Raw genomic sequence first — 288358 nt, 5'->3', positions numbered from 1 at the left:
GAATCCTCACTGGAAACAGGAAGACAATACATGACTTTTAGCTTGCTTTTTTCTGACTCAATGAAAGCCCATCATTATTCTCTGTGTGGGGTAAAAAGCAGTTTTCAGTATTATATATTATTTTGCTTCAGTTATAGTTAGTGGTGTAATTTTACTTTAGAAAAGCATCCCAATTCACTAAAAACAAAACAAAACAAAAAAGAAGTCACAAACCACAGCTATATATGCATTAATTTTGGAAACATTTCCCCATCCCCACTTTTAAAGGATATCCTGGTTATTGCATCAAAAGTGACAATTCCTAAATGTATGTTTATACTTTGGAGCTTTGTTGTGTCTGGGAATTAAAGTCAATTGTGATTTTACTGCACACATTGTACTTGATCTTTTATCTATTCAAGGAGACAGATTTTATTATGTTAACAATACATTGTAAAATTATTTTTTGTCTTAAGGCAAGTAGACTGCTTCCATTTATGTCCTGCATATTACTATCAAGACCATTAGATATCTATACGTCACTAATGTGATGATTAGACCTATCATTAGTTAATCAAAATTAAATTAACTGCAGTCTAAGGCTTATTCATGGCTTTGGTGATAGATATGTTAAATAAGTGAGTGGAGTTATTATTTTACAATGTATATGTATATCAAACATCAAATTGTATACTTGCACACCTTAAATATATACAAGTTTATTTTTATCAATTTTACCTCAATAAAGATGGAGGAAAAATTGCATGACCCATTTAGAGTAGTCATAGAAGGCATTCTCACAGAATATCTCCTTTTGATAACAGTTCAGATGTATATAAAATACTTAATTCATATAAATTACCAATTAATGACTATAAATTTCTTCAAACCCAATGGATATAGAATTGAGCAATACAAAGTTTCAAATTATTATTGGATATTTACAATGCCTTCCTTCTCTGCAAATATGTATTTATTTATTTATTTTTAGATCCAAACATTTTTCTCAGCTTCAAGTTTAAAACCATTTAGTATTTTTCTCCAAAGCTAGGAAACTGTCTGTTCTTATCAACAATAATCTTAAATTGTGTGATTCTTTAAAGAGAACTATGACCAGTTGATGAGATAAATCAATAATAGAATGAATTGCATGTGTTGGTTGCACCCCAGAAGGAAATATTATTCTGAAATACAGTTTAAAATGCATGTCTATCTTAGATGACTCTATGGAATAGGAAGTTAAAGACTTTACTGTATTTATTTTTTAAACTCCGGTTAACCAGTCTCAAGTAAAAAAGTCTGACTGCTCAGTCTTCAGTCAATACAAATTGAGGGGAACAAAATTGACTTTTTTAAAAGTAATACATCTTAATTATATGTTTTTAGAAATAAAGACTAAATGGGAAAAGACTAACTGAATTCTTTGAGTAGAAAAGAACTTGTTAAACAGATGTATAAATAGTAATACTCCGTCTGTAACGCTTCTCCTAATTTGTAATCTTTACTCAATGTCCCCTATATTAAAGCTGCCCATTTCCTTCCCAAGGCAAATGACTTCCCATATAGAATCCTCAGACTATTTAAAGGGATTAAATAGCTTACCAATGATCCAAAAAGAAAATTAGTATTAGAATTATTACATATTAATTCTAAATAATTCATTTCAATAAAGAATAATTATGGAAAATTAAATTTTAATACTTTAATCTTGCATACTATATTGATTTGGAAGATGTAATAGTTTAGCTTTGGACTGAATAAAAAGAGCAATTAATTATTTTAATAATACCTCCATGTACACATAGTCTAGTCATTTTATGTGGATAAGGACTTTAAAAATAATATTGAAACTTCTCAGACTATTAGCTGTTACTACTAAGGAAAGCATTTTTTAAATAGCTTTCATGCACGCTTCACCTTTAATTTAAAAAGAGCATTGCTTTTAGCAAGGTTATTGTTTACACCCTTACTGACTGAGCAGTGAATGTTTAATTTTTAAGATAACTGGAATGACTTTCTTATGATGTAATGAGAAGATTCTCTCACCTTTTGTTATTATTTTAGTATGTTACCATATCCTTTGTTCTGCATTATTTGTACATAATTCCTTCTCGACTTTCATAGGGTAACAAGTTATGTCTATTTCTACTGATGAAACTCTGCATGTGTTTTTTCATGTTAATGTAGGTTGCTATCTTCTCTGATAACTGTTCTGTTAAGAATAATCATCACTTGATACATAATAGTTGAGAAGAAATTCTAGCAAAATTTAGCAAGAAGTCACTTGTGATGATTCCACTACCATAAACTTTAAACAAATCTCTTAATCTCTCTCTCTCTCTCCCTCTCTCTCTCTCTCCCTCTCCCTCTCTTCCATCTGTCTTCCTTTCTCCCTCTCTTTCTCTCTTTCTCCCTCAGCAAGACTGATGTAGTTCCCAATACAAATTCTGAATTAAATAACACACTTTACATACTTCTAAAAGTACATATAAGGTCTTGATAAGAAATAAGGTAAATAACTGGAAACCAGAAAAAAAATGATAATTAAAAACCAAGGTGATAAGCCAGTATTTCTAAGGATTTCTGATTTGGGAAGCTAGGGTCTTAAATTTACTTTAAAATCAGAGACCAGTTCTTCAGCCCATGTGAAAGTTTTATTGTGGCACTGAAATGTCTAGTTAAATTTTGAAACTTCAAAGTCTGAAAAAAATCTCATTGATATTTTTGGGGGATACGTTAGGCTGGGGAAAAAAAATCAGTACCTTTGAAAATTCTTAACTTTGCATCTTTCAATCCACTATTCTAGATTCAAATACATGTAGGCAAATAAGATGAAAACCATGTTAGGAAATAACAATAAAATATAGTCTTATAAAGGCTTTACCTATGTTTCCTGGCAAAAGCAAATGCAAATCCTTTTAGAAAAGACATAAATCCAAAACATTTTTTTTAAACCCACATGTAAAAAGACTCCTTGAAAATGAACTCACAGTTCAGAAATAAAGATATAATAGTTGTGATTATGCCATAAATTAAAGTCAATGTCTACAAAAAAAATGGATTTAATTCCTGTGTAACTTTTGATATTAAAACCATTACATAGACTATAGAAAAATTGTGTTAAAATAAGGATGCCCTTTGCACCACATTCACAGATCCATGGTGGACCTCGGAGACATTGATCATCCCAACAGCTGAGTGTGTCCATAGTAGACTCCCTATTACCTCTGAATACACAAGCCACATGCACATACAGCTCACCCTTATTTTTTGTTGGTAGGAATCTCCTGGAATGATTCCTTATACCCTGTTGACTGTCAGTCTGATTTCCCTTCCATCTGGAGTTGCCGAAGCCTTTTGCCAATGGTGCTCTGGGTCTGTAAGTATCATGGACACACTGACTAAATTCCAGAAGAAGGAGGAAACTATTTGAAAAGCAAGCATCAGGAGGACCCTTGAGGAAATTAGTTGGTAAATTCATACATATCACTCCCTGCTAATTTTATTTCTAATCTTATTAATAGTCCTTACGTACATCCTTGTTTTTAAAAAGAGAAGTTCCTGTTTGATAGGTAAAAACAAACAAACAAACAAACAAAAAATACCCAGAATACGTTAAACATTATCAAAATGGAGATCGATGTGTTTGTTCTCTTTTGTATTTGCTATGTTGATATTTTTCTCTGTAGCTGATAGGAAAAAGAGTGGCCGATGATTTTAACTAACTGTAAAGTTGTTCATTTCCCTCTCACCTTCAGAAAACAAATTAGGCATCAAACAGGAAATACAAATTTGCAGAAGGACGATTTAGGCTAATATTTCTTGTCCAGAGGAAATGTTCATTTTCCGTCAATGTGCCTAACTTTGAGGATGATTCTCCTTGTCTTGGAGCCAATAACAGTGCTATGAGGTGAATATGTAGACTGAGTAACAAACCCAAAGTTGCCACTGGGCCTGCTTAGTCTCAGTCTCACCAAAAGGAGTGTTTCTAATCACAAGTGATTTAACTCATTTATTAGGAATAAAAATATGGCAGTTTGAGGGCATAAACCAAAATAATTAATTTGTAGATTATGCCCTTAACTAGAATGTCATGTGGCTACTGTGTGACAATAGTGCCTGACAGATCAATAATTCAGTATTTGGAATTAAAGACAAATACCTTTTATTACTGGACTGCTTACCAGGATTTTTCTTTAAAGCACTGGGAAAGCCAATGCTATTCTGGATGTTGGAAGATACATAAAGGAGGTCGGATAGAAGAATTCTATCATTTGTTTTTGGTGGCTATAGCAAACATTGCCTTAGAAAAACTAACTCTAATTGTACCAGTATCAGTGATTTTATTGACATTTTTATAGTCATTTACACAGTGATATCTACCTAAGAAATATTTCTTGAAAATGCTAAAAATAATTTGCCTATGGAAATTTCATATATGGTATAGTTGCAATCTCAAATTAGCATAGAAAGAATAGTGTTTTACGTAAGTGGTTTTGGAATAACTGTTGAGTCACGAGAAGAAAGTTAAAATTGGATCTGTTCTTTGTATCATACATCAGGATGTATAACTCCAGCGGATCAAAGATTTTAATTTGAAAATAAAGCCAGGCAAATGATAGAAAAATATATGGGTGAATGCTTCATAAGTGAGTTGAGAACATGTGCTATTACTCAAACTCCCAAGTGTTTACAAAGAAAATACCAACACATTTAATCATACACAATTTAATAAGCCTATATTTTAAAAAAAAACTACCAAAGCTAAGTGAAAAGGCAAGACACACACTGGAAAAATAGTTGCAAAACATATCCCAAATATATAAGACCCTTTTAAAGCTAAAAAAATAAAATAAAAGAACAACAAAAAACACACTACAGCTATAAACAAACATTACATAGAAAAGTAAATTGTAAATTATATATAGACATATATATGTGTGTTAATTCACATGAACAATAACATAAATTCATGTACAACACTGAAAATTTCCAAGATAAATACTACGATTTTATTTCAGGTGAAAATGAATTAAAGAAATTTAGAAAGTTTTGAAAAACCCTGATCAGAATAGGACCTCTCAAGGACAGAAATTTTGCAAATTAGTATCTCTTTAACAATTACTACAGAACAATTTTAATTTTTGTTCCATCACTGTATAAAATACAACACATCTGTATGAGCAAGACTTCACTGTTGAAAACACTGATAGTATTTAAGAATGTAGTTCTGAAATACTTACACTGGTATAATAGTTTCAATGCATATTTATGTTGAAACTCTGAAATAATACAGAGATATTATATAATATTTTCTAATTTTAAAAAAATCTAAGAAACTGACCACAGTTTTATTGAAAGCACCTTCACTATTAAGACAAGATTCATGTTTAAATATGGTATATATTCATTTGAAGAAAAACATAGGTCCTGGCCTCTAATATTTGAATTTTTGTTTTATTGTAGAGCAGGAAGGGATTTAAATATAAGTTGCATCCAAGGTAATTTGCTAAATCCAGATTAAGGCAATTTTAGCTCTCTGACTTCTTTGTGTGTTCCTCTTTATTATGTAACTTTTTCCCCCTCATTATCTACTTAATTTACATATTCTTAACCTCATTTTTACACATTGTGCTAGCCATGTGTGTGTGTATATATGTATATGGACACACACACACATGCACATGGCTAACACAATGTGTAAAAATTGTATATATATATATACATATATATATACACACACATATACACACAACTATATGTACATATATATATAAGTCTACTGTGCTTATATTGTAAAGCTCTCTTGAAAAAAATTGTTATCAAATGATATTGCCGTTTGAGTTTGTATGTACTTGCCCCCTCAGTTGAACAAAATTTAATGTTGGAAATATTACCACATTCATTTTATCTTCTTCCCTCAAAATTGACACTTTTTCAGTGATTTTTTTCTGAAAAATAAAACATGTGAAGTTATAGGAAATTTCAGAAATCCCCATAATAATTACAAAAATATGAGTCAGAGTCATCAAGCAGGCATCCTATAGATGCTTTATTTTTGGAGCACCAAAGTGGATCATATAGGATGACAACATCCAAAATGAAACGATATAAGACTTAGATCACTCTTCGTGTGTTAAACTGTGATTTATTCTCACCTACATTAACTTAACATTGTCTCTTTCTGTTGCAATGACAAATGAAAGGAATCTTGATGCCTTTCATTTATTGATATATGTTTAAATAAATACATTTTAAAAATCGTCAAATAAAAATTAGGGGCCTAATCAAGGATTTGTCTACTTTCCTTCTGTGAAACCCTATCTGCATAATAAAAATCTTCTGCTGCGATTCCTATACCAAGAAAAATCAATGAAAGTCTCATCCTGGAATTAATGACAAAACACCATGATATTAGCTCTGACATCAATTGCTGCCTTTAAGCAATGAATTTCTACTTAACCAACCATTACCTCCAGTTAATCAAAATAATTACCTCTGCAAATCCCAAATGTTAGAAGTGGTTGGAAGGAAAATGGAACAGGATATATTTTTCAAACTTTTATTATAGCAAATCTTAAAGATATTTTTAAAAGTAAGGAAAAAAATATAATCAGTGCACAGGTGAAATTTATTGTTTTTTACAATTATCAATCCATGACCAATTTGGCTTTATTTATACTCTATGTATTTCTCTTACCACCCTGATGGATTAGATTGCAGCAAGTTCCAAAATTATATAATTTCATTCATAAGCATATTAGGATATATCTGTAAAAAATAATAACTCTGGGGTGGCTGGTTAGCTCAGTTGGTTAGAGCATGGTGCTAATAACACCAAGGTTGATGGTTTGATCTCTGCATGGGCCACTGTGAGCTGCACCCTCCTTAAAAATAATAATAATAATAATAATAATAATAATAATAAAATGTTTAAAAATTATAAAAAATAAAATGCAGTTAATTATAAAAAATAGTAAAAGTAAGAACTCATAAAATACGTATCTAAAACAACATTAACAAACCTAAAACAATAAATATAACTTCTTCATACTATAAAAATCCACTCTCTTTATACCACAACAATTTATTTACTGAATAATCTATGTATAACTTTACGTAAATTCTGGGTTTTTCAGATTGCATCTCTAGAATTATACAATAAGTGCCTTTTTCTTCATGTTATTTCTAAATTGGCAATTATATTTAGAGACCTGATTAGATTATTTATCTTCTCTCTCTCTCTCTCTTTCTCTCTCTTCTCTCTCTCAACAAGAGTACTTCATTGGTATTCTTTTATATCAGGAGACACATAAGGTTTACCTGTCTTTTATTTGTGATGTTGGAAGCTATTAATGATCTTGCTTTAGTTATTTTATCTTATTAAAGATTGCAAAATCATGATATTCTAATTCTAAATGACTTAATTTCTGATCTGAAATAATCCCATAAAAATATGCTTATTGATCTAAATTTTTGTGTGTTTCAGTCAATTGCATTAGCACTCTTACTGATACTCAAATGGTCCCACTGTTCACTCTTAAAACTTCTTCAAACTGACTCCTGAGCACTTTATAAATGATTCTGATAATATTTGATAACTCCATTGCTTTTTGCTATGATGAGATATTTATAAGGATCCAACCAATCTGGAACACTTTAATATTAAAAATTGTATTATTAATAATTAAGTCAGGATAAGAGGCATAAATCAGAAATATCCAGGACCAGTCAAGTTTATCACTGTAACCAACATTCACATTAACTTTCTAATTGTTTTATATCCTTATCATGACCTCAAATTTTCTGTTTTCAATGTGTTTAAGTGTTCTTTATTTCCACACTTTCCCCCTAACATTATTTTTGACATGTCAGGGACTATATATCAGGGTTGTAAATACATTCACATAATACTCAGAGTGAGCAAAGACAATATCTTCTTCCTTTTTAGTATTTATTATCATAAAACTCTTCCCAGTAGGCAATTCAAAAGACACTGGTTTTATTCCTGTCAAATTTAAAACTGTATCTGACAATTTAAATAGACCTTTTAAGTAATAGTCTCTCCAATGTCTACCTGCCCTCGTATACCTAGCCCTTCTCTGAGATAGTATTGGTTTTCCATGAGTGTATAGTACACATTAAAAGGCTTCCTGGACCATATGGCATATAGCTCTGTCCTCTGTCACTTTATGATCCTGAGACCTTACTATAGATTGAGTTGTGTCCCCACAAAGTTGATATGTTGAAGCCCAAACCCCAATGTGACTATAGGATCCTTAGGAGGTAATTAAGGTTAAATGAGTTCATAAGGTTATGGCCCTATTTAGAAAGGATAGTGCCCTTCTATAAAGAGGGAGAGAGAGAGAGGACAGAGAGAGAGAGAGAGAGAGAGAGAGAGAGAGAGAGGTCTATACGAGAATACAGTGAGTAGGTGGCCTTCTGAAAGCCTCAAAAAGAGCCCCCACAGGAAATCTAACCATGAGGGACCTTGATCTTAGAATTTCCAGCCTCCAGGATTGTGAGAATATAATTTTTTTTGTTATTTAATTCATTGTCAATGGTAAATTTCACCTGAAATTTGGGAATTGTAATGAAATTGAGAATTAATCATCATCTTGCTCTTCCATTGCAGAGTTAAAAATGTGGTTATTGTGAAAAAAATAGAGAGCAGAATCAAACTAATCAAATAACTTAGCCTCACTCATGAAAACACTGTGTAATGATGTAAATAGCCATCTCCTAATTCTGTAACGAATTCTGTTATCAAGTTGTCTTTAAAAAATAACTTTAGAACCAGACAAGGAGATGAGTACTTAAGAGATTTAGATCAAAGATTTATGTCTCAAAGTAATATATTGTTGAGGGAAACACAAAAGATCTACAAAAGATTTAACATCATCAAGAACAAAAAGGGATCACTGTAAAACAGTAACAGGGTGAGTTGAAATTTCATTAAGTTGAGAAGAAAGGAAAGGTAGAAAAGAAAAGGAAAGGATAGAATTTTTTAAAAATAGAATTAAAAATTAAATAAAATCAGAAGAATAGAATTAGCATATAAAACATGATTAAAACAAAGTTCTAAGAGGGAAGACACAATGTGATAAAAAAATCAATTCTCCAAAATTAAATATACTAAGGCAATATAATTCTAAAAGGAATTCCACTGAAATTTACTTTGTGGATTGAATACAATGATGTTAATGTCCATGTGGAAAAGTATTATCTTAGAGTAATTTAAAAAACAAATTAACAAGTCCAATTCCGAAACAAATATTGAAAAAATATATTGTAAGACAATTCTTAGACTAACACAATTGTAAGACTAACTCAGCCAAATAGATCAATGGAAAATAATAGAATACTCAAAAACATATACTAGTTACTATATAGGGTCTCTTGTATGACAAGTGTTTTATTTTTTTCTCTATACGGGAAAAAAGTTAAAATGTGATTCGAACTTTAATGAACACCTCATAAATTCCAGGAGATTAAGATTTGGAATATAAAACATAAAACAACATGTAGCAAAAGATTTAGAAGATTATGTGCATATTATACATAGAGGATTATTTTTATATACAAACCAAGAAAAGCATAGACCATAAGAATATGGTCATATTTGACAATTTAAAAAATAATTGCACATTCTATGTATCTCATTGTTGTCCAGTCGAACTTTCTGAGGTGATACGAATGTTCTATATCTGAGCTACCCAATATAATAGCCAATCGCCACATTTGGAGCACTTACTGACAGTGTGACTAACAAACCACATCTAGCAAATGACTACTGTCTTGAAAATGTGGCATGTGGACAATGCTTTCACTATGTTAATAGAAAGAAATCAGGTGGCATATTGTCTATCTAGAATCGTTAAATGTTCATTTAAATGGTAACAAAGTTTTCAATGAAAAATGGTAAATGTAAATTATTTGAAAAGATAATTCTCAGAAGAACAAGTCTAAGTGATAAATGAAGAAAAGAAACAAGGATAAACCTTTCCAGGATTCAAATATATTGAATTAAAGTGATTATTAAATATCACTTCTGACCCACCCAGCTGGTGAAGAATAAAATAATATGTATGACAAAATCCATAATCAGCCAGGATTGGAGGAAAGGAGGTACACAAAGTTATTTCTTTTACACATGGTAATTCTTACAACTTATTAGATTGCTATGTGTTAACATAAACATGAATATAAACTTCACTCAGCTTTCTCATCAATCACACACCCAGGAACCTGTCTTGAAAGAAAAAGCACCAGATATAGTAGTAAAAATACAGAGCTATCTCTAGTGTCAGGAAATCAAATCAAAACTAAATAAAATTTGAAAAGAATGAATATTCACTATTACGTAAACTTTTGAATTAAAGATATATTAATTATTTATTTTTAAATTAAAGTTTAATTGGGGTGGCAATTATTAGTAAAGTTACAAAGATATATTAATAATTTAAAATTGAGGTTCATCTATGTAGTTCGAATTGGGAGAATTTTCATTAGGGAAGCAGTTAAAGAAAAAAAGTAAGAATCAAAGAAGTATATTGAATTATTTCCTATTTTTGAAACAAACACTGACAAAAATAAAATGACCACATTATACTCTTCATAGTCCAGTTTAAAGCTACTCACAATTTCAAAGAACCCCGACCCCCTGAACTTGATGTTTCTCTGAGAAGCCTATCTGTTGCACACTAGTAGAAAAAAATATCATTAAGCCATACTTCCTTGGTTCTGTCAATCACTGAAGAATTCTCAGTCTCACAAGACATTTCAGTTCACCAAGCCCTTTCCATCAAATGGCTTTGTACAACCCTTATTCTGACACTCTCATCCCTCCCTGACATTTCAAACTCAAGATTATCCATGTGACCTCTGACATTCACACTCTGTATCTGGAGAAATCTCCATCTTCTCTAATTGTTTTTAAAATGATCTTTACTTTCTTGCTTTAAAGGTCATTATCAGAAGCCCTCTCAAGAGGTGGCCGTTTGTGTGTAGGGCTCTGCGTGCTTGGACAAATCCACATCCCACTGAAGCTTTCTTGAGAACCTCTTTCTCTCAATTATAGAATTTCCATTTTATTCTTTGTCCATTTGTCTACTGAGATTCTTAATCCCTCCAACTCATGACACGTGTCCTCTTTGTTAAATATTTGTTTTAAATCATTCTTTTTGTAATTTTAACATCATCATCTATGAATTTCACCTTTGGTTATGAGACACATGTTCTGTGTCTTCATGCATCCAGTATATTTTTATTGTACCCTGGAAATCGTGGATGTTACGTTATTGAATGGATAGATTTGGTGTTGACCTTGGCTCTAGTGGTCAGTTAATTTACTGGCAGATCAGCTTGATCTATCAACCCTTGGATTTGTCTTTGACAAGTCAGTCCAGAATAGCACTTATTTTATGGCTAGAGTAATGCTACAACTAAGACAGAGCCATTCTTGGGTCTGAACTGAATTCCTAGAATGTTCAGTGGATAACCTCAATCTTGCTGGTTGATTGTCTCTCAGCTCTGTGCAACCTCCATACCTCTGTGGAGAACACCTTTTATGCATAACTTATCCCAAGGATGGCAGACTAGGATTTGTTGTACAAATCCTGAAAAGAGTTGCTTTTTTAAAACATATTTTTTTTATGTTTCTAGATTTATTTTCAGTGAGAAAAGTGGTTTGATACCTATTAAACCACCATAGCTAGTCTATTATTACATAGTGAAACTTTCAAAAAAAGTAAAACAATTAACGATAATAAATAAGACCACAGTATTTGTAAAGTGAACATTAACATTCCCTCTATTTTTTTTCCAATGAGATGATATTCATTTTTATTTTTAAAACATGTATTTCTAGCCAAAGAACATTTATTTTAGTATTGTGATATTCCAAGATAAGCTTGTCATTTGTTATCTCTTCCTATTATTAGTATTATATTCGATAAATGACTTTTGCTTTCCCACATCTGTCTCGGTCTTGAATTCTTTCTTGCATGGAGAGAAAAACTTGGTCCCACTGCTCTGGATTGAGTCCTCTCTTGGACATTCCCGTGAGCCTCTGGTGACACCTTAAAGGTAAGAATATTTTAGCATAAGACTTTTATTAATCTTCTTGATAAAGAGCTACAATGCAAGTCTCTGCTTCCCCAAACCAGGACCTTTTTAAATAATGATATTAATTCCTGATTACTACTAATAGTACTTTCAAAAGAAAACTTTCTTAGATATCTCAACACCATAATAATATTTTGGCACAATAATTTACATGGATGTAAAAGTGAAAATACTCCCTAATCAATCCTTCTTTTCTCCCTAAACAAAGATAAAGTGAGAGCAAGAGAGTGTCTGTCCTAGCTATCTCTCCACCTGTCTGTCTATGGTAGGTGGGGTCAGCATGAGGCTGGAGGATAGCAAAGGACACTTCAGATTTATCTTTATGCTCTTTTTTACAATTAACTAAAAAAATTTAAAAGTAAAATTCAAAACCTATTCAGTAAATTTTAAAAATCAATGAACTAGAAAGTTTATCTTTCTCGTGATAAGGTACTTTATCTTACATTATATTTTTCTTTATATATTACTTTGGAATCTGCAATAAAATCTATTGTTATTGAAGAATATGTGCAAGTCACTTAGAGGAGGGACATGGGTTGTGGTGGACGTGGGCTTTTGCCTTTCACTCCATTCAATTCTGTAATTTCTGATTTCATAAATGTTTCATTATTCTTGTCCTTTGAAAAAGCAATGAGAATTGTTTTATTAAAAAAACTTTCATTTGAAAAATGTGTTTCACTAATTGTGATACTGTGATGTGTGCAGTATGTATGTCTCTCCATGTAGCAATTTTTCTATGAGGGACATAATTTTCTTCCTTTCATTTGACCTTCTATTTAGATCATGTTGTTATTTAGAAAAGTTATTTTTATCTTGAATATATATTAATATAATGTACTAAACTTTAATATTAAATGGAATATTTTGTAATCTATTGCCTTGTATTTTACAGTCATATAACATATTCAGAAAAAAATTCCTGAGAAGTGTTGGCATGTACATAATTTATTTATTTATTTTTATGTTTTTATTTACAGTGTAGCCTAAGACTGACAGCAAAATATTAATTAATTAGAACAGTGCACAATGAGAACTTGTTAACCTTTTTGACATTAATGGAAAGTTTTAGCTATATAATTTTTATGTAGATTTATTCTATTCCTAGAATTACAACTCTGTGAAATGGATCTTCTATTTTTAGTTTTCTAAGTCATTATTCAGGAATAGATTTAGAAATTTAATCAACTTTTTGTCATCTATTGAGAATAATATATGGAGTTGAAATATGAATAGCCTTAACAAACCAAGTACTTAACTTGTATGATTCTCTGGCACTTTACGTAGATTTTTTCCATCTCTATTTATCAGGGAGGAGAAGAATTCCAGTCATGTCTTATTCTTTTTTTTCTTATTTTTAATAATTATACTAATTTTTATAAGGTTTTGGGGTCTTATCATATGCTTCAAAAATAGTGTATATGATAACAGATAAGCTCAGTAAATTTTATTTTATTTTAATTAATTTTTCTTCAATTACAGTTGACATACAATATTATATTAGTTTCTGGTGTACAACATAGTGATTAGACATTTATATAACTTATAAAGTGATGATCTTGATATGTCTAGTACCCATCTGATGTCATGCATAATTATTATAATATTATTGACTATATTCCTATGCCAGACTTTAGATCCCCCTGACTATTTTTATAACTGACAATTTTATTGTTAGTATTTTCAAATAAATGATTAATGTTTTTTTGTAATAAGGTTTGACTTTTTTTATTTCTTTTCTATTACATTATTTCATATATGTAATAACATGATCTGTAAGGTAATTGATGAGTCCAATATAATTATCTACTATTCTCTATAATTTATAAACATGTAAAAATTTGCTACAAATTTAAAAAAAAATAATCTACAGAAACTATGGTATCTTTTTATAAATATATTAAAATATACAAACTGACAATATTGATATTACCTTGTAAGGAGCAAGTTGAATTCTGTTTAACTATTTTAATAGTTAAGTACATAAGTGTATTTCAAATGATACAAACTTATATATAAGATATATTATGTAGTTTACATGGTATGCAGTTTAATATATATACATATATACTATTCCACTTATCTCTCATTCTCTGTGTGTGTAGGTTTTATATACATTATACATCCAGTAAAAACTCTTTTCAACTATTTTATGTAACATAACTAAACCAGCAGGAAAATATTTCAATAAAGAAAGAAAAGAATGAATTATGCTTTTATTGGATCTGTTTTAAAATGAAATGACTAGTTGTTCAAGGGTAGCTGCTAAATATTTTTAATGATAGTGGGAATTGCACCCAAGGAATTTTTATTAGCTAAATACTTTCTCTAGGCATTACCACAAGCATGTGGGCTTTTATGTAATTTTTCAAGCAAGAGAATAAAAAAACAAGAGCTTACTTAGAGATAAAGAAATTAGAGAAGATGGAATAATAATTAAGTGGAGGATTCAGGTGAAAAAATGATAAATTAAAAACTAAGTTCTTCATATAATAGGCAAAAACAGATCAGGGCATATAAAGACCATTTAACAAATAAAAAAGTGGGAAATCAAAGCTTGAAATAGAGGTGGTTTAGAAGAGAATCCATGCTGAACTATGATAAAAATAGTGTCATTCAAAATACACTTCTAAAAGAGACGAAAGTTTATACATTACATAACTTAAATTATAAAAAATATATGAATACATCATGAGACTCTATTTGAAATTCAATTCCTCATCTAATCATAAAGTGGAAAATGTCCTTTTGTTTGAAATATTCTTCGCTTGGTATACCAAGATATAAGAAGCTAACAGCAAAAAAAAAATATTTAAGGGATTATAGTCTTGTCATTTGAAATAGCGTGAAGAAATGATAGGATTATCATGAATAAAAAATGTCATGAACTGTAGTTGGAATTCTCTTTGTTATTTTATGAGTGTTTTATAATAGCGAAGTGTACTTTACATGGAATATTTAAGGGACTGCACTTGATTGGAATCCTTACAGAGAACCGTTTGTCAGATTCTGTTTTTGAATACTGATTTCTTCCATTTTCAGTTATATTTATGCATATATTTTGCTTTGAACCTATTCTTTCGCTGTCAACCAAGCAATTCTTATTGTATATTATAGCAATCTCAAATGATTTGGATACAAATCAAATGTGCTATAAAAACATAAAGAAACGCAATCAATTAGGCCGTATCCATGTCTGTGGTTGACTTAAGAAAGAAGATTAAGATCTTAAAATAAAAAGGCTCATTTTACTTTTTCACATGTATATGTATGAGGTGTATATATATCTAAGTACTTAGAAATAAATATATTATAGACAATATATTTTCCATTGACATGTCTTTATATTTTACATAATATTTTCTAAAACCCTTAAGAAATTAACCTTTTAGGAAAATATTTAGTGTGAACCTATTTTTGGTTTGTGGAGAAGTATGATTTACAGAGGAATCCTGTGTATTGATATTATGTTATTATTGCTAATTTTTACTAGCTTGTGAATGGTGAAAAGGCCTTCTCACATTCTGGAAAGGGAATCAATCTATAATATCAGGGATTTGATATCTCTGAGCCAAAGTAAGAATAAATATTATTATTTATAAGTGTATCAATTCTAAATAAATATGTGAGCCAAGACCTATTTTATACATAAAGTATGATTTGAAAACATATGAATTGTCCTTATTTGTAGAAAATCATTGTTTGTAGGGTTAATAAAGCTTTAAAATTTTCATTTAAAGATAACTATATCCTAAAGAGGGAGGTAAATATGTTGGGAATGCAGAGAAACTGAATAAAAACTGTAAAAAAAAAAAAAAAAAAAGATCTCTCTCTCTCTCTGTCTCTCTCTCTGTCTCTCTCTCTCTCTCTCTCTCCCTCCCTCCCTCCCTCCCTCCCTCCCTCCCTCTACCTTACTCCCACCCTCACAATCTTCTTCTCTTTGACTATTTGGAAAAAGTCTGTGATATTTTAGCAAGAAGTATGATAATCCCTACTGAGAGATTTGTATTTATGTTGGGAATATATCCTACTCTCTTCTTGTGGTAGAACACGGGGCCTAGGAACTGGATGTTGCCCAAACTCAAGGCTTAATTAAGAAGAACGTTCAGCTGCAAATGAAATAACAATTTTAAAGTTTTTAAAATTTTAGAGATTTTTAGAGATGACATCAGGGGAGTAAAGAAATCCCACTAAAGTGTTAGTGGACTAAACACAAAGAGAGCATCACCTCCCCGTCTCCTCCGTCCTGATTAATGACTGGTTATTTGACCCTGGTGGTATAGGGTAAACATAATTTCATGACTAAACAAGGACATTTGAAGAGTAGCAGAGGATACTCTTAATAATAATTCTCAAAATCTAGAGCAAACTAGAACTGCTGTGGCAAAGCAGGACATAATTTAATCACAAGCAGGGGATATTGGAAGAAGAAAAAAAATTAAAAAGCATAACAGAAGATTTTGAAATTATTTGTTGTGGCTATATGATGTAAATCTTCTCCTGCATAGATCTTACAAAACCTTCTGTGAAATTTGAAATGGTTACTGATACTTCTGTGAAATGGTTACTGATACTATTATTTTATGTTATTATTTTAGTGAACTAAACACATCTTGTGTGTTGTCATTTTGTGGATGAGGAACCGAAACAGAAACTATTTCCATAAGTGTGAAGGTTAAGGAAAGAGTTTAAACTCAGGTTCTTATCCATACTCAGGGTTATGCTATTAACAACAACAAAATCCTAGCAGCTCTGTGTGTGTATATGCCTATGTTGGTGTACATCTGAACAGTCATCTCCCTTTACACCATCTTTTGTTCAATTGCCACAATATTGCATTCCTCTACTTCACAGCCAAGATTTCTGAAGATTCTGTTTTCCTTTATTGTTGTTTTATCTGACTCTGTCAGGGGACTTGTGTCACGCTCTTTTGGCTATGCTTATCAAACCAACAGACATTCTTCCACCCTCTTCCGTATTAATAGAATACTGAAATGTTTATAAGTGCTGGGTGAAAATACCTTTATTGCAAAACAGAATGTGCTAACTCCTTTTGCAGTGAGAGGCATATGCCCATGAATAATAGGGACATTCTCTGGCAGCTTACAAAAGTTCTCCCTTATAAAAGAGACATGCATGACAGAAGGGTCTACATTTACCATTGTGTTTCTTTGCTCCTGTCATGAATGCAACGATAGCTCTGGGGGTGTAGCAGCCATCTTGTGAACACAGTGGGCAGGTGGGTAAAGTGTCAAGATACTAAAGACAAGAGCTAGTGGATAGATACTGAACTGTTGAAGATGTTGTTAACCTGCCAACCCTCAGAGTTCCTATTTCCCAATAACAGGTTTGACTAACTCTGATTCTTTCACTAAAAAGGATTTCTAACTCATGTCAAGAACCATTCAAATGTGTATGTTTTACTGTTGGGTCCTAATGAGTTGGATTTAGGTAAGCAAATGATCCAGAAATAATCATAAGTAAAAATAGAAAGACTAAATTCAAAACAAAGTTAAACATATGATTACCAACACTGAGGGTAAATCTGTGACTGAATATCAGAGACTAAATTAGGAACTAAGAGGAAGCTAGGTTGAAATGGAGCACAAGAGGAGTACATGAATTTTTCGTTTGTTTTTTCTCTGTTTGTTTTTTGTAGAGGAATCCCTTAACTTGTTTTTGCACATCATCAAACTAATCTTCAGTCATATCATTAATCCTTCAATTGATTTATATTTATATTTTAGCAATCCTGTTTTTAGTTACTAAAAATGTTTGTTTCCTACTTCATTATTTAATATGGTAGATTATTAATTTCCCCTGTGTGTGACATTTTCAAAAATATGTTTGTGGAAGCAAATTAGATATTTATCTCTTTGTATATAGCTTCCCTCTCATTTTAAACATGATTTCTTACAGATGGATATGCCTATTTGTTTGTGTGTTAGTTTGTTTTGAGGATTTTGTTCCAGTTTGATGCCTATCTAACATGGTAATTTATATTAAATGTTTGATGAATTTAGGCAGCTTGTTTGTATTTATAAATTATACTCAATGCTGCTCAGTGGTCATTGCTTGACTTGGTAAAATCCCTGTTCCTCCAGAGTGAACACAGATGATTACAGGAGTCCTGGTCCCAGTGAGTGTTTGTTGATTCACAGACAAGCTGTTTATTCTCTGTGTTTGTAGAGAGGTTACCTTCCATGTTTAGAAGATCTCTGTCCATCACAGTATCACATCACATTTTATGTGGCATTGCTCTGTTTCCTTTCTCTCATAATAAAATGTCCACAGTAGAGCCTTCCTACAGTAAAATGTCCCCATAGCTTTTATTGATACAGCTTTTCTTTCTTCTTATTAGACTTTATTCTAGGGGGGAAAAATGCCACAGCCATTCAACTAACAGCTAGGGATGGATCATTATTCTATATGCCTACTGTTAATCATTTCGGCACTGTTCCTACTAGCTGACCCTGAATCACAGCTCTTTTTACTTCTGATCTTTGGAAATTTTTTTTCTGTTTCTGGAAAAAAAAAGAAAAAAAGAAAAAATATATATATATATATACACTTGTCAGATATTTACTCATTTACCTATACTGAGTTCTGATTCCCTCAGCTCTATTATCTTTCCCCATCAATCAAAGGTCATCCACTGTATAAGTTCTAGAACTATTTTAATGTCTCTAGTCTAGTACAGCACCATTGCTAGTAGGCCATGCTGCTGCTATGTGAGTATTTGTTTTTGTTGTTACTTATTCTGTCTTGAAATGAACCTTTGTCAGGCTGGAAATGTTTAATGAACTGAATGCTTGTTTGCACCAAATTTATAGGTGAAGCCCTAACCCCTGCCTATGTGATAATATTTAGAGATGGGACTTTGGGGGGTAATTTGGTAAGGAGGTCATAAGTGGCAACTTTGTGATGGGATTAATGCCCTTTTATAAAAAGAGACAACAGAGAGAGCTTTCTCTCTCTCACTCTCACTCTCTCTCTCTTTCTTCCTGTTTGCACACAAAGGAAAGGTCATGTGAGAACACAGAGAGATGGTGTCATCTACAAGCTAGGAAGAGCATTCTCATCAGAACCCAACCACGTTAGCACACTGATCATGGTATTTTAGCCTCCAGAAAAATGAGAAAATAAATCTTTGTTGTTATGCCACCCAGTCTATGGTATTTAGTTATGGCTGCTTGACTGAACTGACTAACAAAAAAAGATAATAAATTGTTTAGTCATCCATCCTGAACTGGAAGCCACACAGCATTTTTACACTGCCGAGGACCATTTCTTAAAACGCAGTTGCCGCTGCCACCTCCAACTCCTCCTACTCCTCCTTCTATATAAAATAGCCTTCATGTTTCTTTCCCAATGCTATTGGTTTTCTTACTTGTGTCCTTTTATAGTACTTTTTCCTTTGTCCACATTTTTAATGTTAATATTTTTAAGACTCTTCATTGCTTACTAGTCAATGTTCGCTTAGCCAAACCCATTCATTTCCCTGGTTCCATTTAAGACTTCTGTGCTGATTTGTTCTGAATCTAACCCAGATGGGCCTTTTAAGCCAAACTAAAGGGCTCATATTTTATTTTCAGTCTATTTGGAAAGCACTAGAGAATCATTAGCCTCTAAGTGCTGTGATCTCTCCTTTGTTTTGTATATAACTGTGCTTTGTAGATGGACAAGAATAAGTGCTATAAAAATAGGAATAGAAAAGCATTCTGCAGAAAACAAAAACTGTACATTCTACTTCCTCCACAACTTGAACCTATTCTCTCAATGATATCTCATGGTTCTGATTTACCCAATGTTCTAATTCATTCATCTGTTAAATGAGTCCTGCCCCTCAGGACTATGATATGATTTTTATTAAGTCAAGCAGACCTTCTCTTTTAAATGAGATGATCAATAATCCCTTTAAAATGATGCAATTTGAAATTCATATTTTTTTAAAGAAGAAAGCAAAAAATGGAATATGAGACTAGAAGCAAAAATATCCAATACACTTTGTGAGGGGAGTAATGGGAAAGTATGATGCGTTGTTAGGAAGTTGTTGCAGCAGTCTAGCGGCAACATGCATTTAAGTTTTTTTGTTTGTTTTTGGTTTTGTTTTTTGTTTTTTTGTTTGTTTGTTTGTTTTTAGACTTTAGCCAAGGAGATGAAGAGAGGAAGACATATTAACATATTTTCAGTATAGTTTTTATTGCAAGATTAGCGGGACTTGTTGATTTACTCGATATGGTGAGTAAAGACAGATGAGTCATGGAAATGGTGCCTTCGACATGGATGGAGGACACTAAGAAAGAGCATATTTTAGGAGAAATTCAAGAGTTTATTGTTGTTATGCTAGACAAGAGAAGGTATGCTATTAAGTAAAGGATGTAAAAGAGGAAGAAAGGGAAAACCATTATAGATTTTGAAACTTTCTGTCACTATCTGACAGAGAATGAGATTTATCTGACACAGAAATAAGGGCAATTCCCACAGGAAAAGAGGAAAGCAAAAAATGGGTCACAGATATCAAGAGAAAAGGGTTATAATAAAGGGGAGGATTGTCCGTAATATCAAAATCTGCAGAGGTCAAGTAAGATGAATACATCAAGGTGTCATTGGTGGGCTTAGAATATGAGGTTTCAACTTACCTAGCTTGTAGCTGATAAAAAAGTAAAGAAAACATTAGAGTGAATTTATGTTCAAAAGAAAAACAACTTTTAAGATTTTTATCTATGCAACAGAATTATGAGCAATCAGCACAATAGGTTTACAGGGTGATGAGGACAAGGGGAGGACTAAGTTTTGTGTTCATTGTATTATAAAAGTGTAAAAGAAATGTATGTAATAATTTAGCATAGAGTAAGAAATATGGAAATACTTTCTATTACAAAGACAGTTTTTTTTTATTCTTTAAGTGTGTAGTGTCTGAGAGAGTTGAATATCACCAAGTAATAAGACTGAGTCATGAAATATCCTGTCCAGAAATTGCTAATGAATTACATAGCAATGTAAGCTTCTTGGCACAGACTCTACAGAAGAACCCTGTTGAAATGCAAATGACTTTATTATGCTGAATCACATTATGCTTCATAAATAGTATAATGCATATAAATGCCATGAAAACTGTTTATGTTAAGAAAATAAAATATATTAATATGAGATCATGCATATATTTGATAATGCCTATAAAGGGAGCTTTGTAAAGATATTGCATTTTATTTGCCATTCAATGTTTTCATTTTCCTAGTTTCTTATAGGATTATCTATTACAAAGATATAAACAAGCAGATATTCAAAGGTGAATATTTGCATCTGATTAGAAATTTGAACATGATCAGGACAAGAAGATTTATTAAACAAACAAAACCTGATGATATGTTCACTTCTTTATTTTTTCAGTATGTTGATATTTTCATCAACACTAGTGCTTAATACTTTTTCATTAAGCATCGATTCATTTAAATCTTTGGAAATAAAAATTTTGATGGGAATATTCCTTTAAAGTGTGTAAAATATAAACGACCCACTATTTATTAATCTGAACTTATCTACAAATTTTCAATTATAAAACAAATGAGTTCCTCTACTAAACTTTTTATTTTACATCTGTGAAAAAATCCAGTGTGGAGATATTTTCTTTAAATGACTTTTATATTGGCTAGTGTCAATAACCTCCAGATAAAGACAACCAGGAATACAACTGTAGTTGAACAAGTTGAGTTATGTCTTGTTGCATCAAGGGAGAACACACACCATGGGAAATTATGGAGTATTTTACTAAATGGATATTAGAAAGGACATATAGGATATTGGACTTGTATTAGGAGATTGTGGGGAAAGTTTAATGATGCAAGACTTTACTCTGGATAGAATGCTGTCAGAAAGTGGGGGTAATTTTCTGATTGAATGTTGTACTGAGTCTTATTTAGGAGATGGGAAGACAACACTGAGGCACAAGTATAATTGGTAAAGAAGCAACCATCACTCATATCAAAGGGGAGAGGGAAGGGGTGAAGTTTGCTGTTTGGGAGCTTGAATCATGGTCTGTACTCAAACATAATTAGGTAATAGTATTGGTTTTGCCTCTACCCATCATGGTCAGAGTTGTCTTGCCTGGTATTGATTTTCTGTGAAATTGCTTATGTTCAACAGACACCAAAGCCTAGCTGTGAGGGCCAGACCAGTTTGTAGCAATGCCAACTCCTGGATGTCATGGGCTACTTGTCTCCTTCCTCACTAGCAGTAGGAAATATATTACTTATGCCTATCTATCTCCTTTCCTCTGTAAATAGTTGAATTGACTATATACATTTGAAAATTTATAGTGATCAAGTGAAAATTAAAATGATCAAGTCCACAGTAACCATGATCAACAGGCAGAAGTTGCCAGTAGAGTGAGAAAATGTGAACCATCAACTGTGATCAGCCTGACTGAGAAATAGAAAGACTAAAGGTCACTGAAATGAAAAGCTATGGCAGAGAGAATGACAATAAAAGAAAGGCAACATCAGAGACAATAATTATCGGGAAAATTAGTGAAAGAGTGGCATTTGAGGTAAATTGACAAGCTACTTTTAATATTTTTGGAAATACAAAGGAACAAGAATAACTGAAGCAATTTTTAAAACGTGCAGACAACATACATTTTTCAATAGCATAATTACTGTAAAACTAGAATTACCATAAAACTAGAATTACTGTAATTACTATAATAACTAAAACAATATAATATTGGAACAAGGACAGAAAAATAAATAAATGGAATAGGATAGCATCCAGAAGTATTCCCACCTACGTGAGGAGGTTATTTTTTCCTAAATTTCACTGGGCCAAATGGAAATTATATATATATATATATATATATATATATATATATATATATATATATATTATTTTGGAATCAAATTACAATTCCTCTACCTATAACCAATTATGGTATAGTTTTGCATTTATTGCAATTACTGATAATTTAGTATTTGCTTCCATCATCTTGTTGCTTATTTTGAATTACCATATTGTTTTTTGGTTTCATCTATAGACGAGATCAATTTTCTTTTGTTCAACATCTCTGCCAGAATGTTACAAATTTTATGTTGGTATTGGCATTGACCCAAGGCTTATTAAAAATGATACTTAAACTTATCGTCCATGTTCTAGTCCAAAGCTTGATAAGTAAGCAGGATTAATTACTGGGGAACTTCTGATGATAACATATTGGTTAAAAGAAGGGGGATATATATATATATATATATATATATATATATATATATATATATATATATATATATTCAAAAATTTTAAATGCAAAATTAATAAATTACATAAAATGCATAGCAGTCAGAAAAATCCCAAGGAGATATATATATATATATATATATATATATATATATATATATATATATGAAATTGTGGACTGATTTGCCCTTTTATAAGTGTAAAAGTGAAAAAGTGAAGTGGACCAAGAATTTAGCATTTGAACAAGTACATTTTAAGTTCTATAAAAAGCTATGTTGTGCAGATATCACTTCCATTTTCTCTGATAATGGGTTTGCACCCCATGCATTGAAAATATAAAGAGAAAAAGCCATTTGCAAATGAAGTAAATAGCACTTAGAAATGTAGCCACATGTGGCAGAGCTAAAACCTATTCAGAATAAAAGTCTGTAGATGATTTTTAAACTAAAATGAGGAATAAAATTGACCATAAACATACTAATATAGTCAAGCTATAATAGTATTTTTAAAAAGTATTTCCATAATTATCTATAAAACTAAGCAAATGACAATTAGAACAGAACCAAGTGTATAAGGACAGTGAAAACAATGCACAAACAGATGAGTCAGTTTAACATAAACTGGTGTGCATAAGAGATGATGGAAAGTAATTGCCTAATTCTTTGCTAAATTTGCATCAGAGAAACTTGAGATGGTTATATCACACTAAGAAAATCAGGCAGCTTTAGACTTACGTCCAGGGAACACTTGTCTGTGGCCAAGTTATCCCCATAGATTCTCTATATTATAATGAAAGTGCAATGAAAGGAGATGAATTTAAGAGCCTGATTTGAGCACCGAAATGGACAGTTTTGTAGACTTGTTCTGGGGTAGCAAATTCTCTCTAGGGAGTTATTGCAATTCAGCAGAGGAAACAAAGGATAGAGAGGATGGTATTTTGCAGAAATGCATGTTTGAAAACATTTAGTATTATTTTAGACCTTGTTCTTTTTCAGGTCTGTATTACTATATCAATGTTGAAAGACTCCAGTTTCTTTGCCACTTCTTCTTCTATTAGCAAACTGTGTACATCCTCTGTCTTCTGGAAAATAAAAACTTATTTTAATACCAAATCTTGTAATTTAAATTAGGATTAATTAGGATTGGGAGGGTTTAAACAGTTTATTGTAACCAAAATTTTCTCTCTATTCCTGAAGCTCAAAAAAAAAAGCAGGTGACCACTAAGTGGGAAAAGGTTTGAAAAGGTTTAGTTAAAAGCAGAGGGGTCTATTGCGGTCAGAAGATTAAATTACAGTGAAATACATTTACATATAATAGTATTAAGTTGTTAAATATACACATATGTGTTTGTGTAGGGTTTTTATGTGTATGTATGTATGTAAACGTATGTGTGTGTACACGTGCATTTGACCCTTAAACTAGCTTGGACTTGTACCTGATGTTCTGATGCTTCTCACTTATTTGGTCAACATCACACTACTGCATATTAATGCATAGTGGTAGTGTTTTTGAGATTTTAGCAACTGATACCTGAGAGAGGGATTTGATATCTGTATAGAAAAACTTCAGAGGTCAATTCTCTTTGATCTGAAACATCTTAGCAGCCTAGTTCTTCCCAGTGTTGGTCACGGAATGGAACAGCAATCCCTTTTACTCATTAATGTCTATATTGCCTTCCAAATATAACCTTAGCATACTGTCACTTTCCTCTGGTCTCTACAATACCTCCTGCTCATCATCAAATCTGTAACTGAATTCATCCCATTTTGTTTTTTGCTTTTGATTAGTTTTCCATTTTTAATGTCTTTCTTTCACATCCATTTTTAAAGTCTTTCTTTGTCATCAATAGGGTTCACTTTCTGGCAAGAAACTGGCATCCCCATGTTAATTCACCATCTTGGCCAAAACAAGTAACCTGTTTGAACACTTTGTTAAGTGCAAATTGATCATAAGCAATCAAAACAGGTAAATAAAGTGACTCATCCTTTTTCACCATATAGACTTCCTATTTTATGTATGTGGCTAGAGTCAATAACTTTAACAAGTTATATAGTTCAAGTTCTTTCTAAAATGGTGATAGCCATTTTTGTAAGATGATGACAATGGTGATGATGACAAGAACATGCAAATACACACACACACACACACACACACAGACACACACAGTGCTACCATTTGCCACACACTGCCCTATACACTTCCATATATTAATTCATTTAAATGTTGCTAAAAAACTTACAGACATGCACTAGTCTAAATGACACAGGGCGGGGAAGTACTAGAAACATAAAGAAAACTAGTCACATGGCTGGTAAGTGATAGAACCGGAACTTGAACCCAGGCATTCTTAGTCCAGTAATCATGATCTTAAATCCTACTCATTCTGCCCTTCATTATATGTTACTACATGATATCAGTCCCTACACTATACAGTCTCTCCTTATGCACTGCCATGCAACAAGAAAAATGTTAAATCATCCAATGTTTTGTTTATAAAGTAACACACTATTTATATCAAAATTTTAGATATTTTAAGTTTGAAATTTACTGGGACATAAATATACAAGTATATGTGTGTATGTTGTGTGTGTGTAAGACAAAGATAAAATGATCTATAAATAATTTTACTTTAATATTTCACAAATTAGTGGATAAAAAATGTAAATTTATAAGTATTTTCTCTATTTATTTTTCCTTTGTCCATATTGAAGAAATGATAATATGTTATACATATTGTAATCGTAAATTGGATAATTATAGCTTACATTACAAATTATAAATCTATATGATCCAAATATCATTTTAACTTTCACATTCAACTTGTAGTTATTTTCCATAGGAAAGGGTGTCTTTTCTACACTTCCAAAAACCATGTTTATGTTGATCTTTGTGAAATTAATTTAATACATATTTACAATTATCAACATAAAAACAATATTTAACGGGACATTTTTTTCTCTAGGATGAGCTTGTATTAGACTTTTAATGAATGAATAATAACCCATGGATCCATTACATGAGTTGCTTAGTCATTAGTACAAATCCATTATTTTTAAAATACACTTGCACTACATTATCTGTCTATTTATCTATCCATGACCTATCTGTTGCTCTATCACCTGTCTATCATTTATAGTCTTTAAGCACATGTCAATTCTTAAACTTTCTGTATTAACACAAGTAGAAATATCAATAATTGAGAAATATATCTGCATGATTCATTCCCCACATATCATTTCGCTTGCTTTACTTTCACCATCTGAAGGACAAATGGAAAACTAATCAAAAGCCAAAAAGAAAATGGGATGAAGTTTGTTCTTCAATTACAAGTTCAAGTGACCCTATCATTCCTATTAATAAAATAATTTGGTATTTAGATTAGCATATTAAAATAGAAATTTGGAGAAAGTAGTTGTTTAAATGGTATATAATGAAACAAACTTGTTTTAAAAAAGCTTTTGTACAAAATGTTTTCAGAGAATCTTCTTTCTGATGGCAGGGGACTGACCTAATTAAGATGCCTAACTAGACTAAATGCCTATATATTTCCAGTCTGAATTATCTAAATGATTTTGTGTGATGGCAGTTAGGAAAATATAAAGACCAGGGGAATTGATCTCCTGACCTCTGCTTCATTAGCTGAATACATTTAATGAACTGAGTTAACAGGGTCCTAGGGAAGGATGGAACACTTGTCATCGTTACTCATTAGCCCATGTATAGACATTTCACCATGATGAAAGTAAAAGCTACTTCAGTGATTACGTCCTTGACTATAAAAAGGGTAGCTCATCTCTGCCTCTTCTACTTACTTTTAGATGTATATGAAACCATCACCAATCTTCCCTGGTCTTTATCGGCTGATTCTTTTCTTTGTTTCATAAATCACAAGCATGTAGCATTTAGTGGCCTATATAATAAGTATAGACATTAGTATGTTGATTGGTTCTTTTAGAATTCTTTCTTTATATGATATGACATGACATAAGTTGTACAGTCCTCATTTTGATATGCAGGCATCAAGAATATTCTTGTCACCCTACCATCAAAGCATTACCAATGATAAGTTTAAGTTATTCCATAGAATGTATTTACCAGATATAGTCTCAAGTAAACTATCAAAATCCTATGTGCCTTGAAACATATCTCAGGTGACAAATTACAATTGTCATTGTCAGATAGTAATGATAATATTGACATTTTTGAAATTTAAATTTCTTTTTGACTATGGGAATTAAAATCTGCTACATAACATTAACCAAGTATTAGCAAACTATTCACCGAAGATATCACCAACTCAAAAGATTCTTGACAGGTTATATTCAATTTTTTTAAATAAACTTCTAATTTTTGGATAGCTTTAGTGTGTAAGCAATACCCTACAGGATCTCCTGATTTTCAGACATAGTACTTTTACTTCCATTGTATAGTAGCAAACTAATTTCTCCTGAAACTCAGGACCAATATCCCCAGCAAGTACAGTAACCCCTTCTTTGCCTGTTAATTCAATAGCATAAGAATCCCAAATGGCAACTTCAACTTCTAGCTCAAGAGAATCATTTTTCTGTTCCCTGGAACAAAGACTCCTAGCCCAGTCAAGCCTAATATAATGGGGACAGAAAGCAAAATCTTTATTAAGTGGGTCACTAAGGATAAGATTAGCTAGATATAATGTTTTGTTACTTCTAGAAATAGGTTTTCTATCGTATTAAAAGGGCATAAATTTTCACATCACTATTTTTTGTTCCCTTGGATCAGATGAGTTGAGACATATGGGTACCGCCGGGAGGAAAACAGGCAGTCTCTCTGAAAGATAAAAATAAAACATTTTGTCATTGGAATGATTATAGTTGCTGAGCACTTCTTATCTTTCTTGTTACTCACTAAGGACCATGTCTATTCCTCAACCTGAATTATTTGGATAACTATAGGAGTAAAAATAATCTTCTTAGAATAACAAAACAACAGTCATTATAGACTGTGGCATGAACTCATATCCAACAATAGGTTTGAGAATTAAATAGCTAACCTCTAACTTATCACTCTTAAACATGATTTTCGACGGTGCCAGAGATCTTTCTGAGGACATAGCATACTTCTTCAGCTTCTTCAGCAGAGATATAATCCTGACTGTCACTCCACAGTCCAAAACTGGAGGAATATGTTAACACTGCATGTGTGACATTGGACGTAGTTCTTCAGCTACCTGGCGTAGAAGTACAGGAACCAGTACTCACTACAGGACGGACACAGAAGTTTTCAGGCAGTTAGAGTTCCTGGAAACAGCCACATGAGATTCATGATGGTCATGATTTTTGTAAGAGGTTAATGTGGTTCTCATTCCAAGCCACATGAGATTCATGATGGTCATGACTTTTGTAAGAGGTTAATGTGGTTCTCATTAGGAACAGAGTTTCTCAAAGACAACATGAAGCCACACCAATATGTTGCACAGTGGAACAGGAGAAATGGACCAGGAAAACTGAAAACTTTTTTGAGGCAGGTGTGGATGGGAGATTATTGGGCTGGACATTCACTGGAGTCTGTTCTGTATGCCTGAAATAGTAGAGTTATATGGAAGCTGAAATGGTGGGTCAGTCCTTACTAACTCTCCCACTTTGGGTAAGCACTCAATTATATTGTCACTGTGTTTGGTGGTAGCCTGAGTGATTGTTCTTCCTTCCAGTAGGGTAGGATGTCTTTTGCATATGGATCCAATTCCTTCTCTTGTAGCCAAAATACTGAGCATGGCATTGTCTATGTGTTCTGTATCTGTGTTGACATTACTGGAGCTCCAAGTGGCACTGCAAGTTGGACAGATACTAAGGCTCTCCCTGCCCCAGTCCAAGAGTTTGCTCTGGTGGATCCAGTCCTTTAGCTCATACCAGTCCATGGTGTCTCACAAGCTCTCCTACACCTGAATATTTTCATGGGACAGCTTTGCTCAGGGTAGTAGGTTAGGCAGCTGGGCCTTCAAAGGGCTCGTGCCACTCAGGGGTCCTGGAGTCCAGGAAGCCCAGAGTCAACCTGTCCAGCTTTTGGGATTTGAAATGATCCTCTCAAAAATCTTCTGCAACTTCAGGAGGATCATCTCAGTGGCACTGTGGGTGCCTTGGGAGGGTGGCTCACTATTTAGTTGCCCATCTCCCTTCTTTAGCACAGCCTCGCCACTGTGCTAATGCAGGGACCAAAATCATCTTAGCTAGTTCTGGTGCTTGCAACCTGCTCTCCTACACAGAAATAATCGAGGCTAATGTATGTGTGGCTTTTCTCTCTTCTGCCTTTCTTATACCTCCCTCCCTCCCTTCTGTCCCCTACTCTATTTCCATTTGAAGTCCCTTTCACATATGCATTTAGGAAATTACTATTTTACACTGAAACCCTTTATATTATGTGACTATCAGTTTTCAAGAAATTGACTAGCTACTAACGTTACTTAGGAAAAAATTTATAAGAAGTTTAATATTTTTATAAAGAAATTAAGATTTATATCTTCTCTTTGGGTTGGGTGATATCTTTACTGTTTCGAGAAGAAAAGAATTGCATTTTTTAAAAAGTGAATAAAAGAAGCTTTTATAAAATTTAATGATGTTGACAAAAATTTTAGAAGGTGGAATTTGATATTCCTATAAATGATAGATATGATTTTTATCATAATTTAAAATATCATCTCTAGTGATATATTATTTTGAGTGCATATATCAGTAAGTTTTATTAATATTCTGATTTCTATTCTATAATGACACATCATATGTATTGTTCTAAGAGACTGTCCTTTCGGAGGATTTTTTTTCTCTTGCTAGTTTTCAAGGATTTCCAGGTTCACAGCAGCTGACTTTTTGCTACAAGTTTTATGACTCTAACACCATTTAGAAGAACATCAATGCTTCTCTAAATTGGTTTTTTGGAGAAAATGTAATATGTTTGATGAATTAAAATAAAAAGATGGAAACATAACAGCATATTGGATTACTTGTTAATTTTTCTTTCTCAAATGTTTTATATTGAAGGGGATTGATTTGTGGAGTACATTTTCAAACCAATTTCACCTTTGTTTCTAGAAAAACTACATTTTGTCCTAGAAAGCTATTGACATTTCATCAGAGGAAATGGATTCAGAATTGCTGCCCAGTAAAATCTTTCTTAGCGATAGTTCTCTTTCAACAAAGACAATGCAATTGACCTTGGGTCAGAGGATAAAAAGCTACCATTATGAAGTGACAGAATAACTGGTTGTCTTTCTCGGCTAAGTTTTTGCCATCAGCGTTCTTTGAGTCATGCTTTCACATAGAGGAGGAACTAATCCAATAACGACAACAGCCTAAATTATACAATGAGTTTGTCTTTGCCAATTAAATTGGTAGGTTTATCAGAAATAAAGGCAGAACTTCAAACACATTCACAGATCATAAACATGAATGCAATAGGACTTAAAAGTATCTTGCCATTTAAAATGTCACAAGTCAGTTTTGTATACTCCAAATTGTCTATTGTTGGGAGGACAGATCCATTTAAATTATAATAATTGTGCTCGCTTCAGCAACACATATACTAAATTATAATAGTTTCACAATACCAATTCAGAAATAAATCCATTAGCTGTCCTTTTTCAAATAATTAATTTAAATAGGCGTCTGTGAAAAGTTGACATAAGTAGAGCCATTTTTAAATAGAGCTGGAGCAGCAATTGCAGAGGAACTGCCTTGCACATCTTATTCTTGAAACTTTGGAAAGTTTGACCTGGACAAAATAACCTTTGGACGGGGCCAAACCAACATTGTGTTACAACTATGTGTAGAGCTAAAAGGCAAGCAGATATCCTGACCACTAGGACTGATGATTATGGGTATTCTTTTGACTCAGTAACCAGCCATGTTTAGCTAAAGAGAGACCTACCTTGGTATTATCAATAACAATTCCTGTCTTTTATTCATATAATTATTTATCTTTCTTTTATTACAAAACCCCTTGTCTTTTTCCCATATCAGGACTTAATTTGTGTTTCTCCTTGAATCTATTCCCCTGGGTTGCAATTCTTTTTTGATCTCAAATAAATGCTTGTAGCCTCTCACTTTGACTTTTTCTTTTTAGGTTAACCCTTCTTAAATGGAAAAAATCTGACATCAAGTAACATTTAGTTCCTTCAAAGAGGGACAAGTAACTGTTTTAAGTGCAATTATTACTATTATCCTATCATACTAAATAGTAAAGATCATACAAAAATCTTGAAACTTCTTATCTCTTTTCTAAAAAATATAGATATAATCTTAATAGGAAAATTCACAATAACAAACATAAATAAAAAGGAAACTGTTAGGAGCAGAGGATGTGGATACATTTTCCATTTATTCTTCAAAGGCTATTAAATTTAGCCAGATATAAGAACGCTGTCTCAGAAATTGAAGATAGAAATGAGCCCTGCTTCTTGTCTTTACTGTGTCATCAGTTATGCTACTATGGACAGGCAACTTATTTTTCTAAATATTTGCTTTTCATCCATTACAATGAAGGATTTAGACTACATTTCTTCCCCCAAGGAACCTTCCAATTATACTTATACCACTACTTATTTTGTTCTTGCTATAGGACGTACTTGAAATGTCTAGGCTTATTTTATTTGAAAAGTTTATACCATTAGATCACTATGTAAAAAATTTCTCTGAAATGAATATTTGACTTAGCACCTTCCCCACACATCAGGGACTCCATTGGTACTTGTAGATGGCACTTAGTGGTGGCAGTATTTTGGGACTCTACCTAGTGCCTATCTTCTACCCAATGAGATGGCTCGCTGTAAAGTGGCAAGCAGAAAAATGTGATAGAATCCCAAGGATGCCCATGTCTTAAACCCAGGAATTTGTGACTATGATATATTACATGTCAAAAGAGATTTTGCAAATCTGATTAACTTAAGGATCTTGAGATGGGGTATATCCTGAATTTTCTAGGTGGGGCCAATATAACAAAAAAGGTCTTTATAAGTGAAAGGGGGATGCAGGAAGATCAGAGAGAGATATGTGTTGATGGAAGAAGTCTGAATGGTTTGATTGTTGGCTTTAAAGATGGAAGTGGACCAGGGATCAAAGAATATGGGCAGCCTCTAGAAACTCAAAAAGGGAAGAGAATGGATTCTGCCTTTGAGCCTACAGAAGGAACTTGGAGTGTCAATAACCTGTTGACACATTGATTTTTGCCATGTAAGTCTCATTTTGGGCCTCTTAACTCCAGAATAGTAAGACCCTAAATTTGTACTGTGTTAAGCCACTGTGGGTGTGGGATGTTTTTGCAATAGCAGGAATTAGAGGCTAACAGATATATTTTCATCATGATAAGATCAACCAGGTAGTAACTGCAATATGGAAGAGAAGATGTTCCATGGCCATGCAAGGTTGAGAGCTTGAGAATATGAGGGGGAAAAGGAAAAGGAGATTGAGAATAAGTAGATAATAAAGCAGGAGCTGTACTTAGTGAATGAACTGTTTCAAAGATAAGGTAGTAATTAACTGTGCCAAATGTTGTTGATGAGTTAGATGAGAACTGAGACGTGACCATTTAATTTAGCAATGTGGAAATTATTGGCTACTTTTTGACAAAAATGACATTGGAGACAAAAATGCAAAACAAGAATCAATTTTGAGTGCATTCAAGATTAAAATGAGGAAAAGAAAGTATAAGCACCAATTAAATTGGAAAGAGTTGTGGGTCAAAAGAGTTACTGTTACTTTTACTTTTGAATATGGATAAATTATAGTCATGTGCATGGGAATGGTACAATTGGTAATCCAAGAGTTAAAGGAGATAATTTCTAGAGTGATATCGCTGAATAGGTAAGAGGGGACGGAATATACAAAACAACTGAAATGATTAAAGCATAATTAATCCAATAAATACAGAAAGTAAGACAGATTTATAAATATAGTTGGTCATTTCGTTCCTCCTTTCTCTGTTTGGTTTTCTGGCCTTGCTAAAACCCCCACTATTGTGAGTCTATACTGTGATCTCATATCGAGGGCCAACATCCCAGGAAATAGCCAATGGTTTAGACTCTCCTTCTGGAAATATCATCCCTTTGTGAAATAACCAGTTCTTTCTGCAATTCTCTTTCTCCAAAATTGTCATGTAGAAAAACTGTATCACAACTGTGGTTAGGGGGCAGAGGTCCAAAGGTTGTTTTTGTTTAATTCCTTTACGCTTCAGTTTCTTAATGCTTAGAACTATAGTTTGCACCTAGTAAAATCTATATGAATGTTAGTTTTTCTTAGCTATTATAATACAAGTACACTATATAACTTGAATGGGACAATAGAAAAATTAAATGAGAAATTTATCAAAAACGTATTTTGTAGCAATTGTTTGATAAATGTTTCTTTTCTTCTGTTTGTATTTTTGATGTTAGTTGAACAAACACGATAAGCTGTGATTCGTGTAGTTGGACTTCTTCCTCTATCCAACCTATACATATTCTACATTCCACAGCTAATTTTTTTGGTCCTCTTCTCTTTCTAGATTTTTTTTCCTAAATGATACCATCAATCCCTATGTATTTAAATATTGTTTTAGCACAATGACTTCTAAAATTATAGATCCAGAACAGAATACTTTTCTAAGTCCAGGCCCACACATCCAATTTTACACTGACATTTTCATATAAAAGCCTCATAGATTCCTCAAAATTAACTTGTCCAAAAGCATCTGTTATTTTCCCTCTCTAATTTCCCTTCACCCAAACCTATCACTCTTCCAATTTAGAATTTTCTATTTTGGTAAAGAACAACATTGTCCACTTAGTTACTCAAACTTGAAACCTAGAAATCATTTGTGATTTTCCATTCCCTTTATAACCATTTTCATATTCCCATCTTTCAACAGCCCTTATCAATTCTGTCTCCCAAGTACAGCAATGTAATTCTCTCCTCTTTTTTCCAATGCCCACTACCAACACTTTAGTCTTAGCTTCAATCTTCTCTCGTGTCTATTAGTTTAACAGTCTCTTAAATGGATTAACTGGGTTACTAATTCTCAGTCATGTATTCCACCTCCCTTACAAAATAGTAATTCTCCTAAAAATGCGTATTTAATCACATACCCTGCTTCTTAAAGCGTTTTAATAGTTTCTCATTTCTCCTAGAATAAATTCTAAACTCTTTGCCATGACCCTTGAACTCTCTCTCCAATCACTCTCATGATTCTGTTCCAGCCACATACAATAATTTTCAGTTCTTCCTACACCAGAGGTTATTGTCTTCCTTAGGGCCTTTGCACATGGGATTTTCTCAACAGGCAATGCTCCCTCCCCCAACCTTCATATGACCAACACCTCCTTCCTTGGGTCTTGGTGTAAGAGTCGTCTCCTCAGTGAGAGGGCTTCTCTCAACAACCTATCTAAAGTAGCCATTAATGCAACAAGCAAAATACACTATTAGTCTACTTAGTCAATAAAAAGGGATCTATGAAACCCATTTCCTAATAGAGTGTAATCTCTTTGAAAGAAGGAACCAAGATTATTTTGTAATGGCACAAGGGCCTAGCCCAGTTCCTGCTGCGTAGTAGGCACTCCATGAACGTTATTAAAATAATAATAAATTTGACTGTAAAAGTTCAGTAATATGTTTTGTTGTATTGTTATAAAATGCATTCTTGAAAACAAAGTTGATTAAAAAATGAATAAACTTATTTAGCAGAGAATATCTACAATGATATCTTACTTAGCATGTATAATATTTTATTCCTTACATATAAATATGGATAAAATGACATAGGTAGAATTAGTAAAATATGTTTATATACCATAAATTGAAAGTCCTCACTTAATCAAAATTATAAAATTAAAATATAAATGGATTTATCAGATGTCATGCACTTCGGTGGCTTTACCGGAATGAAAATAGTGCTTGAAGCAGTATAACAGACTGTCTTACATCTGTGAATTTTCCAGTTTTGACCAATATTTGTATGGCTTGAAGCTATTGGACATCTGGTAAATTTCACTCCTATATTTTGGCATGTATTTATTTGCTATGTTTGAGAAAAATATAAATGCTTGCAATGTGTGATTAAAATCTTTGTGAGAAATTCATTTTTGCATATTTTGTTTTAACTCTTTTATAGTTCTTATTTTTATTTTATATTGATGATAATATAGGTGAAATTAAATTATTTAATTTTTTGTAATTAATGTCCAAATATTGACAAAGAAATTTTGTAAACACATAATCTAGAGATTAAAAAGAAAAAGAGAAAAGAGAAATAAATAAAAAAAACAAAGCAATAGAAAACTATGTGCTTTAAGCTATTGTTTCTTTTTTTTGTAGTGTTTACATTTTATTCTTATACCATATTTCCTTTTTGTTGTCACAGAATGGTAAGAGTAAAAGAAGGGTTTGAGATTTAACTCCAATTTCACAAGTTGAGTTATCTTTATTTCCCCTCTTCCTAATTTTTCTTCTGATTTTACCTTTAACATAGAGCTTTCTATGTCATATACAACATTAAGCCGATTCTATTCTCTCCACAAATTCATGATCTTGTTAAAAAGGAGACCTATGACGATGTAACTAGGCAGACAATTCAGTAAGTGATAAATGCCAGGGAGACAGTAATCTCCCACAGCTCTGGCAGTGCTAAAAGAGCCAAATGATTCAGAGCTCAAGTCATAAATAAATAGATTAATTGTGCTCTCCCATATCATGAACAATCCAGCTGATACATGCAAAAATTGCCTTAATGATAGTGTGTCCACACATCCCAATATACACCCACTGTCCAGCCTAATTATTAATAGCATCTCTTTTCACTCCCCAAATAACTGGTTTAAAAAAGTCGGTCCTCAAATATATGGTGATGGAAGGAGAACTGACTCTGGGTGTTGAACACACAATGGGATTTATAGATGATGTAATACAGAATTGTACACCTGAAATCTATGTAATTTCACTAACAATTGTCACCCCAATAAATTAAAAAAAAAAAAAAAAAATGTCGGTCCTCCTATTTAATAGTCTCATGAGGGTGAAGGGTACAGCAGCAAAAGTAGGTTAAATTCCCCCTGCCTCCTCCCTTTTCCTACCACTCTATGAAATGTACACATCCTATTTCCCTCTCCATCTACATTTATCACTGATATCTAGCTTAACTCAAGGTTCAAGCTGACATTAGAAAACTTATCTTCATTTCAGAAATTTACTCTTTATGCACTAAGGAAAACTCTCCTTTACAGAGAAGATCAAGACCCAAACTTGTAATTTTATCCTTATATAAATCTTAATTTTGAAAGCAATTTTTTAATGCTGTGTTTTATAGCCTGAGATGATTTCTTTGAGCTGCAAATCCTGACATCTTTGTGACACATACAATTGAAACTCTAGGATGACCATAACCTTTATATCTGGCTTCACTGGACTCATTGTGATAATTCCTGATACTTTTGACACACGTTGACCTTCTAAACTCATCTCTTGTGTGTGTGTGCTATTGAGCCATGTCCGCACACATCACACATACTTCTCAACTATGACCATAACCCCTCTTCCAGAATAACTTTGGTTTTCTCCACAGGTTATGTCTTTGAGTGTAAGTGGTTAGATCAGCCTCTGGGAGCCATTATTATCCTATTCTTTCTAGTTTCCTCTGAAGTGCTGGGTACTTTAGTGTCCTGTGAACAAATCAGATCCATGAAAAGTCTTTATGTGACTTACCAGAAGTTTCTCAAATATGTTGCCCTTCCTCCCTCCCCCAAATGAATAAAAAAAAATAATAGTGAACCTAAGGGAAATCTAAAACTCCTTTAAAATTAAACTGTTGGGGAATTTCAGACCAGAACATTTGTCCCAAATCCCTTTGGATCCATCCCCAAATATCTAAATGCAAATATCCATTACCAGTCTGTTTATCTATTTATCTATCTAACTATGTGGTTTCACCATGGTTTCCATGACAATTAATCTCTGTTTCAGGGTATCATGGAGAACATGAGAAAGGACTCAGAGGCCAACATTTCTAAAAGAATATTTAGGAGCTGTGCACCACTGACATTACTACTTAGCACCAACCACAGACGCTGCAGTAATAGTTGCCATTTTTGTATGGCCCCAAGGCAAAAGAAACTTATCTTTTGTGATTTCCTTTCAAATTTCATCTGCACTCCCTTTGTGGTCTCTACCATGGACCAAACGCCTTTGTTCCATTGCTCAATAATCTCCTTTTTAGGCTTTTCTATGCAGAAGGGTGATTTTTCTGAAGAAGCCAACATAACCACAAAGTCCATTGGAGCAGTAATGGTTCTCAGGTGTTCTGAGACACCATTGAAGGTCATCAAACATATAACTCACACTCACAATTCACAAAAGTACCTACCTCATCCAAAGTTTTCTTCTCAATCCCAACTTGTGTCCCTAACTCTTATTTCACTTACATTATCTCCTTTCCTGTTCTATCTAGTTGTCCATGTGTATCTGTGCCAGTAACCAATAGGTCACACATTAAAATGAGATTGTGTCTGGTGATAGTATCATTGGATTTTTCATTAAAAAAAAATTTTTTATTTAACTTCAATCAAAAATTCAATTTTTTTCATTTTTATTCATTTACTTGTTTTCTGACTCGCCTCTCATCTGTCTTGAATGAAAAATTATTTCTCCTATCTATACAGCGTAACTTGATTTATAATATAGATTCAGTTTATTATATTTGTTTTCTTTCTTAATATTGACTTACAATTACAAAAATGTTGCAAACTTGCAATCAGACCCAAATTATGAAAGAGAATCTCACCAACCCTCCCATAAGAGTAACCAATTTTCTGACTTCTAGCCACAGACTAATTTTGACATTCCCATTTTACGCATGCAGGAACTATAATTCTGTTCTTCTGATCACATCTCAGTGTTTCAGTGGAATCATTTGTTTTTAGAGCCCAGCAAGAGGAAAAGAATAGTTACGTCTTAGGCCTATGATTTAATCAGGTGGAGCCATTCTAGAGGGAAGAACATGTATATTTTTATAACTTGTGACTTGTTGAATAGTTCCATTGGGAGAATGTCAGACTGAAATCCAAAGATCCTTGCTTTGTTTTCAAATTTTACAGAGACCCTTTATCATTCCGGCCAATTGAGCCTCCGAAATTTAACTCTAATTTTCCACATCCCGTTGGCCTTATTTATCACCTTGGTCCAGATCAAAGCTCTAAAAGTTTGGTACTATATCAAGTTACTATTAGGACATTTGGGAAAGATACATAGTGAAGAGAGAGTGAAGCATCTTAAAAATGTCTCTGGTGGATATGTACATTTTTGATCTTCTAAAAAGTCAAGCTTGCTCATAATTCATATGTAAAATTTCCAATATATAATTTCCTAGTTACCCAATATTAAATCACAATATTAAATGACTATGAGATTAATGCTTTTGAAGTAAAAAAAAAACACAAAAAACTTTCATGACAAAACATGAATCAAAACCTGCTTATTTAAATAAGTAAATGAATAAATGTCCAAAATCAAATGATTGCATCATCAATTCATTGCCCTTAGCTAGTTTGTCTATCTTTCGAAATCCAGGTCTTTGTTGTCCCCTAGGCAAAGATGAAGCAGCTGTTGGGGCAAGTTGTAGTCCAGCTGGGAGAAAATTAAAACTGTTGCAGCTTAAATACTATCCACAAAGTCGTTTAAATCACGAGAGTTAGATAGTAATCTAGAAGATATTGCAGCAGTCAATTTTAATTTTAAGGAAATGCAATTATCTTCTGCTATTATACATTTTTAAATGTTAATAGGATTGTGTACACTTAACCCAAAAATTTAAGAAAATTTATAGTTATTAAGTTTCCATTTTCAGTAGAAACATACCAATTAGGAAATTTTCAATAAATACTATTTTTATTAATTTCAAAAGAAATTGTTTTGAAGATATGACAATTGATTTTTATTAAAGACTCAAAGAAATCAGCAAAAGGAATGAAATGTGTTTTCAGTTGTTGAAAAATAAAACATTTAAAATTTTCAACTAAATTAGAACTGAAATAAACAATTTTGAGAATGGCTTCTCTTCGGGGTAGACTATAATTCTTTGTCTCCCAATGGTTTAGAAATCTAATTAATATATGTAATATGTATTGTGTATTGGTGAATATGATTTTAAATCCACTTGTTTATGACCTAAATGAAGTTGTTTTTACCCATTTGTTTATGATAAATACAAAAATGTTGCTTTGCTATAAGAATGAAGTCAGTCCTGCCAGGATGTCATCATTCTACATCTGCTGTCCCTGATAAGAATTCAGCAGCCCAGCTGTTGAGGGGCCCCACTGGGGGCTTATGCCGAAGAACATGGGGAGAAACAACTATGGCAAGGGGACATTTATTTAGACTATAAATTCTGAGAGTTTGTGGACTATTTGAGGGTTTCAGTTTGGGAGAGGCCACTCTTCGATAACTTAAAAACTCTGGGAAACCTTTGGGGCATTTAGCTCCTGCATAGCCAAGACGACTGTGGATGGCAGTGGCAAAAAGCCTGCAAAAGAAATCACCCTGCCCACCAACGCTGGTGTCTTCATTCCCTAGCAACAGTGCTCTAGCAACAAGGGCACAGTTTTGTTGGCAGCTGGAAATCAATTCTCAGATTTGGATTTTGCTCCTTAATCTCCCCTTGCTTGGAACAATAGTGTCGTTAATCTGTCATTTATTTAGAGTATGTATGTGCTTTATTTGGTTTATTAAAAGATTACTACTGGGCCAGCCCGGTGGCTCAGGCGGTTAGAGCTCCATGCTCCTAACTCCGAAGGCTGCCAGGTCAATTCCCACATGGGCCAGTGGGCTCTCACCCACAAGGCTGCCGGTTCAATTCCTTGAGTCCCGCAAGGGATGGTGGGCTGGGCCCCCTGCTACTAGAAAATGACAACTGTAGCTGAGCTGCACCCTCCACAACTAAGACTGAAAGGACAACAACTTGAAGATGAACGGCACCCTTCACAAGTATGACTGAAAGGACAACTTGACTTGGGAAAAAAAGGCCTGGAAGTACACTTTACTGTTCCCCAATAAAGTCCTGTTCCCCTTCCCCAATAAAATCTTAAAAAAAAAAAAAAAAAAAAAGAGATTATTACCCTGTATGCTATTGGATTGTGAACTTGTGCTAAATATATTGTTGGCAAATACAAACCCAGTTTCTCAGCATAACTTTTGCTGCCTCCCCCAAACAAAAGAGTATGTTCATTCAGAATTCTTTAAAAAATGTACTTGTATTTTTAAATGCAACACCTGTTAAAAAAATAATAAAATAGTAAAGCACAACAAAATAGGTAAGGGTCCTTTTATGTAGTCTTAGTTATTCAAAATTTTAACAATGTATGTCCCGTCCAACCTGCCTCTCAATTACTCTTCACTATGAATTAATCCACCAAATAGGGAAAAGAACTATTGAAAGATTTCAGAATAACATAGGTAGTGACCAAAGCATTTGAGATTTTCATATTATCTGTACTAGGCAAGATATAAAATTTAGTTACCTTTTATCATCATAAATTGTCCTTTCAGTAAAATTCTTCACAGAAACTCTTTATGAAAGTAGCTAGTCCAGAATTTGCTGTGAATATGTGTTTTCTGATATATGTTATAAAAGAAAGTAGTGTCTTCTCTTTGTATGTGTACTGATTGTTCATGGAGGTCATAAAACATTTCTTCCCCAAACTCACAAAATGTTATTTTACATTTTGGTTTTTCAGAATAGAATATGTTCTATTGGTAGAAACAAATATATGCATTTACAAAAATAAGTACTATGGTTCATTTATTCTAGGATATCTGATTATTTAAAAGCCACCATGGCAAACTATACATGATTAAAACATAATTAGAAAGATTATGTAGCAGTTCTGTCTAGTTTATCAACAGTTCTTAGTGGCACCAAACTGGAATGGTAGTCATTGAGTTCTTCAGCACTATACACTCACAGTTAAAACAAAAAGCAAAAACAAAACAAAACAATTTCACTTAAAAATGTCCTTGATGAAGCACTAAAAATTAGTAATTTTATTTAATCTTGACACTGAATACACGTGCCTTTCAATATTTTGTGTGAAAAAATGGAGAAGTTTGCATAAAGCCCTTCTGCTGCCTAGGGAGGTACAACTGTCTCAGGGAGAGCTGATTCTATGAGTTGCAAGCTCAACTAGCAACATTCTTCAAAAAAGAGCTTTCTTCTTTGAAAAGGTGTCTAATATAAAATATATGGTTATTCAGGCTTGTTTACTTGGCAACTTTTTTCAGAAATTCATGAAATGACATTGTCATCTCAAATAAATCAAATTATACGATTTGATGCTAATTATGAAATTCAATTTTCTCAAGAGAAAATTGTAAATTTGGAAAAATTGTATCTAGTGCTGTACACTTGACAGCTTCCCCACACACGCTTTCTGGTGAAATCAACAGAGAAATTACAAATGTGATTTTAGATACATATAATAAAATGTGTCAAATCTTGGGAAATGTTCACAGTGCAGTAAACATTTTCCAAATGAACAATGCATGCTATTACAAAATCCTGCATGAATAAAAGTTATTTTCAATTTTGAAGATAAGCCATTGGATTTTTATGTAACAAAGTAAAAACTATATAAATAAATAAATATATATAATGTGGGATATATATGTAATGTGGGATCTAAAAGCATATCAAATATCAAATATATGTATATAAATATCAAATATATATAAATATCAAATATATATATGTATATATATATATACATATATATATTTGATATGCTTTTAGATCCCACATTAGTACTATCTTTAAGAAATCGCCTTGCCAATATTGGTGTAATAGCAAAGAAAATATCCATAGTTATCTGATAAGGGCTATTAAAATATAATTCCCTTTTAAAATCCTATCCCCTCACACAAATAAATGTGTGTGGCCTGATTTTCTTCACACATACTAACTCCAACTACATATTGTAACTGCTTGAATGCAGAAACAAACATAGGAATTGAGCTGCCTTCTATTAAGCTAGATACTAGAGGTTTTTTAAAAATGTAATATAAAGCCACTCTTTCCATTAATTGCTTTACGTTTTGATAAAATAGATTTGTAGAATATTTATGATAACATGTAATGGCTTATCATTGCTTTCTCAAACAAACCATTGTATAAATATTCTAACAGTTGCTCAGATATAATTTCTAAAATGATAAACATTGATAGATATTGCCACAGAAAAGAAACTTCTTAGGTTTCTTAGATTACTGAATAACTTTAAGAGTGTAAAGAAGTCCTGAAGCCAAAAACTGAGAATTACACATCCATACAATTGTATTTGCACCTATTTTATATAATCAGATTTTCTATTCTGTTTTTGTGGACTGTGAGCGTAAACAAACATACATTTATATTTTAACAAAAGGATGAATGAAAATCAAGGACTTCTTAATGTAATGGAAACACAAGTATGACATAATATAAAAGCCATAAAAAGATTGAAGGTTTTTGTTTTGTTTCGTTTTGTTTTGTTTTGCTATTTTCGGTGACAATTTGAGAAAAATTATCTCTCTCTTACTTGAAGTTCTTGGATTTGTTCAACACTCCATCAGAATAAAAATTCAAACTTTTACCATGAAAAGCTCTTTAATGTGAATTCCCCAACTATCTGTTCATTCCCATTTATTTCCTTTAACTTTTTAAATTTCTTTGAAATTATTTTTTAGTCAAATCATTTCAGGGGAAAAATAGCTTTCTTTTGCTTATCCTATACTTTAATAGAGTGATAATAATTCCAACTTGTTTCTCTAATAGTTTGTGTATTTATGACCGTATCTTTAAATATCACGTTCAAACAACAACTTTTGAATTTTTCAAATTTAAGCATTATGTATTGAGTTGCCAATATGGAAATGAGTATTTGGTTCTCTTAAATCTCCATGAGAACCACATGTGTACACTCTTGCCATTATCCTCTCAGTCTTTATATAATAATTTTAACTCAATATTTTTTTTTAACATTTTATGACTGAATTTAGTCCAACCATGTTTCTAATCATAAATGTTTTGTTTTTTTCTTTTCTGAACATAGTCTTGTTTTCCCTGTATAATATTTGTATATTTGTTTACCTTTATACCCATCACTAATGCATCCTCACAGAAGACACACAGGTCCATTTGTCCTTTCAAGACAACTGAAAATTCAGATATTCTATTAGTTTTTCTTGTTGGAGATTTCCCCCTTGATTTATGATCTGCTTTAATGTGATCTGGTACATCTCTAAGAATGAGATCTTCCTTCTTCATAATCCTGAAGATTAGTTTTGTTATCTTCTGGAGTGTATTATCTGCCCCATATTTCTAACTCCATCATCTTTGGTGAGTGAAAGTTTTCCCACTCTGTGCATTGAAAAAAAATAATATTTTTTATTCCATCCTCACACTTACTAGACGGTTTGACTGGGTATTAAGCAAGATATTGGAAATAATTGCAATGACGTTAAAGACACTATTGAACTGACTTCTAGATTTCACTTTAACCTTTGAAAATCTGAGGCAATCCTAATCTTAATCCTTGATCTTTTCAATATGGTTCATTTGATCTGGAAATGTGTAGGATTTTCTCCATGTCTACATTATTCTAAATGTCAAAATAATGTACAGTTCATTTAAAAAATAAAGGAAGGAAGGAAGGAAGGAAGGGAGGAAGGAAGGAAGGAAGGAAGGAAGAGAAAGAGAAAAAAGGTAAAGAACAGTGTGTCCTTATCTGGAATATAAATCCCTGTGTCCCTGGGTATACCCTGGGATGGCCTCATTGTTGGATGGGAGAATGGGGATTGTTCATATGACATTGCTGGCCTTTGCCTTCTAAGTTTCCACAATAATCCCCATTCATTTAACATGTGCCTTTCTTAAACATAATTTTATCTATTTACCCTTCATTTAGCCTTTTACCCTAGAAAGCTATTTCTTTCATTTCTGGGAATTTTTCTTCTTTTACTTGAACATTTTCATCAAAAATTTCTTCTTTATATATCACATTGTGTGTTCACCACCCAGAGTCAGTTCTCTTTCCATTAGAGAATTATACATCTGAAATCTATGTAACTTTACTAACAATCGTCACCCCAATAAACTTCAATTAAAAAAAAAAAAGATAAAAGCAGAAAAAAAATTCTTCTTTGCAACATTTTCAGTTTTATTTTTGAAACATCAATTTCCTGAATGTTAAAATTTGGGGGCAGGCCTTCTAATTTCCTTAAACGTTATTTCCTATTTTCTATCTTCTTTTATTTCTGCTTTTCTTTCTTCAATTTTATTTTTATTTCCCATGCTAGTTTCATTAAAAAAATTCATTGAATGTTTGTTTTGGTAACTTTTCATTTTCAATTTTCTGAAATATTTCTAGTCTCTAGATTATCAAACTCTATAACATATCAATTTTGCTTTATTATTACAAAAGCTTTTATAACACTATCATTGCTTTTAATTTTCTTATTTCTGTATTAATTTTGTTACATATCAGATTTCTCTAAATCTGTTTGTCTTCATCTCTAAATTTTAGGTTAGAATCTTTCCTAAAATTTCAGCTCATCCTTGGTTTTATTTTATTTAATTTAGAAACTTTCAGTCCATCTATGTGGCTTGTTGACTTTGAGTTTCATTGAGAAAGAATGTTCATGAGTCTGTTTATTAGAACATGCTTAAATTCATGATTTCATGTTTTTCCTCTTCTTTGTTAAAAATTTTAAAGCAGGTGGACGACGACCACTGTTAGAATTAGCATTCAGTTTGCATAAGTACACTTAATTTCTCTGCTTCCAGTATTTTATTCCATGTCTCTCTTCCCCCAACAGACAATGTGCCTGCAGTCTTTTTCCAGAGTATACAATAGGCAGTTGCCTCTTCCATGCATAAATTATTTTAAATAATCAAGGTAGCGCTAATAAACACCTTATGGTATTATGTGTTTTATGTGTTCTCTTATCACCATGTTACTTCAAGATAGTTAAAATATAATACTACTAATAAAACACTTTTTTAGAATCATGGCCAGATCATAATACAGAAAACAAAGCTTGTTCAAAGTGCCTGAGAATTAAATAAGACTCATTATCTTTTTGATTTTGCATGACAAGGATAAAATGGCAATCATTGGAGGATAAAATTAATAAAATACACTTGTCTTAAAAGTGTGGGAGTAAGAAATACAAGTGATTACATGCAAATATTTGCTTTTAAATAGTTGCATGCAAATATAGGCTTATTCAAAAGCTTAATAAAACACTAAGTTTTTATCTCTGTGAAACTCAAGTTTTAGTGCACAGTTTGGAAAATTATGACTGGTAGGCCAAACCTGAAGAGATGTCAGTTTTAATAAATAAATGTGTGTTAGAATACAGCTATGCTTATCATTAATAGATGGTCTGTAGTTGCTTTTGTCTCTTCCACAATGGAAGAGTTAAGCTGTTACAGAGACCACCTGTGGATCTCAAAGAATAAAATATTAACTGAAGCCTTAAAGAAAAATGTCCAGACCCCCTTTTCAGTAAAGTATCATTGAATGGCACATGCTATAGCTTTAGTTTAATATCACATGTTTACCAAAATCTAAGGACTGAAAGGATATGTAGTTTGGCATGAATAAAACTATAGATAAGTTAATTATGATCATTGTGATTTAAAGCAAAAATAAATTCTGCAATTGATAGTCTAGAGTCTAATTATGGTATTAAAGAACTATGATTATAAATTGAATTCCAAAAAAGCCAAGTGCCTTTCAGAAACATTCCAGCTAAGGGCCCCATATCAATAATTAAATTGATAATTAGTAGAAATTAGTGTCTTCCCAGAGGCATTTGTCACAGGAGTAGAAGGTAGCAAGTCTCCTGTTCAGTAATTGCTGTGGGAGATACAGTGTCAGAATTGCATGAGTGTTTCTGTGGCTGCATATGGATATGTGAGATAATGAAGGAGAACGAAGCCACAGACAGTTATGCAAATGTTAGAACTCTAATTTTTCTTGAAAATCTTCTAGTTTACTCAACTGTCGTAGATTGACCTACAACCTGACATTAAAACATTTGAGGTTAGTTTTATTATCAGAACTGTCACGTCAAAAGTAAGTATGGGTATAGAAGTTAGATATTACTGCCAGCTTCTCATTAAATTTCTCTTTGAACACATACAAACGTCTAACTAGCATTAACAGTAGATATTCTTAATATTCAGGATACTCTATGGATAATTAAACTGAATGTTTATTAAAAATAATTAACATATAATTATTTTGTCAAAATGTAAACAATTTTGTAATTATAGTGATATTATTTCATGTAATCCTTATTAATATGTAAGAAAAAATACATGTAACCTCACATTTTAAATTTCTCACTTTCTATGTTTTAATACTAAAACTCTATAAAGCTTCATTTTATTTTAGTCATTCCTACGAATAAAGAAAATATAATAACATAAAAAATCTACAAAACCTAACGGGGACATTGAATTTCTTTTCCTGAGTTGCATCTTCTCTTCTGACGTTGATTGTTCTTTTATTTACAAATTGATTGATAATTGTTTAAAGTATATATTCCATTAAAGAAATGTGGATTAATAGCCCAGTAGCCAGAGGGCTTTTAAAATATGCCAGGTGTACCAACAGTAAATAAATTTAAGACTCTAAGAAAAGCATTCCTTGCTCAAAAGTAATTTTTGTATGAATTTTGAGGAACTGATTATTTCTTAGTTTAAAAAACAATGATGCCTCTTCCCCAACCATCAACAAAGACAATATTTACTGTTTTATTTACATATATATATATATGTTTTATGGTTTCTTAAATCATTACATTTTCACAAATACCTTCAATGGTCATTTAATTTTTAAATGCCAGAAAAGGCTATATTCATGAGAAATGTCTGTCTGTACACAAATAGATATTGCAAGGTTATTTAACTAGAGAGACAGTGATAGAAGTAGTTCTTTGATCAGTATGCCTTTCCTAAAAATAATTATCCAATAACATATTATTTTTCACCTCCTTGAAAGAATATCCAAAATTAATTCCTTCCTTTGTGCTGTGGTAATGGTATTTCAATGGCATCTTAGATACCAGGAAGGATGATTTGTTTAGGGATTACAGGAATCTCCATTGATCCAGTCAGAAAGTGCAGATCCTTCAATTCCACAAGACAAAGAATAAAATCCTCTCAGAGGCACAACACTGCTTTCCCTGAAGTGGGTATCTTCACTCCTTACCCAGATGGTGTCACTTGGGGACCACAGGTGAGAGCCCGAGACTGTAAAAACTCTGCTGGCAGGTAAAAACCCGCAGAAACCTCCTCCCCATTCATATTTTATACTTTATGTTCTGACAAGAGTTCTAATATGAAGTATATTCCTGTCACTCCTTCCCTTTCACAGGCTAGTTATTATGCAAGTCATGTTCCAGGGAGTTTCAAAACCTCCGGAAAAACTAAAAGATGATATTGGCTGTGCAAAAGAGGATGTTAGCATACAAGAGTGGACTAACACTGGTCTTCCTTGAGGGGCAGAAGGTCAACAGGGATTGACTTTACCAAAATATTATCTGTAAATAGCTTACAGGATAAGAAGAAAAAAAGTGAGTTGCATAGAAGGAAGTTATTGATAAATCATGAGGCCCGGTTTTGTGCTTTGGGGCTCTGAAACAAGGTTTAGATGGGGAAACCTCTGAGAATGCAATTTTCTTTGGATTCTCCTTAGGGCTAGATTTGGCTGAAGCTTTCAATTTCTGGACACTTTTATGTATGTAGCTTCAGTCCAGCTAATTTTTAGGGCATGAATAAAATATTTCAAATTTCAACGTTTGTGGATTATCAAAATCAATCTTAGAACTGATTTGCCATTACTTAGGGGTAACATAAAGTTTAATTTTGTGCTATTTAATAAGTTTAATAACTCAGGAGAAGAAGGGAGACACTCAGTCAAGAAAAAGATATTAAAAATTTATAGCACAGAAGAAATTTATAGGTTTCCACTAAAGAGTCATTTCACGCCTTAATATGGCCTAAGTACTTTCCTTGTATATTTCTCCTAATGAAGGAAAGTCCATATCTCAAGAAATTAAAATTATCCACATTATGGCTATTCTTAATTTTTATTACAAAACTTTTCATCCATAAAAGAGAAAGTGTTAAATCCAAATGTAAGTTACATTAGAATTATTTATAACAAAATAAATATTCTGACCTAATAACATGAATTCCAATATAAAACTTTCCTGAAGCTCTCTTTCTTCTCCTTCCTGGCGCCATTGTTCTTCTGTTTCTCACCTAATGTAGTCACTATTCTTATTTTTTATCCTGTCCTTGATTTGTATCATTTTATCACATATTTAGCTATTCCTGAGCAATAGATTATTATTGCTGTTGTTGTTATTGCTGATCTTGTTAAAATGTTGTTGAGATAGATCCATTTATTATTTCCCAAATAACCAGATGTTCACCCACATTTACCAGTCCCTTTTGACAGTTCCTAAGCAATAGTTGGAGGATGTATCCTGTCAAGACCAGAGCCTAGGAAAGCAGGTTGTAAGCTATCTGTGTTTACTTTCTCTTTTGGTGACAAGAACAAAGAACATTTTGAGTGGTAAATCCATAATTTGGAAACAGCTGGGATTTCTGAGTCACTACGTGGAGAAGGGATACTCTACTGTTTTGCTCGACGCACATTGGTCTCTGTTTTGTTAAGGGAGTTTTATTTCAGGGCAAATTGATTAATTTATTGTCATGACCTCTCCTCACGTGTGCAAGTATTATGCCAAAGGTATTTTCCCATGATCTATATTTTTTCTCCTCAACATTAGTTTTTTAATATCCATCCACACTGATGTGGTAGTTAGAGTCCATTTCCTCTCCCTGCTCAATATTATCCTCTTGTTATTTGGAACAATGCTGCTGTCAACAGCCTTATGGTGTCTGCCGGTGCTCATGACCACCTGGGAATGGAACCTGGGCCGTAGGGTAGGAAGATGTTCACCACCACAACATTAGCCTAATGGGTCCTGGCAATTTCTCTCCACATCAGCTGTGCATGTGTCCCTTTTTGTTCTAAATCCTCACCAGTTATGCGATCGCCTGACGTTTTAATGCAATGCGTGTAAAATAGTATCTCCTTATGATTTTAGTTTTCATTTTCTTCATTACAGTGAGGTTGAGCATGTTTTTGTATATTCAATTAGTCAAATGTTTAATTGGACCAATATGATATTTCTGTAAAATATTAATTTATATAATTTGCTTTTCTCCTATTGAGTTATTTTTTTTTTCTTATTGATGTGTAAGATGCTTCATATATTCTGAAAGTCAATCTTTTCCTAATTACATTTTCAGAAAGTGTCTTCTCCTATTATGTGGCATGTGTTTTTATTCCATTTATTGTATTGTTTGGTTAAAAAAATTAAGTTTAGAATGCTGACTCTATCAATATTTCCCTGTATATTTAGTGCTTATATATCCTAGCTTCTCAAAATAATTGCTTGAATTCATGGTCATAAAAATATTCCTTTACATTTTCTTCTAAATTTTTTTAATTGTTGTTTTCATATTGCATCTTTAATTTTCCTAGTATTAATTTTTGTCCATGATGTATAATAATGAATTCTAATTTGTGTATGTAGCTAATCAATTTTTTTTGTTTCTATTACTGTAGAATCCACCATTTTTCAATTAATCTAAATGCAACGTCTGCAATATACTTATTAACATTTTCATCAACATAGATATCTTTCTCAGGTCTTTACTCTGTACCCTTGTTTTACTTTTTTTTTTTTTTTTTTTCGTTTATTATTGCCCAAACTTCCTAATTACTATAACTTTATAGTAATTATTATAGTAATTCTGACTCTTCGCAGGGCAAGTTCACTCACCTAGTTCTTCTTATTCAAAAATATTTGAGCAAGTCTTTACTCTTGCTCTTTATATAACTTTTAGAATACCACGTTCCATGAAAAATGCTATTGTATTTTTTTGTTTGTTTAGGCGTTCCATGTAATTTACTACCCAGTTCATGGAGATTTTATTTGCTTTGTAGGTACTCTTATTGCTATTGTAAATTGTATCTAAAATTATATTTTCTAATTATTTTATGCTGTTTTATATAGATGCAATTTGTTTTCAATATTCATTTATACCTAACAATTTTGAAAAGCTCTTATTAATTTTTTTGTGGTTTTGGTAATACAACTAATTTGTAAAATTATCTTTGGCAGAATTGCTATTCCTTAAATTTAAATAAGCATAACTGCATATTCAGGTAAGGAATTTTAATTCTAAAAAGGCTAACTAACTGTATCATTGCATGTTTGTTATTAGTCTATCTGGGTCCTGATTCTTAGTCTTCAGATACCCAGATAAGTGTTCTTTCCTCTGTAGAGAGGCAAGATGGAAAGCATCAGCCTATCACAAATTCCAGATTCTTGTCAGATGTTGGAGTTATCCTTATATTTCCTAATACTGACATTTTGACCAAAATAGAAATAAGATCATTTAAACCAAATTTTGATATTAGCATAGGAACAAAGAGCAAGTTCAAGAATGAGCGATTTAAAAAAAAATTGTATGTGGAATCATCAGTATTCAGTAAAGTGAAATAGACTCTATTATTTCTAAAACTCTTATTTTGAAATAAATTTAGGTTCATGGAAGAGTTATAAAGAATTTGCAGAGTTCACATGTATCCTTCATCCTGTTTCCCCTACATTTAACATTTTACCTTATGGCACTTTTGTCAAAATTAACAAATTAATTTTGCTGCAATAGGATTTCTAAACTGCAAACTTTATTCGTATTTCACCAGTTTTTACACTAATATTCTTTTCTGCCGTTCCAGGATGTAGTCCAAGATATCATGGTGCACTGACTTGTGTCATATCCTTAGAAATCTTGTATCTGTGACATTTCTCTATCTTTCCTTTTTTTTTTCTTTTTCATGCTCTTGAACCTTTTGAAAGTACTGATCAAGTGTTTCCCAGAGTGTCTTTGATTTTCAGTTTGTCTGATATTTTCTCCTGATTAGACTAATGTTATGAATTTTAGAGATAATGCCATTTAGGTCAAGTCTCATTGCAACCTATCAGGAAGTAGATGACATTCACATATTTATTATTGGTGATATTAACCTTGATTATTTGGTTACAGTGGTGTCTGCCAGGTTTATCTACTGTAAAATTAGGTTTTTCTTTTTTTTTAAATTTTGTCTACTCTGTTCATTAGAAGGGATTTACTAAATCCAATCTGCACTGAAAGGGAGGACAATTAAGCCTACCTCCTGGATGGAAGAGTAGCAAAGAATTTGTGAACATATGTTAAAATCACCAAAGTTATTAAGAAATATTTTTGTGAGATACTTTAAGAGACTTTTTGTACCTTATACTCTTCATCTTAAAAATACATTTGTGTGACTGAACCCCTGGTAACCCAAGTTTTCTAAAGGCAAGTGATGACTGTAATTGTTGAACTGACTTTTCTTACTTCAAGTTTCCAATGCTAATAAATAAACAAAAATAACAATAGTAACTAAAACAATAAGTTTGAGTGCCGTGATTAGGACAAAAATTACTTCAAGAGTATGTGAGAAAACACAGAATTTTGTGGATGTATGACAATTTTTTTTTGTTTTTTAAGTTATATTTCAAAAGGAAATTACAATACAGAAATGGTGAAACTATGAAGTTTAAGGCTGTAATCATTATGTTTGAATTATTTCATTTAACATAGGGTCTGGCCCATAATAAGTTATCAAAATGTTGAATGAAACATAGAATGCAAATTAAAAAAAAATATCTCTGATACAGAAATAACAGATTCAACACATTAAGGTAAAGTAGAGAAAACAGATAATCAAAAATGAAATAAAATTTAGAAAGGATGAACATTAAGGCCAGACTATTAAAATTTTCAAAAAAATAGATTTTCTTAATGTAGAAACTATGTATTTATCAAAATCAACTTTTACCAATAGATTAAAATACTCCTGAATAGTTTATGCAGATATGTGAGAGTGAGCAAATGTGTGTTGGGGGAGGGTTGGTTAAGAATCCTTGAGTGTCAATGAAACAGTAGTTTTCAAATATTCATTCCCTCACCATTTATTTATTGAGCATTTATGATGTAAAATATTCTATGTTAAGGAAATAATAGTGAATAAAAGAGGTGTGGTCTAGTCCCAGATTTCATAGAGCTTCATTTCCCATACTGTTCAATATATTTGGTTACACAAATAACATCTAAGATAAATAAAAATAACACAAATGTCATTGCTTTTGACAGCATAACACTTTTGTATAAACCAATAACATTTTAATTAAAATTAGTTTGTGTGAATAATCCTCAAAAATTACTGTAGCTATGTTTCTTACTGTGAAGAAACAAGAATAAGTTCAACAATTACAAATACCACTTGCTTTTTAGTTATGGTAAAAGATAGAATGATTAATTGTTAGAGTTTGAGGTACTTAAATTTTAAAGTTACAAGTCATGTGGCTTTAAGCACACTACATTCTCTGTTCCTTAGATTTTTGGTCTATAAAATTATCGTTACAATGGAGAAAATCTTTCAGATGAGTGGAGTTTTCAGGGCACCTCGGTTCCAGCACATGTAGTCTCTCTGCCTAGATATACAGTGGTCTCTTTTTAGAAAACATTGAAATTTGGAGAATAAAGCTTCTAGTGGCATTCTTGAGTTCTTAGAGAAAAAAACCCTAATTTAAGAATACTAGAAGCTAGACTTAAAACCAGTTACAATTTTTTTTTTCCCATTCTATTATTGTCTAGAATTTAAAACAGTGGAAAAGATTGAAACAGTGATTCTCAAAACAGATAGGGATAGAGATGGGACCTATATTCCTAAAATGCTATACTCCTGTGAGAATTTTTGCTATAGGAAGTCACTGGTGTGTGTTAAATACCGAATAAGAGACATAATAGACAAGTGGGCAATAGCCAGACCATATATGATAATGCAACTCTGACCCACAACTTCTGCAGCAAAAAGGCCAGGAAGCCAATCCACCTCTGAAACAATCAACCCAGAATTCAAAAATTGTCTGTACATAGTTAGTGGTGGCCAGCTTCCCTACTCCTTTCTCATGTTTGCCCCACTCTAAACTCCTGACCAATAAGATACATTCAAATCTGCCCCCCCAAACCTGTCATAAAAGATGCCCTCCTTCTGCTCAGTCCTTCTTCAACTTCCCTGTGACAACACGGTTCGTTCAGGGCATAAGAACTCTTCCTTTTTTTTCCCTGTAAAACTTTCCTATTCCACTCCCTGCCTTTGAATTTCTGTCCATCTCAGGTAATGATGGCTGACTCTGCTATAGCAAGCTTTCAGTCAATGGCCTCTGCTCTCATTTGTGTGCTCTTTATGTATTTCAACATTAAAGTTCAACGAGGTAGAAAAACAAGACAAACAACAACAACAGATTAAGAGAAATCTAACAAAATGCTGTAGTGATGACATTTAAAACTAGGTTTTTTAAATTATTTTTTTATTGGGGTGACAATTGTTAGTAAAATTATATAGATTTCAGGTGTACAATTCTGTGTTACATCATCTATAAATCCCATTGTGTGTTCACCACCCAGAGTCAGTTCTCCTTCCATCACCATATATTTGATCCTCCTTATAAAAGTTGTTTTAAAGTAGTCTGAAGTAAATAGCTTGAAAAATTCGTCATGAACAATATTACTCAGTTGACTCACTTGTTAGTTATTTGTATACACAACACTCAAGCATAGATAGAGGTGATACTTAGAAGAATCATAAATGCCTTTATCTATTTCTAGTAAGAAAAGCAATATGCTACACGAGTGTTTCTGTACCTCAGCCTGCTGCATTGCCACCAGAAAAAAAATTAGATATTAATTAAGAAGTTATGTTTTAGAGTGAATTCATAAAAATAAAATATGAAAGCATATTTTGTAATGTGAACGAGTCTTTATAATACACTCCTTTGTGTGTATGTGTGCAGAGGGGTTGATGTTACTGGCGGTGATATTAAAGTGTCCAACAGTATCAAATGCCTGCACAACTGAGATAATACGACTTCAGAAGCTGTGTGACACTACCTGTGTCTTCATCTCCATAAAATAGCAATGGCCGTTTGGGAAACACAGTAAACACTGGTGTTGTATATTGTTCTCCTTTCTCTGAAGCCCTTCCCTAGGGGCTAAATAGATTTGCTAAACCACATGTTGTTTACCTAATTTTTGTGTCAAAGCATTAATGAGACTCCTATGGGTAATGATGCTTTGCCAAAATATTGGTTCTTCATTTCAGTATCACCTTTATTCTTGGCAATACCTTTATTTGTTGAATCTATGTAAAAAAAAAAACACAGAAAAACAGAATATAATTCAGTGTAAGACAAAATCTTCTCAGATGGCCCTGTTGAATTTCATTACATAGAATTTAAGTAAAAATCCATTTCAGATACAGTATACTAGGAAAAGAAAACAAACATAGTAATCTTTGACCTAGTACATTCAGTGGGAATGAGAAGAATAACCTGACACCTTTATCTAGATTCCATTTTTTTTAATGTATAAAGTAAAAGTTATAAAAGAATTTAAATTGCCTATATATTTGGATTACAGGGAATGTTTACATTTGAATGATCAAATATCACCTTTAATAATAAGAAAAGAGGGAGTTTAAGCAATCTTAAATCTTAATAATACATTTCTCAATACTCCATTAGCAATTCCAAAAGCCTAAAAGCTTTGAAAACCAAAAGGTTTTTATTACTGTTCTTGCTGTTATTGTTGTTGAAACTTGTGTACAAGTTTATATGACAGCAAAACTATCCCTCCATGGACATGAGACTACTTATATTAATTATTTAGCCCACATGGTGTAACTATTCATGTGTCCTCAGCAACAGAGGGAATTTGATTACAGAGTGCAGCTCTGGATCTGCATGTGTTTGTGATGTATATGCTGCTTATTAATGTTAAAATCCGAAAACAATCTGTAGTCTGAGTGGCCCCAAGAGTTTGTGGAGAGATTGTTACAGAATTTTTTAAATTGATTAATGATGTAATTGGAAAAAGAAATTAAAAAAAAAAAAAAAAATCCAAAAATAATGATCTCCAGGGACTTCTTTAGATCTACAGAGAAGTTATTTTATAAGGTTACCTTTCTATGAAGAGATACCAACAAGAATAGTCCTGCCTAAAAATGTCATCATGTTGACTGCCTTGGGCTGTCCTGTAGCCTTCTTTAATAATTGCCAAACCCTCTTCATTTGGAAGCTAGCCATACTGGAAATGACTTGGAAAATACTCTCTATATATCCCCAGGGATATTGGAAGAATATTATTATATCTATATAAAAAAGCAAAGCAGAAAATATTATCTAAATAACATCTCCCCAAATATTGCAAATGTTTTTTGTTTTGACATGGAAAAGACATCACTTAAGAAGACATTTAGTCTTTTAAAAAGCCGGGGATGGGTGGGGGAGGAGAGGACCTGAAACTCAGAGTGAAAAATAAGATTTATCTAATCTTGAGTAATTAAGAGGGCTGTATGAAGTACCACACTGACAATTCAGATGCCACATGCAGGCTCAACAGGAAGGAAACGGAGCCTCTATCAGAGCAGGAGTGGAGAGTGACAGCACTTATACACGGAACCCACTGACATAATTTGCTATGATTACATTTTCTGTTTATTTTGTTTTCATTTACTGTATGTTCTTTTCCTCACTGATCTACTTACAAAGTAGGAAGTGGAATGCGAAGGACTATCAAAAACATCACCATGAATTTAACTATTTCTATTTCTACAAATAGGCTACCGTGATCTCCTAGTGCATATTTCTAAAGGCTACCCAATGTTGACTTACCTCACTGCCTCCATAAAGTAAGCGTTCTTTCTTCACAGTTTGAGTTTAAGAATATCCAGAATCATTTCCTTTGTCTGCAAATTCCTCAGAAAGTTTTAAATAGCAACACTATTTGGCATCGTTGATATGCACACCCAGAAGGCCAAATAGCAAATCTGTCTCTCTGTGATTGCTTACATTCTAAATAAAACTCATTATCTTTTGTTCTCTGTGCACCACAAATATGAAAAATTGATACGTGTCCTTAAAAATAATTTTGTACTTTCGTTTTGTCCTGACACAGAAAAAAAAAGATTCAAATGAGGAAAAATTGTGGAAAGTTAAAATAATATTGTCTTTCTTTTGAATACAGGAGTATATTATAGCAATATACCATTGGTTTATATGATACTGAGGGAAAATTTGCTCCAGAATTTTGTTGTTTCTAAATAAATGATTTCAAGTAAAATTAAAATCTTACAAAATTCCAACTAATAACCTAAATATGTGATTTGGGTCAGGTGCACAACAATAGTATGTGATTGACTCTTCAGTTAATTTTAAGATGCATGCCTTTCTAAGGACATTTATTCAAATGACATTTAAAAAAATTGTATGTGGAATCATCAGTATTCAGTAAAGTGAAATAGACTCTATTATTTCTAAAACTCTTATTTTGAAATAAATTTAGGTTCATGGAAGAGTTATAAAGAATTTGCAGAGTTCACATGTATCCTTCATCCTGTTTCCCCTACATTTAACATTTTACCTTATGGCACTTTTGTCAAAATTAACAAATTAATTTTGCTGCAATAGGATTTCTAAACTGCAAACTTTATTCGTATTTCACCAGTTTTTACACTAATATTCTTTTCTGCCGTTCCAGGATGTAGTCCAAGATATCATGGTGCACTGACTTGTGTCATATCCTTAGAAATCTTGTATCTGTGACATTTCTCTATCTTTCCTTTTTTTTTTCTTTTTCATGCTCTTGAACCTTTTGAAAGTACTGATCAAGTGTTTCCCAGAGTGTCTTTGATTTTCAGTTTGTCTGATATTTTCTCCTGATTAGACTAATGTTATGAATTTTAGAGATAATGCCATTTAGGTCAAGTCTCATTGCAACCTATCAGGAAGTAGATGACATTCACATATTTATTATTGGTGATATTAACCTTGATTATTTGGTTACAGTGGTGTCTGCCAGGTTTATCTACTGTAAAATTAGGTTTTTCTTTTTTTTTAAATTTTGTCTACTCTGTTCATTAGAAGGGATTTACTAAATCCAATCTGCACTGAAAGGGAGGACAATTAAGCCTACCTCCTGGATGGAAGAGTAGCAAAGAATTTGTGAACATATGTTAAAATCACCAAAGTTATTAAGAAATATTTTTGTGAGATACTTTAAGAGACTTTTTGTACCTTATACTCTTCATCTTAAAAATACATTTGTGTGACTGAACCCCTGGTAACCCAAGTTTTCTAAAGGCAAGTGATGACTGTAATTGTTGAACTGACTTTTCTTACTTCAAGTTTCCAATGCTAATAAATAAACAAAAATAACAATAGTAACTAAAACAATAAGTTTGAGTGCCGTGATTAGGACAAAAATTACTTCAAGAGTATGTGAGAAAACACAGAATTTTGTGGATGTATGACAATTTTTTTTTGTTTTTTAAGTTATATTTCAAAAGGAAATTACAATACAGAAATGGTGAAACTATGAAGTTTAAGGCTGTAATCATTATGTTTGAATTATTTCATTTAACATGGGGTCTGGCCCATAATAAGTTATCAAAATGTTGAATGAAACATAGAATGCAAATTAAAAAAAAATATCTCTGATACAGAAATAACAGATTCAACACATTAAGGTAAAGTAGAGAAAACAGATAATCAAAAATGAAATAAAATTTAGAAAGGATGAACATTAAGGCCAGACTATTAAAATTTTCAAAAAAATAGATTTTCTTAATGTAGAAACTATGTATTTATCAAAATCAACTTTTACCAATAGATTAAAATACTCCCGAATAGTTTATGCAGATATGTGAGAGTGAGCAAATGTGTGTTGGGGGAGGGTTGGTTAAGAATCCTTGAGTGTCAATGAAACAGTAGTTTTCAAATATTCATTCCCTCACCATTTATTTATTGAGCATTTATGATGTAAAATATTCTATGTTAAGGAAATAATAGTGAATAAAAGAGGTGTGGTCTAGTCCCAGATTTCATAGAGCTTCATTTCCCATACTGTTCAATATATTTGGTTACACAAATAACATCTAAGATAAATAAAAATAACACAAATGTCATTGCTTTTGACAGCATAACACTTTTGTATAAACCAATAACATTTTAATTAAAATTAGTTTGTGTGAATAATCCTCAAAAATTACTGTAGCTATGTTTCTTACTGTGAAGAAACAAGAATAAGTTCAACAATTACAAATACCACTTGCTTTTTAGTTATGGTAAAAGATAGAATGATTAATTGTTAGAGTTTGAGGTACTTAAATTTTAAAGTTACAAGTCATGTGGCTTTAAGCACACTACATTCTCTGTTCCTTAGATTTTTGGTCTATAAAATTATCGTTACAATGGAGAAAATCTTTCAGATGAGTGGAGTTTTCAGGGCACCTCGGTTCCAGCACATGTAGTCTCTCTGCCTAGATATACAGTGGTCTCTTTTTAGAAAACATTGAAATTTGGAGAATAAAGCTTCTAGTGGCATTCTTGAGTTCTTAGAGAAAAAAACCCTAATTTAAGAATACTAGAAGCTAGACTTAAAACCAGTTACAATTTTTTTTTTCCCATTCTATTATTGTCTAGAATTTAAAACAGTGGAAAAGATTGAAACAGTGATTCTCAAAACAGATAGGGATAGAGATGGGACCTATATTCCTAAAATGCTATACTCCTGTGAGAATTTTTGCTATAGGAAGTCACTGGTGTGTGTTAAATACCGAATAAGAGACATAATAGACAAGTGGGCAATAGCCAGACCATATATGATAATGCAACTCTGACCCACAACTTCTGCAGCAAAAAGGCCAGGAAGCCAATCCACCTCTGAAACAATCAACCCAGAATTCAAAAATTGTCTGTACATAGTTAGTGGTGGCCAGCTTCCCTACTCCTTTCTCATGTTTGCCCCACTCTAAACTCATGACCAATAAGATACATTCAAATCTGCCCCCCCAAACCTATCATAAAAGATGTCCTCCTTCTGCTCAGTCCTTCTCCGACTTCCCTGTGACAACACGGTTCGTTCAGGGCATAAGAACTCTTCCTTTTTTTTCCCTGTAAAACTTTCCTATTCCACTCCCTGCCTTTGAATTTCTGTCCATCTCAGGTAATGATGGCTGACTCTGCTATAGCAAGCTTTCAGTCAATGGCCTCTGCTCTCATTTGTGTGCTCTTTATGTATTTCAACATTAAAGTTCAACGAGGTAGAAAAACAAGACAAACAACAACAACAACATTTAGGATGTTAACATTGACAGCCAGCTCTCACATCAGCATCTGTTGATATAGTTAAGCTGTATAATCTTGGTATATATTCAAGAGGAGTAGTAAATTAAGCGTTTAATACAATATCTCTACTTTTCAAATAAATTTTAGCTCCTTATGATATATGTTTTTATGCATTTACACATGTATGCATATACATACTTATATATAGTCACATAGTATATGATATAAGCAGCCTGTTGTAGGAGGAAATTTCTGAGATATGGCCCAAAATATTCGCTATCATGTTTAAATTTACTAATGATGGAATGACAAAAACAATTAAATGTGTCGAGTCCAATACAGTGAAAACAACACAGAGACACTTGCGCCCTCCTTTCCTTATTGTTTATTCTTCCTCAATCATTTGAAATAAATCAATGAGCAGAAATGAAATGAGCATGTGAGACTTTTAAAGGCCAGCTGCTGCTGTTGGCATGTATTTGAAGGTAATGGCTAATCTTCAAATGCAGTGCCAGTTTTGCTAAAGCCTGAACCCTCTTTCATCCAGACAGCCTATGCTTCTGAGCCAAAATCAGGGAACATACTTGCATTCCTGAATCTTTTATTTGAGAGCAGTATAGGATAAACAGATGCAGTGTTGGGGAGAAGAAAAAAAAATGTTGTTTATCCTCATTCACTTCTGAATGATACTTTAGTTTGCATTATTATTTTTTTAAATGTAAAAACATGTCTTGTAAATTATCAAAAATATACTCTATATTTCAATAATGTATGTATTTTTACTTTGAGTATTTTATACATGTACCAGAAATATTTAATATTAAATATGTTAGCATCACTCAAAGCATTTCCCCTATATGTATGTATATATATATATATTCAAAATTTTAAATGCAAAATTAATAAATTACATAAAATGCATAGCAGTCAGAAAAATCCCAAGGAGATATATATATATATAATTTCTTAATATAATTTTATATACATATATGTGTGTGTGTGTGTATATATATATTCAAAAGCAAGATGGAGAACATTTGGTTGATCAAGAACTGTGAAAATTCCCTCAAAGCTTAAATATAAAGAGCAACAGAATAAAGAGCAAAGCAACAGAATAAAGATCAAAGTTATAAAATAGAGACATGCAAGAGTGGCATAAAGTATAACACAAAATGGTCTCCATGCCAGGCAATGAGAGCTTTCATCCCTTAGTCAAAGCACTCCATGAATGGTGACAGGTTAATTTAACTGAAATGTTTAAAAAATGAAGATCTATATCTTTTCATTTTTATTGGGTCCCTTACACAAAAGGTATTATGAAAATTAATTATTTCTTGGTAAATTGTTAAAAAGTTTCAATTATTGATACTCTTGACTTGTTAACTTTTATTATGGGTAATAATTTATTTACTAAGGGAAAAGCTGAAATATATATGTACCTATTTATCCTCTCCAACCCATTAGGTTCTTTTCTCATCTATCAGGTCTAAATACATTTTTGAATGAGGTGAAAAAAAATATCCTTAAATGCAAGACAGACTATCTCTGAGATTGTTCATAAAATAATGCAAGCTTATTTCTCAAAAAGTTGGATAAATTTCCTAATGAAATAGAGATCAATACGTTCTAACATTCACGGTTACCTCAAAACTTGCATGAAACAATTTCAGTTGCCTGACTTTAAGTTGGAAATCTTTCAATGTCTGTAAAGCCTGTACACTCAACAACTAACACATCAGCAAAAGAACCCTAGATGCACCTGGCTTTTTCACAGACCCATGCATATATAATCTAAATTAACAGGATCATTCCACTAAGAGGCACTGCTTTAGCATTTCGTGGGGAAGTTATTTTATGATCAGACTCATGAGCCAAATTTAAAGGTAAATTTCCTTACATTTACAAACTAAGTATGATGCTATTATTGACTTAATATTTGCTATTTCTTAACCTGAGAGCAATCTTGACATGAAAATGCTAGAATGATTCGATGATGAGCACTGGTTCTCTCTCCTAGTGTATTTTATATATATATATATTCAAAATTTTAAATGCAAAATTAATAAATTACATAAAATGCATAGCAGTCAGAAAAATCCCAAGGAGATATATATATATATATTCAAAAGCAAGATGGAGAACATTTGGTTGATCAAGAACTGTGAAAATTCCCTCAAAGCTTAAATATAAAGAGCAACAGAATAAAGAGCAAAGCAACAGAATAAAGATCAAAGTTATAAAATAGAGACATGCAAGAGTGGCATAAAGTATAACACAAAATGGTCTCCATGCCAGGCAATGAGATCTTTCATCCCTTAGTCAAAGCACTCCATGAATGGTGACAGGTTAATTTAACTGAAACGTTTAAAAAATGAAGATCTATATCTTTTCATTTTATTGGGTCCCTTAGACAAAAGGTATTATGAAAATTAATTATTTCTTGGTAAATTGTTAAAAAGTTTCAATTATTGATACTCTGACTTGTTAACTTTTATTATGGGTAATAATTTATTTACTAAGGGAAAAGCTGAAATATATATGTATCTATTTATCCTCTCCAACCCATTAGGTTCTTTTCTCATCTATCAGGTCTAAATACATTTTTGAATGAGGTAAAAAAAAAATCCTTAAATGCAAGACAGACTATCTCTGAGATTGTTCATAAAATAATGCAAGCTTATTTCTCAAAAAGTTGGATAAATTTCCTAATGAAATAGAGATCAATATGTTCTAACATTCACGGTTACCTCAAAACTTGCATGAAACAATTTCAGTTGCCCGACTTTAAGTTGGAAATCTTTCAATATCTGTAAAGCCTGTACACTCAACAACTGACACATCAGCAAAAGAACCCTAGATGCACCTGGCTTTTTCACAGACCCATGCATATATAATCTAAATTAACAGGATCATTCCACTAAGAGGCACTGCTTTAGCATTTCGTGGGGAAGTTATTTTATGATCAGACTCATGAGCCAAATTTAAAGGTAAATTTCCTTACATTTACAAACTAAGTATGATGCTATTATTGACTTAATATTTGCTATTTCTTAACCTGAGAGCAATCTTGACATGAAAATGCTAGAATGATTCGATGATGAGCACTGGTTCTCTCTCCTAGTGTATTTTATTTTATATATATACATATATTCAAAAGCAAGATGGAGAGCATTTGGTTGATCAAGAACTGTGAAAATTGCCTCAAAGCTTAAATATAAAGAGCAACAGAATAAAGAGCAAAGCAACAGAATAAAGATCAAAGTTATAAAATAGAGACATGCAAGAGTGGCATAAAGTATAACACAAAATGGTCTCCATGCCAGGCAATGAGAGCTTTCATCCCTTAGTCAAAGCACTCCATGAATGGTGACAGGTTAATTTAACTGAAATGTTTAAAAAATGAAGATCTATATCTTTTCATTTTTATTGGGTCCCTTACACAAAAGGTATTATGAAAATTAATTATTTCTTGGTAAATTGTTAAAAAGTTTCAATTATTGATACTCTGACTTGTTAACTTTTATTATGGGTAATAATTTATTTACTAAGGGAAAAGCTGAAATATATATGTATCTATTTATCCTCTCCAACCCATTAGGTTCTTTTCTCATCTATCAGGTCTAAATACATTTTTGAATGAGGTAAAAAAAAAATCCTTAAATGCAAGACAGACTATCTCTGAGATTGTTCATAAAATAATGCAAGCTTATTTCTCAAAAAGTTGGATAAATTTCCTAATGAAATAGAGATCAATATGTTCTAACATTCACGGTTACCTCAAAACTTGCATGAAACAATTTCAGTTGCCCGACTTTAAGTTGGAAATCTTTCAATATCTGTAAAGCCTGTACACTCAACAACTGACACATCAGCAAAAGAACCCTAGATGCACCTGGCTTTTTCACAGACCCATGCATATATAATCTAAATTAACAGGATCATTCCACTACGAGGCACTGCTTTAGCATTTCCTGGGGAAGTTATTTTATGATCAGACTCATGAGCCAAATTTAAAGGTAAATTTCCTTACATTTATAAACTAAGTATGATGCTATTATTGACTTAATACTTGCTATTTCTTAACCTGAGAGCAATCTTGACATGAAAATGCTAGAATGATTCGATGATGAGCACTGGTTCTCTCTCCTAGTGTATTTTATATATATATATATGCTCTTATGTTCCTAATTTTTCTTTATCTTTGGCCTTGGTACATGTAGTCTTCATGATATATTTTATCTTTAAAAATAGTATGTTTTCATTTCAGGACTGAGAGAAAATAGAAAACTAACCAAATTTCTTTATTTTTCATAGACAAATTAATGATCATGCGTTCCTATCTCAGTTGCTCATAAAAGCAAACAAGCTTAAATAAATAATTTATACTGGGAAGAAAAGGATTAAGAAGGTGGCTACATGCTCTCCACTGTTGAGAGTCTTGACCTGTTACTGTTACTAATAGTGATCAACCATTGCACACTTGACCTTCAACACAGTGCTGAAAGTGTTCATATTGAACAACAGGTGAATGCAGGCGTCAATTTATTGAATGATATATTTTCTTATTATACAGACAGTGCCAAAAAATGTATACACATTTATAAAAAGGAAAAAAAATGATTAAAATTATAATACTCAATATACACCAATAAAAAAGATGAATACAAGTTACATTTGACTTCTGCAATCACAAGAGTTGTGCAAAGTGGTTGCTATCAGAGTCCAGATCCTTCTGATCATGGTGAGCTACTGCTTCAGGAACGTTGACCAAAGTGTCCACTTGTATACATATTTTTGGCACCCCCTGTATTTACATTATTGCAGAGCAATAATTGCAGAAAAAAAGAGTTCTATCTTTTTATGAAAGCAATGTAGAAAAACAAATTACTAACTAGATAATACACTAGCATTACATCACCCAGTAGATATCACAAGTCAAGTTCCTGAGATCCTGAAGGATTTTTTTCTTTTTTTATGAAAGCTTTGGCAATGGGTAGTTGGAGGAAAAGATATAATTTATCTATAATTTAAGTTTAGTATGTACTAGAATTTGTGCATATGTATAACATCTGGAAAGAATATTAATCACATGTTATTTGTCACTTGCTTAAATGTAAATGATGTAATAGAATCAAGTTTCGCAAATCAGTATTTATTTTTACTTTTATATTGTTTAATAATATATTTGTAACAGAATTAATTTTTTAACAAAGCATTCTAAATACTATGGCACCATAACAAAGTATTGATTAAGCAATTTTATGTATGTTTACCATATTAGGTCAATTAGTTAAATTAGTTGGATTATAGAATTTAAAAGAGCCAAGTCTGAGGTTTCATTTTCTTACTAGCCAAGTAGCTTCAAAACAAGAAAATCTCAGTGCAATGTTGTGTATATACATACATACATATATGTCTATATGTATGTATATATATATATGAAATTGTGGACTGTTTTGCCCTTTTATAAGTGTAAAAGTGAAAAAGTGAAGTGGACCAAGAATTTAGCATTTGAACAAGTACATTTTAAGTTCTATAAAAAGCTATGTTGTGCAGATATCACTTCCATTTTCTCTTGTAATGGGTTTGCACCCCATGCATTGAAAATATAAAGAGAAAAAACCATTTGCAAATGAAGTAAATAGCACTTAGAAATGTAGCCACATGTGGCAGAGCTAAAATCTATTCAGAATAAAAGTCTGTAGATGATTTTAAAACTAAAATGAAGAATAAAATTGACCATAAACATACTAATATAGTCAAGCTATAATAGTATTTTTAAAAAGTATTTCCATAATTATCTATAAAACTAAGCAAATGACAATTAGAACAGAACCAAGTGTATAAGGACAGTGAAAACAATGCACAAACAGATGAGTCAGTTTAACATAAACTGGTGTGCATAAGAGATGATGGAAAGTAATTGCCTAATTCTTTGCTAAATTTGCATCAGAGAAACTTGAGATGGTTATATCACACTAAGAAAATCAGGCAGCTTTAGACTTACGTCCAGGGAACACTTGTCTGTGGCCAAGTTATCCCCATAGATTCTCTATATTATAATGGAAGTGCAATGAAAGGAGATGAATTTAAGAGCCTGATTTGAGCACCGAAATGGACAGTTTTGTAGACTTGTTTTGGGGTAGCAAATTCTCTCTAGGGAGTTATTGCAATTCAGCAGAGGAAACAAAGGATAGAGAGGATGGTATTTTGCAGAAATGCATGTTTGAAAACATTTAGTATTATTTTAGACCTTGTTCTTTTTCGGGTCTGTATTAATATATCAGTGTTGAAAGACTCCAGTTTCTTTGCCACTTCTCCTTCTATTAGCAAACTGTGTACATCCTCTGTCTTCTGGGAAATAAAAACTTCTTTTAATACCACATCTTGTAATTTAAATTAGGATTATTAATTAGGATTGGGAGGGTTTAAACAGTTTATTGTAACCAAAATTTTCTCTCTATTCCTGAAGCTCAAAAAAAAAAGCAGGTGGCCACTAAGTGGGAAAAGGTTTGAAAGGGTTTAGTTAAAAGCAGAGGGGTCTATTGAGGTCAGAAGATTAAATTACAGTGAAATATATTTACATATAATAGTATTAAGTTGTTAAATATACGCATATGTGTTTGTGTAGGGTTTTTATGTGTATGTATGTATGTAAACGTATGTGTGTGTACACGTACATTTGACCCTTAAACTAGCTTGGACTTGTACCTGATGTTCTGATGCTTCTCACTTATTTGGTCAACATCACACTACTGCATATTAATGCATAGTGATAGTGTTTTTGAGATTTTAGCAACTGATACCTGAGAGAGGGATTTGATATCTGTATGGAAAAACTTCAGAGGTCAATTCTCTTTGATCTGAAACATCTTAGCAGCCTAGTTCTTCCCAGTGTTGGTCACGGAATGGAACAGCAATCCCTTTTACTCATTAATGTGTATATTGCCTTCCAAATATAACCTTAGCATACTGTCACTTTCCTCTGGTCTCTACAATACCTCCTGCTCATCATCAAATCTGTAACTGAAGAACAAATTTATCCCATTTTGTTTTTTGCTTTTGATTAGTTTTCCATTTTTAAAGTCTTTCTTTCACATCCATTTTTAAAGTCTTTCTTTGTCATCAATAGGGTTCACTTTCTGGCAAGAAACTGGCATCCCCATGTTAATTCACCATCTTGGCCAAAACAAGTAACCTGTTTGAACACTTTGTTAAGTGCAAATTGATCATAAGCAATCAAAACAGGTAAAGAAAGTGACTCATCCTTTTTCACCATATAGACTTCCTATTTTATGTATGTGGCTAGAGTCAATAACTTTAACAAGTTATATAGTTCAAGTTCTTTCTAAAATGGTGATAGCCATTTTTGTAAGATGATGACAATGGTGATGATGACAAGAACATGCAAATACACACACACACACAGTGCTACCATTTGCCACACACTGCCCTATACACTTCCATATATTAATTCATTTAAATGTTGCTAAAAAACTTACAGACATGCACTAGTCTAAATGACACAGGGCGGGGAAGTACTAGAAACATAAAGAAAACTAGTCACATGGCTGGTAAGTGATAGAACCGGAACTTGAACCCAGGCATTCTTAGTCCAGTAATCATGATCTTAAATCCTACTCATTCTGCCCTTCATTATATGTTACTACATGATATCAGTCCCTACACTATACAGTCTCTCCTTATGCACTGCCATGCAACAAGAAAAATGTTAAATCATCCAATGTTTTGTTTATAAAGTAACACACTATTTATATCAAAATTTTAGATATTTTAAGTTTGAAATTTACTGGGACATAAATATACAAGTATATGTTGTGTGTGTGTAAGACAAAGATAAAATGATCTATAAATAATTTTACTTTAATATTTCACAAATTAGTGGATAAAAAATGTAAATTTATAAGTATTTTCTCTATTTATTTTTCCTTTGTCCATATTGAAGAAATGATAATATGTTATACATATTGTAATCGTAAATTGGATAATTATAGCTTACATTACAAATTATAAATCTATATGATCCAAATATCATTTTAACTTTCACATTCAACTTGTAGTTATTTTCCATAGGAAAGGGTGTCTTTTCTACACGTCCAAAAACCATGTTTATGTTGATCTTTGTGAAATTAATTTAATACATATTTACAATTATCAACATAAAAACAATATTTAACGGGACATTTTTTTCTCTAGGATGAGCTTGTATTAGACTTTTAATGAATGAATAATAACCCATGGATCCATTACATGAGTTGCTTAGTCATTAGTACAAATCCATTATTTTTAAAATACACTTGCACTACATTATCTGTCTATTTATCTATCCATGACCTATCTGTTGCTCTATCACCTGTCTATCATTTATAGTCTTTAAGCACATGTCAATTCTTAAACTTTCTGTATTAACACAAGTAGAAATATCAATAATTGAGAAATATATCTGCATGATTCATTCCCCACATATCATTTCGCTTGCTTTACTTTCACCATCTGAAGGACAAATGGAAAACTAATCAAAAGCCAAAAAGAAAATGGGATGAAGTTTGTTCTTCAATTACAAGTTCAAGTGACCCTATCATTCCTATTAATAAAATAATTTGGTATTTAGATTAGCATATTAAAATAGAAATTTGGAGAAAGTAGTTGTTTAAATGGTATATAATGAAACAAACTTGTTTTAAAAAAGCTTTTGTACAAAATGTTTTCAGAGAATCTTCTTTCTGATGGCAGGGGACTGACCTAATTAAGATGCCTAACTAGACTAAATGCCTATATATTTCCAGTCTGAATTATCTAAATGATTTTGTGTGATGGCAGTTAGGAAAATATAAAGACCGCAGGGGAATTGATCTCCTGACCTCTGCTTCATTAGCTGAATACATTTAATGAACTGAGTTAACAGGGTCCTAGGGAAGGATGGAACACTTGTCATCGTTACTCATTAGCCCATGTATAGACATTTCACCATGATGAAAGTAAAAGCTACTTCAGTGATTACGTCCTTGACTATAAAAAGGGTAGCTCATCTCTGCCTCTTCTACTTACTTTTAGATGTATATGAAACCATCACCAATCTTCCCTGGTCTTTATCGGCTGATTCTTTTCTTTGTTTCATAAATCACAAACATGTAGCATTTAGTGGCCTATATAATAAGTATAGACATTAGTATGTTGATTGGTTCTTTTAGAATTCTTTCTTTATATGATATGACATGACAAAAGTTGTACAGTCCTCATTTTGATATGCAGGCATCAAGAATATTCTTGTCACCCTACCATCAAAGCATTACCAATGATAAGTTTAAGTTATTCCATAGAATGTATTTACCAGATATAGTCTCAAGTAAACTATCAAAATCCTATGTGCCTTGAAACATATCTCAGGTGACAAATTACAATTGTCATTGTCAGATAGTAATGATAATATTGACATTTTTGAAATTTAAATTTCTTTTTGACTATGGGAATTAAAATCTGCTACATAACATTAACCAAGTATTAGCAAACTATTCACCGAAGATATCACCAACTCAAAAGATTCTTGACAGGTTATATTCAATTTTTTAAAATAAACTTCTAATTTTTGGATAGCTTTAGTGTGTAAGCAATACCCTACAGGATCTCCTACTTTTCAGACATAGTACTTTTACTTCCATTGTATAGTAGCAAACTAATTTCTCCTGAAACTCAGGACCAATATCCCCAGCAAGTACAGTAACCCCTTCTTTGCCTGTTAATTCAATAGCATAAGAATCCCAAATGGCAACTTCAACTTCTAGCTCAAGAGAATCATTTTTCTGTTCCCTGGAACAAAGACTCCTAGCCCAATCAAGCCTAATATAATGGGGACAGAAAGCAAAATCTTTATTAAGTGGGTCACTAAGGATAAGATTAGCTAGATATAATGTTTTGTTACTTCTAGAAATAGGTTTTCTATCGTATTAAAAGGGCATAAATTTTCACATCACTATTTTTTGTTCCCTTGGATCAGATGAGTTGAGACATATGGGTACCGCCGGAGGAAAACAGGCAGTCTCTCTGAAAGATAAAAATAAAACATTTAAAATTTTCAACTAAATTAGAACTGAAATAAACAATTTTGAGAATGGCTTCTCTTCGGGGTAGACTATAATTCTTTGTCTCCCAATGGTTTAGAAATCTAATTAATATATGTAATATGTATTGTGTATTGGTGAATATGATTTTAAATCCACTTGTTTATGACCTAAATGAAGTTGTTTTTACCCATTTGTTTATGATAAATACAAAAATGTTGCTTTGCTATAAGAATGAAGTCAGTCCTGCCAGGATGTCATCATTCTACATCTGCTGTCCCTGATAAGAATTCAGCAGCCCAGCTGTTGAGGGGCCCCACTGGGGGCTTATGCCGAAGAACATGGGGAGAAACAACTATGGCAAGGGGACATTTATTTAGACTATAAATTCTGAGAGTTTGTGGACTATTTGAGGGTTTCAGTTTGGGAGAGGCCACTCTTCGATAACTTAAAAACTCTGGGAAACCTTTGGGGCATTTAGCTCCTGCATAGCCAAGACGACTGTGGATGGCAGTGGCAAAAAGCCTGCAAAAGAAATCACCCTGCCCACCAACGCTGGTGTCTTCATTCCCTAGCAACAGTGCTCTAGCAACAAGGGCACAGTTTTGTTGGCAGCTGGAAATCAATTCTCAGATTTGGATTTTGCTCCTTAATCTCCCCTTGCTTGGAACAATAGTGTCGTTAATCTGTCATTTATTTAGAGTATGTATGTGCTTTATTTGGTTTATTAAAAGATTACTACTGGGCCAGCCCGGTGGCTCAGGCGGTTAGAGCTCCATGCTCCTAACTCCGAAGGCTGCCAGGTCAATTCCCACATGGGCCAGTGGGCTCTCACCCACAAGGCTGCCGGTTCAATTCCTTGAGTCCCGCAAGGGATGGTGGGCTGGGCCCCCTGCTACTAGAAAATGACAACTGTAGCTGAGCTGCACCCTCCACAACTAAGACTGAAAGGACAACTTGACTTGGGAAAAAAGGCCTGGAAGTACACTTTACTGTTCCCCAATAAAGTCCTGTTCCCTTCCCCAATAAAATCTTAAAAAAAAAAAAAATGTCGGTCCTCCTATTTAATAGTCTCATGAGGGTGAAGGGTACAGCAGCAAAAGTAGGTTAAATTCCCCCTGCCTCCTCCCTTTTCCTACCACTCTATGAAATGTACACATCCTATTTCCCTCTCCATCTACATTTATCACTGATATCTAGCTTAACTCAAGGTTCAAGCTGACATTAGAAAACTTATCTTCATTTCAGAAATTTACTCTTTATGCACTAAGGAAAACTCTCCTTTACAGAGAAGATCAAGACCCAAACTTGTAATTTTATCCTTATATAAATCTTAATTTTGAAAGCAATTTTTTAATGCTGTGTTTTATAGCCTGAGATGATTTCTTTGAGCTGCAAATCCTGACATCTTTGTGACACATACAATTGAAACTCTAGGATGACCATAACCTTTATATCTGGCTTCACTGGACTCATTGTGATAATTCCTGATACTTTTGACACACGTTGACCTTCTAAACTCATCTCTTGTGTGTGTGTGCTATTGAGCCATGTCCGCACACATCACACATACTTCTCAACTATGACCATAACCCCTCTTCCAGAATAACTTTGGTTTTCTCCACAGGTTATGTCTTTGAGTGTAAGTGGTTAGATCAGCCTCTGGGAGCCATTATTATCCTATTCTTTCTAGTTTCCTCTGAAGTGCTGGGTACTTTAGTGTCCTGTGAACAAATCAGATCCATGAAAAGTCTTTATGTGACTTACCAGAAGTTTCTGAGATATGGCCCAAAATATTCGCTATCATGTTTAAATTTACTAATGATGGAATGACAAAAACAATTAAATGTGTCAAGTCCAATACAGTGAAAACAACACAGAGACACTTGCGCCCTCCTTTCCTTATTGTTTATTCTTCCTCAATCATTTGAAATAAATCAATGAGCAGAAATGAAATGAGCATGTGAGACTTTTAAAGGCCAGCTGCTGCTGTTGGCATGTATTTGAAGGTAATGGCTAATCTTCAAATGCAGTGCCAGTTTTGCTAAAGCCTGAACCCTCTTTCATCCAGACAGCCTATGCTTCTGAGCCAAAATCAGGGAACATACTTGCATTCCTGAATCTTTTATTTGAGAGCAGTATAGGATAAACAGATGCAGTGTTGGGGAGAAGAAAAAAAAATGTTGTTTATCCTCATTCACTTCTGAATGATACTTTAGTTTGCATTATTATTTTTTTTAATGTAAAAACATGTCTTGTAAATTATCAAAAATATACTCTATATTTCAACAATGTATGTATTTTTACTTTGATTATTTTATACATGTACCAGAAATATTTAATATTAAATATGTTAGCATCACTCAAAGCATTTCCCCTATATGTATGTATATAGTCTTTGCTTGTTGATATGATTTGGCATTCTTGTATTTTGCTTATTGATGTTTGTGTTATTTTTCAGTAATTCCCAAATGGTATAATCCAGAATCTGCAACATGGAAATATATGTAAGGGTAGTGAAAATGGTATTTTACCAGTTACAAAACTAAGGTCTCTCATTTTGTCACAATAGCAATTAGACCTCGGTTTCCAATTTTTCTGAATTTTAGAAAACATCCATCTAGCAACGTTCAAATGAACAAATTGAAATAAACAAATTGGACAACTTAGTGACAATTTAGTGAAATAAACTGCTAAGAATGATGGCTTTTTTAATTGACCAGAGATCGATTTGGTGAATTATCTTTTTATGCTTGACTGTTACACAGTCGACCTGTCATTTTACTTGAGGATTGACATCAGTTGCCGAAACAGATTAAGAAATGTCAGTTTCATATCAATGATATTATGTATGTATATATACATCACATCTATATTTTACACATATATGCATAGGTATGTTTACGTTCACATAAGTGTTTATATATGCACATGTAAACTTTATATCTATGTAATTGCTCCTCATATAAAAAGAGGTGATAATGTTGCAATGGAGGACTAGGACATAATGCATAGGTCACACACATAATGTGTGTCTATATAAAAATACATATATAATTTTATGATGAGCATATGTTAAAACTTTTTCATCCTTTAAATTAAGTCTTTAATCTAGCCTATGATAAATCTTCACTGAATATTTATTTCTCAGGCACAATAACGCATTATGAAATAATCTGTACAAATAAGTCTATATAAAATGTTCTCCTTATAAAAAAAATCATAAAAAGACATAATGAAATGTGATTGGAAATACTCAAATCTCATGAAACATTAGAGTAGAAGTATTTCTATTAAGAACCCCAAGTGATGATGGTGATAATGATGATGATAATGATTTTTTTCAGCACTATTATTCCAGAGAAATACAGAAAATGTTATGTAAATGAAAAGAAAGATGCAGAAATATGATATTGTTCACAAGATTTAATTCGATGTCTGTAAAACCTGTGAGAATGATCCAGTAAAATCAACAATGCTGAAGGAAATTGAACTAATGGAACTCTGAAAACAGATTTAATACAATCAAAACTATATTTTATAGAATTCTAGTAGATGGACTAAAGTGGAGAGAGTTTAAAGATAGGAAGACCATTTAAGTATATTTCTCTTTAAGTGTATCATTTTAACTTTACATTTAACAGACATTAAAACTCTCTAGTGAAATTACTTTGTAATCCATAACCATTCAAGCAATGCTACTCTTAGAATATGACTGTTTTCCTTCAGCACATTTATTTTTTTTTGTAGTCTATAAACTTCTTTATACATCTTAAAACGGCAATCACCATTAGAAAAAGTCTCTTCATATCTTATTAATATTGCAATAACCATTAAGACTTTGCAGCATATATCTCAGTAATATAGCAATAACCATCAGCTTATTTTAATGCTAATAAATATATAAACCTGTCACGGTAATACAAACAGCTAAATTCATATGCATTCGTTGGTTGGTGACTAGTACCATAATGGAAAATGAGATAAGTCCTAAAGTGGCCCCTGGAGTCACACAGTCCTGAGCTTCATTTCTGGATCAACAATTTTCTAATTGAGAACCTGAGCGAGCTTGTTTTCTTCTCAGATTTAGTTTTGAATGTCTTTACAAATGTGGGTGGTAATGCCAACCACTTGAGAATATTATTACATGACATATGTGAGATTCCTAGTTCAATTACTGGCATGTTATAAACCCAAATAAAGTGAGTCCCTTTCAAGTTTTCTTTAACACTCCATAATACAGTAAAAGGAAAAACAAAGTATCATAAAAATCGCTCTGTTCCTCTGTGTGTGTATGTGTGTTTATGTGTGTGTGTGTGTGTGTGTGTGTGTGTGTGTGTGTGTGTGTGTGTGTGTGTGTGTGTGTGTGTGTCCTGGGTGGAGGTGGGGAACTTCTGCAGGCTGAATAATGAAAAATATTAAAATGAGAACTGAAAAATTAATTATTCATGCACCATATATTCAAATAATTGAAAGCATGCCAATGATTGACTAAAAGTTTCAGCAGTTATTATTAAGTCATCATTAATATCATGGTGGGTTAAATGAAGTTCCTAAAAATAAGATCTGCAAAAGGGTACAAATATTGAGAAAACTTATCATTTTTGAGAGAAATTATACTTTTCCATGCCTGTGTTAGTCACATGATAATATATAATCAAAATATATACCTAGTTTTGTGTAACATCCGCTTTTTATGGTAAATATTATGTTTATCATTAGAATCAACTTTATTTAATTCTCACACAAACATTAAGGGAATATATATTGTGACTGTTTCAGAAGAGTATGTTTCAGCCCATTTGTGCCTTTGTGTGTATGTGTGTGTGTGTTTGTATTTCCATTGAGAAAATAAGTAAAATAAAATTGGAAGACAAGACCACTGCAATTGACACAATAAGATAGCAGTGTGGAATAGTGGCAATAGAGATAATAATAGCCAAAACTACTGGCTTTTGTTCTACCCAACGGTTCCAGGATAAGGTGACCAGTGGGGACTGGAATCCAGTACCCTGTCTTCACCAAGCCCATGCCTTGAAACAGTAACCATCACTCTAGAGTCTAGAGCAAGTTTTTATTCAAACGAGGTAGTAATGTGCCAACAGGCTCTCTGATACTCTTACGTGGTACATGTCAGGCAGTATTTTAAGTGAGCTACATAGTTTATTCATGAGATAGATGTATGCAATACTGTGTTGTGTTACTTTGGGTCCACTGAGAAAAAGAAACTCCAAGAAGGGATGTCCATGCAAGAGATTTGCTGGTGGGGGGATGGGGGAAGCAAAAGACAGAGAGAAGCGTCCTGGGAGGTGATCAAGATGGCCTTGACATTTCCCTCAGCTGGACTAAACTTTCAACAGTTTGCTGCTGGCCACTAGGTCCCTGATGTCCCTCTCTACCTGGCCCTTAGGGAATCCAAATGAACTAACCACAAAGGACCATCCCTTTCCTTGTCTTAGAGCTTCACTTTAGAAAACATGTTATTGTAATTTCTTTGCTCTTTTGAGATGGAAAATTTTTAAATATTCTTTTGCCAGTTTTACAACGCAGTACTCTTTCTCAAGGAACCAGGAGCCATTCTTCTGAAATGTAACTAAAAAAGAAGGTAGTGCCCCTATCACTCAGTCTCTGAGGGAGGGCAGGACCTAACTTCCATGGGCACCTTGCCCCAAGTTGTAAAACTACCTCCTGTCATGAAGATAGCAGAAAGTTTACTTTTCTTTGGGTAAGACCAATGGGCCAACAAAGATGGTCTATGATTCCCCACCAAGGTCAAGTTTGTCATTCAGAGGTGTCCTGCTTCTCTTTGTAATGGGCTGACCTTATTATCCTTGCCATTCATGGTCATGGCAGTCTATAGGAAGTATGACCATGGCCCAAACATAGTTATGGAAACAGAGGGTCAGCAGACATTTAGGATCCCAAAGCAGGAGAGCTGAGCAGTGCATTTTTATGGCCTCTGTTGTCCATACTGCCTACTTCTCCATGCTGTTTACTTCATGGTTCCTGTGGGCCCTTCTTCTGGAAGGGAATTTAGAAGAATGTGAGGGACTACTGACTGATATAGGATGTTGCTTAGTGAATGCCAGGATTCGTAGTCTCATGGAGGCGAAGTATGGATAAACGGACCAGGGAGAGGCAAAAGGTTGCACAGGAAGATAGTTTATAATAGTAAGCAAAGAGTTACAGCTCCCCAGCGGGAGGGGGTACCGAAACTGGATGACCACTAGCTAAGGCAAAAGCTTGTGTTTATATACCTTTATTTCTATCTGGGAGGGGGATGTTGGGATGCAGGTGCCTATGGATACAATATTTCCCAGACTCGCTCTACTGCTCAGCTTGGGGGAAGACCATAGAAACAAACCCATTTGTCCCCAAGTGTGATTGATGACATTTTTGTCCTGGTACGGTTGTCCTAGTATAGCTGTCCTGGTATGGTTGTCCCGTGTTCTGTTTTTGTTCTGTTTTTTCTCAGTTTACCAAGGAATCTCTAACTAACCTGTCTTACTACAATTCTGTACCCGATACTTATGCTTACCTTCCTCCACCATTTATTCAACTCTCCCCACATCTGCTGCTAGTATCCCCTCTGACCTTAATGGCTAACCTGATGGTATTAGCCAAGTTTCCACTCCTGAGGGAGTCATACCTGGGCAGTCATACCCTTCTCAGGCCAGGGTTGCTGCATATACCCTTACAACAGGACAAAGAACTACCTGGAGGCCCCAAGTGGATCACCTGGGTTCTAAACATATGCTTCATGAATCTCCATTTCCTTTAGGGCTGTTGCAGGTACACTAATTAAAGGTCAAGAAGCAGAGGCTTAACAGCACAGGTGACTTAGAATAACTTCTCTGCATTATACTGATGAAAACACCGTGCAGCTGGAAGAAAGAAACAGAGGAGCAAGTTCACCGCGTATCAATGGAAGCTGCCACACCCAACTGTGGCGGTGGCTTGTGGCTCCACCCCATCGCCCAAACTGGGCCTAAACGCTTGTACATTGATTGGCCTCTCCCGAGCTCGAGGAGCTGGATGCAGGACAGGAGACGAAGTGCTCCCTTGGAAAGAGAGGTTTCTTGACCTTTGCTGGGAGCACAAGACAGAACCGCTCCTAAGCTTGCACAGCTGCAAAGCTGGTGGGTTCCCCGCCTCCCCTCATCCCACCGCCAGTGTTTCCTGGTCCCGCTACCTTGAGAGTACCCCAGTAAGAACTATTGTTATTTTAGCTAAGACATCAGTGCCAAGATATGGCTGGGTGACAGTCTGGTACTAGATCATGTTTTGGGAATAGCTCAACATTGTAACAACAGTAAATGCCATCTTACTTGGAACTGATTTACAGGAAGATTTAGTGGCATGTGTTTATACCTAATCCACTCATGGAAAAATACCTTTAAAGAAGGAAAATTATGAGAGAACTCTCCGAATTAGAAATTAATTAGCATTTGGTTTGCGGTAAGGGATAATAAGCTAACCCGATTCTCACTAAAACAACAGATAATGATACTTTAAAAGCACAACAATATTTTGTATCGTCTTTTTAGACTACCAGGCAACCTTTTCATAGCAGAGTACTGGAATTTATTGAGAGAAACAGGCAAATATATATTTTTAAATAACTCATTTTACTTATTTCTAGTTTGAATCAGAATCTCGTATAATTATTTCACAGACCACTGAGAGTGTTACGTGATAGAATGTCTGTGTATAGGGAGGAATTTGACAAGTTTAAATTTGATATGATTATCTTAGTCCAAAATGCTGCCAGACTGCTGTGACAATATTCATCCATAAATTGTTAAGGTGAAAACTGTTTTTGACATTCGTATTTACATTTCACACATTGAAATTGATTTGTTATTCTAAAAGAATTTTGGTCAATACTTATTTTGTTCATTCTCCCTGTCTTATATTTTCATAGAGAAAAATTAAATCTATAAATTATATTGGGTCAGTTGCCCTTGAAGAACAGGAAAGTGGCTAGTGGACAAGGAAAACCATTTTAATCAAGTGCTCAAACCTCATCATTTCTTCAAAAACGCATATGAGCTTTCATGTGTTTAACAAATACTCAGTCTTTCATTATTCTTTTCCCAAGTCTTCCATTTTTGACACTGGACTGCAATTCCTTCACCCAATCTTGTGAAGTAAAGGCAGCAGGGTTAGGTTAATGCAGCGATTCAAGACAAATGTCAAGCACGTGTCTTATGAGGCTTACACTCTCCACAGAGAGAATCAGAGCAGCGTGGAGAGCAGTGATATGTACAAGGGCAGCACCCAAGTTCTACAGATGGATGGAGATGTCCTGAGTTAGGCACTTACAGCAATTACTTTCCGTCATCTCAATGATAAGCAGTCACTGATAGCATGTGTGCCTTTGAGATGAAAGAACCTGTTGTAAATTTAAATCTAATCCAAATCTGGCATTCACCTCATTTCATTTGGAAAGGCAAGGAATATATTTAAGGTAGAGAAACAAATTTAAATACTCAAGATGAGTTAAAGAGAGTTGGAAATTCTATAAGAGAATCTTCACTTAGATTCACTGTAGAAAAATGAGTTGATAAGTACTTCAGATATTTGTATTTACATAAATAGAAGACTTTTTTGATTATGTACTGAAGATAAATGTGTGAAAACAAATTAGAGGGAAAATATTTGATTGTTTAATTGTGAAAAAAATCAGGAAGGGGTACCATGATTATAAAGAAGTACACACAGTATTCTAGGTTCCTTCAATATGAATCACATTGCACACAGAGTAGACAGAACACTGATGCATAAAATATCAGTTAGTCCTGCTGAATACAATATAAGAGACATGAGCTGCTGCTTATCATAAAGGACTGTGAAGTTAAACTTTGCAAAATAATTTATATTTTTAGCTATAAATGTAGCCCTTTCATTATAAAATGTTCCCAGTATCTTTCAATAGTTAAATCAGAAAAGAAAGAAAAAAGAGTCCAATGAGATAGAAAAAGTAGTCAGAAATACTGATGCAACATTTTAGTTGGCCATTGAGAATCATCTTGAGGATTCTCCCCAACCCCGAAAATGTGTGTGTGTTTTTTTGTTTTTGTTTTTGTTTTTTATGTGTAGCAGCTAAGGACAAAATTACAGGTGACATCCAATTAAATGGTCACCAGCTTCTGCAGGGTAGGAGGTTTTCATGGTCTGAACATTCACCTCCATGATGAATGTGGCTGGATACAGAGGAGATGGTACTGACCAACACTCAACTGTCATTTTCACCAACACTGGGAACTCTTCCCAGTTGATTGTTCAAAATGTGTAAATAAAAAAGTTTGTATGTTTTTGTTTTGTTTTGTTTTAAGATGGTATTTAAAATAGCAAGCTCTGCATAATAGTCACTGTTTAATCATAGTTTAGATTTCCTAAGAACACCCTTAACCTTCTTACAAAACTTAATGTTTCTTCATCCTTGGCCATTGGTGAACATTGTCCCAGCAAAAGTAGATATTTTATATTAGATTGTGTATCCAAAATAACTACTTATTTCAAAACAAGGATTTTTTTTTTCTCAAAGAGGAAATTCTTGAAATATTTAAAATAAACATATTCTAATCACATCAAAATGCTATTACTTCTGTGCGGCCGGATGGCTCAGCTGGTTACAGCATGAGCGCTGAACAACAGGGTTGCCAGTTCGATTCCCTCATGGGCCAGTGAGCTGCATGCTCCACAACTAGATTGAAGACAACGAGCTGCCACTGAGTTTCAGGAGGGGTGGCCGGATGGCTCAGTGGGTTAGAGCACGAGCTCTTAAGAACAAGGTTTCCAGTTCAATTCCTGCATGGGATGGTGGGCTGCACCTCCTGCAACCAAAGGTTGAAAATGGCATCTGAACTTGGAGCTGAGTTGCGCCCTTCACAACTAGATTGAAGGACAATGATGTAGGGCTGATAGGCCCTGGAAAAACACTGTCCCCCAATATTCCTCAATAAAATTTACAAAAACAAAGGCTATCACTTCTGCTTTTTATCATTGTGTTTGCAGTTCAAAAATATACTCTGTATGTGTTCTTGTGCCATGCTGAAAGATAATCACACACAAAATTGTGGTTACAAATATAAAGAATTGTAAAGTTAAGCTGCCACATGTTCACAGATTCTGGCTGAGGACATGAGATTCCTGGGCTACAAATAAAGGGATCTATTATTCTCTGAACAGTGGGCAGCATGATTTTATATTTGCATTGGCTTGCACTTGACCCCCCAATCTCCACTGAGGTAATTCTGGAAGTGAGCCCAGCTGTACACAGCACATACAGTGGATCTGTGGAATAGGCAAGGGACTCCACGATTAAGAAAACCCCCATTTATGAGGGGGTTCACCAGCAAACCTGCCCAAACTTTGCCCCAGATGGAGATATTATCTTTCTCAGACTCATCATTTGTATTCTGCCCTCAAAGGGGAACATTATTTTTATCCTCCAAGGCCCTTTGCTATACAAACATCCTTGAAAATAGAATCAGGAACAAAAGCTATCACAGGACATGCAAAAATACCGTGGAGAATTGCCTTCAAGTGCAAATGTCAGTCAGAATATTTGAGAATCAACTAATAAGAGAGTTGACATCCCAAATAAAAATACGAAATCAAATAAAGTAGGAAAAATAATTTCTCTTTAGCATTACATGTGCTTATTAGCACCTAATGATGACCAATATCTACGCCGTAGCAGGCTTTTTTTTAATCACATGCCTTTTTTTTTTAAGTGCTTTTGCTTCTCCTCTATTGCCAGGATATATGAATATATGAAGGAGGTTTCTTCTGCTTTATTGACCTCTTATTTAATTAGTATTTTTCGACAGACATCATTAAAACCATTGAATTACTTTGCAACTACTTACATGCAAGCTAATGGTATAGATGTTATAAACCAAGGAAATACTAAGCTCAATCATTTTTCAAAGTGCCCTTATTTTACCAAAAAAAGTAAAACACAGTTACAAGTTGTGAAACATAAACTGTAAGAATATACACAGAATGAAGCTGATTCAGTTAAAATAAATATCACAGAAAATAATTTCTCATTAAGTCACAGATTTCATCACTTCTTGAAAAGATTTTATCTTTTGCAATAATCCTAAACAGGATTTTTTTTTTTCTCTCTCTCTCTTTTCAATTGGAGACATTCCCTGTTTTTATAGGCTTGAGCTTGCTATAGATTTGCAGCCTCAACTAAAATATATGGTCTGTTTAACCTTCATCAGCCTTATTGTAACTTTTTCCCCATGGTGTTCTAGAATAGATTTTCTGAAATTTATAGCCACTCTGCTCTTGGTGTATTGGGATTGACACAGTGTACAATATCTCAAACAGTAATTCCCATTACCTAACAGTACAGACCTAAAGTGAAACAAATCCATTGTCCCAATCAAGCAAGACTTTTTAGGCAGCTCACGACTAATTGAGTTCCTCTGGCTTCGTGTTTCTCCCCACCATGGGCAACATTTTGTAAATACCCCCTTTTTTTTCCTTCTTTTTAACAGACTATACAATCAGAAAAACATTTGCTTTGTGTTGCTGATGGAGAAGTTATGGTACTTCATTTATCTTAACTTTTGGCACCAGTATTTTTTGTCCTTACATGGCAATCTATCACATTCAATAAATTCCACTTACCACTCTTGTTACTCTAAGTGTGCTTATATGGTGTGGCTTTTCTTCTTCTTCTTTTTCTATCAGCAGCTTATTGATCCTATGTTGTCTTGCTCTGTGCTCTCTTGATTCTCATCAGGAGACTTAAATACAGAAGTATTTTGTGTTTCAACTTCTGAAAAGATTGATATAATTTTATAATTTTAGGTGGATTGTATATTGCTAAAATAACTAATTATATTACCTACATGATATATATTCACAAGCTATCAGATTTTTTACTTTCTGTTCTCTCAGTATGATTTTAAGAGACTGTAATAATAACCCCTGGAAATGTTTTTTACAGGTATCTCAAATATCTACATCTATGCATGTATACATATAAATCTCTTATATATGTACACATACATAAACATATAATTTGCCTGTGTCCCTTTTCATCCAATTTTCCAATAATACAAATTAATTGTTGTATAGTATTCCATTGGAAGAATTTTTTGTAAAATTAGTAAATAATTATGTTTTTATTATTGCTATTTCTAATTGTTCTCTTTAAAAAATCACCACAATGGATATGTTTTTCCATCTCTCCTACATTTCCTTATGTTATAATCTTCAAATCGCTAAATGAAATAAAGAAAAAACCTTAGACTGGATGAGGTGGCCAAAGGTCCCATTTTAAACACTTTACTTTTTTCCCCATTTTGCTATGTTTTGCTTTAGATAGCCCATTATTTACACTCATACAAAGAATCCTGTTCCTAATGAGTTAGAATTGTAGTTGAATAAGCCAGTTAAGCATGGTATTTCCATTTCTTATACAATACCCTTAAGAAAAAGAGACCAGTGATGAGATGATCTCCAGTTCTGAGATCTCTGGTCAGAGATCTGAATCCTACATCTGGTCTAAGATTGCTTCAGCCCCGTGTCTCATTTTGGGGCTAGTATAAGAAAACACTATAGAGCAGGTGGCTTAAACAACAGACATTTATTTCTCCTGGTTCTGGAGGCTGGATATCCAAGACCACGTGTCAGCATGGTTGGGTTCTGTTGAGGGCCCTCTTCCTGCCTTGCAGACAGCCACATTCTGGCTGTGTTCTCACAGGGCCGAGAGTAAGAACAAGCTTTCTGGTTTCTTCTTACAAGAACAGTAATCCATCATAAGGACCCCACCTTCATGACCTCATCTAAACTGAATTACCTCCCAAAGGACCCATCTCCAAATGCCATCACGTTGGGGGTTAGAGGCTCAACATATGAATTGGGTTGGGTGGGGCACACAATTCAGTCCATAGCATCCTGCTTCTTCAGATCACACAGTGGAAAATGTCATCTTCCTCCCCCAGATGCCTGTGGGTCATAGCACAATGGCAGTGACACCAGAGAGTAAGAGGAGCCACTGCTAACACATTCCATGAACTGCATGTATGCCAAGGATGTTTGGACTGTGTTTAGAATCTGTTGTCTGATGAACAAGTGTGGGGAAATGGGCAGAAGGTTACCTGAAGGCATTACTTCTTTCATTATTTCCTCACCTTCAATAAATAGTCTCTGCTTTAAGAGTCTGAATGGAAAGATCAGGAAAAGTTGTTTCTCTGGATTCATTCTCCAGCTTCAAGAATCATCTCTGACATCAAACTCAGTCCCATCTCTTGTCTCTGAAGTTGACAGGAGCAGTCAGGTTGAGACCTTGGCTTTCTCCAACACAAATGCCTTGTACTCTCTCTCTCTCTCTCAGTCTTATTAGCTTATCAGGATTCGTTTAAAATATATTGATTCAGCCCCAACTTTATGCAGAGTCATTTAGTGATATTTTAATTAAACCGGTCAATCTGAGGAATTTATGACTTGTTCTCTAAAAACAAAACAAAAAATTCTCTCCTCTAAGCATACATACCCCAACACTGTTCTCAAAATCTAGCACAGAATACACTTTTAAACACACACACACACACACACACACACACACACACACACACATTTCTGGGAACTTTCATTAAATGTTCTTTTCTCATGATTATTTTCGTCCTTTGTACTTCACTTTGTACTCTAAGATAATATCTCATTTTTAGCAAAAATCACAGAAATATCAATGCTAATAACATTAGCAATATAAATGTAGTATTTTATTATTTACAAAGCTCCTTCATAGGGATTAATGTATTTGACATTCATGTCAGCTCTGTGAGATTTGAAAAGAATTATTTTCATCCTCATGTTACAGATCATAAAACAGAGATATATTAAGGACATAGTGTGTCCTTAAGCCCAAAAATACTAAAAGAAAGGGTCAGAAACTGAATGTGGGATTTTTAGTTAAAACTTCTCTTTAAAAAAAACCCAAAAAAAAACCACACATTCTTGATAATACACTATCGGGCTTTCCTTTATTATTAGTTGTTCCATAGACTTATATTTCAACTAATTAATTGGAGTTAAAAGTTAATTTAGCAATTTATCTGTCTGTAGATTTCCAAATCACTCTGCACATTCATACTCAAAAAATCTTGTGTTTTTTCACAGGTAAGAGGGTTTTAATTTGTATCACATGAAGAAACAAACAAAATTGTCAGACTTTACATGCTGGTGTTTTGTTCGATAATCTGTATTTTATATTTTCTTTTATAATCTCTATGGAGTCCATGCATTTGCACAAATCCATTTCTATTTTTTGGAATAATTAAGCATACATAAAGTAGTTCATTAGTATCAGAATTTTATGCTTATATAATATAAATGACTCAGAGCAATTAGTGAGATGCTTAGTTTTGCCTGAAGTTAGAAAGTTTCATTTTTCTTCTTTTTGACTCTTGGGTCAGGGATATAAAACTATGTAGAAATTTGTATAATTATCCTGTGGATTTCAAAAGTTCTAGAATGTCTAATCAATTTAAGTTATGACATAGTATCTTTCTCTTTTTTCCAAAATCTATAAAATTAGGAAAAAATATAAAGCCCTTCAGATGTAATTCAATCAAGAAACCATATTTTATCTCACTTTGCCTGACCTAGTTTTTATTATCAACATTCTTAGCCTATATGCTAAAAATCAATTAATTAGTATTTTATTTTAATCACTACATTGCTAGCATTTTAAAAAGCAAGACTTTTTTGTTTGTTCTGTTTTAATTTTACACCATTTGTTCCCAAACTCAATATATCCATGCATTCATTTATCAAATATTCATTCTAAGTGTCAGATTTTCAGCTAGGTAATTGAATAGAAAGAAAAATAGATCATGTCCTTGTTTTGACTTTATATATTACAGATTCTAAAGAAGTAGGCAAAATGGCCAAAGCAGAATATAGTAAATGCTGTAACAGAGGTGTGTGTGTGTGTGTGTTACTTCAGTAACAGAGAGGAGGATACACTCTGTCTTCAGGTGTACTGGTTGTCAGGGGAGCTTTCTCAGAGAAGGTTGATTTTAAGAAGAATTCTACAGTGTTTGAAACAGTTTGCCAGATGTATTAGATAGGAAATAAGGAAAAGACAAAAAATTAAAAATCAAATATCTTAAAGTGCATGGATTTTTCAGGCAGAGTGATCAAAATATTATTGAAGTAAAAGAAGGTAAAGGGGGGCCGGCCCGGTGGCTCAGGCAGTTAGAGCTCCATGCTCCTAACTCCGAAGGCTGCCGGGTCGATTCCCACATGGGCCAGGGGGCTCTCAGCCACAAGGTTGCCAGTTCGATTCCTTGAGTCCCACAAGAGATGGTGGGCAGCGCACCCTGCACCTAAAATTGAACACGGCACCTTGAGCTGAATTGCCGCTGAGCTCCCGGATGGCTCAGTTAGTTGGTTGGAGCGCGTCCTCTCAACCACAAGGTTGCCGGTTCGACTCCTGCAAGGGATGGTGGGCTGTGCCCCCTGCAATTAGAAAACGGCAACTGGACCTGGACCTGAGCTGCGCCCTCCACAACTAAGATTGAAAGGACAACAACTTGAAACTGAACGGCACCCTCCACAACTAAGATTGAAAGGACAACAACTTACTTGGAAAACAGGCCTGGAAGTACACACTGTTCCCCAATAAAGTCCTGTGGGAAAAAAAAAAAAAAGAAGGTAAAGGGTATGGACCAGGTAGCTTAGCTGGAGAAAAACATTTAAATGTTGAATTTGAAATGGGCTTTGAAATATGAATTGTGGGCAATGGAGAAAGGAAGTACTTGGCTTGAATCCTGCTTCTACCTTATAATAACTATTACAGCTTGGACAAATTACTTGTCAGCTATAAGACTTGGTTTCCATATTTGAAATATATATATATTATATTATATTATATTATATATATATATATAATATATATATATATATATATATATTATATATATTTACCCCTTTTATGGATTTGTCAGGTTTAAATAAAATAATAAAAGTTAGGTGATGAACATAGTTTCTAATTCCAGTCAAATTTCAGCTATTGACACTATTGTCATTCTTATTACTGTTATTGGGGCTGTATCCATAGGAAGATGATTTCAGTAGGTGTGTAAAGAAGTCAATGGGAGAGGAAGACACTGCAGGCCAGGGGATCTCTTCATAGAATATTATAACCATCCAGTCTACAGAACAAAAGCAATAGAATAATAACATTGATGATAAAAACAAACACATCATATGAATTTATTTATTGCCTCATACCAGAGAGACAAAACCAATAGAGACAAAACACATACACTCACACACACACACACATACACACACGATGGACAGAAAATTAAGTTTGTGAACTCATCCCAGAAAACGTGCTACAAACCTCATTGCTGAATATCACTATGGTCACCTTTGAAGTGCTCCCTTTGGGAAGCTATACACTGATGCCAGCGCCTCGTCCACCCTTCAAAGCAATTTTGGAACTCTTATCCTGGAAGGGCCATGAGAGCTGTCGTCCGTATTACACTTGATGTCCTGAATGTCATTAAAATGTCTTCCTTTCAATATTTCCTTTATTTTCGGGTAAAGAAAGACATTATCAGGGCCCAGATCAGGTGAGTAGGGAGGGTGTTCCAATACAGTTATTTGTTTACTGGCTAAAAACTCCCTCACAGACAGTGCCATGTGAGCTGGTGCATTGTCGTGATGCAAGAACCATGAATTGTTGGCCAGAAGTTCAGGTCGTCTCACTTTTTCACGCAGCCTTTTCAGAGCTTCCTTCCAAATAGTAAACTTGGTTAACTGTTTGTGCAGTTGGTACAAATTCATAATGAATATCCCTCTGATATCAGAAAAGGTAGCAACATTGTTGCAGCAAGTTCTCAAACTTAATTATCAGACCTCGTGTGTGTGTGTGTGTGTGTGTGTGTGTGTGTGTGTGTGTGGAGGGAGAGAGAGAGAGAGAGAGAGAGAGAGAGAGAGAGAGAGGTAAACAGAGGACAAAGACTGAGAGACAAAGAGGGAAGAAGAGAGAGATTTATTTTAAGGAACTGGCTTCTGTGACTTTTGGGCCTAGAAAATCTGAAATCTGTAGAATAGGTGACAAGCTAGAAACAGAAGCAGAATCTTGTGGCAGAATTCCTTCTCCTTCAAGAAACCTCAGTTTTGACTCTTAAGGTCTTGAACAGATTGGCCCTCAGGTTATGGGGGATAATCTGCTTTACTCAAAACCTACTGATTGTAAATGTTAATCAATCTGAAAAAAAGAAGAAAATAAAAAAGAAAGGAAAAGACAACCAAACATAAAAACTTCACAGGAACTTCTAGACTGGTGTTTGACCAAACCACTGATCACACTACAGCTTACTGAACTTGACAAGTAAGATTAACCATCACGATAGGGCCAATGAAGCCTAGAGTTAGTATGCGTGAAAATATGTGAAATGTTCGAAAGTAATGGAAGGTGAAGTTGGCATTCTAGCACCTGGATATCAGACTCCATATTCAGATTGTGTCAGCCATATGCTGTACCACCTCCTAATAAAACTAGATATGGAGAAGAGGGGATCCATGTGAGAGCTATGCCTATTTGTGGGAAATGACAAACAAGAGCACTAATTTGTTACCTGTAGTCTATTTTGAATGAGTAAGTGGCTGGTATTGGTAGAAAAATTCTGAAAATAGTGATGGTGGAGGATGAACACATCGTCTATTTTGAACCAGGTACATGTATTCCTGCAGAACATTAAGCAAAGATCAACATCTTACTTCCCTGCATAAAAAATATTGATAAAAAAGTCATTATTTCTTGCCGTCTTCTTTTTCAAATGTCATCCCTGCTGCATGAAGCCTTTCCACATTTATCCACTCACAACATCCAACTCCTCCTTCTGGTTTTACATACTCTGGTCAAATCATAATGTACATGAATTTATTTTGAAGGAAAATCAAGTCCTCATGAAAGTTGATTGATGTATTCACTTCTGAGCACCTGAAATTCCATCTGCCTTTGCGGCATTGGGCCACATCACAAGTAGGTCAGGTTCTTTCAGAAGCACGTAGGTGTCCAGCAAAATTGTGTTTGGCAGCTTGTATACTCTGTAAACACCTCAATGACTGAACACAAGATCTCTCCTCTCAGTTAGAGCCACTTTCTTGTTCGTGTTCGCATCTGTATATGGTTTCAGGCCAAAAATGAATGGATGAGCAGTGACTTTGAGTAATAAATACACAACGGGTATGCACGTAGAATTATCTTTTCTAAAGGCCTTACATTTGAATATTGTTGGCATATAAAATCCAAGACAGAGAAATAGAATGCTCACTAGCTTTCATTAAAAAAACAAAAAAACAAAAAAACGTATAAATAGTAAAAATGCACGCATACACATTTATTGACCTACTTACAATTTGACCTAATCTGTTTCAGGTGAAATGTTTATTCTATGCTTTTATTATTTGACTGATCTGTTTTGCAACACGAATATTTTTTATTGTAAGACTCTAAATAAGTGTAGAATTGATAACTTAATAACAGTCTGTGAAATACAAAATAAACATAGCCCTTTCGCATCCAAACCTTACAGTTCTCGATTTTGTTATACGATTAACTTATGTGGATAAATTAAAAGTTATAATAAGGTTATTTTCCCCACTTAATCCTAATATATGTTTATTTTATTAATTTATCCTATTCTTAAAATGCATGTGCATATTTGCATTAGTATGTCTTATTCTGAATCTCCTGTTAGTTTTAAAAATTCAGGAGATTTGTATTAAAATCTAGGAGAAGTATCTGGAAAAGTGCTTCCAGAAGCTTATAAGATCCAGGCCCTCCTTCTTAAATCAGCTATAGTTTTAAGTATTTTAAAATACTTTATACACTTGTCTGACATTGCCCTCATTTCTTTCTCTCTTGTGTTTTCATAACATAATTCAGCAAACATTTAGTGAGTGCCCACTAGATGTCAGACAATCTCCTAACAATTTCAAAACAAAATCTTCCCTGATATCTTCACGTATGTGGAAGACATGGGACAAGAAACAGCACAGTGTGAGGAAGAAGTATTTTTCTGCTATTTTCTCTTAGAAAATGTTAAAGTATCCTACTTGCTGAATACTTCTTAATTGAAGCTGATTTCACAGTTAATTTTATTATAGCACTATTTCTTTAAAAATGGTTTTCAGTAACAAATTAGGACAATAAGATAATTTCTCTCTTTAAAACTCATTTATAGATGTTTTGTTCACACAGAATAAAATATTTTAAAGAAGTTTGTAAATAATCTTTTTTATTCATTCATTCATGAAACATTGTTGGATGTCTATACGGTAAATCCATGCACAATTTCTGTGAAGTAAACAGAAATGGAAAATGGTGTCTATCCTCAAGGAACTTACATGTAGCAAGAGAGAAATTAATATCAAAATCATATTGAAAAATGCAACTTGGAATTTGAACTCAATAAACAAAAACAGAACTTAGGTGCCAATATAAAATTTAATATTGCATTCTTATACCTTTGGAAAATTTTCACATTAAAAAAAATCAATAGAATGAACTAAAAGATTTTGTGTGTTTTTTTAAACTAAGCATATGCAGTCTTTTTAAAATTACTTTTATTGTTTTATTAGCTTCAGTCTACAAAACAAAATAGTGATTAGACATTAATATACCTCACAAAATAATAACCCCAATAAGTTTATTCTCATTTGACACTGTACTTAGTTATTAGAATATTATTGACTATATTCCCTATGTTATACTATATATCCCTGTGACTATTTAAAAAAAAAATGATACTTGACATTCAATGTAATTTTATATTAGTTTCAGGTATACAGCATAGTGGTTAGACATTTATGTAATTTATGAAGTGATCCCACCTATAAGTCTGATGCCTATCTGACATCATTTTACAATATTATTGACTATATTCCCCATACTGTATTTTACATCCGCAGGCCCATTTTGTAACTACCAATTGGTACTTTCTTAATCCCCTCACCTTCCTCACCCAATCCCCCAAACCACCTTCCGTCTAATAACCATAAGTTTGTTCTCAGTATCCTTGGGTCTGTTACTTTTTTGTTTGTTTGTTTCATTTATTTTGTTCTTTGGATTCCACATATAAGTGAGATTGTATGATATTAGTCTTTCTCAGTCTGACTTATTTCAGGTAGCATAATACCTTCTAAGTCCATCCAAGTTGTTGCAAATTGTAAGATTTCATTCTTTTTTATGGCTGAGTAATATTCTATTGTATATAAGTACCACCTCTTCTCTATCCAATTGTTTATTGCTGGGAACTTGGGTTGCTTCCATATCTTAGCTATTGTAAATGGAGCTGCAGTGAACATAGGGGTGCATACATCTTTTTAAATTAGTGTTTTGGATTTCTTTAGAAATATATCCAGGAATAGAATTGCTGTGTCATAAGATAGTTCTATTTTTAATTCTTTGAGGAACATCCATACTGTTTCCATAGTGGATGCACCAAATTGCAATCCCATCAACATTGCACGAGGGTTCCCTTGAGCATCTTTTCATAGGTCTATTAGGCATTTGTATGTCCTCTTTGGAGAAATGTGTACTGAGGTCCTCTTCCCATTTGTTAATTGGATTGTTTAGTTTTTGGTGTTGAGTCGTATGAGATTTTTATAGATTTTTGGCTCTTAACCCTTTATCAGATGTGTCTTTGGCAATATTCCATGCTGATCCACCCGTTTATGTGTGTTTGATTCAGGTAAGATATTTTCTCTGGCTGAAATAGCTTTAACACTTTAAAAAATAAAAACAAATCATAGACTTTATCTTTTAGAGTAGTTGTAAATTCCCAGCAAAATTGAGCAGAAAGTGCAGAGTTCCCATGTACCTTTTTGACCCATACAGGACAGCCTCCCCCACTAACAACATCCTCCGACCACAGTGAGACATTTATTAAAATCAGTAATGCTACACTGAAACATCATAGTCACCCAAAGTCCATAGTTTATTTTAGGGTTCACTACTGGTGTTATACATTCTATTGGTTTTGACAAGTGTATAATGACCTGTGTCCACCATGATAGTATCATACAGAACAGTTTCACTGCCTTAAAAGTCCTCAATGCTCACCTATTCATACTTCACTTCTTCATCCCAACCCCTGGCAACCGCTGTTCTTTCGGTTTTGCTGTTTGCAGAATGTCATGTAGTTGGAATCATACAGCATACAGCCTTTCCAGATTGGCTTCTTTCACTTAGTAGTATGCATTTGAAGCTGATCCATGTCTTTTTATGACTTGATGACTCCTTTTTAGTGCTAAATAATATTTGATTGTTTGGCTGTACCACAGTTTATTTATCCATTCACCTACTGAAAAACATCTTGGTTGCTTCCAACTTTTGGCATTTATGTATAAAGCGTCTATAAACATCTATGTGCAGGTTATTTTATGGATACAAGTTTTCAACTCACTTTGATAAATACCAAGGCTAGGATTGCTGGATCACATGGTAAGAATATATATTAGTTTTGTAAAAAATAGTAAAATATTTTTCAACGTGGTGGTAATTTTTTGCATTCCCATCAGGCCTTACCATTTTTGATTGCTGACAGGATTCTTGTACGATATTCAGATGGAGTCCACTTATTTTCTTTAGGAAACCCTCACCATCTCCACATAAAACTATGCATTTTGTTCTCCATTCTACCGTACATCTTAATTTTTGTAAGCATATGTTAAATTGATCCGAAATGACGCCAAAGTTAAGAAAGGAGGACAAGTGTTCTTCCAAAAGTCAACTCACCATAGAAAAGACAATGGCATGGAATGGTGACATATATCAAACACTAGAGTTAAGTAATTGAGGAAGACATGCTTTAGGGCAGAAAACTGTGGGTATTAATGGTATGTTAATGGATTCTGCCACATTAGTCCATGGCTGCATATATATAAATTAAATTGCAGATTGCTTACAGCTTCTTTTGTGGGAATCTTGGTCTACTTTGGCATGATACCACCACACTGGGAAAAGAGACTTTCCTCCCTCAACAATGAAGTAATATTTGGCAGATTGGGGCAGCAGAGTGCCCCAACACCTGGTGCTTCCTGTTGGGGACAGAAGCACAGAAATAGCAGAAATCAGAAGATGTCAGGATTTTGACTGGAGGAAGGGACTGCCTGGTTTTAGTTTTATCCTGTCTTTAAAACTGTGGCCTTTGAACAAAATTTTTAAGGAAATTGAGACCAGCACTTAGTGATGTCCAGAAATAAGTTGATATGTAAAACATCCTTAAGAGATAAGGATTTACCAAAATTACTCCCGGAAGGGAATCATTAGGGGAAAAAACACCTTAAAATTAGTGGAAAGCAGGTGCCACTGAAATATGGCTAATACAATAAATATGAAATAGGATCTACCAGTTATAAGAAATATTAGAAATCAAATGTAATGATTCATATTATTGTACTTTGATATAATATGCTATACAAGGTTTGTTTATTATAAAAATAAGAGTCTTTAAACTGTTATTTTAAAACAATTTAAATAATTGCATTTTAATTTAGTTAATATTTTTATTGTGTGAAATTGATATAGGAAATTGCCTCAAAATGATTTAATTTAATATGAAAATGCAAACATGGTTATTCATTTCAATTTTATATTTTCTGTAATCTTGTGGTGTTTTTAACATTAACATTAACAAAGAAAAAATATGTTCACATACTGCAATAGATAACTGGCCTGAAGAACTAAATGAAATTCCTCAAGAGTGCTGACCTGTTACAATTTTTAACTTTCCACACTGAAAACAATGATCATCACTAAGTTTCCAAAGTGTATTCACATGTTTAAATGCTTGCAAACCAACAGAGAGTCTTTAAATATTATTGTTTTTCTTATCATTAAACCAAGTAAAATTGACAGGAATAAGATCTCTGCTAAGAAAAGACATTTGCTATTTTTTGCTTAAGAAGTTAAGAGAGCTAATAAATAATCTTTAGTCCCAAAATATTAGAACTTAGAAGAGATTTTAGATCAACTTTGGCCTTTGGTCTATTGTTATATCATGAAAACTCCAAAATGTTTATATATCTTTGTAATATAGATTTGTATTATATATATTTTTCCATGAGAGTAATAAATGATTGTATACATGTTACTGAGTAAAAAACATTATTATTAAATATAGTACTGGTTAAAACCTTAGATTCAGGTGTTAAACTTACAGTGTCGAATCTTATTTTGACAAGATATTAGCTGAGTGACCTTGGGTTCCTCTCTCACTGAGATATTATGAGGATTAAATGACTTAGATAATGTGCTCAACATTCAACATCAATTAGTGTAATTTACTGCATTAACAGAATAAAGAGTAAAATCAATATGAGCATCTTAATGAATGTAGAAAAAGCATTTGCCAAAATTCAAAACCTAATCATGATAAACACCTTCAGTGAACTAGGTATAGAAGGTAACACCCTTAACATGATAAATGGTATCCATGAAAAACCTATAACTAACATAAAACTTAGTGGATGACACAGGACTAGAGAAACATACAGCAGTGATGAAAATGTTCTGTAGGTTAATTGGGGTGGGGATTATACTTTGCATATATTTGGCAAAAGCTCAAAGTGAATGAAAGACGACAAGAAGCCACATATTAACGATAGCTAACAGGCTGGGGAAATTCTCCATGCCTTTGTTCCTTGGCAAATTGACCAAGAGTGATCATAGCGTGCCTGTTGGCTCACTCAGAACAAGAAAGCGCAGCCAATACCATATAACAAAATAAGAATAGGCGATCTCTGGAGCTCATATGGATAACTACGATGTCTGTGTGTTCTCTCTTGTTATCCCCCATCTACTTCCCAGGATGCAATATTTGCAGGTGGTGTGTCAATTATTACAGACAATTACAGGCTATGGGTCGTATAGTGCCTGGAACAAAGGTGATGAGAAATTATTTTTGGTAATAGGGAAATCTGTGGACGAAAAATTGGAGAGATCAAGCCCTTCCTCACCAAAAGGGTGTTTTTCAGACTGAGAGACATCATTTATTTGTAGATCACAAAACCATTTTAGTGGGCAACTGTGAGTGTGTTTCAATGAAATGAAAGTGAATTGAAACATCAAATGTATCACCTCTGAATGTATTTTTTTCATAAAATATTCATCAATTAAAGTTTTCAAATGTGTGTGTTAACTTGTGTACAGTGTTAACTCCCTGAGGACATAGATGATAGTCTGTTTTGCTCAATCCTGATACACAGAGCGTCAGATTAGATTACCACTCGTCGTTATTTTATAGGCACTCAGTAAGCATCTTTTAGTACTAAGTACAAGTATGTGCTACTTTATTAACATATTTTATGAAAAATGTTTTCCAGGTGTCATTGAAATAAAGTTGCAAAATACTCAGAGTGCTGTAATTTTAACTAAAAGAGCACAAAGTAGGGATTAGATTTTCACTTCTCCTCCAGCTCCACTTCGATATTATTAGCAAGAGTAGAAAAAACTCCATGAGCATTAAAAATGAGTGCAGGACAGATGAGAAAGACAATCACAATGAAAGACGATGAGAAATGTAAGTCAGCAATAAAGAAAATCAAAAGTACTGTGTGTGTGTGAATTTGTGTGTATAATATTGGAAACAAAATTCAAAAAGAGAATATTGAAAATATAAAACAAGAACAAAAGGCAATTTTCAAAATAAAAAGCAATTACAGATATTAGGCATAATACTACAGCAGTTGAAAGAGCGATCATCTAGTTCAAAGCCCTCTTATTCTAAGAGGAAATTGAGACTGGAAAGTGAGATAGGAAATAATTGTGTTATGTCGCTGCATGATCTTTTGATTAATATAGGAAAATATGAATTTGCATATGACATATTTTGTTTTGCCTTTTTGCTACTTCTGATATATTCTCATGATAGCAATTTTACTTAATTCTGAAGAAACATGTTTTTGCTTTCCTAAATAATTTGATTTTAGTTTTATTTTAACCAGTCTCAAGTACTTAAAAGCTAAAGAAATAAAAGAGTGAATGTATAGTAAGGTTTGTCACTTAGAAAATGTTAAAAACTTTTCATTTAAAGCTATAATGCAAAGAGTCTTTTAGAAATTATTTTTAAAACCTTAAATAAATCTATAGATATTGCCGAGCATATGCCCGGATGGATTGAGTCAAGCTTGCAACGGACCACAAGGGAATGCCCTTAAGGTGGAAATGGCTTACTGACCTTTTCTCCCAGGTGGAAGTTCTATCTAGGAGGAGTCCATTACTTATTGGTATTCAGCTGTGTTATTTTTCACTGCATTGTACTGACTCTGCCAAATCACCTCAAAGTGCACGTTTTGAAAAAAGCAACTAGAGTCCTCCTGAACCTTGGAACATTTCTTATTGGAGCTAGTTTAAGGTACCATGGATGTGTTTCCAACTATTGGTACCCCACAGGGGTAAAGTCCCACAGGGGGTGTTAGTCTTTGGGTATGTTTCCCTAGTATAAGCAAGGACACAGCTGCTGACTCTTAAGAAAAGAGCTAAGATTTTTTTTTTCAGGGTCATGTTGGGTTAGTTAATGGCCTGGACATGACCCCCATCCAAGTGTGGGCTACTGTACACAAGTTTCAGACAGTGCCCTCAGAAGGAGAGGGAGACTCCCTTTTCTGGCAGCTGTCTTTTCAAGTAGTCCAGGACCCCTGAGTTCTAACCTGTACAACTAAGTCACCCTCAACCGAGAAGTCATGGCTCCTGGCCAAGGTAATCAGGGCTGGGAACCCAGAACCTTCTGAGGCTGCAAACTTTATTTCTGTTACATTTCCTCTCTTGATATCATAGGTCTCAACCCTGGCACACGTGGTACAAACCAAATGGCCCAATACAAGCATCCAGAGCACCTAGTGCTGGACCCCTTAAATGCCCAAAGAGGTTAATAAGCTCCTCACTAAATAGAAAATGCCCATAGAAGAGGACTGGACACTGCTCAACACCATGACAAACCAGCCTGCCAAAGTGCTAATTCTCTGTTCTCAGGGTCCAGAAGCAGCCCTGGTGATTTTGGTGCCATCTCTGTGAGGTCGATGGGGATACCTGGAGAGAGGAGCAGCCCACTAGTGTCCAGCCACTGAGGACATACATTGCAGATCTTTCCAGTGACAATTGATGAGGTCAAATCAATGGTGGATAAGAGAGAATTTGACTCAAAACTTTACCTGTCTTGAAATTCAAACTATTTTTAAAAGACTTGACATTGCTGGATGGAAAAAATGGGGCTGACTGGCTATTGAGAGTGTTTAATATCCGTTCTGAGCTATTACTCACTGCCACAAAAATGAGGCAACTAACAGGTATTTTTTAAGGACCCCAAATGCAAATATTTTAAAAGACCCCCAGAGAATGAGGGCCGAATTCTTGAGAGACAGGATAACGCCAATCCCAACCCACGAGGAGCCAGCCCAGGACTGTCAACCAGAAGTAAAGCAAAGGCTTCTGCCATCCATGATCTCAATGCCATCACTGAAGATTTTGATGAGGGACCATCCAATACCAAAAGCAACAGCCCTAAAAGTTTAGAGTGAGAATCCCTTCCCCTGCTTAGGTGGACTATTATGGCTTGTTGCCAAGCTCATCCTTCTACTGTGGTTATTACTTCAAAGGAATATTTACAGACTTACTTACAGCAAGCCCCTTTTCCCTAAATTACAGGCCTTGCACTCGTCTACTTTGTGGGGACTTCCCGTGACATCCAGGAGGCCATGGAGGCAATAGACTTGATGGCCTCCCATGAGGGAGATGCTTATCCAGACTCCCAGGTTTTATAGTATCAAGGCCCACAACCACAAGGCCATCCGTTGAGTGCCAGCCCCACACCCCTTGAGTGCCAGCCCCACACCCCACCACAAAGAGCAACCTTCCCACCTCCTGGTCCTGGAGCCCTCATGCCAGTCCTGTCAGAAATTAATTCCTGGGACAATTCGAAGCAGCAGAGCTCCTTATATTGGCGTTTCCACCATTGGGGTCCCCAGTGACTTGTAGTGGGGCTGCCCTGAGGCAGGCTCCTATCTTTAAAACAAGCAATCACCTCACTACACAGTCCATTCTTAATGGTCGAGAGGCTTCTAGAGTGTCTCAAGACTCCCTCTGCCCCAAACAACTTCCCCAGAGCATTCCCTAGAGACTAGGCTGCTCCTTGGAGCTTGTCCCCCCTCCTGGAGATAATCACCCATTTACAACTCTGGTGGTCTACTGGGACAAAAGCAGTAACCAGACATTCTTGGCTCTATTAGGCACAGAAACGCAAGTCAGAGTAATTCCATGTAACCCTTCCAAATTTTCCAAGGGAATTTTCTACTGCCTATAAGACATAGCAGGTCAAACTACAAAGGGAGCACAAATTAAGCTGGATGTGTCTATTGGCACCATAGTTCTAAAACAGTTGTCAGCAGTGGTGCCCCCCTCCCCCGGCTCTCTCTTTTCCTATGATAGATATGGATGGCCTTGCCCCGCCATACACTTGGTGGAATAAACCGGGCTTCGTGGACTTTTTTGTGGAAGCTGTGAAATGGGAACCTATTCAACTGCCTTCTCAAGTGAAAACAGTAAATACACCATAATATTGGCTAAAATAAGGTACAGAGGACCTTCAGCCTATTTTAGAGGTAATGCTTGACACTGGAGTCATTCGTCCCACTGACTAATCTTCTAATAGCTGTACCTGGCCAGTGTTAAAATTTTCTACCAATTAATGGAGATTAACAATTAACTATAAAAACAAATGCACAGATTCCTTCCATTGAGGTTCCCATTCCAAATAGAGATGATAAGTGAACATGGAAGAAACTCAGGTCTCTATTTTGCCATCCTAGATCTAGCCAGCATGTATTACTCAGTCCCAATAACTCAAGACTCACAGCCTCACTTTGCTTTTAGTTTCAAAAGCACACAGTACACTTTTACCTTGTTGCCTACAGGTTATCTAAATATTCCCATCATTGCGTATAACCTATGCAGACAAGATCTAAATTCACTCACACTAATCCACTGTCACATTTGGCATTATATGGATGAAATTATACTATTGGGCTCTCTGAGGATGACATTCAAGAAGACTTACACCTAGTAACACAATATTTACTGCAGAAGAAGGATTCCCCACCCCCACACCGCCAAAAGATCCAAGGACTGGCCACTGAGGTCAGTTGACCTCAAGGAAAACATCTCCCAATCAAGTCTCGCACTACATTAAGGCAGACATAGCACATAGTAGGTCTCTTCACCTCTTAGAGGCAATACATTCTACTTAAGCTTATTTATGCCATTACATGCAAGTCAGCTTCTCTCTATTGGGGCAAAACTCAACAAACTGCCTTGTGACTGGACCAGCAAGCCATGTAGCAGTCCGCTCAGGTATTGGCAGGCATTAGTATGGCATTTAGCACAAATGGCCAGGCCCTTGTATAGCATGATTGAAAAAGGGACCTCGTGGGATTGGACAGAGGCTGTAGAGCAAGTCTTTGTTGCCACAAAACAGGCAGTGCAGCAGGCACAGGTTCTGCAAGTAGTAGACCCTGATCGCCCATTTGAACTTGATGTTCACATAACCCAAGAGGGGTACGGTTGGGGCCTATGTCAATGGCAGGAGCGTCTCCCGTCACCAGTGGGATTTTGGTCCCAATTGTGGAAAGGAGTGGAAGTCCGCTACTCTCTAACAAAGAAACAGCTGGCTGTTGTGTACGCAGCCCTAGTGGCCACAGAAGCCATCACATAAATGGCATGGGTGTGGTTCGAACAACCTATCCCGTCCGGGGGTGGGTCTGTACGTGGACCCAGTGACCCAAAACCAACGGGGGTGGCACAGACCACTACCCTTGCCAAGTGGTGTGCCTACTTGGAGCAACACAGCACCCTTAGTTCAAGTCCTTTGATCACAGAGCTACAACAGGTCCTGAGGCCTATGGAGCTTGTAGCCCAGGCTGAGCCAAGTACTCTGCCTAGAGGGGAGGACTTAGAACACTTGCCCTACAGAGAAGGACAGCACCCAGTACCTGATGATGCCTGGTATACTGATGACTCTAGTCGGGGAGTTGCAGCTGTTTGGAAGGCTATTGGTGTGCAGCGCAAAACAGACACCATTTGGTTTGATACTGGGACGGGCCAGAGTAGCCAGTGGGCTGAGCTACGGGCTGTGTGGATGATAATCAGCCATGAGCCCGGGCCTCTAGTTATGTGTACTGACAGCTGGGCAGTGTTCTGGAACCTAATGTTGTGGCTTCCCACGTGGAAAAACCAAAACTGGTTGGTAGGACACTGTCCATTGTGGTGTCAAGCCATGTGGCAGGACCTCTGGGACCTAGGTCAGGAAAAGGAGGTGACCATAAATCATGTCACAGGTCACTCTCCCTTAATATCCCCAGGTAATGGTGAAGCAGATGCCCTAGCAAGGGTCCGATGGTTAGAACAAGCCCCTGTCACTGAATTGGCCCATTGACTGCAGAGGAAATTGCAGTACGCTGGAAGCCGAACCATGTGGCACATGAGCAGACGCTGGGGTCTGCCCTTGAAATGGCAACAGATAGCAGATGCCTGCTATGACTGTGCCGACTGTGCCCAGGACAGTCCCCAACAGCGGAGGCTCCCTTGGGAGACACAGCAGATTACGCGAGGGAGGGTGCCCCTCACTCGCTGGCAAGAGGATTACATTGGACCCCTGCCTAAGGCCCGCAATGCAATATATGCGTTTACAGCAGTGGACACTGCTTCGGGGTTGATGTTTGCTTGGTTATGTCTGGCTGCGGATCAGCGGCATACAGTGGTCGCCCTTACACGGCTGTGCGCCCTCTATGGGCGCCCCCAAGTCATTGAAAGTGACAAGTGTACTCATTTTACGAGGCAAGAAGTGCAGCGTGGGGCTGCCAGATGGACGTACAATGGTCATTTCGTACCCTGTACAATCCGCAAGCAGCTGACATAATCGAACGCCACAACGGCCTTTTGAAGCGAGGCCTTCCGGGTGTCAAAACACCCTCCCACGATGAGCGACCAGGCCTCGCATCTGTGGACGTCTTGAGAATCCTGAATGAGTGACCAGAGAAAGGAGGGCCTGCACCAGTAGAAGCTCTTCTACATGGAACAGCCACTCTCATTCAGTTATGGGTTACCACAAGTGTGACTGTTAAAGCCAGGCTATGGCAGAAATGGAAACATTTTGCTGCCAGCACCCACATGCTTGAAAGCAGAGGAACGGCAGCAATGGATTTGGCCCTGGCAGGTCAAAAGCCCCCACTGTTGGTGGTTGGGCCTGATAGCCCCATAGGGGATGGTTTGACTCATGATTTGCAAGTGACGCCAGGGGTGGTGGCCGAGTGGCCACCACAAGTGACTGTGTTATACAGAGGTCCCGATGCCGTGATGATTTTGCGGAGAATCTATGTATTCTTGCTATGGCCTATCATGGTGTCCCCTGTTCTGTTACATGTTGAAACTACGCAATGGACCCCAAGCCCTGCCATAAAATTCTGGTACCACAAACCGGGAAAGGTTCCAGTGGTAATGACTCGTTCCCCAGGACAAAAAGCTAGCATGTATCCTCCCAGATTGAAAGGATTTGCCATTGTTGGTTCCTAAGACTGCTATTTCTTTCCACCTGTAGGTGCCTATAGGCTAACATGGCACAGGGCCCCTCGCGGAAGATGCCTGTCATGTAGATTGTGAGGCAAGATCCTGGAGGAGTGTAGTGCGGCACAGAGTCCCAGAGAGCAGTTTCCAGGCTCTCTGCCTCTCATGGGGGAACCTGGCTCAGGTGGCTGTTGGTCAATGTGTATAGTCGGTTGGCCAATTGACTGCTGATGTAACTAGTGGTCTGACTCCCCTATCTATGGTTCCGTGGGTGTTCTTTTTGGCCTCACCATATCCTGCGTTCTTATGTGGGGAGCAGGAGCTGAGACCCCGCATGATACCCTGCATGACAGGGTCAGATCCTATTCAGGAAGGCAAATTGGTTTTGTCCAACCGCTGCTGCCCTCTGCTGGAGCTAGCAGGTATGCAACAACTACCCGATACTTGCAATGAACTCCTGCTGGCTGCTCCCTCCAGAAATGTTGCATCCCACCATGTAATCTCAGTCTTAACTACCGGTGTCCTCAGCTCCTTTGACTCATCAGACATTATAGATTTAAACCAAGGTACCTATTTCACCTCCCAAACTATCAGTCATGGGCTCCAGAACATGGAATCTTGTGGAATTTCCTCCTTGTTTACCAGCCTCAAGTGGCAAGGCTTAAAGAAAGGCACAATGGTCTACTTGAAGATATGCTCCTCCAGCTTTTACAGAATAAGTGATCACCCCAAATGGACAGATATTTAACCGCAAGCTCTAGCACTGCTTAATTCCTTTTCCTTGTGTCTACCAACCACCCACACCAACTACCAGTCTCATCCAAGGACACTCTTGTTAGTACTTACAGGGACCCCACAATCCTTTCACATTAGCAAGAACATCATTCACATTCTCACAAAAGATAAATGTTTCCTTCACCAATTTGATATTTTTATCGTCTCACCATCTTCCACATCAGCAACCAGATCTAGGGTGGATTGTGCAATATGACCCATTTATGTTAGAGACCTCAAGAAGACAAACCCCTGCCAAATTGCTTAAGATAACGATTATACAGATTTCATTGGCCCAGATGATGGCCCAGTGCCAGCCACCAAGCTAAAGATAAATGTGTGTGGTTCAAATACTACTTGTGGGGACAGAGTCCCAGAGAGAAATTTCCAGGCTCTCCGCGTCATGCGGAAAGGTGCTGGCTCGGGTAGTAGATGGCCATCAGCTGTGACTAGTTGGGCATCAGCTGTAACCAGTTAACCAATTGGCCCCTGATATAACTCCGGTGGCTAAGCTAGGAAGTGCGGATTGCAGTCAGCAAGTGAGGTTGACAGGCAGAGAAGCAGGGGGTGGATTGCAGATCGTGTGGATCCTACATCCATGTTCTGGAGCCCATGACTCATAGCTTGGGAGGTGAAATGGGTACCTGTGTCTCCAACCAGCGAGAACATAGTGATATGAACCACCATCCATGGCTCCGTTGGTGTTACTTTTTGGCCTCACCATATCCTGTTCTTATGTGAGGAGCGGGAGCTGAGACCCCCATGACACATCGCATGACACATGGCATAGCGAGCAGGATGTGATATTGGCTGAAACTCTCCAAAGGTAATGGAGCAGTTTATATGTATGAAAGCTCAGTTTCAGGAAGCCCATGAGGAGCGGCGCCGGGAACAGGAGGAGCAATCTGCTTTGGAGAAATGTTACCCCTTAGTGAATTGGTGGGTCTTTCAAGCCTCCGGATGGCACACCACCCTGTTGGCCGTGCTGGCGTCACTTTCCTTTCAGTGGTCCACTGCTGCCATGAGCTCCTAGAGCTGTGGGCATCTGACGCTGAGGCCACCACCCACTCGGACACCTGGCATGGCGAGCAGGATTCTGGCCAGGTAGGAATGGTGTCTGACTCTGGGCAGGAGGACATGTGGCCCCCACACTGTGTGTGGTGCCCGGTGGCCACTGTTCTCAGGAGCTGGACCCCCGAGGAGGGGTGGGAGGACATGGACGGCTCACCAGCCAGTGTGGAGAGGGCCCTGCATGTTCTAGTTGAGTGGTTGCCGGAGGAGGCAAAAGGTACAGCTGGTCATGTGGGCAGGATGTTCCTCACCACCTTGCATTGTAACATGGAGGACATGCTTAATGAAACAGCTCAGGTGCAGGACCAGCATCCCCGGGGGGAGGCGCTGGAAGCTCAGGACCGCCAGTTAGAGGAGGTCCTCACCGCACTGCCTCATAACTCAGAGGAAGGGCTTCATAGCCCAGGTGTGAGACCAGGTGTCCTGGTGGGATGCGCTGGAAGGTTGGATCCACCTGTTAGAGGAGGAGCCCCACAGTGGAGACTCTGAGGCAGAGCTGGACGACTGCCACACGCTGCCCAGTATGAAGCAAAAGGTAAAATGTAAGCAACTTTTGGGCCCCAGGGGCATTGCTGCAGGCAACCCAGCTGTGACTGAGTTCACACCCTACACCCCTTACTCTCCCACTGAGCTGCAGGAGCTGGGGAGGCAGTACAGACAGTGCCCTGGAGACCCAGTCTTGGCTTGGCTATTACGTTTATGGGATGAGGGGGAAGACAGTATTCTCTGCTCCCAAGGCAAAATAGAAAAGCTAGCTTTCATGAAGGTGCATCTGTCCTTGCAACAAAGGTTATAGACTTGCCATAGGTTGGCCCAAGACCAGAGCAACCACAGTCTAATGGAGTAGCTCACCGCTGCGGTATTCACAGTATGAGGAGAGGCTGGTGTGCTGTCAGACACTCTGAGTAAATGGCAATTGTATACGGAACTTACTCAAATCATCCGTGAAATGGGTATGAGACATGCTATATTCAACCCCAATATGTGGGGGCCAGATGACGAATGTTTTACAACCAGCATGAGAGATCTGATTTTGGATACTGCCCCTGCAAGTGCTTTTAGATCCTTGGTTGCCATTCTTACGCCCTATGTGGGGCAGCAGATCCATGAAGTTACCATTGCCATGGCCACCATAGGGGACATTGAAAGCTGGCGGCAAAGGAAGTTAAGACAGGAGGTCCGAGAAGTCGAGACCTGGAAGTCCAAATCAAAAGTAAGGGTGTGAAGTCGCGGGTCTCAGAGAGTAACACACATGCAGATGTGGCGTGATCTCATGGCAGCAGGGGTTGATCGGGGCAAAAATAGACTGACAATCCAATGCACTCTTGTTGAAACTTTGAAAACAGTTGTGTTGGGAACAGCAATTGTGGCGAAGCCTAAAGGGGAAGTCCGGGAAATTGTGACCTGTGTCCCTCCAGGACTTCATATGGCCACTTGAGGCCAATTTCTTTCAGCTTGATTAGGGGTGGGGCCAAGGTGCCTGGTCAGAGGGACAGCAGGGACCGGAGGCCCCATGTGGAACTGTCCATATATTGGTCCCTATCTAATGTGCAGAGGGATTTGGCCCTAGTTGACACTGGCACAAACTGCAGTCTTATTTATGAGAAACCCTGGCTGTGCTTAGGAAGTCTGGCTGTGACCAGAAAGTAGGTGACATCGAGGGACAACCTCTGGGACATTACTTAAACTGGACTGAAACTTTTTCTTGTGAGCTGGGTTCCTGACACAGGGCCCCTCATGGAAGATGACTGTCGCGTAGATTGTGAAGCGAGACCCTATAGGGATGGAGTGTGGGAACAGAGTCCCAGAGAGCAGTTTCCAGGCTCTCAGCGTCACGTGGAAAGGTACTGGCTCGGGTAGTAAATGGCCATCAGCTGTGACTGGTTGGCCATCAGCTGTAACCAGTTAGCCAATTAGCCCCTGATGTAACTGCTGTGGCTAAGCCAGGAAGCGCGGATTGCAGTTAGCAAGTGAGGTTGACAGGCAGAGAAGCAGAGGGTGGATGGCGGATCCTGTGGATCCTATATCCTGTGTCTCCAACCCAGCAGCCAGCAAGAATATAGTGGCATGAACCCACTATCCATGGCTCCGTTGGTGTTCCTTTTTGGCCTCACCATATCTTGTATTCTTATGTGGGCAGCAGTAGCTGAGACCCTCATGACACCGTGCGTGACACTACTATATATATATGTTTAGTTAAAAAGTTAATTCTCCATCACAACACTGCTGAAATCTTGTCACTATCATTACTACCTGAAAATCCTGAGCTTTGTTATTTTATCCTTACCGATATTAGTAGGCTTGGGTTTAAGAGCACTAACCTTAGAGCTGTGTCACTTGTGTTTCCCAAATGAATTGTGTAAAAAAGAGTAGACACGTGGGCAATTTTATTTAATCCTCAGTTGTATTTCCCTCGTATGTAAAATGGGGATAACAGTACTTATCTCACAGAGTCGTTGTGACCTACTAAACGTGTTACTATATGTGAGATACTGAACAACCCTGGCACATAATGAGCACATAGATTTGAGTTACTATCATCATCATCATCATCTCTATCATTTTAATCATTATTATTATAATAAATTAGACACAGCCTTACAATCCCATGTATAAGTTTCCTAACAACACTGTTAGGTTGTTAGATACTGTTAATCATTGACATTTCATGTCCTTCAGTTTACTACTTCAAAAATGCATCATTATATTTTAAGTGATTTGGAGAATAACCTTTGTGTTTGTCTTTAATTTTCTTTCTTTTCAATAAAATTGAAAAATTTATACCTAGGAATGTATCAATATTCGCTATCAGTAATACACTAAGATTTTAGCTTCACAGGTAGGGAAACTGAGACACAATATGGTTATCCTCAAAGAAGTTAAATTATTCACTTTGACTATAAATAAACCAGAAATTAGATTTCACATTTTCTATTTCTGGCTCAAAAATAAAGTTGATAAAAGAGTGCATCAAGTTTGCATTTCCTTCCACCCAGTCACCTAAATGCTGCTCAGGCTATCACTTTTGGAAAGATGATGTAAGAAAGTTTCAGTATACAGCTGGCATAATTGTGCATAGCTGCTGTCAAGAATTCCTAGGCAGAGACTGTCAACTTAAAAGGTTACTGTGACATTTCTAGAATATGCTTTTTCAAATATGAATGAAACATGTTGCCTTTTTGGTTGAGAGTAGGGAAGGCACGGATTCTGACATTTTCCACAGTGCCAAAATTAGAAAACAAAGTGTTAGAATGCCAAGATTAATCAATCACTCAACAAGTATTTATATAATACCTACCTAGGTGTCCAATGTGTTGCTTAGAACTAGCATTCTATCAGGTTTAAGTGTTTAACCAAATGTAACCTAAAAATCAGAGTTGCTTTAATCTAAATTACATAGATCTGCCAAGAGAATGTTCCATAAGTTGGAACTACTCAAGTACCTGTGCCCTTCTGAATGAATATTTTCTATGCTCAGTTATTACAAATGTAATGTTCTGCCTACAATAAAATTTAACTCTTTAAAGAGACAGAAATTTGAAAGTTATGTAGTTAAGATGTACACATATTCAAATCATTATGTTGTACGCTTTAAACTTATACAATGTTATATGTCAATTATATATCAATAAAACTGGCAAAAAGATGAATAGTATATTATCAAACAAATAACTTTATAATGCTAACATCCTGCTCTTCTAAAATAAAAGTAGAATACGTATGCTAGAAGTAGAATCAATCACTAAATTTGACTGTTTTTTACAAAGATACATTGACATTTACAGAATCATTTAGGAGAGATTTATCTTAAGCTGTATTAGTAGCAGAGATAATGGAAATAAATGCAAACTGTAACACAATGGCATGAATTTTACACATAAAGAAAAAATTCATTTAAAATCCTCTTACATATAAAAGCAGAGAGGTAAAGATCATAGCAGAGTCTTAGGAATGCTTCTAAATATTTCACATTGTGTAGGGAGTTTGTTCAGATAAATTTGGGACCGAAGTCGTGCTTTCCTTCCTATGGAGTTGTAAATGTCGTGTTCTAAATTCAGGATAATTCCACAGCTGGAAAAGAGTTTTCACATACTGTCTACTAATTTCTGAATGTGCTCTTAGCAATCATTAATCCTTCCCTATATACATCTTCTAATTTAATATAGAATGTCCATTGTATGCATGTACTAAAATTATCTCACTTATAGTAATAGTAGAAAGTAAGTTTGTACCAAGTACTTTATTTGCTTTTTTTGTTTGTTTTTCCTCTTACTAATTACAATTAGTAATTTTCCCCTCTTAGTTTGCTTCCTTGGTTTCATATCTATAAATGAAATAACACGTTCAACATGGAGGTAAATACTGTACTTGTAGCCTTAAAGAAATAATGTGATTATCAGGGAAATTCAGTGAAAATTGTAATATACCTAATAAATGTTTGACTGGACTAAACTAAATAATACACACACACATATAATATATATACATTTGATATATATGTGGTTTTGCTCACTTTTTTTGGAGGCTGATTTTATAGATAGATAGATGATAGATTGATATATAGATAGAGAGAGAGATAGAGATATAGATATAGATATAAATATATAGATAGATATAAATTCTTTTAACCATCAATATACCATTGGCTCCAAGCATCTTTGGTCATTCACATTAATTCTCTCAGCTCCTTTTCTTGGTTTTGTTGTGGGTTCTTGATTCAAGGTTGTCTCTAGAGCGTATGCTTAGGTAAGTTTGAAGGTCGTCCTCTTTGCATATCAATAACTTGGTGTGTTTTGACAATTTCAACAAGTGAGATTTCTTTAAGGTAATTAAGAAAATACAAATATGATTGTTTGTACACAGTAAAACAAAAGAAAAGAATACAAGAAGCAAATAATTTGAAAATTGAACTCCAGTACCTATCAGCAAGGAAGAAGGAGAGTTTTCCTTGGGGCTCTGGTCTTCTGTTCCACTTCAGCATCCCCTTTCATCATAATCTTTCTCAAAACCTTCCCTAATCAGCACTCCCTTTATTTGGCCTTTGCACAGCAAAATTAAGGTCCCCCAAATCATGACCCAGACCTCAAAACAGAACCTGAAAATGTAGTAATTCTCTGCCTATAGCATTTATTTTATTCTATGTCCATTTCCACTGTCATAATATCTGGAACTTTGCAAATATCCCAAGCACGTTTATAATATAACTTTATTTAAAACAATGTTTCGACTTTCTCAGATTTATGTGTCCTTTAAGATTTATCTCTACTTTCTTAAAGCATTTAGACAAATTCATTATTAATGGATTATCACTTATCCTATAACAGTCTGAAAGAAAAAGGTTTCCCAGAAAATGAACAAAGAAATCACTAAGACACTTCCTATTACTTTGAGTAGTTCACTATCTAAAGGAAGAGACAGAAATAGCATATGTATATAATATATGTATGTACATGTATTTAAAATTAAATAGGTGTGATAAATCCAATAGTACCATATTTATTAATTCTTTCAACAAATGTCTACTGAGCACCTAAAAGATAGATATAATTCTGTTTATTCAGCATCACAATGAACAAAACTGACAAAATTCATGCTCTTGTGAAATGTACATTTTATTTGAGAGACAAAAAAATAATAGTAGACAAGGAAGTCATAACATGTTAAAAAGGTAATCATGTTAGGGAGAAAAATGCAGTGCAAAAGCAATGAACGGAAAGTCTAGGGAAATGCTATAACTCTAAGTAGGGTGGACATGGTAGACCTCAATCAAAAAAAAAAAGCATTTTATAAAGAACTTGAAGGAGGTAAGGGCCCAACTGGAGGGAGAGGGAATGCTTAGTGTAAATACATGAGGGCAGAAAGGAACAGCAAAGAGCCAGAGACTAGAGTAGAGTACAGCAGTGGGAGAAGAGGACAAAGGGAGGCAGAGCTGCTTCAGCACCTTGTAAGGATTTTGCCATCTAACCTGAGTAAAATGAGCAAGGAAGTTAGAGCCAGGGGACAACCAAATGGGGAATACATTTTGAAACTATTTCTTTGATTTCAATAATCTCAGTGTAAGTGGTGACAAGAGAGTCCAGTGAGGGTTAATTGTTCCTAAATCCAGAAAAAGGGATGTTGGTGTCTTGGGTCCGGGAATGGGAATGGTGAGAAGTGGGGGCATTCTGTGTATGTTTTTAAAAATGTAGTGAATCCGACTTCTTGGATGTGGGATTTACAAGAAAACTTAGGGTCCAGAATGACTATAAAGTCATGAGCTTGAGCATAACATTGGAAGAAAAAGGGATTAAATACTGGGCCGTCTAGTGTGCTCTGAGCAAAATAAACAAAGAGCTAGATGCTTCTATCCCAGACTATTTATAATACAACCTGCGAGTGACCTGTGACTAAGTGGGAACCCTGAACCCTCTCTGTGGGCCAATACTGCACTCTTTCAAAGCAATGGGAGCGGTCCAGCTGCTGGGCCAGGATAAAAGGAGACCAAGGGTCCACTGTATTTCAAGCTCAGGGGGAAGACTGCTCTTCTAACAGGTCTGGGAGGGGCAGGATGTGAGTCAGGGAGGTTCTTCTGTTTATGGCCACCAATAGCTGCAGCCTGCCAGCCAGTCCTGCAGCCCTGCACAAGGGTGCCTGCTCATGCTCACGTCCACGGGACAAGGGAGATGTGGCATATGGTAAATCAGTGCCAGGAAACAGATGGGCAGCAGGGACAAGGTGTAACTGATGAAGGCATGGTGAAGGCATTATATATAGACACTTAGGTGTATTGTTATATGAACCCAGGTTTGTAGATATCCCTAATCCTCAATTCTACATCTTAGGTTTCTTTATTTTAGACTATCCTAGGCACCTAATTACTTTTACTTCATGTTTATCAAGACACTGAAATTCTTGCAGTTGTGTGACAGTATCTACTTTACATATAGAAACTTCAGCTTAAGATCATGAATTTATCACTCTATAAACTTTGATATTTTATTGAAAATAGAACCAATGAAAATTAATCACCGTTTCTAATAACCAATGGTTTACAGTTTATTTGACTTACCTGAACATCCATCTGACAAGGATGACAGAATAATTTGTGCTTAAAAATAATAATAAAAGCTAGATGCTTTGTTGTGAAATGTTTTGATATTTTACCTTTGTTTTTTTCATTTTCACTAATAGAGGAATTACATACATACATAAAATTATGATTTATTATTATATCTCTAAGATCTAAAACACCTATTTTTATAATGCTCAAAATATTTGAAGGAATAATCGTATGAATAAATCAAAAGGTCCACAGTTGTCTCATGAAATCAATAACGTAATTTTGAGAGGTGTTTTCCCCACTACCCATACATTAAAAAAAAAAAGTTATACATAGAAAATCTATATATTGGGCATTTCTTTGGGAGAGCATCATGCAAGGGAGACTATTCAGAGTTTGTGCATGTCATCATATGTACACGTTTTAATTTCAGGGTCTTCAATGAATTAATTATATAACATGTCACCTTCATTATCAAAAATGTTAGGTTATCTGTTACCAAGGACTGTTTCTGTACTCTGAAAAATAATTTCTCTACAATATAGTTCTTATAATACCAAAGAAGCCTGCTAATCAATATCCTTAAGGAGAAATTTTGGGTTGGATGATGCCAGAGATCAGTGCTGCAATTCTTTAAATTTATAAAAATGGATTACAAATAAAATAAATGACAGAACAAGCTAAAATCATTTAAAAATTATCTGAATGAATTTTAAATATTTAAAAAATAATTTCAATTATTGACATCAAATGTAATATGAATGCTGGAAATTCAAAAATTTCAATCAAATGAATATTATATTTTGAATCATAAGTAATGTGAAATACTCATAATATATGACTTCTTTTATCTTTTCCATTTCTTGTTGACCTTATTTGAATGAGTAATACGAGGATATTGAGGGGTTTTTCTTCCGTTCAGCATATATGATCACAGCTTTCTTTTTCCTTAAACTTTGAACTTTTGACAGTCAGCCTTCTGGATACATAAAAGGGTTTTTGGGATATATGAAGTAGACCAAGTCAGGTTTTACTATGGTCTGATGTGTCACTTAGCTTTGTAATGTGACTGTAGTTTTAATGAGACCACATGGGTTGCTTTGCTTTTATAATTAGATTACTTTGCAAAGAAAAATGTCTGTGGTCAGAGGGATCTGTGCCTTTTTTAGCCTGGAAGTTGGGGGCAAGAAAATCACTCAAGATTGAAATAATTAATTCTGCATTAAGTCTATGTCAATATTTTTCTCTGACTCACTCCAAAAACAGCATCTTCACTAGAGAGTACACAAATCTTTGATATTCTTCATGATATACTCAGCAGGGAATGCAACTTCTTAATGTAGCGCCAACAAAGTGTTCCATTTATAAATAAATTATGTTTGGAACTTGTGAAAGGAGGGGCCAGTTAGTGGCAGTTGGCCTCCATGAATGTCAGGAATTCCAAATAATTAACTTTCACTTTGGGGTTTTTTTGTTGATTGTTTTGTTTGCTTTCTATTGAATCACTCATTGACAGAAAAAATAGACTTTATTACAAGTAAATAAATATGCAATACATTCTCAAAAATGAAATAATTACAATGCTGTATCTTAATGGAATGTTCAGCATTATTACCCTCATTACTAGGCATTTTCACTGTCACCATGGGAGGTAAGTATATTTTCCATTAAAGGATGATTTCAGTCTGAAGTCTGAAGTCTCATTGCCTATAAGCCTCAGTAGCAAAAATGTCATACAAAAATCAGAAAATGTTTTATTATATCAGATATTACTTTAGTAAATATGAAGCAAACAAAATTACGGCATTGCTGGTGTTCTGGCATATTTAGCATAAGAATGGCCATGTTTTAAATTTGCTTAAATGGTAAATTTATACGTAGTCTATAAATGACTATTACTTTTAATGTGATAAGTTGTTTACATATCACAGCATAACAGAGCTCAATGGAAAAATAATTTTTTCCTAAATCATACTAATTTGGTGAAAGCTGTCAACAGTGATTATAATGACTTTGTGTTCTTACCTGAATTCAGTGTAATTTTGTACCAAGCTATTTGGTCCCTGGTAAACCTTTCCTTCCTAAGGAAAAAAGAAGCTGGAGACAAAGTAGTTGTAAAAACTGGTTTATTTTTTTAAAAAATAAATACAAAAATATAAATATAAAACATTAGCAGATAGAATTTGATGAAATGAAATTGCACAAATGTTTTGTATACCAGGTTGCATATCACACCTACTAACACCACGTGTACATTTTTTAAAATTTTTTATTTAATGTACAGAACAGGATATACCTTAAAATTTTTCTTCATCTTTTTTAAAAGCTTTATTTGCAGGGGCAGGTCATGTATCTAACAGAAGTGGCTTGTTTGTGAGGTTGCTTAAGGGAGAGCTATCCTGTTCATGTTTCTGAAATTATCTTTTATTTCCTAAAATGGACAACACTGAATTTCCATAGCTTTGGCTCTTGGAAGTGATTAAATAAAACGTTGTATATATTCCATGAGACATTCTACAGGAAAGAATTAATGTAAGTAATGAGCAAATTTAAAAGTAAATGGGGGAAAAAAATAATTGTGCTGAGTGGCAGGAAAATTCTCCTGAATGTCAAATATTGTGAAGTGGAGAGGGTGTTGATCAAGTTACTTCCTCTTGTTGTAACAGCATATGTATCCTAGGTTAAGAGTCCTTGTCACTTTCCCCGCCACCATACATTTCCGCCAGCTTGTTAAACCGAGGGCCCCATTCCCGGAGGTAATCATAGTTTTGGTCTCCATCAGTAGTACCTGAGTCTAGTGAACTCAGAGACTCTGCAACGGAATCGTTTCCTTCGTAGGCATAGGTTGCCAGTGAGTCGTAGGGCGGGGCGGTGGGGTCCAGATCGTGCTCTTTTAGCCTCTCGTTAATGAAATCCCGGACATCCGTGTTATCTGGGGCTGTAGGAGTTCTCCGCGGTATAAAGAGAGTTTCCGGAATAATATCTCGCCGCAGCTTTTTTTCCTCAATAGCTGCAGGATTCCTCAAGGTGCCGATGTCAAAGGCCTGGGTGTCCTCCTCTCCACCACCTTCGTCGTTATAGCTCACAATGTTGTCTCTGATGTCTTCTTTCGACAAGATCAGAGGTTCTTTTTTTCGCTGTCTTTTCAGAGCTGCAAACAGTACTACTATAACTTAAAAAAAAAAAAAGAAAGAAAGAAAGAAAGAGATACATTAAAGGCCCATCTAAAATACCATATATGACGAGTGGAAATGCTACAGTAGGGGTTTAAGCAATAGGTATTTCAGGACAGGTTAGCATTAAAGATTAATTTTGCACTTCCATCATTTTTGGGTTGGGGGGGGGTGGGGAGTGTTGAAGGATTCAGCCAGGATGGGTAGATTTAGCTAGAATGGCTAGAGTTTAAGAGCATGGTGTTACTTTATTTTAAAGTAATGCGGGATATTTCTCAAATCCAGTGACTTATTTTATCTATTTTTCTAAGAACTGTTTAAAGATAGTTCCTGACTATACAAACATTACAGACATAAATTGTGTCTGTAGGTAAAAAGATGCAAATTTAATTCGTCTTCAAATAAAACAATCAAGAATGGCAAAAATATGCCCATATTTTTCACATCCTTATCCAATATTGAAAGGGCAGCACAAACTAATAAAAATTGATTATTAGTTTGTTAAATAGCTTTACTGATGGATTTACATAGTTTTTTTTGTTTGTTTGTTTGTTTGCTTGCTTTTTTTCCTTACATTGTTCAGAAAAGGCCTTAATTCCTGGGAAAAATAAGACCACATTGTTTATATATCATTGGTTTAGAAATTTATGAAGTTTTCTATGGAAATATGTATCATGTATGAAATCGAAAATAGCTGTTGGATCACATGATCACAAAGGGTGAATTCAAATTACTCCATTTAATTAACTACAAAAAGCATGTATGAACCTTGACTAGATACATCTTAAATAAGTGTAGATCCACAAATAGAAATGCATATCACTCAGAAAAGACATTTCCCTACTTCCATGACAAGGTATCAATAATAACTAATTTTAATTGTAAATAATGGTAATAGCATAAAGAGAGGAGAAAGTATCAGATTCCCTCTGGTTACATTAGTCTCCCATCTGCATTCACTATCCTCAAACTTTTTGGTCACAATCCTTTAAAATGATGATTTGGAGAAACAGATTAGATGAGGAAAGGGAGGTAAGCTATCTTATCAGGTATACGCATGATGAAATACCTATATTTATTTATCCTCTTTAGAAGAAATATATAAATAATATGGGACTTATTATTGTTATGAATTGAATGTGTCCCCTCAAAATTCATGTTAAAGTCTAAATCCCTGATGTGACAGTATTTGGAGGTGGGGTCTTTGGAAGGTAACTAGGTCATGGAGAGGGGTGTTGGGAGTGTGGGGGGTGGAGCCCTCATGAATGGGATGAATGCACTTATCAAAACAGACACAACAGAGATGACTGCTTTCCACCAGTGAGGACACAACAGAAGATAGCCAACTGCAACCTAGGGAGTTTGTCCTCAACCAAACACAAAATCTGCCAGGGCTTTGATCTTGGGCTTCCCAGCCTGCAGAACTGTGAGAAAAAATCTTTCTGTGGTATAAGCTACTGGCCTGTGGTATGTTATAGCAGCCTGAACTGACAAAGACAATGACATTTTTATGTGAAGTAGTTTTAAGTTATGTTTTCTCTTTGATTAACAGAAGAGTCAAACCACTTGCCTTCAAGCTTATGTAAGATGGAAAACAGACTTTTTTTTTAATGCAACAAAAAATGTTTTAATCCACTGATAAGTATTCTTGACCTTCAAAGATATTAAAAAATAAATAGGACACTTCCTAGAGAGAAAAAAAATGTTTATTCTTCAAATTTTGGAGAAAATTTGACATTTTATTTTGCCTAAATTTATGTATTCACACACACACACACACACACACACACACACACACACACACACATAAACTTTTGATGTGAAGATTTTAGACCTCAGATTGTTTATCAACCAAATGATCTTACTCAGCAAAAAAAAGTTCTAATAATGAAGATAATGAAACTTACTCAGGTCGGTTCCAAAATCCAAATTCATTTCACAGCTTCTTAAAATGTCAAATAATGTGTTTTTTGATTAGGGTCACAGGAATACTCACAATAGTTTTAGAAAAACTAGAGAGTAAATTTAACCTGATTCTTAATTCAAAAGCAGCTAAAGAGCTGTTTACTCTAGGCTATAAAATCAAGTGCCATTGGTTTAGGGATAAGTGAACCAGGTAAAGAGTTGTTTTAACATTATTTCAGTGAAGAGATAAGATAGTGAGGCCTCCATCCAGCCATAAAAAATGTGGAAATAAACTTCAGATTTACTGAAAAACTATATATACAGTGACTAACTGCAAGGTGCCTTGTGGTGGTTCAGCCACCCAGAAATTGTGTAACCTTGGACACTGTTTTGAGTATTTTTACCTTTCAGCTTCATTATTTACAAAAGTAAGGGAATAATTATCTGATCCAATAAAATACTTTCATATAAACAGCATTCCATAGTTGATTTATGTCTATTTTATAGGTTGGGATTCGTTTGAGAGGAGGCATTTCAAGAGCAGCATTTCTTATTTACAGACGCACTCCACTAACCAATTTGGGAAATGATCACACTTCTAAGGTTTCTTACCCAACAGAATAACGATGCACAGGAGGATGGCGACCAGGGCGCCGGTGCTGAGGCCGGCGGGGAGCAGCAGGGCTTCGGCACTGCAGGACTGCATGTTGCCTTGGTTGTCGCAAGCGCACACTCGGATGGTCAGCGTGCCCGTGCTGCTCTGAATCGGGTAATCATTGTCTGATATCACCACAGGCAAGAGATAAGTACTTATTTCATGTCTACTGAATCCATTTTTTCTGGTTAAAATTCTGGCAGTATTATCTAAAATAAATTTTAAAATATTACAAAGGGCTTGGAACGGTACATTTGTCTCATCCCGAACACCATGGTTTTGACATATAAATACAACGATGTTTTTGCAAAATATGAAATGAATATCAACTTTCGTATCAAATGTGTACAATGCAATTACAATATAGATAAGACCCATTAGATAGTTTGAGGAATCTAATACTGTGATTGCTTATAGATGAGATTTTCAAAACGGTGAATTTTTGTTAAATGAATCAAGACTCAAAAATACTACACAGATGATAGCATATTGTTTTTCAGAATTTTCAGAAAACAAATATGCATACCAAGAAAAAAGAATCATAGCAAATGATTTTTTTTGAATTTACTAATGTGCATGTGTGTTTACATACATGTAACATATTAATCCAATATTCATAAAGAAAAATATGACTGGGTGAACTTTAACTATAGTGGTACTTTTAAGTTCAATGCAGTCAAAAACTTCATGAATCCCAGTATACAAACAACAGTGAGCAAGTTACTTAGTATTTCTGAACTTTGATTTTCACCCATGAACATGAATACAATGTACTGTAGCTCAAAGTATTGGTGGAAGACAACTGATACAGAGTGTGTAACAGACACACAGAGAGAAGTAGGGATTTAATAAAAGGCAGCATCCTACTAGCTACTATATTGCTTCTGAGATTTCTTTTATCTAACTCACCCAGTATCCATGAATGGGGGTTGTGGGGTTAATAAAAAAGATTTCTTCTAGCCCTATATAACCAAATATATTAAAAAAATAAAATCAATATATACTTGGATGATAATTTCCTACTATGTTTGTTTAATGCATTTAGTCTAGTTCAGCCAATCCCATAGGGCTGGAAGAAAGTGAATTAGCCAACTGCTAAATTAAACAAACAGGACAGAAAAAAAAAAAAAATACTGACAATTTTTTGCAGGTATAGTGGCTGAACATAAAATAATCATTTTCTAAATTACTAGTGAAAAGTTAAATTCTACACCATCAATTAACTACATAAACTATGAAGACAGATTAGCAAAACAGAAGGTGTACATAAGCAGATTTTTAAAATGCAGTCCTGATAATTTTACCATTTTGACTTATCTTCCAAGAAGTATTATAATACAATTATTCCATTCTTACACTAAAATAAACACTATTTGCATGTGGGTAGTTTTAAAGTCTTCTTGTCTTATACTTTTAACTTTTGAAAAGTTTGTAAATCTTAATTTTGCCTACAATAACTTTGATATATTGAAGAACCAAATGAAGATTTTTCCTAATCATTCTATTCAAATAGTTTTGTTAAATATTCAGAAAAAAAAAAATCATCACATAATGTTTTTGACCTATAGTTAGTGGAAAGGCCAAGTGAGGTATCACAGAAGCCGGAAATTAATTTTTTTATAAAAGAATGACATCAAAGAAAGACTTTTAACTTGAACATATCAACACACGGGTTTTTTCTCAAGAAGAATGATGTAAATGTCTATATCACTCGAATTCCTTTCAAAATCCACCCAATAACAGAAAATAGTGAATTTATGCAGGATTAGATCAAATATTTCATCAGACTTGAGTGGTATTCTATGTAATGAAATGTTCAGGTTTATATTCATATGGTTTCAACCCCTGTTTTGAGTAAACTATTTTGGATCAGGAACTCTTCCTAATATAGGGAAATGGTACTATTTGTCAAAAATTAATTAAGATTAGCCTTGAGTTGTTTTCCCAATAACTGTGCAATGCTGTGTAAGACATACTATTTCAGCCTCTATTGCTTTTTAAAACTGAGAGGTGTCTTGGTTGAAATCCAGGGCTCAGATTAACAGAAACATAAAACAAATTAAAATACACTTAGAAAGAGGTATGATACTGTCAATTTAGTACTAAGTATGTCCAGACTAAGTTCTGTGTTTAGGTTGCCAGATTCAGCAAATTAAAATGATGAGTGTTGTTTTTCTGATATTCAGATATAACTGGGCTTTTTGTGTTTTCTCTACCAACTGTATGTTAGTTTTTCCAATTACAATTATTTTAGGTGACCAGAGGGATAGAAAACATAGACATTTCAGAAACTCAGATTTAAGAAACATGTATTACCAACAGATGTCCTCCCTTTCACTTATTTGTACAAAATTTCTATAACTCATTTGTACAAAATTTCTGCTACATCAAACATCTCAAGTAACAGTTGGCTCAATGTCAAACTATCTATTATCTTAAACTACTTTCTGATATTCTGAAAGCCACCCAAAGGTGACACTCAACTTGGCTCAGCCAGCATACATACAGTTATGAAAGTATTATAAACATGCCTATGCAGTTAGGTTAATTTTAAGAATAGCTATATCTATAGTTATTCTAAAATAAATATGTTTTTTGAACAAAAAGTACCTGATGTAATTGTTTAACATAAATTTGTGAAAGAGAGAAATTACATACTCGTATTTAGACTAGAATAATTACCATACTGATTTTCCAAAGAAAAAGCTGTTCAACTTTTTAAAAATAGTAACCATTTTCATATATTTTTCCTCTCAAATATGCTTCTACTTTTTTTGAGAACTCAAAAAATGTAATTTCAGTATTTTTGATCACAGAGACATGCAATTTATATATTACACAGGAGAATAGTGTGTCTTGCCCTTGCAACTACAATTTTGCACCCAATCCTTTCGCAGGTTAATATGCTACTTCTCTTTCTTCTCACTCCTCATCTTCTATCCTACCCTTTTTGTCCAGAGCTGAACTATTTCCAGACTTTCTAATATTTACAAGATTCAATCTTTTAATTAGGACCCATATAGAGACTTCTTTCACATATTTTAAAATTCAAGAGAGTAAATACAATTAAGCAAAATTACCACAACGTCTCACTAAATATCTGATGAAAACAAATATTTTAACACAGACCAATAAATTAATACATCAAGTATGTGGTAATTGTTACGTTGGGGGAAATGTCTTATTAATGTCACCTTAAATCATAGTGAACACATTCTAAAATTTACCTTCATTATCCTGTACTGTGAAGTTTGGATTGACAGCAGCTAAACTGAAGAAAAATTTCTGTCCACCTAAAGGGTCATCTTTGTCTACTGCACTTATAGTCTGTATTAGCTGCAGAAAAGAAAAAAAAAAATATATCAAACTTTCATGGGTATAATCTGCTTTACAATATGTAATTTTTGACATCCAATTTTGTCTAAAAATTTCTAAAGATAAGTGATTTTCTTTCTTGTGCATTTATCTTTGAGTCAGTCATTCCATCCTTTTTATTATTACTTTGATTTTAACCAAGTCCTTATCTCTCTGTTTTCTCTTTCTCCCCTTCTCTGTTACTATGTCCGTTCCTCTCGTTCCCTCTCTCTTTCAATTTCTCTTAAATAGTATCCATTGCTTCAAAATAATAAATGATAATATTATATTCTTTGCAATTTTATTAGATATAGCATTTGGAGTTAGCAGCTTATTTCATACATATTTAAATATTAATATGGAAGAGTTTCTCTAATGTAAGAAAACTTTAGAAAATTGTTTTGATTATGGCTTTCCTCATCAAAAGTAAAGTGAAAATTATTCAAAAAATGTAGAGATTTTATAGACAATATTATACATGACTTTTTAAAGGAAAGACAGACATTATTATCTACTTTAACACTAACAGTTCACTTGATTTCCACTGTCAATAAAATTACATATTTTTAAATTCAACATCTGAAGATTATGGGAAACAGTTATTTAGAAGGCTCAACTTTTTTATTTATTTTCAGGTAAGAGACAATATAAGAAGCTATCTGGTAACAAAGTAGAAAATTTAACACCTTATAGTATAATCAGATCATTACTTTGAAAATGTTATATGATTAATATTATACAAACATATATGTAATGTAGCTATGTACTTATTTGCATACATATCCAATTTGTTTTAACTTTCATGTATAACATTTTATATATTTTTTATACATTTTAATTTTGCAAGAAGCTTCTGAAATGGTTAAATATGTGTGCTGATACCTATTAAAAATGGTCAAATTTATGCTTAACTAAAAAATATACTTTTTACCACATTCATTAAATTTAACATTGTATGGCTCTTTAATGGAAATATTTATAACTGATGTTGTTGATTCAAAAAGGGAATTTCAAGTTTAAAACAACGTAAAATAAGTAGAAACATTAAGAAATTATTTTAACTATTCTGTATTAAATTATTTTTCCTTTAAAGTATCTTATAAAAATAACAATGTGGTAAATATGACAAACTCCCTATTTAATTACAGCTCTAACTATTTATTTCATAAAGATACAAGAAATATAATTGGACCAAATAAAGATAAATGTATAGTCTAGAAATAAGCAGCTAAATATTTTTAAATTTTGAATAATTTAAAAAATATTTTAAAATGTAACAGAACTACTTTGTGAAATGTTATTGATAGTTCAAGATTAAGTACAAGCAAGAATTTATGGCTAATGGCTTATTCTTTCAGTAAAAAAACAAAAGAAAGTATATACAGGTACCCTACCTATAGCATGGCACTTCTATAACACGGTTTCACTCTAACATGGTTCGAGAATTGGGGGAAACCCTCGTACAACACAGCATGCTAGAACATGGTTTCACTCTGACATGGTTTGAGAATTAGAGAAATCCCCGAACAACACAGAATGTAATAAAAGCTTAGTAGTGATGACGAAGAAAACATTATTTAATACATATTAATATGTTATACTTTTGGTAAAATTGATTTAATAAAGATATTTATCTTAATTATAAAAAATATAATAGTATTTATTTTTTTTAATTTTTGAAACCTAACCCCCTTTTTAGTACTAGTTCTTTCTTTCATATAATACGGATTCTCATAACACGGTATTTTTTTAGGAGCCTAACAACCGTGTTATATGGGGGTTACCTGTATATGAAGGAATTAAAGACAAAAATGTTAAAATAATGTTAACTAATACTCTTTAAGTGGTATCAATTCAATTACAAAAACATTTCTTGACTGACTTAGTAATCTAAAGGATTTTATTCTTAAATAGTGAGTTACAAGAATAAATTGAATAGGAAAAAACTGCATCAATGAAATAACTTATCAAGAAAGATAGTAAGACTGATGGAAATTCTTATGTTTACATATGCATCATAAGATTAAAATGTTAACATCTATAGACACATTCATGATAGAAATGTGAAAGGAGAGCTAATGATCTTTTAAAATAAAAATTACAATGTCTCATAATAAATATACATTTGGCAACTGTGATTACAAATTATAATTCCAGTTCATTTTTATGGACCAAAATAATACATTTCAGAGAAAAAATAGCCACATCTTTATATGTGTCTATAAAAAGTATAAAGGTTAATATAAAATTTTCCAAATGTATTATTTTAATTAAAAATGATAGCATAATAGCTTTCAAAATGAGTGGTTCATAGAGATGTTTTCATTAAATTTTATAAAACAAATAAGCCAAGCTCATACTAACAATACAAACAAAACAGAATCACATGTCAGAAATCTGTATCATATTACACTGTATTTTTATAATCCCAAGACTTCTCTATTGTGGATGGAGGCACTTACTTCCTTTTCAAAATATTTTTTTTTCTTTGAGACATAAATTAAGTTCACTTCTTCATATCTAGCATTTACTTTTCAATGTAGTCTTTCTTTCCTTTTCTCATCATACATTTTTTTAAAATCACAGAATTTTGTTTTGGTATACTACCATAAGAAGTTGCACTAGAAATCAGTAGTTGGCAATAAGAAGGAGATAAAACCATTCACTTCCTCTGTCTCTCTATATAAGCACTCACTATTTTATTTCTACTGGAAACAAATTCATTTTGACCCATTTCCAAAAAGAAAAGCGATTGCCATAATTAGGGAAAAAAAAATAATGTCCCGTATTTATTCTGAGCTCATGGAAACTAGACACAGATAAAGTTACTTATGTTTTATCTTAGGGGGTCTATATAATTTATTGATATTTTCACTGAGCTATTCTAGAACAATCTTAAATCATATTATTTATAATGGAGTGTGGGATGATTAATGAATTTTAAGATGTTTAAAGTTAGAAAACTAGTCACAAAGTTTTAATGTTTTAGCTTTTGTAATGGGAAGAACGGTTTTTTTGATGAAAAAAATCCCCTTTGTTCGGGTAAAAAAGTATCCTTTTTCAGTTGTTAGGGACTTAAATAAACATCGTTCTAAGGAAAATATGTAATGGGATATTCTGGGTTAAAGGGCCTGGAGTTTAGATAACAATGGGTGGGTGAATGTAAGCAGCACTTCTCCCTGGGGAGAGTCCCTGAGACATGTCCTGTGAGACTGAAATGCTATCTCCTCATAGAGATTGAAAAGTATTAAACTATGTCTTATTGACTGAAGGAGTGGAGCATGTGTGAGGGAAAATGGAAGAAAAGAAAAACAGCTAGCCCTCTCTTTTCCCCTTCCCCAAGGTCCTCTGACGCTCTTTGAGATCTAGAACAATGGAGAGCAAGTGGCCTAGTTCCGGAGCCAGAGGAGACTATTAATACTACATCAGTTGTAATTTGCATCTTTTGCAAGGTGGAAAGTCTTCTACCCTTACAGCTGGAAATAGGCAAGAAAGGAGTTTGGGGTGGCAATGAGCTTTGTTTCTGTCTTCTCCTTTTGTCCACACACCCAATGAATGGAATTGTTCCTCACATTGTTGTTCTAAATGCTACTCTTCAAGAACACTGAATTCAGAGGAGTATTGGATGGGCTGAAATAGTCTGTAAATAGCTAAAGCACACCCAGAAGTCCTAACAAAGCTCTGGCTTCGTTAGGTGGAGGAAAGACAGAGTTAACAAATGAATTTCAGGAAGGGCTCAGTGAAGAAGGGCTTTACCAAATCACCACTCTGATTTTTCCTGCTAAAATGTCATAACCTAGAAGTCCATCACTGAGTATATAACTCTTTAGTTTAAGCAACCAGGTTTCAGCCTGTGAGCCCAAAATGACACCTAACAAACTGGCCTTATTAAAAATAAGTGCTATGAGAGACTTATGCAACCAATCAGACAAAATTTATTAATCATGTGTTTCCCATCGAGTTTGTCAAAATAGGCTAACTACCTTTTCATTAAAATCATCTTTGATTTGATTATATTTTCCTTCACTAAGTCAACTGAGTTTTAAAAGTCAAAAATATATGAAGTTTCTGAGCCAGATAAAGTTTTTAAAAAAAGAAGAAAAAAAGCGTAAGGAAAACAAACACAATCCCTTACTTTGTATATTTGGAATACATTTAGAAATCAGTATTTATAATGTTTCAAATGCTCTGTAAGGATATCTCTTGAAAATCAAATAGAATAACTATTAAGGGAGCAATGTATGCAGCAGTTGCAAAGTGGGTAATTTATCTTTTAGAGAAAAAGCTTCAACTTATATCATGCTGAGCCTGGCAAGCAGAGGACTATTCAGAATGGTATTTTTAGGGCAGACACTGTTTCATTAAGAAGTAGGTTGGAAGTAGCTAAGTCACTTAAATATTCCAAATTAAACATTTCCATAATATTTTCAAATGAAAAAAAAAAAAAAAAGAATCCAATTGCAACAATTTTACCATTTCAAACAGACAGGCTATTGAATTCCTGTTACAATCTTCAGAAGGAAGAGTCTAAGTTATTCCACAATGTAATTTGCATAAAAATGTAACAATGACATTGATGTTTATAAAGAGCATCAAATTATGTCAAAACACCATACAGTTATATGGTGGCTCCTCTTTCTTTAATAAAACAAATTTGATTCCCAATTATTATTTATAACATGCAGCTTCCTTCTGTGAAGATAGCACTCAAACCAATTAAGAACATTTCTTTCAGCTATATACGCTGGAGCTTTTCAAACAACAAAATGAGTCCACTGAGGGAAAGACTTAGAGAGTTATAAATAAAGCTGATGTAGGAATAATATTTTAAAGGATGAAAACTAAATCATTAAGCGTTTTATGTGTTGCTGTAATGATGAAATGCACGTATAAATGTAAGGAGCGGATTCTGCAGCCCCGCTTCAAAATCATGTTTGCATACATTTGCAATATTGATGGAATGTTTGCTGATCCCATGTATTTGTCTGTTTTACCCAACTTTTATTTCTCATCTCTCTAGCAGTTATCAATATTTATCTAATGGCACAGCAGGGGTTTTTCCTTTTTTTTTTGTTTTGGAAAGTTTAAAAGTGTAATGTTATTTATTCTTAACTTTTGTGGCAACAATAAAATCTTATATTTACATTTGAATTTTACAAAAGAAATAAGAAACTTATACTGTTATTTAAAACATTGTTAAAGTTAAAAACATCAGCGTCTGTTTGGCTTTGTTATTACTGGGACTTTATGAGTATTTTTATCTCTATTTGCTCATTCCTCTCAAGATTCGGAAAAGAAAATATTTAACCATGCCATTTCAATCTTATTATGCTTTTAAAAGCTAAGAGTGCTCACCTGTCCTGGCCTGGCATTTTCACAAACAAAGGTGTCATAGAACACAGCAAATTGTGGGGCATTGTCATTAACATCCAAAATTCTCACAAAAACAGCCACACGAGTCATCTGTTTGGGATTATCTAGAAAAGGGGGAAAAAAATTGTTTAGGAAGATAGTTTCCATGAGATTTACTTTATATAAGCATCTTGTGGATATTAAGTGCTCACAGACAAATAAGCATCACATTTACCCTACTAACATAATGAGCAAACGCAATAAAGAAAATTACTAAAAGCCTAATTAAGTAATCATGAATTCAGTTAATATTGGGCTCAAGAGTACTATTATTATTTTGGAAAATCTTTTTGAAAGCACTATCCAGTGTAATTGAGTTCATATTATATTTGTGTCCTTACTGTCCAAATATATAAAATAAGAACAACTAGTTATTAAACCTTTGTAATACATAATTATATTATTAAATGTGTACTGATTTTTTTTTTTTTTGATGAAGTAGTTTTAAATAAATGAGTAACTTGCCCAAGGTCATTAGCTCCTAAGTGATGGTTGTTATATTACAACCTACCCTTCTGACTGCTTTTATCACTAAAATATATTCCAAAAGCTACTCTCAACTTTCCTTCTGGAAATTTTAATATATAGCTATTAATTTTACAAATTGGATAGAAATTTACAATGAAATATATTTTATTAATACAACTGTTACTGGCACCATTTCAACAATCCAGACTCAATTTTGTATAACAAAATTAGCTCAATAGTTAACATATAGTGTAATAATTATGATTCTTTTTTTTGTTGTTTTTTTTTGTTTTTGCTACAAATGTTAAAGTCAAGAGCATCAAAGTTTTCCAAAAAAAAAAAAACATGATTTAAAAATTGTTTTGATTGGTAAATTGAATTTACCAAAATCTATTCAGCTTTGCCTCAGGTAACAGCATACTATTATATTAATCATAATTTCATTATCTGCACTATGGGTTTTTCTAGGTACGTGTACTGATATCTGAGAGTGTTTTTACATCTTAAATTCAGGTTTTATTCATCAGCCTTCGTGATATCAAAATCTCAGTCTTTGGACATAGTTCAAATTGTGTATGAACTTTGGCAAAGTCAAGCTGAAGATCCATATAAAAGGAGAAAGGAGATAATTAGCAAGAAACAAAGCAAAAGAAACAAAGAGCAGATGAGCTGAGGGACAGCAGCAATATTATTGAATGGGCTCTACCAACATGGCGATGAGTAATACCATTTATTCTTGAGAAACCTATGTGACTCAATTTTAGCTAAATAATGTTTCAATACAGGGGTAAAAAATATTGTCATGTGTAAATAAGGAGTATGCCACAACTCTGGAGAATTTATTTCTTCTCTTTTCTCTCCATGTAATTACAATGTTACTGAAATAATGAGATCAGCACTTTTTATAAATAATGTGTGAGAAGTGATTACTCAGCAGGGAAATTTAGAAGGCGGAAGCAGTGTGAAGGCAGGACGACAGAATTCTAAATTCATTTTGAAGTGTATTTACCTTTCCTTCCTCTTTTCAAGAGAAACTTTCAAATGCCTCCCCATTTTATCATTTCCATCTTACATCAGTCTTTCTAACCCACATGAATTCAGTTCTCGGGTTCTGGTTTCATGGTTGCTAATGTACGTATTAGTGGATATTGTTTCTTCGTAAGTGTGTCAGGTGATTAGAGTTCAGATACTGGAGTCAAACAGGGCTTCTTTGGTGTCCAGATCCACCACTTACTTTGCTCAATTTACTCCATCTCTCTAATGCCTCAGTTTGCTCAACGTGAATCAAATTAGAACTTCTAATCTTATAGCGTTATTTGAAGAATTCAATGAGTTAATGCATGAAAACTTATCAAAGTATCAGTTTGTTGGTAAGTAGCCAATGTGTGTTGACTATTATTGTTAAGATCATCTTTGTTATCACTGCCATGTCTTCTTCTTTTCCTTACATTACTGAAGAGCTTATGCTCTTTGTCCACACAAAGCAGTCACACAATAAAAGCTAGCTATCCTACAATTCATGTGGGTCTGAAGAGGCGTACATTTGGGGAAAACTGAATAGAGGAGAAAAACACTATTCCACTATCTTCCTACCTCTCCTACTTGTAGACCCTTTGCTAATACGCAGACACACGGTTCACCTACAGATGAACCCTCAACTGTCTAAAGTTACTTGTTAACTTGTTACTATGGAGAAGAGTGGGAAGGTATGATTCCTCCACATTTTGTCGAGCGTGCTCTTTAACCTACTTATACAGTTAGTGGACATAAGCAACATATTTTCTTTCAATATAAAGTCTTGACATAAAAAATAACTCTTTTGTGGGTAGCAATTCACTCTCTAACTATGCCACAAAGTCAAGAGAGACAGAAAAATGTTACATTTCAAAAACTGCACTGTCGGTTCCTTCCCTAACAATACACAGAGATGCCCCAGCCTCTTTACAAATAACTCAAGGCTGTTCAAATCAAAAGCTAAATCCACAGGGATAAATGTGCTTTGTAAAGCAGAGGCCTGGAGTCACCTATTCAAAAAACAGTGCTTGCACTGATCTTTTTTACTGGCAGCTGCTGCAGCTTATGTGTAAATAAAAAATATAAAGCATTCCAAGAAAGCATCATACTGAATAGTAGCTGGCATGTATTTATCATGCCAGCTCTCTCAGAGGCATCAAGGCAATCTCTGCTGTAGCAAGAATGTATCGCCAATAAAGAGTCTTAAAATGTATGTGGGAAGATGATTCCGTGCCTTTGTATCCACAGGCTTTTCCATACCTCCCAGAAGAGGAAATGAAATTGTTATCTAGAAATTTCAGGCTTTAGAAAGATGCATATTTTCTATCTTAGGGCAAGAATTTCCACTAATAAGGAACTAGGTATAGATAATGGAGTCCTTCAGTCATAAACTTTGCTTGAGTGTCCTCAGTATGTATTGCAATGATTACAGGTAAATTTTCAGAGGTGCTTAGAGGAACTTATTGGTTTCTCCAGTGGTGCATCCTACAATCCCTAACTGTGACCTTAATTTTAGAATTTTTATTCTTCTCAAGGCATTTAAAAATATTTTCAAATAAGAACAAGAGAAGTTGTTCATGGTAGGATGCACTAAATAATTACCTGAAGCAGTACTTGCCATATGATGTGATATACTGCTGTGGAATGTAAAATTAAATGGTTAGAGGCAGGGCCTGGAAACACATTGGGTAAGAAGTACACATATGTCACTGTGCCCTGCCATAGGGCTTGGTGTGTGACACACTTTTCATAAACCCAGTGTTTAAAAAAATCTAGTAAAAACAATTTCCTGTATGCTATTTACCTTTTACCCTCATTGCATGTAATACCTGGAACAGCATAATGGGCCCCTGACTGCTTGTGGTTTGGCAGCTAGACATCCACAGCAGTTATTCCATAGATTGATTCATTTAAGGGTAAGAAAATAGGTTTAGTTTTTTAAAAGAAGAACATAATTGGCTTAGCTTTTTACAGAATAGTAATTACTTCAACTAGCTTAGAAGTTAAATTTCTCAAAGTATCTGAAATGGAAAATGCAATTACTAGCTCACTGGACTCGAATCAACAAAGAGCACAAACACTCATGATTCTGGAATGACCAGACTGGATCCTGTTGGGCACTTCTAACCACAGTGGTATGGCAACAGATAAAGAAATACAAGCTTTCTTTAAAAAAAAAACCCAAAAAAAACTCAAAAGGTCTCTGTGAGCCTTAAAAGGCACAGCCATTTATATCTCACTATGGAAACATTGGATCATTTGAATTATCACGTAATTTGTATTTCAGAGCCAGATTTAAAGAAGAAAGCTGAATCTATTATCTTGAAGCTTTGAATTCATTGCTGATGATCTGTCTAGCCTAGTTCCATCCTTCTGAGACCCTTGGTATTCAGCCCCAAAGTTCTGCCTTACAAATCTTGGAATAGATACTTCCAGGAACTTGACCTTGCTATGTGTTTGTGGATACAGCTTAGCATTTGAGAGCTGGAATTTTTAGGCTTAGTTTTCCCCAATGATTCAGTCCCTAACTAATGCTTCTTTTGAAAACGGTTAAAGAGTTGTTCTACTCCAGTAGTACAGAAAGCAGATACCACAAACAAGTTTGCATGTTTGGATAGGGGTGGCTTCATGAACATGCACAGTGGTACAGGACCACATGCTTAAAAGGGCCACAAACTAGTTTTCATGCTTTGCTGTTGCCCTGTTATATTTCTTAATAATTTTTAACAAAAGGCCTGACATTTTCCATTTAAAATGAGCTCCACAAAGTATGTAGCCAATCCTATGTACAGGCAAGAACTTGTACTGTTAAAAACAATATGTTTTTGAATCCTGGCTCTGCCCACTAATAGTTGGATAAAATTTTCGAAATTAGGTAAACAATTAAGTATTCTTTCTAGAAACAGAATAACTGGTTCCAAATTCTAGTTTTACTACTTGTGGCATTGTAATTTTGGACAACTTACTAAAATCCTTGGAACCTTGTTTTGTTTCCTTCTCTGTCAAATAAAGTAAAAAATATTAGTAGGAAAAAATTAATTTAAAATTTTAGACAACTAACTGGCACAGTGTTTAATATTAGCTATTATTACAATTATTTTGGTTTCCTTATTTGTAAAAAGCAATAGTATGTACATGCATATTTATTTTCAAAATTAAATGATATACGCCAAGTATTTAGCACAGATTCTAATTCAAAGCACACATGAAAGAAATTTAATACATCTATTTTTATCCAAATGAGAATAACTTTAGTACCCAATTCTAGATTTTTTATTAGTTAATATAAAATGTAGATTTATCTAGACCTATAGCTATCACTCAGTATATAGAAAAATGATTGAAAATAATTATAGGTGTTGAGAGGTTTTTTAAAAACTTAGATTAAAATTATAAATCAGGTGTGCAATGAGGAGGAATTACTTTTAATATAAGATTAAACCTAAAAATATATGTTAATGATTATACACATAAAATTCATCTTACTGATTTCAGCAGCTATAACGGTAAGATTGTGCCATTGAGACAGTTCCCGGTCAAGGGGCTTCGATGTATAAAGGGATCCATTTCCAGAATGTATGTTAAAGATCCTGTCGAGGTCAGTATGGCGATCCAAGGAAAATCTGCACATAGAGGGCAAAGAAAAATACATGGCCGTGTCATTGATGGATTGTAGGATAAAACGATAAAGTGCAAAGACAAACATGTAAGGATACATAATAATTTCAAGAGTGTACGTAGTATTGATCTACAATGCAAACTATTTTATCAACTTATCTCACACACACACACATACACACATACACACCCTCCTCCCTCCACACACACACACCTCTTACCAAGGCATGAGTTGCAATTTGTTCTGCATTCAAATTCTAGTTTTTTGAATGTGTGTTATAAAATCATTATCTATTTTCATATTCAACTGACCTTGATGTATTTTTTTTCCACAAAATAGTTGGCATTACATCTGTTTACATTATGAACTGACTTTACCTAGTAATTGAGAATTCTGTTGAGGAATTACTGCTAGGATCTAATGCAACAGATAATTCCCAGATGAAGTCTTTTTCTTAGTGAGAAAATTGGAGACAACATTAGTTTCCTCTGAGTAGTAGGTAATCAATTTATGACGGCATGTACTAGCTTCATGGCATGATACCTATGTATTAATAGATTCATTTTATTAACCAAGTTTATCATTATAAAATATACACATTTTAATCAGAGATGTTTTGAAAATAGAAACGTTTGGGATAAGAGTTTTTATACATTTGTATCAAATAAAGTCTTATTATATATATAAAAAGAACAAACACAAACAACTAAGATGTAAATTGATTAAAGGTATTGTGCTGGATGTCATTTTAGAGCCTACCACCTGGTTTGTCAAGCAGGTTGATGTATTTGGAATAAATCCCATTATTTTGAGGTTTCTCAGCTAAGGTTTAAAATAGCTATTCCCCTCATGGGTTCCTGCCACTTCATAAAAGTAGTGGCTTAAAATGTTTCATAGTTCTTGAGTTAGCAAGCATAATCCCAAGTTATATTTAATGTTCTATATTAAAAAACAAAAACAAACAAACAAACCAAAAAAACACCAAAAAAAAAACAGAAAACAAAACAAAACAAAAATTACAAGCCTAGGAGTAATATTCAGTATGGTATATCTTTCCTTAAGTGACTGTCATTTATTTTAAAGGAAAAAGTATATGAAATATTATTTTTAAATTGTGTTTTGTAAGTAATACAAAATATTTTTTAAAAGATACTATAAAACTCTCTTCTCTTCTAGTGTTCCAAACTGGTGTAATATTTACAAGAATCAATTGAAATTTATAATCCTTGTGCCTGCTTTTGAATAAATTTCATTAGAAGAACCATTTAACATGTTAATGCAGCTAATATGGTTTTACTTTGGAGGCCTGCCCATTTTAGATTTTTATTTTAAATCAGTTCTAAAAAGAACATACTAGTAATTTATAAATCTCCTTAACAAACTCTAGCTCTTTCTAGTAACACAATATGAATTCATTTTTGTATTCAAACCACACGTCTACACATCTTACTATTCACAAATAAAGCAAAACATTGTATCTCCTCTCTGCCATTTACCACGTTGCATTAGGAATTCATTTTATCTCACATCTCAAACAGGAAATCAAACACGAAAACACCAAGCCTCTTACTTAGAGTCTAGTAGGCACACAGTGAATAAATATTATTTCTCATATTGAATCTTCTTCTCTAACAGACTGAGAACTCCTTGAGAAACATGTTAATATCTGATATGGTGATCCACAAACACTTGTTAAATAAAAGAGAGAATGATTGAATTATCTGGCATTTTAGCAAATGATATGTTTTCTTATTCTATAGAAACCGACATGAAGTTGCAATATGTAAATCAATATAAAGTATCACTCTCTTTGCTAAATTCATTTTGTGTTTTATTTGCATTGTTTTTTTGCAGTTTAGTTTGAAGAAATAATGACAAAATTTAGAAGATTTTGTGAAATTATCTTGAATATACAGAGACCCTGGTTCTTGCCCAACTTGATATAATTATATTTTTCAATTATCTATTGGCAAATTATCCATGTATACTTTACTTTTTCTTTTTAAAATCATTTCTGGAATACATATTTTAAGTAAGTCCCTTTGATTATTGCATCAAGACCCACAAAATAACATAAAGAATTTATTATATGCCCAGTATTATCCATGTCATTAATACATTGTACTAATAAAGCTACTTTCTTTGGAAAAAAAAAATATTTTTTAACCTCCATAGTCTATCAATAGCCAAGAATATTCATTTGCATTTTCTACAGGGCAGCATAAATTTAAGTATACAACTTTCATAGCATATACTCTGTCATTAGTGATCAATGAGATTATTAATTCTATTGCATACATTATACATAAATGGATTATTTCCTTCTGGTCCATAGACTTGCATCCTGATTAAATACTTTGTATTTTCGTTTCAAAAATCCACAGCCACATTTTGAGACAAAATAACTATCAGTCTATAAGAAGATGCAAAAGTCACTGTGTGGAGAAATATCATTATGTTGCCACATAACAATGCCACAAGATTTAAATTGAACTGTTTAAAAATATTATATTTCATTTAAAAAGGGGGTATTTTAAAATTAGGGACACAGAGCAGAGCCTGTTACAGTCAGTATGAGCAAGGCCAGTAAATGTTGGGTATTTAATGAGGAAAATAAAATATGCATCTTGGTTATTTAAAAGCTTCAAAAGGAAAAAGAGATTCAAAGAACGTAGTAATTCCAATAAAGTAAATGGATTGGAGAAGAGGCATTTATGGGGAAGTGATGCTGGCAGATGGATGCTGTGTGTGATTACCATGACACAGGTCTTGGCTGCCAGTATGTAACCTGTGATACTGTGTGTGAACACAAGAAAATATTTTGGTAAAATTATACAAACCAAATAGTAAATTTAGTAGATATAAAATATGACTTCACTGAAGATACGGCAGAACCTACAGAATGTTTAACTAGAGACACATGGCACATACAATTAGACGTTCCCTAGATGCTACCTCTGCATACTTAGATGTTAGAGAACCAGGCATGTGAAAACTGCACAGCTATTTTAACTCTTACTAGACTGGTCCACATGGAACAAGGGGCAAGCAAAATCAGTCTGCTAAGAATTAGGGAAAAAAGTGAAATCCAAAATACATGCATGACTAACAGTTTAAAATGAGCAGTCATGAGTGACATCACAGAAATGGAGGTGCGCTTCTTGAAATCTCCCTTGAACAGCTGTAATTCAACAAAGGATTCACTGCTCATCATGCAGGAACAGCTAAGAGACCCACACATCGAATTACCTGAAGGTGGGCAAATTGGTTGAGCAAGAGAGGAGGGAAGGGTGAAGTGTGGAAATGTGGCCCATGGGCCCAAGAGATCACAGCAGCCCTAGGAAAAGGAAAAAGCCAGGCTGTGGGCTCTCTCCCTGTGGCCTACAGTCCTGCCTGAGGGATTAGCATAGAAGATGGCTGTGAGAATTCAGGACAGAGACCTCAGGTGAGGACTGGGGTTTAAGCCCTTACACCTAGGCAAAACTCAGAAAACAAAGACACGGAGCCTGGATGCTTCCCCGGACCCTTCCAGAGTTCACCCACCCTTGCACTCCGACTTAGAAGCAGCCTCCAGAAGCAGCAGCAGCAGTGTCAGATTAAAGAACAGAGTAACTATTGCCCTTGAGAACTGATCCACACTCCAACAACAGGGAAAGAGCAGTGGGTATATGACAATGCTGGGCTGGCCAGAGCCACAAATGCACCAGCCTGCCTCTCACAGCCCACCCAGCCCCCACCTTTCTGGGCAGATCCTGACAGGGCAACTAGAGCCACTGAGACACACACAGGTTCAAGCATCAGGTTGCAGGGGCAGCATTGGATTTTCGAACCTCAGAACTCTATCACCTTCACATCCCCCTACAGAAGAAATGCTCTAAGACACAGGTGACCTACTCACAGAGAAGCCCACCTTCCGGGGGCCTAGCCTGGTGTTCTCAGCATGTTTGCGCCGGCCAGAGCAGAAACTGCACTGACTTTGTAGAAACCACCAACCACACCCTATAGCCCAGCCCACCTAGAGATGCATTGCCAGGGCCACTCTGGGAGCATGATGGCCAGCCCCACCTCCACAAGGCGCAGAGGAGATATTTTACAGCAGTGGACAACCCACAATGCCCTGAGGATATAGCTAGAGGGTGTTAAGCCAAGCCCTGCACTGAATTACATGGCTGGACTTAGCATTTTTTGTTTTTTTTCCTTCTTTTTTTTGCTTTTTCTTTTATTTTTCTTTCTCTTTCTCCACTTTTCTTTTTCTACTTTTTTCTATTTTGTTTTATTTTCTTTTTATTTTTGTTTGTTTTGAGTGTTTCTTGTTTTTATGTGTGTATATTTGTTTTCTTTGTTGGTGTTGCTAGTTTGTTTTGCTTTGTTTTGTTTTGTGGGGTGGCCATGGGCCCAGCATACGTCCAGAAGATGAGACTACACTGAATTTGTAAATCCACTGACCACACCCTTCAGCCCCCTATAATTCCACCCTGCCCACCTACAGCTGCATTGCCAGGGGGACTCTGGGAGCCTGGGTAATAGGTCCCACCTCCACAAACTGCAGAGGGGGTTTGTTACAGTAGCAGACAAATCTGCAATGGCCTGGGGAGATTTTGGTGGTGAATAGTGACCGAAAAACTGCACTGGAAACACTCGGGAGCAGCTCTTGGGAAATCACAAACCCCAATTTGGGAGGCTGGCTGCAGTGTCCTTGGGGTATAATACAAGGTGGTCACAGGCCAGGTACAGGTATATGATCGGAATCTGCATTAACGTTGTAAAAACCACCAGTCACATCTCCTGATTCACTTGAACTCCACCCCACCCAGTTAGTGCTGCTGCTGAGGACACTCTCAACAGCAGGTTAACCAGCTAGATACACACGCATAAGAAGGTTCTTTCAACAGCTGGGTCTTCTGGGCAGCTGAGAGGTAGCAACAGGCCTAGGGGGCCCTGGGCCTTTGCATATCTGCCTCAGGCCCAACATTGGTGGCAGTGAGCCTCAGTTCACAGTGAGGCCACCCCACATGCCTACAGGTCCAGCCAGGCAGTGGCCAACCACATACAGCTTTGAGGCTCCTATGAGGTAGCCACGGGCCAGTAACAGGCAGGGCTAAAATTGCCCTGCATGGGAGCCAACCCAAGAGACACCAGAAACAACATACTCAGAGGCCAGCTTCAGACCACACAAGAGCACTACATGGTTTGATTTACAAGCAGCACACCAAACAGGAGTGCTCAGCAGGCACAAGAGCACGCAGGGGCAAAGCCTCTGCTGAGAAGTCAGTCCTCACACAGAAGCTCATACAGTGTGGGCACTACCAACCCTCATAGCTAGTCAGACTGGGAGTCAATCCCACCCATTGACACGCCAAAAGCAATGAAAAATCAACTACAGCACTCACAACACGAGGGACACCTCTGGAATACATGCACAGGAGATTAGGGAGACTGAGCAATTCGACTACAAAGGACACATACTACATAAGGTCACCCAGCAAAGACTGAGAGACACAGGTGATCTACCTAATATACAGAAGCAAACACAGAATGACAGAATAAACTTCCAGAAATGGAACTAAGTGAAATGAAGGCAGGTACAGAGTATAAAATATTGATGATAAGAATGAGGAAGGAACTAGTGAGAATTTTAACAAAGAGAAAACAAGCATAAAGAAGGATATAGAAATCATGATGAATAACCAGTCAGAAATACAGATCACAATAACTGAAGTGAAGAATACACTAGAAGGAATCACCAGCAGATTAGATGACGCAGAGGATTGCATTAGCGACTTAAAAGACAAGGTAGTAGAATTCACCCAATTGGAACAACAAAAGAAAAAAGAATAAAAAAGTAATGAAAATAGTTTAAGAGATCTGTGGGACAACATCAAGTGCAACACTTGCATGATAGGAATACAAGAAGGCAAAGAGAGGGAGCAAGGGGTCAAGAACATACTTGTAGAAATAATGACTGAAAACTTCCTTAACCTGGTGAAGGAAATCGACATACAGGCCCAGGAAGCACAGAGAGTTCCAAACAAGATGAACCCAAACAGGCCCATACCAAGACACATCATAGTTAAAATGGCAACAGTTAAAGACAAAGAGAGAATCCTAAAAGCAGCAAGAGAAAGAAAGCTAGTTACTTACAAGGGTGCTCAAATATGACTATCAGCTGACTTTACTACAGAAACTTTGCAGACAAGACAGGAGTGGCAAGAAATATTCAAAGTGATGAAAAGCAAAGATTGTTCTACCCAGCAAGGCTATCATTTAAAATTGAAGGAGAGATAAAGAGCTTTCCAGAAAAGAATAAGCTGAAGGAATTCATTACCACCAAGTCAATAGTGCAGTAAATGTTAAAAGGGATTCTTTAAGCAGAAGAATGGTGAAAACAAAGTAACAAATATCAGAAATATGAATATCAAAATGGCATAACTATGTACCTATCAATAATCACTTTAAATATAAATGGATTAAATACTCCATTGAAAAGACATAAGCATAGCTGAGTGGATAAGAAAACAAGACCCAAGCATATGCTGTTTACAAGAGACCCACCTCAAGTCAAAAGATGCATAGCCTGAAAGTAAAGGGATGGAATAAGATATTTCATGCAAATGGAAACAAGACAAAGCAAAAGTTGTATCAGACAAAATAGACTTTAAAATAAAAACTATAATAAAAAGGGCAGTAGATAATAATAAAAGGATTAATCCAACAAGAAAACATAACCCTAGTAAACATCTATGCACCCAACATAGGAGCTCCTAAATGTATAAAACAGATATTGACTGACATAAAGACAGAAATCAACAGTAGTACTATCATAGTAGGGGTCTTCAACACCCTACTGACACCAATGGACAGATCCTCCAGATAGAAAATCAATACCAAAACAGTGGCCTTAAATGATACATTAGACTAGTTGGATTTAATTGACATTTTTAAAGCATTTCACCCCAAAATACAAGAATACACATTCTTCTCAAGTGCATATGGAAGGCTTCCCAAGACAGACAACATGCTAGGCCAAAAAACAAGTCTCAATGAATTTAAGAAGACTGAAATCATAGCAAGCATCTTCTCTGACCACAGTGTTATAAAACTAGAAATTAATTACAAGAAGACAACCAGAAAATACACAAACACATGGAGGCTGAATAACATGTTACTATATAATGAATGGGTCGACAATGAAATCATGGCAGCAAAAAAAAGATGCCTTGAGACAACCAAAAATGAAACACAATGACCCCAAAACTATGGGATGCAGCAAAAGCATTCATAAGAGGGAAATTCATAGCAATGCAGGCCTACCTAAAGAAACAACGAATATCTCAAATCAACAGTTTATCTTTACACATAAGGGAACTGGAAAAAGAACAGCAGAATGAGCCCAAAGGGAGTACAAGGAAGAAAATCATAAAGATCAGAGCAGAAAAAAACAAAATAGAGACAAAAAAAAAAAAAAAAAATACAAAAGATCAATGGCACCAAGAGCCGGTTTTTGAAAGGCTATACAAAATTGACAAATCTTCAGCCAGACTCATCAAGAAAAAGAGAGAGAGGACTTTTAAATTAGAGGACTTTCTAATTTAAAATAAATAAAATTAGAAATGAAAGAGAAGTGACAACACACATCACAGAAACACAAAAAATTAAGAAAATACTACAAGCAATATACACCAACAAATTAGACAATCTGGAAGAAATTGATAAATTTCTAGAAGCATACAATCGCCCAAGGCTGAATTAAGAAGAAACAGAAAATTTGAACATACAGATTACTATCAACAAAATTGAATCAGTAATCAACAAGCTCCCAACAAACAATAGCCCTGGACCAGATGGCCTCACAGGTGAATTTTATCAAACATTCAAAAATGAATTATCACCTATTCTCCTCAAATTATTATAAGAAATAGGAGGGAAGGCTCCCAAGCTCATTTTATGAGGCCACTATTACCCTGATCCCAAAACCAGACAGACATTACAAAAGAAAACTCTAAGCTGATATCCCTAATGAACACAGATGCAAAAATCCTCGACAAAATATTAGCAAACCGAATTCAGCAATACATTAAAAAGATCATACACCACGATCAAGTGGGATTCATTCCTGGTAAGCAAGGTTGGTCTAATATCCATAAAATAATTAATGTGATATAGCACTTTAAGAAAATGAAAAATAAGAATCATATGGTCATATTAATAGATGCAGAAAAAGCATTTGACAAAATCCAACATCCATTTATGATAAAAACTCTTAGCAAAGTGGGAATAAAAGGATTATATCTCAACATAATAAAGGCCATCTATGATAACATCATACACAATGAGGAAAATCTAAAAGAATTCTCCTAAGATCAGGAAGAAGACAAGGTTGCCAACTTTCACCACTTTTATTCAACATAGTACTGGAAGTTCTAGACACAACAATCAGAAAAGAAAAAGAAATAAAAGGCATCCAGATTGGAAAGGAGGAAGTAAAATTTTCATTATATGCAGACATATTATATATAGTGAACCCCAAAGACTCCACCAAAAAACTATTAGAATTGGTAAATGAATTTAGTAAAGAAGCTGGATACAAAATTAATATTCAGAAATCAGGTACATTTATATACACCAATAACAAACTACCAGAAGGAGAAATTAAGAAAACAGTCCCTTTTACAATTGCTTCAAAAACAATAAAATACTTAGGAATAAATTAAAACAAGGAAGGAAATACCTGTACTCAGGAAATTATAAGACATTGAAGGGAGAAATTAAAGAACATACAAATAAATGGAAACACATACCATGCTCATGGATAGGATGAATTAATACAGTAAAATGTCCATACTACCTAAAGATATATATATATATATATATATATATATATATATATATATATATATATATATATTCGATGCGATCCATACCAAATTACCAATGCCATTTTTCAAAGAGCTATAAGAAATAATCCTATAATGTATATGGAACCATAAATGACTCCAAATAGCCACAGCAATCTTGAGAAATAAGAGCAAAGTGGGAGGCATCATGATATCAGACATCAAATCATACTACAAGGCTATAGTAATCAAAACAGACTGGTATTGACATAAAAACAGACATGTAGATCAATGGAACAGAATAGAGAGCCCAGAAATAAATCCATGCCTATGTGGTCATTTAATCTATGACAGTGAAAGCAAGAATTTACACTAGGGTAAAGATAGTCTATTTAATAAATGGTGCTGGGAAAACTGGATAGATATATGCAAAAAAAAAAAAAAAAAAAAAAAAAAAAAACGAAAGGAAGAAAGAAGGAAAGAAAGAAAGAAAGAAACAAAGAGAGAAAGAAACTGGACCACCTTTTTAAGCCATGTAAAGAATAAATTCAAAAAGGATTAAAGACTTAAATGTAAGACTGGAAACCATAAAACTCCTGGAGAAAATATAGGAAGTAAATTTGCAGACATTATCCTTAATAATATTTTTATTGATATATCCCCTTGGGATAGGGAAGCAAAAGAATAAATAAATATGGGGGACTACATCAAACTAGAAAGTTTGTTCACAGCAAAGGAAACAATCAATAAAACAAAAAAGTATCCTACTGAATGGGAGAAGACTTTTGTCAACAATACATCTGATAAGGGGTTAATATCTAAAATTTATAAACTCATACAACTCAACATGAAAACAAACAAACAACCCAATTAATAAATGGGCAGAGGATATGAGGAGACATTTCTCTAAAGGGGTCATAGAAATGGCCAACAGACATGAAACCATGCTCAATATCACTAATCATTAGAGAAATGCAAATAAAAACCTCAATGAGGGGGCCGGCACGGTGGCTCAGGTGGTTAGAGCTCCATGCTCCTAACTCCAAAGGCTGCCGGTTCGATTCCCACATGGGCCACTGGGCTCTCAACCACAAGGTTGTCAGTTCAATTCCTTGAGTCCCACAAGGGATGGTGGGCTCTGCCCCCTGCAACTAAGATTGAACATGGCACCTTCAGCTGAGCTGCCTCCTGGATGGCTCAGTTGGTTGGAGCGCGTCCTCTCAACCACAAGGTTGCCGGTTCGATTCCTCGACTTCCACAAGGGATGGTGGGCAGTGCCCCCTGCAACTAAGATTGAACACGGCACTTTGAGCTGAGCTGCCGCTGAGCTCCTGGATGGCTCAGTGGGTTGGAATGCGTACTCTCAACCATAAGGTTGCCGGTCAAAATAACAACCCAAAACCCCTTTTCCCTCTTTGACAGAAGGCATATAGGGGAGTTTCTAAAACTATACTATACCTGCATTGTAACACTGCTATAATTATATTATTTTTAATTCTTAAGACTCATCTCAATCTCACATATTATTACTTAAGAATCTGAAAAGTGCAAATAAAGTGATTTGGTTACATTTAAAATGTAGAGCTGAACACATGAAATAGTGTTCTATACCAGGGTCAGACCAAATACCTGAAGAAGACAAGCAGATGGTACGATCCATGTTTCAGGTGGATGCCTTTCCCCAAAACAGAGACAATTTTAATCACTTGTGCTCACTACATTTATGGACAACTTATTGAGAGACCTCCTTATCTTTCAGTGTATTAAAAACTTGAAATAGAATTTCATGAGCTCTGCATTTACCTGCAGAACGGTTTCCTTTAGTCTTAAACATAGAAATAATTACCTAATGGGGCTAGCGGTGGAATCTGGGTCCCTCGCCATTACAGTACCAATGATTGTGCCCACTTCAATATCTTCATGGACCTCGAACAGATAGGAGGATCTGCTAAAAACGGGAGGTTCGTCCACATCTTCTATGGAGATTTTCACAATTGTCGTATCTTTGAAGGGCCCTAGGTAATAAAAACGTGGATCCACATGTGTATTTTCTGCTTCAACCTTTAGAGTGTAAAGTCTTCGGCTCTCATAGTCAAGTGGCTGCATAAAAGAAAAAATCATGAAATTAGAGTGAGGGAAATTGGATTATATGTTCCTTCCAAGTTACTGTATGATTTTAAAAGCCTGATTGAGTGCTTTACCTCAAGTTCATTAATTGTAAATAAACGGAAGTAATAAAAATAACAATGTAATATTCACATATCAATAGGAATCAATTTTTACTTTTTATATATTCAATGTATGAGACTTCAGAACATATGAAAATGAGATTTGAAATCTTGGAAAAAATGGAAAAGATTGAAATCTCATATAGTGCTTCATTACAACAAATGGTATCACAGATTATGTGCTTGTATGTCCACGTGTGTGCTGAGGTATTGGTTAATTTTTTCTAAGAAAAAAGTTCAGCTATCTTTTTAAATGTATGTTGTGATATTTCCATTCAGTTTAATGGGCTCATGGTACAACATAAACTTTATGAAATTTTGAAGACTAATATAAAATTTTCAACAATTATGTGAGACTGAAGATAAAACTTTTGGTAAAGAAAAAAATAAAATATAGCAAATTGGGAATTAGGTTATATTATGAAACAAAAAGTTCCTTAAATATTGATATAGTTTAACCATTACAAGTATAATATCAAGCCCCTCAACTCTCATCCTCTCTAAAAAGTATGTTTTGTTAACCAAACAAACAAACAAAAAATTGCAGCTTCAGATTACCCCAATCTTCTTTGCTGGTCACTGTCCATTTAAAATCAGTTGGTTGTGTACCTTGGGCCATGCAATAGAATCTCAGGATAGTTTCACGATTAACCAGGGCTTTAGTGGTTACTTTATGCATACAGAGTGTTCAGGATATTTCAGCGGAACCTAAATTTTATTGTGCCTTATTATTATTTTTTTTAAATAATAATGGTACTGACTCTACAATAAAGAAAAACTGTACCTTTAAACTACCAATGAGCATATGTTAGCAGAAAAGTTTAATTTATGTAGCAGAAGGGAAAATGTGAACAATTAAATTATCTTCCAATCCATGCTGTCTCTTTTTATTAGTAACTCTAATTATTGCTTCATACATCTGGATAGATGGTATGCTACTTTTTATGCCTCCAACTGTGATGACATATTGCCATTATTAGCTATTAACTGTGTGTGTGTGTGGTTGTTTCTTGTTTTTTTTTTAAGAAAACAATGTTATAATGGAGGGCTTTTGTTAATGTGGCTCAGAAATATAATCACACATATATTAACTTGGCCTTGTAAATTTTGTAAAATCTCATGTTTTATGTTTCAGTCAACGAAACATTTGGTCAAAATGTCCAAGGAAATCTTTGGCTTTATGTCCCTCAGACTTATGCACAAAATAAACTACATTTGAACGTGATGGTGAGATTTCTTAATGGATAATGCAACAGGGAATAGTACATATTGGAATCTCTACTTTCTAAACAGTCAGATGCTTATTTATACTGAGGCAGTGCACCTTTTTCACGGTTATGATGCCTTCCTGTGTGTCCTTCTCAGTTATGATGTCAAACATATCAGTGCCATCACCGTCAATAATTCGGTATTCAACTTCAGCATTTTTCCCAGTATCAGCATCAGTTGCCTTCACACTTCCAATGGCTGTGCCAACTGGGGAGGATTCAAGTACTCGAAGATGGATGGTGTCTGCAAAGAACAAAGAGAGAGCGAGAGAGAGAAAGAGAGATTTCTCAATAGAATATTGAAAGATAATGTGTTACGAGAGAATATTATAAGTCTTAAACTCTACATTCGATGTTGACTAATAACTTGAATACACCATATAAATAATATTAAAGTCTAGGTACAGAAAATGTGGAACTTGGGAGTATTTGGTCATGTATATTATGAATAGTGAGTACCAACCTCTAACTGTATTAGGAATTCTTATTTTAAAAATGAGTATGTTGTGTTTTTGAATTTGCACAAAAAGCTAGAGCTCAGCTTTGAGTGCATATATGTACCTGTGTGTGCTTATGCAATCCTAGCAAAGTATAGATTAAGCAGTGAATATTTATATTTAATTATTTTTCCTTTTGTATTTAGTTTTATACTACTCAGCTTATTTCTACTGGCAGGCAGAACATTACAAAATTCCATGAAATCAGCCATAATCAGAATGAATTCTATTTCTACTTGTGACAAGAGAAACAAAGGATAGTCTGTGGCAGAAATACAAAGATGCCCTTCAAAGTGTCAATATAAAGACACTACATAGTGACAAATTTCTCTCCATTCCAGAGCAAAATAACAATTTACCCAAACCCCGGTGTGCATAGATGTGCTTCCAGCACGAACAACCTCTACCGTTAATGAGATTTGTGTTTTGCACTTGATCACTATATACTCTTACCCACAGATCAATCAACCTGAAGCACCCTTCTGATTATAGCACCTTCTTGCTCATAACCCTTAAGCAATTCTTCTTAATATACATAATAAAGTGCAGACCTGTTAGGCGTTCATGCTCTTACTGAGTATATCTTCCCTACCGTATTTTGCCTTCAGTCACTTCCATGAAATCCTTCTTTTTTTTTTTTTTTTGGTCAATACTTAATTTCCTACATCTGTCTTTATATTTTTTGTATGCTATTTCCCTCACATGAAATTCTCTCATGCCCCACCCCTCATATAATGCAATTAACCAAATCTGAGAAAATGGCATTGTTATGCGCTGAGTATTTGGGTGTCAACATCCATATCTTAAACCCCTACCCTACACTCAGTCCCTCAGAATGAGACTGTATTAGAATGCAGGGCCTTTAAAGAGGTAGTTAAGGTTGAATGAGAATATGAGGTGGGCCTTAATCTAATATTATAGTGTCCTTATAAGAAGAGGAGATTTAGACATAGACAAGCACAGAGAGAAGACCATGTGAAGGCACAGGGAGGAGATGACCGTCTACAAGCCAAGGAGAGGCCTCAGAAGAAACCAACTCCACTGACACCTTGATCGTGCACTTCCAGCTTCCAAAACTGTGAGAAACTAAGATTTCATTGTTTCAGCCACCCAGTAGGTGGCACCTCGTCATGTCAGCACTATCAAACTAACACAGGCCCCTAGCACCTACATCTGCTCTAGGGAAGTCATTTCTTAGGAGACATAATTAAGAATCAGTTTCTACCACACTAAAGTTAGTCTGCTAGCCTGCATTCTTTGTTTTTTATTGTATTTTTTTAAACTTTTCTCTCTGTCTTTGGTAACACATTGTTCATAGCAACTCTCAACTCATTTCCTGGCTATTAGCTTATGGGCTCTCTTCGCCTTTGCTGGCTCTTCTAAAAAACAAATGTCTGTCCCTGGATATTCATATGGCTCCCTCGCTTATTTCCTTTAGGTGACTGTTCAACTGTGACTTCCTCAGGTGCTGTCACCCACAACCTTACTGAAATAACCTTACTGAGACTACCACTCCCAATCATTCTTCATATCACTTGCCACTGCCAGGCATTATTTTACTTATTTATTTGTATGTACCATGAGGATGTACCACAAAACAGGGACTTTTTTTTTCTTTTCACCATTATATTCCCACTGTGTTTTTTGAGTGTAATAACCACTATCTGTGAACTTAAATATTGGAAAATGAGTAATTTCCTAACTATTCTACCAGCTCCTGTTATTTGGCCAAATCCAATTAAATCTCTGATATTTTCTACATGCTGCAGGCACACCCCTGTAAACCAGTAATCTCATCAATTGCTCAGATTCATTGCTTAAATTAATTACTCAGAGCTTTCAAACTCTTTGCTTCCATCCTGCTTCAAATAAACCATACAGAGGCTGGCCCTCCACAAATGGGCTCCATTTTCCTGTCATGCTTTCCCTTAATTTTCTCCATAAAACTAGTCTACTTAAGGTTTTTTCAATGTGTTTTTCTTACTTTAATTTAATATACTTTATTTCCTATGAATGATTGTCTATACAATTCTTTGCCTGGCAACCTCTGACTCTTCCTCTTGAAAATATATATATATATATATATATATATATATATATATATATATATATATATATATATATTGCAGATCATATATATATATACTGCAGATCATCATATATAGCCTACTTACTGCAAGAACTGTCTTTAAAAAAATAAATCTTATAGAAGCAGCACCTCAATATATTGATTTATTACATGGTAGCAGAAGTTGGCTTTCTATAGTACAGACAATGATATCACTGCTCTATTGAAAGTACTTACTATTGATGCTAGGATAAATTCTTAATTTCTTTATTTGGTTTATAATGTCTTATAAAATCTGGTTTCTGTTAAAATCTTTAGTACCATGATTATCTTTTCTGAAGTCTAGAGCATACATGAAATATAGCCACACTAATGTTTTTTGAATAGTGAATATATTCAAAAATTTTAATAAAGGGAATAATTCTTGTTTCATAATGTACAAATATGTCAAAGTGCCAAAAAGCAAGGTAACTATTTGCATTTGAAATAAAAAATCTAATTATGTCTTTGATATAAAAATTTAAATAACACTAAGTTGTTCTCTTTTAATATATTAGGTGATCTTTGTTTCAGAAATAAAATATCTGTATCCTTCAAAAGGAATTTAGTATGCTGTGATATTTATAACATTAGCATTTAAGACTTTTCAGCATAAGAGAAAATGCTGTACTGTAATAGAACAAAAGTATTTAATAGGAACACTGTGACTAGAAATGATTATACAGATCTTTATTTATAAATCCATACTTGTAAAGTAGCTGCATTTATTGTTTTAATTGTTGTCACCGAAAAAGGTCTAGAATTTCATCTCACTAGTGTGAAACTGTAATGCCCAAACACTGGTCATGACTGAAAGTGTTTTCCTATAATATAAACAAAATCTTCTTGGAGATTTATTGTTTCTAGGTTTGAGGAATGAAAGGGAGAGTGAGATTAGGATTTCTTGAGACAGAAATTATGTGCCACGCCAAAGATTAATGAGATCATAGAAAAGTACAAAGAAACCAATCAACTTGCTTCTACTAGCCAGCATTTTGAAAATTTGATCATCTAAAAGATAATTTAGTTGATTAAAGTACATTAAATCAGATTTGGTGTCAGGCAATGCAAGCCAGCTATTTCAGTTCAACTTCTTAGCTGAAAAAACAATACTTATAGATCACAGGTAGAGACAGAGACACACATTTGAAGGTATTAAAAAAGTACAAGCCCCAAATCAAAGGGAAAAAGAGAACCTAGAGAAATAAGTAGAAAACTGAAGCCTACTTTTGGTGTAAGGCTATTTGCCATTTTTATAAAATTGTTCTTTATTTTTATGGTGTCTTAAAACAAGGAGGACATGTATCAAACTCCACTTAACACACACACACACACACACACACACACACACACACACACACACACACAGCGTGCTTACTCAACAGCAAATTGTCTCCATAATAAACTAGGACTGGTAAATGTTTTGCATTCAGTGGAAAGGTGATCATAAGCCACCCTAAAAAACATTTCACATTCATAGTATGGGTTCAGGTGACATTGGAGGGCTATATTTATACAGACATAGGTAGCTTTAAATGCTAAGGGAGAAAGATGTCACTGTGGTACCACAACCGAAGGGGCAAAGGACCCATCATCATAAGGTAGTCTAACACCATTTCAGGGAGAATCTGTATATGGATAAGAAAACCACTGACATTCCACCACCTGGGAGGACCCTTCTAGCCTGACTCTTCTCATACCTTTCTCCCTCCACTGTACAAAAGTGAGGGACATTAAGGCCCTGGAAAGATGCATTATAGCTCAGTGAAAATATAGTTGTAAATACTTAACTCAGAATACAAAGAGAGGCAAATGATGGAATCAGGTACCCTAAGATATAGACCATAATGTCAGATACTTCTTGGGGTACACATACCCCCTCCACATGCATTTATAAACACATATGCATACATGTTCATAAAGACATATGTGTTATATGTATATGTATATATACACCAATACATCTATATACAGATATGCAAATACATATTTATCTGGTGTGTATATGTAGTCTTAGCAAAGTAATAGATATTTAGTATTTTAATGGAATATCTTATCAGCACTCTTTACAAATAAGTTTTTGAAATTTCCCAGTGAAGATAAGTTCAGCTCTGCCAAGTGCTGCAGGTTTCTGCCTCAATTAGCACAAGATGTCCCCTCCCAATGCACATCATAAGTTTCTTCACTTTTTTCTCAGTTTTTCAAAATGCTTGAACTACAAAATATTAAGTGATATCTGTATATTAATCAAATTACTTTACTACCAAAGACAGGTTTAACCTACATGGGAGAGGGAATATACTGAGATTTGGTAATTTCCAATTTTATCCTGAAAGGACCCCTTCTTATTTCCTTCAGACATGCAAAACTTTAGATAAAAACTCTGAGAATGTATCTTTTGGGCTATCTACAACATTCATAAACTTACAAAAAAAAATTCTAAAACTTTAATTTACAAGTAAATGTAGGTCAATATTTTAATGATTTTCAGTAAGGAAAGGATGTCTAAAACATGACAAATGATTATGAAAGCATAAAATAAAAGGTTGTTAAATGAATCTATACTCAAATTAACAACTTCTATAAATAAAAAAATAAGCAGAAAGTGAAATATGTTACAAATAAAGAAAAGAGGATAATTTCAGCACCAATAGTGACTGAGTATGTCTGAAAGTCCATAAGAAAGATAAGAAAAATTAATCAAGAACACAAATGGAAAACAATTTACAATAGAGGAAACAAGAAAGACAAATGAACAAGGAGAAATAGACTTGATCTTAATTAAATAAGTGCAAATTTCATACCATTTTACACCTACTAAATTAACAAAAAGTAAGTCTGACAAAATCAAGTGTTAGGTAAGTGCTATAATAGGAACTATTATGCACAGCTGATGGGTGTTAAGTTTGGCACAATTGCTTTGGGACATGTATTATTTCCCAAAATATATTATGTATATAATTTCCTAAAATGGCTATTAAAAAGCACCAAAAACAAGGTGGCTAAAAACAATAGAAATTTATTGTTTTGTAGTTCTAGAAGCTAGAAGTCTGAAATCTAGGTATCTGACAAGGCCATGCTTTTCTTGATGGTTCTAGGGGGAGAATCCTTCTTTGCTTCATCGAGCTTTTGGTGTTTGCCATCAATTCTTGGCATTCCTTCGTTTGTTGATGCACGCTCCAATTACGTGGCCTGCATCCCTGTATATTTACGTCATCTTCCCTCTGTGCATGTTGTTCTCTGTGTTCAAATTCCCCTTTTTTTACAAAGACACCAATCATCCTGGATTAGAGCCCTAACCCTAATGACCTCTTTTTAACTTGATCACCTCTGTAAAGACCTTATTTCCAAAGAAGGTCACACTTTGGGTACTGGGAGTTAGGACTTCATAGTATAATTTTAGGGGACACGATTCTCATAATTGAAAGAATAAGTGATTATATAATGTGAAGTAAAATGTTAGCATAAAGAAAACCATGCAATAAAATATGTATGAGAATAGTTGCATAAATTCCATACAGAATTATCGTTTAAAAAAAGAAAACCCAAATGTCAAACCATGAGAATAGGTAAATATACTGTTATATAATCACATGGCATGACAAAATAAAAACATGAACACTGTGAGCTACATTTATGTGGGCAAAATACGGATAAATTTTAGATGCAAAATTCAAAGTGGAAAAACTCAAGTTTCAGAAAATTATATATAGTGTGATACTAGTTTTATAAACCATAAACAACAAGAATTCAATAACATTTTGTTTGGGGAACATAAATATTATATATATATATATATATATATATATATATATATATATATATATGGATAATGTCTTTCTATATAATAACAATGAAAAGAAATGAGCGTCAGCACAAAAACAAAAACACTAAAAAGCAACAATAATAAAGAAAATCAAAAAGCAAAAAATAAAGCAAATAAAACCCTCGAGCTGAATCAGATCAACAAAGCAATTAATGTGGAGTCATCACATGCAAAACTATATGAAATATATGTAGATTCATATACTTTAAGAAGTAAAGGTATTCATAAAAAACTCTCACTAGAGAATAAAAAGTGGCTAAGTATATTCATATAGAGCCAAAACCAATAAATAGGTATTAACAATATAATAGTTGAAGTTAAAAACAAAAAAATTGAGATGGCTTAAACAAAAGATTAATCATCCAAGGAGAGAATTAGCGAGCCAAAAAATCAATGGAAGGGAGTATGCACAATTAAAAACTAATATATTGTGAGTTTGATTAAAAAAAAAAAGACATGGATCTAAATGTCAATAGACCTTTCAAGGTAACCCCAGATACTACAAAATTTTTGAGCAATGTCATTTAAATTTAATGATAAAATTATTTTAAACCTTGAATTCTCACTCTAGCCACCATATTAATCAAATGTGATAATGTGGTAGTTTTAGACTCAGCAAATTTCCCTCCCTTTGGACCTTTTTAAAGAACCTAATGAAGAATGTGTTCCAGGAAAATAAGAGAATAAATCAAGATAGAGGAATACGTGAGATCCAGAAAGCTATGTATCCAGCTAGGAAAGTAAAAAAGAAGTGTCTGGGATGGCAGGTTTTCCTGAGCTATGGAGATTAGCTACTCCATTGTTGGAATGGAAATACTGAGGGCTCCAGGTTTGCAACTCTGAATGCTGCCCAAATGAAACCAAATATTTTAGGCTATCCTCTAATAAATTCTGAGCAGCTGCACATGTAGCATATTAAAACCAGAAACTTGTAATACTTGGGGAAATACAATTTTGCTAAAGTGATGGATCACTAATAATTAATAGCTGAAATTAATGTATGGAACATAAAATGCTTGGCTTTTTCTCTTAGACTTCTGAGAGATAGCGTATGTTCTATTATACAGTTTGGCACAAAAGACCTAAATTTTACAAAGTTAATAGTGTACTATTTTTATAAGTTCATTTTGAAAATTACAAGTTATTTTTAGACAATAAAAAAATCTTGGATGAATCTTGTTCTTTAATGAGAATGCTGTTGGAATAGAAAGACAGAGAGGGATGCTGAGAATGGTGGATAGAAAAGATTTTTCATATAAAAGTGATAAAATTATATTTGGTTGAGAATAGACTGAGATGTTACTAAGCTCCACTTTCATCAATACTGAAAGGAAGTCAAAAGGTTAATACATAAAAATCTTTCAACATCTAACGATAAGAAAATATTAGTTAGAGATTGTAGCTAAACACTGATGAACTGAAAAATCTAACAGTTTAAGATTGTTTTCTGTCAGGATTAGAGATCAGGGTGAGAAAGAATGGAAGGGGTGGTTAATTTTTCTTTTTGAAAAATCATCTGTGAATTTCATATTTTCATGTAAATTATTTTAAAAGAAATTAAACAGAAAAACTGTGAATTTCATATTTTGATGCAAATTATTTTAAAAGAAATTAAACAGAAAAACTTTCTGATAATATTAGAGATTATCAGGTTATGGTAAAAGTTTCCACATCATGGATATACATTTGAGAGAGAGAGAGAGAGAGAGAGAGAGAACAAAAGAAACCTTTTTTGTGTTATTAATTTTTTTGTCACATAGATTTCACTGTGAGTATTGTCTCTGGGAATTTGTTCTCCCACTTTTTATTTTTAGCTTGGACTTTTTAAAGATTGCTTGTATTTTTAGATACATGCTTAGATTTTGAAAATCTGTCTGCTTATTGTAGTTCTTATAAAGGATCCAAAATTATTTATCACTTCATTTTATTTCTTGGTTGGTGCAAAGATTATTTTCATTATACCATTTATTTCACTTGATTAAAGTAAGCTTTATCCATGCTAATTTTCATTACCTTCTGAGACTTAAACAGGGATGAGATCATGCTGCATTGGTTCTTATTATAATAAGTCTAAATTATATATCCATTCTCTTCCACAGTAATTTATTGAAAGGGACACACACACACACATACGCACACACACACACACACACACACACAGTAGATGAGTTGTGTGTGTGTGCATCTACGCGCATACATATATTTATTTTTCCTTGAAACATTAATAAATGTGTTTCCCAGAGAAGCCATGGTTAAGATTGAGTCCATTCATCAAAGTAGTATAGATTTATGTCTGTTAAATAATTCAAGGAATTATATTATAAAGATACGTATGTTGTATATACACATACAATATACACACCCATGATTGTTTTGATTACATGGCAACTTTAGTAATTAATTCATTTAATAAAATATCATTCAGTGCCGAAGATACATAATTCAATAATGCTTTCTCTGGAATTATTATGTTTATGCTCATAAACCAATTTGAAGACAAGTTTTATTAAGCCTATTTGAAAGTTAAAAAGTATATTTCTCTATTTTAAATGTATGAGAGATATTCTTTCATACTTTTTTACTCATTTCCAAGACTAGTCTGTTGACCTCAAATATCCTAGTTTGTCAAGCAAACTGGCATTACTTTAATTAATATCCCGCAAGGATGTTTATCATGTAGGGATAGCAGCAGGAGGGGAACCAGAAAGGAGAGAGATTGTCATGTATACACTGGCCAAAGGAAAGTTGAGCCTGTCAGCCCTCTTAAGTTTCACCTTTCCTTAAGTTTCACCTTTCCTTAAGACATTTATTTGCATGCTCCTTATTTTTATCTTACAGTTGATGGAGCTTTAATTATGTGGTACACTCTCCATTTTCCTATCAATTCCAACTTACAGTTGTTTCAGATTCACTCCCAGGTGTCAGACTGAATCACCTGTTTTCTCTGCTAATGTTTAGAGCAGAGAAATATTTCTTAGTTTGGTTATCGACAAGTACAAAGACATGAATTTGAGGAGGAGAGAGGTAATTGCCATTCTGTATCACATGTGGAAAGTTATATTCAGAAGTAAAAATCTAAAAAGTAATATTGCAAAGACTTCTTAGGGACTGAGCAAAACATATGGCTCCGTAAATAAATGTACTTTGAGACTTACTGACAACCTCACACAGCACTGGAATTTTCATTATTAAAGATTTCAATTTAATCTGATGTCGTTTTGCCTTTTTTTAGAAATCAAGATTCAATATTCCAGGTCACTTGTTCAAACAAAAAACTTTTCTCATTAGGACCTTTGAACTTGAATATTTTTCTAAAAAGCTGCATATTTTGTATTAGAAATTGACAGCTCAATGTAAGAGGCTTTGGAGGAAAGACAAAGTAAGAGATGTCACAGGGGTGACTTCCTCAGGAACAACAAAAGAGATGCCAGAAAATAACTGAGAGGGGGGAAAAGGACAAAGTCAGGTTTGGAGCTTGGCAACAAATAGTTGCTGTTTTGTTTTAATAAAAAACAATGAGGTTCAAAGAGATATAATTTGTCTTTTTCCTTTGTTCCCTGCCCTTGTTTCTATTCATTTACATAAGAACTCGCTTTTCCAGAGTTGAGATTAAAAACAAAAAAAAAACAAAAAAGAAAAGAAACACATATATGAATCAATAAAATAATTTAACATTAGTTTAATTCTTTTATTTGCTGTGTGGGTAATCTTATTGTAACTTCTCTATGCTGCATAATAATCTCAAATAATACTTGCTGTAAGAAAAATGACACAATTATGCACGTTTATAAACATTCCATTGTATAATGTTTAAAAGATGTTTCTTAATGAGCTTAACAGGAAGAAATTAAAAACAAGATAAAGCTCCTTGGAGGAAATTGCAGCGTAGTTAAGGAAATTATGCAATGCTAAATGGGCATTTAGGAGAGAGGAGAGGAGAGCTGAAAGTCACACCAGAGATTGACAAAGGATTGAGGCTTTGGAACTGAAGACTCTCACCGGAGAAAAGACAGAAACCTAAATTTGTGAGCCCTGGAGACATGATCACCAAGTTAGCTTTGGGCGTTTAATTTAAATTAGAGCAAAACATCTGCTGAACAATGTCTTAGTTTCCTGTTTGTGCCATTGAGAAAAGGACAAGACAAAGCTTACAGAGAAGTTGCCATTGATCCCCAGACTAGGGAAACCATGCTGGTGTAGTTCTTTGAAATTGTCTCCAAGTTGATTGGCATCAATGAACACACACTATTGCAATGTGTAGAGACATAAAAAGCATATAGGCTTCAGGGAGGTTAACATAACTTTAGTCATTCATGAACGTATTGCATTCTATCAAGTACTCAATCTCTTTGCAATGTGTCTCCAAGTAGGCATAGTAAAAACTCTGCAAAAGCAGTCTGAGTCTGAATATATTTGCACAGCTAGTTTTATATCTATTTATCTATACCTATACCTACCCAGAGGTATTTTCCAAGTTTGTTCCAGAGGAAACCATAATACAGAGGGAATCCCGTTACGCAAATTACCAAGTAGTTTAGTTTAGTTCAGTTTAAGGCACTTTCCACTGGAGAGTCCCTCATGGGTTTTTTTGTTTAATTTCCACACAACGCTCTTTCTCTTAGGGAATTACATATTTCATCACACTTGCAGAATTGTATATTTCCTTAGTTATGTCACTTTAAACATTGAGCCAAGCTGAGATCATACATGTCTGTTTTCACTTATATATCATGTTTGCACCTCATTTCACGAACTACTAGATATTTTAAACCCAGTATCCTTCAATATAGAATGTTCAAATCAAATTGAAATCCCCGTGTCTTTCTTCACAAGCTTCTCTGGTAGAAAGCTAGAAAGTATTTTTTGCTCTCCCCTCGCCCTCAAACTCTTTATCGATCTAATTATTAATTCCTGGGTATCACCCCCTTAAATATTTCTCAAATCCCTACTCTCCTCAGCATTAGTTCAGACTCTCATCAACACTTGCTCTTCTGATCCAAGCAGTGTGCTTTATTGCTGCCAAAATAATTAGTCAAAATGCAGAACTGTGCCTGGTGATCTCCTAAACAATGCGCCCTTAGATAATATATGTGGCATTTTGTTTTTGTATCCAACCCTTTTCATAAAGCTAACACTGCCTATCCTTCCATTCTCATGGTTCACAACCCCTGCTTCAAAGCCCGGGGTCCAGCCATAGCAAATCACACACATTTCCTTGAATGTCACCTTTGTTCCACCCTAACAAAATTGCTCTCCCCTCAATGCCCCTTGTTTTCCTGCCTAGAAAACTCTTAAATAATATTCTCTTTCTTTCCCGATCTCCTTACATCTGAAGAGTTAATGATCATTTTATGATTTGTGTTCTAATTGACAAGTATTGTATAAATGTTATTGCATCATTCTCCATTATATGTGTGTACACATATTAGGTTGGTGCAAAAGTAACTGTGGTTTAAAAGGTTAAAAATAATCTCAAAAACAGCAATTACTTTTGCACCAAACTAATATGTATACACATGTATGTGTATATATGTATATATACATGTGTGTATATATACTTACATTTATGCATATATCTATGTGTATATATTTATACACAAAACCAACATCTACATACAGAAACAAAGAGTGAGAGACAATATATGAGAGAAACTGCAAACTACACTATAAAAAATTAAAGGTGTATGTATGGGTGTTTGAGAGAAAGAGAGAGAGAGAGAGAGAGAGAGAGAGAGAGATTGCGTCTGCATAACCTTTCAAAATGCAAATCATTTGTAGATTTGTCCTGTATTTTATATCTCACTTTAACATTATTAGTTTATTATCATTTCCTAGCCTAGTTCCTACCACATTGTAGGGCTTCAGTCAGTGTTTAATAAATCAAGGAATGCTTTAATCACATTATTTCTTTGTAATTCTCACTAATTATAGGCATTGGAACCATGGTGAAAATCCCACAAATATTTGAGAGTATTTTGGTGGTCACAGAAAAATCACAGCTATATCTAACAGTGCTTTTGAAAATAAGGATATTCTTTTCTATGGATAATAAAAGAAGGGGAAAAGAGACATTTTTAATTCCCTTCTTTCTCACACTAAAGCATCTTCCTTGGGAAATACCTGACTCTCTCTCTAGCTGAAATGTACTTGATAATTTTGAATTATGCAGATCAGCCTGGGGCCTACATTATCTTGGAATCCCCAGCAGAGGAGAGGTTGACTCTATTTACAGAGTGAAAATCAGCACTTATTAAATTAAATCTCTCTTGTACTAGGCAAGGATTAAAGTAGTCTCACAGCTCACTGAATGTACACGTCTTAAATCCCTGTGTATATCATATAGACATTTCATTGAAAGACCATGTATCATGCAAAGTTGTTTATCTGTCCAAATTTGTTTACTTAACTGATCCCAGCAAAGGAGCCAGTCAAGCTGGGTCCTTACATATTGAAAAAGCACCAACCAGCAAAGGTTTGATTTTTCTGTGTTTGTATTAAAATGGACAGACATTTTAAGAATTCAGTATGCCCTACCTGAAGTTGGAAGTGAATTAAGAAATTGACTAAATGTGGGATACACTGTTAAAGACAAAAAGAGCCTTTGCTATACGGATTTCTTTCTTGGTATAGGAGTTAAAAGCACAGACTTTTGAGCCAAAGAAACTGGGTCCCCAACTTCTTATTTATTTCCTGGCAGACTTAAGTTTGTTTCAGGTTTTTATTTTTAATCAACAAAAAATTATCTACCTCATACAGATTTTGTGAAGATTAAATATGTTAATATTTATACAGAGGGTGCCAAAAATGTATACGCATTTTAAGAAAGGAAAAAAAAAAAACTATTAACATTGTAATACTCAATATATACGAATAACAAAAGATGAATACAAGTCCTGTGTATACATTTTTGGGCACCCTCAGTATTTCATTCTATAGTGTTTAATGTATACTGTAAAACTGTGCCTATCACTATTATTTTTATCCTGCTGCTTTTTTTTTTTAATTTAGGCAAATGAGAAAATCCATATTTATGTATTTCAATGGGTTAAGTCAGTAGCCAATCAAGGTAATTCAGATAAAAGAAACAAACATAGATATGAAATATCTTTTAGGCTCTGATTGATTCTAGAATTGTTTACTATTGATTATGAATTGGCTGTAGGTGTGCGTAATCTTTAGTGATAATTTGGTGCAAAATAGAAAGAGATGGTATCAAAATACTCAGAAAATTAGGGTCCAATTAAATTTATTTGCACAACCAAAATTTCCCATCACCTATTATTTACCTTAATATAAACTTTCCTACAAGTAACTAATTCTGTATTAATTTTCAGAACTAATAATGGAAGGGTGAAGAACTGATTTTTTTCTACTATTTTCACCAATTTAAAAAAATGTAGTAGATAGCAATACATTCACTCTTTTGAGTGTGCTTGGGATAGATCTGGAAGCTTATATATCAAATTCTCATACATTTGATATTGATTACCTATATACAATGTATCCTGAAACATCTTAAGAAGATCAAACATGAACGCAAACATGATCATCACTTAACCATATGATATTGGCCAGCAAGGAGCCTGAGCAATCATATATTTTGTGTGCAGTTTATATATTTTTGTCCCTCACCAAGCCTCAGCTCAACTGACATTACATATATGTACTTGTTATTGGTCCCTGTCTCCTACTTGTCCACCTAAGTTGTGTCCAAATATGTCTGTGACAAAGCTAACAGACCAAGGACATGGTTTTAGGAAAGTTGGGTTTCTCAGGAGCCCATACTGTTAAAATGAAGGAAAAAATAATCTACTCTCTTTGTCTTTTGTCTCTGTGACAGGATGTGTGGGAAAGCAGCTAAATGTGAATAAAGGTCTGTGATCTTCTTGAACTATGCTCTAGAATTGGCTCATTTGTGCACTGGAACTTTCTCACCGAGTCTGCTCTGCTTACTTTTCTTCCTTCTTCTTGAGTCCTAGTGAAATGTTGCTCCAACCAAGAACTAGAAGCAAGTCCTAGGCACCACCTGGTTGGCTGAGACCTTAACCATCTGCATAACTGCTTTTGTAAACTCTTTCTCTAGACCTGGACTTCCTTTGTGTTCTCTCTTTTTTTTTTTTTCTTTTTTTCTTTCTTCTTTTTTTTTTAATCCACAGATGAGCTATCCCTTAATCACCGACTCTGACCTGGTTAAAAGTAAGTATCATACTATTTTCTCAGAGATGCTTTAAAAAACGGGAGGTGGGGCATTTGGGCACAAATCCTGTTGTTATCCAGTGGGTTTTGCCAACTCCTACAACGATGAGGTTCCAGTAATTTAATGTTTGTATAGACTTTTCCCATGGAGTCTATTTTGTTTCTCTGATTTTAGGGAAAGAAAGAAGCAAATGAGGGGAATGAGACTAAAATATTCAAATGGGAATACCAGGAGGTTAAAGATGAGGAAATATAACATTTTTCTACATTAGCACAGTGAAACATGTCAAAATTCAAGGACCATTGAATGTTTGACTGGTTGGAGAACAGGGAAATTTGCTCTAGTGTCTTCATTTATAGAAGCATTTATTTCTTTGTATGTGGTAAGTGCATTCATTTTGTTGTGGTTGCCAGGGTTATAGGTCTCTCCAGACTTAAGGTATTTGGTTGGACATAAAAGAATTACGATGTAGCATCAGAACAAGGAAACAATAAGATCAGAAACATTAGACACACACCTTCAAAAGGAAAAGAGAAGGGGGGGAAGTCTATGTATGGAACCTATTAAACGTTACAATTACTATTGAAGACATTTTATATACTCAACCTGATTTCTTAATTGCAACACTGTGAGTATTGGATATGCAACAACTGAGGCCTAGAGAAGCTGAATTGCCTAATTTTACTCATTTCAGTCTTTGAAATTATTGAGGCTTCCTTAGAGAAGGCTCCCCTGTGCATCCTTCTTAAAATAGCATCCCTACCCTTCTCTAGTCCTTTATCCTTCTTTATGTTCTTCACATCACTTACCACACTACCTGACATTAAACTGTACACTCATGTGGCTATCGCTTTTTTGTCTACACCTTTAAGCAGTAGCTCAGGCTCCTTGCTGGCCAATGTAGCCTAATTCCTGCTTAGAGCCTGCGATGTGGGAGACTCTCATAAATTCTTTACTGGCCCACTCCTCACCCAGAATATCTTCTAACTACTATCAGATATTCCTTTTGTATGTTATTTTCTTGTGCATTTCAGCTTCTTCGTGTGCAGGCTTTATTTCTTCCATCTTCTTCCTGCCTATTTTTTATTGCTCGAATTGTTATCCTCAAGCTTCTTCTAAAACAATAATAATTTCTACTTAAATGTCCTGGGAAAGATCATCCACAATTAACCTCTATTATGTCAATCCCAACAGCTGCTATCCAGTGCTCATTACTGGACTTCTTCAAAGCAATTATCACTTTTTTTCCCCTTTCTATCCCTTGTTATTCTGTTTTTCTTAGAATTATCAAATTACAAAAATATATTAAAAAATAGAAAATACAGGTAAGCAAACATTATAGTCACCTATTGTTTCATCACCAAAAATAACCCTGTCACTTTGAAGCATGTTCTTCTTTTCCTGTGCAGAATATGCCCTTTCATAAATTGGCAACTTTGCTAATTTCCAACTTCATGACCTCTCTTTTCCTGTTCTTATGTCTTACGGTAGTTGTAATAGTTTTAAGAAAGGATTTAGGTTAAGCGACAGGTTCTCCCAAAATAGCTTCCCCTGTAAAGGATGAATCATTCCCCTTTTCCTCCCCATTTTGGATGAGTGCTGCCCCTCTGTACACCCATTGCACTCTGCATAGTTTCATTACCACACTTATCATTTCATAGTGAAATATCTTGCTAGACATTAAGCCGTTGATAATCAGAAATCAAGACTTATTAATCATCATGTGCTTAACTGGAAATACAGTGCTGGAAGGTAAGCACCAGATTTTGTCCTTCACTTATTGCTTTTAAAATTAAATTAAAGCTCTTTAAATAGCCCAGGATTCTGAAACAATTTCAACAGAGATATCTTTTTGAGTGAAAAATACAATTTCCATCTAGAGCAAAAAAGCAGAAAATAATTTTGGGACTCAGTTTTTCAGGTGTACCCCAACCTTCTAATCTGTTGCCTTTCTGTTAGATTCATTCTGCTGCATGTTATATGAATAGTCACATATTTATACACCTCTAAAACCACAAGATCATAATGATCACTTCGATCAGGCACTTGGTTATGTGTTGGTTAATACCACTGACAATTTACTGTTGTCAATGTTACTGTGAGTGTAGGGCTCTCTGATCTAATCTCCCACCACCTCTGTGTTATTTAGTATGATTCAGCCACACTGGTCTTTAGAACTTGACATACATCATTCAGTTTCTAACCTCAGGATTTCTCACATTATTCCCTCTAATTAGAAGATATCCCCCATCTCTGTATATGACTGGATCTAATTCACCTTGAAGTGTTCTTACAAAATATCACCTCCTGAATGAGACCTTTCCTTATCCTACCCCTGTCACACACATATTCCTCTTTTTCATCCAAGACCTGGTACGTATACAGTGCTTTTCCTTAGGTATGATCTGCCTCCCCTGCTTTAACGAAAAGTCCTAGGAACAAAAAAGCAGTGTTTTTTGTTTTTTGGGGGGCAAAATTCATATATCTAATTTCTAAAATATTGTCTGGTGCAATAGTATTCTCAATAAATATTTTTAGATAAATGAATATATGATTTCACTTGAACAGATCCTCATGTAACACATCAAAATTTCTCAGCCTCGGCACTGTTGATATTTTGAGCCCAGTAATTCTTTGTCATGTGAATTGCCAGGATATTTAGCAGCATCCCTGGCTTACACTCACCAGGTGCCAGTAGCACCCACCAATGCAGACAAACAAAAATGTCTCAAGAACTTGTGAAATGTTTTCTGGGGCCAAAACTCCCTGACTGAGAAATACTGCTACAGACCCACACAATAAACTAAGCTAAACAATGAAAGAAGATGTCTGCATTTTCGTGTGTCCCTATGCCTTCCACATGACTGAGAATGTTATCCTCCACAGATGTAGCATATTGGGAAATGTTGAATTTGGAACAGCCAATCTGTGTGGACGTTCTGACCCTACTTTTATAATATTTAATTAGTAATAATAATAATAATAGTGCTACAGCAGCACTTGCACAAATCGACATTATTGAGCACAAAAATACACAAGTGGCAGTCACTGAGTCACATACTTCACAGGCATTGAATTGTTTAATTTGATACCACTCCATGGAGTATGAATTGCTATCTAGTTTTACTGAATGGCACTGAAAAATAGAGAGGTCAGTTGAATTGACCAAGGTGGATACACTATTAAGAAGACAGCTCTAGGACTCATGCAGGATGACTCCTAATCTGTCCCATTTGACAGCCACTAGCCAAGCCACCAACCCTCACATAGCTATTGATTGGAAATGAGACTTGATGTAACTGGAAAACACTTGATGTAAGTAGGTATTCCAAAGAATTAATAAATAAAAAAAAGATGATGTAAACTATCTGGATAAGTTTTATATCAATGATATGTTTAAAGGATAACATTGGGTTAAATAAAACATATGATTAAATAAGTGTCCCTGATTCTATTAATTTTTTAAATATGGCTGATAGAAACTTTAAAATTACATATGTGGCACACATTTTTGGTTGCGTTGTATTTCTATACAGCAGAAACTACTTTCTGTTTATCGTTTCCACTCTGAACCTTCTTTACTTCTTCTGTATGTTGGGTATAATAATAATAGCAATGAGTCTACACAGGCTTGTTGTGAGATTTCAGTGATATTCCATATGAAGGTCTTCATAAACAGTGGAACTCTCTCCACATCTTGACTATTTAATGCAATGATATTAAAAATTTTAAATTAGTTTTCCAGCTGTTATAAAGGATTGTTACTGGTTTTCTTTTCCCTGCCAATGTTAAATGTAACCTGGAGCTGCAAACTGATTACTTGAAATAACATTAAGCAAAACACACAGAGTTGAACCAAACAGCACAATAGCAGACATGAGGGTCATGTCCCATAAATAGCTAACAAAAGAATCATCACAAATACATAAGCATATGATTAGTCTGCTCAAGAAAATTCTATTTGAATTTCATGATATTTCCACACACATGATTTTAACAAGTCAATTCAAATCATGCACTATCAATAATCAAAGTTAGATAAAAAAATAGCACAAAAAGAGGTAAAATGCACTTAAAGAGTCAAAATAATACAGTGAATTCTCAGACCATAATTCTTTCTGTGCAATGGTCTTTAGTATGAAGATATAAACGTCTCAAAAAGCTGTATTTAAATACTTTATGACAAAAGTACTTTATGGTAAAAAACACCTAAAATAGGGAGATAACTCAGAAGTTAATACACAGCAAGCCCTAAAAATTAAGTACGTAGATTATATGAGAGTCGACATTTTATGCCAAATTCATGAAGTTTCACAACATGAAATTCCAACTTGAACGCTAGGATCATTTAGATCAACAGTAAATGGTTACATCTTGGGAATATCCATTGAGACCTGATAGAATCCTGTCCAGTTGCATGTCTATCAAATTTGTATAAGAGGATAAATACATGGATTATGTGGCCAGAAGCTAATGGCTCTTAACCTATTATTGACCTATTTTGAGAATTTGAAGGTGAATTCTGTAAAACAACATAGATCTATACATAGATCAGAAATACAAAATGTTGTAGTATGATTGTCATTCCAAACAGAGATATTAAATAAAAATCTAACACAGATCTGATTAGTTTGTGAAGTTCTCCCTACGTAGCCCTTTCTAACATGTCAAATTAGAGTTTTTTATTGAAAAGCTTTACCCTCAAGTTAAGATCCTCCTTATTAAATTCTAAGTGGAAATAAACACATTCATTGTAGAATTATGACTTACTTTGTTTTCCAATAAAACATTATTTCCTTTTGCTAACTGAAAAACATACTTTTAGGTTATAATCGTAGATGCCGAATATATGCAGGGATTTTGTGATCATAGATCTTCCTGTCTCTGAATGAAATATGTCTGAAATATTTAATTTTTAACATTTCAATTAACAGTGAATTCATCAGCATTTCCCGCTTTTTTTTTTCTTTTCCATTTTTGTAGCACATTTTTCAATGTGTTTTATATTCAGTGATTGACAACTTTTTTTTTTTCCTGTTATTTTTTTACTCTAAAGCTTTTGCCCTGAAGAAAGAACACTAAAGGCAGCTTACTCTGTGGGAAGCGAGGTGGATTGTCATTGACATCTGTCAGCGTGATGTTCACCGTCGTGGTCCCCGACAAGCCTCCCATCTGGCCGCCCATGTCTTTAGCCTGGATCACCACTTGATATTGCTCCCTGTTCTCTCTGTTCATGTTTGGTAACGCAGTCCTGATGATACCTTGAAGAAAATACAAAAAAGCATTTGTTATCTTCATTAAAATCTCAATTAATAGTTGATTAAGCCCACAACATGCTTATCTACACTAGGGGCTTCTGAACGGCAAAATATGTTTTTGCTATTAAGTTTTACTGTCTAGAAGTTGTAAAGGTGATTCAATGTAAATATTTTACAATGTGTGGTGTTATTCTATTTCCTAAAGAATTCCATGTGTGCTGTACAGTGACATAAACCTGTATTAAAAACATACAAACAGGTATATGTCCATGAGCTGACTCAATCATGAAACTTTGAGATCTGAAATAAATCCTAAGTGTGGTATCCTCATGCTTCTGGGAGTATTATGGCTAAGGTTGTATTCTTATTTTCCCAACTTTCTTCAACTTACAAAGATCATACAAACTGTTAAATTAACAGCGATTTATGGTTCCTGACCTGTTTCTGGCTCCACAGAGAAATACGGCTGTCCTTGAAGGATGCTGTAAATGACTCTGGCGCTGTTCCCGTAGGAAGGGTCATCGGCATCTGTAGCTGTGACTTGCACCACAGAAGTACCTGAAGTATCCAAATTCAGCTTAGTTCTGCACAGCACCAGAAGGAGGAGCAAAAGCACTGGTTTTCATGGAAGACTTGAATGATTTTTGGCTTTAATAATGACCTCTTAAAGAAACATTTATATATAATTTAGGTGAAAATCATATATATATATATATATATATACACACATATATATATATATATATACACACACATATATATACATATATATACACAAACACATATATATATATAATTTATATATATGTATAGTGTTATTACAGGTAAATGCTGAATTCAACTACATATTTATTTAGCAAACAGGTGTATTTTTATGCATACAATAGATAATGTTACCGCATATCAGATTATAATAAATGTAGTCAATTTACAAATGCTTAGGTTTTACATTTAAATTTATTTTCACATAATTGATTTGTTTCATATAAAGGTCATATCTAATCACAAAGGAGTAAGTATGCTTCTCTTTCCCCTATCCACTAATTAACTATAAAATAATTAACATCTGCTCTAGAATACAATTTTATGAATAGATTAAAATTTAAATTTAGAAACATTCCAAGATGAACCCATGTTCCATGAACTAATAAAAGCTATTTAATAAAGTTCAAGATATTTAAAAGGGCTTTATAATAAGGCAATTGTGAAAAGTCCTTGGGATTTAGTGAAGTAAATATTAAATAATCCCAGAACAATGCTTTTGAGAAATGCAGAGTTGAAAATTTATTATCACAACTGTTACAAGAGGGAAAAAAGTATCACAATTGTTCCATTGGTTTATACAACTTCTCCCACATTTAAGAAATGAATCTATTCTACTAAATCCAAATATATAGCTCTAAAAATATTCTCATTGTTTTTGATGTTTAGTTTTTTAATCCTCTATTTAATAATAATAAAAGGCTTAAATCTCTTTACCTACAAATATAATTTCTACTTATTTATGAAGATGAGGGAAATTTCATTTTCTTGAATTTTATACTTCTAGTACGTTCATGTCTTTGGTCTTAGAGGTTTACACTTAAACTAAATGTAATTTTATATCTGCACGTGAATTTTCAACTGATATATTTGAATAAAAGATTTATATCAGCAGACTTTTATATATAATGGTTATAATGAAAGGTTTTAAAAAATAATTAATATTAAACAATTGGATAATCTCATCAATGCTATCATTCATATTATCACAATAATCCATAAAAATTCTAGGCAAATGACTAGAGTATATTTGCAAATACTAAATGTACCGTGTTCTAAATGTACTTATAATGCCTTTGAGTTCAGAATTTCACACAGTTGTTATCCAAATCCATGTGACAGAAATATATATATATTTTCATAGTTTTCTATTGAAGTTCAATGGTATTTTCTTGGATTTTTGAGGAAAGTGTCTACTTATTTGTATTGTAAAATTTACAAATCAATAGGAAGTAAAAAATGCATTCTTTTATTTTGAACTCATATCCTAAATGAGGAAATTGAATATGTATTCTGAGTAGGGAATCAAAGGTGATTTCAATCAATTGATCATAATATTTTAAGAATTTCTTGATTTTTAAAAAAATATTTTTTGAACCCCGTCATAAATGCTGTAATGAACTTACCTACAACAGACATTTCAGGAACACTAGCTGTATAAATTTCCTCTGGGAATGTTGGCTCATTGTCATTGATGTCATGGATTTTGATCACAAACTCAGACTCTGGTTCTACTGGCCTCAAAGTTCTTCTGTTAATAGCTTGTGCACGTAGAGTATAAAAGGCCTTTTCTTCCCTATCAATTCTTCTTGTGGCATGAATATCACCTGTTTTTTCGTCAATAATAAAAAGAGTACCAGCTCCATCTCCAGATAAAATATATTTGAGTGATCCATCTCCTTTATCTTGGTCTGAATGAAGCTAAGGGGAATAAAAAAAAGAGAATATCCAGGATAATGTCTGAAGGTACCTAATGCTGAAAGAATTCAAAGAAGATCTCTCATGTCCCATCACTGAATAAATGGGGTCAGTTATCTTAGTTCTTGAAATGAGAGTTGAATAAATATGATCACACGCATATAGTATATACTTTAAACAATAGGGCTTGCCTTTCATATACCAGGGTGATTTTTATTCTAAATGGAAAAAAAAGTAATAAAAATAAATCACACACATTTCCCCTCTTTGCTTTGCTTGGTAAATAACCACTTTCATAGGCAAATAACTCCTGACCAAGACAGAAGTCATCAGTCTTGATATGCTGGTGTAAACATTGCCTCTCTCATCTCTTTCTGTGAGTGGAAAATTCTTTTACTCTCGTATTATGCAGGACATTCATCTCCTGTAAATGTATTATTAATTATTGCATTTCCATTTGGGGGATTAGTGATATCTTAAGAACTGTAAGACAGGCAAAGTTGTATGAAACACAGCTCCTATGTTAGAAATACCTTGTATCATTTGGGATTCATACAAGACACTGACTGCCTGCAAATACCTGTGGGTCTCAGAACAAAAGTACACATAGATGTCTACATAACACTTGTCTATATATTTTGAAATTATAAATCAAGTTAGTGAACTATAAAATAAATTGTTCTATTTTGTCAGAACTATGTTCTTAAGGACCTCAGACAACAAGTTGGGTGCAGACACAGGCAGTGCGAGGCAAGCCTTTTTCTGCCCCCTTGCCTATGGCCACACACTAACCTTCCAGAATCAACTCATCATGTCAAAGAGCTTTGCTTTCATTCATGTGGACATCTCGGCCCAGTGCACACTCTATTTCAACACAAATGATAGACAAGGAGGCCATGTGTTATGGACAAATTCCATCTGTGTTGTCTTTTACAGATGTGCACCGGGCCAACCCTCAGAGTTAGAGGTGCATGTAAATGGAGTAGTGAGTCTGGTCTTTGAGTGATGGACTTGGAAAAGAGAATTCCCTAGGGCCTAGAAGCAAGTTCAGGGATGTTTGAAAAGGGGATAATGGGTCCCAAGTACCTTGAGTATGATTTGGAAATGGATATGTGGGGGCCAGATATGACTATCCCCTGCTTCCCATGGAATTCTGTCCCTGAAGGGAGAGTCTTAGCCATAGGAGGGACAGAGCACGGCTTTGTAAAGCATAAGGTTATAAGTTTCTCTTTAATTGTACCACCCAATGAATAAACATTGCCTATGCTAAGATCACAGTTTGATTATTTCCAATAAGAGACTATGCTTTTTAAATTTATTGTTTTTTAGCAATAAGAAATAAATTAAAAAAAAAATGTGTAGATTTTCTAAATTTCTATAAAGCATTATAACTTAGAAATCATCACATAAATGTTCTTTTAAATATTTATATATGCAATGCAGTCATAAGTCAGAAAAGGCAGACTGACCTGTAGCCTTGAGATTTAAAAATTGGAGAAAATATTTTTCAATTATGCAAAAAAATTAGAGAGATACTTATCTAAATAGGATTTTTTTTTGCTCTTTAGATCACTTACATTGATACATATTTTCATCTAATTACATGTAAAATATTAAAGGGATCACTTTTTATGTAAAGTATTGTTTCTTATTTGAAAGTGTTCTTTATAGGAGTTTATGTCAATGAAACTAACTGTGAAAACATTTGTATATGGACATCAAAACTGTTTAAATTAAAGACAATATTTTAAAACACACACATATGCCTAACATATTGTATGACTGGTATTATTGGATATACAAAAGCAGGCTACTTTTTGTTTAATGGTTTGCAGTAATTAGCATTTAGACATCAAATTTGGATCAAACTCCATTTTTTTGAGTTCTGGGCAAATAACTCATCATTATAAACATAATGGATAAAGAAAACCCAAAATGGCTATGTACTTTGGAGGAAAAAATAAAGAAGCCAGGTAACAAATAGTTTTTTACTGCATTTTTAGCCATTCATTGACAACAAAGTAAGGTTGAAAACTCAAGAAACATTTGCTTTTAACTAAAAAGCTCTCAGAAGTAACTTATGACTGTGTTGTCCAGGGAACCACTCTCCAAAAGTCACAAGATTGATGCTTTTTAGTAATTGAAAGTGCACATAGTTTCTGGGAAACTTTCCAATTAAATAAATGCGCAACACAGTGGCAATTTTCCAAATGGCAGACATCAATTTCATGTTCTGTCTAGGAATCAAAATAATTCAAGAAAAGATTATTGATATTATCAGGTATTTGATCAGATAACTTTGTGGTTTGTAGTAGACAGGTATGATGTTTAGTGTCTACTCATTCAACAATTTTAATTGAGAAATATTTGTTTACTCTCATAGGAATCAGGTACTTCTAAAAGTAAATGAACTATTCCATTTTAGTGCTACGGAAGATTTCAAACACTACGGAAATTCACAGGGCAGCCCCTAAATCAGCCCACAGAAATGAGTGAGGGTTTCCTGAAGCATATAATATCTAACCTACTCAATAGAGAATGAGAAGTCGTTTAAACCTGGGGAATTTTTTGCATTTTACAATTTTCACATCTCATGAAGAACACTGGGCAGATATAGAATATAGATTTGCAGAAGAGAAAGGTACAAGATAAGATGTGACTAATTAATACCAGTTCTACTACCCTAATCAGTTAGACATGCAAAAAAGTTGCTAGTACAGTGAGATTATAATTTTTATAATGCTCAGTTTTGGAATATGAATCACAGCAGGATTTTTACCTTCATTTACAGGACAGAGAATAGAAATTAAATCTTGTAATTGGGCCATATACTATGGTAGTTCCTATTGGATCAGAAAATTGAACATGGTGGCAAGGAATCAAAGAGATGAGGGCTGGAAGTTGGACTGTGGTTTTAAGAATCTGAAATTAAGATTTCTACCTTGTCATAATTAAGAGCAACACATTAGATCCATGAATTTATAATTTTTGGTTTTAAGAAACCCAACTTATAATAAATTTTTCTTGAACCATGAGAACTTACATAAAAGAAAAGAACCTTTTTTTTTTCTTACAGAGGGAAACAACTGCTCACTAAAACTAGAAAAAAGGGCCAAGATGAACCATGTCTGTGGGCTTGACATTAGCCTATATTTAGCAAAATACTATTTAAATAAAGATGTTTGAGACAAGTAAAGAAAGTAAAGAACAAATAAAGAAACTACAACAGATATTTACTGTAAGGCAGAGGGATGAATTTCTAGACTACCTGAGATTTGGGGATTGCTCCCTCACTTAGATGAATGTGATGGGAGACCAGCGCTAACTAATGTTGGTTGATGATTTCCTAACAGGTACAGAAAGAGAGCAATGGGGCAAGTTCTTTTATTATATATAGTCTCCTGTCTATGCCCCTCTCCTTCTCTTCAAGTTTTTAAAATTTATTTTAGTTACCTCTTCTTTTGCATACTTTCCCCACCCTTACCCTGGTATTGTCTCTCTCCCTCTTTTCTTGTGTGTGAGATAGAATTTTATTTCACATTTCAACTCATTTACTGAGTAGTTATCAGACAAGTGTTAGTCCTAACAATTGTAGCTTTCTTGTTGCTCCTCCCCTTTATATTTGGGTATTAGGTACCAATACTTGGATTTATTAAACATTTAATTGAACAAAATCAGTTGTTTATGTTACTGAGAAGTAAGATTATGGATTACTTGTCAAACAAATTTATAGCATCGACTTTGAAATAACTTTTATATTGATTTGACTTAGTGATATTTTATTATGTGAGACATTATGTTTTCGTTAAACACAGAAAAAATGTCAGATTATTGTGGCTTTAGTTCCTCAGTAACACCTGTTCTTTAGTGTGAAACATTTGTGCCACAAATCTTTAAGAAGAATTTTATGTTAATACTGACCTTTCCTTTCCTTGAGGAAAACCTATTAAAAATTCACAACATGCTGTGTTCCTTGTAAATTCAGAAGCAGATAAGGACATGGCAAGACACATGACAATTAATAAAAACAGAACAACTGGTACTGTGCTGCACATTTAAAAGTCATTTTCCTATTATTTAAGTTCCTAATTTAGATGTGGTTAATTATAACTCACTTGCTTATACTGAGTAATTTAATAAGCAAAACTAAACAATACACTGAATTTAAAGAAATATATTAACTGTGAATTAAGTAATGAAAGTCTGGTAATTTGAAATGTGGCAGGTTTCTGACTATTTTATAACGTTTTATATAAAAATTAATCTTAAGATACTTGTCTAAAGCAAAGTTTATAAGCTAAAAGGGATCCTGTGGATTATCTAGTTTACGGTCCCCCTTTTGTTTTTAAGAGCAAGAAACTGAGATTTAATCAAATTTTTATCACACAGAAGTTAAAGTAATATACTTCTGGATAGGTACTGAAGTATAACCACCTCTGAATATCAGCTCATTTTTATTTTTCAGTTCCTCACTTTATGTGAGGAATTATTACAATCTATGAGGTACAAGGAATTTATGTAATTTGTTACTAAAAGGATAACCAATAAAAGAGTTCACCTTACATTTTCACCCTTGGCTAGAAGAAAAATGAAGATCAAGTTTTAAAGAAATGAAAAACTACATCTGCCAATAAAAGTCTGATTACTAGTTCAGAGGAATTTATAGTGCTGTGTGAGTTCTTAGAATACTGATGCCTTTGGATATTGGTAATTGTTGGTATGTGTTTATATTTCAAAAACTGGGAAAAGGCTGTGGAGAAAATTAGAATTATGTTTGTAGGAATTATATTAGAATTATATTTGTAATGGTTAGACTAGTTGAAGGATGAATTTTGATGAATGATTCACAAGGACTACAAAACACTCTCTCTCTGAGTTTAACAATTTCTCATTTTTGTGGGTGTATGTTCATTAACTTTAAAACATCAGAAATTGTTGAATAGATTTTCTAATGCACAGTGATAATTTTATACCTGCTGTTCTTCCAAACAGCCAATATATTCTATATTTGTTTTAAAAAAATCCAGATTGTAGCAAATATGCTATGCTATTCTGGTAACATCATCATTAGCATTTTACTCTAATTGCTCTAGTGAGTAACATAATCTCAAATGGAAAATAAGGCATTGAGTCAAATAACTTTAAATTTGCATCCAATAAAAATAAAAAAAGAACGAAAGAAAAAGAAAAGTACTAGCAAAAATGGCCCAGCATCAGAAAGCAGCTAAGGCATGTTAAAGCAAGTAAGCACAATCTGGTCAGAGATAAATAAGTAGTTACTCATTTTGTTGAGACTGGGAAAAAAGGGAAGAGGGGTGACAAATCTTGAATTGAAATGTATGACGCTTACAGAGAAGAATGGGCATTATTTTAACATTAATAATATAGAAAAATATACACCAAATGTTATGAATCTGAAAGAAAACATTTTTACTTCAAAAATAGAAATAGGGAGGAAAATTAAGCTTAACAATGAAATGGATTATAAAACAATTATGATAGTTTTAAAATCGCCCATATGTGGTTTGGATTGAGCATCTAGGATTAATCGATAGATGGACAATAATGTCTGTATAGCTAAGAGCCTGGCAAAAATCAATCAATCAATCAATGGTTTATTTTCCACATTTGAGAGGTTCTCTAGAGATCTCTTGTAAGACCACCTAGAAAGAGGAATTCCCAGTTCTTGAATTCAGATGCCACTGGACTAAAGAACTGGAAATTTCTCTTTCTAGGTGGTCTTACAAGAGTGCAGCCAGTTGAAAATTGGTTTTATGCTTATGGGCCACCCTAACTGATGAGTTCAATCTGGGATCATCCTGAAGTTTTGGAGGCACCCTTTGAAGCCATTAGGAATTACTCAAGAACCTACAACAGGTCATATTTCTTTACAGAGAATGCTCTAAAATTCAAGAAGTCATCTCCTGCTAGAATTGCTGTTGACTCACATCTTAAAGTGTCTCAACTAGGGTACATTTCTTTACTAGGACTGTGAAGATAACCAAGATTATATTTATTTAAGTTTTTCATAAATATACCTTCATAGGGCATTATCTGCTTCAAGACCTTAAATTGTATGTATAATACAGAGTAGACATGTTACTTCTAATGATTAGTTTATCCTTTTTATAGAGAGTTATTGGAGAAATAGTTTAGAGAAGGTTCATATATTTCTAGAAGCCTGACATTTTCTTTCATAAAATCACTAAATTATACAAAGTATTTCCTTATGGTGTGAAAATGACATTTTATACTTGATTTTTCCCCATCACTTGAAGTCATCTTCTTAATCACCTTGGATTTAAAATAAAAGAATATATGTAAATACATGTCTAAAATGTTGTTAGGTAAATACAAAAAAATTTAAAACCAAGAAATTCACTTTTGATTAATAAGGTGAAAAGAAATTAGTACGGAAAAAAATAAATAAACGCATGATCATCTCTCTTCTCAGGGCTACAGAGGTAGTTGAGAATCTTTTCTCCTGCCTTTTCACCAAGAAAAGTGTGACAGAAAATGTGAAAGGGAAGAGAGAGCTAGGGACAGGTATTCACTGAAGGAGTATATTTAAATAAGTATTTCTTGAACTGGATTGAACTAAACTAAATTGAAGTAAGTGATGAGAATTCTATGTGTGGTATTTCAGGTCTTAGCCGAGGTATTTAAGGTCTTAGCCGTTTCAGAGATTTTGCTGGAGAGGCAGTATTTGAAGCTGTTGGGTTTCTAAGCCTTGTAAAGATGCTTTTATCTTGAAAGCTGTAGTGACAAGTACATAATTGAATGCCCAAAGGAGAAGGACCAGGCAGTCAGCTGCCTGCTGTCTTCAGGGTTATGGTCAAGGAGGGAAAAAAAATTAAAAGTGGTTTGGATCTTTACATTTATTGCATGTTTTGAGGCACTGACTGAAATAAGAATCTAAAAACGGGCTATGAACAATATCCTAGAAAAAAATTGTGTGTGTGTTTAAAATATACAATGTTACATGTAGTATCAAGGAGTATAAATATCCTCTGAAATATAACCATAGACCATTAAAAAAAAAAAAAAAAAAATCTATGGCGACTCTCTGTTCTTCCAAGGGGAAAAAAAAAAGAAAATTGAGAAATCAAGAAAATATCCTCCTTAGGAAAGGGAATTTCTCATTTGGCTGACAGACATTCATATCTTCATCAAATTAGGAAACATGGAAACATAAGTCCCCAAACTTATCAGATAATGTCATGCTCCTATAACTTGTCTCTTTCCCTGCTATCTTGATTTATCCACCCTGCAAATTTTTACTCATCTATAAAGATCCTATTTATGACTTATATCCCAGATTAAGCACTTTTTCAATTCCTTTGCATGACAGATTGACCTCTGTGTTCTTTGTTCTCCAATTCTTATTTGTGTGTGTGTGTGTGTGTGTGCATTTGAATGGAATATATGTATATTATATATATATAAAATTATATATATATAATTTTATAATGCCTATATGAATTTTGAACTATTATTTTTATAAGTCTTTATGGAACTACAATTTATTGATTATGAAGATAAGAACCAAGTTTTCTATTCTTTTGGGCTCTTAACATTTCACAGTACGTAACAGAATATGTATTGTAAAAAGAAATGAACATCAGAATCCAATGCCACAGATAGGAGAAATAAAGAATTTAATTTGGGAGACTTCTTTGGAAAGCCTGAACATTCTGAATGGGATGAAATGGAATTAAAGGTCCATAATGAAAAGGGGCGAGCAGTGAGTGATTCCATGGTAAGTATAAATATACATAAAGAAAATCATTCCTCATATTGAAAAAGATTGGGGCTGGAAGTTAGATAGAAATTCCAGTAACTATGAGATTGGATACAGTTGAATAGGATATATTCATGAATTACCAGGGGACAAATTTAAATTTTTCAATGAATAGCCAAGGGTAGAAATGTAAATCCTAATTTGTCTCTGAAATGGTATGATATGTCATTATAGACATCTGTAATTTATCTCAGAGTAGGATAAGATAGTTAGGTAATAACAGCAGAATAACATTCCAACTGAAAACATATAGAGCAGCCAGATAGATCACCAAAAAATCACATTGCCAAGGCCACATGGCTGTGTAAACAATTGAACAGACGACAACCTGGGAGGAGAGACTTGTACAAAGGTGAACTGGGATTTGCAGTTGCCTTTTCTCCAGGGGAATTTGCCATTTCTGGGCCTTGGCTTGGAGGTAAGGATCTGTGATTGTCCCAAAAGGGTACTTTTGGCATAAAATAGAAAAAAGATTTGGAGTTCACATGGTACTGGAGTGAAAATATTGGAGAAGGGAAGGTCCTCAAAAGCACTACCAGTCTTTCCATAAAACATTTGTTGAATTATGAGTCTGTCGATGGTTAAATTCATAGCTCTCTATGCTTTTATTTATCTTACTTAAAAAAATTCTATCACAAACTCTTGCATAACTGCCTAAATTTCTTCTTGAGCTGTTGAGGCTAAATGGGTTTCATCTTTCTGAAAACAATCTCCCAGAGCCTTCTGACATGTCCCAAAAGAGACTGAGAGTCAAAGTTTGTTTACAGCTGCTGGCCTCTGATAGCCACCAGAATCCTTTGCCTCTCCAATTTCCAGTAAGTTTTCCTTTTGTGTTTGTTACTATTTGATTTTGATATGCTAACCAAATACTGGATGTATAACTATTCTCTTCTTGGACAAAGAAGTTAAGACTGGTTATTGTTTTTCTTGAGGATATGGAACACACTCCATCATCTTCTTATAAATATTGCTGTTAAGAAATCTGTAGTTTTTTCGGATGTCTGATCTTTGTATATGGATTTATTTTTCTCTAGAAGCCTGTAGAATATTTTGTTTGCCTAGATTTTTTAAAGTTGTATTATATTGTTCCTTGGTGTCTATATACTTTTTACATAATTGCAGGGTACTCACCAGTCCCTTTATTCTGCAATTTTGTGCCATTGTGTTCTGGGACATTCTAATGAATTTTTCATTGATATCCCCTGTCCTCGATTTTATCTTGTTCTGGAACTCCTATTATTCAGATACTGTTCCTTATTGCTTATTCCTTTAATTTCATTGTCCCTTATCTCAGATTTTCCATCTCTTTGTCTCTTGCTTTAATTTCTAGGTTACGTTTCTAATGTTATTCTCCATGTCATCTATTGAGATTTTTGTATTCTGCATATTTTTGAATTTCAAAGACATTCTTTCTCTGTGGATTCATTTTATAAAAATTATATATATCTAGCCGATAGCATTTTCCACAGGTGGCTGCAACAATATTTCCACCCTGCATCCGCTTATGATAACTTCTCACCCCCTAATCCAGAGGAAGAGCTCAATACCCCTTCCATTGAATTCCCATCAAGAGGTGGAGTTCAATTCCCTTTCCCTTGAATCTCTTGTAATGGCAGAATGTAGCTAAAGTGATACTGCATGATTTTCAAGGATGGATCAGAAAAAGTGAGGAGACTTCTGCTTGGGAGGCTGAAGTACTTAGATTATAGCCCTCAGCTACTACATAAGGAGTCCAGCTGTTCTGAAGCTATCAGGAATCCCATCTAGGCATGGACAAACCATATGGAGAAGGAGGGAGAGACTGGGGGCGGGGGCGGGGGCGGGGGGAGATAGACAGATAGAGGGGGGAGAGAGAGAGAGAGAGAGAGAGAGAGAGAGAGAGAGAGAGAGAAACCAGGAAAATAGTAAAATTACTGTTTAGTGGTAACTCGTGAAATTTATTATGTTTGGCAGCAATAGCTAACCAGAAGAGCTATCTATTTTATTTTTTTGAGGGTAACACATGCAAATTAATATTGCATTATATATTAACATATATTTATCTTGCATACTTGTAGAAGTTGATTTTTTAATTTTTTTATCTACATATTCTCTAATTCCTTCAAATTGCTTTTTCTTTTTTTTTCTCTGACTTATAATAACACACTTCTTCAAATATCTTGATTGATGATTTAATGAGAGATATACTGCCATGTTCCAAATAATATTTTCCTCAGAAAAAAATTAAAAATTATTCCATTTTCTTCTAATACCCAATTTTATTGTGGAAAATGTCTAGTCAGAGTCTGATTTTCATTTGATTATAGTTAAAAAAGAAGGATATTTTGGGTACATTTAGACTGAAGATCTTGTTTTTGTGGTTTTAAAATTTGTGAAAATAATCTTGATGTCTTTTCTCAGCTTTGGAAAAAATATATGTTGTTTAATATTTGATGATTTCTGCATTTTCTGTTCTGATTTTTATTCTCTCTGTGTCTCTTCTTCTCTTTCCTCTTCTTTTCTTCCTTTTTTTCGGTTTTCTATTAGAAGCTAATTGGAACTTCTGGATTTCTCTTTGACTGTTTTACCCATATCAGCCCCTTTTAAAATTTCCTTTGATTATGTATCATTTGAAACAATTTTTTTCCAAATGATTCTTTTTATAAAAATGTCCTACATTTTCCCATTCCCTTAGAAGATAGGATTTAATTATTCTAAAGTTCTTTACTCTTCTGTGACTTATTTCTTGTTCCCCCAGAGACTGATGCTCTATTTATTAAATGAGGTTCTTCTTTTTGTGTGCCATGGGATTTTCTAAAGTATTAGCGACATTGTGTTATTCTTTTACATTGGTGTAAAAAGGTTCATTACAGGCTTCATGACTTTGCTTTTCCCTTGCAAGCCTGACCATTAAGTGAGCATTTGGACTACACACAGCCCAAACAGGATCGTGAAGCACCAAACAGTCCCTAAGCAGTGCATAGTGGCAGCTGCTGGTTGGCTTGTCACACTTCCATAGATTTGGCCACTAAAGATACAATGGATCAAAATAGATTAGCCAGTTCATTATTATAGGCAGAGCAGGCAGCCCAAGCTTCATGATTGCATCCGATTCCCTTGGTCCCCAAGTCTCAAGGGGTGATGCAGCAGCACAGACCCACTGTGGATGTGGTCAGTGTGGTATCACAGCTAAGAGACACAGAGTCCAAGAAACACCAATGGGAATTTCTAGCATTAACTTTACTTCTCTGGAAGGTAAGCAAATCTTCATGGGGTTCCTACTATCCTGGAATATTGCTGAGTAGTGAGCTGTTTTCTATTTGTTTCATTTGGAATGTAAATTAATCTAAGCAAATTGAGCTGTTAATACATAGAAGGGAAGAAATATGAGAGATTTATGAGAAACTGTCTTCCAACAAGGATAGATCATATCTATAGGGTTCAAGAACTTCAAAATAAACTGTGCAAATGGGAAACATGAAGGTAATGAGGTCCCATCTTCACTATAACACACAGATATTGGTATTAGTAATAGCCAATTTGAAAGCCATACTCACTTCTAGGAATATTTGATTGAATGTTTTGCTTATGCTATTAAGTAGAGGAGGGGGGGTGGGGAGTTAAGTAGGAAAAGCTAATCAATACAACTGATTGCTGAGAAGGAAGTAAACTAAATAACCAATGAGTCCAAACTAAAGTTGAAAATAATACTCTCCCCCCATCTCAGCTTTCTCCTACACTACTCTCATTAAGTCTACCTCTGTTCCTGCGGCTGGTAGGGCTATCACAGTGACCCACTCCATTTTCAGTTGCCCATAAATTCTTCAAAATTTGTTGTTCATCTGAAGCCTCATCAGTTTGTTCCCTGTGCTTCTAATCTATACATCTCATTTCACTTTCTTCTTTTTCAGGTGGGAAAGGAAATAACCAAGAGTTATTAGGCTACCATGTTGAAGGAAACTGACCTTAAAAAAAGAAAGAAAGATGCAATTGTACTAAACCAAACTGAAATTGTAACTGTAATTGTTCTACAAATAATTGTTTAATTTACATTATTAAAGGAAATATAGCTGGAGATTGGGTTAATTTTTATTTTTTGTTTAGAACCTCCAAATTGCAAAGATATTTAAAATCCATAGAACGTAATTATTTTCTATGATTAACTCAACAGGCCTTATTTATAAAGTTTATTTGAAAATCACTAAGTCTAAGATCCATCCTTACTGAAAAAAATCTGGTAAAGGTCCCTTTACCACTAATGACTAAACAAAAATTTTAAACTAACTTTTAAATAGTAATTGCTTGGTTGATTTTTTTTTTTAATGACTATAAAATTGAAAAAAAAAGATTTAAAATATTTAAAAATATTTAATACATCTTCATCAAAATATTTTAGAAATACATCTTTATTAAGAGAGAATAATGTATAATAGTATGTGTATGACAGCCTATAATAGAGGAAATTAATTGTGTATAACTGCTTTTTGGTAATACACATTGATAATTATTGCACATTTGTTTTCTAGAGTTATTCACAAAAGTATATTTATATATACTCATATACTTGAAATTATTTAAAGCCAAGTGGATAAATTTTAATCTCAAGATTTTTTGTGTTTTTTTTCTTTAAATATCATAACGATAAACTAAATTTGAAGATATTCTTTTTTTCAAGTTTGCTTAGACAACCTCACTCCCTTTGCTTAAATTCTATAAAAACTGTGGATGTGCATATGTGGTGGCGATGTGGGAGGGTGGGTAGATGGCTTTCTGATGTTCATACTACTGGTATATTCTATAATTTGAAAACAAATAAAAGCATTCCTTTTTTTTTCTGTATTTACTTTTTACACTTCAATTTATATGCTTTCTACTTACCATTGATATCTTCTTGACAATTTTTTAAGCTGAAATTTTCTGGGTGTTTTTGCATTACTTGTAATTTCACTTTGTTGCTATCTATGAATGTTAACACTTTTTTCTCCTACTTTAATATTCTTAAATAATAGTTCTTATTTCCCTTTGTCATTTTCAATTTATATCCATTCTGTATTTAGTAAAATAGAATCAATTGGTGATTAAAAAAGGTTCAAAATATTTCCATATAATTTCATTTATGATCCTCTACACAGAAAAATAAAGACAACACACCACTGAAATTCAATACTTAATTTCATTTTTCAGCTGTTATTTGCTTGCATTCTGTAGTCATTAATCAGGGGAAAAGAAAATGAGTGAGATGAATTTCCATTCAGTTGAAAAAAAAGCCTGAATTTGCCAATAAATATCTCTGTCTATGAGAACAAATAAGTACTTCAGTTTCTATAGCCTCTGATGACATTCCAACTAAACCCTCTCTGGTGAATTTAATAATTAGTTAAAATTTGATATAGTCTCTAAATAAAGTAAGATGAAGGGAATGGACCGAAGATACAAATGATGCATATCAGTTTTCTCAACAAAAAATTGAGTTTGTTTTTAATTCCTTTTAGAAATCAATACAGAAATTTTATATTTTGCTTAAAATTTGCAATCACACCCAAAATTCAAGTTTTTTTTAAAAAAAGACACGAAGTATGATAATCAAATACTTTTGAGCCTATTATAATTTTATGTGCTATTTAGCAAAATAAGCATAGGAAAAAGAAAAAGACAGTATATTTTTTAAACACAGAGTAATAAAATTAATATATTATAAACCAAAGTTCATATAAATGTTGAAAATCATTAAGACTTTCAGCAAATAATGTCGAGAAACATTTATGTTTTTTGGTCAAAGTTCTGTAACTACAGCTGGTTAATATAAAGCTATATTTTATTGTTTCAGAATATTTGGCTTTACAGAATTTACATAATTAAATGTGTTTAGCATTTCATTATTATAAGCTATGATCAGGATTCCGAATTTTCCAGAACGTTCAGAATATCAATTATTTTTCTAAACTATTATTTATATTTAGCAAGCAATGATATCATGACAAAATAATTATAATAAATTGAGTAAAGTTATAAAAATCTATTTAAATGGAAGTTTTAGAAATCATAATTAGCGTGAAAGGCTAATTTAGAATACTATATTTTTATCTTAGATGACCACACTTTATATGGAAAACTCTATTCAATCCCCAAACAAAGTATATATACTTAAAAAGATATTAAAATTCAAGACCTTTCTCAGGGTATGCTTTTGAGATTGAACAACAACAAAAAAAGGAATCAAGACATGAAGATGTCAGAATGAAAAAATTGAAAAAAGAAAGAGGGACAGAGAATAAAAAAAATCAAAGACTACTGACAGAAAATATATCCAGATTATTAAAATCTATATCAGTTTGATTCAACACTTGTAAACATGTACACTGTTAGAATCAGCACATTCAATAATGGGACATTGTTTTTACCCTGCTGTGACCTGCCAATAGAAATTTAACATATTAGTTATTGAAATATTTTACAATTATGTGTTTTCAAATCCAGTATATATTTTCATGAGCCTAGTCCTATCTCGGCAGTCTTATTTTGCTATTTTTTCTAGTGACTTTTTTTAATCTATTGTTTTAAAAGCAAACATTTTGCCTAGGGTGGCATGGTTGGGGGTGGGAGTTGGGGGGGGTCTGCCTAGCATGAATTATTTGTTTTAACTGGTCTGTTTACTAGGACAATTCTTCTCATAAAAACATACATTTGTTTTTCTATTTTGTTTTATTAGTGCACACAAATAAGCATGTTGTCAGGAAGTAGTTTTCAAAATTATTTTCCCTTGTTTCATAGGAATAAATAGGTAAAGAAAATAGTCTGTGATCATTTATTCTTTAGGCAAATCATCCTACAAACCTGCTTTAGCTAAGTTGTATATCACAGCCAATTTTAGTAATGAATAGTCATCTGCTGAAATTTATTAGTTGTCTGTAATGTTTTTTGGCAATTAATTTTTGTTCACAAATGTATGTCTGGGCATGTAAATTAAACATTCTTAATAAATTGTCTTCCTTTTTTTTTTTTAACCCAAAGAATGCATAGCTACAATATGCATAAAGTGACTCTAGATCAATGTCCAAACAACACTTCCTTCAGATATTTCACTATTGGACTGATTCACCCTGCAATACTTTATCCTAAACAACATGTTTATTGGCAGGAAAAACTTAGTTTTTGGCTGAATGAAAACATATCCTGGGCAGGAAGGAGAAAAACAGTAAAATCATTTTACAGTATATTTATGTGTCAAATCATTACACCTTAGACTTACACCATCTTATAGGTCAATTATATGACAAAAGCTGGAAAAAATGTTTTTTAAATGGATGCCATCTGACAATAAAACAGGCTAAAACAGTAATTGATGAGATTTGAAGAAGAAAAAGCGGACTGCAAAATGATACTTTGAGAACAAAGTCCAAATTTCATCAGAATGTAACATAACAGTACAGTCTAGTTTAAAATTACCATGCAAAAAATGGAGAACAAAATTTTTCATTTGGAAGTCTTTAACTGATTAAAATGGAAAAACAATCAGTTTCTTTATTTTATAGACCAGATTTCACTTGCTTTTGGCTGGAGAACAAATTAAATGTATAGATACATACTTTCCACGTTTTAAAGCATGGCTTTTAAATTTTTTGATTACTTTTGTATGATTGCTCTTAAATTACTTACTAGTTTTCATTATTTTGTCTCCAAATTTGTGAATATCTGACTAATTTATTTTGTCTGTATCTTAACAATTGGACCGCTTTACTTAGATAATCCATGATCCTAGCTGCTCAATTAAAAGCAAGACTTTCTTCCTTTCTGCTGATCACATTAAAATAAGGTAATTATATTTCACTGGAAATATTTCCAATTCTGTGTTATGTGTGTGTGTGTGTGTGTGTGTGTGTGTGTGTGAATATCCTACACATTTCCTTTGGCTTGTCATGTTTCTAGCATAATAAACAGGTCAGTAGGAAGACGTGTTGAGAAAGCCATCCAACCACCAACACAGCATATGGCCTGTAATTATTACTGATGCTGCCACTTCCCTTTCCGATATTTGCTTTAGATTCCTCTCTACATTTATATAATTAAAACTGCATTTAATTCAAGATGATTTTTTGTTAGAAGCTATTGTGTTTCTTCATTGACATGTACCCTAAATAGTAATAATGCTGTGTATTTAGAGAGGGCCTGATAGATTTGAAAGAGTTTGTATATTCATCACCTAATTTTGATTTCCAAAATTGCAACTTGCATGAATAGATGCTATTATTTCCTTTAAAATTATGGAAATCGAGACTGAGAAATTAGGTCATGGTTTCAAAGAATTTGGCTGCTAACGCGTGCTGAAGTTGAGACTCCAGATTTCTTTCCTCTGTAAATGTATTGCTGATAGATTTATGTATTCCATAAGAACATTATCCACAAAACTAAAATGAAATAAAGAAAAGCTGAGTTTTATCAGTGATGTTTTCCATCTATTTACTAATATGCTAGTACGTTATAGTGAAATAAATCAAGTTTCCTGGTAAGATAGTACTAAATTTGAAGCCTAGCTGAATAACAATTTATTAGCTAAGTAACTAGATATAATAGCGAGCTTCTCTAAGCTTCAGGTTCCTCTTGGTAAAGTAGAAATAGCAAGCTTTTTATTGCAATAGTGCTGTATAATTTACGGCACCTACGGTGCCTAGCAATAACTGGCCCATATCATGCCCTCAATAAACGGTAACTAATACTATACTTTTATTATTTAATGTTTAAAATTGTTATGTATATTTCATTTTTAAATATAGTGCTAATATTGTGCTTGTATATATAGTAAAAATATGAATGAAACAGAATAGTTATGGAATATGAAAATAGAAAACTCAGGTAATTAACATAAAATTCATACTCTATATTACTTACTTCAGAAATACATGTTTGGTACAGATTTGCATTTGATCAAAAGGATCACAGACAGAAATGTAAAATGCAAAACTAAAAATTATTGGAAGATAGCATAGGAGGAAATCTAGAGCAAACCTTGGGTGTGTAAATGACATTAGAGATACAATGTCAGAGGGCATGATCCATGAAAGAAAAAAACTGATAAGCAGGACTTCATTAAAATCAAAACCTCCTGCTTTGCAAAAGACACTATAAAGAGAACGGAAAGATAGGCCACACAATAGAAGAAAATATTTGCGAAGACCCTGATAAAGGACTGTTATCCTAAACGTGCAAAGAATTCTTATAAATCAACGATAATAAGCAACCCGGTTTAAAAAAATAGGCTAAAGACCTGAAGCGATAACTAGCCAGAGGAAATATACGGATGGTAAATAAGCACATGAGAAGACCCTCTACACCATATGTTATCAGGGAAATGAAAATTAAAATAACAATGAATTACCACTAGACACCTGTTGAAGTTCCCCAAATTTGGAACACTGACAACACGCTTCCTGGCAAAGATGTGGAGCATTAAGAACTCTGATCCATTGCTGGTGGGAACGCAAAATGGTACAGCCACTCGGAAGACCCTTTAGAGGTTTCTTACAAAACTAATCATACTTTTATCAGACGATCCATCAATTGTGCTCCTTGGTATTTACCTGAAAGAGCTGAAAGAATTTATGTCCATACAATAACCTACACATGGATGTGTATAGGAGCTTTATTTATCTTTGCCAAAACTTGGAAGCAACTAAGACGTCCTTCAGTAGGTGAATGGATAAATAAATTGGGGCATCCAGGCAATAAAATATTATTTAGTACTAAGAAAGAAATGAATTAGGAAGCGATGAAAAGTCGTGGAATACTCTTAAAGGCATATTGATAAGGGAAAGAAGTCAATCTGAAAAGGGCTACATAATATTAGATTCTAACTATGTAACACTCTGAAAAAGACAAAAGTATTGGGAAAAGTAAAAAGATCAAGGTAGGCAGGGATTGCAGGATGTGTGTGTGTGTGGGGGGGAAGAGAGGCACAGAGATAAGTGGGCAGACCACAGAGGATTTTAGGGCAATGAAAATACTCTGTAAGATAACATAATGGTGGATACATATCATTATACCTTTGTTTGAACCCACATAATATATAGTACCAATGACAACTGTAATGTAATCATGGGCCCTGGCGATTATGATGTGTCAACATAGAGTCATCAATTCTAACAGTTGTACCACTTTGTTGAGTGATGTTGATAATGGGGAGACTATGCATATGTCAAAGTAGGGGGGATGTGGAAAATATCTGTATATTCCCCTCAATTTTACTGTAAATCTAAAAGTGCTATAAAAAAAGTCTTTAAAAAATAAACAAACAAGTAATAAATAATTCTGTGAGAAAAATTACGAAGATAAACTTTGGTGGGAAGAGGAAAAATAAAATACTATATAGATTTCTAGCAGTGTTACAGAAAGTTTACCCTAAACTTAATTTAAAGGTTAATTGATCATAAGTTTCAAGCAATCCATCAGTAGTAACCCTATTGCCTTCTTTTATCCACTTACTCCCACCCTGTGCGATCTATATTATAAAGAAGCCATGAACAATGATCATAGTAATTCATTAAAAACAAGGATTCAGGACTTCAGGGGAGGTCAGCGTCATGTTTCCGTTGCCACTATGAACCATGCACAGGAATTTTAAAAAATAAAAACAAAACAAGTGAACAAAAAAATCTGGCTCTTATGTTGACCAACTAAATCAAAATCTTTCTGAAAAGAGCTAATAAATGGCTGTTCATTTATGTGTTTTTTTTTATTTGGTGGATATACCAAATAATGAAATATATTCATTTCATTGAAATATAATAAAATGCTATTCAACAGTTAAATTCAACACTATAGATGTAGAACTAATAATTTAAATATTTAAAATACATATGGCATTAATAAGGAAAAATGAGAAAATGAATTATTTTAGCAAAATACCATTCATGTAAATTTAAAAATATACACTTACATAATGATATTCACAATTTTTATAAGGAAACATGCTCTATGTGAATTATACTTTAATAATTTATAAATATTTTCTTGAAAAGATTTAGAGAAACGTTAAATAAGTTAAGAGTTATTTTCTTTCTTTCTTATACCTATGATTGTATTTTTTGTTTCTTTTCTTTTTATTAGCCATGTCAAATAGAAATACAGAATGTAAAGAGCATGAGTCTCAAACTTAATCTCATCAACGACTCCATTTTTAGTTGTGTTGAAACCAGAAGCCCAAGAGATTAAATGATTTGCCCGTAATCATACTAATAATTAGGGCAGAACATGGGATTCAACGCATTTCATAATACACTCTTCAGAAAAATATCACAAGACTGTTAGCATTTACTGTGTTTTTATTTTTATCATTATAAACAACTTCAAAACCTTATTTCCATTTGTTCTACAAAATGTCTATGGTTAATATCATATGTCATGTAGAAAGGCAGAAAATGATTTCCTGGGAAGGTCAAAACAAGAAAAGATTTTTCTATTCTCATCATTTCTGTTTAACATAATACTGAAGATCCTAATCATTGTAATTAGTAAATAAAAACACAATCACAAGTGTACTAATTTAAAAGGAGAAATAAGCTCTTTTTAAATTTTAAAACACTTACATATAGAAAGTTGAAAGTACGGTGTAAAGAACTTTTTCTCTTAACCATTTGAGAGTAAGTCGTCACCCTGATGCACTATCACTCCTGAGTTCTTCAGCTGACATTTCCTACCAACAAGTGAATTCTTTTACGTGTCTCAAATCATCTATCAAAATCACTAATGTAACACTAATATAATATAATTCTCAAGCTTCATTTAAATTTCACCAATTTTTCCAACAATAGACTTGGTAGTGAAAGTATCCATCTCAAATATTGTGCTGCATTTAGGCATTAGTTTAGTTTTCATTTTTGCTTTTGTTTTTTAGTGTCTTTGTGGCTAGAACAGTTAATATTTTCCTAACTTGATTTGAACAATTTCAATAATTACCGAGGAGATGTTTTGTAGTATATTTGCCTTACCTGTGTATTTTCAGTTTTAGTTTTTAGTATAAGCAACTTCAAAACACTTTTTTAAAGTTAGGCTTGTTGTAAAACTAAGGAAAAAACAACAACAACAAACAAACAAACAAAATATATATATATATATATATATATATATATATATATATATATATGAAATCAAAGAGAAAAACATTAATGTAATAAATGTATTATAACCTCTATATAAAGGAATACTGGGCATGGAGATTGTATTCTTAATTCACATTACAATTCATGCAAAATGAAATAATTTTAAACAAATACCCCAATTTAAAATTGGGCAGAGGACTATAATAGACATTTCTCCAAAAAAGACATGCAAATAGCTAATTTGCCCATGAAAAGTTGCTCCACATCATCAGTCATTAAGGAAACACAAATCAAAACCACAGTGAGTTCCTTAAGATGCCTATTATCAACAAGAAAAAAACAAACAAACAAAAAAACACAAGTGTTGGCAAGGATGTGTTGAAATCGAAACCCTTTTGAACTGTTAATGGGAATGTTAAATGGTGCAGCCACTCTGGAATACAGTATGTTGGTTCCCCCCAAAATTAAATATAGAATTATTATAACAGAAATTGCATATCTGGGTATATACACAGTAGAAAGCAGGGACTCAAACATGTATTTGGGTAACAATGTTCACAGCTCCATTATTCACAATAGCCAAATAAAGCACTAACAACCAAACTGTCTATTGACGGGACTGAATAAATAAAAAATAGTATATGCATACAATAGAGCATTATATGGCCTTAAAAGGGATGGATTCCAGATACTACTGTAACATGAATGAACCTTGAAAATGTAATGTTATGGTAGATAAGCCGGACAAAAAAAGGACAAATATTGTGTGATACCACTTATATGACGTACTTAGAACAGTCAAATCCATAGAGGCAGAAAATAGAATAGTTGTTACTAGGGGCTTGGGAGAGGAGTAAAGGGAAGTTAATATTCAACAGGCACAGAGTTTCAGAAAATGCTCTGGAGATAAATGGTGGTGATGGTTGCACAATAATGTAGATGTACTTAATGCCACTGAATTGTGCATTTAAAAATGGCTAAAATGGCAAATTTTATATATTCCGTGTTTGCTCCAAAACAAGACCTAACCAGACCATCAGCTCTAATGAGTCTTCTGGAGCAAAAATTAATATAAGACCCAGTCTTATTTTAATATAATATAAGACCGGGCCTTATAATATAATAATATAATATAATATAATATAATATAATATAATATAATATAATATAAGACCCGGTCTTATATAATATAAGACCCGGTCTTATATAAGTCTTATATATACTATTATACATAATATTATATATTATATAAGTCTTATATAAGACTGGGTCTTATATTAATTTTTACTCCAAAAGACGCATTACAGCTGATGGTCCAGCTAGGACTTATTTTTGGGGACGCACGGTGTATGTGTACATATATATCCACAATAATGAAAGAAATAATTTTAGGAAGTTCATTAGCATACTAATTTTAACATAGACGATGTGTAATGTCTTTTATATATATGCTAAAATAAATGCCTCTAAAGACTCATTGAGTTATTTTGAACATGATTTCCATTGTTAAACAGATTTCCCGTAGAAACATTATTGTAATTTCTAAATTAATTTGTGCAAATTTATGTTATTTTAAATGATTCCATACTTTTATGTAATCTAAATAATTCATTTTTTTACAAAATTTTAGTAGACTTGGTAAACTTTATTTCAAACATATATATGTATGTTTTTCAAATTGTTATACTTTTATGGGGAGATACCATTGTCTGTGTATGTTTGTGGGAGTGTGTTTTCCTTGAGAATTATTTTTGTCTGAAAATGTTCCAATTTTGTGTTACATTGGGAATCCATTATTTTCTCAGATATATTAATTTGTAGGAACTTTTTGTATGATTTTAAAAATGATAAAATATTTCTATTCAATTTTGTTTGAACTGAAAACAATAAGGCTAAAATATTTATCTGTGGTGTATGCATAAATTTGCCAGCCCCTGTTTGGCCTGGAAGGACAGAATGTTGCTTCTGCTGTGAGAAATCTCCTTCATGGATTGCCTCACCAGGTCACCATTTCTGAGGGAAATCCACATCCAGAATCTGATGGAGGTGTTTCAATTCAATGAAAGAAGAGTTTGATGGAATATTGAAGCCACACAGAACCCATGAGGTGGGCTTGGGCTGTCGGGCTGCATCATTGACCAACTTTCTCTTTGTCCAATCCTAATTCTTACATCTCCCTTCCGAAACTGTTTATGCCGAGGAACTCCCTAATACATATTCTGAAGGGCTGCATCATACAACATACAAAATATATGCTATTTGCTTTTTATCTGACTACTGCAAAGAATTTCTACTAGTAAAATGCTCTCTACATCTCTATCTAATCAGATCTCAAGATTTGAAAACTGTCTCTAGAATAACTAGAAAATATCCATTTATGATACTTTTTGGCTTCACGTTTTTAATATAATGTGCTTTGGCACCATTTAAATTTTGCCAATTAGGAACAGACTGCTTTTGTGAATGCTTTGAGATAATTTTGTTTTTTCCAAAGGAAGTTATGACCTGGTTGGACTCACCATAGTGTGAGATGATGAATGTATTAGCAGTCACAGGTTTGAAGTCTTGCTGGTTTATTACCTATTTTAATAAAGATTTGTTACTGATAGCCCTTTTCAAAATTTGATCTAAAGAAAGAAAACGAAGAATGTTCATTAACTCATTCCTTCTCTTAGAAGATGCATATTCAAAATGGAATTGTATAAAGATCCAATTTAAGAGATTTTAGGGAGAATCAATCCTCCTTCACTTATTGTGGCATCTACCATAATCAGCAGTCAGATACATATACATGTATATACATGTGTATACATATATATGTATATATGTATATATATATATATGGTATTCATAATTGATATGCTTCAGTTCACTTTAATAGTGAGATTCCTGATGAACCTTGAATATCTTAAAAATATTTTTTTAAAATTATAGGAACAACTTCAACTGAATTAAGAAGTATTGATTAATGTTAAAAGCCACATGGTTCAACAGTAAGAAAACGCCTCAGAGAAAGGAATACGTGAGGACTGCTGACAGGAAAATAAATAAACTTAATCAGAAGCTAGGAAGCATTATTATTCAGGTTTTGAGTCAAGGTCAGTATAAGAACAATGAAATAATTAAGAAATTTCATGAGAACTGAAGGTAAGACACTGGCTGGAGTACAGTAGCAACATAAGAAGAGGGAGAGATTACAAAATTTACTTGATTATTTACAATTTGCCAGAAAACATGTAAGTATTCTATAAATTATCATATTCAATTCTAGCAATATCTTCATTAAAAAAATGCTGATATACAGTGGTGAGTTGTGAAATCATTAACAACCCACTCTCCAGGTGCAGAATCCTGATTTGTAGAGTCTGCCAGTTCCTGTGGTGTAACTATCACACCATACTCAATTTAAAACTACCACCAGGGTATCAACTGACATGCAAACATCCTGAAAAATTTACAAGGTGCTCTTGCAAGCTGGCATAAGTAGGCAACAGCACACCAACACTGCTATGTCTAGTTTAAAAATGACACTAATAAAAATCATAAATCCGGGAAAGGGTAGATTCAACATTACATGCAGTTTTTCTAGTTCAAAAATCCATGATATATTTACTAAACCAGTATTTGGAAAACAAAACAAAACAAAACAAAATTTGTTGCCTGGATGGCTATGGAAAATACTATCCTAGAGCTCTGGCTGGCCCAGAAATCCAAACGGCAGCATTAGAGGAATGGAGTCGAACATCATATGGACATCCAGAATAGAGCTTTTGAAACTTGCCTTACAACTTCCAGTTAAAACTATACGTGTGTGTCTGTGTATATGTATACACACACACACACATATACATATATATGCATATATATATTTTAAATTAAAGTTTATTGAGGTGACAATTTCTAGTAAAGTTACAAAGGTTTCAAGTGTATAATTCTGTAATACATCATCTATATATCATGTTGTGTGTTCACCACCCAGTGTCAGCTGAAATAAAAGAAATAATAATAATAACAACATATACAGAAGGTTTCCCTCTTCTTATTTAAAACACGTAAAGCAATTTTGGGAATCAAGCAGGAAAAACACCAGCCTAGTCTTTAAAGAAACCATGAGACTACCTATATGCAGTGAATTTTAAAATAGCCAGAGGAAAAAACACTAAAAGAGGATACCCGGGGCTGAGGATCCAAGAAAAGTTGGCAGACTTCCATTTGACGAAATATTTGGTATTACATAGCAAGAAAAAAATTAACACCCTGTCATTTAGAGAAAAGGGAATAGTTCCGTGGGCAGGTGGCAAGAGTAAAGAGCATCAGCTTTGGCATGTGCATGGCAGGGTAAAATCAGTCAAACAGAAGTGATATTTGCAGGAAGCTATGTTAGTATGAGACTGAAAGAGAAGAGAAATTTCTATTTTTAATTGTCCTAGAGCCACCAATTTAAGTTGGCTGCAAAGAGGTAAATTCAAATGAATTATCTTGCCTCTATTCACATCATATTCACATATAGCTCACATCATATTCACACATATAGTGAATCCTAGTCCTGCACACTTGTGTCTGCTTCACATATTGCCTTGAAAGGACAAAACAGGACTAAGACAACAACTGATTCAATGAATGGATAAATAAACCATGGTATATCTAGACAATGGAATATAATTCAGCACGAAAAAGGAATGATCTACAAAACCATGAAAAGACAAGGAGCAACCTAAATGCCTATTACTAAGCAAAAGAAGCCAATCTGAAAAGGCTATATGCTGCGACTCCAACAACATGACATTCTGGAAAAAACAAACTATGGAGATAGTAAAAAGATCGCTGGTTGCCAAGACTATGGGATAGGGAGGGATGAATAGGTAAGAGGGCTTTTAGGGCAGTAACATAGTCTGTATGATTGCATAATAATGGATGTATGTCATTATACATTATCCAAACCCATAGAAATTACATCAATAGTCAACTAAGGTAAACTATGGACTTTTGGTAGCTATAATGTGTCAGTGTCGGTTCATCAATTATAACAAATGTACCACTGTAGGATGCTGATAACAGGGAAGCTGTGCATATGTGGGTAGGAGAATAAGAGAGATATCTGTGCCTTACTCTCAACTTTGCTGTGAACCTAAATAACTGCTCTAACAAAAGTCTTAAAAAAAATGGCAATAAAAAGTAAATAAGCAACAAGAGCAACTTTACAGTGGAAATGCCGTTTTAATCCAATAACCATAGTTATCAAGAGTAATGGACACAGTGAAATCCTGTGCTACCTGATAGGGTGCAACTAGAAGAACAGCATCGCTTGTGTGGGTGGCTGCTAAAGATGCATAACCTAAATCTAACTGTGAGAAAACATGATGCAAACCCAAACTGAAGGACATTCTACCAAATATGTGGCCTCTAATCTTCAAAACTGTCACAGTCATGAAGTCACAAAGAGATTGAGAACTTTATCAGAAGAAAGAAACTAAAGGCGTGGCAATGAAATGTAATGTTATGATTACGAACTGCATGCTTTTGCTGAAAAGGACGTTCTGGGACAACTGGCAAAATCTGAGTAGAGTCTGAGATAGATAATTGTAATGTATCAATGCTAATGTGCTGATTTATGGGGGTTGTGTTGTGGTTATATAAGAGAACACCTTTGTTAAAAAAAATAAATAAATAAATAAACACTATATTAGTTGGGTGTAGAATACAGACTTCCAGAGAGAAAACAAAAGTATGAGGGGAGTTGTTTCCAAGAAGAGAAACTGAACACTAGGGAAGAAAATCTTAGAAGCCAAAGACAAATAAATAATTTAACTCCGTGAAAAATAATCAAATGATCTGTTACAAATACATGGTCAGATGGTTAAATACAATATACACTGGTCAAAATATATTTGCAACTCGTAATAAAATGCTTAGAGACTTCCATTTTCAGACACTGTAGAAGTTATTTGAAAAAAATTACGTTAAAAACTATTTAAATTGCTGAAGAGAATATAAACAACAGTTCTATAAAAGTAATAAAGGCAAGACAAGATGTCAGAACAAAATTTATGGAAAGTAGAAACTTAGATCAGTAAGTAGAACAACAGATCACAAAGCTGCTTTTTCTAAGATAATGTATTTATAGGAGAAAAGTTGCTTTTCAGCTTTGTTGTCCTCTTGGGAAAACAGGTACTCAATTTAAGGCCAAAGATATAGACTCAACATACAAACATTAAACAGTTAATATCAAATACTCATGCTATGGAACTGAAGAGTAAATTACCTTACCATAGTCAAAGTTAGAGGAATAAAGGAAAAAATATATATAAGTAAACTGAAGGTAAAGAGAAAAAAAACTGACCATGAAAAGAAGCTATAACTATAGGCTGGAGCTCACCAATATTTTGAGCGAGATTAAAGATATGTAAGTAAACCAGAGCACCTGAAAGTAAAAATCTGAAAGTCAGACAAAAGCAAGTCAATTATCTTCAAAAAAAAGAGGCAGACTGTCAGCTGATTTCTCCATAGCAACAATCTATTAATGATCCAGAAGACAGAAATTTTATCTGAAGTGGCTGCCATTCTTCAATTTTATACCCACAAAAATTTGCTTTGTAACACAAAGCCAAACATATCTTCAGATAAACAAAGGTGAAGATGTCATTGCCAGCATACATACTGATAAATATGCTGATTTCATAACAAAGGCAAGTGATCCTTCATTACATGTCTGAGATGTAAGAAGAAATAAAGAGTGAAGAGAATGCCCAACTATGACAGATGAAAAGCCCAGCTGGTTCATGATTCATGACTACATCCCTCTGCTCTGATGGACTCAGGAAAAGCAAATACATACAACTAAATTTGGTCCTACATGTGAATGCTGGCTTGTAAATAGTGACAGAATGGGTGTCAAGGAAAATTGAAAAACTCAGTGGTCTTGGAGCTTTTTCTGGGAATTTGGAAGAGACACCAATTAACTGAGAACTTCAGTGATGCAATGCTAAGCGAAGCAACAGCCAAAATAGGAAATGTTCCTTTTGAAAATTTTCTATAACAGTACACATTCTCGCAACTCAATTTTCTACATTGTAACATAATTTTAATGCTGGGCTGAGATTTAACATCTTAATTTAAAATTCTAAACTGAAGAGTTTTATATAATCTGTAAGTGCATATAGTTTAAAACGTGAAGTTTGTAAAATAACTTTTCCCTATATCACTGCTGGCTAAAATGAGATTGTTTTGAAAGATATAAACATGTTATGCATTTTGAGAATTAAAATCCAAAAGGTCGTCTGCTTAGAAAATATCAGGGTTCTGCCGGGCTTGCCTGTATTTAAAAATGCTGTTATTACCCCTTGGTCGAGGATTAGTATAAAAAGTCCCTGTAAATGCTCATTCAGGTTCACCTTATTTTGTGGTCTTTACCTACCAGGAAATAATGTTTCTATTCATCCAAATGTTCAGATGTCCTTTCATCACGAAGGTCTTTATAATCATTTAATCTAAAGGAGTCCTGGCCAGTATCAATCACATTATCCTGATTCCTTTCTTCAACGACCTTTTCTAACTAAAATTACCTACTGTATTTGTTTCACGTTGCATTCTTTGTATGGCTGCACTTAATAAGGTTCAAATGGAAAATAATTGTATACCTACACCCTTTCCACCCCATCCCACTACCAGAGTCAGGTGTCTATATATTGAGCAATTGAATGTTTTTTTGTGGGTTTTTTTTTGTGTGTGTGTGATTTTTTTGTTTGTCTTTTGGTCATAGTTGGAATAAAATAAGTAAATAAATAACACCTGAACATTTTTAGTCTCAAGAACTTCAGTTTTTAAAATGTCCAGAGAGTGTTTCCATCTGTCTAAACTCTCATATAACATGACTTTTCTCCACATGCTCGCTGGAGATCCAGTTCACCTTAGGAAGACTGCAGTGGGGAGGTCAGGACAGCTTCTCTCCATCCTCGTTCCAACTACCCCTTACCCTGCTGTAGCCAGGTTTGACTTGGTTGTATTCATTAAGAGCAAAAGGGACACAGTCTAATACAGTAGACACAGCTGGTATTTCTAGGGTTTGTGAATATTTAAAGTTGGTTTATTCTCTCATGAAGCACTTTTTTTTAGTTTCTGAGAGATCGCTCTTCTAGAAATGTCCAAGGATCACATCTTTATGAAGGACTGCACATCAAAAACCCCTTCCAAAGAAACAAACAGATCAATAAAAAATAAAAGCAGATTTCCAATCTCAGCATTTAATAACATTACTTCATGGAGTGCAAACCCCAAAACTACTTTATTTCTACTTTATTTACAAGTACGGCAGAGCTGGAATGTGGGAGGTTTGACACTTACTGTTTTGTTCTTGGCTTTTGGAGCCTGTGCTGTATGTATCTGAGACAAAAAGAATATTATAACCTTCTGTTACCCTTATTTATTATTTTCTTCTTCTCTTAAAGGCAGACGCTTTGTGAGCAGAGAAATTATACTTGCAGAACTGTGTACTTAACACCAGAGTAGGACCTAGAATATCTTCTAGAAGTTTACTGAGAGAATGAATAAATACCTCCCCTTCACAGTGGGCATGTGGAGCCCACAAGCCTGCAGTAAAGGATAATCAAGAGGCCAAATATATGCCTTAAGGATCAAACAGAACGTGAAGAAGAGCAGGCCTTGAGAGACATCCAAGTTCTAAAACAAATACGAAAGGAAACTAGGAAGGGGAGAAACATGATCCTAATAGATAGCAATTTAGAAGCAAGAGCCCAGACAGATGTAAAGTAGAAATCATGCTCTTCAGGAAAATGGAGAGGCTCTGGTAAATGAAAAGCTCTAGGGCAGGCTTCCTCACTCTTGGCACTTTTGACATTTAAAACTGGATAATTCTATAGGGATCTGGCTTATGCACTGGAAGAGTTTTAACAGCATTCCTGGTCTCTGCCAACCAGATGCTCGTATACACCCTCTCCCCAAGTTGTGATAACCAAAAACGTCTCCAAATAGAGATAAATGTCCCCTCAGTGGCAAATTTGTTCCCCAGTTAGAACCACTGATCTAAGGTATTTTGAGTTTCTCATGCTCAGTCAGGTGATATGTGGGCAACTAAGACAGTGCTAAAGGTATAGAGTTGAGATAGACCAGCAAAATATATGACCCATTTCATCATTTTCAATAATGGTATGGTTTAGAGTCAGAAAGGTGAAATGAAGTATTTAAAACTCAGGTGACGAGCAAGATGCTTCTGGAAACAAAAGCAGTTGGTTTTGAAGACAAAAAGCTTTTTAGGAACAGGGAGAAAATTTCATTGGCTGCTCAAGAAGGAGCATGAAGTTTAACCCTGGGTTATAAATTATGGAAGGACAAAGCCACGGTAAACTATGCGGAACTATGTACCTCTGGATAGAAGGGGAGATCAGGTAATCATGTGAGGAAAAGAGAATTATAAATACCTACAGTATTCTTAATCTGCTAAAATAAAAAAAAGCAACCATTATTGCTCTAGCTATTGAGAGACATTCATTCTTCATGGAAAGAGATATAAAATTAAGAAATAATTGAACACGGTCTCTATTTTTCAAGAATGCTAAATAACGGAGAACTTGACAAGACTTATGTATTCAAGCAACAATGTAAGAATTTACGTGCTCATCCTTTACTGCAGGCTTGTGGGCTCCACATGCCCACGGTGAAGGGGACGTATTTATTCATTCTCTCAGTAAATATGTATTCTGTATTTAGAGAAGGGTGATATCAATAACGTAGTTTTAGGTCAGAATGGCTTAGAGCCCCAAGAACATCTTTCATGTCTCTTAATGGTATGCGCATATGTGTTCATTACATCAAGAAAATATAGACAGTTAACCTGGCTATTTAAAAAAATAAATTACTATATTTTTACTCCCTGGAGAAAATTAGTTTACTATGCTGACTCAGAATCAAGTTTATTGTTGCCCAATTATGCTATTAATTCTGGTTTGTTTGGGGATTTTTTTTTCCAATTTTTTTTTCTCTGGTTTTGATTGATTAAAAATCCAATTTTAACATGATTTTCTCTACTTTAGAATAATTACTATATAAAATGCAGACAAAATTTGTGTAGTAAATAAAATTAGTAATTCACTTAGAACTTTATATTTGTTATAGCTAAAAGTCAATTCAAGACTATCTAGGTTAATATTATTATGTATTCTATTTGGATATTTGTAAGCCTAGAAATTTGAAATGATCTGTCCAGAACAACCGGATCAGGCAGTGGAACCCTGTGATTAATAGCTACATGTAAAAGTACTTTAAACTAATAAAAAATAGTTTATAACCACAATGTTTCTCTAATCTTAAATTGGAAAATTTGAATATTTTTTTAAGCTGATAAGAAAATTACATTTATTCTATAACATTTATATATATATACACACACATATATATATATATATACACACACACACATACACACACACACATATATATGGTATACATACATATATATGGTATACATTGGGGGTGCCAAAAAATGTATACACATGACTTGTATTCATCTTTCGTTATCAGTATATAATGATTTGCAATGTAAAAGCAACATAGTGCAAAAGTAGATTACTTGAAGTTCAACTTTTAAACGGCTTGCTTTGGAAGGTGACAAAAGGGGAGGAGGTATTATCTTTTATATAGGAAAATTGTTAAAGGTCAATATTGTGATTGTCTTGCTAAAAAGAAAAAGAACTTAAACATAACATATTTTGGCTTAGAATGTATTTTATAGAATTTTTTAGATAAAAATGCCTTTTGGTCATTGAAGGCTGAATAAAGTAATGCTTTGTGTTCATTATTGGTTCACTTGGTATCTTAGTAACAGTCATGGCAGTGACAATTAAGGTCCTGGGCTTTCTCTTTCTTTCTTTCTTTCTTTCTTTCTTTCTTTCTTTCTTTCTTTCTTTCTTTCTTTCTTTCTTTCTTTCTTTCTTTCTTTCTCTCTCTCTCTCTCTCTCTCTCTCTCGTTTTATTTTATTCTAAATGAGCTTTTAAATACTCATACACCATACATTTATGATGTAATCATATTAAAAATACATACAAGCATGTTAAATATATATATATAATGAATATACATATATATCCACTAATATAATCATAACTTTTATTTCATAGATGAAAAAATGAAGATCCAAGAGAAATCAGTTGAGTTACCCAGTGAGAGAAAATTAGTGGGAGAAACAAGGTTAGGTCCCAGGTCTTCTGATTGGCAGTTATATGTTTTTCCTACACTTGATCTTAACCAAAAGGCTGAGAAGCAATATATGCTTTTCCTAAAGTTTCCTCAGCTTTAATCTAATGAGAAGTAAGGTGTTTTTCCCTTTGCTTTAATCACTTAAGCAGAAAGGGATTTTTATCTGAGAAAGTATATGCCATCCATTCTTTACACTGTGTTTCCCCGAAAATAAGACCGGGTCTTATACCATATTAATTTTTGCTCCAAAAATTGCATTAGGGCATATTTTCAGGGGCTGTCTTATGTTTTCATGTACAATAACCTACATTTATTCAAATACAGTCCTCTCATCTTCTTCTGGAACTTCGTCATAACATACTAAATGTGTCTGTCTGGCTGACGATATTAACTGGGGCTTATTTTCAGGGTAGGTCTTATTATCAGGGCAACACGGTAGGATTTGGTTAGCTAATTGTTGCTTTTCAATTTTACTCCCGCATCATGCAATTGCTTTTCAGTCTTGTCCTCTCTCCACCAGTATAATTCTCTCCACTGCTCGCATTCTGAGCTCCCAATAAATTTCTCATTACAATGGGGTGTCTATCACTATATTCCTACTGTGTTTCCCCAAAAATAAGACCTAGCTGGACAATCAGCTCTAATGCGTCTTTTGGAGCAAAAATTAATATAAGACCGGGTCTTATATTATGTTATATAAGACCCGGTCTTATATTATGGTAAAATGAGACCCGGCCTTATATTAATTTTTGCTCTAAAAGACACATTAGATCTGATTGTCCTGTTAGGTCTTATTTTCGGGGAAACAGGGTATGTGTCTAGTATTACTCCTAAGTCTAAACTAACCTGAGACATTCAATCGATGTCACATGCCTACATTAAAGAAAGTAAAAACTGGAAGTAAAATTTCTGAAAGAAGGAAGAATATGTAATAAATTCTTTATAAGTAATGTTGGAAAGAGTATCTGGGGGATTTTAATTTTTTTATACTTCCTGAAGAAAATATATCTTAGCTTCAACTTATGTTCACTACAATGTATTTTCAGTGAAATAGTCTATATTGCATTTTATCTTTTAGGCATATATAAATTTATATATTTATATGTAAAGTAAGGTTTTTATTGCATAAGTTATTAATGCAATATAAATACTTAAAAATAAGTAATTAATACAAGTATATACTATAGACAAGGGACATTTTAAAATATATATATCATAGGTCATGACATGAATAAGTGATAGATATACAAAATGGAGTTGAAATATAAGCTAAAAATAGACACTGTACATAAGTAGTAAACTCAGAGCTACAGCAACTAATATAGTTCTGTTAATCTAATAATTCAGTACATACTGGTGGACACATTTCATAAATTACTTATGCCTGTCCTCATTAAGTAATTTTTTGATTTGCTTTTATAGAGCAGAACAAGGAAAAATAAAATTTGAGCTGTATATCAAGCTGCATGTAGCTGAAGTATTTACCAGCTTTAATGGCCCATAGTGATTTAAAATTCTAGACTAGTTTTCCCTACCAGAGAGCCAAGTGGTATCAGATGACTCTGGGAATTCAATTCAATACAAATCAGGTCAATTCAATCAACTAAATATTAAGCTCTTTTCTAACAGCTAGAAACAGAGTGATATAAAGTTCTTGATTTCAAAGTGTTTGTATTCTTTGGGGAAAAAAACAAATGAAAGTACATAAGAAGTAGCTTGACTATTATGAGAAAGTACATAATGTAAGAATAATTCAATTTACAAGGATTTATTGAATTCTCATTAAGGACTAGATGAAGGAACACAGATGCAAAGAAGCCACTAACTGCTATGTCCAGGAAGAACCAAAAGAAACTATTGATAATTTTTATGGTTCAAGTTTCTATTATTATATTTTCATGTGGTTGGTTTCATAAACTAAACATTGCCTATTCCAACAACCATACAATTTACCTTAACCCTCTGATCTTAGACATTCAATCGGATGAGGCCTGTCATTATTCCACTTCTGTGTGATTTCTGCTAATATTTTTCAGGTTGCTGTTTCTTTTCCTTCTCCTACTCAATATGACATTTAATCTTTAATCATCTTTCCCATTTTGCGAGACACTTAAAAATGACTGAAGTAATTGGAACAAGAAAAAAAAAATACCAAAGTATTTTAAAAATCAATGAACATGTATTATCTCAAAAACAGTTTTTCTAACAATAACTTTTAGCACACTTTGACTTATTTGAATGAAGCTATTAAGTTTAAGTTAATGCAAAAGTCACCAACACAGTAATGTATCTATCATAATTCTATAGAGTTAACATGTGATGTATTAACATATGATTATATTTGTTTTCCTTTTTTCAGTGTGTTTAACCTCTTTTTTCTTGACATATTTTCATAGACTGTTCATAAAAAAAAAAAAAATCAAGAACAAAAAAAAGGAACTATGCAATGAATTTTACTAAGACATTATCTAACCTTGATTAGATTCAGAAAGGGCCAAGAAAGATAATTGGAAATTAATACAATCCAATGCATAAAAGCATTTACTATTATAGTACTTGTATGTCACCCTTCTCATTCCATTTCCAACCACAACTAATTTTCCTCGCTAACTTTTATAACTGAAAGAATTATAACTCGTTTTTGTCCACATCATATTATAATAAATAAACTGATTTTGCCTGCTTGTCTTCCTATTTATTTTTCTTTTATATAAATGTATCCACTGTGGGATTTAAGAAAAATAAATAACACTCACATCTGGAATAAGTTTTTTAAATAAATAAGCAATTATTTTTGTGCTTAGGTGATATGTTAATGACATTTGCTTTCTCATTCTGTAGAATATTAAACACTTTTGAAATATCTTTTTTCTTTCTTCCTGAAGTCAACAGCAATGTGAACTATATATATATAATGCATGTAATTCATTCTCATTATATTGACATATTGTTTTCTCACTATCATTGATTTCTAACTATAAATTCTAAAATTGCGATTTTTAGTACTTCTTTAATCCATGAGTTAGTGGACAGAATTAATTCTAGTAAATTAATTCCAACTTTTATCATACTATATTTACTTAATCCAGTTTTTCAAATTATACTTTGTATTCCATCAACAAAAATTGCTTTAGGAATATTTAGAGAATCAAATTTATAAGAATGATGGTCTTGATGACCTTCAAATAAATTGTTCTTACTGAGACATATAAGGAAAGAATGTAAATATTTACCATTTCCATACAGACTTACCTTGCCTACGTATTGATAATCAGATCCAGTATATTCCTCCAGTAAGAAGAATTGATTCCACATCCAACCACGTTTTTGACGATGCAGAATTTTGCCATCACTCCTAGGTACACGTGAGCCCAAAATTCTTTGCTGAGGCACAGGAGTCCTTTTGAACATTATCTCCGGAGAACAGAAATGTGGCAGACATACCCAGAATAGAAACAGTAGCAAAAAATGATATATTGTCATAGTTCACTTCTTGAAAACTCCCAACGTGGATGAAGAGAAAGCAGTCCTTTCTATTTGGTTGAATTTTACTGTGTTTCAGCTGGTTTCCAACATTTCATCAATGTTTTGGTCATGTTTCCAAAAGCTTCAACCAAAGAAACAAATAAAGAAAAGTCAATGGACGATATTGTGAATGTAACTTCTCACTTTGAATTTAATGTGATGACGATTAATGAATAACAGCAACCAAAATATCTACTATCCCTCTTTTACATAATGATCAGTTTGGGGAAACATTACTTGTCTAGTAACATGTCTACAACTGAAGATAAGATAATGGTAATTTCTTTCAACATTCTAAAGAAGGGACACATAAAGCTATTTCTTTTTTTCTTTTGGCACTTCAACAGGTTTTAGGAAGTATAATTTCTATATAGAGTGGAGATGTAGTTAATTTTGCATGTTAATTTTTCCAGAGTAATTTAACATAAATTAAAACACTAAAAACAAAACGGCGATTTAAATAAGCTAAAGAAAACATGCATCTGGTGTGCAATGCAATGATATTTAAATGACTCTTAAACAGCTGCACAGTTTCTTCAAATTCTTAATCCTGCTCAAAGGTAATATTAAAGCCAAAAACAAAAACAAAAAATAGGAGTGCTGTTGGCTGAAGGCCTCTCCTCTCTTCCCCTCAGATTGGTCTATGGAACACCTAGAGTTTCCTGAAATAGAAAAAATTCACTACTACAGCAAATAGATTTTTAACATAATTAATACTATTGTCTAGAAGGATTGAATTATGTTTTCAGATGTACCTTTGATGTTTTTGGGAAATTTGTCCACTTCTAACCACACCCACTGCCACCCTGCAGGTCTAGAACTCCAAGATGCCCCAGACTGTACTTCACCTCTCTTCCTAAACTTATTTTCTCAACAAAATATCCCCCCGTAATCTTGTTAAAATGTAGGTTAGATCATGTCACTTCACTGCAAAAAAATTTCAAACACTTTTTGTGTCACTTTGATTAAAACCCGAATTCTGACAAGGACCTACAATTCTGCACTTGGTCTCCTGATTGCTGGTCACTTCTTCTGACCTCATGTTTTACTTCAGTCCCCCACCCCAAAATTGATTCCTTTCCAGCCAAAATGTTGTTTTTACTTCACTTTGTAACAAGTCATAAGCACCTCTTCTGAACCAGGACCTTTCTACGGTTCCGTCTCTCTGGAATGCTTTTCTCTGTAGATATCAATTTCAGTAGATCACTTCCTTCCTTTAGGTATTTCTTGAAACCACCTCTACATGTCATATATATCAGTATACTACATGTGCTTTATTTATTTATTGTGTGTATATTCTGTCTACCTGCTATAAACCTATAACGGAAATTTTGCTCTTTTCTTTGTTATTATTTTCACAATGTCTAGAACAGAATCTTGCACCTAGATGCTCAATAAACACATTGATTGAATGAATTAATGAATGAATTATAAGTTGATTCAAATATTTGAGTACCTTAATTCCTCTTGGAAACTATGTTAAGATTTATGTATGGATATACACATTTTAAAATTTTAATAATTTAGTTTTATTCTTCATTTATATTATTGTTAGCATATGTTTTATTTTAAATATTTGATTTTGTTTTGTTGTTATTGTTGTTGTTGCTTTCCATTAGGCATGCATTTTATGTCAGGATATAATAAAACATTTGTTATAAAAGGTGGTTTGAGGACCGAAAGGATTGAGATCCACTTCTCTAATATGGCAATGCATTCTAAGTAGTCCAGCACTGACATTTATGCTTTCATCCACAATGATTTGTAAGCAATCTCTTTACTTTTGTTGTTTTATTATTAAGAAGATTTAAAGGTTAATGCAAACATGCTTTAGAAATAAGATTAATGTTGAAGCAGTATTTCTCTTGAGTGTATTAAATGACAGGGAAGCTCTCCAAAGCCTGTGAAGCATACAACAGGACAGATGTAAACTGTATTAAAATACATCATGTAATGCTATACTTGGAGTATAGAAATTATCTGATGCATAAATGGTTTTACATCACAAAACACTGACTTTACAGAAACACGAATTGATTAAATTATAAGTAATAGGAACATTTACCAAAATTATGTTTGTCTTTTAAAATGCCTTTTCAAGACATTTTAGATGTTTGTGTGGTTTTTTTTTTCAGAAACACTGTTAAGAGTTGGGGGAGAGTTTGTGTAATTCAGGGTTTCTGCTCAATACTATAAGCGCTTTAAAACTTATTGAAGTAACAGTCACTCTTATTTCAGCTCTCTTTTTTCATTTAAAAATATTTGTCAGCAACTATATGTTATAATAATTTTCAGTACAATTCTACCATTATCTATTATTTTAGAAGCTTAAGCACCAATATGTAGGAGAACGAGTAGGTGGATATTGTATCTGTAAGAGTTGTTAGTAAATAATTAGAGTTGCACATATGCATGAGATTTGTTTTCATTATTGTTCTTGTTTTTATTATATTTAATGATACATTTACTGAAGGATCTATAGCAAAATGCATCATTTCACACTGGTTGAAGATCATTAAAATACAGTCAAAACATTTTTACATAAATATTATTCGAAAAAAGCATTTCAAACAGTGACAAGATCAAATAAAAATAAGAAAAGCAAAAGTTTTCAATGTTGATTAATTTTTTTTGATTAATAGAATGGGCCCAAGATAAAGTCAAAAACATTTTCTCTGTTTTCTTTTAGAATTTCTGTAGTCTTATTTCTTACATTTAGGTCTATGGTCCATTTTCAATCAACCTGGGTATATGGAGCAAGACATGAAGGCAAGTTCTTTGTTTTGCTTATGAATATCCAATTGCTCCAGCATCAGCAACCTTTCTCTACTGAAGTGCCTTTGCACCTTTGTCAAAAATCAGATGTCCATGTGGGCCTATTTTTAGAATCTCAGGTTTTTTATATTAATCTATTTCTCTATATTTATACCAGCATTGTGTGTTTATTACTGCAATTTATAAGTCTTGAAATTGGATAATGTTAGTCCTCCAAATTTGCTCTTCTTTAAAAAAAATAAATTATTTTATGTTTTTTGCATTTTCCGTTTAATTTTTATAATTATCTTGTAATTTATATATAAAAGCCTGTGGGGATTTTGATTGGGATTCCATGAATCTTTAGATGAATTTGGGGGAAACGGATATCAGAGCAACCTTGACCCATGAACCTTTTATATCTCTACATTAATAAGTTCTTCTCAGTAATATTTTATAGATTTTAGCATACAGGTTTTGCTGAACTCTTTGGATTCATAAGAGATGGGAAGACTCAGGGCAAACTACTGCTTCCAAGATTGGAGAGACAGACAGGCGGATAGAGAGAAGCATGGCTTATGATGAGTAGAAACTCATGAGCAGAAACCACCCCAGAATCAGTAATGGGGTGGGAAACCTGAACTGGAATTGACAAACTGCTGGAGTCTCAGTGCACACAACTCTGAAAATTAATAACTCCAGGGGGACCCAGTCAGATTGCAATTCAATATTGTGAGATTTATCTGCAGGAGCTCGACCTGGTTTCCACAGTAAATATCTGAGAAAAATTCCCTTATGCTTCCGATAAGGGGAGGGGAAAGGAAACATTTTGAAATACTTCTGTTCTTAACAAGAGAAATACCTCTGATCACTCTGTTCTTAACAAGGCCTGCCCTCAAAAGAAACTAATTACCAGAGCCTAACTGACCTGGGGAAAGCGAAACATCTAATCCAGCCAACCCTCTTTACCATCCCGTCCCAAGTAAGGAGGGAAAAAAATTGAGAAATCCCTGTGAGGTTCACAGTGCAGAGGCGTGAGCTCACTGAGAAACACTGGTACTGATTGTGGGCTATAGGACACTGCCTCCATTGCCACACTTAACCCTCACATTACTGAAGGACTGTTATGGCAGTACCATTTCCCAGTACATCATGTCTGGCTATCAAGGGGGGGAAAAATACAAGGCTTACCAAAAGGTGAAAAGCACAGATTGAGGAGACAGAGTAAGCATGAGAACCAGACATGGCAGAGACATTGGAATTATCAGCCAGGGAATTTAAAACAACTATGACTAAAGTGGAAAGGGTTCTAATGAATAAAGTAGGACAGCATGCAAGAACAGATGGGCAATGTAAACAGAGAAATGGATGTTCTAAGAAAGAACTAAAAATAAAGCTAGAAATAAAAAAACAACATAACAGAAATAAAGAATGCCTCTGATAGGCTTATTAGTAGACTGGGCATGGCTATGTAATGAGTCTATGAGTGATAGCATATATTGATAGAATCCTCAAAAACCTATACATTCAATCTTATATAGTATTAGTCTAAACCCATAGACTGTGCAACAGCAAGAGTGAACCCTAAGTAAGATAAACTATGTATTTAGGTGATTATGACATGTCAATGCAGGTTCATCCTTGATAAAAACAAACAAATTAATTAATTAACTAATTAACTAATTAATTAAAAAGTACCACCGTGTTTCCCCCAGAATAAGACCTAGCTGGAAAATCAGTTCTAATGTGTCTTTTGGAGCAAAAATTAATATAGGACCCGGTCTTATTTTACTATAATATAATATAATACCGAGTCTCATATAAGAGAAGACCAGGTCTTATATTAACTTTTGCTCCAAAAGATGCATTAGAGCTGATGGTCTTACTAAGTCTTACTTTTCCTACTTTCGGAGAAAGACGGTACTGTAATGAGTGATGTTGATAATGGGAGAAACTACGCATATGTAGGGGCAGTGGGTATATGGGGAAACTCTGTACCTTCTCAATTTCTTGGAAACTTAAAACTGCTCCAGAAAAGTGAACAACTGATAAACACCAAAAAAATAAAATTAAATTAAAATAGGAAATTGCGTAAAACACACTAATAATTTGCCCAACGTTTATTCTTCCTAGGTATGGTCTATGTAGCTACAAGCCTATTAATTAGCCTTTTCGAAACACTGCACCTTCATTATAAATATCACACATAATCATTCTTTTAGTGTCGACTCAAAATACTGAATAGCTTGATACTTTCATTTAGCCAGTACGTCTCTTATATTGCCAGTTAATATATTCCCTTGCTTTTGTTTTTTCCTACATGAATTTCAGCTCTTTTTCTTTTCCTGTTCTTCATTTCATGCAAGAGTATACAATGTCTACGAACACGTTTTCTTAACCTTAATCTTTCTTATTTAAAATATAACCTACAGGGTATTAGATAAATTAATTTTCCAAAGCCCACTTCATCAAGACCCAAATCAATTAAAATTTTTAGACATGTCTACTCCTGGGAAGATAATATCTGAACTTTTTGTCTATCGCAATATCTGAAACCAGATGATTTTTTTTAAATTCTACATTATTTCCAGTTCTTTATTTAATTTCAAGCCTGACATGTAACTTCTTATGTGTATAAACTACTCTCCCATTAATATATAATTCCAAATCATGGCTAGGTGATTATACTTTATTAAATTTTCCTCCCTAGTGACTAGTACATTGCTATATACATATAGGTCTATCAGTAAACATTTATTGAATTAAGGAATTAGTATGTTTAGAAAAGAATCTTTCTAAATAGGTTTGACTATTAATGGCGAACAATAAAAGCTAAATTTTAGAGTGTGAAAATATAATGTAAGGGAGATGTACTTGTTTAAAATTGCAAACAGACTTAAAGTTAGAAGGACTCAAGTGGGTTGAGACCACAGTAGAGACCACTGCCTCTTGGAATGAAAGTGCAAAATATTAATGAAATTCTATGTCATTTCCAGTTAAGAAGTTTCATTTTCAAGAAATCCTTTCAAAAGCACATTTCCTTATTTTAAGTCTCAAAAATACTTCAGTATGATTACACAAAGTTTAAAAATTATTAAACCATCCCTTAGCATTCTGCTTTCCATAATTCCTTTAGACCAGTGTTTCTCAAACTCTGATATACATTCACATCTCCAGGGGCTCTTGTTAAATATCTACAGTGTGTGATCAAAAACTACGGTGAATATTTAAATAAAACAAAAATATTACAGTAAAAAACACTTTGCCATTAACCCCCCTCAAAATACTGCTCCTCACTTCAAACACACTTATCCCATCATTCTTGCCACTTTCTGAAGTAGTTCTGGAAGTTTGCTTTCGTGAGTGTCTTTACTTCATCCTTCATCATGACAACGCTCTGTGTCATGTATCACACATCACTTCTGGTATGGCAATTTCTGTCAAATAAAATCATTACAGTGTGTCCTCATCCACCTTATTCACCAGATCTGGCACTTTGTGACTTCTGGCTCTTCTCCAAAATCAAATGACCATGAAAGGAAAACGTTTTGAATAGATTCAGTACATTAAGGCAGCCATGACAGTGCAACTAAAGACACTCACAAAAGAGGACTTCCAGAACTGCTTCAGAAAGTGGCAAGAAAGATGGGATAACTGTATTCAAAGTGAGAGGGAGTATTTTTGGGGGAATTATTGGCAATGTGTCTTTTACTGTAATTTATTTATTTATTTATTTAAACATTCACCATATTTTGTGATCACACCTATGTTCTAATTCAGCAAGTATGGCGTGGGGTACAAGATTCTGCATTTCTAACAAATTCCCTGTAATGCCAATGAGGCTTGACCACAAACTCCGAAGAGCAAAGCTGTAGACCTCTAAACCTAAAATAATCTTCAGAATGTTTTTACGACTTTTTCTGTTTAGTACCTCACAGCTCAGGTATATAGCCTATTATACCGATGGGAAAATAAAATATAAGGTGACTACTGTGGGAAGATCAGAACATTATTTCTAAATAATCAGACTTTTTCCAGAATTTTCCTTTTTTTTTTTTTAACCAGAAGAAGCCATCTGATTCGAGTCAGTCCACATTACAGCAATTATTCTCCTGATTATACTACAAACTGCATTTTCCTTTACATGTACATTTTAATGCATTTGTCTCACTGAATCTTATTTTATTTTTACAATCACAGAAATTCCATTGTTCTTCTGAAATACTTATCACAACCATTTTTTTCCATAATGTACTAATTTTATTATATAGAATGCCAAGAACGATCATAGAATATAATATAATAGGCATTTTGGCACATCTGAGTTATTAATTAAGTCTCCACACATCACAGGTGATCAATTAAGCTGCAATCCACCCTTGGTTAATAAAAGGAATTAGTCATTCTTCAGTCAGTTGATTATGTTGATTAAGATCTTAATGTACCAAAGCTTTTTTCTTTAATTTTATCATTTATTATAGTAATAGAAAATGCTAATGATTATTGAGACCAAACTTAAGCCTCTATGGATGAACAATTTTAATCCTTTTAGAGTTTCACAGTACCAATAGAGTCTAATGAAATTTCAACAGTAAGAAATAAAGGTACATTTTTTCAGGTGTGTTTATATGATTAAAATGAACCAGTGAATACTAAATACTTTCTTTTATGTGTTGATACCATTTTATACATCCAGTGTAAAGCACTATGTGAGATAATTGAATAAAAGCATTACACTAAGGATTCAAATAATATGAGTCCATATGCTTGATCATATTTTCCAGGAGTTCATTACACATTACCTGCTGTGCTCTAATGTGACAGAAAATATATAATTCTATATTTAATATTTATCACTCCATTTTAAGTATGCATTTGCATATGAATCTGTTTAGACTTTAAAGCAGAGTCTTATGTCATGCATTCAAAGTTACTAATACTGGGATTTGCATAAAATATTCAATAAATATTTTTAATTTGATTGAATATTGTAATTCATTCTGAAATACTTCAATGAGAAGGAAATTTGTTTCCTTCCCCTAAGAAAACACAACATCATGTCAAGGATCATTTACACCACTTTTTGCTTATACCCTATTTATATACAACATCACAGAACTCACACAAGATGTTAGTCAAAAAGGCAATCAATACATCATAGCTGAATGAAACAGCAACACAAAAGTTTGCTAATTTCAGATAAGTTATCATGTATTGCTTAGGATGGTTACCAATGTAGAGAGAATTCCAAGAACTTCTGATCCTTGTTCTTCTTCTCAGATTAAAATTCCCTTTCAAGCAAAACCATTTGATATGAATTTTATTTTCCAGGAATGTGACCTGTACACAAACCAGTAATATATTTTTCCAGTTATACTATGTGGTAACATCATAACATGATAATTTGCAAAACCAAATATAACCCATATAAGTTTGGGGTGGTGGGTGGATAAAAACATATGGCAGGGATAAAGAGAAGCATTCGTAAGAGAGACACATAACTTGGTGTGGCCATTTTCTTTAAAATTCCTGCCAATAGGCTAAAAAATGGCACCCAAGTGTTCTTGCTACTTTCTCAGCAGCCTTTTTAAACTTCAGTGGTGAACGCGACAGTCCCAGATGTAACTTGATTCATGATCAAGTTGGCCCTGCTAATACAGCTGTGACATTACACCTGCGGTTCCTGGAAGTCTCATTCTACTGTGGCCAGGATTTATTTCATTATGTGGAAATTGGTAGCAAGAATACTCTCAGTAAGAACACTCTCCTAACTCAAAGATGTTAAGATAAAAGCCATCTGGTACCCAATTTTCTTTGATCCAGGACTTGAAATACTTCTGAAAATCAATGAAGAGATGGGGAGAGAGAGCTTGGAAGTTTTATTAGCATTAGGTTGGTGCAAAGGTAATTGTGGTTTTTGCAATCATTTGTAACCTTTTAAACTGCCATTATTTTTGCACCAACCTAATAATTCCTACCCAAGATGGGGTGTCATTCCACATTTAATGCATTATTAGTAGAACGGTAAGAAAAAAAATCCCATAGCTGAAAGAAAGAACCCGTTAAAGATAATTTCCAAAGTTACTCCTATGAATACCTTCTGTGCATATACTAATAAATAGTATGTAAACAATCACTATATACTTTAGAATGGTCTGCTATGTGAATGTGTAGAACACGCACTAAATTACGATTAACTGTATTGCAAAATGTGTTGTTGCTGTTATACCTGTAAGGCTAATATACGTGACATTCATTTGTGGAAAAAATAGTCAAGGTATAAACATGTAGATATATTATTGGCCGTTAAAAATCTACTTAAAATTATGAACATAGTTATTACATGAGAATAAACACAGTGATCGTAAGACAGATCTTTGTGTCATGCATTTATGAGATGGTCAAGCTTAAATAAAAGCAGAAAATTTTATCAGCACCATTTTTTAATTCTAATTATGCTTCAATATTTGCACAATACTAAAAAGCCCATTTGTAGATATCCTATCTTATCTCTATGTGGAGGCCTATTACCTAAAAAAGGATTAACTCCTAAAGTATGTATCTGCAGCTGAAATGTACAATTAGAATATCATTGTGTTAGTTAAATTTCATCTTTTTGAGAGCATAAAGGGACTAGATTGTAATTTACTTTCTACTTTTCATAATGCTTTGGCTCAGTGCTAAATAGTACTTTCATACAAGTTTTCAACTGAACTAAAAAGATAAACCACGGCTTATTTCTTTATTTTTTAATATTTATTTATTTTAACTCTGAAAGGTATCAGTACCTAAGTATAGACTCTAGACTAAAACATACTTTTAGTTTTGTAAATACTTCGAGAATTAGGGTATATTATAATGAGGCACCCCAATGAACTAGTTGTGTATCGTTGTATGTGTGTGATTTTTCTTTCGCACATCTCAGTGCAGTGGGTTTAGCATTTTCATTTTATAAATGGGATCATTGAGGCTCAGACGTGTTCTTTCAGCAACATTTATGGAATACTGTATTTTGCTATACGGAAGTGAACAATACTGAAGTGACTCTCAATACCTACGAATTGACAGTGAGAACTGCAAAAAGAGCATCTAATGCAAACATAGGTGGCCTAAGGCATCTTTTGGGAGGAAATCATGTCCCAGATAACACTCAAGTAAGAGGACCCATTGTGTGTGTATGCGTGTTGTATGCAGATAAGTGAAGGAGTTAAACTGAGGTCTGGCAACACAAGAGGATGGAATTGTGTTCCTTCAGTTGGAATAATGGATCATGAGTATGTAATGAGCAGGGAAAAGAATGTGCAAAGCTGAACGGGGGGTGGGGGGAGAGCATATGCGTTGGCAGAAGGAAATGATTTCATTTTTATTGTATAACACAATCTAAGATGACGAAGCTCAAACCTAAATTTAGGGCCAGATCTGTTAAAAAATGGAGCCCAAATTGTTTAATCCTTCAGCCACAATTTTCTGTCTTAGCCAGGGCTGTGTTGTAACTTTCATGGACCCAGGCAGTTTGCCTTCGTGGCTTATATTTTGTAATTCCATTCACATAAAAACACACATATTATTATTATATATTAAAGTGTTATCTTTGTCCTGAAAGATCATTTTTTCCCCTCTGATTTTTAAAGACATTAACACACTTTCCCTAAAAATATTGAAGGCCTAAGCTCTGTGCCTACTCTGCCTAATGGAGGAATTGGCCCTGCCCGTAGCAGCAAGCATATTATCAAGTACTTTTGAACTTAGCTTCAGAAATAAACTTTTTGTCCTGCTACTTCATCTGACAGATAAGAAAACAGTCTCAAGAATAATAGTATATGATGTGCTCAGTCTGAAAAAGTTAGTGTGATAATTACCGTGTTCCCCCAAAAATGAGACCTAGCTGGACCATCACCTCTAATGAGTCTTTTGGAGCAAAAATTAATATAAGATCCAGTCTTATATCATATTATATAAGACCCAGTATTATATGATATTGTACTGTATTATATTATGTTATGTTATGTTATATTATACTTATACTATACTATATTATACCCGGTCTCATATTAAAATAAGACCTGCTCTTATATTAAAATAAGACCTGCTCTTATATTAAAATAAGACCTGCTCTTATATTAATTTTTGCTCCAAAAGACACATAAGAGCTGATGGTGCGACTAGGTCTTATTTTCAGGGAAACATGGTAGAAATATAACTCATGTCACCAGATTCCCCTTGTACTGTTCTGAAATGTCCTGCATAATTTAATAATGAATCAATGCTATTATGATTAAAACATACACTCCAATGCTCTTATCTAGAAGACATCCGTGTGAGCTTCCAGTTTGCAGAGCACAAATAAGATGGACCCACTGGGCGCGGGTCCCCCATTTCTGACATGTGGGAAGTATATGACCTAGAGTTCACGGAAGTATTTGGACACCTACAGTAAGGTTATAGATTAAAAAAATATTTATTAAAAATGGTAATGAAAATGTGTTTGGGCATGTAAATGCCACAGATTGCTTTTGACTTAAAACGTATCATTGACATATTGAATTATAAGTATAAATTTACCATTCAAGTCCCCTTGAGAACCAAGATTCATTAGTTTTTTTTTTTCTTCTAAGAATCGCTTTGAAGGGAAATATGGAATTGGTTAAGGTTGTAAATTAGTTAATAAAGAAAGGATTTTAAAAATTTCCTTAATAAGTGTGACCACATTTAGTGGTTTGTGCCCCCTTTGCTCCCTATACTCACTAACTCACAAACCCAGCCTGGCCTGACCACTATCAACGCCCTGCTAAGCCGCTTGGAATTCCATCTGAAATACAGCTTTGAATCTTTCATGTTATGTACCCCCACAATTTTTTTTTGTGGTTTTTTTTTTTTGCCTTTTAATTGTTTTTAATACTCAGGACAGCTTTATTTTTAAAAATTTCTCTTTCTGACTCTGTGCTTGCAACTTCAACACTTTCACAATGATTTTCCTTCCGCTGCTCGATAAGGAAAGCACGCTTGATCCCGTCACGGCCACATTTAGCACACATGGCTCCACCACAGGCCCTGCTGACATGGTTTTCCGTTTCAGACAACCTCGTTAGAACTTGAGGTCTCACAGCAGGAGCTCCGCGAAGTCGGCCTGGGCACACACCACAGGCAGATTTTGCCGCTTTCCCAAACTCTTTGGTGTAAAGGTAAATGATTGTATTGCCAGGGGTTTGGGACAGCCTAGCTTAGTTAGAAGCTGTACTGCAGGACGGCTTCTGACCGTATGGCAAATGCTGGACCATACTGAATGCCCCACGCCAACTCAAAGACTGCAGGTGAGAGATGCCGGCTCCCGTATCCCCGGATGGTGGCCAATTGTAAAGGGACAAGAAATTTTGATTTTCATGTATGTGTATCTAACTTTCTTTCTTTCTTTTTTTTTTTTTTTTGTAGTTCAAACATCAGTGGGGAAATCATTACTTTCATCTTTAACCTTTACAAAGCAGTAGAGTCTATAAATAAGTGTGCTTCACTAAATCACTTGGTGCCTAAATCTAGCATACTACAAAAACAAAACAAACAAAAAACAACAGAATTTTACATTTCTTGGAGGAAGTAAAATTTGTAAGCTTTCAGACATTAAAAGAGATTATGCATTGGTTCTTGAGACAATTATATACTTGACCCATATTCAATTCACAGTCACTGTGGGAACTGGAAAAATGGATCCTTTCAGTAAGAATTTTGCGGGTTAGGATCAGTGCAAGAAACAAATTCTGGAATATTAAGACACAATCTATAAAATGCAACTCACTGAGTTAACTGCAAACTGCTATTTCAAGTAGAGCACCGCTCACATATGCTAGCTCCCTTGGATAGATGCTCTTTATATACCTCCCCCATGTACATGATGCCTTCCAAATTTCTGCATGGGGATACTTATCACATGATTTTACATCCTGATTTCTTGACTATTCCTACAAACACGTATTTGGCATCTTGAGGAAAGGCATCTTTTTATCCCTGTGTGTGTGTGTGTGTGTGTGTGTGTGTGTGTTAAGTAGAGGAAGTATTATTATATAGCATGAATTTCCATTTGAGGGCATTTTAACTTATTTTCCTGCCTCCTAACACCTACTAGGAAGATGGAATCCTAGCTACCTGTGGGTGGGGAGGTGGGCTAAGGGTGCACAGAAAATAAATTAACATTTTATTTAGATTGAGTTTTCTCACTTTCTTTCTCCCGTAGGTAAGCTATGGAATGAAAATAAAGAGTCATAAAAGAAGGGCTATATCTCAAGTCTGAATTTTCTGGAACGGAAGCCGCCTGTATTCATTCAAGATTTTCCTGATTTTTTTTTTTTTTTTTGGTAAATATGTCTATTGATCACTTCCATAACTTATTTTGGATTACAGCAGTTTTATTTCATAATAAAACTCTAAATCCTACCTGAGGTTTTGTTTTTTAATAGGAGTTCGGACAACTACCAGGGAAGAAATAGGACATCTGTGGGATATCCACAGTGTGACAATAAGGAAGTATAGGACTTCATATAACTAGAGGTATCAGTTTCTGCCCTTCTCAGCTTTAACTGTAAAAACCATTCAGTTCAGCCTGCACCTTTTGTCTTTGGATTCTAATGTAAATCAAGCAGAACATATTTATATATCTACACAAACACACACACACACACACACTCAGGCCCACACCTCTAATACTGAATTTAACTTAAAGCATAGAAGAACAAAACTACATAGCAGTGGGAAAAGGATGATAAAACTGCATGAGAACACACACACACACACACACACACACACACACACACACACAATATCACTTAAGATCATGAAGATTATAGTGGTTTTCCCCCAAATATTTAATATGTCTGTTGTGTAGTACAAACATACATTTTAAGTTTGTAATTATAAAGTGTGATCACAAAATCACAGTTGAAAAGAAAATGTACAATTCAAAGAAACTAACAAACATTGGTAACTAACCAAAACCAGTTTTACTATACTTGCCAAAGTCTGTGCAGATAAGGTCTATGAACATAAAGAACAAGATTCTAATTTTTTTTTTAATTTGATTAGCTGGATTTATTATCAGGAAAAATGGATAATAAGAATATGATAAACTATAATAAGCTTACCAAAAAGGATAATAAGAATATGATAAACTGTAAGCTTACAATAAGTTGCATTATATTTTTATAGTTAATTATGAGAATAAGTAATTTTCTTCCAAATACTAGGAAGCTTTGTATCCTAGCTTGTAAGCTACCAGAATGGATAACAAAGTACAAACTGATGACAGACCTTCTTAAAAAAAAATTAATTTGGAATAGAAAGATAGATATGGGTTGAAAGTAAAAGAAAGTAAAATATTTAACATGCAAACACTATAAAAATCTGGACTAGCTAAATAAATGTCAGATAAAGTAGACTTCAGAACAAGAAATATTACCAGAAATAAAGACATTATACAATAAGGGCCAATTCACATAAAAATGCAACAATCATAAATGAGTCAAAGAGCTTCAACATAAATTAAGCAAAAATTGATAGACAGAAAGGAGAAATTAAAAAATCAACAATCACACAATTAACAACAGGCATCTTCAACAATTCTATCAACAATATCAGAGTATGCATTCTTTTCAAGTAGACATATGAGCTGCAATAAGAAGACACTATTCTAAGCCATAGAAAAAGTGAGTATATTTAAAAAGACTGAAATCATACATTTCTCTGACTATAACAGATTTAAATTAGTAACTAATAAGAGAGAGATCTGAAAACTCAATATATATTTGAAAATTAAACAACTTTTAGATGGCCCATGGGTCAAAGAAAAGGCACAAAATAAATTAGAATATATTTCAAATTGAAAAAAAATATGCTTCAAAATTTGTGGGATGTAGCTAAAGAAGTTCTTAGAAGGAAATTTATAACATTAAATACCAATTTCAGTAAAAAGAAACATGTCAAATCAATTATCTAAGCTTTTCCTTTAAAAGACAATTATGAGAAATTAATCCCAATTCAAAGATTCATAGGCATATATATAGGCATAAAATAAATGCATATCTATCTATCTATCTATCTATCTATCTATATGTATATATATATATATATATATATATCATTACATATATGAATTTTATAAGAAATATCATTAATGAAATGAAAAGACAAGACATGAACTTGGAGAAAATAACTGCAAACACAGACTCATAAAGAATGTATTCATATTACATTGAAATATGCAACTCAATCATTAAAAACAGACAACCCATTAAAAATAGGCAAAAGACTTAAAAGACATATAACAACAAATATATATATTTATATATATATATATATATATATATATATATATATATATATATATATATATATATGGCAAAAAAGCACATAAAACTGTGACCAACACCATTCACCAGTGGAATGAAAATCTGAAAATTAAAACCACAATGTATACCACTACATTATATTAAAACAGCTAAAATAAAAGTTTGAAAAGACATTACCAAGTGCTGGTGAGGATGCGGAGCAAATGAAATTTGGAGTCTTGATGGTGGGAATGCAACATATTATAGCTACTTTAGAAAACAAACTGCAGTTACTTAAAATGTAACATATAAACTTAACATTTGACACATAACATTGCTATCCTAGGGATTTGTCCAGGAAAAATAAAAACATTTGTTCACATAAAGCCATATTTAAATGGTTTTACCCACATAATTCATTATTCATTATCATCAAAAACTGGAAACAATCCAAATGTCCTCAGATGAGCAAATGGAAAAACAAGCATTGGTGCACTCATACAACGGCATGCTCCTTATCAATAAAAACATAGGAACTATTTATACATGCAATATGGATCAATCTCAAGTGCATTATGATAAGTGGAAGAAACCACTCTAAATCATATACAGTGTAATGTATCCATTTGCGTCACATTCTTGAAAAAGTAAAAGTATAAGGAAGCAAAACACAATAGATGACTGGTTGCCAGAGCCTAATCCCCACAAAGTGACATGAGGGAATTTTTGCACGGAGATGGAAACATTCTCTGTCTTACCTGTGATGGTGGTTATAAGATTGTATACATTTGTCAAAAATTATAGAATTTTACACTAGAGAAGATTAAATACTGTGTATAAATTATACCTTCTTACAAATGGCCAACAGGCATATGAACAGATACTCAACATCACTAATCCTCAGGGGAATGCAAATCCAAACCCCTATGGGATCTCACCTCACACCTGTAAGGATTGCTATTATATACAAGGATAAACGTCGTTTTTAAAAAAGCATATTTACCTTCATTCTACTTTCCTTTATCAAATATTAAATATTTTAATAATTAAAAGCACTTTAAAATGTGTACTTTTATGAGTTACTGAGGATACAGATACTAAAAATGTGTACTTCTATAAATTATTGAGGAAACAAAAACTACCACATACTATTTATAAATCCAAATATGCAGTATCCAGGAAAGGGTTATCATTTTGCTGTTGTATTCAGACCCATAGATCCTTTCCTCGACTCTGAGACCTTGAAAAACATGTCCTAAGATACATGCCCAACATTGTTATCTGTTATTCTATAATCCTAGCTAGTTATCAGTTGTCAAAAACAACAGACTAAACCTAACAACTAACCATGTGCCAAATATCTTTAAAAAAAAAAAAAAAAAAAACTACAAAATCTCATCAGGACTTGATATCCTCAGTTTGATCTGGACACTCAAAGTTTCAGAAAACAGGGAGTCAGTGCAGTCGTGCATAAAATACTAGGGCTCAGAAAGCCTGCACCTGCTTAGAGGAGCGTGTGATTTAATAAAGAGTTCATAGATGTCAGCATGCTGGCTCATCACACTTGTGTTGGTGTGGAAGCCTGCAGCCCACGCTCCTACTGCTAATTAGATGACTGAAGTAAGATGACACTTTCCCTTGGAGACAGACACAAAGGTGGGAAAGTTATTGTCAGAGGGATTTAGCCATACAGTATCTGATGGAACAGAACAGAAATAGGCAAGGACACACATTAGAAAAAGCCAACTAAGAAAACAAACTCGACAGAGTTGCATTATTTACCAGAAAAGTTATGAAAGACATCAACAAGTTTCTCTTGTTCCCATTTTTTTCATACACAGATTTCCAATATTAATTATAAATAGGGAATAATGTTTCTGTGACTTATATGCTAGGCTTTGTAACGATCCCTTGTAAATCCCAGAGAAATTCAAGAGCTATGAGTTAGAATTCCAAATACTGTATTTTACACATTATTGTCTAGGGATGCCCGTTACTTATACCTATTAAAATTATATCTGAAAAAGTAAAATTAATGATTTCTCAAAAGAAGTTGAATTATGTATTATTCACAGAGCTACCAAGGATTTTTCATGAGATCATACAAATGAAAGTTCTGCTCATATTGAAGCAAAAGCAAATATTCACTTTTATGATTTTCATAAGTGTTTTATTACAACTTTAAATATTTTACCTCTTAGCCTGACCTAAATATTAAAGATTACCTGAAGATTAATAAAAAATATATATTAACTCAGTTTTATTGTAAAATAATTTTATATTTTAAAGCAGTTTCTGGATTTTTTTTTTTTTTTTTAAACATCAACCTGGACATTTTAGCTCCCTGACAATGTTTTAAATCCTCAATTTGCTATGAAAATATCCTGGACAAGAAATGTTAATATTAGGAGAAAGGGCATAGTGCACGTGAGATGATATTTTGTATATTTTAAACATAACATAGACATACTCTTACAAAATTAAATAAACTGCAAACAGAATGATCACATTTTAAACCAATGGTAATGAGAAAAGATAAGGAGCAGTAATGGATTCTATTGGAAACTGAGCCATCTCTCCTAACTTTTCTGACTCTATTTGTCAACACAGTGTGTGTTCTCCTTAATGGCTTGATTTATAGTCATATGGTGCATAATGACATTTCGGTCAATGACAAACCCTATCTATAATAGGATCTATCAGATTGTAATGGAGCTGAAAAATCCCCATTGCTTGGTGATATCATAGCCATTATAATGTCATTGAGCAAAGCATTACAACCATGTTGGGGGTGATGCTGGTGTAAACAAACCTACTGAGCTGCCAGTCAGATAAAAGTATAACACATACAATTAGACACAATTCAGAATACTTGAGAATGATAATAAAAGACGATGTTACTGATTTATGGATGTACTCTACTATACTTTTATTGTTGTTTTAGAGTGTACTCTTTCTAAGTATAACAAAAGGTTTTTTTTTGTTTTTGTTTGTTTGTTTGTTTGTTTGTTTGTTTTATAGTACAACTGCATGCCTTATTACGTAGGCAGCAGCTTCATACCTCCAGGGTTTCCTGCATTTCTTGAATGCATCATTTTCTCTTGTACTGATTTGATCTTGTGTTGTTCTGTACAGTAACATGCTGCACAGGCTTGTGGCCTAGGAGCCATAGGTTATACGGTGGAGCCTAGGTGTGCAGTAGGCTGTACCATCCAGGTTTGCGTAAGTGCACTATATGATATTTGTACGACAAAATCACCTGAGGACGCATTTCTCAGAATGTATCCCAGTCACTAAGTGGCACATGATTGTACTTATGCTCTGAATATTTTACCACAAGATTTCAGAATATAACATAATAGTGCAAATTACATTGTCCCACTATTTCAGTGAAAATAAACCATTAAAATTTTATCATCCCATCACTTAATTAATCCAGTCAATGAACAACTATTTAATAGTTAGTATAAACCAGATACTGTGATATATAATCAGGATCTAAAGGTACAACAATGACCTTAAATAAGCTCACAATTCGCCTCAGAGAAATAGAGATGATATTAACAATATAAACAGAATCAGTAGACTTTTAAAAGTGATTCAAATTTGTGCATTTAAAATTTTTCCCTTCACACATTTTGCTCATTGTTACATCCCAACTGATTTAACAGTATTCTTTGGGCTGGAGATTTTGGGTGTTAGGTTGCAAGAGCGAGGATAGAAAAAAAGTTGTGATCACTTAGCACTGAGTTTCAAATTGTATTTTCTTCAGTGGAATAAATGCCCTGAAAGTCAGTAACTCTTGAATTTGTAAGGCTTTACCAAGAACCTCAGTATAAAGAGAATTAAGGACAAAATGTAGACTCCCTACCCCATTGGAAAGGGGAAAACCACTATGAGTTCTGAAGAAGGGCTCTCAGGAAAAGAAATTGAGTGACAAGTGGTCAAAGAGGGTCAGTCTCCATCCCGGCTTCTGACACTCGCTTTCTGTTTCATGCCTCTAGTTGACATCCGTAAGGCTTGGCTGAGGGGTGGGGAGGAAAAGTCAGTGGCACAGGCTGAGTGGCAGATAGAAATGCTGATGAATGTGTCTGACTGGCTATTCTTAAGGGCTGCCTCAGCAAGCACCATACAATTGAGCAGGTTCTGAGGAAGCCACTTGTGAACCAGAGCAAACACCAGAAGACAAGAAAGACGGACCACAGGCTTCAGCAGCAGATGACCACAGGACACAACTACAAATTATTAAGTCACATACACCGCATCAGAGGCCCACACAGCTTTGGGGGTATCTCCTAAAATGATCACCCCTCAAATGATTATGCTGTAGGTTTTCAGGTATTAGCCACATTGCAACAGAGACCGACAGGAATGCAAAAGACCAGGAGCCACCACTGTGAGGCCAGGTGAGCTTCCCTGCAAGGTGTTGGCTTCTGCTTTTCCGCACTCAACTGCAGGGACATTCCCCTAACCTGGCATGAGGCTTCCTCATCACTGCTGATGGTCTCCTAATTCCTGGGTCAGCTGGCTTTGTCTCCATGGTCAGGAGCCCATCAGGATTACGTACAATGCTGCTCCCTTCACTTCTTCCCGTACCAGTCCCAGAATTCAGGTGATAACATCCGGTAACCATGATAATGAAAGACAGAGGTGCAGAGCAGAGGAGTGGGGAGGGGAACCCTATAAGTGTTATCAACATGGGGGTGCTGGACCCAGGAATATTCCATATTAATACATAGACACTGGACATGTTTGACTAGTTCATCCTTGCTTGCAGAGCCTAATTTAATCTTGAGAGAGTTCTGAAAAATTAACTTCTATATATAACCAATTATTATGTGCCAACCACTAAGCAAGGTACTTTTACAGGTGCTAAGTTAATTCTTAAAATACCGTGAATTAAATTTCTAATTATATAAGTGGGAGAAAATAAGTCAAAAAATTCTTAAGATGTATGTGTTGGGCTATAGAAAATAGCATCATATTAAATAGCTTCTTAAATATAAGTTGAATTATTTAATCTTGATTTCAATAAAGAGTAGTTTTATAGTCCATTTAAAACTTGTATTGACTAGGGTCATCTGTATTTTTACTTCCATTATGCTAATTGTATTTGATTAAATTTAGAGATAGATGTTTAAATATTCATGTGTTTTTCATATTATAAATATGAATGTTTCACCTCTATTTCAAAAAATAGCTATGAATAAAACATTTCCTCTGAATGGCAATGTTAAGTAGCTCTATCAAATGGAATTATGAACTCTGAACACAGAGATTATATATTGATTTAATTTATTTCTGGTGAAATCTTTATACTAACACTAATAAGTATTTCCTGGCAATAGTCTCATCCTCAGTATTTTATTTTCCTCAGTTCAAATCTTCATAAAGATTTTAAGTGCCTTGTACTTATGTGCTTTTAGATGGTAGGGAAGAGAGTGAGAAATAATAAAGAGGTAAAGAAATGCAAACGAACATGTGAGAGAGTGCTGGAGAAAGAAGGGATGTTTAACTGATCTCCTAAGAATATTAACAATTGCTCCTGTGTTGTCACCTATATTTAGTAAAACATAATAGGAAAAAAGGGGGCCTCTGCAGAACCAACATTAGCTGAGTGACTATTATAAACCAGACATATTTCTATATAGTTTAAACATTGTATCCTATTTTAGATTATTTACTGATCTGGGAAAGGACTAGTTACTTAGTTTTTTATCCCTAGGATATAGCATGGATCCTTGTATATATAGTCATTCAACAAATTCTTGGAAAGTAATGTATTTTTCTCTCACAGGATACCCACAACTAGATCATATTAGGTATCAATCCCATTTAATTGATAAATCATATAAGACTGAGGAATTAATCTGTCTAATGCAGCATAGCTAGTAACTAAACTAGGATTCTAAAAGTCTTTCCTTCCTCTTTATGATGCTATCTTCTAACAATAGCCTTTTCGCAACTTGTCAAAAAACAAACAAAAAAAAAATATAGGCCATAGGAGAGAAAATAAAAAAAAAGATCACTAGAAAAGTTGTTTAAAAATTTATGTCTCCTATTTTTCACAGTTGATTTTTATTCATAATTGTGGTAGGTATATATCTAAATGGTTCCAATGATCTCTCCCTTCCTGGTATTTACACCCATGTGTACCCCCTTCCTCTTGAATGTGGGCTGGCCTAGTTACTTTCTCCTAAGACAATACCGAAAAGGTGGAGGTATATTAATATATTCCAACGATGGTGAATTACATCTTTCTCGCGGACTCTATTGCCTTCTCTGCATAATTGCATAAACAAGCTGCCATGTTGGAAAGAATCATAGGACAAGGCACTGACCCTGGCCCATGGCCAACATCCATCAAGGAACTGAAGCATTCATTCCCCCAAGGAGTCATCTATTCAGTCCCTCTCATGATACCTGGATTGCAACCTGTGAAAGAGTCTAAAGCAGCAACCCAGCTAAGTCATATCTGGATTCATAACCCACAGCCAGTGTTTTTAATAATAAATGTTTGTGGTTTTTAAGCAGCTAAATTTTGTGATTTTTTTGCACATTAATATATAATAATACAATAATATCCAAAAAATAATTTTATAAAATATTATATGTCTAGATAAAACTATCTGTTTTTTATGATCATACAAATATATGTAGAAAAGGAACAAAGTGTCTTAGAGGCATGCTGGAAATAAGCAGAGTTGCTTAAATTACAATAAATGCCATAATCCATGTGGTTTTAATTGTATTAAGGATTTTTTTACGGGAAAATTTTAAAAATCTGTACAAACTTTTTTCAGTGTAAACCCCATTTCTTATTGAGACAGGAAAAATCATAGGAAGTCAAGGACATGGGTGGAGGGGATTAAGGCAAAGACCATAACAAAGCTGGAGGAAATTAATAGCTAGCAAATAGATTCAAGCTACAGAGACCACCAAAACTGTCAGCTAGGTGTACTGCAGGGACGGGGAGCCAATCAGCTTACAGAGTCTGCCAAGATTGACTGGCCAGGTACAGGGGAGCCAATCAGCTTGCGGGGTCCGCCAAGATTGACTTCGGTACAGAAGAGCAATTAAGTTTGATTTGGAGTTATTATAGCTCCCAGCACAGCGCAGCCTGTGAGGCATTCCATTTCGGACCCTCTCTCTTAGAAGAACTTTTGTCTTGTGCCTGTTCTCTTATGCTTTTGCAATAAAAACTGCTCCTGCTTAAATCTTGCTTTGACTCTCCAGTCCGTCTCCTCATTCTTCGGGTACACGAGTCCACGAACTCTGGACACCAGACAACAGAATCCTATATCATTATGACCTTAACTCATCAATTCAAAAAGATGCATTTTTCCACATTTTACCATCTTTGAATGTAGAAAACATCTTTTCATTGATGACATGTTGAATGAAAAGTTTATTCTCTTACTGACACAAAATAACAATGCTTATACAACTGATGAACCACAACAATTAATTGTTAATGGTATAAATTTTCAATATTCTTCTTTTGTTCTTTAATATGGGAGTCAAAAACAAGGTTTATGAACACAATGGTCCTTAGAAATTCAGAAGTCAACTAAGGAAATATACAGCCCTCAAATGTATGCACGTATTTGTTACAGCAATTGTAACTTTTTTTTTTTTCATTTGTCCAAATTTATTGGTGTGGTCCCATTTAATCAATATAGTGAAATTGATATGACACACACTGCACTTTGGAAATGTAGGGTAGGTTTTTAATCCATCAAGTAATGTATGTGGTAATGACAACCTCTGATGGAATATTACTAATTATATTTTTGAGTCTTTTTAAAAGGATGAATGGATTGTCTTATCAGGATTGTGCAGTACTCTATTTGCAAAGCATGAGAACACAACCCTCCAAGAGATGTAACTCACATCTTCTGTTTCTGAGACAAACTGCAAGTAACTAATTGTGGGTATCACAGTAATCATCTAAGATAATCCTAGAGTACTTCCATAACAGAAAAAAAAAAAAAAAAAATGTTAAAGAATGCAATGTAATGGTTTTCATTCTATCCTTACTGGAAGTATGTTTCTTAAAACTGAATGGTAATTGAACTGCAAATCAGCAACAGAGGATGTGTGGAGACTAGAGAGTGATATCAGAATTGAACTGTTACAATTTCCCGTTTTGTTTGACTAAAATAGCTGGGGGTAGCAAAAGTCCCTTAAGAAAACAAATGCAGGAAAAACAATGTGTTTATACTTTCTGCTGTTAATATATCTATAAGCAAGTATAAATAACTGGGTGGTTAGATAACACTCATTTTCACAGAAGTATGGTTCACTTTTATAGCCTTCATAGTAAAAAAGGAGACTAAATCATCTTTATTTTCAATGTGTTCTCTTTCTTTCCTGTTTAGTAGTTTCCAAAATTTTGTTCATCATTTATACTGTATTCTTTGTCTATTGTTTGCCTCCCAAACATCATCTTTACTGAAATAAAAGGAAATGACAGCTTTCCCTTACCATAAAAGTGAAAGAATGTTCTTTGAAGTATTTAGCGCAGCTGCTGAAGACATTCTCAGTAAGTAAAAGTTGCAACAATGTTGCTACCTAGGATATTATGGGGATTGTCTCAAACTTTACATAAACTAATTTGGGGGCATATAATTTATTGGTCATTAAAGAACTAGTCTCTTACGAAAATACAGTACATAGTACAGATGAAATGTTTTCACTGTTTGAGTAGAAAGACTTCTAGCAGAAAACTTTTTTGAACTGAGTTTCTCTTGCTCTCCCACCTCTACTGGAAACACCTTGACTAACTATTCAATAAATGGATGTTTGTTGAATGAAGCATTTAAGACCAGAGAAACAACAAATGCTACTGAATCTGAGGAATTATCTTTTTGAAGAGACACATAATAGCAAAACTAACAGACTGTTTCATGGGTAAAAATATGCATTTTAGAAGAATATGACTAACGTCAGCATCAGACAGCTGAGAAACAGTCTTAGAATAATTTTGAAAAGGGCATTTCTGGGTCTATTGCATGGTCAGTGTTACTATATAGCAATAATACATGGGTAGATCTCAAAGAGTTATACAATTAATTATTTGCTGTTAACAGGACAAACTGTGAGATATAAGGATAGACCATATTATTGCAATGAACATGCAAAATGGAGCAGAAAAATGCAAACAAATACTATAAATGAAAGGCATGCCGGACCCTTTCAATGGTAGCCCTACTCCCTTCCCGATCATATGGTACAGGGTTTAGACAATATTAATTGGGGATGGAAACAGCAGCGATCATGAACTGTATGAGTGGATCTATCGCTGAGGATGTGCTTATCAAAGTTTTCAATTCTAAATAATAGAGGGTTGATCAGTACCTGGCAAAGAAGCCAGCACAATATTACAGAAGACAATTAAATGGGTCAGGGGTCGACCCCACCATGTTTTCTTTGTTGAAAACGTCCACAACCTTCTCATCGTTGGGACCACCATCCAATGAAGTTAGCATTTAGTTCTGTTTTCCAGAAAAGGTAAACAGAGAACCAGGCACAACTCTGAGGCTGGTGGTGTCTGCAGTAATCCTCTCTGCCAAGTAGACTAAAAGGTGATATTCGGGGATGAATTCTGAGCACCTGTTTAAAAATGTGGTATAATATCAGACCCAGGCTATCAGTCTTCATTTTCCCACCTGCTTGTTCTAAGAAAAGCCAAGAGAACAGGGCTCATTTTTCACGTCGTTCCCCCTGCTTTCCGATTGGCTCGAGCAGTAGCTGATGAAGATGTGCAGGCTTTGGCTTCAACCATCCTGCCATTGTCAACTGCAGGCATCGACACCTGGAGGCATCCGCGGGCTCTGATGTCACTGGTGCGTGTGGCCGCCTCCCCAACACATTACCATACCTTTTAATTGTGCTTTCTTTCTTGTTTAATTAACTTCCTTAAGGTATTTAATGTATACATTTCAATGAGTTTGGACATTTGCGCATACCTCGCCACAAACAAGGTAACAAACGTGCTCAAGATGTCTGAAAGACACCTTGCATTCCCTTGCCATTTTTTTTTTTTTGATGGTAAGACCATTTAACATGAGATCTACCCTCATAACAAGTTTTTAAATACATAACACACTATCATTAACTATAGGTTCTATGTTTTACAGCAGATCTCTAGAACGTCTTCATCTTGCAAACTGGAACATTACACCCTTGAAGAACAACTCCCCATTTCCTCCTCCCCTCATTTTCTTATGCGGCCCATGTTACTCACAATGCATTATAATGCTGTCCCTGCCTGTTTTTCTAAACTCATCTCTCATCTATTGCTCTTGATCGATTTTCTTCCGGTACACTGGCATCTATTCATTTTCACCAATACAGCAAGCTCATTTCTGCATCAGGATCTTTAACACTTCTGTTCCTCCTGTGTGGAAAATGCCTTGCTCACATTTCACATTTATCAAGTCTCAACTCAAATATCACCTTCTCAGAAATGTCTGACTATTGTGCTTAAACGAGTCCTTAAACACATTCTCCTCCTTCCATTCGCCACATTCATTTATTTTCTAGGTTTTATCACACAGTGATATTATTGTTATTTTTCTCTATTGTTTAACCTTCTGGTATCTAGTCTTAAAATACATAGTCTTAAAATGCATAGTCTTAAAATACATTCTATGGAGTACAGGAAACTAATATTTATTGTTCTTTGTTGCAGCCACAATAACAGAGCAGTACTTAGCACACTGTAGAACAATGTTCCGTTAGCAACAAATATAATGAAACAAAGAATGAATGCATAACTTAACTCCTTTCTAAGACTAGGGAGCTTCCTTAAAACCTTTTACTTATACTGATCATGGATGGTACTCCTGCTAGTGAATATAATGTTCCAAATAATACAAAAATACTTCTCTATCTTTCACTTGATTTCAAAAAACACTTTGGACTCTCACTTTCAAGCCTACCCATTAGATTGACCTTTTTTATGCTGATGATGTTATAAATTAATTCATTTATGTAATTCAACAAAGTGATCAAGGGTGAACAAGCCGTAACTTTTGGAAATTAAGCCTTCAGGCATGAAGTGGTTCTTACTGTGATCAGCCATAGCAGATGTTCGCTACCCAAATCTCTTGGAAATTAGAGGTCATGATTTTGACTATAGAATTTTTCATTTATCCTTTCAGGTTGCCAAGGTACTAGCATGACTTCTATTTTAATTACTCAATTATATCAATGAGAACCACTCTTTTTATGCATCGCTACCCATAATTATTTTATCCATTATGCTTTTTCAAAAACCAGTGTGTATTTCATTACATCACATGAATTTAGTTGTTTTCAGCAAGTTCAAAAAAAGAGGGGGAGTCTATCTGTAGTAATTTTTAAGAGGTATCCAAGTTTAGTAAAAAAGTGCCTCTCATTTATCTGCTGCAAAGACCAAGTAATAGTTAAATCTTCACTACATAAATTATTAAAAGACTAATTTTTGTGTGTGTGTGTGTTTCCCAAGGCTAATGAGAATGACAAGTTTGTCTTTTAAGCAATAAATTTTGATTATGATTAGCATTATGGTTTTCAAGCTTTTTTTGCATTTTTAGGGAAGAACATTGAATATGGGTTTTATACTTGAGGACTTAAACCTGAAAGAAAAAATAAGGAAAGAATATAAAATAAATAGATATAAAACAAATGGTAGCATTGATAAATGTGAATAAAGTTGGTACAAAATAGGGGCTATTACTAGATTGCAATTATTTTGGAAAATCTGGACATAACTAATATATATATATATAACTAATATATATATATATATATAATATATATATATATATAGTAAATCGATTGTTCCTGTTCTGTGGGGACTGAGATGTAAAACAAAATAAAATTTAACCTCCAGAATGTTTTGGTAAGCAGTCAGATGCTTTCATTGATTCCCGATGAACAGGAATATCAAATTCATGTATCCATCTAATAGACCACTGGACTGAAGCCAATGTCTGTTGTTTCTCAATTTGGATGTCAGTTAAGTTCACTCTTGCATTATTATAGACAATACTGGTCCTCAAAGTGTATGCACTATCATTCCTGTATCAGGTATCTTATGAATATATCTTATTTTTTTCAAGAACATCTAAGATAGTTATTTTAAAAAACACAAATCTCTCATTATTATGATTCAATTGAATTTAATATCTTATCCTTTTAGTCAAAAATCATTGTATGATTTTTACTGAAAAGAAATGGCAAATCCAGCCCCTTGCAAATGCATCAAGTTGTAGTCAGAGTACATTTACATCAGAGGGGTTGTTTTTTTGTTTGTTTGTTTGTTTGTTTGTTTTTTAGAACAGCACTAGTGATATTTTGGACTGGATAATTCTTTGTTGTGGGGGGCCATCTGTGCTAGGTAGAATGTTTGACAGCCTCTCTGGCCTCTCTCCACCTAATGCCAGTAACAATGCCCACATGCTCAGTTGTGACAGACAAAAATGTCTCCAGATATTACCAACTGTTTCCTGGGGGAGGAGGAAAAAAATTGCCCCCGTCAAAAACAACAAAACCGTAACATCACCTAGAATATTTATATTTCAGTCAATAAATTAAGCATAGAAAGCAAACCTTAAACAAAAAATGTGTAGGTTTAAAGAAAAAAGAAAGGATCTGGCTACTGTCCCGATTAAAAGTAGACGTTAAGCATATGTTTGCTAATTAATTCATATGCATACTTACAATGTAAGCCAAGATGTTTTACAGGATATCATTCTGTTTTCCCACTTCTAATCTATTTTCATAAAAGCTTAAAGTTCAATATGACCTCAGAGTTAATCTAACCCAAATCAGTAATTGTATAAATGCAAAAACATGAGTCTTTATAGGGGTAAATTATTTCCCCAAAGTTTAATACTAGCATAGCTGATACAAAAACCCAAAACTCCAGACTCCAGTCTCACACCAAATTCCCGAAACCATTTCATATACTTGCAAAGACATTCCCTTTACTCTCTTAACTATTTTGTATGCTCTCAAGCATGCTTAGTCCAGGTCTTGCAACACACTGAACCAAAACTCAGGAAAGTATTGAAAAGCTCATTTATACTAAAGTGTGTGATTGATAAACCTTAGTAAGTGCTATTCTGAAATAATTGGCGTAGTGACTAACTGGAAAAATTGGCTCTTGAGGTATATGGGAGAAGGTAGAGGCAACAATGTTTTGGTTCACAGGAGCGCAAAGCCACTTTTCGTGAGCAACAGTTTATGTGGTGTACAGTTGTTAGAATTTTTATCCTAAGAGTCTGCCTAACCATCTATCTTTATTTTCACCTTGGTTTTCATTGGAATGCACTAACTTAACATACCTTTTTGAAAGACTGTCATCTTAGTGTGAATGCAATAAGGACAATACAATATCATTTGTGGTATTTTTTGACCACTTAGTGATATTGGCTTATTTGATTTTTTTCGATACTTACAATACTTGCCCAAATTAAAAAAAGAACAGTTGAAACTAATTTAAAACATGAAAAAATACCCAGACAAATTTGCTCAGCAAATTAGTCAATTATTTGATATAAAATTATATCATCATGGCCTAGGGAAGTCAACATAAATGCCAAATGACTTAAAATGTAAAAGTGAAATTATTGCTTAATATTTTCAGATCTTAAAAGAAAGACAGAAAAAAAAAGAAAAGAAAATTGCTAACCATATGGTAATGAAAGAGATTACAATCAAATAATTAAGTCACCATTTCTAAGTCTTCATTTGCTCCTTTTGTTCGGATTACACATTTACACTCCTTACCATGTACCTCTGAGAAGATCCTCCTTGCCGAGTAAATCACCCACATTCCCACTCCTGCAACTTTCATCTTGGCCATGTAACTTGGTTAGGTCACTGACCGGCAGACTCAGGAGCAAAAGAACTACAAACTCAGGAGCAAAAGAACTACTAAGATTTTGTTTTGTTTCAACTTGTTTACGCAAATATATCAAAGAAATAGCTAAAAACAGAAGGTTTGACTGTATTTCCAAATATACATTAATTTCTTATCAGTCAGAAAAGGATGATTTGAGCTCTTTTAGAGTGACATTTGGCAGGGAAAATTAAAAAAAAAAAAAACACAGCAACTTAGGATTCTAATGAAATATAAATCAAAATTAATCAGAATATGCATATTTGGAAAAAAATACATACAACATATATGATAAAGGATTAAGTATCTCTAAGGGACAAAGTACTCTGACAAATTAATAAAATAAAAAACAGTGAGCACCACAATGAAAAAAAAAAAGTAAAAAGACAAATAGGCAATGCCCAAAGGAAATAAAAGAATCACTGTATTATATATTTGTCATTATTTTTTTCTGACAAGTTAATTTTAAATATCCTTCCAATGTATTGATTGAATGACCTGCTTTATAATTCCTGAATTGCAAGAAATAATTCCAAAGAATAGATTTCTTTGCTGCCTTTGCAGTTAGGAAACTCACATGTGAATTTGGCTTCGCAAACTTGATGCATCAAAATCCAAAATGATATAAATTGCTGTAAGTGGTTTCAGGCGAACACTGGAAACCTCAGGGCAATAGAGGAAATATTGACTTTATTATCAGTCCTGGTATAGCTGACTGCTTAAAAAAATCCAGCTAAAATTAAAAATGAAATTTTATTATCCCATGGTTTGCAGTAGCAAAACAGCTAATTATATTATGACCTATGGTAACTTAGAGCAAAATGCCCACTGAGTCCAGTCTTTGAGGGACCAGGTGGCTGTTCTGAGTGAGAGAACAATTAAAGAGCAAAAGGAATGTGTGAACTCTGAAGGTAAGTTGGTTGTTATCAAACTGTACTGACAGCTTGAAGAAAACGAATAATAAGCTCAAAGCCCTAAATTCTGGCTCAAGGCCCCAAGAGAAAACCACAGGGATTTTATGACTGATGAAATAATCCTGTATCATCTACAACCATAGACCTAAGATATTAAACTCAAAAAGTTTGATGCTGTCAATTATAAAAAGTATAAGTTGATTCCATGCAGTCTCATTACTACCACTGTATGAAAGCTACTGAATCGATTGAGAACAAGTGAGACTCTGAATATGAGAATAAGATGCAATCCCGATTCCTCAGGGTCCCCCGGATCCCCAAATAGCTCTCTCTGCACTGTTAGCAGAAGCAGCCCTTCCTTCCAAGTCCAAGACACTTTTTGCTTTTGTTTAAAATCCAACAGCAAATTCATCTGAGAGTTACCTTACAAAGGAAAGTCATTTTTATTATGCCCATCCTCCAGCATTTCTAATTATCTCCTGATCTAAATTAGAAACAGAACCCAACATGCCCGAGGGACCCAATTACAAACACAAATTCTGAAAAGGAAGATGAAGCATGAAAACACTACCAGAATTTTTGGATTTGTATCATCAAAATCTAGAAAATATGCATAGGGATAAATTTTGAAAGTGCTAAACCAAGGATTGCAGAACATAATGTTATAATGTAGAATTTATTCATATGATTGCCCTTCCCATGAAGTTTAGAATTATTGTACTAACCTCTGCACATGATAATGGAGTTTGCTTAGCTGCCTGGTTAGCTAATTAAAATACGGACTTAATGAAGATTTTGAGATGTCCAAAATGCTTTGATTATTTTGTGTATAAAAGAGATTCATTTAACAAGGAAATGAGAATTGGTAGAGCTGTTGTATCATGTGTAACTCACTCAACCTACTCCATCCATCTCTTAAGAGAGGATGAAAATGGCTTTCTACTTCAGGTGTTGAGAAATACATGAATGATGGCATATCTGTATCTTTCAAAAGTATTGGACTGGGCCCCAGCTCTGCACACCTACTCCTCACCTTTTCACCCCGGGTACTTAACACTTCTCTTCACCTGCACAAAGTTTGGAGGGAGGCCTTAAAAAAAAAAAAAATGTATTGTGGAGGTTCTCTGTTAGCTAGGAATTTTGCTAAGAGATTTTGCAGTTGAAATAGACGTCCTTATTTCCGTGCATATGATGAGATCCTTGGGTGTTGAGACCAAATGATATTAATGAACTATCAGTTGCAAGATACAATTTCTGTAATGAATAGCGGCTGCAAGGGAGCATTTTTTAGTTCCTAATTGATCAGAGTCCCTAGGACTGAAATAGATACACAGAACTCGAAGGGCTACAATAATTGTGTAACTGAAAAATCTTTTGGTTGGCCAGGCAGAAAAATGATGCTCCAACTGCAAGGATATCTGGCTCTTCAGCCAAAGTTGCTTGAGTTACTTCAGACCTAAGTTACTTCAAAGACTCGCCCAGTGAATAATTAAATATGTGAGTACACCTGAGTAATAACCAGACATGACAACAACACAAATACCTTCTCCCTGGTATTTCCAAACCAGATTGGGTGTTTTCTGGGCTAACTGTGAACTAGGAGAAAAGAAATAACTAGATATTTTGAGAACTTTGATAAATTTCAAGCTAATGAAAATATTAATACCTCAGGGGACCCAAACCATTTCCTGATTCATACACCAGAATGGGGATAAATTAGTGTTAAAATGGATGACTGATATGATTTCACCTCATGATCAGCTCAGTGAGCTTCAAATCCATCCAATAGCAATATATACTCAGTTTCTAGGCATACTATTGGAATAAACAAGCTCAGAAACTGGAAGAAAACCCCCAACAGCTAGCCAGCATTTATCCCTTTTTTTCTCTTTCTTCAATAATCTCATATTTAGATTTTTATATTCCACTTGCATCTTGTCAATTTATGTTCCTCAAGAGAAGACTTAACCACAGGCAAATTTGCAAATTTCAGGAATCCCAAACCCTTTGTTCCTGATTGATTTAAAGATAAAAGAGAATCTCTTCAGTTATTCTCAATGACATCTCTGTGTCACTTTCTCTTTCTCCCTCTTTCACACTGACTGGTCATAAACAAGAAAGCATATAATCCAGATTACCACTGGTTACTTTTTACAATCATGCATGGCTCTTATCACTGGAGGAATTAAAAACAGAATTGAAGAGAGCAGGAAGGAACCTGGGTCCTTGAACAGCACACAATCCCTGTATCAGGCAATTTAACCCATCTCTGGCTTTCTAGTTAACCAAACCAACATGTTTTCTTAGAGATTTAACAAAATTCGCTAACTGGAGTTTCACTAAAATTTGCAAACAAAATCATCCTAACTTCCTGCTACAAGCTGTGGATCTATAACTGGACATAAAATCGTATTTGTTGGTTTAGCTTCTTATATATTATTTTATTTATGGAATATGTTCCTAGCACAGATGTTTAATTTTTTTGGAGATGAAAAAATAATTCATTAAGTTAAATCATGATACCGTTACTCACTTGACAAGTGTGAGATGCTTCTAAATAAATTTCTAGCTATGAAGATATTTAATGGTTACTTCAGTGGGATTTATACTTCCTAGGAATTTGCCACTTGATTCCTTAAGGGTGTATTTTGTTACAGGTCATATATTGCTCTTTGGAACTCCTACGAAATTTTATGAGGGTTTTTACATTTATCAGTGGACTTATTTATTAGTATTATGTCATAGTTTTTAACATGCTATTTGAAGATTTTAAAAATATTTTTTTAAATAGGCTTAAAAGAAGATTTGAATCTTTGAATTTTGAATCTTAAATCTAAATCACAAATTTTATCCAGTGAATAGTTTAAAAATCTAGAACTCCATTAACACAATTAATGTTTCTAGTATACAGTGTCAGGTATTTTAAGTTAAATAATTTATACCTACATTTTCTTCCTAAAATTGAGATATTCACACATAATTTATGTTCTTTCATAGAAGAGGGTCTATTTCATATCTTGTTAAAATATGAAAGTATTACCCTTTCAGTGTTCTTGTCTTTTCAATTTAAGGATACAAATTAACATTTGTATAAATATTTAAGGATCAGGAAACTCACATCACTATGGTATATTATCTTACCAGCACAAAAATAAACACATAGTTTGAGTTATTTTTAAGTTTGAGTATTTTAGTATATTACTGAGCAATCCTATAGAACACACTAAAACAATAAATAACAGTTATAAAAATTTGGCTGAGGCCTTTGACATTTGCAAATAATTCAAAATTAAATAATCAAGTAATTATTATTTTCAAAAACATATTGAGGATAATTAAGATATGAAAGTTATTACTGACACTATACAATGCCTCTAGATGATTCTAAATTAATTTCTGTCAACTAATTTCAGTATAAAATAACCTCTACAAAGGAAAGAGAAGTCCAATTAAAGAAAAGGAAGTATTCCTGTAGATATTGAGTTTCAAGATCATATGACCATGTACAAATTTTTGATTAAACTGTTATAATGTTCACGCATTACTTTGATAACCATGCAATACAACTTTTTTCTCCTCTATAAGTGGCCAGTACTAGTTAATGGATGACTTGTTTAATAAGTTAGACGGTTATCAGTTAGATGGAACCAGTACTTCTGTGATATCACTATGTCAGAATAAAATTGAGGCCAAAGTTTAAAAGATAGTAAATACAAATTTAGAACTTAAACAAAAATACCAAGTTCAACAAATAAAAATTTTTCATGTTTGTTCAATTATTAATTGTGCATAAAATTAGTATAGTCACATGAGTTTCAATAGTGATACTTAAATTATTAAGTAAATGTGATGTTAGTTGAAAGGATTTAAAAAACAAGTGGTAATGTACCACTTAGAAATCAGCTTTACAGAGTTTGTAAGTTGAACCACAGTCGTCTCCTAAACTGATTTGAGCTTTTGCTTCATAACTAATCAGCCTTCAATGATATTCATAAGAGTGCAGTTTCCAGATACCCAGGAATTATTGCCATCATGTCCGTGTTAAATTACTTTACCCAATATTACCCAAAATTATGCTTATAGCAATAGTTAATTTGTCTGAGATGTGCTCTAGAATGAACAGTTGAGTCACCTTCATGATTTATATATAATGGGGGGAAAAAACCAAATTCCTACCACACATTGATATTGGAAACTGATGAATTGGGGTTGTACTCTACCTTTTTAGCAGTTGCAGGAGATACAGGTAAACTCACAAAAAATTTTTGACAATGGTATATAAAATGGGGGATGGAGACAGACAGATTGCTAAGATTGTGTCTTACCCCTTTTGGGCTGTTATAACAAAAATACCATATATTGGGTGGCTTAAACCACAAATATGTATTTGTCATAGTTCTGGATACTGGTACATCCAAGATTAAGATGCCAACAGATTTGGTGTCTGGTGAGAGCCTGCTTCCTGGATTACAGATGGCCATTTTCTCACTATGTCCTCACATGGCAAAGGGGTAAGAGGGCTCTCTGACGTCTCTCTTATAAGGGCAAAAATCCCATTCATGAGAGCTCTACCCTTATAACCTAATCACTTTCTAAAGGTACCATCTGCAATACCTTAACATTGGGGATTAGGTTTTAACATGAATATTGGGGGATTAAATCATTTAGTCTATGGCAGATCCCTTATAATTCTAAAACTGTATGGTTTTATGACCAACCCCTTGTAAGGTGAACAACTAGGTTTATAGGTACATTGACATTGATAAAAAAACGCCATACCCTAATGAATCTACTGAGAAAGTCCTAAATCTGCCTATGAGTTATACATTTGGTACTCAGTCATATATAGCTGTAGAGGTAATTTTATATGCATATGCTTTTTAAACTTTCTATATAAACTATACATTAATTGTAATTTTTTGTTTACCTTTTTGTCCACCTCCATACTCACACCCCCACATCTAAGACAGAATGTAAGCCCAGAAAAATGATTAGTATTGATTGACTCAACTCACTAAATACCAGAAACTACCTCCTAAAATAAAGGAAAGAAAAAAATTGTACCATATAACAACTTGGGACAGTTTTCACATATCCAGACAGTTACTTTGATATTTTTACTTCTTCTCACATCCGAAGAGAATAAGACCAAGCATGCTAAATTCAAATAAATTTCATTAAATACAAAGTATATAATCTTTCATTGTCAATTACTTTAATCCCACTCCCCAACCCCCCAAAAAAAAGTATTCACTAAAAGGGTTAGTATTTTGAGCATCAGGAATTCTTCCAAGATCAAAACTGTCCACAACTCTAAAAATTATAAATATTCCTCCCTTTATGTCTTTAAAAATAAAATAAAATATGTGTTGATATTAGCGTGTAAATCAGAATGTAGATGTTATAATATTGTCAATATTATGTGTTAAAATATGGAATGACATTGGTATATAAAATTATTATGTTATATACTTGTATAGATAGTCATTAAGTACTTTGAAAAATGATAAAGCTAACATTTTATTTCTTCTCAATAGTATGCATGGAGAGAAAGTTAAACACAAGCTGGAATAGCTGAAAATGGTTAAAATTTTTTGAATAGGTTCTATAAACGCAATTTAATATTGTCCATGCATTTAAGTATGTTTATGGAAATGCCTGTATTTTAAAATATAGCAAATACTACAACAGAAACTCAAATAACCAAATATCAGACTTTAGACATTCAAGTAAAGCATCATATTTGCTTCAGAAGTTTCTTTAAAAAAAAAAAAAATCTCAGTAAGCCTCATTTCAACTTTTCTTTCTCCCTGTATAAATACAACACTGTCGTAAAATTACTGAGTGTGTTTATGTGCATTTTTTTCTACTTTCTATCAGAAGATATGCATCTGAAAAACAACACATAATTTTATTTTGTAGTGCTTCTACTTAAATGGCACCACACAGGACTTATCTTTTTTTCTTTTTTGAATCTTCATTATCATTGAAGTTTGTGCATAAAAAGGAATCCTTTCCGTAGTAAAATGAATGAGGTACACTTACATATATCATCATAGACACCTCTCCAAAAATACTAAGTTCTTTCCTTTTCAAGCTTACCTTACTGACCTCAGACGTATAGCTTTTATCTCTCACAGATATTAATATATTCAATTTTTTATCATGGCAGTAGTTTTTCTAATATTCCTGAACTGGGATGTTTTTCCTGTTGTTCTTTTGTCAGACAGCTCAAATGCAACAGTAAATTCTTTATGCCTATTACATTTTGTCAAAATTATATACATTAAAAGATTCCATATTGTTTTGAGATACAAATCATTTTCTTCAATAATCTGGCCTCCAAATACAATGAGAAAGAATAGTATTAAAATGCAAAGATTTCACTTTGTCTAAAATGAATAAGCCTCAATTATGAATCAATTAAGATATGAATAAGACATATCTTGCATAAGACATAGAAAATGTGATTGTGAGCTTTTTCTTCTCCAAAATCTGACCTTTGAATAAAAGAGGGGTTCTAAAAATGATGAAGCACATTAACATTGCATTTGATTTAAAATCATATATATCCAACTACTATTCTAAGAGGGTGGTAAGGACAGGACATATACTTGCTACAGTTGTACTTTTCTGACCTTCATATACTGTTTAGAACTATTCTAGGCAATCAACCCTGAATATGCCAATTATATTTTACAAGTTATGAAGTAACACAGGTTTTTTTCTCCGTTCATTGCCACAGTTTTGTAAGTGGTGCCTTTACTCATCAGTATTCATGTTAGATATAAAGAATGTTGACAGAAGAGGCACATAAAAAATATACAAATCCTATAAAGCAGCAATCAATTTAGGTGACTGACTAGCTCTGGACAGTTTGTTTCAACTTTTGAAGGTTTATGGAAAACTCTTCTTAGTTTCATCTTATCATCAAGGTCTAGCTGCCAACATAATAAAAAGACATTTGGACTTATCAAGATTTGACTTAATATTTTGAGGTTGAAACCGGGATATATCTGCCTGCATGCAGCAAACATTGGTAATTCTGATGCAGTTCAATTCAGGAAGGAGCCTCCTTCATCAACTGTCTACTCAAGGACAGTCAGACCTGCCAATTCAAGGGAGCTGCTCCTTAGAGTATCTGCTATATAAGTGCTCTTTCCTTTAATCCCTTGCGCACATTACTAGGGGTGTCACAGGAGCAGTAGGGAGAAAAAACCAAAGTGATCTAGTCTCCTTGAAATCTCCAGGAGTGAGATCGCCATCTAGAAATCTAACAGAATCCCTATATCCTTTCATTTATTTAAATATATATATGAATTGAGGGGGGAAAAAACGGAGCTAAACAAATGGATTCTTGCCAGCACAGAGCTTACATTGGAAGGATTCAAACAATAAATACAACAAAAGTGACACAGCAGAAACAAAACAAGCAAATTCACTGTCCTCAAGAAGCTTGATTTTCTTGGGAGGATGCCAACAATAAATAAATGGAATAAGCAAAATATATAGTACGTTGGGTGTGAGAAGTGTTTGGTAAACACCAAAACTTGAAATGACCTAGGTAATGTTAAAGGATTTCTACTTTAAAGAGAGATGTCAGGGAAAGCCTTCCTGAAAGGGTCATGTTTGAACAAAGACGCAAAGGAAAGGAGGACAACCCTGGCCCAATATATATAATATGTAAATTATATATGTATATGTGTATAAGAAAAAATCTTTCCATGCAGGGGGACATTAAAATGCAAAGGCCCCACCCAAAACAGGGGCATAAAAGAATGTTATATGATCAGCCAGAAACCAGGATGGCTGAAATGGTGTGCCCTGGGAGAGCAGACGAAGAGTTGGGAGAGGGAATGCAGAAGAGACGATAGACATGTCTTGCCAGCTTTTACAAGTCTTCGGCTTTTACACCAAGTGAGATATTTGCACAGAACAGTGACATAATCTCAATTACTTGGGTTGAGAATTAGTTGAGGCTGGGCAGCCACAGAAACAAGGAGATCCATTTGAAACTTCAGCAGGATGGAGACTAGGAAATGTCAGCACAAACTCAAACTCATGAGCCACAGCAGACCTTTGACAAACCATATTCACTAAGGTGGTGAATGATTGGTAGCCAATTTTTTTGGCTTCTGAATGTTGGCAGTAACAGTACACAGAATGGATCATGAATACATTCATCATAAGTGGGCTATGAGAGTTTTCAAGGAGGGAGAAGACAGAAGTATGCAGAAAGAAGGGAGATTCTTAGTCAGCCATATTGGATTCTTTAGTTCTGTTGATATGAAAGGGTCTGTTCTCCTAGGCTGCATAATTTGGAATACATCAGGATGGATGAGAATTGTGCAGAATCAGGTAAGTGCTTTAACCAAATCACTCTAGCTTCTGATTAGAGAATGGATGACCATTCTAAATCCCTATCAATACTGACAGTAATAATGATTCACTTTAAATCTGCTAATATAAACGTTTAGATATAAGTTATATCTTACTGCTCTTCAGATCCCAGGCCCTGAAAACTCTAGAACACAGGAGACATTTAGTGGTGGTGGTAGTATGGTGGCTCTCAATGTTAATAAGACAGCAAACATTGTTTCGTGTATTTTAATTACAAAGAAATAAAATAAACTTATTTGCATTTCAAAAAGAAGATTCTGACACGAAATAAAGTTATGTGACTTGCATATTTGACCGTAGTCCTGGAACTTTCTAGGACACATAAAAATGTGAAGTAGCTTCAAAGAGTGCTGTACTTATAATGCTAAATGTATAGAACAGTTGAAGTGATCCTGAATGGTTTGCCTCTGCCAGTAATGAGTATTACTTCACCTTTCCTTTGTGTCACACAGGAAGAAGATATAGGACTGGGAAATAGAGCCACTGGATCAGGGCAGCATCACAGTGTTCATTTGCAGCCAATTCTAAGCCAGTGGTTCCTGCAGCTGCAGGAAGCCAGTCAGGCATACGCCCGATGGGGGTACTAGTTTTATTTAACAGTCTGGAACAGCTGGAGCGCACACAGCTAACGACCACTTGAGCATGAAAGTGTCTGATGATTGCATATAAAATATGACTTGCAGTGAGGAAAAAAGGTAATAATAATACACAACAGAACCCATGTGCAGTGACCGTCTAAAACATGTAAGTTCCATAACAAATTGTAAAAGAGAACTGCCATTGCAATGTGCATTCTTATAGTAGAGTTTATTTCAAATCAGAAATAATTTAAATAAGAGAAATGATCTCTTTTCAATCACTTCAAAGTTCCGTGAATGAAAAACGATGCAAAGTTAGCAAGAAAGAATAAAAAAAAAAAAAAAAAACACCTCAAACACAGATCTTCAGATCAGGCAAACATTTTTCAATAGAGTTAAACCATCATCTGAACAAAAATATTTATGAAATGAAACAATCCTCTGGTCAGTATCTCTTACATCGCAGGAAAGAAAAGCTATCAGAAACAAAGCAACCAGAAAACAGTGCTGAATTCCAATGCAACTGCAGCATGAGTTGCACTTTTAAATAACCACATATGTGTTTTTAGAGATTTGTCTCACAGCACGTGTCTTTTTTCCCCATATAACTGTCAACTATATCAGTGAAGAAAATGAAAACTGTATCACTCAACCAGTTTTTGCATTTTGTGAATTGTACCTTATCTAGTGCGAAATGAAAGTTCTCTCTCTTTTTTCCACAAGAAACACATTTCTGTAACTTTTCTCCACTATCAAAGTATAACAGCAGGTTGAAGGAAAAACACAGGACACAGCCAAATATCCACATAGCAACCACTTTTTGGAGAGCTCACTAGGGGCTCGAAGGTATAGCAGGAGACAAAAAATGCAGCCATTGAGAGGTAGCCTTCTGTTGTGAAGAAAGAACCAATTTTAGACCAATAGCACACTCTTCTCTGCATTTTTACCTCCATAGCACTTATTACAATCAGGGCAAAATATTAAATATTTTTGTTTAGGTTTTTATCATTTGATCCCCACTCTAGAATGAAAGATCCATGAGGTCATAGCTTTTCGTCGATTTTATATATGGATTTTTTCCCCCCTGCCTCAATCAATATTTAAATGAATCAATAAAATGTTACCAAATTTTGCTAAACATTGTTTAATCAAATCATGAGTAAGCAACATAAACAAAGAGGGAGGAACACATAATTTTCTCTGAAACATTTACAGAAATCTATAATGAGGTGACACAAGTGGGGGCATGGTCATCTCGGAAGTATGAGAATGTTTCTATATTAGTATATGAAACCGTGTGGCTATTTCCATATTAATCACCACACAAAAGTTTAATCTAAATTATTTCATTATATTTCTTGTTTCATTGAATATATCAAAAAGTATTGTTTTCTTTTGTAAAAATAATAATTTTGTCATTTCATTTCTGAGATTCTAGATTCAGAAAGAACTTAAAAATCAACTTTTCTAAATGCTCAATTTTTGATGGAAGCAAAATAAACTCAAGAGGTATTAGGCAAGGTGTTCAAGACTCCTTGGTTGGTGAACAGGGCTAGACTGGCCCCATATTCTGAAATGCGCACTCTTTCTGTTATGAATTTCTATGAACCACGAGTCACAATGTTCTCACACAATGTAGACTGCATTACCTCCAAAAATATATGTAATAAAGCTAGAAAATGCTCACAGGACAACTAAACAATCGTGAAAGAAATGGAGCAGCTGTATATTAGAAGAACTAAAAGATTAGAATCTTCAACCTAGAAACTCTGACATCTATTAAATCATGAAGAAGGTGAATAGTGTGAAAGCCAACCAAGCTATCCACAAACTTCAATTATACAAGGTCTAAGGGCGTCCTGTGAAGTTTAAAAGAGATAAATTTAGGATAAATAATGGAAAGTGCCATACTACTTTATTTATTAGGTAGAGTGCTCATGGAAGTAACACAGGCTGGAAATATAATAGGTTCATAAAAGGTTTAGATAAAAAACATACAATAAATCAATTCTAGACTATTAAAAGGAAGTGGCCCAATATATCATTAATACTCCTTTTATCTTTGTCAAAGTACAGGGCTCTCCTTGCTGTTCAGTTATACATGAAGTGATCAAGCTTAAACATTTCACACTGAAATTTAAGAACCAGGTGTCTTAGTAAAATGGGCTCAATAGCCAGAGCTGATGCGGTGCAGTATTCAAACACAAGTACTCAATGTGAATGAATGAATTTCCTGTAGCCAAGATAGTTTCCAAATGACTGTTATGAAAATGTGATTAGATATACTGAACTCTCTCTGAGAGTGCATTCTCTCCAAATGTTTGCATAAAATGTCTACATTAACTGCAATTCTGTCTGATTCTGGAAGATACATATAACAAATTCACAAACAAAACATAGCAAAAGCTATTTTTCTATAAATCTAGACTCTAGATTTTGGTACACAAAAAGCTTTATTTTGAAGCATCTTAGTCCCTTGGTATTAGGGATCTATAAAGTTTTCTCACATGAGGTCCATCACATTTTAAAACGTTAACATTAGCTGCAAAATAGCATCATTATCTATTATTCCCACCCAGTATTTATGATTTGCAACATTTTTACTAAATATTGAGAGAGATCATTTTAGATTTATCATGGGTTTTATGTTGACTTGTGTTCTCATGACATTTACTGCTACATTGATGTGAATTACTTAGGATAATGTGACTGAAACATATATAAAATAAGCATAAGCGCTTGAATACATTTTTTTGTAAAATGATAAACATTTGTGTTTACAATACAACACAAAAATAATCATTGCAAAAAAAACTCACAAAATTAATAGCATTCAAATTAATACTGATTTTATATAACAGATTATTTTGGTTCATAGAACTAAGTTGTTGAATGTGAACATGACATTGAGAATTAAAATTAATGTACATTAGAAATAAATACATACACAGCAAAGTAAACTCTTGGTTCACTTTTCTTTATGTGTCAACATTTTCAAATAATTCATATATTTCATAACATCTTTTGAAGCTCACTTAGCAAAAACATATAAAATATATTTCCACCTCTGATCTTTTTTCAGAAACCTAGTGGAAGCATGAAAGTGACAATGATCACAATGGAAAAATGGGTTCTGAAATAACATGGGAGTTACAAGATAGTTATTCACCTTACATATATGATTATATTGAATATATTCATATTATCATATGAAAGCTCACAGTTTTCAAAATTCATATAACCTGAATCAGGTTTGAGAAACCCTGGTTTATGTCATAACCTCAACAAGGTTTTCTAATAGTGAATTTTAGAAAATTATAACATCTTATAGGTAGAGCCATATGGGGAAAAAAATGCTATTGAGTGTTTTCCTGGTAATAACTATTTAGTTTAGTAAAATTCAGTGACTAGTGTGTAAACTCACTTGATATGTGAGTCGGTCAACTTATGTTATAAAAGGAGTTTATTTACGATTTTGGCATTTTTCATTTGTATATGCTCAATAGGTTTCATAATGATTAACAAGCTATTTTTAATTAAAAAGGTTTTTGAAAAATTAATCCATGTTCGTAACACTTTCTAACAAAATTATCTACATACAATGAAAATGGTTCTCTAACTGTAGACACATGAACCCCTTACCTCTATAACCAGAGGCAACCACTGTGACTGTTTTCCTACGTACACTTCAAAAGCATTCCACGTACTTTGAAAAATAGCATTGGATGCCTTATTTCTGCAACTGGGAGCATTTAAAAACAAAACAAAACAAAAACTACTGTAATGGTAAGAGAATGACTTAAAGCCCATGGAGCAATTTATGGCAACTTTTTAACTTAGTTGTTTTAGTGACATTTCCTACCTAAAATGCAAATCTCATCATTCATAAATTTTGACAACTTAATTGTACATATTAATAAAACGATGCTTAACATATGGCACTGTTTTACATGCTAAATCCTACTTATTTTTGGCCAATTCTCTCTCATTGAAAAAGAAACAATAACAAGTCAACAATAAACAAATTTTATAAAAAGGAAAAACGGGAGTAGAAAAAAATAGATCATATATGTTCTCCTCTCAGGAACACATACATAACATAATTTTACCTTGACTACAGGAAATTCATTCATTCCACAGATACTGAGTACTTGTTATGAGATAGAGGGCAGGTACCATAGTATCAGAGTTTGCATTTTGGCTCTCTCACTTTCTGGCTTTGGGATTTGTGAAAATCATCTAACTCTCTATACCTCAGTTCTCTCATTTGTAAAATGAAGACAATGATATTACTTGTCTCCTTTAAGATGATGATTAAAAGAAATACTAAATTATAGAATTGTACACTTGAAACCTACGTACTAACCATTTTCACCCCAATAAATTTAATAATAAAATAAAAGAAATACTAAATGTAAATCACTCTATACAGTGTCTGGCACTTAAAAAGTTCTCAATAAATAAGTTACCTTTATCATGGATATTATCAATATGTAGTCATTTGCTTTAAAACTTTTTAGCTACAAAAACATCCAAAAATAATCACCATTAGTGAAAGCACAATGACAGCTTCAGCTATTATACTAAGAGTATGTACTGTACACCATACACTACTACAAGGTTACATATATTATCTCAGTTAACTATAAAAAAAATATAAATTAACTCACGGAGTTGATATTGTTTGAGTCTTCACAGTGAGTAAAACTGATTACTCAGAGCATGGTAACGATAACACAGGGATATGGGTTTTAAGACATAGCTCTACTTTGCATTTTGCCAATAACTGGCCATGAGACTAAGAACAAGTTGTTTTCTCAGGGAAAAAAATAAAACAGGAGTTTGAAATAAACAACCCCTGGTCACACAATGAACCTAAACTGAAGTATAAAAAAAAACAAAACAAAAAAAAACTATGTGACACATCGAACTATCAGTATTCTTAATAGCTTTGGAACATCAGACCCATCTGCAAACATAGACTAGAGATAATTCCACTTCCACCAGTGGGACAAGATTCTAGACAGCAATCAAACCATGAGGCTCTGTAAACGGAGTGCTGGGAAATCACAGCCATCAAATGGAAATTTAGAACATACACGTATGTGTTTGAGAGCATACATGAGAAAATTGCTAGGAATAGAGCATGGGCAGAATCAGACACATTTATTAGCATAATTCCATTGGCACTCCCAGGTTGGCTTACCTTGGGGAAACAATATAGCTTTTGGTTGACTTTGAAGTATTTGGGCTTACATTGGCACCATCATATGAGGTATATAAAGTGCCAAGAATAATGGTTGATTCTTCTTTTAACCTTATTTGGCTCCGTGTGTTTAGGGTAAAGTAGTACCTTTCGAAACGAACTTTCTGAATATCGTCTCTTAAAAAATTTGTTTAATCATGTCTGAACCCCTTAAACCAGTATTTAAGTTTCTTCATAGCTATAGTTTTCTCAGCATAAATCTAGTATGGTTCCTTAGTGACCAACCAGAACTCAATGTTCATTCCTGTCTTTGCTCACAGTGATACAATTTTGGAATATCTTTTCTTACATACATTCTATACATTCTCCAAGCCAGGGTCAAGTAACAATTTCATTTGCCCCATTGCTTCAGCTTTCTGACTTACACTGATGATTGATGATTCCTAGTATTTATTGGTTTCGTCATTTTAGTGCTTAATTGTATACCACCAGGTCCTGTCTGTCCTATTTTGCTTCTCAGTATCATACTAAGACTCTTACTTTTTCTATTATGTTCATCTTCATGTATAACACAAAGCTTTGTACATAACATATGCTTAAAACATTAAATGGTTATAAAGAGTCAAACAAAAAGGAATCAAATAAGAATTTGTGTATTTCAAAATGAGTAATGTCCCCTTCAATGTTCTTACTTTCAAGAATAAATACTGTTATTTTTAATGTATTTCTTTCCATTTTAAAATTGGTTTTAGAATCAGCTCATGGGCACAGATGTAAAAAATATTACAGTATTTTCTAGTTACAATTATTTATCTGGTGGACACATTCAAGTCACCCAGCAATATGTATATATGTACACACACACACATACACACAGCTATACCATAACTCCAAAATTTCTAATACAATAGGTCTAGGGAAGGGCCTGTTGTGCATATTAAATAAATAATGTGATCAATCAATCGCTCAACCAATAAATCAGGTTGGGAAAAAAAAAAACTGCTTTAGAGTTTATATTTCTAAAAAAGAAAATTGCTTTAGAATAAAGGTGAGTTAGAGAATATTATCCAGTGAAAAGGAAAACATCTTTTAATTAGTTATCTAATCGTTCAATTTTGCTATATGTACTATATTTATTTATAAACGGCAAACCATAATATTTGTTCTACTTATCTGATGTATGAATTTCCTCCTTACACATTTGCTACTATGTGGGAGTTACTAAATTAAGTGTGGGGGTCATAGATAAAAATCAAAATTATTCTGGTTTTAAGAATATATGTCTATATCTGTATCTATATCTATACCTATTATCTATATATCTATATATCAAGGCAGATGATAACTCATGGTAAAGAGAGGGATAAATAAAAAGTTGTGAGTTTTCCAAAGCTAGAGAGCCCTTTTAGCAGAACTCAAAGAACATCTTAAGAATAAAGTAACCTATGAAGCCTATCTGAATGGTTTGAGTTTTAGTATGTGGAGCCTGGGGCAGAGTGAGCAATATAAACAAAGCTAGAACCATTTAAAATAATAATAAAATGATAATTCTCCTGAGACCAGGTCAATTTGTTTATATTATGAAGTAAATGGGGGTGGAGGGTAACAGAGGAAACTATTATAATTTAAAAGAAAAGGAAGAATTAGATCAGATGAGATTAAAGAATTTGGATTTTACCCAGAAAGCAGTAATAATGCTGATGATATTTACTAGGAATTCATTAATTATAAAAACAAACAAACAAAACCTGTTTTCCACATAGAGCTTCATTTAATCCTTTCAGAAGATTTAAGAAGTCGCCACAGTTTCCAGACAAGGAAACTGAGGTTTAGCTAGATTAAATAACTTTGGTCAAGATTTCCAAGCTCCTTGGCAGCAGAAGTAAAAGATCTGTCCAACTATGGAGTAACAACAATTTACCATTATGTAGTTAGTAAGTGGTACCCCTCAAAATGGAGTTGTGCAGGGAAATTTTTGAGCTAGTGAGTGAAACAAAGTCACAGTTTTAAGGGTATAGCTTTAATTTCATCTCTGAAGAAGCCTGTTTTATTTAGACTTTAACATTGGCACATGCTTGTCTCTTTAACTTCATAGCACCCTGTTGGGACTCTTCCTTGTAATCATCAGACTATACTGTCATTTCTGTTTTGATTTTCTCCTGGACAATGTCACATGGCATTAGACATAGGAAGTTTGAATGTGACTTATTTTCTTTCACATCCTGGTACCTAACATATTGCTTCCTCCATAATGGGAAATCAATAAATATTATTGAATGAATACGAATACAAAAAATGAATTAAGAAAAATATTTTTTAAGAAAGATTAGAGGGGGAAGAGTGAAGAAGAGCAGGGAGGTCTTTGGATTTCATTGTTCATTAGTTTTACCTTTTAATAACCAGTTGGAATATACTTACTTTTCAAGTCCCCTTTCACCCCACTATGATTCAATTTCCATATTCCTTATCTACATTTACCTAAAAATTCATTCATTCTATAAACAAAGCACTAAATAATTCAAAATATAATTGCTACTGTATTTTCATCTCATTTTGGAAGGGACTATAACTGGTTTCCGAGTTCCTAGCAAGTTCCACAGTATATATTAGGAATTTTAAAATATGGTTGAACTGTGAAGGGAAGATGTGAGTTGAACGTCTTCTATAGTACTGAATTGGAACCAAGGAAAGAATCAATTTTATAATTTTTATAGAGTTAGAATTAAAAGGACTTGTCAAATAGTCATATTTGAGGGGGGGGAAGTTTAGATTTATAGACAACGTGTTTTCAACACTAGATCTTTTAAAAAATAGTAAGATGTTTACAAATGGTCTCAGGATGACGGTTAACAATGGAAATCACCCTTATCACTTGAGGCTAAATTATCTTTGGTAAACAGGTATACTATATTTTAGACTAAAACTGAGAAGTGACTAGAAATTTCTAGTTAAGTGTCTTGGGTTGTTTCTTGGTTTTTACTCACCAGGGGAAGAGGTTTCATGTTTCTTTCTACATTTATGACTATCCACTTACTATTCATTAGCAAAAAAAAAAAAAAAAAATGTGCCCTAAGCAATAGTGTTAAATGTGACTATTACATCATAAGGTTTCATCTATATTTTAAATGTTTCTAAACTCTTAAATATGCCAATTCATTTCTATTTCTATGTCCCTTTTGGAGTTGAAATAGATACTTTATATATTTATTTGAAATAATGAACAGTGTGCAGCATTGTATAGAAAAAAAGCTAGCAGTCTTTTGAGAATAAAAGCAAATCAATAATAATATCTCTTAGAATAGAAGCACTTTTGTTGACAGAGGGAGCATGGTTTAATGGGAAGCAAAGTAATCTTTGTTTTCAGTCAGACTATTGGGATGTGCATAAGAAATGACATGCTCTGACCACTTGTTCTATATGAAGAGATAGCCTGGAATGTTCACAACAGAGAGGGAAGGAGGGAGGGAGAAGGAGAGAGAAAGAAAGAGGGGGGGGAGGGATGGGAGAGAGAGAGAGAGGAAATTATTTCTGTTATCAAGATGGCCAATTTATGGCTTTAACATGTAACATTGTCATGAGATTTTTTTGTAATTTTATAAATTTGTCTTCAATTCCCATTAAGAACGACTTTTTCAATTAAAGTTAATTATCCCAGTTCCCCAAAGAGGGGCAATTCAGCTGTTTACACTGTGGCCTGTGACTGTGACTAAGTGATCATTTCATGTCCAATCTTGGAATTGAAGTTTTACTAAGGTTTGATGATGATAAAGATGATGATGATGATGATGGATGGTAATACTTCAAGATAGTAACATCAATGTATCCAGATAGATAAATAGATAAAGATAGTTATAGCTGTAGATATAGAAATAAATTAGAGGCATTTTTTTGCTCATTTTTTGCTATGGGCAATGTACAAATTAAATGCATTCTGATCAAATTTCTTTATCATCACCTTCAGATGATAAGCAATAAGGCAGAAGCCCATGTAAGCAATCAATGATTGTTCCAGATTTTAAAATCTAGAAGTGCTTACTTCTGGTTCCTAGGAAATAATTGTATTGTTTTATTTTTAATTGCAGGTACTTCCTTGTAAAATTACAAGAGAAACAGTAAGTATGGGTCCCGCTTTTGTGCAAGAGTGTTATTAGGTTACAAAAAACTTAGTAAAAGAGACTTGATGTTTGGTGACTACGTACATTATACCAAGTGAATTATAAATTATCCTAGTATTTATGGAAAAATGAAAGCAAACAAATTTGTCTTTCTGAGCTTTCAATGAGTTCACTGACAAACGCATTCAATTACCAGGGGTTGCTGGTCTTGGTTCTTTTTTTTTTTATGTAGGCTGCATGTGTACATTTAAGTTTTCCAAAATGCAAAAATAAAAACTATACAGCCCCTGGTTTCCTTGTCCTGCACACCAGAGGGTGTTGGAAGGCATTTTGCCTTGAGAAAGTTAAACATTTAAGGAGTGATTAGAGTTGACTTGCAGCTCTATAGTAAACACATTTTTTTTTAGTTTAAAAATTCTATCTTGTCTCAAAAGTTTAAAATATTTTGCTTAAGGTTTACGGGAAACAATATTTTTATAATTCATAGTAATGTAATGATTAAATTGAATTAATCTAAACATAATCCATTTTTAATGCCATTTTATAGCCCTTCATGTAAGTTCACATTTGTTTGAATGCTTCCAAGCGCAATCAATGTTCAGTTGGAAAAGAATCTGAAGCCGGAAAGCATTTCCCAATATACTATAATATGGCCACAAGGTGGCCCCAAACACCTAAGTATGGTATTTTACCTCTTGAAAAGTTAATAGAATTTTACCAGAAATATTAACAGCAATTTATCCGATAAATGGGTTAATACTTCAGAAATATAAAATCACTTCAACCGTCAGATGAAGTTTTGAAGTATAATTTACATTATTTTAAAAAGCAGGCATTCACAACAACACATTACATGGGTGAGAACTTGAAGGAATTTGAAAAGAAATGATTAGTCTGCATAATTAATTATTCAAGATGTATTGTGTTTAGGTTTTTAAAATTAATTTATGCTCTATTTTGCACAATTTTTTTCACTTAATTTCCAACTAAACGATAAGAAAATATTTACAAGTTAATGAACATTATCTTTAGCATAATTAAAGAATTTTAAAACTAAACAGAGTATGTCTAATTTTTAGCCCTTGGAAAGCCTAATTCTAAAAGTACATATTTTTGGAAAATCAAGTAAACTAAAGTATATAATATTCATAGAATATTTGAAAATAACTATCCCAATCAATCAGCTATAAAGTTAAATCATTTAACCAAATTTTATAGTGAAGCTATGAAGATAAAATGAATGTTATTAAATAATTACAATGTTTAATAAAGATGATATGAAGACTGTGACTTTGATTAAATAATAATTAAATAAATAATAGATGTAAATATATAGCCTTGATAAAAATGAGAGTTATTGTTACTATGTTCACAAAATTATACCGGTTGGCTAGTTTTCTGGTCTTTATATGACTCACCTCACCTTTACATGTGGGTGGATAAGATAAAGTGCAAAAAGTATTCTTTAACTAGAACTTCTAAAGTAAATATATTAATTAATCCTGAATTATAAATAAAAATGACAACTGTGATATGTCTGAATTTTTTAAATATTTTTTTAAATGAAAGGTATTTATGGACTCATAGAAATGTATATTTTATGATCAATCTATGTAATTTTTGTAATTTTATGGATTACATAAACAAACATACAAATTTTATGTAACTTTATGGATTGCATAAACAAACATAAAATATTTTATGTAATTTTATGGATTACATAAACAAACATTTTTGATTTGTTTGCTTATGTAATCCATAAAATTAATTCCACATACTTTTTAATTTCCATATAAATAGAGCAACAAAAGAAAGAAAAGAAACAGAAACTGTTATTTTAAACTGATCTTCCTATCACCTTGAATGAAAATAATGAATTAGCTCAATAAAACCTGTTAAAATTTTCACATTTTGCCGCAGATTATATGTCTTCATCAGACGTTTCCGGGACTTAGTCTAAGAAAGTAGTAGCTCAGTGACCTTTCATCTTGTAATATAGAGTGCAGAATTATTCCTGAGATTTATAGGCATCCAAACTTTAATGGGATTATTTCTGTAATGCACTGCCTATGGTCATCATTCTTGTTCTAATTCTCATTACTCTGGCCTCAAGAAGGCAAATCTGTGAAGGGAACCATTACTGCAGTATATTCAGAATGGTTCATGTTTCACCTGACTGAGTTTATGTGGCTTATGGAATTCAAAACAGTTAGTCTTCGTCTTTCTAATACTTTCTCCCTCCTCTGTCTCCTTTTTAGGTCCTTCAACGTCATTTTCAGAATTCATATCTATTAATTCCCTAGCTCATGCAACTACTACATGTGAGTCTGAGAATGTAATTTAAGTTTTCAGGTTACATTATCTCTTTATGCAACTGACATTTTCACAATCATTCACAGATGAATGTATTTAGAACAGTTATATATTGAGCCCTTCCCAGTTACAATAATAGATTGTATTTCTAATGATAACAATAACAGATAAACTACTGTGTCCTTGGAAATTATACAGTTCAAACTTCCATTTTCACAAGCTAAAAAAAATTTATTTTTAAACAGAACGAAAAATTTATGTTAGAATTAGTGACAGAATCAGACTTAAGACAACAAGAATTTCTCATGTCAACTCAAGCACAAAATTATTATCACATGATACAAGTTAATTTTTTCAAAAATTTTAAAGTGGTAGCCCAAGTCATATTGCATGCTATTGTTAAAGAAAACACACTCAATATTAATGAAAAAGCATTGGTCACATGAATTCACATATAATGACAATAATACCAATAAATTAATAGGTAACAATAATAATATGTAACACTAGAACACCTATTGTATGGCAAGTGTTAATAACCCTTTATAGTTTTTGTTTCTTTTAATCATGCCCATTGCACTACTATGTAAGTATAGTTATTAACCCATTTAACAGATGAAAAAAACTACCAGGTATATTAAATATTAAATATATGGTTAAGTAACACAGGCTTTAAACCCAAACATCTTGGTACCATGGTCCACGCTTTTGTCCATCAAAGAAATTCTCAGAAAGGCCATCTTGCCAATCTTGCCATTGTAAGAAAGGCAGTCTCAGAGCTTCTGACATGCAGACTTATCACTATGCCGTTTTCCTAATAAACATGACCTTCATCAAGTGTCCTCACAAAAATAGAATGCTACATGGAAGAACGTTTTTCAGAATGACCAAGTTTGAAATTCAATGGCTTCTATGGAGTAAATATCATAATTGCTGATGGGGGTGTGGAAGCTTTGGTTCGTAAGAATTTTTAGCAGTAGAATTTTGGGGTCCACTTGGTATACAGATATAGATTTTTTATTTAGCCTTCTTGTGTGGAATGGAATATTTGTATCAAATTTGAATCCTTGCTGCAACATGACAATTGGCTATTGTAAATGTGAAGTACAAAACAGATCACCAACCAAGATGCTGCTCCCACCTGAAGCAGAATTCACTCTCAGTAGTCCACAGAATGAATCTGAGGCCAAACAAAAACATATCATGAACTAATCTGGTAACTGATTTTGATATTGTCTTGAAAGACCTCATGTGAATTTGAATGCAATGAAACTTGAAAAAGTGATGAAATTCATGACTTGTATTATTCATTCCCAAAGTACCTAATATTTATCCTTCTTACATTTATCAAAACAGGAATATAATAACAAGTCATATGGTAATTCATCTATACCTCACTGTAGCAGAGGCTTTGTTTTGTTTTTCTCTCTCTCCCTATGTGTATCTCTGGAGGCTTCCATAGTGTCAAGCATATGGTAGGTCTTAAAGAATACATAGTGAATGCAGGAATGAATGAATGAAACAAGATACTGAAAGGTTTCTTCAACAGTCTATATAAGAGAAAAACAAAACTGAAGACTGTGTTATGTGGAGACATTAGATAACTGCCCAATGATATTATGCTACCTAATTTACTACTATTCTAGACATTAAAACTTTTAGAAATGCTAATATTTTTGTTATAAATCATAAGATACTTAATTGTGATTATCTCACATTAGAACCACCTCTACTCAAGTACCAAATCTGTAGGGTTCATTCTTATGTCTCTGGGTGTGGCACTGGGGGGGTGGCTCATATAAACTTCCCCAGAAATGAATGAAATAAGTTAGAAGCTGAGGAAAAAAAAAATGAGCAAGTTATTATTTAGATTTCAGGAGATCATTTAAATTCATAAAGAAAAATGCAAAAGAAAATTACGACACATGCAAAAGAATAAATATCTACATATGGTAGCCTAAAATCGAAAGACAGTTAAATTAAAGAGTATGAATGTTCCATTGTCATTGTAGTTAGTCTGTTAGCACCATTAAATATTGAAATTTTCCATAAGGATTATTTGGGCTATATGCAATATCGTAGTTTGCTTCTAGAAAGAACAAAGCTCTTCTCATCCACACCTTCTTCTTCTTAGACCTACCTAGAACTAGGTTTGACCCAGCCTCTACCAATAAAGTGAAGTGAACTGATGTCTTTGCCCTGAAGTCAAGATTTTGGTTGCCATTTCTTTAACTTCACATCTCTACTGGGCTGCATGCCCAGTAGTGGTTGTACACCTAACACTGACATGTCTTTGTGCTAGAAAAAAACAAACAAACAAACATGTTTTTTTCCTCACTTTGTTCAGATTTTGTACCCTATGATGGAGGATAATCCAACTCCAAGTAAAAAGGTTGAGTAAAGAAATTGTTTCTCTTAACTTAGATTTTAGGGATATTTAATTTCCCAGTATATTCTTGGTGTTTTCTTTACTGTTGAAAATAAATACTGTGTCTATTACCAAGATAGTACAGCTTTACGAATTAATAAAAATTAAAAAAAAAAGATTATGCAGAATTACCTACTTATTAAATATTGAAAAATGGGGGTATACATTTTTAAAGGCATAGTAGCTAGAAGAGGTTCTTAGAAAAATGTAGAGTTCTCTTTTTTTTTTTTATTGCATCGATCCTAAAAGCTTTGTCAGTAGGAAAAAAAAAAAAAATCACTTATTTAGTATAGAAATTCTATAGAAAATCTCCACTCTTCCTTCCAGCAGTGGAAAAGAAAAATTGAAAGAAAAGAGAAAGAGGGAAGAGTGCTTCTAAGTACAGGACTGTACTGAGCATTCATTTTTAAACAAATCTCCAAAACAGTGGCAGAAGCCTTGGTGAAGGGAGTAGATAAAGACAGAAAGACTTTCTGTAGGTTCTTATTCATAGGGAAAGGGTTTTATTCAAATTTAGGAAGCTAGATGCAGACATATAAATATTCATGTTGGTGTTTTTCACTCTCCTGAGACTACATATTGAAAAGTCACTCTGGTGACAAAATTTGGTTCAAGACTGCAGAGCAGGAATAACCACCAACTTATTGTCCTTTATGAAGACAGAGAAGGAGAAGGGAGGGGAGGGAGGAGGAAGGAAGGGAAGGCGAGGGGAGAGGAGTAGAAGAATGCGAGAAGGGGAGAAGAAGAAAGAAGAAAGAAGAAGAAAAAGGAGAAGGAGAAGGCGAAGAAAGTTTTATATTTGACTAGGCTAATTGATATTGTTTACTCAGTTTCTGCTTATTTGATTAAATAAGTTAACACACACTATTTTATTTTAATGGTTTCTTTTATGTCACTGCTAAAGCAAACAAATGTTGGTGTTAAAAGAACACACAATCAGGGTTCTGTTAAACTATTTCAATACCCTTTGTTAAATTAACAAATATTCCCAATCAATAACTGATGTGCTGAGTGTAATAACTTATGTCTATGCATTCTACATCCTGATACTCTGGAGAAGTCACTTCATTATAAATGCAGAATTTCCCATTATTGCTTGCTAGTGCAATAAACTACATTGGTGTCGATTTCAAATCTTTAAAAGCCTAGGTGTTATAATATCTATAAAATTTACTCTCATTTTAAAGGATACACTCTAGCCAACTGATCTGTCATGTACTTTATGCTATAATGTAAAGGATAACGTAATGAATTGAATGTATAACGTGGCAGATGAAAGAATACTGGCCATAGAATTCACAAGACCTACAGAAACATTATTTCATATAGGGTAACATAAAAACAGCACATGGGAAACTCAAGGATTTTTGCAATAGCCATAAATGAAGAAGGGGAGGAGGAAGGGAGGGAGGGAGAGAAAGGAGAAGAGGGAGAAGGAGGGAGGGAAAGGTGTGGGGGGGAGAGAGAGAGACAGAGAGAGAGAGAGAGAGAGAGAGAGAGAGAGAGAGAGAGAGAGAGCTCTGAAAGTGTTTAGACATGTTATTCAATGATAAATTTCCTGTTGTGAAGCCATGTTGTATTACACCTTGCAGGCCATTGCTTAATTTTGTGCTGATCTTGAAATACTGTTTTAGAATCAAGGCTGTTTTCTAATAAGGGTGGGGGGAGGATTTTAAATTGCGATGACATGGTTTGGTAAAGTGCTTTATAATGTAACTGACAAACTCTCCAAGGACATGTATCTCTACTAAAGGGGATGGTTTATATGAAGGCATTCAATCTCCCACAGGCAGTCGTTATTTTCAAGGAATGCTACATTTATTTTCTAAAATGTGGTAAAATGTAATTTTATTTTATTTATTCTTACTCAATTTTCAGCTTTCCCTTTCTTTAAAACCCACCACTAATATGGCAATGTTTATATAGAGAGCCTCATGTACACTGCAACAGAGAAATAAAAATATAGACATTAGTGAATCAGATTTTTTTTTAAATATCAAGTTACTTTTTTTATTTGTTGCATTGATAAAGAGTTAAGTAAAAGTTATACCGAAACATTTGTTTTAAAACTGATTATTTTAACGGATCACTGTTAACATTACATTAAGGATAATGCATTCCCAGAAATCTACAACTTCAACGTGACAGATGTGATTTTTTACAATGTTTGTCTCTTGAGTTAGCTGGATTGAGTAGTGACAAAGGAGCTATGGCGAACGCAAAAAATGGCCTCATATGCTTTAGATGCCCTTACAAAAGACAACACAAATGGATTTTAAAAGGGCTCGAGGTCTCACTAAAATGTCAAGTGAGGTGAGGATGCTGTATGTAGGGCAAGAAAGGAAGAAAAGAAAGAGGTGACTCTGAGCTGATATTGTTATCTTAGAAAACAGGCATTCCTTGTTGACCCTCTGAAATTTTCTCATGCTCATGCATGAAAAAAATCTGTAATTTTGAATGTTGAATTTACTGGACCTAAAAGCAGGGGATGTTACATTAGGGCTCTGTGGATTTAGTCTAAGTGCTTTGACTAGGAAAAAGAAGGCAGATTTTAGAATGTTTAAACTCAGAACTTTTTTCTACCTGCATATTATCAGATTATTGTAACGATGGCAAAATAAAATTTTCTTTATGAACTCATTGGTCTGAATCAAGTGTCAAGAAAAGGAAAACAGATTTTCCTATGTTAACTTTCATTGCTCAAATATGTATTCATAATGGTATTCCTTGGACTCTGTTCTTTTTCAAAATATTCGTAATAGGGACCGTATACACTTAGTACAAATGCTTCAATGTCACCATGGCTCAGTATTAGCCTAACAAGAATGAGGGAACCTTTTTTGCTATTTGATTTTTAACTCCAGTCTGTTTCAGACATGACTGCTAAATATAGTATGGTTAATAAAGTGATTTTTCTGAAACCTTATTCAGAGAATATTTTAGGTTAATCAAAAGCAGTTTTCAAAAAGAGACCTGAAATTTAGAGATCGAATCCCTGTGTAAAATTACTTATGATTGGTATGAATAATTTCTCTGCTTATACTTTGTTACTTTGTGTCAGTGTTTTGCAAGGACTTCTAATGTAGCAACAGTATTAGAATGTAATCTGCATAGTAAAAATAAGAATATATTATAGTCAATGTTTTTGAAACCCAAGGGCTAAACTAGAGGTACTTGGGTTTCTATCCATAATTTTTATTAATTGCTAACTATGTAACGCTATTACTGATAATAACACTTAACAAAAATGTGATTCACTTTGCTGCTGAATCAGCACCCTCGGAACTAACGCTGTTCATGTGCTGCAGCCTAGCGGAATGATTTGGTATAAAAATGACATATTCCAGGACAGAGTGTTAGCACTTGCTGCAAAGTAGGTTAAGAAACAGGAAATAAGTCATATCTCCAGAAATCGCACAGATAATATACACTCTACCCCCAGTTGCTTGTTTATATTGGAAATTAAGTGAAGATCAAGAAATGCATCCTACAGTCTGCACGGGGTATTTTGGAATTAACCTTTACAGTTTCAAATATTCTCTTTTACAACAACAAAAATCCTACCTCTTTCAGATTACACTAACTCACTAACTTCCTTCGTAATGTGCCAGAAATGTATATCTCTCTAGTTACAAAATCAATTTGTATCCCTCTTAAAAAAAATAAAAAATCTGAATGTAGATAAAAATTGTACAGTGTAATATTAAAATGAATACCTGTATATAACTGTTCTGATCATTAAACAGCTACTTTGTATAAACATCTAGGAATACCACTGGAAGCACTGACCAGGTACCAGACAATTTAACCATCTCATACCTATACAAATGTATGTAGATGTTATACAGATTATATGGTGCTTTCCTATTTTAACCTTAGTTTTTTTTGTTTGTTTGTTTTGTTTTTGTCCTATTCCAAGACATCTAAGTATATGGAATTCTATTCTTTGATTAGAGTCGGGAAGGCATATGCAATCACCAGGGAAGTCAATTTATTAGCACAAAGTATTTGAAATCAAGGAAGTACCTGATTTAATGAAAGCAGACATCAATTCATACTTTGAAAACACAGCCCCCCCAAAAAAAAAGTAAAAGCAAATGAAAGAAGCATTTCTTTATGTTTTTATCATCAGAATGGATTTATATTTGATGTGTCCCTAAGCCACAGACACACAGTCTGCTTATATCTGTGCACTCGCCAACCCCTTCACCCTCCCCAACCCAATAAACCATGATTTCCTTATACACTATACATTGAATATATATGTGCCACATTACTACATTGCAGGGAAGGGGGGCAAGGCAGATTATCCGCGCAACTTATTTACCTGTTTCTCTATGACACCTTTTCCTTTTTTCTTCATCACTTTAACTATAAATGAACCTAGCGCTCTTGTCAATGACATAATGTTTTCATGAAAGTTCTACTAATTAAAAATCCTCACCATACCAGACCTAAAAAATGAGCACACTCTTGCCAAGTGTTATTCACCACAGAGACACTGTTGTAGCTACGTTTTAAGGAAGGATAGAGAGGGGGATGGTGTGGAGGGAGAAAGTCTAACATATGCATTGATGTATAACAGTTGTCAGCCTCAGAAGGACAGATTATTTTTAACATAGAATCTTCAAGAAAAAAGAAAGAAGGAAAGAAAGAAAGAAAGAAAGAAAGAAAGAAAGAAAGAAAGAAAGAAAGAAAGAAAGAAAGAAAGAAAGAAAGAAAAGAAAAGAAAGACATAATGCATCTCCAAACAGCTGAGAATAATGGATGTGTAGTTTTGGATAACAGAAGATTTTTACTGGAATGAAGAACCATAATTATAGAAAATAGTTTTTTTGTTTGTTTGTTTGTTTTTTACCAAAAGATTATAGGGCAGTGTTTAAATGATGTCTGTCTTTGATGGGACCTGTAGACCCCATTTTTTAGCTATAAGGAGATGGTAGGTTTTGATTGCAGGGGCATAAAACACTTTCAGACTACTGCTTTTGCCCCTACTTACAGTGCCATCAATAGTTACTTGTTGGGAACATGCATTTAGACTTGCAATGTGCTGCATTAATTTAACACCACATAAAATATGGATTTTATTGCAGCAGAGACAATGCTGCAACTGCTGACTACATGCATTTAACCTCCCCTCTTCATCTTTCTCCCCCTCATACTTCTGACTCAGACATAAAAATGTGAATATGGGAATGATGCCTATTCTATTTCTGATAAATGACAATCTATTTTATTTATGTAGATGCTTAGTGACCATTGACTGTTTCAAGGAATCTGTCTTCTGCCTGTCATTTCTCTTTATATTAAACGTACAATGAAGTATGATTATGAATAAGCACAGAGTGAATCCATTCATATGGAATGCAAAGTACTGTTAGATGATTCTAAGAGTTCACAGCAACAATGTTATCTCTTAAGCTGATTTTTAAAATAAAGACGAACAAGTATAAGCATGACAAATTTCTCTCCGTAATACATTTTCAGCATCTCTTTGGAGTGAATGAATTCACAAACTCTAATATCACGACCCCACTGTTGAGCATAATATATAATGTATCCAGTTTTACATTACCTCTACATTCAAAGCAGTTCTTTCTAGACTCCAATATATAGTTTTGTGCTTTTAATGTATTAATGTATTAAAGATAATTATTTGGAAATGATTGCCAAATAGAGCTCAAAAACATCCTCCCCCCCCTCCCGCCAAGGAAAGAAAATAAAAGACCTTAAGGGAGTTTTTTTTTTTTTTTTTTTAAAGAGAGAGAGATTAAAACTTCCTACCTTTTTTTATCGGCTTCTGGATAACGGAAGTTGGTTCCAGCCAAAATAACCCTGGAGAAATTTTCACTATGTCCCCTTTTTGTTTGTTTTCGGCTGTTATTTTTCTATCACTGATTCTACTTCAATCTAACTCAAGCTTTCTCTCAGCATCACTTTTAACTCTGGACGGCAGGGAACCGAAGAAAACGGACTGGGGTGGGAGGGGGGGCGAGCTCTCTCTGATTGGCTTTCATTCAGTGCTCCTGATTGAGGAGGAGAAAAAAAAAATGGGAAAGGAGAGGGGGAGAAGCCCTTCCTCACTCGGAGAGAAAGGTTCCGCTGATAGAGCTGCAGCACTCGCCATGGGAAGGTCGGAGACTGGGGAAGTGCTGGCTTTTGCTAGCACACAGCGATTTGCAAGTGAATGCGAGGGGAGGGCGCATCCGAGAGGAGGGCTTTGGATGAAAGGCGTCCCCTCCCCCCAGGGCAAAAAGACTCTCTGTTTGAAGGCGAAGGTAATCAGCCCAATCTAATCCGGCTGTGTCGTAATACAATCTCAGGAACAAGACTGCTTCGTGCGATTCTTTTTTAATAGATACTTTTTCTTCTTCTGACATATATTCCTGCATCATCCTTACGCCAGGCTATTGAAATACAAGTATTAACGGAGTGCCAAGTCAGATTGCAACCAGAACTGAAATGTTACTAGCGTGATTTTTGCTGCGGTTTAAATTTTCAATTGTGCTTTCAGTGAACTTTTTTTTTTCCTGATTCTCCAAATATGTTATTTTTGTTGTTTATTGTCACACGAGAACATACCTTGCTCATCGTTTTGAAATGTCTGTGAGCCAGTCTTGTCTGCTTAACTTGATGTGCTTTGCATTTTTCTATTTTATAGGTAAAAAAATATTTTATTAATAATTTAAATATGCAATTAATGCATTAAAACATATAGACTTTGGACTTGACACAATCTTCCTCTATTTCTTCTGTTTTTCTTTTTTTTTTTTTTTTTTTTTCTTCTCAGAATTTCAGTTTCATTCCCAAATGTGTTTGGAGCAGATGGAAGTACACTACACCTGAGTGGTTCTATTTATGTATCAATCATCTAAGTCCATCTCTCCATTCACCTATCTCTACATTAGGTTGGAATCAACCAAAAGCTTACCAAAGGATGTCAGTATAACTCCACGGAAAAATGAACATCTTTATATTTTTCTGGCTACATGTAGATGTCACTTTAAAGTAAATTATATAAAATACGATAAAATAGTAATATACTACACAATAATTTTAAAGCTGGGGGGGGAATTATGAAGATAATCTTGTCCAGCTGTAACATTTTTTAAAATAGATAATACTGCTCAGAAATGTTAAATGACTTGCTTAAGCAAAGAATCCAGTGGCAGAGTTAAAACTATAATGGCAGTTTATATTTTATAGTTATATAAATACATTATATATATATATCCAGGACGTAGCATGCTATCTCAGAAACAGTACAGAATTGAAATTGTAATATATACAATTTCAATTCTGTACTGTTTCTGAGATAGCATGCTACGTCCTGGGTATATATTTGATTATTCCAACATGAGTAGGTCCATTACATGGTCAGCATAGTGGGAAAGGAGAGAATCTCAACCTGAGGGAAAAAAGGCGGGGAGGGAAATTCTTAGATTCAAAAAAGTGTTACTATACCCCAAGGTTATTATATGACCAATGCTACCAACTAGTTTTATATTTTGAAATATCAAATATCTCCACTCCACAATCTGATATTTAGAGACAAACGGACTTTTGAAATGCTAATTTTACACATGAGAGCATTAAGATCTGGAGAACTGTAATGACCCTGCTCAAGTTGTGGGATAACAGAGGTAGAATTCTTACACTTATTTCTATCACTCAGCCATAGTTTTTCGTGAATGGAGTGTCCTAACTTTAGAGTCAGGTCAAAATAAGCATTCCATTTTGTTCTGTGATGTATCTGTGTTAATATGATGTATGTGTCTGTTCCATATAATATTGCTTTGATATATTACTGTTGGTTGTCAGGAGAAATTTTGGAATCTCATACTTTATATAAATTACATAGTGTTTAAATGCAGAATATCAGGTGCACGCACATGTGCTGGCCTCTTATAAGATTAACTATTTTTGCCTGTTTATTGTTAGTTTCAGAATAAATGGCTGCATAATGTGAGGAGTTGTTTGAATTGCACTTAAATAGGACTATTTGAGAAAATAACGAAGGGCTGAGATCAGATGGGAAATGACATTTCATTTAATGAAAAAACATGTTACAGTGAGGTATTTTCAAAATAATAGTTTCTTAAAGAGAGAAGTATACTCTTCTTCTGTCACCTGAATTTCTGAGTTGGTATGATTGCTGTGCTCTGGGTAGCCATCAGAAACTCAGGTTGTATCTGTCTGGATGCTTTGCCATTCTTAAGGAACTGGACTCATGTATATGATCCAAGAGAAATCACCCGCATATGCTTTGGAGAAAGAGGAGTAAAATGTAAAGGAAAGCATGCTCCCTTCCATTGGAATCTGCTATGATTTCCTTGGCTGGAAACAAGACACTTGGCCAATTGTTGCAAGATAGGCTTGGAAATATAGTTTTTACTCTGGAAAGTCATTTATACTAGTAGAGAAGGATGTAACAGAATTGGATACAAAGAGCAGCAGTGCTGTTATAGCTATATATCATATAGTAGTATATTTTAGGGCTTTTTTAGAGGAAAAAAATTCCTGTTTTTGTCTAAAATTAAAATTGTCATTATGTTAGAGAATGGTATCCATGCAGATAATTTTAAACCACTCACGTGTGAAACAATGGTATTGCCAGTTATTGCATTTTTTGTTTTACAATCAGGTAATGCATTTAACAAGACATCCATGTATCCCAAAGTTCCGGAGATGTAGATATAGCTATGAGAGAGCATTTGAACAATGCATGTATTAAAACTTATCCCATTTGCCTTCATGCCCTCCTTATAAAAGAGAGACTCATATGCTATCTTATTGAATATAAGTTTTAGTAATAAAAATTGAAATAAAGAACAAACAGAACATTGGTTAAAAGTTCAAACCTCTGATGATGAATTTTGTTTAATTACGCAATATCATTTTCCAATTCCTTCTGTTTTTTACTTTATAAATGGGTTAACTTGAGATTCTGCAAATTCCTATATTTCTTTTGGGTTTCCTTTGGAAATTTTATGTAAAGCAGTCCTGTGACTTAGATAGAGCTTCCCTGTAGTCACCAGTGTTAGAAAATGGTAGCCTATGAAAAGTCAGAGGACGGCCGGATGGCTCAGTTGGTTAGAAGTGATCTCTGAACAACAGGGTTACGGGTTTGATTCCCACATGGGCCAGTGAGCTGCACCCTCCACAACTAGATTGAAGGACAACCACTTGGAGCTGATGGGCTCTGGAGAAACACACTGTTTACCAATATTCCCCCAATAAAATAAAATAAAAAGAAAAGTCAGAAAAACAGACAGTAAGCTCTGTATGAATAGGACAAATGGATCACTGCCTCACAAGAGTGTCCTCCAGTGTGATGAGAGGACACATGTATGTTATAAGCAAATACATCACAAGCTGATGAAAACTTTAAACTGTGTATTTCTATACTTTTCAAACTAAATGGAAAATTACACGGAGAAACATCTCACTATAATCATAAAACAGTCAATACAATGAAGAACATTCTATCATTATAATCATGGGAACCTCTGAATGCTGATCTCCTTCCTTGCAAATGTAAAAGACATAATTTGTTTAAAATCGATGAACTAAAACAACCTTCTATTCCATGTGGCATTATCTGCCTAAAAGTTGTCATGCTGTTGCTGAACAGTAAGCATCAATCCTTCAGGTGTCACCTGCTAAACTTGTTTTAAAACAATAGCGTCCCAGCTCCCCTTTCCTGGGTTCCTTTGAATGGTATTGGAGATAATACTGATTTCCACTATAACAAGAAATTAATCAAACCTAGTTCTCTCTCTATGGATATAAGAGGAGAGGAGAGAATGTGTACACTGCTTTACTCTCCACAGATACATTGGCAGAAAAATTGTTTGGCATAATTTTCTTGACACACATTGTTTTCAAATCTCCATCAAGTCAGCCTTACTGGATTGCAGACATTGGAACATTAAAAATTACACTCCCCTGGCAGTGAGTGTTTGGGGTAGGGATAGGGAGTGATTCATATTCTATTTTTTTCAAATATTCTCATCATCCTTGAATTAGAAATAGAGTTAAATTAGGAGAAACGTGAGGTAGAAGGCATTAAAATGCTACCATAGCTGAGGAAGCATGGTTTTGCAGTCAGTCACCCCTACCTGAGGCTCTGTTCGCAGCCGTTTAGTCCACAGTCCCGGATGTGTGATTCTGGCGGTTGGAAGTACTTTTGATATTCATTCACCTAGTCCTTCTTCATCTACCACTCAAAATAAAATTATTATTATTACTATTATTGTTATTATTGTTTATTGCCTCAAGTAGCTAGAGTGGTTTCTGTTATCTGGAACTGAAATCTAACTGTAACCTCAGTTACTATTTAACCATTCTTAATATTTCTTAGCTCATGTAACTTGGGAGTGGGACCAGGGAGGATAGAGCCAGGGAAAGGGTAAAGTATTAAACAGCCAATTATGTTTTTTTTTTAAAAAAAGTAATTATTTTGAAAAATAATCAAGAGTTAATGAAAGAACATGTGATCTTAAGTGTATTTTGATATTCCTGTCCCCTTCTCTTTCTAAGCCACGTGTTCTGTGTACTTTAGGTATAATGGTCAGGTCTAGAGTTCTTAATTTTTTTAGATTAAACCCTAATCACACTGCTCATTTTTTTCTCTACGTACAATTTTTAATGTAAAAAAAAATGGTTACGTATGAAAAGATTTACAAGTAAATTGAATCCTATATTCTTAGCAAGGTAGGAAAAAAATAGATTGAATAATTCTCATATTGATTGAAAAGTAAATTCTTACTTAATCCTACTGTTTCCATCCATATCCAAATAAGATTAGTAGCCTATTGTTAATTTTGAAACATTGGTGAAGTATCAGGAATGAATTTCCCATTGTCTGGTTGTGATTTAACTTCGTGCTTCAGAATGTGAATGAAAGAAAAAAATCTTTCAAATAAAAAAAAATAGTGGAAAACAATAAATGCTGTCTAATGTGTTTGCAACTGCATTTAATGAACAAAAATATCATCTTTTATTTTTATATTTTATTCTGTTATATTGTTAATGCAGAAATTAGGTCTGAGTGGTGAAAACAACATTTTAATTAATATCACTGAAAAGCCATTCTAAAAATTCTGAGGATCTTTTTAAGAAAAGGCAATTTTTAAAATAAATTAAATATCTGTTATAAACAACTAGACCAGGGGTGTCCAAACTTTTTTCAACGTTTTTTACCAAGGGCCATATGCGGTAAAATACACAAACAGCCGGGCCACTCACTCGAGGTGAAGTACGTTTTGCCTCACCTGGTTTATTTAAGTAAACTAAATATATTTTTGGAATTTCCTGCGGGCCAGTTAAAAATGGATTGCGGGGCGCAGTTGGCCCGTGGGCCGCAGTTTGGACACCCTTGAACTAAACAATCACACTATGATTTTATTTTTTCTCTCTTAAAAATATCATGTCCTTCCTGCTCCTCCTTTCCTTTCTCTTATTATTTGTCAATTAACTGTTAATTGTATAGTATTTTATCCTATTGTAAACTATTAAATTAATTTCACAGCTTCTTGGATGCTAGCAGAAGTCTTGAGACGAAGGCACAGGAAGCAAGGACCATCATCTTTGTGCCTGTTTTCTTTGTCCCCCACACCTCATTTGGGCAACGCCTGAAATGGGGTCAGATGGATCTTACGCCTCAGTGGGTTTGCATCATGCCCGAGAGACACCAAACTTAGGGATCCCTGAACTGTGAACAAAATGCCTGAACTTTACTCCAAAGGGAGACATTGTCTTTTTTTATTGTATAGTATGAAAATCCTTCTGGTCGGGTAGGGGCAAGAGCCATCATCCAAGGATGTTCTGGTACAGATGTGCTTGAAAAGTAGTTTAAAGAAAAGGTTAGTGCAGAAATATGAGACTATGGAAAATTGTCTCTCAAGATTATGATACAACGAGAAATGTCAGCTTAAAACACTCACCTACATCCGGTACATGGTCACCCTGAGGAAAACTGTGCCAATGACTGGCTATTCTATATATGGAAGCAATTATGTGGCTTGTGACAAAGACTCTCTCATTGACCAAACTTTACTCAAGCCTCTCTGAGCTCTTTTTCAACTAGGCCTGACCTATGGACTTGCATGTTTGCCTCTGCATTGTACAATTTTAGCAAGACTCCTGCTACATCAGTTTAACCGAATCCCTACCCTCAATATCTGATCAACCTCAATGTTCCATCAGGTTTCTTATGCTCTGCCATCTCCCAGGTGATGTCTGATCACCCTGTCCTCCCTTCAGCAAGAATCCTATTAGATTAATTTAACCAGAAATCTCCGTTACTCCTGATGTTTTTCTTAGCAATTTCCCATCTACTGCTCCCCTCCCCTGCTTCTTGGCTATAAATCCCCACTTGCCCATGTTGTATCCAAGATTGCACCCAGTCTCTTCCCCACTGCAAAACCCCATTGCAGTGAGTCCTCTACCTATCACGATGGACTTTGGGTATCAAGTCTTCTTTTTAGCAAGTGGCATTGAATAAGTTTTTTCTTTAAATTCTGAAACAGTGGTTCTCAAAATGCAGCCTATGGACCAACAACATCAGCATCACCTAGGACCTTGTTATAAATGCAGATTCTCAGATCCTGACTCAGACCTAGTAAATCGGGAACTAGTGGTGAGCATTCTGTGTTTTCTTAAGTTTGAAGGTGACTCTGAGAGCTACAATTTCAGAACCAGTGACTTACCGTTGCTTTAAAGCAATCTGGAAAAGAAAGAAACCCTGACTTAAAACTCATGGTTTACAAATGAGATTATTTGTTTATGCAAGCATTTATTATTTTTAACACACTTATATATTATATGCAGAATCACTGCAAAACATGATGCTATTTATGAGATTGTGGGGGAGAGCTATAACCGACATCCAGGCTAAACAAAGATTTAACCATCTAATGAGAGAGACAGTAATGAAGACAAGTGATATACAAAAGTAAATGAAGGGGGAGAAAGAAGGGAATTTTGCCAAGTCGGTGATGAATGCAGAAGTAGTTACTCTCGAGGTTTTGAAATAGAGAATTACAGCTCTGATGAATGTCAGCTTTGGTTTTTCATTTCAGCAGTCAACATGCGAGGGGGTGGATGGTAGTGAAAATACCTGGCCCTGAAGCTCCATCTTAGCAGCATGTTGATTAAACGAGGTCCCACCAGAGTTGCCGAGAGAACAGACCAGAAGGAGGAGGAGTTCAGAACTCCTTTCTTAAAGTCTCCATTGCGGGTGGCGGTTTGCTTTGCCTGCAGACTCTGCCTGGATCCCAGTACCTCTTGTGATCACACTCACCCCTGTGTCATCCTTCGTGGGACATTATGGATGAGAAAGAAGAAGAGGAAATGAAAACAACAAGAGCAAACAGGAGGAAGAGGAGCAGTTTTATAAAATCAGATTCCAAAATGAAAGGAAATCATGAATGTCTTCTTTCCTCATTACCAGGGCTGGCTCTGTGGGTGTGTGTCCTGTGTAGTCACACAGGACCCATGGTTAGAAGGGGCCCACTCTTGGTTTAATGCATTTTTGAATTTTTAAATAATTTTTGAACAAGGGGCTCCATATTTTCATTTTGTGTCGGGGCCCATGATTTTGTTTTGAATCTGTTTAGTAACAGGCTCATAATGCTGATGTAGTATGATGTCACCCATGGACTAGAAAGGTCCCATCATAGGTAGATGTTTGGACAGTAATTGATGTTGACATTTAACAGACAAACACATCGATAAATCTATTTGTCATTACTAAACAAGGACAATAAAGTATACTTGACTCACGATAAGCGGAGCTTGACTCTTAACATTTGATCTGTAGTGTCAAGACATTGGCATAAGTCCTCAAAGAAATCAGTAGGTAACATTTCATTCATTCATGTATTCTGTTGTTTATTCTTGTTGCTTGTTGAGCTGCTAATGTGTTATACGTGTAGCTTAGCACTGGGGATGTCATGGTAATTAATAGCTCACTCAGTTCTTAACCACGCAGAGCTCAGTCTCTAGTAGGAGAAAAGAATAATTATTTAATGTCACAGATGATTATATTATTGCTTACCATGTTAAGTGCTCTGAAGGAAGACGCTTGACTGTATTGCAGTTTATAGGGTCTTGACCTAACTGGGGTGTGGGGGCAAGTTAGGAGAGGGGCTGGGAAGAGGGGTCAGAGAAATTTGCTAGATGAGGGGGGGCTTGAGGTAAAATTAGAAACATGATGGGATGCCCTTTACTCCAGTGACTTTTAGGAGAAATCGTTTTGTGAGTTGCCTGGTAACATTTAAATCATCCCCTCCTAGCACCTAGTGGTTCCATTATTGCAGATCTCTGTAACCACCACCACAGTGATTCCTAATTTATCAGACATTGTATGCACAGATGCGTATAGGTATTTTGTTGCCCTGAGAACATCTTGCTCATGCTAAAGGTCATTGAAATAAAGCAAAACACACTACCCAATGTGTGAAAAGTTACATTTGTCTAGCCCCTGTGAATGTACTTTAATCTTTGCCAAGATTTCAGCCACTTTTCATCACTAACAACAACAATAAAAAAGCAAAACAACTATTGAAACATTTGTTAATTCTTTGATATCAGACCATATTTTAGGGAAACAAAGGGGGAAAAAACTGTGTTACTGTGTTGAAATTATACATAAGTAGAGTGAACTATGTCACTGTTTAATTTTTATTTATTTGTATTTAATTAATTAATTTACTTATTTATTTATTTTTACCATGGTTCTTGTATCAATCTATGGCTGAAAAGTCACCAAGATTTACCAAGTATTTAGAGGTTTTTTCAAACACAATCTGATTCAGCCCGTAGTAAACCAAGAGCCAAAATAAATTCATTCTAATTAGAAGAGTTTTATTTTTAGGTAAAGATTTACATTTCATAAATTTCATCATTTAATTGATACAGTGACTATTCAACTAGAGACAAGATCTCAAGCTAAGTATAGTTGCTTAACATTTTGCATTTCTTATTTAACTCAATTAATGCAAATGAATTAAAAATGTTTGCAAAAAATACACAATCAAAATTAAATTTTAGGTGATTTGTTAAAATAATTGGCAGTTCAATTACTGCCTACTTTGAAATATTAAATTTAAATTTAAGAAACAAAATAAATCAAGTCATAAGAATGATGATTTGTGCAATTCCTGAGTTGGTTTCTATGAAAACTGTTCCAGGAGTGGAAATTTTTAAAGTGTGTTCTTCATCAACTTTACTTTTGTTATTTGTCATCATTCTAGTATAGTAAAATGGTCTTTCTCCAAAGAGAGAAAATGATCAATATTTAAGGAAAACAAGAAAACAACACCATTTAACTAAAAAAAGTAGTGTTAAACATAAAATTTCAAACAGTGGAAAAGTTTTAGGATGCAAAACTATCAGTGACTTTCGATGTTATCTCATATCAAATAACATAACTCTAACACTTTTAAGTGTTTGTATAGAGATGATATTTAGAGTATCATAATCCTCAAAGTATGCTATGATTTACTTTAAAAAAAAAATTCCATTATCTTAATCCTGAACTGCGTTCTCTCTCACTCACACATTGCTTTGTAAGTCCTCCAGTCTTATTCGACATTTTTTAATAAGCTCATTCTCACTCCAATATTAATCAATCTAGATGTTTTCAGCTCCTTATATCTTGCACTGGGGGTGGGGAGAGAACAGTTTCAAGGAGAGAAGGCCTGAACTGAGGAGGATATGCAGGGGCCTAGAACAAACAGGAAAAAAAAAAATTGATTTTGGATCAGAGCCCCAGATGAGCTAGGCCTTCAAGCGAGACCTCATCAGTGGAGGCTTCTGGACCTGGCTTGGGACACGTGGTTGTCACAACAATGGACTGTTTCCCGTCCATAAAACCAAGATGGAAGTTAACAGTGGACTATTTTAAATTACGGGTTTATGATTTAGTATCCTATATTTTTTTCATAAATTCTACATTTACTCTTTTGTCTCTGTCTTTCTGTATAATATGTCAATTTTCATAGTTTTTTTCTTAATGAAGACAACTATATATGAATAGAAGCCAATGAAAAATTTATGAAGTTGATAACCACATATAGGCCAGAAAAGGTAAATTTTATTGTATTATTAGTATTAATAGAGCTATGTGAACCATATGTTATGAATGTATTTACATGGAGCACAGTGTGCAGTCACAGACGTAATGGCTATCGATATAAAGGTAAGTACATTGCAGATATTAATTCCTAGAGCTTTGAAAATCTTTATCGTGGTATTATTCTCTTAAATTTTTGTGTTCTCCTTTTGAGCTTACAGTCTACAGTGCAGGCACAATTGTCTGTGCCATTACTGAAGCCAATAGAAATAAATATGTAGATGTTTGTTTATATGCAATCCTGCAAAAATGTTTATATGCAATGTCTCAAAAACAAAATATAATAAAAAATTAAATGAAAACACTCAGGATAGATTTATGACCCATGGAAAAGGCAACACATTCAGATGATAAGTTTTTTAATGAGTGTTAACACTTTTCAATTAGAAGACATTGATATACACTACTGTTAGTATGAAGTGGTTGGACTTCATTTGTTTTTTCCAGTGACCCGCCACCACCCACCCACCCACTCGTGTACACTTTGGAATCTTCGGGGGGTAATCTAGCTTAACAGCTAATACACTTGTGAATGTTTTGTTTTTCTTAAAAAAAGTAAATAAAGGTTTCATCTGGTTACAAGCATTTAATACAGGATTTGTTAATTTTTCTTTACTGAACCTACCATTGCTTGGTAGGGCATGGGAGATATGATGGTTTACAGACAGATTGCTGTAATGAAAACATATGACATATAGTATTTCACTACACTTGTAAATTCTATTTTTGTATTGAAATGAAATCACAAATTTCTTGAGTAATATTTCTTAATTTCAATATTGAATCTACTATACCTAGTCATAAATATATATTTTAGGTATTAAGGGCACCTGGCATTTATTCATTGAACAAATATTTCTTTCATACTGTCTATGTACCAGGGACTGTTGTAGGCCTTGGCGATACAGCAGTAAAGAAAATATACAAAGTCTTTGTTCTCAAGAAAACCTGCATTCAACTAAGGGGAAAAATACAGAAGCAAATTTAAAAAAGCATATAATACTGCAGATGGTGATGTGTGCTAGAGGTAAAAATAAAGCAGTGAATGGAGGTGTGGTAGGCAGAAGAAGGACACCCAAAGATGTCCACACCGCTATCCTTGAATCTATTATCTTATACAGCAAGAAAGACTTCGTAGATGTGGTTAAGTTAAGGATCTGGAGATAAAGAGTTTATCCAGCCTGATTCTGGTATACTCAATATAATCATATGAGTCTTTAAAAGCAGAACATATTTCAGCTCAAAAACAGACCTGAAAAAAGTAGAACAGAACCAATGAAATAGAAGCATGAGAAGGACTCAACCCACCATTACTGACTTTGAAGATGGATGAGCCAAGGGATATGGTCAGTCTCTAAAATCTGTAAAACACAGGGAAGCAGATTGTCCCTTGGAGAGAAAGGAATGCCCTTTGCCAACACATTTATTTTAGACTAATGAGACCTGCATCAGAATGCTGACATGTAGAGACTGTAAGATATAAATTAGTGGTGTTTAAGCCATCAAACTTGAGGTAATTTGTTACAACAGTGATAAAAAACTAACACAGGAGATCAAGAGACCAAGATGATGTGATACTTGGGCACAGTTAAATGAAGTGACAAAGATAGCCATCTGCATGCAAGTGGAAAGAACTCTCGAGGCAGTGGTAAAAGCAAGTGCAAATGCCCTGAGGCAGTAACATGCTTGGTTGTTTGAGGAAAAGCTAGGAAACCATCAGGAATGAAAAACAGCAAATCAAGGATGGATGATTCCATAATGAGGTGATTGCTGGCACCAAGGAGCCAAACATGCTGGGCCCAGTTACATAGTAAATTTTATTCTGACTGAGACAGGGAGCTCTTGTAGGTTAGAGGCAGAAGGAAAAATTTCATCAGATTTAAATTTAAAATGAGTAATTTTGACCACCTTATCGAGAACAGACTCTAGGGAGGGTAAAACAAGGAGTGGTGAAATTGGGAGACCAACAAAGAGAGTTGTTCAAATAAGAGATAATGACATAATAGAGCAGTTGGTGAGAAATAGTTATATTTTAGATACATTTTGAAGATAAATATAATAAGATTTGCTGGCAGATTAGATATTAATGTTAGAGGAAAATAGGGGGATGACTCCAACTGCAAGATGGAGTTGCCATACTGAGATGAAAACTGAGGAAAAAATAGGTTTGTGGCCAATTAAAATATTTGCAAATGTCTTTTTTTGTGATTTTAAAACATTTTTTACTTTCCTCAAGTGGGGACAGAGCCAGGAGTGCAGTTTCCAGGCTCTCGGCCTCACGTGGAAAGGTGCTGGCTCAGATAGTAAATGGCCATCAACTGTGATTGGATGGCTGTCAGCTGTGGCTAGTTGGTTATCAGCTGTAAGCAGTGAGCCATTGACCACTAATATAACTGCCATGGCTATGCTAGCAAAAAATGGGGGGCTAGCAAGAAGATGGTGGCTGAGCTAGCAAGTGCAGATTGCTGTTAGCACGGCGGATTGCAGCTAGCAGGGCGGATTGCAGCTAGCAAGTGGGGTGGGTTGGTTGACAGAGAAGCGGACAGCAGGTTGCAGGTTGTGTGGATCCTGTTTCCTATGTCTCAAACCCAGCCACCAGCGAGAATATAGTGGTACGACTCCCCTATCTATGGCTCCGTGGGTGTTCCTTTTTGGCCTCACCATATCCTGTCCTTATGTGGGAAGCGGGACCAGAGACCCCACATGACACCCTGCATGACACCTCTCGTCACATAAGTTGAATTTATCTGGTCTCTTACCTTACCTTCAACAGCACACATGACTATTATTGTTTTCATTAATTTAAAAATTTGAGAATAATGCTTTAGAAGAGACCGTCAGGATTTTCATGCTTGATGGATCACTTTTGCGTTGCTCCCAGGAAGTTCTTATCTTCAGCGTTTTCTGCTTATTTGTCTTCCTAACCACTCTGCAAACTGTACATTTTTCAATGCTTTTTAGATAAAACCTAATTTGAAAATCTAAATAAGAATGCTATTCTGAAGATATATGCAAATTAATTGAAATGGGATTTCAGCATTATAAAATTCTGCTGTTAGATTTTTCTTAGCAATGACAATTGGTTCCCAGGTGAGGTCATGTGGGAATGAGCACTTTTGGCCTATTAAATGATATATTTCAAACAGTAAACATAATGACTATGGTTTACATTAATTAAAAAGAGTCAGAATTATATATATATAATATATGAAAATTATATATATATATATGAAAAACACTGTACTAAGAATGAGGATGCCTAAATTTACACACGTATTAAATTAAAAAGTGAGTCAATCAGAATAAAGTAAAAGATAATTAGTATTTATTAAAACATTTTTAAAAAATTGCTATCTTGTTTGAAAGTACATCTGAATAATCAATTCTCTCCAAACCCATACGAAGTATCTAAACATATAGATATAAATTTATAAATTATACATAAAATAATATTGTAACTGTGTGAAAACTTCATTTCTTTTTTTTAAGGAGGACACAGCTCACAGTGATCCAAGCGGGTATCGAACCGACAACCTTGGTTTCATTAGCACCATGTTATAACCAACTGAGCTAACTGGCCACCCCATCTTAATTTCTTTCAAATGAACCTTCCTCTTCTCTGACTGCTTGATTCAAACTGGTGTTATCTAGTCTGATAGCACCAGGCTTCTCTGGCTTCTTTCCTCATCGTTCCACCTCGGCACACACTACACAATCATTCCCTTAATTTTTAAGCCTTTAGGACATCAGATTCTGATCAGCAACAAACAGTCTTGGGAACAAAGCCTCGGGCCTGTGGACCACACAAACAGAGTTTCAGTCAAACCAAAGACAACATCTTGATCTGAGTTGTGTTTCAGCTCCAGACCCCTGAAGGCTGAACGGCCCTATCAGCCACATTCCCTCGAAACTAAACAGACTGACACCATGACCAGATGCAATGATCAACTGCCTCCTATGCTAACCCTGACGAAGGAGTAGAGCCCAGGACACCAAGTCCCTTAGCCACCATGACTGATGGTCTTTTCCCTATATAACCTATTCTAGAGGCTGTCGCAGAGCCAGGTCTTAAGAGAACTTGCTCACCTGTGTCTCTGGATTTGGTGCATTTCCTTAAATAAACCTCCACTTTCTTTGCTGCAATCTCCTGTTGGTGTCTCACTGGGCTTTGATGCGTGCAAGCAAACAAACCTCTTCAGTTCAGTAACAATATTTAGTTTAATGTAACTTAAATGTATATAAAAAAAAGTAGTACTTTTAAACATTTACTGATCAACATAAACTCCCATTATAATATCTATGGAAAAAATAATTTTAATGGTGTTAAAGAAAGAAACCACAGGCCCAAAATGGTGTCACTCATGCTACAAGCCCATGATACCAAACCTGATCTAACTGCAGTTTCAACCTCCCCCAGAAACATTTTCTTGTCAAACACCTGTAAGGTAATCTGGTGACATGGGCCCTCTCCATCACCCAAAGAAAGAAGAGGCAATTGGCATGATAAAAACCCTTCCTATTCTCTTCCCCCAAAGAAAAGATGTCCGGGCCCAAGAATCTTTGTTTTCTGTGACTCCCCTATGCCACCCTTCTTCCTAGAAAAACCATAACCTTCCATTTTGTGCAAACCCTCAGAGAGCCCTTTTATTTGCTATCTGGGATGTTACCCAATTCATAAAGTGCTTAATCAAACCAATTAGATCTTCAAATGTACTCAATTGACTTTTGTTTTCTAATAATGGCAAGTAATACAATTATTTTGAATATGTATTTGTGAATGATTCTCAAATAGCTCAAGTATTGCTAAGAGTTTAGCAATTCTTAACAGAAAAAAATATTCTTATCTGCCTGGGCATGAGCGCATTCTCTGGTTAATTTATGTTCCTGTAACATGCATTGTGTTCTTACTGATCTTTGTTTGACCTTGTCATGGAGGCATGTGCATCTGGGCAAAATCTTATAAGTATTAATACATAGTGTGAAGAGCAACACATGGATGAAAAATAGGACATTTCTAATACATAGTAAAGAGTGAATAATAAATATTAGTAGCAGCTAAGCCAGGACCTAGTTACTGAATTAATAATATAATAAAATATGCTCACTGATTTATGTATAAATATAAACATATCATGTACACTAAAAATAATACCTCATTCTGTATCACAGTAAAATGTGGATAATCCATTAAATTCTGAATTTTGAAAATAATAGTAACAAATTGTTATTTTGCTAATTTATTGAAATCATCTAAAAATTTACTGAAGAACAATAGCTCTTGTTAATTTCATTGTTTTTAAAAAAATTAATGTGAAATGTGATCAATAGCCATGTAATGGAGATCACAATTTTATTCACTTTAAAAGTCATCATTAATCAGTAGGTTTTCTTTTCTTTTTCTTTTTCTGCACATAAAATTTTGTGATGTCCAAATAAAAATGTCCAGTTTTGCTTTCAAGATATTTAATTAATGATAGTTCTATAGATCTTACTTTTTCTCACCAAATTAAATCAAAATATTATTAATTTAAATATATTCCATACTTTTGTTATCTTCAGTTCTAAGTTAAATCACCACTTACTATATCTTAGTATTTTTAACTCAAGAAAATTTTTCTGATGTCTCACAGCAAATATTTGAGAAAGGACTAATTGTGATATTTAACAGTGTTCTCTGATTCCTGCACGATTCACTTTTCTTCTAACTCGAAGTCTGTGACTACATTATGTGACATACTTTGGAACGTGTTGACAGTTAGTTAGCTAACTCACTAAATCATAAAAGTCTGGTTCGAACCTTGTGAGTAAGCCTCTCCAAAATTATTGTTTGTCAGTTGAGTAAGCTGAGTCAGAAAACTATTAATCCTTGCTTAATATTAAAACGCTGATTCTTAGCAAATCTGGGGCCTGTCAAACAACTGGATCCCTAAGCACTGGTTGGATCTTGTGCATGCTGTCACAGTGTTAGCTACACACTGAATCACATGTCCTCTGCAGGGCTAAGGCACTTAACTCTGAGTTCTATGTTTGAAGTAGAGGATGAAATCTTTAAGAACACCTGTGTGTGCAAATAATGCTCACTTAAGTAGAATCTTTTGTGTGATACTCTTCATCATCCCATTTTGTAAACTTTGCACTTTTATCTTTTTTTTTTTTAATGAAAGTCTGGTGGTTTATTTGCACACTTCCATTTACACTGTCTGACCCCATTCCCAAATTTTAAGAAAATAAATATTCACATTTTCAAGGTCACTATACAAGTTCGGGTACAAACCTATGGCTGATGGATGGAATTAATGGGACAGTGTGAAACAAAGCAATGACCTCGGTTGTTTTGTTTTGATTTACTGTGTTATCATCAATCGAAAAACCAGTTTTTATGTACTATGCAGACTCACTGCTGCTTTGTAGGCTATAACTTACTTGACAGAAGTTAAGGCACATAGGTCAATGTAGAGTGGAAAGAAGCTTTCATCATGATAAGTTTTCCCTGAAATAGAGTTTTGAAGTATTATTTTTGGTCCACACGGTATGTTCTAATAGCCAATATATTGTTATCTCTTGTCTACAAAAAGTACCGAATAGCACAGGATAAGTCCATAAAGAAACAAAAATAATGTAGAGTTAAGCTTAAGGTAATAAACTTTTTTCAAAAAACGAACAGCCAAACAACAATAATAGCAAATGAAGAGTTTAAGAGGCCAAGGGCTTTATTTTTCATGTATATACTGAAAAGCTGAGGATTTTTGACTCCAGTTCCTTTGCTTTCATGACGTCTCCAAGAAAACTCACCCAAATCTAGGTTCTGAAAATTTCTTATGTGTGCTACTGAAAGAAAGTAGGAGCTATGATGAAGATCTGTGGGAGATGATTAGCTCAAGCTTTACAGGCTTGGAGATGTTTGTTTGTTTTCCCTATGTTTCAGATTTTAAAATCCACAGAGTTAAGAATTAAAAAGCCATGAAACTAAAATTCAACACCGTAGTCTTATAGCAGAACCATTTTCAAACATAGAGATATTTCTAGATGCCTGTGTACTCAATATTATTATCATCATAAAATTACTACTCATTGTACGGAAGGGTTAATATTAGTAAAACTGTTAAATGGTTTGTTTTCAATAAAATTTTAACGAAGAAGGCAATTTGAAAAATGTTCCATATGCATGCCTTCAGGAAAAATTTCTCCTAAGACAATTTCTTCCAAATATTGTTTCAATTATAGAACATTACATGAAAAACTTGTAGTATAAATTTCTCACCATCTGACATCTTATATTTTTTCTTTCATTTACATTTTCATTACTGGTCAATTATAAATGTAAAATAGCCAATCACTTACTCACTCAACGACACTTTTAGGGAACTGAAGAGAATATATAAAATAATACATGGGGGTGGCCAGTTAGCTCAGTTGGTTAGAGCTTGGTGCTCTTAACAACAAGATTGCCAGTTCGATCCCCACAGGGGCCATCTGTGAGCTGCGCCCTCCACAACTAGATTGAAATAACTACTTGACTTGGAGCTGTGGGGTCCTAGAAAGACACACTAAAATAAATAAAAGTTAAAAATAAATAAATACAATAAATAAACAAAATAATACAGTATATAAAATGTTACATAATATAAAACTATGTTTTGCTGCTGCTTTAAAATATCAGCCTTTATATTTGTGGCTGTATCAACAACAAAAAATGCAACTACTTGAAATTTTGAAAAATGCAGTCAAATTGTTTTCAAAATGTTAAATATTTTTGACAGCTTTTGGAAAAACCCCACTGATTTTCAGTCCAGAGTCAAGCAAATTTGATTTAATGAAGACATTGACTAGGTCCTTCTAGAGGAATAGGCATGGTTTCATTTAGAAAGGTCTATTCTAAATGAAACACATGTGGCTTTGGTGCTTCATTGATAATGTCAAAACTGATATATTTGTTTGGGAGGTGAAATATTAATCTCAGTATATTTGTATGGCTAAAAATGCTATGTAGAGCCCTATATTATTAGTTTTTCATGTCTCTTTTTTCTCTCATCTTGGGGTCAGTGATAGTAATATAATGGTGGTAATTAGAAGTTATCTTGCTGAGGAAACAGGTAAAATATTTAATCATATCACTTTATATTAGAGAATGTGTGTTTAGTATTATGGCTCTGTCTCTCAGTGGCTGTATGACATTTTGCAAGTGACTTAAACTCTCTCTGCCCATTTCCTCATCTATAAAATGGAGAGAAAAAAAATGTGTTATCCCTTTCTGTATTACTTTTAGTAATGTTACTACTTTAAGCATACAACAGCTGCTATGGAAAACAGTATGGCAGTTCCTCAAACAATTAAAAGTAGAACTACCATATGATCCAACAATTCTACTTTAGGGTATATACCCAAAGAAACTAAAATCAGGATATTGTAAAGATATCAGCATTCCCGTATTCATTATAGCACTATTCACAGTAACCAAGATGTGGAAACAACTTAAATGTCCATCACAAATGAATGGATTTAAAAAATATTGTATATTTTTTGGAATATTATTCCACCTTTAAAAAGCAGGAAAGTCTACAATATGTGGCAACATAGATGAACCTGGAGGACATTTTAATGAGTGAAATAAGCCAGGTAGAGAAAGACAAGTCCTTTTCTGCGGTACACAGTCAAGTTCATAGACTCACAAGTGAAATGGTGGTTGCCAGGGGAGGGGCAATCAACAGGCATAAAATTTCAGTTGTGCCAGATGGATAAGCCCTAGAGATCTGCTGTACAACATTGTACATATAGTAAACAATAATGTAGTGTACACTTAAAAATGTGTTAAGAGAGTAGATCTCATGTGAACGTGTTCCGATCATAATAAGATACAACTTTAAAAATTACAATAGCCTGAAAACATATTTGAAATCATTAAAAGTTTCAGAGGCATGAGCCAGGTAATATTCTTTATTAATGCAAAACAGTGCTGGTTTCTTAATGTGCTTGCTGATGTGGTCCAGTCTTTCTGAAAATCAACTGCTTCAACAGGATGTAGTAAAATCTTTCTCATGTTTTGGCTTACTTTAAAATATCTTCATGTTCATTTCAAAAAGCCTTGAAAATAAAAGCTTGTATATTATCTTTATAAACACATAGACAGATATTTTTATTTCTGATTTAAAAAATGACTACATGAATATTACGTATCAGTAAATCAAATATAACTTTAGTCATCAAAAATGAGTTATTTGTACTCAACAAGGATTTTAGATTTGCTTTATTTTATGAAAGTTATGTAGAGCTATTTGAAATGTCAAGTATTTATTTAATTTAAATAAAACTGAATATTTAATTAAGGAGGTACAACCATAAAACTTTGTTTCTTAGAGTTCTCAGGGAGATTAAAATACTATAATACATATTTCATTGAAAAATAACATGTATATGCATATATATATATATATATATATATATATATATATATATATACACACACACACATACTTATGTATGTATCCAATTTAAGTTTGCATGTCAATATGGCCAGATGCAATATGTTTTAAAGTTAGTAACGCACTTCATTCTGTGGAAGGAGCTAATTTTGTTGACTGACTAGTATTGTAAACTAGTTCAGAGAGGCTTCTGATCTAGTGGTTCAGTTGAAACCTAGGACTGAGGAAGCGAAATTTCTCTCAATGGGAAAAAATATAGGCACAGATTTTCATTTAAATCTCTTTGAAGGAAATCTCCATAGACAGAGATGGTATGAAATAGATGTCCAATGGGATTTTAGATGGCAAACACTCTCTTATGTGGTAAGAGAACTCCATTCCCAGTGTACCCAACAGCACATTGACTCAATCCAACATTTTTCAGTTATGCCACATAGAATGTGTTTCATTTAGGAAATGGCTAAGATGTATGCTCCAGTGTTGGCTTAATGCACAGAGGTTTCTCCATGGAGGAAGGTCATCTGGCTCTCCACGTGTGTGTGCATGTGTCCATGTGTATGTGGTTCTCATGCAGTTCAAAATCAGATTGCATTCATAAGATCCAAAGTAATTTATCAACAAACTCTATTCTTTTACAAATATGTATCAGAACTAGAATAAACCCACAGTCCACAGAAATATTTCTAAATTACTTTGTTCTCTCCTCCATGAACTGCCTTATACCCCCTCGATCCACCTCTACCAAAAAATTATTTTTCTTATCCTTTAGCAGAGTATACATGTATTCTTAAAGCATTTTTCCTTTCTTTTTTTTCTTCATTATGTAAACCATTGATATCTTTTCACTTTAACCTGGGCCATCCTGGGTTAAAAAGATGCATATATATATATATATATATGAAACCTATGTATCTATCTCTCTTAGTTGATACGATTTTAGAAACATACACACATATGCAGGAAAGAAAGTGAAATAACAGTTTCATTTTTCATTGATCACTTTAGCAGCTTAGAAGTCTCTTAGAGCCAAATGGAATAGAGAAATACAAATTCTCACACACCATGGCCATACCACACACCATGGCCATTTCAGCATTCAGCTTCCTGTCTGTTCATGCTTAGCAACCTGTTCTTTTTGGAGCTCTTTTCTATGAGAGGCTCATTAACTCTTAGGAAACATAGTGAAATGGTTAAAAATGTGGACCCTATAACCAAAATTCCAGAGTCCAAATATTTGCTTTGTATCTACTAGCTGAGAAATGCTAGGAAAGTCTTTTATCATTTTTGCAACTCATTTTCCTCATTTATAAAATGCAGGATCATAACAGTCCCAATTTCATAGCTTTATTTTGAAAATTAAGAGTTAACTTATACTCAAAATAAGGTAATATAAATAAAAGGGGAGTACATAAATCCATTTTCACCATAAACAAAATATGAAATAACCTGTATTATAGAACCAAAGATTAAAATACAGCATATGTAATGAATTTAAATAACATCTCTTGTTTTTTTCTATTATTAACGATGTCAACATTTTAAATGTCCATTTTTTTCCCCAAATGTAACTCTAGTAATATATTGCCCACAGATCAATGGCAGAATGAAAAATGGCTCTTTGTTTACATTAAGTTATTTATGTATACCATAGTATAATATAGCACACTTCAAATAACCTAATAAAAATATGTTTATCATCATCATCATCATCCTTCAAAAAAAAAAAAAAAATCCACTAAGCTATTTCTCAGCTTAGAGGAAAGAGAAAAAAAAAAGGGAACAAAAAGAGAGGAGACGTTAAAAAAACAAAACAAAACAAAAATCAAAATCCAGTCAATTTTTCATATTCAGTAACAAAATGTACCTTTTTTTCTTTAAAAAGAAAATAAAGACAACATTTCTACAATTTAACAACTTCAAATTAAAACTTGTTCTATCTCTATCAATTATCCCTTACATATTTTCCAGCAATTAAAAATACATTGATTAAAACCTAATGTATCTCCTTGAAGGTTTCACTTAGTTATGTTCTAAATTCTTGCAAATCTCTGTGTTTGATTAGAGTTTCAAAGAATTAAAGACAAACTAATTCAAAATATATAATTTCATTATCCCATTACAATACATACAAACACGATTATGAAAAATCTGTTTTTAGTTCCACAATTGTCAAGATGTGGCCAACAAATTTTTCCAGATTTATTTTCACCTAAAAAAAAAAAAATCATTAACATGGCTGCAGTGAACAGAGAGTTATGGCAAAATATGGGAGGAAATTACGACAACATAACTAAATCAATTGAATATTTTAAACTTCTCTATGCCAAACGTAATATGGAGTTTGGGCAAATTAATTCATACTTTTCAGATGCTGGGTAAGTCAGTGTCTATGAATAAAAACATCATATGTAAGCCTATTTATTATGGTGAACTAAATAAAACACCATCCCATTTTTCTCTGATTTTAACTTATTATAATGAGAGATATCACAATTTCGCATGATATTTTTTAGAGAGGAAAAAAAAAAGAGGCCTAGTTTTCTTGCACACTCCCTCACCCCAGGGAAGAGTTCTAAATTTTCCAATGCTAAATCTGTTTGCTAAAAGATAGACATTTCATCCAGAGAGTTGAGGCAAAGTAAAAAAAAAAAAAAAAAAAAGATAAAACCTGGTATCATTTCAAATCAAATTTAAAGTTTTAGAAATTCTGTTTCTCACCATCCTACGCATTTCACATTGAAATATTTCAGCCATGGTGGTATATCTAATTTGGTATCCTGTGCATGTCTTAAAATAGCTATGGAATCTTTCTTGTTGATATCAGGGATATATCATTTAGGAATATTATTCAAAAAGTGTTAAATTTTGTTCATGGAGAACACTGTAACAAATAGAAGCACACAGATCTAATTAGCTTTGGTACTCATAACATGTTCAGAAAAATAAGAGAATAAAATTATCACTCAATCAGCAAAGACTATTAAAAACAAAGTATGTTTCCAACATTAACATATGATCCTAGAATGATAATAGCATAGATAGGGTGACAAACAATCTATAGAAAACTGTCAAGTACATTTTTCAGAGGGAAAACTGAGGCCAGAAAATGTAGGAAATGTGTCAGTCACTCAGGCAAGAGTTAGGGCAGAACTGTAAATTATATCTTTTTTAGTATAGATCTTAAGCAATTTCAATTCCACCATGAACCATTTAAAAATAGCCTTTAACTTTGTACTTATCTTGAAAATTTTTTCTCTCAAGTTGAGATGGCATGAGTAATGTATATGACTAAAAGAGTGAGAAAGCCAAGTCAGTATAAAAAGTAGTGCTAAATCATGTTTTAAATATCAGTGAGGGTTAACAGCCTTTGAAGAATTCTTTATTTGGTAGATAGAAATTGAATTAGATCTTAAAGGAATAAGTAATTTATAGTTTAAGATTCATGATTAAGCAAGGACAAAGTGTACTAACTTATTTTGAATAGTACAAATTAAATGGCACATAGTGATTTCCAGTACTTCCTCCAAGTGCAGTTGTATGAAATTCCATTTTCATTAAAGGTATGTATATATGAATACATATGCAAGTACATGTGCATAGATTACATACAAAATTAAATACATTTCCAAATTTATGGACAAACCACAGTAAGTTACTATTTTTTTTTTCTATTACCATCATCATCTAAATATATGTTAAGATTTTAAATAAGATGTAAATGGGAAGATTTAGTTCAGTAATAGCAACATGCCTCAGTATCAGCTGGTATCAGACAAATCCTCTCACAGAAAGGATTTATAATCTGTGGACAAAATATAAAATTAAGTAAATGAATAAACAAATAAAATTTAATTATTTGAAGCAAGGAAATCGAGAACATCACTAAAAGATAAACACTAGAAGGAAAATAAAATCAGATAGAAATTTGAGTAAGTGCAACCCTACGGAACAAAAGAGAAATATATTAATTGAAATTCTTATAGTGCTTTAATCTGAGTGGAGTTTTCAACCCATGGGGAATACATTGACTAAAACTCAAGTAAAAAGATGAAGTCTTATTAATTTAGGGTGTTAGAAGATAGAGTTCTGGGCTGCCAGATTGGCTGGAAATTGGGATAGGAAATCCTGTAAGGAAGAAGTCACTCAAAGGACAATTCCACAATTTGCATACAAGTCCCTTTAAATCCTTCAATGAACCTTGACTTTGACAAGTAAAAGGGCAACCTCAAGTAACCCATCAGAAAGAAACCATAGAAAAGCTAAAATTGCTAAGCTGTAGCAAAGTATGGAGTATGAGCCCCAAAACATTAGATGGGATATGATAAACATCTTAGATTTATCTTTTAAGACTTAGAATTGTCACACCTTAAAATGAAAACTACATTGCAGGACTTAAGGAGCTTCCAGTAAAAAAAAAAAAAAAAAAAAAAAGCATGACACCAAACTTCCACAAGTTCAAAGTGACAGCCAGTAATTTAATTTTATAACAGAACAAAAATAGACATATTTTCTAAGAAGATAACAGAATTCAGTCTCAACACACCATCATACACACTATCCAGTTTATAGTGAAAAGTAAGCAGACATGAAATAAATGTGATCAAAGATGAAGAGAAAAAGCAGTCAATGTAAGTAGAAATTGAGATAACATGGTTGTTAAAATGAACAGAAAAGACCTTTAAAACATGTGGTTGGAGAATCCTAAAATAGTCTGCCAAAATTTTCTGTCTTAATTCCGGGGTCTGTAATATTTTGAGGTATCATAATAATGATCATGTCATGTAACATGGCAAAATAAATGAAACAGATAAAATTAAGGCTACTACTTGTCATGATTAATTTTATGTGTCAACTTGGAAGATGTATTGGATGAGATTAACATTTCAATCAGTAAACTTTGAGGAAAGCAGCACATTGCCCTCCATAATGTGAGTGGGCCACTTCCAATTAGTTGAAGGTCTGAATAGAATGAAAAGACAGGCCTCCAGAGCAGGGGCGAATTCTCCAGCAGGCTCCTTCAGACTTCCTCTGTACCATTGCCTCCCCTAGGTCCCCAAGGTGCTAGCCTTCAGGCTGAAACAGCATCAGCTCTACTTCTAGCTCACACTATAGCATTGAACCAAAATCATGTAAGCCAATTCCTTCTAATAAATTTACATATATATATATATGTAGTTGATTAAACCTATTGTAAGAAAATTTGTCTTTTAAGGTAAATAGTCTTCTATCTGCTTGATTTGGAGTTCAAGAAGTATGAACTCCAAGTTTGCTTTTATGAACTCCAAGTTTGACTCCAAGTTTGACACAGAGTTTGAACTCCAAGTTTGACACAGAGTTTGCTTTTAAGATGGTGAAGTCACATGCAAGGACTGGAGTGGCTTCCATGATGTGAGAAGGGTGTTTGAAAGCCGAAAGTACCCTAGACCAGGAGCTAGAAAGGCAATGGGTATCTCAGTCTTACATCCACAAATAAATTTATTCTGCCCAAAACAAGAATACACTTGGAAGTGGATTCATTCCTAAAGCCACTGGATAAGAGCCCCGCCCTGCTGACACCTGGATGTTTGCCTTGTGAGACTCTGTGCATCTCTTAGAAATTAATGGAATGCATCCAGATTGATGATCTGCAAAACTGTGAGATCTTGAATTGGTGTTATGTTAAGCAGATGACTTTGTGGTAATTTCTTACTGAGAGACAGAGAAAAATAACGTTAAGCAAGTATTATAAATTTTGCAGTCCATGGACTTAAGTGAAAATATGGTCATCATAAACAGACCATCTCAGAAAAGAAGTAGAAATTACACCAACGAATCAAATTAAATTCTAGAGATAAAAAAACTATAATGTCTGAATTTTTAAAAAATACATATGGATTCAACAACAGATTGAAGATAGCAAAATCAAGAAATATGAACTTGAATAAAGATCCAATATGAAACATAAAAATAAAATGAAACAAACAAAAAAGCATCAGAATCTCCATAGTTGTGAGAACTATAAAGTAGACTAACATATCTAATTGGAATAACACGAGTAGAGAACAAGAACGAAAGAGGAAAGAGGAAAAACTTATTTAAAAAAAACAATTACAGAAAGTTTGAATATTTGGTGAAAACATTATATTAGAAATCTATGAAGCTCAACAAAACTAATATAGGATGAAGAAAAGTCCATAGGAGTAAAGGAAACCAAAATTTTTCCACCCTGAAGCTGACTTTTTGGGGTATTGACTTTTAAGCTGGTTATTAAAGGGAGATTCAGAAAGGATCTTTGATGCTCCCCTCTTTCATGCACAAGAGATTCAGACAGAAAAATGTGATTCAGAAAGGAAATCTTTGGATGTTTGCCTTAGCCCGTACAGCATAATCTGAATTAAGTATGGTAAATAAGAAGGCTTCAAACAAGGGCCTGTCAGCTAGACAACCCTCTGTGTCCCACTGTTTCTTAGTTGCCCAGCAAGAATTTGCCTGCCAGGAATTTTTCTGCTCTTCCTCAACATTTTCACTTGCCCATTTTCACTTCTGAAATCTAATACTCCAGCCCCCTCCCTTTTCTCCTTTGTCTAAAAATGCCATATATATATATATATATCGGATATAGTATATACATCCAATGTTGCTTCACTGTCTTTGGAATGTTCACGCATATGTGAATTCCCCAGGTGCATACATTAAAAATTTAAATTTCTCCTATTAATCTGTCTCTGTTAATTTGATTATCAGCCCAGCTAGAACTAGAAGAACTTTGAAGGTGGGTGGAAAGGTATTATTGTTTTTAGCCCCTGCAGGAGCAAACCTCTGAAAACCAAAACTAGAAAATTCTTGAAATTTGCTTTTAAAAACATCATGTTATATTTAGGAACAAAATGATAGGAAAAACAGTAGTTTTCTTTTTGTTGTTGTTGTTTTTTAATCAGAAACACACCAGTACACAATAGAAGAAAACAAAAAGGTAACTGCCATTTCAAGATTCAGTAGCCAATGAAGACATCCTTCAAAAATGAATACAATTTAGGAAAAAATAAGAACAATTTAGAGTAGGGAATTCCTACACTACAAAAAATGCTAAAAAAAATTCTTCAGAATAAAGGGGAAATTGCCCAAGATAGAAACTTGGATCTATTTGATGAAATGAAGAGCATCCATAAAATAAATATATTGTAGAGTATAAACATATATATTTTTTGCTCCTTTCAAATTACTTTAAAAAATAAATGACTGTTTAATGCAAACATTTTAAAGATTCAATAATAAGATACTGTAATACTGACTTAAGGTTTGTAAATTTGATCAATGAAGCAGAAGACAGATTAGAAATAGCCCACATTTATATAGACAATTGATTTTCAACAAAAGTGCAAGAAGTTCAAAGTGAAAGATGTCTTTTCAACAAATGATGCTGCATCAGCTAGATAAATGTTGAACAATGATGATCCTAAATTCTTACCTAATTTCACATTCAACAACTAATTTGACATACACGGCAAGCCTAAACACAAAAGTTATGCTATGCAACTCCTAGGGGGAAAAAATAGGAAATCTTCATGACCCTGAGGTAGACAAAGACATCTTAGAATGAAAAGAAAAAAAGTAAATTTGTACCTATCAAAATTAAAATATTCAGACTTTAGTTTTTAGTCTCTATATGTAAAGAGCTTAGAGTTTATCCTATCTGCATTTACATCAAACAGTAAATTATCAAATCAGAAATAAATCTTTTTGTTTTTTTGACCAATCAGAGAATGGAGGTTGTAGAGCAAATCTGGAAAGACAGATGAATTCAGAAAGTTATGTTACCAAGAAACGACGTTGAACTTCGGCTCTTTGTCTTCTTGAAGAAAAGAATTCAATCAAGAGACAGAATTTTGTGCAAAATAAAAGAGCCAGAAATTTATTAGTAAAAGAGAGTACACTCTGAGACATGGAGCAGATTGACCCAAGAGAGGGAAGCAGCCTGGCCTTACTCTGCATGAAGGCTTTTACTTCTATGGGTAGAATTGCCTCCCCCTCTCCCTTCTCTTATCTCTCTTTCTCCCCCTGAGGTGCCTCATCCTCTGGCATTTATCAATGCATTTCTTTGATGTAGGTAAGAATATGTGTAAACACATCACTTTGGGTTATGTGAAAACCTGGAATCTTATTGGGCCAGTGAAGCATTGATGGTCTTGAGAAACAGGATGTGTTCTCTGATAAGCAGGATGTCTTCCTCTCTTCTAATGCATTTCTTTGATGAGGGGAATGTGTAAACACACCCCTTAGGGGTATGTGTAAGCCTGGAATCCTGATGGACAGCTGCAAGTGGTCTTGACCCAAGTAGGAGCTGCAGCAAGGGGCTTTCTCACTGGGGCAAAGTTTCTCCTTCTCTAGTTCATTTCTATCTGTCTACTTACCCTATCAATTAGAGCTGAGACCTGCTTACCTGGAGTATAGTTTCTGGAGCCATAAAATTGAAGGACATTTAAAAGTAACTTTGATAAATATTTGGAGTCGAACGTGGAGTAGGTAGAGAATGAGCAACTCTTGGGATTATGGTCTTGGAGGACCCTTCAAGTTTGAGTATTTTATCTGTAGAAAACTCACCAGGTTCTCATATATGCCCTTCTGGCTCTGATCATTGTGAAATGCTTAGAACATTCTCCATTTCCAAGGCCTACTCTCCAGGGTAAAAATATTTTACCAGTGAGAGAAGAGTTTTCCCTCAATTCCATCTCCCACAGACTTCCTGTCTCAGATAAGGGGAAGAAACAGCTATAGCGCTCAAAAAAAAAAAAAAAAAGGAAACCAAACTAAAAACACTTGGGAAAGTCACAAACCAGAGATAGAGGCCCACTAAAAGGCTGAGATTTAATTGTAAGATTTTAGAATGCTTCTCTTCCCCCACACCTGACTATTATACCAACAAGGCTGCAGAATAGTAATAGTGTCTAGCCGCTGAAAGAGGGGCAAGAAGTAGACTCTCTCTGAGGAGGAGGGCTGAGGAAAGTCCTGTGTTAAGATGGCAACAACAACAACAACAACGGAAGAACACTAGAGCAATTTGAAGCTGTTAGCCATCTACAGTTATGGCAAACATGAAACACAGTCAAAACCTTAGCCAGTATACCACAAATCCTAGCACTAAAGGCCTATTTACCTCAGATTCTAGAAACTATTGAACACGTCTGGATTTCAACAGATACTAGAAAGCATTCCAATAAACACAAAGTCTGAAGACACAGAACAAGTAATATAAACAGGCATGTTGGAATTATCAGACTGGAAATTTGAAGTAATTGTGATTAATATGTTAAGGACTCTAATGGAAATAGTGAAAAATGTGCAATTGATGGATGATAGAAGCAGCCAGATGGAAACTAAGAAAGCATTGAAAGGACATTCTAGAAGTCACAAGCACTATAATAGATTAAAGAATGCTTTGGATGGACCCATTAGTAGACCAAACATAACAAAGAAAGAATCAGTGAGCTTGAAGATAGAACAATAGAAATTTCCCAAACTGAAATGAAAGGTAATAAAAAGAGAAAGAAGAACAGAAGAGAATATCCAAGATATGTAAGACAATTTTAAAAGGTGTAACGTGTAATTGAAGTTCTAAAAGGAGAAAAGAGAGTGGAGCAAAAGACATAAGTGTATTTGAAGTGATAATGGTCAATAACGTTTTAAAATTAAGACAGACAGCAAAATCAGCTTTAGAAAATCCAGAGATCATTTAGCAAAATAAAAAAAATAAAAAAAAAACACCTAGGTATGTTATCTTTAAACTGCAGAAAACCAATAACAAAGAGAAAATATTGAAAGCCAGAGGAAAACAAAACCTTACCTAAAGAGGAACAAGGGTAAGAATTACAATGGATCACTTATCAGAAACTATGCAACTATGTAAGCAGGAATAGAATGAACTAACATATTTAAACTATTGGAATAACAAAACAAAACCAAAAAACCTCCAACCTAGAATTCATGTCAAGAAAAATATCCCTTCAAAAGTGAAGGAGATACAGACTTTCTCAGGCAAATAACAACTAAGAGAATTCAAGGAGAACTGACCTGTCACACAAGAAATGTTAAAAACAGTTCTTTGGGAGGAGGAAAATAACGTAAGTTAGAAACTCAAATTTTTATAAAGGAAGGAAGGATGTCAGGCAATGGACAAATAAAAATGAAATAAATTATTTTTCTTATTCTTAATTTAGCTAAAATATAATAAATATTTCTTTAAAGGAATAATAGTAACAAAGTACTGAGTATTTACAGCATATATACAAGTGAAATGAATGGCAGTAGTGGCGTAACATATTGGAGGAAGGAATTAAGAATACTGTTATTATAAGGCACCTGTACTTTATATGCAGTGTAATAGCGCTAGTTGAAAACAGACTTACTACTTAAAAACGTATATTGGAAGTGTTAGGGCAGCCATTAAAACTTTTTTTACAGAAATATAATGCAAAGAGTGGAGATAAATGGAACCCTATAGAAGGTTCAATTAAAACCTGAGAAGGCATACAATGAAGGGGAAAAACAACAACAATAAAACCCCAAAACTAATGAATAGAAGACAGTTACAATATTGTAGATACCCATATAACTATATCAATACTTATTTTAAATATGGCTTATCTAAATATACCAATTAAAAGACAGATTTTCAAAGAACAACAACAACAACAACAACAAAAATAATTAGACCTAACTATTTGTTTTCTATATGTAACACTTTTTAAATTTAAATTCGTAGACAAGTTAAACTAAGGAGGCAGAGAAAATTAATCCATGTTAACTCTAACAACAACAACAACAACAAAAAGCTGGAGTGGTTATATTAATTTTAGACAAAGCAGATTTCAGAAGAAAATTAAGAAAAGTACGAGACATTATACAATGATGAAGAGGTGATTTTCCACAATGGTGTAACACTCTTAAACATCTATGCCTCTAACAATAGAACATCAACATGAAGCCAAAGCTGACAGAACTGAAGGAGAAATAAAAAAGTCTGCTATTATAATGAGAGACTTCAATAGTCTGCAGACAGTCATTGTTAGATAAAGTAGACAGAACACCAGTAAAGATAGAGTTGACCTAAGCAGCACCATTAATCAACTGGATTTAATTGGAATTTATAGAATATTCTATCTAACAACAGAAGAGACATTCTTCTAACAAACTGTCATTCATTCATACAATGGACTATTACTTAGCAATAAAGGAAAATTAGCTATCCAGTCACAAAAAGACTTGGGTGAATCTTAGATGCCTTTTGATAAGTGAAAGAAGTCAGTCCACAAGGACTACCTTGTAGCCTATATGATTCCAATCATATGACATTCTGAAAAAGGCAAAATTGTAGCGACAGTGAAAAGAACAGCGATTTCTAGCAGTTTTAAGTGGAAGTAACGTTAAATAAGTTAAGCACAGGGGATTTTTTTAGAGTAATAAAGGTATTTTGTATGATTGAAATGGTGGGTACACGGCACAATATAATTGTCAAAACCCACTGAACTTCATAGCACAAAGAGTAAAATGTTTATGTATGCAAATTATAAAATATCATTTAAGAGGTCTAGGCTTTTGAGAATCGAATATAGAATATAAACAAAACAATCTATTTGTATTAAAAATATGTGAAACAACCTCACTGAGGGTGTCAGGAGAAAAAATACTGACTTAAGTAATTTTTGAAATGAGTGGATTCTGTAAGACCAAAGTCAAAAACAATTGTACCTGAGCATTGTACTCTTGCAGATAAAGTTGTTTCACATGCATTTAAGGGTTAATAA

The 288358-nt window shown here is 34.0% G+C and overlaps 1 protein-coding gene and 1 pseudogene across 4 annotated transcripts; both read right to left on the bottom strand.

Annotated features, from left to right (window-relative positions):
- Positions 1-111333: 111333 nt before the first annotated feature.
- Positions 111334-257203, bottom strand: CDH10 (cadherin 10). Of its 4 annotated transcripts, none has more exons than XM_074329047.1 (13): positions 256803-257203; positions 197833-198187; positions 163208-163502; positions 161478-161597; positions 160875-161042; positions 141211-141398; positions 139505-139758; positions 128692-128828; positions 128172-128204; positions 123667-123788; positions 118185-118293; positions 114915-115166; positions 111761-112396 (listed from the first exon to the last, which is right to left on the bottom strand). In XM_074329047.1, exons 2-13 carry the CDS (start codon positions 198061-198063, stop codon positions 111906-111908), a joined length of 2400 nt encoding a protein of 799 aa, XP_074185148.1. In that variant the 5' UTR covers positions 198064-198187; positions 256803-257203; the 3' UTR covers positions 111761-111905. The 4 variants fall into 4 exon arrangements, with proteins under 4 accessions (XP_074185150.1, XP_074185151.1, XP_074185148.1 ...); XM_074329048.1 differs by having other exon boundaries at positions 114915-115082; XM_074329049.1 differs by lacking the exon at positions 128172-128204 and having other exon boundaries at positions 111334-112396; positions 256803-257161.
- LOC109456632 (large ribosomal subunit protein eL34) lies at positions 209759-210137 on the bottom strand (annotated as a pseudogene).
- Positions 257204-288358: the final 31155 nt, after the last annotated feature.

This window comes from Rhinolophus sinicus, linkage group LG03, assembly GCF_036562045.2.
Source record: "Rhinolophus sinicus isolate RSC01 linkage group LG03, ASM3656204v1, whole genome shotgun sequence".
NCBI lineage: Eukaryota > Metazoa > Chordata > Mammalia > Chiroptera > Rhinolophidae > Rhinolophus > Rhinolophus sinicus.
The sequence above is the reverse complement of the archived record's forward strand: the minus strand, read 5'-3'. Positions and strand labels throughout refer to the sequence as shown.

Excerpts from the sequence above, each read along its gene's own strand:
- CDH10 (XM_074329047.1), bottom strand. The coding sequence starts at position 198,063 with ATGACAATATATCATTTTTTGCTACTGTTTCTATTCTGGGTATGTCTG. Across the intron at positions 163,503-197,832 it reads ATTATCAATACGTAGGCAAG|CTTCATTCAGACCAAGATAA; the intron begins GTAAGTCTGTAT and ends TATTCCCCTTAG. Across the intron at positions 112,397-114,914 it reads GTGCATCGTTATTCTGTTGG|TTATAGTAGTACTGTTTGCA; the intron begins GTAAGAAACCTT and ends TTTTTTTTTAAG.